At 40.8% G+C, this 288,358-nt stretch overlaps 2 protein-coding genes across 2 annotated transcripts; one reads left to right on the forward strand and one right to left on the reverse strand.

Moving 5' to 3' along the window:
* Positions 1–115,325: 115,325 nt before the first annotated feature.
* Positions 115,326–242,072, reverse strand: dock4b (dedicator of cytokinesis 4b). Its single transcript, XM_080518054.1, has 52 exons — positions 241,945–242,072; positions 207,791–207,874; positions 204,588–204,628; positions 202,605–202,660; positions 202,405–202,501; positions 201,662–201,810; positions 198,851–198,935; positions 191,451–191,602; positions 186,216–186,297; positions 186,030–186,090; positions 185,797–185,929; positions 184,423–184,511; positions 178,274–178,399; positions 173,329–173,453; positions 172,423–172,585; positions 169,850–169,956; positions 168,074–168,227; positions 166,998–167,095; positions 166,729–166,812; positions 165,463–165,563; positions 163,940–164,021; positions 162,149–162,319; positions 160,001–160,193; positions 159,346–159,482; positions 157,139–157,273; positions 156,164–156,262; positions 154,532–154,626; positions 153,787–153,862; positions 153,135–153,235; positions 152,463–152,521; positions 151,597–151,745; positions 150,794–150,879; positions 148,161–148,256; positions 148,000–148,060; positions 146,716–146,809; positions 146,308–146,456; positions 144,463–144,549; positions 144,226–144,330; positions 143,844–143,985; positions 140,644–140,810; positions 138,000–138,086; positions 135,526–135,702; positions 132,232–132,315; positions 131,045–131,164; positions 129,693–129,814; positions 128,638–128,749; positions 127,258–127,339; positions 125,827–125,936; positions 123,720–123,792; positions 121,179–121,295; positions 120,322–120,386; positions 115,326–117,651 (listed from the first exon to the last, which is right to left on the reverse strand). The coding sequence occupies exons 1-52, from the start codon at positions 241,979–241,981 to the stop codon at positions 117,196–117,198; spliced, it is 5,913 nt and encodes a 1,970-aa protein (XP_080374180.1). The 5' UTR covers positions 241,982–242,072; the 3' UTR covers positions 115,326–117,195.
* A 31,230-nt stretch (positions 242,073–273,302) lies between these two features.
* On the forward strand, positions 273,303–279,051 carry ifrd1 (interferon-related developmental regulator 1). Its single transcript, XM_080518001.1, has 12 exons — positions 273,303–273,507; positions 275,548–275,652; positions 275,789–275,870; positions 276,415–276,539; positions 276,716–276,873; positions 276,983–277,033; positions 277,134–277,312; positions 277,412–277,520; positions 277,625–277,759; positions 277,874–278,002; positions 278,223–278,318; positions 278,421–279,051. Exons 1-12 carry the CDS (start codon positions 273,477–273,479, stop codon positions 278,505–278,507), a joined length of 1,287 nt encoding a protein of 428 aa, XP_080374127.1. The 5' UTR covers positions 273,303–273,476; the 3' UTR covers positions 278,508–279,051.
* The last annotated feature ends 9,307 nt before the right edge of the window (positions 279,052–288,358 follow it).

The following is a 288,358-nucleotide window of genomic DNA, read 5'->3' on the forward strand; positions in this document are numbered from 1 at the left end:
ATGCAGCAACTGAAGCAATTAACGGCCAAAGTTAACATTTAAAAAAGAAGGAAGTTTTATGAGATTGTGAAATCTTAAGCAAAAACACTGATCCATTTTGAGGATGCTTTATCAAACTTAGCCATGGGAGCATTGAGGAAACCAAGATCCACTCTGGGTAGTCAAGTCAAAAGGTCAAAGTCAAAAAACTTTATTTATCCCCTAAGGGTAATTATAACGCAGCAAACCGAGTAGTTCACATGTAGGTCTCCTGTCCATCACAAGGAAAACAGAGAAGACTGACACAACTACAGGCAATCTTTTTTTTAGTCACTGACCTACAATGCATTTTTTGACTGTTGGAGAAAACCTGCAGATAAGTTTTTGAAGAAAAACATGTGAATTCCACTTAGAGAAGCACCAAGTCCGGACTCCAACTGGACTTGTGAAGTGAGACTGTGAATAACTGAGAAAAAAAAATAAAACATTGAATTACTGCACTGACCATGACTGAAATGAGACGGAGAACAAGAAAAGAGGGGAATCGAGGACAAGGGAAGACGAGGAATAATCTGGCAGTCGACGCGATGACTCATGTGTGACGGCGGTATGCAGCCAAATTTTGAGTGAGAGAAGAAGAAAGGCAGCCCTGTGCAGGGACGAGTTCCTCACACTGAAAAAAGCCATGGTCTGAAGAAAAAAATGCAAGTTTGAATGAGATGAACAAAGAAGAGAGAGAAGCTTAGTTTACAAGGAGACGCTGAAAATGCCTTTTGATAACTGCCACGTCGTTATATTCATCCACCTCAGTAACAATCAGCAGATCCCTGTCAAGCTTCAAGGTCGATGACCAGAAGTCATAAAATATGTAATTCCCCCCCCTCACTGTTCACTTTTAGATTGTAAGTGATTTCAATGGGAAGTGATGCGCGTGAAGAGCGGGTCATTCTGTTTGATGCCGCCTCACAGCTACAACTTAGCCTTGGCCCTTGCTTGTTTCCTGAATTTGCATAAATATGAGGAGTTTAAAATGCCAGAGTGAAATGAAGCTACCTGATGAACTCATCTCAGGTTAGAGACGAGTCCATTAACTTTATTAGGCTGGCATCGAGAGCAGGCCCTACCCTCCAGGTCGAGGTGTGTGGCATGGGGCGACTTGTGTCTGCCGCCCATACGATTTACATGGATAGTTGATGTCTGTACACACACACACACACACACACAGACACACACACACGCACACACGCACGCACACGCACAGAGCCGTAAGCTTGTTTGCAACACAAACAAAGCTGCTTGCACACATCCTAATACTAACATTAATAGACAAATGGGTTCATCACATTAGTGAAGGGTAAATCTTTTTTTCCCCCCTCCAACACTAAATATGCGAACCACTAATAACTGTGTTCATAGGAGTGGAAGATCATAAGAAACAAGAGGGGCAAAATGCATTCCTCTGAAGCATAGATAACTTTGTGTTGCACCATTTGATTGCCGTTCATCCATCATCTGAACGCTGTTTGTGAGTTACAGAATGAAGACAAAGGACACAACAGGATATTGTATTGTGCTTCCTGCTGGTATCCTTTTCCTTTCTGTATTGTCTCCCTGAGTAGGCGTGGAAATGGGTCGAGGCTCACCCCAGAGGAGTTCTGGCAGTACAATCTGAGCAGGAACAGAGCCCAGTTAAGGGACCAGCTCACTAAAGGGATTTCAGCCTCTCAGGCGCCGCTTACTCACAGGTTAGGATTACAGGCCTTCCAGATCTCCCAGTCACAGTGGGGGGGCGAAGAGGAAGTGGCTGCCCGGGGGCTGAACCCATATCGGTCTTCTTCACAGGAGTTTTGCCTCTCTTTAATGCCAGTAGTGGTAAAACTAAACTGTGCAGGCAAGTAGTCCTCCTGGGCAATGTCATGAAATGCAACTTGATATTCACAGTAATTAGCTCAGAAGGTTGTTTTGGCATAGCGTTTGTCACTTCAAATTATAAGCTAATTAAAACTAAAAGCCCTTTCGACAAAAATGCAGGTTAACAGGTGAATTGCATTTCTTTTTTAATAACAAAATAAGAGTAGCAACAATCCGGAACAACAGAGTAATTTCTTTATTAAAGATATTAGTTTTAAATAAAGGTTAAAAAATATTTTTAACCTTTTTAAATTCTCCAATAATTCCTGGAACTGTGGCATGTAATATCCACAACCAACTCATTTAATTTCTGACTGACATGGAAAGCCATAAAGCAACCATATGTGATCAAAAAAAAAAAAAAATCCCAAAATTGTTTGATATTTACATTTGACTTTTTAATTTATAGCTGCATTGCCAGCATAGGAATTTTTGCTCAAGTATGAGTAAGGAGTTGATGATTTTTGTTTTTGGATCCAGTGTTTCTATATATCTTTTAAGTAAATGAGTAAACAATTTCAACCCTGCTGCATTTCATTTTAATGAGCCGTTCTTATTATTTTGGTGCATTTGAACTGGCACAACATCCCAAATGCTCTTTTCAGTGTTCATGTAAATGGCAAAATCTGATCCTAGAATCATAAATAATTCAATCAGATTGACAAAACCCTGACCTGTGAAGATGTCATGCACTTCTTCTTAACGCTTTAACAACTTCCCGAAGCAAAAAGCAATGCAGTCATTTCTTCAACCAAAATCTTGAATTCATAATCACAGACAGAGATTCTTTGAACTGAACCCAATTTATTCTGCACATTAACTACTTAAAATGATGGCATACTCAGATTTTTTTTAATCAGACCCTGAAAAGAATTAGGTTTCTCAATCCATGGCCAAATGGTTGAAGGGTATGTTAAAAGGTTAATTTGAAATCATGTAGTTATAATGTCGGGAATGATGCTGTAGAAAATGTGTTCTGTCAGAGTTTTCGGGGAAGGGGTATGGTAAACCATTCCAGTTAAGAAGTACATAAACCCATTATATAATTTCCATTTCAACAGACTGACGACAGCTTGACTTCCCTCCTGTGCCGGCACAGTTTAAAAGGTGTTCTGCCAAGGCGTCCTGTCTTATCTCGAAACACGTCACATTATAGAGGCAAGTCACCTTCTTAGGTACACGTCTTTGTAACTTTTACCAAGTACAAAAAAAAATAAACAAACAATTGGCTCAGTGACTCCAGCTGGAGCCGGGTTCACCATGTGTTGAGGATCACAGGATCAGGGTGACAGATGTCACACGGACAGGCGACCAGCAAACACAACTTCCACTGTGGAGTCCTAGTTTTTCACAGCCTCACAGTCCTGAGCTCAAAGCCATGACAGACAGCTGTGCTGCAGACAGAATCCAATCGAAACTGTTGACATGGATAAAGGCAGTTTTTCTTCAAGAGTCAGTAACCTTTTTTTTTTTTTAACATAGCTTCACACAGGAGTCGACCATCCGCCCACTGATACACAGACGCACACACAATACACCATCGGTTGTTTTTTATGGACATGGTTTAGTGCTGGAGGTGCTGTTGGAGCGAGAACACATCACTGCTACCAAGCCTGAAGAAACATCAGGTGTGAGAGTTTGATGCATTCTGGTCACCGAATCCATGGCGCTGAGGAAACAGTGAAAGCCTCTGTGATGAAGTAGAAGCGCCGTATCTGTGTGTGTGAGGAAGGGGCGGCAGAACTCACAACCGAAGATGTAGTAGAAATAAAAAAAATAAAATGGCAAGACGCAGAGACGGCCGAAAAGGAGGCGTCGAGAATAAGGAGCGCTCGGCTGGTGTACAGCGCCAGCTCGCCGCTCTGAGGGGACGCCCGTTGCGTTTGATCTCGCAGGGAACATCACACGGGGAAGATAACTCCACAATCCGTCTCAGTGGTGCTCTTCACTTCACTGCAACCTCCATGCATCCTTCTCGTCTCTCAGATGAGTGAGAAAGCCTGATTGAAACCAGACATAAGGAGATGAGCACGCCGGCGCATGATTTATGAACACTTGTTTTGCTCTCGTTTTCATCATTCCTTGCATCCCTGTTTGGGGGGGGGGGGGGGGGGGGGGGTAAACAATGCTGACTCCTCAGAGGGAAAGCATGCATTGGCCTTCTTTCGTTTTGCCTATCTCTCTCATGCACAAAAACCTCAGTGGGTCACGGCGGCCCTCCTCTGTCTAAACCTCACCCCTCCTTCCTCTCCTCTCATCTTTTAACCCATAGATCCATTTGTGCTGACTTCTTAAAAGGTACTGTATGCCTGGTGTCACTTGGATGGAGGAGATAGGTCTAATTCCATTTAACATAGTGGAAGCAGATCTGTACAAGTGTAAATGGATTAAATGTTTTTTTTCCCCCTTACTTTATTCAATCACTACAGTAATGCGTCTGTGCGCTTTCAACATTACCTTCCGGTTAGCCTTGTTTAACGTGTATTAAATCGATCTGTTATTGCTGACACTTAAACAATCCTTGGGCCAATTAGTCAGCATTGTAGAAAGCAGCAGCTTAAGTTCAGCTAGCAACAGCATGCTCACTATTTCAGTTTCATGAGTTGGACCTAAATTAATTTCTCAGCAAGCGGTAGATAATTATATTTAGATCTACTCCAAACACAACTGCAGCACAGGTTTGTATGTGGAGCACCACACACCCACTCGCAATAGTCCTGTTTAGTGCCTTTAATAATGGAAATCGATGGGCTTGATGGTTATTAACTGTATTCTATGATCATTTAATTTCATCTTCATTGCTACTCAGATATAATCAGGTCTCAAACAAAAGCGCTTTGCTTCCATAGTTCAACATCAAATCTATGACTCATGGCAGTGGTACCGAATAGCTCAGTTCATTTGTCAGTTAGTTACACTGTACTGCAAGGTTGTGGGTTGGACACATACTTTGTGTTCCCATAGTATGCACTTCCGAATACTACAGCAGCTTATCCAGCCACCTCTCATGAATGACGGGCCTTTGAGTGATTCCATCAGTCTGGAGGGCAAGTGTCCGGGATACGTGTATAATCAACATTCATTCTTTATCTATTTTTTTGATATAGCACTTTTCACGAACAGAATCATAAAGTGCTTAACAATCAATACAATATAAACCAAAAAAAAAAAAAAAACACAGCAGGGATTAGTGTGGCACATTGAGTAAAACTAGTGTTGTTAAAGACTCCTAATAAATATAGAAAAATCACTCAAAAGAGAAGACTTAGGATAAGATAAAAGATTAAAGCAAATCCATTAAAAAAGATGACACCATCAAATGCAGGATAAGGACTCCCAGTGTCTGGGACAGAAGAATATAAATGGAGAAGTTGTCAAAAGTTTGTTTGCAACCACATCTGGACTCCATGACTTGTGTAGTTAAAGAGTTGAAGCCATCAAGTGAAATTACCCAAGATCATCAAACCACTAACACCTAATGAGTTTTGATTTGAGAACCCGAGCAACCACACAGGGGTGTAAAGTAATATTGACATGCAAATGTTTGCCAGGCTGTTTAGAGCTTTATATGCAACAAACCTGATGTGAAACCAGTGAAGAGAACATAAACTGCAATTGATTATTGAATGACAATTAAGAGTCTTACAATAACAAGTTGGACCAGTTGCAGTCGATCCAGGCATGTTTGACAAAAAAAAGGCTGAAACAGTGTTCCAACCTTTAGTAATAATTATTGTTCTGTCAAAGGACTTTATAGGGAGAACATTGATAATGATTTTAAGTAGAAAAGAAACGTTTCAGTAAAAGACTAATCCACTGTACTAGAGTAATATTTTTTATATAAAATAGATTGACAACTGACAAGATGTTTCAACAATACTACAGTGTTTGGCATAACCTCTGAAGCCCATGATCATTAATCTACTGTAGGCAGTTATCCACCATCAATAAATACAATTGAGTATAGCATTGGTATTGTAAGGCTCAAAAGACATAAATGGCTAGATATCAACAGCGTACAAGGAAAAACACCTGATTGCCTTGGTTTCAAAGAAGGCTAAGATGAAGCCAATTATATAACAATTACATCAGGCCCAGAGTAGAACCCAGTGGGACATCAAAAAAATGTGAAATAAAATTTCCCGTTTATCTAACTTTCTACTTTAACTGTCAGAAGTCTACAAGATAAAAAAAAAAGCTATGTCTGAAAGAGAAAATTGCCTTCCCATAGGAAATATTGATTTTATCCTCTTTTTTCTTTCAAAAATAAAACAAAACATTGACAAAAGAAGTAACTGAAACATTTTCAAAGCACAGAAAAAGAAAATTAGTTACAATAAACACATTTTCAATTTATATTAGATGTACAACATTTTCTAAATGAAAGGAGTCTTAAACAGCCATGGATCGATAGAACTCTGTTAATTATTTATTTCGACTTCATCTCATCAGTTCAGCAAAGTATGGGGCTCTAAATATGTGATTATAACTAAAATATTGAATAGAAAAGTATTTTTCTGCACTTCAGGAGGATACAAAGTTTAGCGACACACATATATACGTTTCCAGAGAATCCTCTAATTCCATTACAAAAATTCTGGCTCTGGTTCACATCTGTGTAGGTGTGCAGCAAATAGTGATCACTCTTGCCTGCCATTCCTCACCTGCCCACCAGCTGTCACCGCTCATCCCCAGCATCCCCAGCTGCTTCTCATGAGCCATTACCCTCCGTAGATTAGGGAGGACAGATGTTTTGATGGCCATCTGCCTCCCACAGCCCTCTGGAGTCATTCGCTGTTCTGGCTACTTTCTCATTCAGAACTCCAGTTGCTTCTTTTTTGACCTATAAAAAAAACATTTCCACCTGCAAGTCTGTGTCCGGGCAATGGCATTGTGATTCAGCGCTCCTCTTCCCCGTCCAGACTTCCTCCCTTCCGTGAACTCCCCCTCCTGCATGACCTTTCAGTGGTTTGCCTTGGCAGTCTGCGTTCTTTGAGTGGGGGGAGTGGGGGGCATGCTTCCTTGTGAGGGCGATAATGACTGCTATCATGATAGTCGAAGAGGCAGAGCAGCAGCAATGGGCATATATTACAGAGTGATGTGAATAAGGGGATGGACAGGGAACAGGCAGCAACTCAAATACAGGTGAGCTGGGAGGAATCCCTGTTAAATATAACTGTCAACATGTGGTATTTAAAAAAAACGTTCTCAGGTCTCGTCCTGCTTTACAATCACTTATTGAATGAGAGAGAGTTGTTCATACAATAGCTAACAGTGTGTGACAGGAAAGGTTTGAGCCAATATCCAGGATTTAATGGAACTGCCCTCTGTGCTTTCAAATTATGGCGAGCTCTTAAAAGATTTCACGAGTATTGTGTATCAGTTGATACAAGATGAAAGTGGCCTCAAATGTCAGCAATATGTGTGATGACAGTCTGAACAAAGATGTAAAAGAGCCAGCACTACGCACATGGAAGCTGTTTTCTAATGGTCCATTATTTTATTCATTGTCATCTACGTGAACTGTCTGGATCCACCGTTTTCTCCTGCTACGTCTTGAATGTCAAATCCATTCATTTCCTCTTAGATCATTAGAATGCCCCTGCGAACTCATGTGACTGACAGTCTTCTAAGTACAATTATAACATAGAATTACTGCTCACTCAACCCTGAATCGATACCCTTCCCTCTTAACGCACATTCATCTCTGTAAAAAGCAATTAAACACGGACAAATCAAAGAGTACATTCCATGATACACCCTGCCTGCACAGCCCGCAGTAAGAGGTCAAACGCTGAGCGACATGAAAGATTAAATGTATCAATAATACATTGGGGCAGATGATTCAGCAGGGGACGCCTAAATGAGGCGTCATTGCCTTGTCACATTGGGGAACAGGTGCGCTGCCACAGACGCTTCCGTTACTGCCGCATAAGGCGTGTATATTTGGCATGTCAAATGAGCAGGTGTTGTGTATAATTCATTGTCGTTCAATATTTCATGTACAGGAGCGGGAGAATAGTTTTGGAATGTGCTGGGGGGCGTCCTGTCAGCCCTCCAGCTCAGCATGGTGCACCTCCTCAGGAGGTCTCTAAGCGAGGCCCAATCTTTGTGCTTTTTTATTAAATTTTGTGTGTGTGTGTGTGTGTGTGTGTGTGTGCACTTATATGAAGAGTTTCAACAATGATCCGCTAACACCAAACTAGAGATTTGCAAAGAAATATATGGTTCTATTCCATTAATCATCATGAAATGTATTTTTCATTCCATCTCTAAGGAACTGCATAAACTGAAAGAAATGAACTTGAAATGGAATACTGGTATAATCCAGGGAGACGAGGTAATGTATGTGAACCCTTCTGCCAAACTCGGCTTTTAAATATTTTACTGTCAAACTGTGACAAAATCGCACTCTTAAAAAATACCATGAAACATTTTAAAAGGAGATTTTGACAGAGAACATCTTTCTATTTTAATTTTCATGACTTCCTTAACAAGTAATAGCCGATGTCTATTTTAAAGGAAACGAAATCAGTTGTTGTTCTTCTGTCTCTCAGATGCCCTGAAGGAATTTTACACCATAATTGTACCAATTTAAGCTGGAGTTCATTTACTCTGAAGTTCAATCTGGGTTGCTTTTCAGTATGAGTAGGTTTTGAGTACAGAAGTGGCATTTCAGTTGACTAAATACTGGGTTTAGTGTGTCAACTAGAATATAGAATAACAAATATTTCTGTGTTAATTGGTTGATTATCTTTTGAGCATAAAGTATCTTTACAGAAATAGTTCAGCCATCTTGCTTTAAAAAAAAAAAAAAAGAGTACCTATAGTGGCTGCAAAATGTGCAAAAAAAAGATGCAAGTAAAAAAAAAAAAAATTAATGGTAACACAATTAGGCAAGCTTTTTTTTTATTATTATTCTCCACTCCACAAGTGTCAGCCCCTCTTTACACAGCAATATTTCAAGTGAAAGCAAGTAGTGTTTGCGCTTTTTCAGAAATGCTTTGCAACATTTCAAAAACAATGTCCATTTCTCGGAGAGTTGGCATCACGGTTTGTTTTTTAAATGAAACCACACATACATGCACCCACAAAACAATATTCACATGGACAGAAGTTGGATTGCAATTAGTAGTGACTCACTAATAAAACTACCAAGTCCATGTAATGATGCAGAAGTATTTACTACAGCATGGCGTGCATGTTCGGCAGTAGCAAGTTGGGTTTTAGCTCATCTACATGGAAATACAGTGTTTTCAAAAAGTTCCACCTTGGGAGCCATTTTCAAAAAGTTGCATTTTTAGTGGCCCCAAGCACTGTTGTCGTGTAAACAGACACACCAAATCCAACAACTGTTTACTGTTTCACTTGAAAACGTTGTCATGTCAATTATACTCTATTTCACTTTAGTGTATAATTACTTTTTGTGATTATAAACTAATGTTGACAGTTCAGAATAACAATGAAAAAATTGGGTTTTGTGTAAGAAACAGAAAAAGAAAGATTTTATTATCACTATACAGTTATCCATAAAACACACAAAATGTTTATTTTACATAAATTGGCAATGCTGTGGAAGATTCTATTGTGTTCTTTTGGTTTAATTGCTTACTGCAGTTTTGTCACCATTCATATTATCTTGTTTCCATCAGCAGGCAATTAGTTTTGATGAGAGCACTGTGCGCATTTAGTGCAACTCTAAACATCAGATAGACCAACTAAGCAGCCACCAGGTGAACATTGTGGCGCGTTTAGCTGATAAAGAGGCAGATATTTCCTTTAGGAATTTGTGGGAATATTGGAATTTTGCTCCTCAGGTGCCTTGAGTCACTATTCCTCATGAATGCTGATGTTGCACTGTTTTTGCTGATGTTGATGTGTGAATCTCATCGTGTCACGGATTCGAGTATTGTGACATTTAATTTAAATTATGTTATCAGTTATACGAATCATCCAACTGTTTTTTTTTTTTTATATATATTGCACAGTAGTCCATTATACATTAGTGGGAGTAAATGTAATGGTAATTGACTGAAATAGGTAAATTTCACATTTCATGCACATGTGTACACTTTCACTCCTGCCCCATTAGAAAGTCGATAACGGGAGAAAGTGGAACAAATTGATCATTTATTATAATCCTGACAAGGGCAACCAGCACGTCTTAAAAATGGACCTTCACTGGTTGGGTTCTGCGAGTTGCCATCATTACCCTCATTAGATTGTCCAAAATCTGCCCACTCTACTATTAACACCGACAGCCTGGAATAGCTGCTGAAGGTTATATAAGGGCATATTTTGTATTAGGGCACCTTGCTTTTGGAGGAAGGCAGAAATCTCTAAGTGTTTATTCACCCAGTAAACCTTTAGCTACTCCCCAGATTTCAGTAGTTTAAATAATGATTATGTCTTAATTGCTTTGTTAACTCTACTCTTACAGAACCCTCATATTCCATTTTGGGAGGATATACTGTAAAATCCCTTATTATGCCACTTATACGCCGTTACGTTGTGCAGATCCCGCAGTGTGATTTAAATGGGATCAGTCAGTTACACAAACAACAATTAAAAGCTTGGTTAAGTTTGTTCTTCCTGATTACCAGTGAAGTGTTATCCTGCATACAAAGCAGCGCCTCCACAACAAATGTCTGTTGATGTGCATTTGCGATGATCAAGGCTTCATTCAAAAGCCGCCTCCGTCCCTCCCACAACACAATACACTCTCATCCAAGGCCTTTCATGAATAAGGCCAGTCACTTCACAAAGACAGATGGTAATGGGCTAGTCAATCCGGGACTTGGAGATACGTTTATTTGTCGCTGTCAGTCTCGCAGTCAAAACAATATACACTCAAATGAGGTGATACATTTTGATTGGCAGACGTAAGGAACATCAGGGGCACGGCAGCAGTGTAACACATAATCTGCACTGCAAGACAAACACTAGCCGGACACCAGTCACGGCGATCCTTCACAGTTCAGGGTGAAATATAACGGTGCAATTGCCTTTGCAAGGCACTAGTAATGTAAACACACAAAAAAAGAAAAGGAATACAAGCATGAACCAAAAGTGCAAATGTCAGTGTAAAGGTTTTCTGTAACGCTAAAACTACACCAAACTTTGGGGAGGAAAAAAGTGCATTGTATTATGACTATTTCAGACCGGCTTGTGTTCTACTGTGGGATTTAATTGCAGCTACAAATCTAGGTTCTCCAAGAAGAAAGTGTACAAGTCATATTATTTTCAGACTGAAACTGACCTGGTAAGCTGATTTAAACAAGCTTGCAGTTTGATGACACCTGGGTACAACTCACAAAAGGGCTGTTGTAGCAACCGATAATACAATGACGGAAATAATTCTGGCCATATTTAATGTAAATAAGCAAATGCCATGGTAACAATGTAATACAATAGTAAAATATTGAGGAAGACTATAACGTATGCATATTGAAAGACAGACAGTCAGACAGACAGCAGCTCACAATATAATAATCATAGTCATCCAATAATAATACAATAATCATCCCCACTGCTGTTACTGTACAACAAGACTGTAAAGTAACATGCAATACTATGTGCAATAACCCCTGCATCTATGCCACTTTATCTAAGTCACCTTATCTATGTCACTTAATTGACCACTTGTACTAGGACTGAACCTGCACTGCCAACACTGGTATTATTTTTTTTACGATAGTATGTTTATTGTACTTTTATTCTACACTTTGCCCCCCCCCCATCATAGTTTAATTTCCTTGTATTTCATCTTACTGTATACTTTGCTCCCCTTAAAGCTTATTATACTTTATCTTATTTTTATTTTATTCCTATTTTATTTGGTCTTACTTATTATTACTTTCTACTGTAAATACTTTTGGCCCTTAGAGTTCTTGATAGTCATTGTATATAAGATACCTCTATTCTTATCCTACTGTTTGCACATTTCTTGTCTTTCCTACTTATGGGTGTCCTTAAGAGCAGAATGTAACAAGTACATTTCTCCTTTGTGAGATCAATAAAGGCTTATCTTATCTTATCTTAGTAATAAAAGCAACAGTTATACCAGTCCACTATACCACATCAGTTATTTTTGACAAGTAAATTGCATAAAACCTGCAAAAATAGATTGTATTTCCAAGAAATGCAGTCATGCTTATGTATCATTACATTATTGGCTGCAGTTAATTCATTTACAAAGGTTTTGTTTTTTAATGCTACTTCAATAATGTAATAATGTATTAGAAAAATGTTATTATGATAATGGCTAACATCCTATTTCACTATTGGCAGGTTATGACATTGTTGGCATTATTACCCCTCCCCCCTCTTTCTGGTGTGCAGGGTAGGATGATGTCACAATGGGGATCGTCACCATGGCAACAGGATACAGTGAGGTAAAGGTCAAGTAACGGTCTCCACAATAGGCAAACTAATTTCCTCAAAGCGCCGTTGTTTCTGCATCCTACCAGTTTATTGCCCTTGTCATAACTATCTAACCCTGGAAGGTAGACATGAGATTTTCTCTGCTGATTGAACATGTTTACACTAACACCACCAAGTGGGATTAAGATTAATGTTTGGCCAGGTCAACGTGAAAAGAGCTTCAAACTTTATTTTACAGTAGTTATAATCAGTTATAATCAGCTGTGCATATTCATTTAGCAAAAACCATTATACAAAGGGACAAAACAAATGTTTCGATTTCCTGATAACAGGAATTCACAGACATTTTTTTTTTTACCGGGCTTATTTGAAAGGATGCATTTAAAAAAAAAAAATCATGCTACAGAAAAAGCGAACAACGCAATGTTTTAAAACTCCAGCAATCCAGGGTCAGATGCAACAAACTTAAGTTTCAGAAAGGGAAAGTTCTGTGAATGTTAATTAGCAACAATAACCTCAGCATCAACCTTTCTGTTTTGCTGTCTTTTGCAAACATGATTTTTCTTTTTTTTTGTAATGCGGGGAAATGGATGTGAATACTCAAATTGATTCTAATGCTGGTGAATGTGGTGGTGTGACCTTACAGTCCAGTGAGTGTGGGTGTGTTAAAGTCCATGCTCTTGCGAGCAAACTTGCAGGCGGAAGAGATGTAAAGACATGCTTGTTTGAAACAGCATTGTCCATGTTGTTATAAATTAATGAGACATTATTCATATTCCAGAGTCAGATTGCCCGAAGACACTTCACCTCACATGTCGGGGGATGACACTACCACCTGTGCCAATATCATTAATAGATTTTTTCTTTTTTTATTCACTACGAGACCATGATGGCATGAATCATACAATAGCAGGTCACTAAATTCAACATAATTAGTACGAAACATTGAAAATGGTAAAGTAATGAGATTGATGAGTTGGCACCAGACACTCCATGTGAATTTATGAGTGAATCTTGCCAGCAGCAAAGTTTTTAATCATTGAAAATACATGTAATCAAGCCTTGTAAAAATAGCAATTATTATCAAATTGTTATTTTATTAAGTATGCTCTCATATAACTGATTTAACCCTTTCACTTCTATTCAGTCACCAATGCAAATAATTGTGATCCTGAAACAGTGAGTGGTATCTAGAAAATTGATCACAAAACACAGAAATAAAAAACTGGTTCCCAGTGTTTCGATTCCTTGGAATCGTTTGCCAAATTTGCAAATTCAAGTGGGTGCAAATTGCGTGACCAGACAAGCTACGCAACATGTGTGGCGACGTGGCGGACGTAATGTTGTAAAAATGTAGCTTTCGGTGGTGACAATAAAGCAAAAAATTTGACCAGAGCCTCAGCGGTACGTTTAACTGTAGGTAACATGGATCATTTCCATACATTTGCTTCCTGGTGAAGGAAGAAGGTGAACAGACATCAAACCTTTACACACAATAGATGTTGACTGAGTGGAAAGTTACATGGTTGGTTATTAGGGTCCGTGTGTGTGTGTGTGTGTGTGTGTGTGTGTGTGTGTGTGTGTGTGTGTGTGTGTCCATGCAGACAAGCCGTGCTTTATTCTGCCGACTTATCCTGGAACCTGCTTACACATTATAAATGACAAAGGATAAAAGTGTCAGCTTAATGTCTAAAATGTAAATATGCAGTAGGAGGGAAAATGGCGCAATAATCTCGTACAGAGGCTAAGAATGGTTGTCATAACAACCCACACACTACTTTCAATGCTAATGACAGAAGCTACAGCTTCTGTAAGATCCAATTTATTTATATTATTTTTCAGTTTGTAGTGTTCAAGATATTTCCGAGTATGATGTTTGTGCACTCATTTGTGGCAAACAACAAGACGTCGTCTTGTCTGTAGCTGATGATGTAAACCGTTCATTAGCTCAGGCGGTGACCCTCGGCCTGGTTTGTGTGTGACTCATCTGTTTGGGATCAAAAACAGCACACGACACATTTCCCATGCAGAGAGAAAATTGCAAAAAGAAAACTTCAATAAAAGCTCAATTTTCCGAGCTTTTATAGCCTCCCTTCGAATATTGCCCCGAATGTGCATTGTTCTGCAGTTATGTGGAAATATTGCTGACATATCCTTTGAAGGCTTGGCATACTATATTAAACAAACAATGCTATTCAATTTCTCGAAATGGTACACTGATCATTTAGTGCGTGGTCAGAATTGGATTTTTTTTCTGAAATGTGATATCTGAACTGACTACATCTGGGTGAGGACCGAGTGAAGGGAAGGGAACTGCTCATAAATCATTCCTTGACATTGCTGCTTCATTACCCCAAACTCACTTTCTCTCAGCCTCTCTCTGTCTCTCATCAAAACTCCATAATCCCTGTCAAAGCTGTTTGGATTGCAGGTTAAAAGCGATTCACAAACAGAGAGAGAGAGGGAGAGATGGAGGGAGAGAGAGACAGAGCAAAAGAGAGCGAGAGAGAACGGGCTATAATCTCCTCTGCATGGAACTCTGTTCCACACACTTATGATAATTACGCCTTCCTAGCTTTCACAGGCTCCATACCTTTTCTTTTTTTTTATAGGTGCTGGGAGGGTGCAAATGGAACTGGCTTGTAATTATTATGCTCAAAGTGCTGAGAATCATCCCCCCCTCTTGTGAGCGCATGGGAGAGCTGATCATTTGATTTTAGAGGTCTGCCATCAGTCCCCATTTTCAGCCCAAATGTCAACTTGATGGATTTAAGTCAAGGTCAAATTTGAAAGCTCTGATTAAAAACCGAGCGGCGTTATGGATCAAATGTTGGGCGAGCGAAAGCAGAAGTGAGGGAGGGTGCCGCAGAGCAAAGTGAAGCGCCGTTTCTATGCCAATACCACCGCAACGTGTGACCATGTCAGGCGGTAAATTATGTCAAGCATGGGATTCTTGTTGGGGTGTGTGTGGGTGGAGGACAGGAACAGATATCACCTGAAGCTGATCCGTGCTTCACCGTGTGCTTCTCAACCGAGCAATATTCAACCTGCAGAAGTAGCTTGTGATTTAACTGCAGTCGTGACACTATAAAACTTATTGGGAAATCTTTGTGTCGAATTGCAAACAATTATGATACAAGGTTCGAAGGGTACAAATTATTAATCTATATTTTGATTTAAAAAAAAGAAGGTAAAACGTCTGAATAATCACAAGACAAGCTACATTTTCTGGGTTTAAAATGAAAAGCATTTGGTTGCAGCGGTGAATCACTGCAGCATCCAATTTTAAGGAAATTGAGAGTCAGACTATTAGTCAGCCATCATCGTATTTACTTCCTATTTGTTAGTCCCGGTGCCTGCTACTACTTCCCTATTTGTAGAGATGTGACTCATTGAGCTTTCATGCAGTGTAGTTATTTCATGAAACTGAAAGACCATGAAGTACTGGTGAAAAACATGCCAGGAAATCAGTTAGAACAAGTGTATGGTTCATTTCAGACCTATATTTTATTTCCTAAACTAAATATATGCAAAATTATACCATGACATGATGTCGTGAATCACCAAACACATTTAGAATGAACCAGGTTCATTCTTCAGGTTGGTGTTTGTTATCCCAAAAAATCTACTTTAATTTACATCACTACCAACTATTGACTGATCATCATTTAGGGGGTATACATGCAGCAGCGTAAAGATAATATAACCAACTATATCTTTTACAGAGTTATTCCAAGTCATGGGGTACAAATGGTGGTTTTAACTTTCTTGTGCATGTGTCTAAACAGATACTATGTTCAATATGCAGATATTCATGGAAACAATGAAATGTTGCTTTTATAAGGTATTTTCAAACAAAGAAAACATGAGAAAATACCGATGAATCGGCACAAGTCAATGGATATTTAATGAATAATCTGACAACATCCAGCAATCCATTGATTTAATCTAATCTAAGAGGTATATTGGCTTATGACAAATATGATAGCGTTATACAACTGAAGGTGTACACTTTGATCAGAATCATAATTTGAGCAATAATCTGATCATTTTTGCAGCATCTTTTTCATGAGTCAATAAAATTTGAATAAGAATAAATAAGGAGACCATGAAATTATTTGACTTGATCAAAGCACATTTGTGCATCTGATTTTATTTTTTACAGTTTTATACTATTAAATAATATAAATTTGTGAAAAAGAACAGTTGCATAATAGTGACTTAATTATTCCACTAAAAACATCTATCGAGAATCTGAAGTGTAAGGCTTTTTATTTCCTACAGATTCAGAATTATTATAAACATTCTGGTTTAAGCTCTCAGAAAATGGACCATCCTTCCTCAAAATCTCTGATATAAGGTGGTTTAGCTCGCCTGCAACCACAATAAGAGAGACCTTATATAGTGTTGTATCTGTAACCGTAAAGGTTTTAGCAGTTGTAGTACAAACTGCTTTAACGCTGAAGTAGGTTTTTTTAAGCCCACAATAAACCGTGTGAGCAAACATGTTTCACAGTTGTAGTTAAAGCTTCGATTTCTAACACTTAATCAAGTCTGTGGTGCCTGTGCTGGAGTAACAGAGGCTGCGTAGTGAGCTTTTCAAGCTCTAAAAAGAAATGCACTCTATAAAAGGTACAATAGCACTGCAGATCAGGCAAAGGTACATGGAGAACTGAAGTATTATTCACTCATTTTTGCGCATGTTCACGAGTGAGGCTCATAAATGGGGGGGGGGGAAACCAAACAAACAAAGACATATTAAGAAAAAAAAAATCAAACAAGAGTAGCTTATCTGTGGGGGGAATCATTACAGTGGCAATTCAAACCAGTAAAACCTATCCAGCACGGGCTTTGCTGGCTATAAGTGATTCATCTCCCGGAGATAAAAGCAAACAAATGCTGCCTCAAGAGACGGCTGATGGTTGCTGTCCATGGTGCTGAAGTTACCCTTGGCTGCTCTCCCTCTCTTTCTCTCTCTCTCTCTGCTTTTCCCTCACCCACCGTCTCTTTGTCTGTCAGTCTGTGTCCATCTGCCGAGGGCTTCTCTGTAAGCACACATTGCCAATGTCACTCAAGTCTGTCAAAGTGAGGCGGCGGCAGCGACCACCTCTGCCGTGCAGCCACTATAATGTCTCAGTCGGGTGAAATATTGGCAATCGCTGTGTGTACACTGTCGCCGGCTGCAGTCAATATGTCTTTTTTACTGTTTCAACACACACATTAAGAGTCTCCTGGCAGAAGACGTACAAAAACATAGCCATGACCCATTCAGCTAGGTGTCAGCTCCAGTCACGCCAACATTGGCCAGGTCTATCAAACACGTATATTACGTCTTCAACTACCTTTATAAGAGTGAAGCGGCTGATGTGATGAGATGTGTGGGAAGCAACAGACCAGCTGAGGTGTCACCAACAGGCACAGATTGATAATCTGATCTCTCAATGTAGATCATGTTTATATTTCCTCTTTATAGCAGCCTTGAATTTGTCAAAAAAACCTGAAGATCTTCTACACTTTCAAGCATGTTTTGTTCTATGGCTTTGTGGCTGCTTTTTGTGTTAGATTTTACTCACTGTGCAAGCATACATCACGCCTGCTTTTTATCCAAACAAATTCATTAACATGTGAAACGCTTTTCCCTTTTATCTTTCAGGGTTCTGAAGCAAAATAAAAAAGGTCTGTTGCCATTTCTCAGGAAGCAATTCTTTTGTATGCATGCCATGGATGAACAATCATGGCTAATGAAGTATTACTCCACGCAAAATAAAAGAGAGGGGGGGGGGGGGATTTTAATTTAGAAAGTGTCAACAGTTTTTGAGAAGCATGTCAAGAAATGCAGCAGCAGTCTAGAAATGAGCAGTGAGCTGGCTTCTTTTGGAGATTTTACCTCACTATTAAAACCTTCTACTCTGTGTTCTGGTGCATTTCACACATGTCAGAGAAAACATGGATCTCTCTCTGGTGTCTCTTTAACTCTATTACCGTTTCCATTAGTTATTCAATTTCATATTTCTCTAATAAGGATATTTTATGCCATTATAGAATATTCATTTCACACATTTAAGAGAGGCCCAAGGCTCATGACTGTTTCACAGATTCCTACAGTGAGTTTCACAGTTTAGACCTCTAATTCATGTTTTCAGTGGACTAATTTAATCCGCAAATGTCCCTCTGGTGTATCGACATCAATTAAGAATGCCTGAAAGTTCAATGCTGTGTGTTAGCTCTGTGTAAAATATGTAGATTTCACTCCAGAGATCTGAGGGTTATGACTGGAGGGAGGTCAAATAAGCTAGGTATTGCTTTTCTCATTTTGTTGTGTGGTTTGCGTCATCTGCCTTAGAGAAGAAAAAACAGTCTCCAAATAACTAAGGATTTCATCGAATGTTTTTTTGGGGGGGGGGGTGGCGGGGTGCCCTTGCCACCGCTCTGGGACATTTTCTACCACAGGGTGTTGGGGAAGCAGACAGAGAAAATCATTTTGAACCCTTTCCGCCCTGCTTTCTCCCTTTTCCAGTCTAATACTCAGACAGGCTCCATGGACAGCTAAAAATGGAGCAGTACATACTAACATTCCATTGCATCTGATTTTTTTTTATTCCATTTTCAGTTGTAATAAAAAAAAAAAAAAGAACAAGAGATGCAGTTAAAAGCCTTTCCTTCAAGGGCTCTGAGTCGCAAACATGTTTTGTGGACATGCAATAATTAACATTTTTAACAAGATCCATAAATACATAATTCACTCTTAATATAAGAACACTGCCAACATATTTCATTATGAGGGTCAGTTTTATGCAAAATTGGCTGTAGTAATTAGATTTTATTGTTTTTTAAGTGGCGATTTCTCAGCGGCATGCTCGGCAATCCAAACGTGCACACAGCAGTGTATTTTTATCTCCCCCATTGTCTTGTCAAAGCTCTCACCAATATATCACATTCTACTGAAATAATTCAATATGTGGAATTGCTTCTGATGAGAGCTATCTCATGAGCATGGGACAGTCTCATACTACGCATCTTTCACAAACAATAACCTGCAAGTGCCACCTTGACCAGTACAAACAAATTGGAGAGAGAAAAAAAAGGGTCTTTCTCAGAGAATGCCTTTCTCGCCCAAGTCCCTTTAGGTAACATGAGAAATCAGCACAAAGAATGAGCTCAATTTAATTATCTTCATCCGTACTCAGGGGTTCCAAAAAGCCTTTAACAAATTGAAGATGGCTGGAGTTGATTCACGTAAATGGACTGAATCTCACTCAAGTATTTGGAAATGGGGGGTGGGGGGGGGGGGGGGGGTGTATGGCGAGAGCAAGACCATATTTTTGCTGTTGAGAAGTAGATGATATAATTCAGCACTGAAAAGGGATAAACCTTGAGTGGTTGTTGCAGCTACTCGAGGAAGAAGGAGTGGACCCAGAGCTGCATTTGTTCCACTCACATGGCTTTACCTGCTTTGCTCACAATGGGAAATGACAGCTTTAATGTGGGAATGTGTCTACTTCCAGTATACAACCTCTGATTTAAATGTAGAACCAATGCCTTGGTCATGGTGAATCACAAACATTTTGTAAATGCTGGCTCTCCCGCTCAAAAGTGTTTCCTGTAAATCCCAAATCAAAGGAAACGAGGGATTTTTCATGCACAACCCAGAAGAGATAACCACAATCCACAACCCCATCCTCACCACTCTGACCGCCCCCCCCCCACCCCACACACACACGCACACGCACACACACACACACCCACACACACACACACACAGGATGGGCTGTATCATTTAGCATGTGCCTGGGACTCCATTCATTCTCGTCAGCATACTGACCTCATTAAAATGAGAGGGCACAGTGAGCTGCAGTAGATTTTGTTGGGTGACAATATATCTTTTTGTGTTAGATGCCAGTTGCAAAATCTATTTTCACTGCAAGGGTGCATTCTCACGTATGCACAGAATGTACAGACCTGTGTATGGCTGAGTGAACTGGCATGCAGAGATGGAATATCATGAGATGAATGGATCGATACATGAAATTAATGTTTTCTGCATGCAGAGATGAAAGTGGGGAAAAGAAAAATTAAAAAGAGGAAGGCAGCAGGGCAGATAACACTGTATATCATGTCGGATGTGGTTTATTGTCAGTGCCCAGTTCCTGTGGGGAGCAATTTGCTTGTTTTCCTTCAGGCTCCGGCTGCAGTGGCAATGCAGACACCTCCTCTACCCCCAAAATGAAGAGGCCTCTGCTGGGGAAATCACCTCTCAGTTTGGCCTTTCCACTCCTAGATCCCTCATCTCCTGTGCCGTAACCTCGGAAAGCACCTGCCGTGCGGCCATTACCTGGGCGCTAGGGCTTTAAGCAGGGGAAGATGGATCTCGAGGCTGTCCCCAGCGAAAGCTCCACACATCCTTTCTCTGCATTCCGCACCATTACTTGTCTCGCTGCCTGCCCAGCCACCCTGCCTCCTGTTTCTTCCTCACTGCTTTCTCCCGACTCCTTTTGTTTTGTTTGCCACTACAGTACATGGCTGTAAAAAGATATAAATATCTGCAGGCGTGAGCCACATCCAATAAAGCAAACTGATGTGACGAGGCTGTGAGGGGCTGTGACAGGCGATCACACTATTTGAGGAGTGCGACTGCAATTTATACGCTCAGTTAAGGTTGGTAAGGCCTTAAAGCAGAAGACAAACTGATGTAGATTGTGTTAAACCATCTCATTGGTTTCTTGTTTCTTGTACCATTTAAGCAGTTTGCCTATTAAAGACTCTTGAAGGCAGACATGAACTCTAAACAAATGACCTGGACTTTTTCAACTACCATCTGACTGTAAACTTGACTTTTTGGCCTTCATTTGACTCTTCTTAACCACACCAGAACTCTTTAAAAGACACCTTGATCATAAACAGGTGGACACAGAATCTTTGAATAAGATTTGAGCCCCGTTTACAAAGGTTATAAAAACTTTTGTTGTGCTGTGTCTGTTTACGCAACAATGGCGCTCAGAGCTACTGAACACACCACTTTTTTAAAAATCGCTCACAAGGTAGTACTTTTCGAAATTGATCCGATTCTTCCTCCGTGTAAATGGGGGAAACATTTGCACCATGGCTACCGTAAAGAGTTCTGCACATGTGTGAGAAGATGGACAATAACAACAATGGCCTCCAGAGTGGCATGACACCCAGTCCATACTCTCCTGGGACTTTGTAGTTTTATAGGCGAGAGTCACCCAGAACACAAATCCAACTTCACTCTCTGTCCATACGAATGTCTGTATAAACGGGATTGTTCTTATTTATAATGCACTGTTCTCTGCAGGGATGGGTTGTGTGGTTTTGCTACATACTAACAAACAGCAGCACCCACTAGCGCTCAACATGCTAAGTTGCATCATTATCAATGTTTCGGTCCTTTCCATGTAAACGGACATCATTTTCGGAACAGTTCCATGAAAACATTTTCTTACACGAAAAAACAAAAAAACGATGAGTTTTCTCCCAAATGTGGCTTTAGGTTTTTGAATCTTGAAAGTTGTTTATGTAACCTTAGACACTTTCAAGAAGATTCAGACTCTTAGATCTAAACTTTTGGACTGGATCCATCCAATGGCAACTGGAATTTAAATCACAACTAAATTTGCCACATTAGATGGTTGAACACTATGTTAAAGGGTTAAACATTCTCGTCGTATCTGTCAAAACATGCAGCTACAACGGACCACCGACACTACAACAGAATAAAATCTGAAAGTCAATCCCCGGTCGATTTTCTTTCAAATGTACCCAGAGTCGATACTAAATGAGTCCCCAGCTGCCTCATACAACATGACTTCTGCCATTGGCTAAAATCACTTCGCTGTTAGTACTGTCAGATGCTTTCCTCGTTTAAAAAATAAAACGATAATTGTACGAAACAACGAGATAAAGCATTTACGACGTGCTTTTGATCTGCTGTTTGGGGCTTTGTTTAGAGGACCCTGCAGGTGGCCCGCAAAAAAAAAAAAAAGACCTGAAAGACAATCGCTGCCTTACCTCTGTATCACACATTCAAACCTCCCTTTTATCTCCCGGCCCCCACAAAAACAAGCGCTCGGTGCGTGTTCAGAGTGCGACACATCAAAACGTGCACGTTTAAAGGCGGACCTCAGCAGTGTTTGTTTTCATGGATCTTTAAAGAACTCAAATGACTAAGCATTTCCTGCTGTGATTTTGCTCCTCTCATATTTTTTGAGTCAGTGCACACTGCGAGTAGCTGCAGCCTGAACATAACAATGCTGAATGTCAACACATCGATTATTGTGGCGTGACAACACTTGGGTTTATTCATTTAGGTGGAGACAAACACACAGTTTTCAAATGGTGGAATGACTAATGCCGAATCCATCGTTGACCGACTGGCACCAGTGTTTCAATAGCGCATATGTCAGTGCAGATTGGCCTCTTTCCCAGCGCGCATGACAGGACATGTCATTGCTGGACATGACTGGAAACTGAATTATGCACAAACGGGCCTTTGGGGATGATTGTGCATTGTGATTATCCAGGCTCATTCAGCAACTCCTGCAGAGAGAGGGTCAATAAAACTAGAGACAAGAAAAGGCTAAAAGAGCTGATGTTAGTTTTACAGATTTGTATTGATTTTAGTCACTCAAACAGTACTGTTATAATGTACTATTTTCTTACTACTCCACTGTTCATCATTGGTTATAAGGATACTATAGTGCTTTAGCCATGCCTTTCGGTTTTTTAATGCAGCAGTGTTCAAAGCTAACTGGTTCCAACAAGACACAAACAGATGAGGAGTTTCCGTCACACAGTTCAATAAAAGCTCGAGGTGTCTTTTGAGATGGGTTTGCGAACACACCTGCCAGGTGCATTTTCCATCAGTGTCTTTCTTTGTTCAGCACAATATATTTTTTTGTTGCACTGCATGCTGTCGCTCCCCACTCTTTTTCCATTTAAAAACCTCTACACCACAGGGAGAAAACAAGTATATACGGGAATGATTGCCTTGCAGTTGTGTGCCGTCACCAACAAGCAAAGTCACAGCTGACATCAGCGTCTCATCAAACCCATATGATAGGCTTCAAAATATCATCAAATAGATGAAGTCCAGGTTTTAGAGAAAATATTGCATTTTAAAAATGGGACAAACATACTCTGGGTAAAAGTGAAGATGCTGTTAACTTGGATAGAGACGCACAGCTTCATAAGTTCATCACGCGATCCATCCAAATACTTCAGAGCAAATAATCTCGAGCTGCAACATTCACCGAAAGGAGTTACATCCTATTGCAGCAATGCTGATCTTCAGTAAGAATAAATGATATTGCGTGTGTGGGGAATTCAAAGAACATTCCTTGAGGTGCTCTCCACTTTTGCCATCAGAACCTTTTAAGAGCATGTTTCAGTAGCTCTTAAAAGGCAATAGTAGTAGTATAGCAGCTGGAAAGTTCAACATTGAAGGGCAAACCATTGGTAGAAATATCCGTCTACAGCAGACATGGACAGCTGACAACTCATATTTCCCCAATGAGGTTCCCAAGGTTATTTCCAGGAATGTATTCATAATTGGTTTTGTAGGTTGGGGAAGAAGAGAGTTAATTTTAATCAAAATTAAACCTGGTATCAATTATGAATACACCATGCATTTACAAGCCATAATTGCTAAACATCTTTAAGCTGAAAAAAAAAGAGTTATGTCAACAATATGATTTGCAATGAAAACAAACACTCTATTTCTTGTCCTTAATTGGCACCAGTTCTGACATTACATACCGTATCTGCAACATAATGCAATGTAAGGCCTCACAAAGATCTCCAGATGATATAACATGTAAAAAAATTTAACAAAATTCATCATGTGGATGTTTTTTAAGCCCATATTTATGTAGACTTGAGAGTGTTGGGGGATAGACCCTGAGCCTACCCCAGCTAATAGCAGATAAAAGGCACTATGCACCACATCCACGACCACCACAGACAATCACATATTCGCCACCCTGTTAAATATAGCTCTATTTTGAAATGTGCAACCCCCTAAGTGACCTGTGACCTTGTTCAGAAGTGGTGTAGGGTATTTCCTCCATCATCTGTTCACACAGAGGCAGTGTGTGAAAAGGGCTGAGGTCTGAACATGCAGACGCAACGAGCAGCCTCGAAGCTGTAGACAAAAACACTAATGAAGGAAGTCAGGTGGAAAATGTAAGCACAGTAGTGCTAATTGACCTGACAGACACCTCCAGTGTGTCTCACTGGAGAAAACTGGTGGCTCTGCACTCTGCTCAGCTGAACTCAGCATGACACTCCTCGTTGTCATTTTGCCATCTGAGGACCTTAAGTCTCCCCACTCCTTTCTCTTTTCATTCCATCTTGCCGTATTGTGCTCAGACCCTCGAAACACTACTTTTCCTTTTGTGTCTTTTATTTGTCCATTCACGTGTCATTCGAGGCGGCCTCGCTTTCTCTTTAAAACATACTCTCAGCTGTCTAAACCCACACAAACACATACATATGCACATGCACTGTTCCCTTTCAGAGGTTACCACTCAGAGCTGATCCCGGTGGTGCTGTCCCCCAAAAAGCCTTCTCCATCAGCGCAGCATAGTGCGTGTAAGTGCTGGAGTGGCTATGAGCGTGTTGCTTGACCCTCTAAAGTGACAAAAAGCTGCAGCTGCATATATAAAAACATTGGCTCCCCAGGGGCTACACTGGATTGACTTCTTATCACAGAACAGTAAACCTGAAAGCAAAAAGCACTGAAAGACTGCTCATGTCTTAACTGAAAAGTATGTATATTGGTTGGTTATTCAGGGAAAAAAGCACTTTTAAATGAACAGATGTCCCCTCCTTTTTTTTTTTTTTTTTTTTTTTTAAAACAGTTCATGTTCTGAGATTACTTCCATTTGACACACTGAGGAACTGCACACTTCTCTGTGCACATCGGATACCTCTCGGGGGCATCGGGGCAATGAGCTAGCAATAATTGGGTTTGATTTAATTCAGTAACTTATCCAACACAGCTGTCGTGCTCAACAAGCTCGTACATACAAGTGCTATCTATTTACCTCTGGCGTGAATGTGTTATCACAAACATACTGCCTCCTTTTCCCTTCAATCAAAAGCTTTATAGAGCAAAAGTTGTGCATTTTACTTGCGTCTGCATTATTAAATGTCAATATACTCATAAATTAAATATTGTATTCTTAATAACGAATCAAAAGTGCATTTTGATTTTGTAGATGTGCTAAAATTCACATGAATGTAGACTTCTTTCTGCGGAGAGTGAAGTGTGCATGATGTATCCATCATGACACTAAAAGAGTTTTAATACCGCACAGATCACCAGGGTAAAAGTGTAAATAAAACATTGCTCATATTTTATTAACCGCTTCAAAATGTGCTCATCTACTGTTTTGTTCGAGACTCTTCTAAGTTTCATACGAAAACATGAAATCAATAGGGAATCTTCTTCCTTCCCATAAATGTAGGCCATGTTTTAAATTAATTGTTTAATTAATCATTGACAAGACAAGCTCAATTTTTCATAAAGGAAGAGAATGCAGGAGGTATCTGATTATAGTAGATATGAAGCAGCTTGTCAGCTGAGATAACGTCATCCTTGGTCATCCGGAGCCATTAGGAAGTCAAAATCCATCTGTGAGCCTCCCCTGCGAGCTGCCATGTTAAAGAATACATGTCTCCGCACAGTGCACTGTTGTGTCAGGACAGATGCTCGCATCAGATGGGGGAGCGGAGTGACTTGCGAGTACACAGCCGCACAAATATGGGTCGATACACATATTACTTGTTATCTTTATCCAACTGCTACACAGGAAAAAATAATCACGTCGCCATTACTTAATGTTTAATGTACAAGCAGGACCCAACGTGACATGAAATATTCACGTTAAAACTCATAGGAAATACACAACTGCATTATACTGACCCAGCGATTCTTTGCATCGACGGTTTTCGCACTTGCTCAACCTTGTAAATCATTTCATGAACACAATTTAATTTTTTATACTTCGAGCGGTCAGGTGCCCCAAAGCGCAGTTCCCATCTAACTCACAAAACAGGTGCATAAATCATGCTGTGACCTTTTTGTGTCGGAACAGGCGGGGAACATGCCATGGCTTCGGCTGTCCCATTGCAGACACGACTCCACGGCTCCTGCGTCCTTCCTAGACTGCACAGCACCTTGGAAAAGTTAGGAGGCTATATAATAACAGTAGGTTAGCTAATAGACTTACCTATGGTTTCCAGCACTGAATTGTTGTGTTGCAGTACTCAAGACCATACTTTTTAGATATTGTCCTTTAATCGGTCTCGGCAACTCAAAGTCTTGGTCCCGACTCTGTACCAATTGACATTTTTGATAGATGAGATTATTAGGGAAGAAGTTGTGCCTGGTAGTTGATTTTAGTTTTCTTGGAGTAGCTATTGCTAAAATTAATTAGCTTCCGTTAGTGAATATAAGTTAGGTTCATATATTTAATAGCACTGAAAGACTTTTGAGACTTGTTTTATGTTGAAGTATATACATATTTTTAAGAACAGCCCTTCATTTAGCCAAGATAAACTTTTTCTCCTTGCATATTTTAATCCTTTTATTATCTTTCAGTATTTCAGCTTGCAATAAACTCTGAAATATAATTAAGATAATACAGTGGAAATTACAGCCACTGTCTGTGGTTAACTTTGTTTAACCACCCAAGATGTGTGAGGCAATTAATGTCATCCAACCCTGACAATTACATATCTCCGTTTCATCACAGCGAAACATAAAGTCTGTTAGGAAATGTGAACTTTGCCACAGACAAACAACTGAGTGCTAAAAGAAAACCTTTACAATCTGTTTATGATAGCATTATGGAGACAATAAAAGCCATACAACTCAGTCCCCTTAATTAGTTTCAAGCACAAGATGAAGCAATAATGGAGCATGATTTGTGTAATGCCAGCAAATGCAGTGCACTAATTAGAGGTCAGTCGTATTACTGTAAACCAGATGTGAAGTACTTTTTCATCCATCCTTCATCTGTACAGGGTCAGTACAGAGAGCTATGCAACACAAACACACACACATTCACATGTCGCTTGGAACTCAAATACATGCACATGAATCGCATGCAAATAACATACATAATTATATTTGCATTCCATGATTCACCCATTGCTACATATAGGCACAGATTCAAGGTTTGCACGTATAAAAACTGGCTCACATGATATTTTCTGCACACATGAAGCTGACATAAGACAGACCCATACATTTAGTGCGCTTGTCTTCATGCATATGGAACGTTCTGTTGTGTGTTCCTGATCACACAAAATAGGTGGAGAAGTTTATAGTAACATAATGCACAATGTAATTTACAGATTTTGGAAACACCTGCATTGTTTGCATATCCTTTCATTTGTATTTTCCAATTTAGATTTATTTGCAGAAACACTCCATTAAGTTTGAGAGCTTCCTCCACCAACACGTCCAACTCTAAAATGATCACATCTCTTATTTTCTCTTTTTTTGGTTGACCTCTAGTTTTCCCTTTTTTTCCTTCCTTTTTTTTCCTCAACTCAACCAAACAATCATGAAAACGATACAGTTTCCAGGTGATAATTGTAATGTTAACAGACCTAATGTCTGTAAAACTGTCATTTGAATACTCTACACAAACAGAAAGTGTTTTAGTAATTCAACATGCTTTATCCAGAATCACTAGTTACAGTTTTTCATTGGTTTTATATAATTCCGACTTTTTTTCTTCCGATTTTTACTTTCATCAATTTTTAATGCATATGTTTACTACTTGCATTACACAAAGCTAATGTTTCTGCAAAAACTGAAACTTTGATTCAGTTGGCTTCGGTGAGAGAACTTGCCCCACGAAAAACTACAAACTTAACACGGCATCAAAATATCTTAATCAAGGTTATCCATAATGTCCCCCAACTCATTTTCACTGTTACACGGATTTACAAACCGTTTTCATTATCCATACAATCACTTCATTAAATCCCCTGAAAAATCAAGAGTTGAGGACAATGCAAAACAATCAATGTGACAGGCTGATGTAAGAGGGGGCCCACTGTGCACAGACAACACGACGATGGAAATAGCTAATTCCCCCTTGCTGATTATGTAAATACCACTAGATCCCAATCTCAAAACACCATTAATCATGTTCGTGTGGTTTGACTGTGTGTTATTTCAATTTCCGTGTGAAGGGCTCATTTGAGAAGCAAAGCTAATCAATCGTGTCTCATTATCGTGGCATAGATCTATGTCTGTGACACTGTACACTCGACGCATATTGACAAACGACTGATACTTTGGCAATTCAGCGCTAAGGGAGAACATCAACAGTCTGCTGGGGCTCTGCCATGCTAATTTGATGTCATGTATAAATGGCACCAGACATCGAGGTTTTATCAGACAAAAGATAATAATTGATGTTTGTCTGAGCTTCAGTGGCTCTCAACGCCAACACAAGTGATTTACACAAGTTTAATAACCTGTAGTAGAAATCTCTGCCAGATTAGATTTTCCATTGTATTATTTATTAATTCTCACAAGAGGATCCTCGGTGCTAGTTTTTCCGTGTGGCCTTTGCATGTTCTTTAGGTCTTCTCATTGGACAACAAAAAAAACAAAAACATGCATTAACTGGGGACTCTAAACTGCCCTGATGGATAAATGTGTGTCTGTCACTGTTTGCTCTGTGATGGACTGGTGACCTGTTCACGTTGAGCCCCACAAGCACAAGTTTGGATGAAACAAAATAGAAGTTGGATAGATGTTACAGATTGACATATAAAAATGGACTTTGCTTCCTCTAACTCAGAGGTCTGCAACCTGAAACTGCATGTCGCCTCTTAATCCCTCGCTGGTGCATAAATACATTTTTTTAGTCTTCTGGTTGTGATGCACAGCAAACAGTCTTTCAAAGAGTCTCTTATATCAAAGCTCCAGATGAAAAAAAAAAGAAAGAATTTGATTGAATTAATAGTTAACTGCCAACAAAACTGGTCTTTTAACTCTGTCTAGGGCAGTGTATTTTATTCTGTATGCTCTGTTTTTATGAATTTCTGGAAGGCTTCACCAACCTGCAGCACCGCCGCACCTCCCACAGTCAGCACCTGTGTTTTATTTATTGTTTTTATGTATTATTCTCGTATTTATTTCTTAATGTATTGCTTTTATAGCTTTGTTGTAAAGCACTTTGGATACCACTGGGTGATTGTAAAAGGCTATAGAAATAAAGTTTGATTGATTGATTGATTGATTTATGTTTCTTAAGTGAAATGGCTACTAAGCTGTAATGACAGCGCTAAAAGGTAAAAGAAGAAAAAAAAAGAAAAAAAGAGGCTAAATAACTACTGGCATAACTCAGACAACAACTATAAATGGATTTTAAAAAATACTAAACAGAATGGCTATAAGAGCTGGAAAAGCCCACTAAAATGGCTAAAACAAATCTGAAACAAATAAAACATTAAAATATTGTAAAACTACTGAAATGACCAAGCAGCTAAAACAGTTCAAATAAATATTCTGTTATATGAAAATGTATTAGTTACAATTCCGAATCTCATGAATTCAACAAATGCCTAATACAGGTTTTGTAAGCATAGCAATTCAGAAACTCTATAAAGTGTTTTGCACCTCTAGACAAATCTTATTTGGTGATAAATGGGGCGAAAATGCCTCTTATAATATAGATGTTATTCAAAATATACCATCAATAACTAGATAAATAGTATAGAGCATTGTTTGCCTGGAGTGTGCTTGACTCTTTTATTCCTGCTCGAGCTCAGCACATTGATAGAGGAATGAATGTATGCTGATGTATTTGATTATCATCCACTAACAGACTTATTGACCTCAATGTGACCAGCTATTATTTGAAATTAAAAAGAAAAACAACATGTTTTCTTTTTTTTTTAAAGCATTTTTTTCCTCACTTAACAGTCAACCTTGAAGACATACGTGTGTGCAGCACATTAATCATCATAGCAACGACTCAAACTGGCTGTTTAAATTAGTCATGGAAATAAGCAGCCACGTAGCACCAATACTAATGAGCATTCACCTCTTGCTTGTGCTGGTATTTTAATTATAAATTGTTGTGCAGCATGCTTTTAATGACTCGGTTTTAATAGAAAGCACAATTTAATTGTGTACATCGCGTTGCCACGCCACACTGAAACAGTTGCGGGAATTGGGATAATGAAGAATCAATGGAGCAACATATTAGATGTAGATGTTCATCGGTTGGGTTGTAAGGAAGAAGCAGAGCAGTTACTTGCAAATTCATGCTAGAGCCAAGCAGATGAGTTCCGGGAATTATTCCTTTTTCTTTAAAAATCATGGTTACAGCACACCTTTATAGATGTATGTTTTTTTTCTGACAATCGTTCAAAAGAAAATTGTACAATTTGTCAAATGCCTGTAGACTTCGAGCCTTTATGAGGAAACTATTGACGTGAAAAGAGCATAAACATCTTCTGAAAGGAGCCGATACTGAAAGGGTTCTGCAGCATGAAAGTGTGTGATCACTGGCTAAGTGAGAGTCAAGTTATTTGCATTTTTCCGTGGCTCGGCCCAGCAGGAAACGCATCTGGGGCTTGTCTGCCAGACGATCGTACCTTGCTCGTGGGCTCCCAATTGCTTCCTGTCCACTATCTCTTGTGAGGGACAGCGATAGCATATTTGAATTAACATGCAATCCACTTTGAATTGCTTTCCTATGAAAATAACATGAGAGGCAAAGATGGGGAGACAGACTAATTTAAAAGCGGGCTGGGGGAAAAGCAATTGGTGACACTGACGGAGAAAGCGGGAGTTGGAGAGCAAGTTGGAGAAAGAGAAGAAAGGGCATCCTTTCATGCATGCGGCTGGTGGGAGGAGATATATCTGTGTCGGATGTATCCATATTAAAATCGTGTAAAAACAGTAAAAGCTCCGGTGCTTATCAAGATGAGCAATCCCCTGTTCTATATTTCTCCCCCATAACAGACTGTGACAGATCATATTAGCGGGTGTCTGCTGCCTCTCATTTCACACCACAACCTGTGCAAGCGATTGGATTTTGTGCGATTTAGACTCAGGAAGTGGTCAGACGGCGAGACAGTAGGGAAGTCTGTGACAGCACAGTTGGCGCTATTTGGATATGTGATCTGACAGGCGTAAAAAAAGAGGAAGCGGGCAAAAAGAAAAAAAAAAAGAAAAAAAACTGCGTGTGCTTCGTACTTTTCAGACGAGGCGCGTGTGTTCAGGATGCGACGGTGTGTGCACTTAACTCATAGGCATATCATCACGCTCCTGCTGGTGACAAGGTGTTTTGTTGCCCGCAGCTGCAGCTGCAGGGGCATGCGCTGTGATGGGGGCTGGCTGACAAACGGTGGGCAACCAAGTGTCAGGAGACAAAATGCGGCAGCCAGTCACAGTGGCGTGCGGAGCGAATGCCGAGGTCCAATCGCATTGCTCCGAGCAGGGGAGGAACGTTTACTGTGGCGGTGCAACGACCTCCCAGCACGAACCTGCCGGCGAACTTCTCGGCGGAGGACCTTAATGGCCGTGCTGAGCGCCGAGACGCCGTCAGTCATGCTGGCGAGCTGCTTTTACACGTGTGACAAGCTCTTTTCAAATTGCTTTGGACATTCCCCCCCCCCCCCCCCCCCCCCTGTGGTGATAAGATGGCTTTTGACGTCCTCGTGATAAAAACCATCTTCTTTATTTGTACCAATTGAGAATAGGTGACATCACACAAATTACACTCTGTGAAAATGCTGCACTTCTGCACATCTGTAGAAGTGATTTATTTGTGTGCGCTTGAGTAGTGGTTCCAAACTTTTTTTTCGTTAATTCTTAACCCCAAAAAAGCTTATGGACCCCTTCTCTGACCTTTAATATGGGGAAACACTGCAACAGCGGTTTTCAAAGACAGGGAAGGACCTTCCTTGGATAACAGGAGGCAGCTTCAAAGGGAACAGCAGAATAAATCTGGGGGTCGGGGACATGTCTTTTACAGATATGATTTCTTTCCCCCTTTGGATCTTAGAAAAGATGTCATGAAAAGATAAGGGTGCAGGAAAATAGTGATTTGTTTTGTTTTGCTTGTTGGGTGGTTTGCTCATGTGACCCGCCAACCTCTAACTGGCAACAAGATCTGACAAGTGTCTTCAGATGTGCGTCAGCAGACAATCACCAGCTGGATGTACGAATAGCTGAACGTCAGCCGTTAAGACTGTTGACCACAAGGTTGACGTGTGGACTTATTTTGGCCTTCAAGGATATAGATGACAGACATGGACAAGAGCTGAGAAATGTCCAGTCAGAATTAAATACTCGGGTAATTACTGTGCAAGTACACACAGTAAGACACAACACTGGTGTACAGATAAGAAAACAAGAGGATGTATCCAAGCATTAATTGCAATGACTTTTCAAAGGTTTAGCTTGTAATGCGTGTACCGGCTATGCATGAGTTTCACATCCCTGTATGAAGTTTAAGGTAAAAACAAAATAAATACATACAATATCTGCTTGTTGAATCGTCATTTCTTTATCAGGATTCACATTATAATCCCCAGGTTCTTCCAAAAGCCCGGTTCACATAGTAGGATTACAAAATTGTTGGTAGATTTCCCAAACCTAGGAGACCACACACACGGCGATAAATAATCACAGGTTTAACAGTTTTGGTCATACCGGCATAAGAACACCAGATGAGCACACGATCATCTGGAGTCCACAGTACTTTTGTGAATGTCCTATGGTCCTCTTAAAAAATTATGAATTAACATAAGAATGCAAAATAGAAAACCTTTTTACAAAAACACAAGTATACTGCTTGCTCGTGAGCTTGATTGTTTGACTTATTTCAACTTACCTGTTAAGTCTTTATGGTAAATATTTCACAGGCACATGAAGAGTTGTACCTTTTATTGCCTTTGAATCTCAACGGTTGATGGAAAAATTGCATTTAATAAGTATTACATAATCTAGCATTCAACCAACCATTACAACACTCCTCAACACATATGGTGGGTTTACAGGTCTGCCTTAGATGCCAGACTCCTTATGGCTATGTTTTGATCTATATTTGTCAAAAACAGATAAGGCCTGAGGCCCTACTCTAATCTTGAGTGCCCACCCACCCGTGCTAAATGGTCCCAGACCCTAGATTGTGCAACATGAAGGTAAAAAATTCACATATAAAAAAAGTTTATGTCAGCAGCCACATTTTTTGACAAGCACTTGTCGTAAAATAAAGGTTGTGGTTTGCATGTTTGCTGTTGAGCTTGTAATCCTGTTTCATGCTCTCCTGGAGTGGAGTCGCACCATCTTCCCCGGGCATGACAATCCCACCTACAGGAGCGTATCAGCAACCTCCGCAACACCAGTATGACTGATGTGTTTTGCATTCTCTTATTTACCCCTCGGTATCCTCTGAGCACATGATCCTCTGCACATGTGGGGGGGGTTTAAAAACCATCAAAAACAGTAGGGCATTCTCTGAAACACGAGAACAGTTCCACTGCTTCCGGAACATGTTTCTTCATATGTGAGCATAATGGCCATAAAACCTCCGCCCGGGATGTGAGGAAATAACAATAATATAGTTTGAGGAAAGTGCGGCACACTTTTAGACTGTCATCTTACTCCTCCCGCAGTGGAACTAAATGCTGAAGAGGAAGGAGAGGAGGTGAACTCAATCACACCTCCACACTCCCATCACTGGGAAATCAAGAAATAAATGGCTGTCTGGTAGTCATCCCTTAGCTTGTGATAAGTGTCAACTTTCAGAGCTACTTGATAGCCCCAGAATGTACAGCCGAGAGGTCAGCCTTCAGAAAAAGACGCATTGATTTAGGAGATGTCGGTGGCAGGCGAGGTGACGTTATTTCTCTTGCCGTGCTTTTGATGCATGCTGCTACTCAGAAAGAAAAGAGGGACGATGGAAAGAAGAAAAGATGGGATGAAGAGGTGGAGGAGGGTGTCGGCTGAACATTGTCCCCTGGCCACCGTTGACAAAAATAGATGATTTTTATTAAGAGCCTTGGCTTTGTATCTTCCATCTCATATATCTCTCCTAACAGAGGAAGGCCATCTCTGTCCTGGTCGTGGAATAAGGAGTGTTGCACCGCACTTATTCTGAGAGTTGTGGGAGCTGACTATGGCTTTAAATGTGGAGGTGGAAGCCTTTTTGTTCCATTTTTAAGATGAAATGGTCACTATTTCCCCTCCCTCAGGTGATCTGACAGAGGCGCTGGTGTAATTGCTCCTCTTGTAGTCGAAAAAAAAATGGTTATAATGGCACAACAGCGAGCCACTGTGTATTTTTCAGTTATTTAAGTGAAGGGACAATCTTAAGTTTGGCTTTCTTTGGCAGTGGCTGACCGTCATTTGTGAACTGGAGAAGACAAAATGTCAACCTTGTGTCTATACTGTCATATTGCAGATTGGATGCCCACGTTCAACTTTTTTTTTTAACAAGTTCAGAGTTTTAGTTAAAATAAATCAATATTTACACATACAGGGGCCATGACTTGAAGGAAAACCTAATATTCTTCTCAGAGTGTAGAAGCTAGTTAGCTGGACTTGTTAAAGTTAACACCTGCCCTCTCTTTGACAAGCATCTGTACACTTACTATTGCATTGTCCCACATTACACAAAAGAAGGGTGGTTAGGCCTGCAGCTCTTTGTTAAGAATCTGCATGATAATAATAGCAGTGAAAAGTGACGCGACTGTTAAAGCTCACAGTGCCCAAGTACTGCTGCATCCTCAGACAGCTGGGCACCCGCTTAGTCATTAACTGACACAGCAATGAGAGGCACATTCAAATTGAAGCTTGTGCTCACAATTGTCAGTCAATCCTGATGGTGTCAGTACCACATGTTCACAGAAACATCAGTATAATGTAATAAGCACATTGTAAAGCCGAACTCCCTGATAAAGTCACAACAATGTCCAAAAGTTCCACTGAAATTGAAACATTTGCGAAAACTATGAGAATTTAGGCATAATCCACTAAAACTAAGCAAGTAGCACATCAAACGAAGAAAATTGCATAACACAATTAGCGTGACCAAACGTATTCAGTTTCCTGGCATTATCCTGGTTTTGTTGGATGTGCTGGAAATCTGGAAAAATATTGACATCACTTTTGGATTGGAAAGAACAAAGTTAGACTGAAATACGAGCAAGTTTTATGTTGAGACACAAGGGGTTTCAGTTTGTAAGTCTCTTTATCAGACAGCCTTCTCTATCTTCTCCACCCACATTATGCAATATTAAAGGAGTTTCTAACTGGATGACATAGGGTAAAATGCACTAGCTGGATTTCAGGGTAAACTCACAATGAAGGAGATGCACAAAAATCAAGATGGAAGCCCAGGCGTGCACAGGGAGAACATGTAAACCGATGAAGCAATTGTGCCAAAGAGGCCTCATATGTACTAAAATTCTGCTTTAAAATCTGTTCTTATTAACTCATAAAACAACCCATGCTGCATACTGGATCTGTGAGGAGTGATGGACCTATTGTTATACAGTTGACCTCAACGTTAACTTTTCCTCATCAAATAGTTTCTGTTGAACCAGGGCCACAGCCTTTTGTACAAACCGTCTCATAGAGCTTGAGGCTGGATCCTCATGCTTATCCACATTCTATACAAAAAATTACCTAAGCACTGTAAATCAATATGGATTCAATAATAAATAAGGTCTGATTAGTAACAACCCCTGAATAAAGTTCATCCTTATACTAATCCTTTTATCATTGATGTCAGCCATGAACACACCCCTCTGCAAAATGGTGCAACTACTTCCAATAACTGTGTACAATCAAGCTGAAAGACTTCTTACATTCATCAATGCTTGAGTTTGTGGAAGTACAATTTTGTCTATTTCAACCTGCACGAGGCAGTGGCACAACATTTGATTTCCTTTCACCCCCGCCGGCCTCTTAGCCCTATATTGTTGTGTACTCACAGTATGCAACCTGTGACCCCCATCCGCCACATCCACCGCCTCCCTGGAGAGCCGGTTGGCTCAGCTTTGTGCATCGTGCGCCTCCGCATCCCAGTGACAGGCCCCATAAACCACCGTCGAACGATATAGCCCACCGCTCCGCTCAGTGGAAGGCCTGTGGGATTGCATCAGAGAACGAACATGGGGACAAGTCGGGTCTTGTGTTGATCAATAATGTACTTTCTCCACCATCACACTATCTGTCGCCTCCATTTCTGAGAAAACAACAGAATAAATAGCAGAGCCTGGATTTGTTGCTTCCAATGATGGATAATGGGTCATAACGTCGCCTTGGCAACTGTTCTGCACTGACACACCATAAGGGTCTCCAGCACGAGCTATTCTTGCTCTAAGCCTGAATGACTATTCCTTTATTGGCATCCTGTCACTGTAAACATCCCCCTATAGCTCAGACTGACAATAGAGTAAATAAATTGCATGATGAAAGCCTTTGCACGTTATATTTCTGTGCCCCTGCTGTCAACATAAGAGTTCATCAGCAGATAAAGGGGGGGGGAAATGAAAAAGTTAATAACTGAGGATTTGACTGGGCAAATATAGGCTGTGTGAATCAGTCTGTCCCTCTGTTCACTTTCTGCTCAATGTGTGATACCTGTGTACACAGAGATAAACACTTTAAGTGCCTTCAGAAGGTAATGGGCATTGAGACACTGACTAACAAAAGGAAAATCAACCCTATATATTGTAAAAGCATTACACAAAAGATAATTATGAAGATTAAGGGGGATAGGTAATGTGCACACATTAGAGGAAAAACATGAAATATGAAAACATCAAAGGTTTCAAATGAAAAAAAAAGTAATCTTTCTTTGCAGTATCCACTTTTTCTATTTACGGATGATGTTTACTGATTGTAAACACCTGCAGCTAATTGTGTGAATACAAAAGACGACACATCCAAAAAGACAAAATGTCAAACAGCCGTACATCTGCAGCAAATCAAAACGGACAAGCCAAAGCAGAACATTTAGCCTCCCGTGGCTCAGCCTGCCTCCGAGAAATCAGTCACGGCCAACTACGGTAATGCTTGAGGGACTGCCTGCTGTCAGCCTGAGATGAGCACTCTGAGACTTTCTACCACAGGTTTCGTGTGTTCTGACACGCTGTACCCAAAATGAGCTTTTAGCCGCCTGCCTGTCGAACAGAAAACAGAGGAGCAGAACACCATGTTTAGGACAGACCCTGCGAGCATGAGAGGACACTATGAGAATAGAAATCTCAACAGTAATGACCTAATACAGATGAGTCTTTCAGAAGTATTAAAAAAGTCACGGGTCTCCCAGGTCATTACTTTCCTTACACACACAAAAGAAAAATCATTTTCTAATCATGAAAAACGAATCGATTGTCTTTGCCGACGTTACCTCCGGCGATCTTCTTAACAATGATTCATAGGTGTCAATGACTTAAATGCTGCTGCTGTTCACACTGTTCACACTGTGGTTCTCAGCCATGGTTGCATTTGGAAAAATAATTTTAGCATACTAACATTTTAGGTTGCTCAGTTTTGCTCTCAGCAGAGGTGGCAAGTGTTTGTACTTTATTACTGTAAACAAGAAGAAAATGTATTACTTTCACTCCCAACATTCAAACTCAAACGTCTGTACTTTCTGCTCTTTAAATTGTTAAAACCTGCCAAATTACTTCAACTTCAATGAATGATGATTCAAAATCACAGTTCTAATCAAGTTACATAATTGGCTGAATGCCAAGAGTACCTGTTGCTTTAACAAACAATACACATCCCTCCAGAATACAACATATCAGTGTTTTACATTTGTATAGAAATATTCTTTTGTCACCAATTTCAGTAAAATTATTGTCATCTTTTTTACCGATTACTAGTCATAAATTTTCACTCGTGGGCCGCATGGTGTCACTGTGGGTAGAAATCTTGCCGCACAGCGAGAATGCTGTGACTTCAAATATTGGCTGGGCTTTTGTGTGTGGAAGTTACATGTTCTCCCCGTGTGCACATGGGCTTCCTCCCACAGTCCCAAAACATGCATAAGAAGTTAATTTCCGACCCTAAATTTCAAATAAGTGTCTATGTGAGTTATACGTGTGGTTATCTGTCTCTGTGTATTTGTCTTGCGATGGACTGGATATCTGTCCATGGTGTAACCTACCTTCGCCTATAATTAGCTGGGAAAGGATCCAGTGCCCCGCGACCCTGAACAGGATAAATATATGTAAATGTATGGATGAGGTTTCATTTGAGACTCAATACAATGATACAAGACTGTATCGTCTGTGCCATTGCTCACGAATTAGCCGTGGTATGAATACAGACAGTGTGTGTGAGTGCGTGTGTATGTGTGTATGTATTCTTGTTTTTAACACTTTAAAAACAAGAGGAGCTGGCTGACAGCTCACAAAATGATTCACTAAGCATGTGTAAGTGTACAAATCAAATTGATAAGGAGAACCGTGGCTATAAGAACATGGAAACACTTTTTTAGGGTCAACAAACAAAACACCAACATTACTATCCACTTGCCAAATTTTCACGTGCTTGCATTTTACCATCTTATGCCACACATAAATCATATATAACAAATGTAAACAGAGTGTCTCAGATTACGGGAGTATATAGTGTTCAGGAGACCAGTTTTGGCTATTGATTGATATTGTGAATGACATTTGATTCAAACTCAACCAGTATGTGATGAGATATTTCGCTCAATATATAAAATGTTGATGTTATAATGGTGTGAAAGCACCACCAGGACATGTCGAGCTTATCCTCGGGTGGCAAAGTGTTCATATCTTTCAGGTTGGACTGACCAGCAGACTGACAAAGCAGTCAATCGACTGACACTGCCTTCCTTGGAGCCGTGCTGGTACTTTGTCTGATACCAGATAAAAACACCAGCTTCAAGATTCTGTCTGCGTCCAAACACACACACACACACACACACACAAACCCTCTAATACTTTAACCTCTATTGCTTGTGAAGACAACAGTCATTTTCAAAATGGCCAAAAGAAGTCACTTGTCTTTTTCTTTTCCTCGGCAGCTGGAAAACGACTGGATGTGAAAGTGTGTTGCTTTCAGTGTTTCCACATTCTCATGCCTTTGTTGTTTTTTGTTCTTTTTTTCTCCTGCCACATTTAGGCTTGTCAGCACAGGTGCAATCTAACATCATCACAGTGAAGATAAGCCTGTGTCACCACTGCCATACCAAAACTCTCAAGCAGAAAACCTTTGACAATTCTGTGGGGAAAAAAATACTCGAGCAGCATAACTTCAGCCACCACCTATTTTTTTTGTTGCCATGTGTACATTGTGCTTCCCTTGAATGCAGTAAAGTGAACATGAATTTGTAAACATCCGCAATTTGGTGCATGCAGACATGGAGATGAGCTGCTGGAGTTCAAACTGAGCAGGATAATGAAGTAGATATAGTTGATTTAACTGACTTTGAACAAGGAGTGATTGTTGGTGCAAGACAAGCAAGTCTGAATATTTCAGTTGTTGCTGCTCTGCTGGGATTTTCATTTTACAAAATGTATCGAGTGAGCCCAAAGCCGGAGGTCAGAGGAGAATGGACTGACTAGTTTGAGAAGAAAACCATCAGTAAATCATAATAACCAGTCATTACAAGCAAGGTATGCAGACCATTTCTGGTCACACAAAGAAGCTATGACAAGAGAAGACCACAACAGAAAACTAAGTCAATTAAGAACATGACATTATGGCTGCAGTTGGCACAGACTCACAAAAATTAGGTGACAGAAGATTGAAAAAAATTCTGTTGATGTGGGTGGATAATTTCCGACTCCCTCAGTATGAATCAAGCATTGTTTAAACGATATCCGAGAAACATTACTGACCATGTTTGTCAATTTATGACAACGTACCATCTTCTCATGCCTACTTCAAGCAGGATACCTCAAAGCTGACATAATGTCCAGCTAAAGGAGCTAAAATAGTGCTCCCATAATGAGATTTAATGTTGATTCTCGTAAAAGTGTGCTTGTTATATATAATTGATCTCTTAATTATAAAAAAAAATTCTTTTTAACACTGAGCCATAATAGACTTACAGTAACCAAGTCTCAATCAAACAGCTTTTATTATATAGATATTTAAACGTTTAAAAGAATTCACCCAGTACAAAAGGAGACATGATGTTTAATTCCACTAGATCAAAACAGCTTTATAAAATGTGAAACCCATTAAATATTATGTGTATTCTGTGTGGTGTGAGAGTTGAAGGGGGCAAATAGTGGTTGAAGCTCTGTGAGGCATGGGGGCTTGTTCTCCCTGTCCCAAGCGAACAGACGAGAAAAAGTTCTTCTATTCCAAATTGCAAACATTTTGAAGAACATGAATGTGCTTAGGAACAAGAAGTTCTCAGGGAGACTCAGAAATGTGTTTTAATTATTGAACATTTCTCATATACGCAGTTCAAACAGCTGTACTGCATTCATATAAGCTTTACACAAAGCGTTCTTCCTACATTTCCATTATTTTAATCAGCGCCATTTCAAATTAATTAACAAAGATTAAAAACAATGAAGACAGAAGCGGAGAGAGGGACCCCTGTTGTTTTTAATAAAAGCCGAGTTGTACAGAATTCATTCTAATGAAGGCAGAGGAGAGGAAAGTCTGTTCTCTTTGTGATGTGCATGAAAAATATCTTGCATACTTCCCTTGACAAAAGTCTGGCACATAATAAATGACAAAACCGTACACACACACACACTCACACACACACACAAATGTACTTCTTTTCTTCACGTCTTTTATGACAGTTGAAACAGTTTAATTGAAGTTCGGGTAATGAGCTCTAAAACGGCCAACGACGTTTTTTTGAAGTTGAAAAGTGGAGAGGAAAACAAAAGAAAAAAAAAGTCAGTGACATGGTCAGTCACGCCGCCAGGTAAAAGCCTCCAGGACCAATTATTGAGCCAGTCACCTCACAGCAAGACACACACACACACGATAGACACATGGTTGGCTGTGTGCACACTTAGAGGTGAGCCTAGAGGGTCTTTAGTTTCTTCGTGCCGCTGTGTGACCAAAGTGCCAGAAGCGCAGTTTCTGCAGGCAATAATGTGCCGTGCTCCAATCTAGTTTGAACATGTGTTATGAAGCCAAATGGCCACCCAAAATATCTTCAAAACTCTCAACAACGCTTCAGTGCAAAGTGAATATTTATGCTCCCTAATTGGGGCGCGGTGGATGAACTCGCTTTGTGTTGGATTGCCTCAGAGTTTCCCTCTGCATTACAGTATGTACAATGTTTGCAAACAACTCTTTCTTAATGGTTGCATTCCCTCTCAGGCTTACATGACCCACCTCCCCTCTGCTCAAGGACAGAAGGGAATAAGATGAAGCGTGGCACCAAAAAAAAAAAAAAAAAAGGGACAGCAACAATGATGGCATGAAAACCAAAGGGTAGAAAAGGGCTCAGAGGAAGAAATGAAAAATGTGGAGAGTTAATAGAGGTTGAGAGGAGGGATTAGAAAAGAACAGAGGAGAACAAATGAATTCCACACTGTCCATTATACCAGCCGCAATGTGCTGTAGCGCCACAAGCCAAATGCCCTATTTATTCCAGGCATAATTACACGGCAATGAGGCCCTGCTGATGCCCGATGCGAGGTTAAGTCGATAGGTGACCCAGATTTAAAGCAGCCACGTCCTGTAATGGCATCTACAGTCAAAGAACCTTGCCTGGATTCCAATAACCCATCTCATCTGTCATAATAAAAATTTAGCTTGCAATCCATGCTACACATTCCACCCCTCTCTCTCCGTCTTCGTGTTCCCCTCTCTTCACCTTCTCTCTTCCCGACTCTCACTTTGCCCCCACCTCACCACTCGTTTCCAATGGATTGGTAGTAATACTTCATGTCACTGGTCTCATATTGATTCCAGGACAGTATCCACCAATTTAATTACCCATGCTGCATATAAAATATCCCTCCAACCAATCATTATGCTCCAAGCAACATGAATCAGTGAGGCTTGCGGTATCTTGCCTAACAATCCTGTTAAAGCATAAAGCTTTTAGTGCTTTGACCACACTCCAGAACGGTAGAAACCTTGACCCTTTGGTCTTGTTTCGCTGCTCGCTAACCACTTCTTTTCTCCTGTGTGCCTGTATATACACAAGTTAGTCTTTCACAATGTTTTGATTTTCCCCATGCTGCTCTTGGACACATGAACACAACAACACAAAAAACATACAAGAACACTCAGTTTTCAGCTGGCCCTGGAGATGTTTCTTTACGTTTTGTTGGTGCACTATTATTACCAGCTCCTAAAATTGTGTTTTTAAATTCACTGCACCCAAAAACTGTCGTTTGTGTCAGTAATGTTGCTCTGTTTACGTAATGTGCCAGAGCAGAGCTGTGAGAGGGCCTACCTTGATTGGAATTGGCTGAACCCCTAATGACACTATTTGATTTCTGATTTGCACACAATTTAAAAAAAAATTAACCAAGCCAGGGAGAAAGATGACAGATAATGCATATTAAAGTTGGAAAACCATTAAAAAGTGAATTACGCAAAATATGACCCATTTAATAATTCACAGATTTGTTTTTACTGCTGAAGGCGGCTTCATTGACGACAACAGCCATTGTTCAACTAACTGTCAATATAAAGCATTAAAGGGCAGCAGGTCATTTATTTTTGGGGTGTTTTTTTGGAGTTGGCATTTCTTGATTGTCATTGTTAATAGACAGGTGCCATTAAGAAGCAGGGAACAAAGCTAATTCTTTCAATGCCCTTCATCAAAACTCTATAAATATCTAACTTCAATTGTGTGACTTTTCAGCAAAACACAGTAATTGCTGCTTTTCATTTCATTCAAACTTTGTATGGGGAATACAAACTATATTCCACCAAAACTTGCCTCCAGTTGTGACAAGGTGTCATAACAGGAATGAAGAGATAAAAAACGCAAGTCTAAGCTGAGTGTTTCATGATCAAAAGACACATTTTTGGACAGGTTATCAGTTTAGGTTCTGACAAGCTCAATGGTTGCCAAAGTGAGTGTGTCTTGAGTTGCAGCTGTCATTTCGCCTTGGCTTTTCTTCCTTGAAGATCAGATTTGAAAACATCAACGCGCATCTTGTTTGACATTCCTCACTGCCGTCGCTCTCCAGTGATGGATCAAAAGCGAGCTTTGCAGACCAAAGACACTATTCTGGGAGAACAGCAGGGAAGAAATTATGTAAGAAAAAAACCCCAAAAACAGTCCAGTCTGACGCAACTGTCTGACCTCCAGCCGCTGGTGCAGAGAAGGTTAAGCTACAATTTTCAGAGCAAATATGACAAACATTACCTGAATTGCAAGAAATGGTCCGTCGCATTTGTTCTTGTTCGCTTCCCTGACACTGACATCATCCCTGAGGTGGTGGCTGTGCAATCTGTCAGCGCGTTGCAGATGAAAGACAAAGGAAAGTGACATTTGTGCTGGTGATTTTTGTTTGTGTGTAATGAGTTGACCCGTCGGTTCCCATTTGAATATTGTTTGAAGGCTGTCTCTCCCGGGCCAGAAACATTCAGAGTAAGCAATGCCCCCATAAAAAAAAAAAAAAAAGAAAATTCGTCATTGAGCATCAGTTTCACTATTAGAGATTAAACTAGATCTCATCTAGGCCTTTTGGTTTGGAGCACTGTTACTCCTAGTATTATGAAAATTAATTGCTCAAATGACTGTAACAATGACAAAGAGACTAATCACTTCGTTTCACTATAAATCCTGATTTTGTTCAAGCAGATGTGATCATTTCCAGATGCTAATTATCCACTTTTATTAAGAAACCTGACAATCTGGAACCAAAATAACTGTAAATCATGTTTTTGCTTGTAGTACTAATAAATAGACTCCAAGTCTGCAGTGACAGTACTGATGACAAAAAGGTTCCATCAGTGTCTTCGGCTTATACTAAAAGAACGGACAATGTGAAATTGTAAATAAAAAGAACATACTTTTCTTTTTAACTTCTCATCATTAATTAGGATGTTCATTTACTTCAACCTGCTTTTTCATTTTTGAAATTGGTCCTTAGAGAAGCTCACCTTCAAAACATAAGGCCCAGAAAATATACAAAAAAACTTTCTTCTTACAAATATTTGGACATATGAATTGATGACTCTCCATGTGGAACAAATTAGCTTTTCTGCATTGAAACAAACCCAATTAATGAACCGATGTGAGAGAAAAGCTTGTACAAACTATGTTTTCGAGTGCACGCATGAATGCAGCTTACTCAGTTCTTCACAGTGTTTTCCATTGTATGAACAGGCATGAATATAATCTTCATGCTCTTGTGTTTAATTTACAAAGCCCTACTGGGAAAATCACCCCTTTATAGGTCTTACCTCATGTCTTCAGAGTTTGTGTGATAACAACAATCAAGTAATCACAAAACAATGAAATAGAATACAAATTATACATTTTGTATTAATAATGAAATAAAACATATGCAGTATGTGAAATCGAAATCGCTGCTGCACCACTGACCCTTTTACACATGGACACATTTCACATTTCAGCAGAAATTGAAATTAAAGTGCTCTGGGGTGTCAACACAGAACTGTATCATTGGAAACTGAGCTACCGTGTCCTCTCGCTCTGCTCTTGTGTCCGTTTTCACAGGAATTTGTGTAAATAAACTAAATCAAATCAGGGGGTAAGGATACATCTTTTAAAAGTTTGCAAAAATAAAACGTGGTTCCAAAATAGCTCTACTTTTTACCAGCTACCTCTCTTCTTTAGTTTTGTTTGGCAATATCCAGAAAACTAAAATCTAAGATGTTATAAGAGCTACTACACCTTGTCTGTAAATAACACATCTTCCAGGGCAGAAGTTCAGCACTGAGACTATGAAATGTAGCTGCCCAGGAGAGCTTTTACTCATCTGATCTTCCACAGTACAAGACAAATTGTTCCCTTATTTTAGGGACTCATTTTTTGTGGCCATTCATAGTTTTCAGAGAATGTGATTTAATCAATGTGAATGGTAATATTGCAGGGGGGGAAAAAAAAAAAAAACATCAGTGCGGATTATTGTGTTTAGAACTTTGAATATTATCCACAGAAGTAGGAGATCAACTAGTTTACCTCCACCATGGAACAACCCAGTAAACCACAACATAAACTGGCTCCCAAATTGACAAATACACCGACTGTTACAGCCATCTTCAGTAATGTTGTGTTAGTATTGTAACAGCTTGTTTTCAAGCAGCCAAATAATAAAACAGTTAATGCCATTAATGCTTCATTCTGTTTTTAAATAGCTATAATAAAAAATATATATTCTTAATGGCATCTACATCAGTAATGATGCATCAGACAAACTACTCCCAAACAGTTTGTGTGCATCATGGGCTTGCTAATTATTGCTGTTCTGTTCAATCCAGCATCAGCACTTAGAATCGGAGGTCTATTTATTGTTATTTGACATCTGAAGGCTTTGTTCATCACAGTCAAGCAAAGAAGCAAAGTCATCTCTGGCTAATGGTGCAAACGCCACAGATGGTGAGACAGCCCATTATACTGAGGAATGTGGACGGTAAGTCTTTGCAGAGTTAGCTGAACTCTGTCTGTGAAAGTCTTCACATCTGTCTTTCCTAAGGCGTTCTGTGTGCTGTGATTACAGCTGAGTGAGAGAACACGAGGCATTAAAACAAAAGAGGCCTGGGATCGTGTCTAATTAACCTCTCACCCGTATACGATCAACTGGAGGTGGACACTGAGGAAGCAGGAAAGTGAAGTGGATTTGCCTCGTTGGAAGGATTTCACCTCTTGCTTTCAGAATAAGTACTGTATGTCTACTTGATAATGGTTTGGATGAAATTGTCGATGGACTCTTAGAGCTCAGGAGGACTGCTGGAGTCTGCCGTATACAAAACTCACATTTATGTGGTAAACACACACTCCGGGAAATGTACTTTCTTTTCAAATATACAGTGGCGACTGGTCATTAGGGGCAGGTGGGGCTGAGTCCCACCTGGTGTCATCAAAAAGGACCGCATGCAAAATATGCAATTAATTCTTTAAGATTATCTGGGCTCGCCCCTCTCTCACCATGCAGTGTGTATTGCTGTATTACTCGACGCAGTAGTATGGCCAGTGATGTACAACCAAAGGCGATTTTGTTTGCAATTTTGTAAAACACAGCTCTGCATGACAAAGTTTACAAAGGCAGTAGCTTTTGCTTCAGATTGTCAAGAAGTTATATAAATGACTGAAAACAAAACACTCCAGAAGCCTTCTCAGCTCAAAGTTGCATGCTGCACTATACATCTTGCAGATCACTTTTTTTTTTTTTTCTGTTGAATGTCTGTTCCATTGAACCCTAAATTGGCCCAGACTATGGCTGTGTTTTGTTTCTTTGAAAGTAAATCAACTGGCCCCACAGATGCCATTATTACTTTATATTACATACATGGGTGGCCTGGGTTATTGCAGATGATTGGTTATCAAATCACTCCACTGGTTGCAATGCATGCTCATTCAAAGATCAAAGCTGTACCTTTATTTGCATAGTGCGGGCGGGGAAATGGGGGTTCTCGTATTTTTTTTCTCCAAATCGCAGCCTTTGGGGTAAGCAAATCACATCATATCAGAACTCAATTTGACTTCATACTCTATTAAATGCCAAGCCCCTCTACCATAACATATACCTACCAACACATGCATCTATCGCTCCACCAATACCTATAAACCTAACATCTACCTTACTACGTACATACTTTTATCAATGCTTCTGTCTGTAGACAGAAGTATATTTCCTTTGACTCACACAAAAGCTTTTCACAAATATTAAAATATGTTAATTCTCCTCATTTTCTTCCACGTCAAACCTTAATATAGATATATCGACATATTTTAAAAGTGAATTCCTCACATTGAGTTAATCCTTTCTTTTATATTCCAGAATGTTTTAAGTCAGCCTTATGGCATTGTGCGATGAATGCTACAGAAATCCCATTTGCATGCATGCATTGCATGCATTTCGAGCTGAAGCGCCACTCTTGCACTGCTATATTAATGATTCCAGAATGAGTGTCAGCCAACACAGTCAGACACCAACCTGACAGTCAAAAGTGAGGATAATTTCTCTCAGCAGTAAGCCTGTTGTGTCAAGACGCATGCAGCGAAGGAGTCGTAGTTGTTTGTGCCCATTATAAAAGTTCAAACCTGTACTAAAACGAGTTAGGCAAAACAGGGCTCCTCAAGCTTGACAGCAAATCTTTAGTAAAAGCATATAATATGAAACTTATTTTTTTCTCCCAAGAGTAATGGAGGTATGTTACGGGGCCTGTGCCATGTGAAGCTTTGATCAAATAAATAATAAATATTGTTGCCAAAGAAACAGAATGCTTACTTTCAGCATCTTAAATGATAAATTGGGCAGCATGTTTTATTAAAAACACAGGTTAATTGGCCTGCCTGACTCCAGCATTGACTTCCTTCCAAAGCTCCCCAATTGATATTTAAAACTCTTATAATGTATTATCTATATGAAACCACAGGATGTTTTTTTTTTTTTTTTTTAATTGGAATAGAAATCAAACACTCACGCAGTCAGTGGTTCTTGACAAAGCTTGGCACTTCACCCAGCTCATCCTTCTCTGCCTATTCAGCAAGTGAGGAGGGGGAACGACAATAAATCAAATCCCCCATCTCTGCTGTAGTGCTCCACAGGTCCACGAGGACAGTGTCCACTTCCTTACATTAATCTTTTAATGGACTCTCCTCCCTTCTCTTTGGCAGCTGCACTTCCCCCGATGGGTCAGCAACGATTGCCGGGGTCATTAGTCCTCTGATAGGCTGAACGATAAGATCAGCAACAATGGGGACAAGGTGTGGAGGAGACAGCGCTGAGCTAGCTACACCAATCTAGGTTAAAGAGGAGAGTCGTTTCTGCAAGGTCGTCCAAAGAGAGGGAGGCAGCTCCAGTCAATTTAGCAGTGAAGAGAGGGGCTTGGAGTTGTGTTGCAGATAGTGCCGATACTGGGACAAACGCTTAGAATAATGCACTTTCATAATGGCAAGAAATGTGGTGACAATCTTGTCTCATGGGTAATAAATGCACTGAATTACCTGGATTGTGTGCTTCAGCTTGTGATTTTATGATGCAGTGTGCTGACCTTTGCTCCTTATAAATATTCAACTTTTGAGAACAACTGATTGGATTTAAAGCTTTTCAGATTGAGGCAGACTGCTTAAGGTTTTGGAAGGACTTCTCTGGTGCGTTATACAGAGCTGGCCTCCAGATCAAGGTCGGCTTTGAATAGCATGGCTGAGCTCTTTGGTTCAGATCATAGTGGATAAGACTGGAAAAGGCCAGATTTTCACTTAATGAGCCCAGAGGCGGGCAATTCATAAAACAAAAGGATGAGATATGGGAGAGGCTGTTTGGCAAAAGAAAAAGAAAAAAAGAGCTTTTAGTCCATCTTCTGACGCAGTTTTCACAGTCAACAGTAACTCAAGTTAAAATTAGCTACAGACAGGAATGGAACAACGCATTCTGTCAGAGGAGAACAAATGGGCTGCAGTTGATGGGTTGATAGTGGGTAAATGTATTTCTTAATCTACGCAGAGGTGTAAGGGTAACTGGGTAAATGTGGCCCAATACTCACAACAAGTCCCGTGAGAGATTATACCAATTGCCATTTCAGAAATGAATTCAGTGACCTACAGTAATGTGAAATTCATTTGCACACTATTTGCTGCCAGACAAAGTGTGTGTGCCTGGTTATATGTGTGTTATGTATTAGTTTCTATTGCACACCGTTGAAATAAAAGCATAAAAGGCATATGACAAAGGTACATGTCGCAGTGAAATGAAATGAGGACATGGTATGTGACATTGGGGCTTGTGGGTGTAGTGGTAAGCAGTCTCGCCTCACAGAATAAAAGGCCTGGTTCGATTCTCGGCTCAAGGCATGTGTGGAGCTTACACTTTCTCCTTGTGTCACAATGGCTTTTCTAGGAGCGCTTGAACTTCGAAAACAATGCAAGTACATGCATACTGGGTTAACTGGGTAATTTACATTTTGTGATGATTGTATGTTTGGTTTTGTCCATCTCTCCATGTCTGACCTGTCCAAAGTGTAATCGGCTCTTTGCCAATCCTCAGCTGGGATCGACTTCAGCAAGCCCACCCCGGACCAGGTGTTAGGGAAAGCCCTATATTTCTAACATATGATTGGGTGAGAAGTACACATATCTGTACTTGGCATTGGCAAGAAGCTAAAAGACTAGTTGAACTTGTCCTTTGAAAAAAGTGGTGTTGGTGAATTCCTATTGTCAATATCCACACATTTGTGCACCAAAGAAAGAAAGAAAGAAAGAAAGAAAGAAAGAAACAAGCAAAGACCCAAACAAAGAAACAAAGAAACAAAGAAAGAAAGAAACAAACAAAGAGAGAGAAACAAAGAAAGAGAGAGAAAGAGAGAAAAAAGAAAGAAAGAAAGAAAGAAAGAAAGAAAAAGAAAGAAAGAAAAAGAAAGAAAGAAAGAAAGTAAGAAAGAAAGACTTAATATATGTAGCCCATCATTATTTGAATCTGTGTTCTGGCTTTTGATGTGGAGAAACAATCTCATTCAGAATATAAACTATTGAGGCTTCTTGCTTCCATATTGCAGGAGAGTCAGATTACCACCAAAACGATGGATGTCTGTTGACAAGAGATCAAAAGAATCCCACGATGCACCTTGTTTCCCAAGTACATATAATCTCAATATCAAAACTAACCACATTAGGTGATAATTTGCAGTTTGATGCAATTATGCAGACACAAACACACAAAAGTCAAATTTAGTAAGGAGCCTGGGTCATTGAACTCTCACTTATTGCACAGCCCTCTCTCTTATTATTATTTTAGAAGACACAAAAACACTTGGACTGATTAGTTCGGGGAATAAATGATCTCTAATTAGGCTAAGTGCTTCAGAGGGAATAGTTTTAGAAGTGGAAGAGCCCTGAATGGTTACACACAATAACAAGAGCTCAAACATAGAAGTACGCTCTGCTCCTTCCGATAGCGGAGGCAAAGAGATGGAGGAATACGAAGAGGGGCTGTTTTGTGAAGTACAAACAGCAGCACTAATGCTTACTTTTGTAGTTTAATTAATCAACAGCAATCGGTTGCGTATAAAAAGCTAAAGTCTGTAATAAGAAAGTGGGAAAATATCAAAAATGGTGTTGCCTCACCTCATGATGAATACAGCTAACATGAACGAAAGCATGAATAACAAATACCATCACACCCAAGAGACAATGCATGCATTTATAAGACACATCAGAGACCATTCTTACCAACATAAACCAAGAAATCAAAGTATGTGATTAATATGAAATGAGAAGGCATTTTGGTGTATTCCAGTTGTGTTAGAGAATAAGTGGAACACACTGCAACTGATGTATTGTTATTTTCCCTATAATGTGTTGGAGGATAGTGAAAACACTGATGAAAAACCTTTGCCCCAGGCCTCAGTGGGTTTGTCATAAACACAAAACATCTGGACAAACTAGTATTTGATGTGTTGATGAATCAATATTTTACAAGCAAACATCAGAAAACTGTTGCGTTTCTCAAAAAACATTAATGTGCCTCTCGGGCTGCCATTACCACTGCAGGGATTGTAACATATTACAGCTGAAAAGAAAAATAAATATCATTACTGTCTATACAAATGGCAGAATTACAAGTATGTTTGCCAATATTTCAAATTTTCCTCCTTTTTTTTTTATTTATACTGCAATTTATACTGCTGTTGTGTCTTTGATACACCAGGATTAGTCACATTATTGATTTCTGGTGTTATCACTCACACCTGTGCAGCTCTGACAACTTTAACAGTATGCTGTAAAAGTGTTTATTACTTACACAATTTTGCACGTAAAAAGTTCAGCCAGTGTTTTGTTGCTTGTGTGTTTGATTATGGTTTAGTCAACCTGGGGACTTGGCAAGTTTGAAACTCACAGTGGCCAAGTCTCACCAAATTGTGTCCTCAAGAAACCCCCCCCCCCCCTTTTGCCATAGAAGCTAAACTTGTTTAACTCTCTCATCATTTATAACTTGGAAGACAAGAAAGGTCTTGACCATCACAAAGTCACTTTTAATCCGGTTAGTATGAGCAATCGTCCCAATACTGGCCTGTATCATGACTAATCTGAAATACTTCACAGTTGAGTCGTGTACAACAGCTCAAAGAGAGTTTCTTATGCAAGCATTTCATCAGCCACAGCGAGTCGGCACCAGTTTTATGCAATAGGAATGTGAAAGCAACATGTCAAAATTACACAAATATTTCACACTTACACAACCGATGACAGCAGAGATGGAGACCGCCTGTTTTTAGTGTTCATGCTATTCAGTTTAAAAGGTTTCTTTTCTATTGTACATTAGCCAGGCCACATTGTTGCAAAGTTCTCATGCTGGCAACATTCTGAATAGTAAGCTGTTAAAGAGCTGAATAACTTACAAAACACTGCAAACACTACATCTCCCAAGGACAACTACTGAAAAAGGACATGCTGGAATAGAAATAGCCGCATAAATGATATAAGCTGATGCTGTAGTCTTGCAATACAAACAAATGTACTTAGTTCTGACCTCTATCTAACAATCAATCTATTTTCTATATAATAACCACATATTCCAAGAAGGAGCCAACTGAAGTTGACTATAGATGGACACGCGGACAGGAAATAATCAAAACACAATTAACCAAACAATCCACCAAGCAAGCAGTATTTTTGTTCATACTATTAGATTTTGAACAGCATGAATAAAAACAAAACAATGAATACAATGAAAATTTAAGTAGGAAGAATCATAAGCTTATTAAATCCTATACCATATCAATCCCAACTATCTGTATTATTGCATTAGTATTCCTTTGACAGTTTGCATATGTTTAAATTATTTTTTTAATAAAAATTAATTCCTGTCAAACAATTTCTTGAATTTACACATTTTTGTTTCAGTAGTTCCAGTAAATCCCCCTGTACTTATATATATAACGCTGTGGCGTCTCTCTTGTGGCGGCCAAGCGTTCATAGCGACGTCGCTTTTTGATCCTTCGATGTCGGCTCTTCCCATCATTGTGAAGCAGAATTCACCAACGTTGGATTTTCCACGCACTAATAGGGAACGTGAGCAGGGTTTAGACCGTCGTGAGACAGGTTAGTTTTACCCTACTGATGATGTGTTGTTGCAATAGTAATGCAACAACACAACCGAGAAACTTGAGAAATACCAAGGGCTCAGGGAGGAGCTGGAGAGGACTTGGAAGGTGGAGGTGACAGTAGTGCCCGTGGTAATCGGAGCACTCGGAGCAGTAACCCCCAAACTGGAGGAGTGGCTACAGCAGATCCCTGGAACAACCCCGGACATCTGGATACTGGTGCAAATGGCACCAATATTAAAATTATATTCACTTTATAGAAGTCACTTATGCAAAGGATGAATAGTTTGGGAGCCATTACTGACCCATGGGGAATGCCGCAAGCAATATCTTAAGCAAAGTGCTTCAACAATGCTTCTGTCATTACAATAGCACGCGCCAATGAAGTGCCAGACTTGGACAATACTTCCACAAAGGCTGCAATAGACATGGCAAATGTTCTCTAGAAGAACGTCTTGAAGACTTGTTTGGACTTCTAAGAACCATGTGATAACAATCCAAAATATGGCTCCAATTAGTTGGTTCTTTATAAGAATGGAACCTTAAATGCATTTCCTGTTCAGCCTCTCTATAGAATGTGGTGTAAACAGCTGCCTCAGCAGCCACCCCCTTTGCCGGCCTGGAACTTGTAAGCAAGGTTCCTTTACACATCAAAGCAAGAGAGGGTGGTTTATTTATCTTGTAAACACATGCGCATTACTAATTACTCTGCATATCACCTTAAAAGAATTCCACCTCCATCAAAGTCACGACTGCTCAATAGAAAACGATTTTTCCTCTTTTCTTCTATTCTCTCGCCAGGACGGGATTAAAAGCTGGTTATCGTTCAATTCCTTTAATGTCGCCTCGCTCCCCGCTGCCGTTTCAAGCTAATTAAATTTCTTCCGGGGCGATGCTGTATTGGCTGGCTGACAGGTAACATTATAAAGCGTGACCTTCCTTGCGTTATTATCCTTCTGACAGCTCAGAAATTCTGCTGGTGGGCAACCGTGGGATGAAGACAGGACAGTGTCCAACTCCTCATGCAGTAGATACACTTGTCAAGTTGCGTCAAGTCAAACTCTGTTCGGCAAATTCCTTTTTTATAATGTTCTTTTTGTGCTCTTCATAAAATTTACAAAAAAAACAAAAAAACAAAATACTAATTCCTATTTTAGTACACATTCTGTTTGCATAAATATCCAATAAAAAAAAAACACAAATATGCACGATAAAATCCCATCAGCAATGAGGCATTTCTAGACTCTCAACAATGACAGAAATCTAAGGTTGACTCATCACTTTGAGTAGGAGGAGAGAGGAGGAGAGCTGCTTCCCCAGCCAGCCAGGTGTGTTTTTGTGCGTCTATTGCTAGTGCGAGACGAGCTTCCAGAAGGATATTCACAATTATGAAGGCAATAAAAGCAAATCTGTTTTTTTTAAGACGCTGGCATACAGGCATCCCAAAAGAAATCAAGCACTTTAGAATGAACATTACTGTCATCTGCACCCTTGCCTGTGGGTTTGAGTGGTGATCTTTTGTTTTCCCCGCCTGGTCTGTGACTGTTCTCTGCTATGCCTGCCCTGTGTGTTCCTGTGCGAGCAAAATGAATGTGTGAGGACAAGCAAGCGTTATGTTCAATTGTCCGTTCACTGAGCTCAGTAGGGTGTGAGGGCCCTCTGGCCAGACGGTCCAGCACTCTGACTGCTTGTCAGGCTTCATTTCAGATCCTCAAATCATGTCTTCTTGTGCCTCCGCTGGGGCGGCTACAGTACGGCAGCATTCTCAGAATCAGATGAACAATTTATTGCTTTCGTTGTACAATAACCGAGGACGAGACAAACGCAAGCAGAGCTGACATGAGTTGACGTTGCTATTGAACATCATCTTCTCAACCAAAAGGGTGAGTAATATGGGGTCAACTATGGTAATTATTGACTAAACAATAATGTGCAATGGTGTGAGGAATTACATCGACTATATCTTAAACAAAAAACACGACGCGTGAAAGTGAAAATTCTAAATTAATTTATTAATTCTTTATATATAATAACCTTCTTTCTACTGCCAGACAACAGATAAACACATGTAATTGTTTTGTACATTATTAAATTCCATGTTCACTCTTTTTTTTTTTTTTTTTATACTGGCAGTTTTTCTCCTTTCATACTTACAGACTTACAAATAGGCTTAATTATGAAAGGACAAATGACAAGAGGGAAAATACAGTACTTGAGAAGAAGAGTGGGTGGATCACAGAAACAGAACTACATTAAATCTTCAACTTAATTAGCTCTGCCTTTCACTCCTTGTCTTTGACTAACTAAGTTAACAAATACAGCAGAATATTTCTGGAGTCAACAGTCAGACACTTTGTCCTCAAATGTTCCATGCTGTGCTCACTGATGGTATGCCAGCTGTGCATAAGGTACGCTCATTTGCAAAAGAGAAAATATATTTATGAATGGGCTGTCGGGAAGATTTCCGAACCTTTATATCGATTATACATAAAAAAGCTTTTTTCCAAGACAGACAGAGGGTGTTTAGTCCTATTAAACACTTAAAACTGTGCAGATTTGTCGAAGGCAGGCTAACCACGTATTGTAATGCTGCTAAATTTGGCCTATTAATTTTTTTTTTTCCCAACAATTTGTGCAGTATTTGGATTTAGTCCCCACACATCCCCGGAGCCTCTGGTTTTTGGCTCGAAAGCCCAACGATGCTCTGAGTGGGTTTGACTCCAGGTCAGGGTTTTGTTTGTTTGTTTTCTTAAAGGTAATTGCAGGAAAAACAGAGTTTTGAGCTTATTTGGTCTGCATGGAGTTCTACGTGAGCCCTACAAAGCTTTGACCCTGGGCTCAACAAATAAAAAGAATGCGGCATGTTTACAAACCGAGTATTGTGCAGCATATATAACACATCATTACTGACTGGGAATGTGTGGCTGATTGGAAGTACAGCACACAATGTTATGATCCTGATTGAAGCTACTCTGTGCATTACTGAAGATTTCAGTCAATATAAAGTCTATATCTTATTTCATTCATGAAAAAATACATCAAGCGGGACGAAAACAATTTGCATCACAAAACAAATGTATTCATATTTACTGTAAAATGGTGTGCAATTACTATTAGTAATAGTTTTTCTGATTACAAAAGCAGCAACAATTCATAAAAGAAAAAGAAAAAAAATCCAGAAACCCTTTTCTCCCGTTTCCCCCAAACATTGTGTGGATGTGCTTCATATCAAGCAAGGTTTCGGGAGGTTTAGGGAACAATAATAGGAGGTAGGAAGCCAAAATACAACTAAGATTTGTTAAGCCTATTACAACCAATTCTACATTTGTCAATTAAAAAGCTGTTAAAATATCAAAATACTCAAACAGAATGATCTATTTTGTAGTTGAAGGTCTATTTTAACTTGATTCCTATATTATATTTAAAATTTATAGCGCAAAAGACACTTCAGACACTTGGGCTGTTCTTCAATCTACTAACAGAGATCTGTGCCAAATTTAATCTGCATAAATTCAACCAACACAAACATCCAGTCATAATGTGCTCATAAAGAACGATACTCAGTTAAAAAGATAGATAAATAAATAAAGAACAGGCCATCCGGTACCAGATGGTACAGCCTTGGCAGAACCCTGATCTCATCATCACAGAGTCAGGCTGGGATTACATAAAGAGACAGAAGCAGCAGAGGTACCCCCACACTGCCAAAGGAGGGCGGCAGGTTTTTACAAAACCTGGAAACCTTGAAAAAATGTAATTAACTTTCAAGGTTATCTTGGAAAACCAGCCAGACTTTTGAGTCGTTTCAGGACACACCATATGAATACAGTTCTTAGAAATAGAACTTTTGCGTCCCTGTCATGTCTTAAAGTCCTCAAACTGTAGCTGTATTATTGAGGGCACGTCAGTCAGATCAACATGAAGAACAAGCAACGACTCAACAATTTGAGATGAAGAAACAACCAACAGATTGATAAAGATAATTAATGAGAAGCTACTTCTCTGGTAAACAGGAGTTTAGTGAGACTGAATTATGTGAGCTCATGCTAACAGGCTTTGTTAGTAGGAAGGGGAGAGATAGCCGCTCTGCATCTTTTCATCTATTTCCACGCACAGCAAAAATACCAAACTCAAAGAAGCCTGAGTAATTGGGAATGCAATACAAATCATAATAATAAACAGCCACTGGCCTCTTATAATAAAAAAAAAAGTACTTTCGACATCATAACAATACTTTGTAATCACCACAGTTTCACACTTCTTGGACTCATACAATTATTATAAAAAAAAATCTTATTCGCAATCATATTTAAACATAGTTTTTGTAATGTGCAACTACCATCCATTAAAGAACCAGCCTGTTGCAACATTGTTGATCAATTAGAAAACCGTTCTTAAGCAGATGTTCTAAATGTGCATTTTGAGAGGAAGTGAAAATGAAATCTGCTTGTGTTTCCCTAAAATAACTTCATATTATGACTCCTGCAGATGGTTAAAACTTGAGCAAACGTGTCATTTTAAAAGTAATTGTCTACCTATTGACTCTGTGGCTGCAGGATGGAGTAACAATAAAATGGAATGAATAAAGTTGACAGAAACATGCAAAGATGTGAAAATGACAAAAAAAAAGAAAAAAAAGGAGGCTGTTAAACATTCTGACACAGAACTTTGCCAGGATTGTTTTCCTCAGTCACCATTTGTGCCTGTGAACACATTAGAAACAGAATGTGCCAAAAGGCTTTTCAGCCAACCTCTCCAGGCTGGCAGAGATAAATGTAGCTGGAAGTATGAAATTGTCTTCATGCTAAATTGCACACGCTTTCTCAAACCTCACAACTCATACTGCCTTTGAGAGTGACGGTCTCTAGGCTTAGCTGGGCATATTTTTTAATCTTTTTCTCAGCTGTTATAAGTTCATATCTGAAGGTTTTTGGGCCATAATGAGATTTAGAAAAGATTACACGTGCTCATTGAGAATGATCAACCGACTAAAATTCAAATAAATCACATTTCCAAATGATTGGAACCCACTTGAACTCCTGGGTTTGACCCAGTAACACAGCACATAATGAATATTGGTAACATTCGCCTCATCTCTTGCACCTCATAAAAAGAGGAAATGTTCCAAATATTTCGTGCGGCTCCGTTTATGTGAGTGATGTTGAAGGAGCTCCTGTCCTACAGCAGCCAATAAAGCACTCAAGCGATTTATGGGATCATTCTCCGTGACCTCCGACGGCACGACACCAAACATGGAATAACTGACCTTGACAGTGGCCTTTTTGAGCGACTGATTTCTAGACATACCCACAGTGTTTCTGTGCTACACACCAGTGGTGCTACATTATTGGCTGCCATCAATGATTCTCCGGCCAACTTTACTTAATCAGAAAAAAGAAATAGGTTGACCTTGGCCAGCACCAACAAGAATCTATTCAGAAAAATTAACAACCCAAAAAAATGTGTCTCCATTTGGGGGCTGTCATGGATCTTTTGGTAATTATTTTTTAAAACGCTAAATAAATAGTCATTAAAAGTTTGACTTGCCAACACACCCAGGTACTTAAAATATACTGCAAGTCCATCAGCTAAGGTCACGTTTACCTCGATTTTTACAAAAAAATGATATTTCCCCCTCTATGTTGACAAAAAATGACCAAATTATGTCTTTTGTTTTTGCATTTAAATGTGAAATTAAAATAATGCTATAGCAAGTGGCACTGTAGCACCCAGTTAGTTATCCTATATGTATGTCTTACTTGCAGTTTGGTTCTTAGATAGTGATTTACAAAAGCTAAATACCATCGGCTTTGTTGTGTTTACAATTCAGTCTGTCTTTTTCTTTTTGCCCGAGGAAAATCTAGATCAGATGATCACTGTTTGTCACAATTTGCAAGAGTAAACAATATTGGTTTCGCATGTTATTAGAAAAGGAAAGGTGTCTTAACAACATTTGAAACTCATTTCTGATGTAAATTACAGATGAAATGTCGTGTGGATATAGAGGAGATCTTTTCGATTAAAGTGGACTTGGACAAAATACTGGACTTATGGGACTGAACAGGCTGGGGCTAACTGGTGAGCTTTCCAAAAATTCAGTAACAACACCTCCAAGCCTCAACTGAATAACCTCATCAGTGTAGTTTCTTTTTATTAGTTTATTCTTTAAAAGAATGGGATTAAAAAGAAATAATACATCCTAAAAGGTGAAGGTCTTTATTTCCATCTGAAACATTGTCACAATGAGCAATCAGCAATGCAAAATTTCTAAAATGTGCCCTTTCTACACTGGGGAAGAAAAAAAAACCTAACCATTGAATGATTTGTATTTCTATGTGGCCAGCATTCACTACCATTTACCGCACGTTATAGTGAATGACACCAAAACACAGTCCACCCTTTTCAACATGATCATTCACTGTCGATCCAGCTCAGTCACAAGGAATACTAACCATTTTATCAAAATCTGCAATATGCACCCAGTGAATCTGAAGCCTCAAAGCAGCTGGTTCATTTAGTTAGGTTTATGCATATCAACAACTGGCTTGGTGGAAATAGCCCATACCTACTCAAAACCTATTCTTTTTGCTTTAAATCTTTCCAATATATGCCATGCTTGCACATTTTAATGCTGATTTTTCCAACCATTACATGGCCTACATCCTGTAAAAAGTTTTTTTTTTCCCCCAACAATTTAAAATTTTGACAGAGAGGTATCAGGCTCATTAATTAGTGTTGTAATAAAATGGAGGTTGTGGTCCCAGTAATTTTGGCTACAGCTCTCATCTGCTGATAAAATTAACTGCAAAAGGCCACACAAGCAATTCCCTGATGTTTATTATCATAGCAAGTAATTACTTGAGTCATTTTCAGGAGGCTGTAGTTCATGGAACTGGCAAACACCTGCAATTCCCTGAATAAAAGTAGAAAACTGCAGAAGAAATCACAACAGTTTCTGCAAAGGTGTCTTTTAAAACTCATGATTTTTCATATATATATATATTTTTTTTAAACTACAATAATCACACAAAAATGCCATGAAGTCCTGGAGGGACTGAGTTGGTTCAAAGGTCTTCGGTTGGAAATCATTTGCAAAAACTGTGACATTTCCAAAAAGAGCATGACTGACAACAAATTCATTCTTCAGCGACTCTTCCTGATCCTCACAACGTGTGGGGATATGTGGGTAGAGTCTCTATTTGATTCGTTCCGGCTTTCCATGTTTGCTAAATCATCATCACTTTTCAGTAATGAAATCCTATCCCTGACGAAATTGACATTTCTGAAGATTAAGTTGTTCTAAATGGTCTTTTAGTGGGAGTTTAAAATAGTGGGTTTAATATAAAACTGTACCAGGGTATGATGACATACCACCAAAATGAGCCATATACAGCTGCTGTTGAAGGTGTACCAGCATAGTGCTATATGTAGAAGACTAAACCATCCATAATCTACTTTGTAGTGCACAAACTATGAGTGGAAAACAGAAATCTTATTTGTCATAGTCCTGTTTTGTCAAAGCATAATATGACGACTTGGCTAAATATCAGCATGGGTGGGAAGAACATATTGTAATGCTGCATGCTCACAGCTCACCCACTCTGCCGCGTTCTGCATTTAAAGGAGGAGCGGGCAGAGACTGTGTTTTTGTTGTTGTTTTTGATCTTGCCCACTGTGATGCTGGGTACCCCCAACAGACTTGGCTCTCACTTGTAGTCCTCTGTAAACTTCTCAACTTGGCGTGATGTTTGCTAATTAAACAGATAAGCCACACTGGCTTGAAAAGTGATGCTAAAAGGAGTCTTCCACACAGGACCGCTCCCCTCCCCTTGATGCTTGTTGCCGTGCACCCTCGGAGAGATGCAAGAGGAAGTCATAACAGTTAAGTAAACAACATTTGGAATCGTGAAAAAAAAAGACGAAGAGGTGAGATAGGGTTTGTTAGTGGGTGTGTGACAGAGAGATATGGCTTATACTACATCCCCCTAACCTTCAAGATATGGCTCCTATGTGTGCTTTGAAATCCAAGCCTGAATGAGATTTTCAATACCACTCAGGACAAACCAGCAGCACAACCCAGGAAATATATTCACTGTTACAACTTTCTGTAGATAACTGCAAAAACAATTCAAAACACATTGTGGACTGCATGCATTCCATATAATTGTTATATATATATATATATATATATATATACACACACACACACACATATATAATTTGTTTTTAAAATCTAAAATAAGACACTTTCGCTGACCTAAAACACACATACACACAAAGAGGATGTTCCTGTTTTGGACATAATGCTGAGCACTAAAACCCATGGAAAATCATGACCTCGGGGGTCTTACTATTTATAGTTGACTCTGTAACCTGCCATTCCTGTAATGCATTGCTTCATGTTTTGCCTACTGCTCTCTCTCTCTCGCGCCTCTTTTTTTTTCCTTCTTCCATCTGCATGATGGAAACATATTTCTGGCAGGGAGCTCTTGAAACACAATTCCTCCCCTGTCGATATCCTGCTGCCTCCCTCACACCTCGATCCATCTGTCTCCCCGTCCTCCCCCCCGCCCCTCTCTGTCGTCTGTCTCCCAGCCTGCATCTTTTACCCATCTCCCCCGTGCACTCTCTGTCTCGTGTCCCATCCAAACACCCATCCTCCTGGCTGACGGTTCTGCAGCCAAGTCATTGTGCAGTGCCGTCCCCACCATCCAAACACCCACCAATCTACCAATCCACCCCGCTCCTTCCCCCTTAATACCACTGTCACCACCTTACCCTTATGGTCCATCTTCATTCTGGGCAATTTCCTTCGCTCTCTGCTGGGAGTGTCTCTAATGCAGTTTGTAGTGTGAATTGTTCTCACCTCGTGCTGCTCCCCTCCCTCCCTCCCCTGGTTGCTCTTGCCTCAGTATAACCCTTCGCTTTTTTCCCGTGTGATCCTCCCGTCTCTGTTTTTCACACCATCTCATTCTGTCATTCTGCCATCAAATCTCCGATAATGACGTTGTTTTCATTAGCTGTGAACATGTCCACACACACTCAATCGCTTGCACACACACTCGCGCGACGCCGCACACTCATGACCGACACCACATATCGCACAACCCAAAATCTATTGACTGGTGACAATGGCAATAATCACCTACACTAATCCATTTTAGAGCCTTTGTCATTGGTGCGAGCATGGACGAGGGATTGAGTGGGATTGCGCCAGCTCTTCTCAATGTGATAAATTCTCGGCGGAGCAGGTGAGATGTGTCAAAGTCAGCCTCAGAAACCTTGTTAAACCAGCCTAATCTGGCAAAGGATTGATCTGAAGAGGGGCCGCACAAGCCAAGAGGTAAATCGAAACACTGCCTATAACAGTCAAACTGACCTTTTAATTCTCAACCAGGATGAGAATCAAAAGATCTCATTCTGGTGTCTTGAACTGTGGCTTCAAGATACATAAATAAAAATGTATGGCATAGTCTGGAGGAACAGCTGGCAAATGTTTCCTGTGACACTGAACTATATGAACATGCAATGAACATGGTATATGGAGGTGATTATTGAGACCAATGGTTTTCAACTCAGTTCACTAGAGATCACAGGGAACCTTGAGGTTTTGCTGTGATTTTATCAAAATTTGATACATGAAAACTAGAAGATTAATTCTACAAGCCAGACCATACTTGGAAAATTGTTTTTGTTTTGTTTTTGGGTTAGATTGATTAGTTTTTTGTTTTTCTTGAGTTAGTCTAGCATATGATGAGACATTGTGAGACACTGTGGTAAACCAGGACCTCGATATGATCCATCCTTCTTCTATACCACTTTCACAGAAAGACATACACATCAACCAAAACATCAGATTTATCCGACGAGTAGCTGGATACTATTTTATCAAACATTTCATCACGCTGGTTGCCATTGTTTCAACACCTTGCTAAAAATGTTGCAAAGCAATTTTCCTCCATATTGGCATGTCGAAATAACAAATTGTCCAAGTGAACATCCAGGATGTGACTCTCCTTTTAAACTACACCCAAAGGTGCTCTTTCGGACTAAACTTTCTGGAAGTAGCCAACAGAAGATGATACTGGTCATAAAATAAACTGCAACAATACTTAGGTAGGTTGTGATGTTTGTATGTCCGCCAAAGTGTGTCGAGAGGACCCTGAGCTGTTGATCTAAGGCAGGACTTCTATGTAAAATTGTTATCCTTTGCTGTCTAACTGTCACAGCGCAAATGGAGAATGTTTTCCTAATCATCTTCTGTCCAGCTGTGCTAAGAATGTGTGAACTGCAGCCTGAGTTTTCTGTTCTGAGCTGACAGGAGTCATTGTCCTCTGACCTCTGACATTGACAAAGCATGTTGACCCAGAGAGCTGCCACTCACTGAATGTTTTTTTCTTTTCTTTTTGAGACAATTTTCTGCTAATCCGAGAGACGGTTGTGTGGATCAACAGTTCCTGGAATCCTCAGATCAAGCCTTTTCTTCTTCATCCGTTACCTTACTTTAGTTACTTTTCAATAACATAATGTGGAACCTGAATATGGTGTGAAGTAATAGATCTTTCAGCCTCATCCTATTCGTTCTGCAGATTTCATCATATAAAACGGAATCAAATGAAACACAGTCTTTCATTCAAACCTTTTTTGTTCATTTCAAACTTTTAACTTTATGCACTTTGCAAGTGCATAAAGTTAAATTAAATGCAAGTTCAATTAAATGCAACAGGAAACAAGCAAAAGTAATTAAATGCAACACATTGCACCATATTTTAATGAAATAAAGCAAGTATTTCTTCTAATAACTGATGTTTTTGCATATTCCAGCAAACAAAATGTAAAAAAATTAATAAAAATATGTCGATGTACAATACAGCAGGCGAATTATTGAAGTCTCTTCTTCCCATGCAGCGTGCACAGCGGGCGCTCAGGTTTTTGTCAACTTTTACTGAGTGGAACTCAAAGTAATGTCTGCACTTCAGAGCATTAAATGCTGCACGGTCCTCCTCTCTCCTACACTCCATGATGTCTCCTGTTGTTTACACTGACGTCGCATCGCTGACACGTAATTATTACGAGACGAAAATCGTGGCTTAGTACCACAGATTACACATCAACATTTTGAAAATGATGTTGCATTTCCCTCCGTTTCCATGGAGACTGAGCATTTTTCAAGTTCCACATGGGTACTATTTTCAAAAAGTTGTCTTTTCAGTGCCTCTAAGACCCAAAATGCCACAAAACCTTTATATTTGTACTTGAAAAGTAGTTGTGTAAACGGGATCTTAGTTGGAATAATCAGTAAACTTTTTACAATCATAAAACATCCCTGCAAACATACAATTCTCCTAGTCTGTCATGCGCGCGCACACACACACACACACACACACACACACACACACACACACACACACACACACACACACACACACACACACACACACACACACACACACACACACACACACACACACACACACACACACACACACACACACACACACACACACACACACACACACACACACACACACACACACACACACACACACACACACACACACACACAAAAATAATTTAAAAAAAGACAGCTTACGCTTACAAATTTAAAGATGAAAGCCAAACTATCCCCTCTGCTCAGCTCTTCTCAGTGCTGTCTCTGTGAACTTGATCAATAGACTGCCACTGGCTTTGTATCCATCAACAAATAACTATGCAAATAAAAATCAATGGACCAACAACAGAAAATCACTGGCTCACCAATTAAAGCCCAGCATAAGCCATGGGCACTTTAAAAAAGATGCCTTGGACTGCGATAAAATGGGTGACAAGTCTCATAGCGTCAGGAATGATAGGTTTTGTTTTATTGTCAAGCACTTAATGACCCTTTTCTCTTGTGCGTCAATGCGCCAATCATGACATTGTGATGGTTTTGAGTGCTCATGTGCGAGGGAACAGCACGCTTAAAGGAAAAAGAGCAAAAAAATGTGATTGTCCTCAGTAGTGATGAAATGTGAGGCAGACAGGTTATCCATTGGTGCTTTTAGGAAGCCCTTATCTGTAAGTATGATCATTATCCTGATAATCCAAAACACACTCAGCCATTGACCTTCTTATTCATTTGGTTTACTGTGTGAACAAATTATACAGCTTGTACCCTTTCAAGAGGTTTCGAGCCATTGGGAAACCCTCAAATAATCATGCAGTTATTGTGGTGTGGAAAAGCAGTGGACAGCAAGCCCTCACACACACACACACACGTGTGTACACATGCATGCACACCCCCACACAGCATTGAGCACCTCTTTGATTCAACCTGTTACCCTGGCAACTGCATGAAAAATGGCCACCAAGGCCTGTCATTTACAAAGCCCAGTGAAAGGTATTATCACTGAAAGTCTGCACTGAAGAACAGTTGCTCAGATCAGAGGGAGAATCCCACGGACAGAATACAAGTGCAAACATGAAATGTAAGCTCATACAAATGTATTAAAATTCAAATCAAAGCATTAGAATTGCTCAACGTGAGGCCGCTTACACACAGCACTTCACATAGCCCATGGAGCTTTTATCAGCACTGAAAGATGCAACCCTTTTCAAGGTGTTTTCCATATTTCAGCTTTTTTTTGACAAGGTATTGTGACATGCTCTCAGCTGTACATCACTGCAACACAGATGTGCAGAAAAAGAATAGATTAAAAAATAGCCTAAATAGGAGACCAAAATAGCAGCACTTGACATGAAGTCAAGCCTCACAGCAGGCTGGAGATCTGAAATGGGTCTCAGCCTGCAGCAGGGTCTCCACCTCCCTCCCACATTAATCATTGTAAAGATCATCTCAGATAGGAGACCTAAGGGGGGGCAACAGAGGGCTATAGGGCTGAGATGATGGACGTTAGTAGGGGAGGTGATGCTGAGAGTATTGGGTGGGCTCTGGCCCCTCAAGCACCCACCGAGGTGATAGGTAATGAGGATTGGTGCAAGTGCCGCTCAGACCGGGTCAGAGGTGCGAACACAGGAAACAGTGTAGATTTCTCTCAATGTCGGCGGAACAGTCATTGTCCCTTTTACCTGGACATTGTACTTTTATAATGTAAATGGTGTGAATAATTCAGTACTCCACACAGCATGTGGAAAATACGTGGCATGCAATTAGGAAAGAAAGGCCTACTTTACCATGGAGAAGCTGATGATTAATCTTCAGAAATATGAAGAGTTCAAACACATCATCCAGGACAGAGGGAACACTGTTGCTGCAGAAAAAGCCGTAAAGGAATGCCTGCAGAAAAGTCCCAATGGTTAATTCGTGAGTTTGTGAGATTATGAAATATCAATTAATCAGACAATATAAACAGCACTCTGATCACTCAATTTCACTTTATTATGACAAAAGGGTTTCAAGCAGAATGTCTCCTCAGTGCCTTTCCTTTAGTTTATATGTGAGCGCATTGTGTTAGAATATTAATTCCTCACTGTCACGGCATCCCATAAATTGATATTCATCCAGTTATGCCTTGTGTGACCATTATTATTACTCCCGTTATTGTCAATGCAACTCTCGTGGAGCTAAACAGACTTGGGAACAAGTCAAGAGCAAGTACAAAAACTAAATTCAAAGCATTCAGTGATGAGGCTTTATTTGTTCACATTGTCTCTGTTGAATGGAAGAATACAACAGAATTTGTATCGCTTCTGCACTATCTGATGATATGCCGTATGTTTCATATAGAATGTCATCACGGACACTGAAATGATTGAATCTATCCATAAAAACTCTCCTCACCGCTCCTCTCATGATGAGCCACGGGTAAACCTGCCTTGCCCAAAATGTGTGGGTATTGATTTTTAAAATGAAGTTCTAAGATTATTTTAGTGACAGTGCACCAAAATATTTAGATTTGCAAAACTTTGCTTGGGGTGGAAAAGCCCAGATAATTATGAGCCAGGTTTGCAGTTTCTCTCTAATATTTTCTATCATGGTACTTTAATATTTTGGTGTGATAAGGGTTAGACATGCTTCGCCTGGGGGTGGGACATATGGTGTTGTGCTTAGCACTCTCACAGGAAGAACATGATCATTTTTGGTGCAGCTTTAAATGGAGTTTGAACATGCTTCCGGTGGGTGCATCAGTGCATCGGATTTCCTCCTGGATCAAAAATACACATTAGAGCTTAATTCATGATTCAATGTTTGCCAACAAGTACATCAGACTGAACTTTTTTACACTGCTACGACATGGAGCATAGTAATAAAGAAAACATGACACACTGGATAATTTCTAACTTGTGTTCACAAGCGTTTGTGCCATCAGGTTAAATTATAATTATGCCATTTGGGATAATGAGTATCTAACTGGAACAATGTACCACAGTGAACAAATCAAGACAAAGAAGACTCTAAGGGGGACGAATGTGACGAGTGAACGACAAATCAAAGCTACAGTCGGTGGTCACATGGGAGAACCTGCAGCCCGAGTTAGCATATCTGGCTGTGGAAAGGATTATTAATGCTTCTCAGAGACGATATGCACAGAGAAAGAGTCCTTCCATTTCACTTGCTCTATTATTACCTTTAAAAAGTGATAGCGGGACTGTAAATTTGCTTTTCATGTGCATGCACGGAAAGAAGAGGGAAACAGACAGCACAGCCGAGCAGTACAAAGAACGAAGAGTCGACGTGTCCAGAAAGTCTTAAATATGATTATGAGCTTTAGTTACTTCAAAAGCTCGGGTGTAGATCTGTTGGCTTGGCCCTGCGGGCAAAACACACACGTGCTCACAAACACCAACACACATGTACATAGGCACACATATACACACACCATGGCCAGATCATATTTCATAACGTTAATGAATAGCCGCGGTCGCTACTGACAACCCCCCCCCCCCCCCCCCCCCCAGTGCAGGGAGAGAATAATAAGCTCTGCATAATAACTGTCCCTCATCAGTGTTCACTCATCATAGCACTGCATGGCACACTCACTCCCTTCACACTTTGGTGAAGGGGGGGACGGTGGGGGGGGGGTTAGTAAAGCAGAGCGAGCCGAGCGCAGCCAGGCTCCCACGGGAGCTCGCTACATGGTAGAGCCATTATGGGGAAATAGGCTCGCACATTTCAGGGGCCAAAAGGGGGCATGCTTAAGTAAAGAATCCCCACTATTCACTTTCATTGCCGAGATGCATTCACGGGGCACTGTGAAGACTCAAACAATGTCCCCTGCCCACAAACACACAGATAAACACACACGCCTATGAAATCTTGTTCAGTATATACTGAATATGCTGAGATTGTGGCCTGCACAGATGTGGAACTCCATAGGCGTACACACACATCTGAATCAGAGCTGGACAAAGCAGGCCTGGAATGCATGCCGAGGTGCTTAACAGCCGGTCGCTACCTTTGTTCACTGGCACATTTAAATGGCTGTGAGATACTCGGATGCTGCTGCACATTTCCCTGCTGTTTAAGGAGTGAATGGATCTGTTGGGTAAAATAGTTTTCATCATTCAGGGCTGTTGTAAACTCCAGAAATGCTCCTGCGAGAATATTATAATGGCATCGCTAGCCTATTCTAAATCTCGAACCGCATAACTCTCAAGACCCATCACCAACATGGACGGTTTGTTGTACTTCAAAATGAGAATTAAGATTGAATCATTTATACAAACGCCTTAACGGCGCACAAAGCCTCGCAACTGTGTTTGGTTCTGCCTCGCTTTCTCCCTTTACTGGCTGCAATTCCCCACACAAAATGAACCAAATTAATGCTACTTTACAGTTCACTATGTTATTTTGGAACCGCATGCATCACACATTTACTCTGACAGGGTGGCCAATAATAAAGTCACGATCTCGCAGGAGTAATGAGGCGCTTTGAGGGTAGCCACAGTTGGCTGAGTTCATTACTAAATAACCTGATGATACGCAAACCTCTACTGGGGAAAAAAATATACATTTCATTTTGTGTGCCTCTGGATTTGACTACAGTTTCTAAACGTATGAATGCCGTACACGTTACATGAGAACATGGAGCCTCAAACAGATAATCACTGAATACGGACTAAATAAACCTGATGACCAGTCAAAGTAGTTCTGGTGGTAAAAAAAAAAAAAAAATGGAAATAAACTTTCATAAGCTGGGTAAGATATTCGGGGGGGGGGGGTGGTGGAATAATAATACTGATTATTTGAAAAGAAGTAGGCTACAAATGATTATCTCAGATGATGAATGTAGCATAAACAATTTAAAGTGAAGTTGTAATTTAAGACCATTAGTAAAAAGGTGCAGCAGTTCCAGGCTGTATTTAATTGAATTGAATGGTTTTATTGCCATTGTAAGAAATACAATGAAACTTGGTTGAAATTAGCAATATGAACTTTCAATTTGAAAGCCTTTTAATAGCACATCAACAAATGCCATTCACTATGAATCAGCCTTTAACATTTCTTATGAAATTACAGGATGTTCAACATTCACCCAATACATGGCATTAAATAAACCATGAGTTGTAGTGAGTTCAAGTTTAAAAATCCACTATTGATGTATGGGAATAGAAAGCTCTGCTCTCTTCTGGGTTTTGGTATTTATTTCATGTGTTTTCTGTTGTTAAAATAGCATTAACCACGATGGAAAGAGGGATATACACACATGCTGCTAACCCCCACCCACCATCTCAGCACCCTGCCTATTAGTAATGTCATCGTTACAATATCACATCATGGCCTCACTCGGAGATAAAACCAGTCTCAAAAAACCAGGCTTCCCCCAAGTAGTGTGCACTGAGATAAACTTCTTAGAAAAAAAAAAGACATTTTAAACTCATCAAAGAAGCAACAATTAAGCGCATTGCGCTTAATCCTATTCAGCTTGTGAATACAAGAACTTAAGATTTCGTTTACGTTTTCTCCTGCCCACTTGGGGTTGTTGTAAACTAAATAACACATAATCACCTGCTGACAGAACATATAGAGTGCCAATGAAAAACGTATTCAGCTAGTTGATTTCATTGGTATTTTCGACGTTAAGTTAGTTTTGACACACCAGGAAATGGTAGATTTGGTCCGCCAATTGGGGGCTACGGGAAACAAAGCTGGGAACAGCAAACAGCTGCTTATTTACACATTCAGTGGGCACAGAGCAACATTAACATTCATTTGCAGTTGTTTTACTGGAGACCTGACAGATCGAAGTCCAATTTGGTTTTGGTGTCCACCAAATCCTGAGACAAATGTCTGGCTCTTCAGTGACTACAAGCCGCAGTGTTCACTGGGTGTTTGCTGCCTGTGTCTATAAAGTCCAGGCTTTTGCATACGGTGGCTGGATTTGCGTCACATTTGTCAGCCAAGCCAATAATACATAATTAAACACAATTATTATTATATTAACAAATTATTAATGTATTCTGCAAAAGATTGTGTTAAAATTTGAACACATTCTCCTTTTACAGTGTGATGTTTTTGCTCAGTCATTTGATGTAAAATAAACAACAAATAAACAAAAACCCACTTTTTTTAAGACGAAAAGACAAATTCTCTGACCACTCACGCTGTACGAAAATGATCAGGAAATATTGATAGCACATTCAGCAGTGGAGCGAGGAATTGACTGAAAAAACTGAAGTATCAGTGGTTAAATTACCTTTTTATGTATATATTTTTCATTTGCTACATGGCGGTAAAGAAATAAGGAGAAACATAAAACAGCCAAGGACACTTTTTTTTCTTCGGTTTTCTCAACACATCCCCAGCAACAGTGCCTGCAGGGAGGAATTTTCAGCTGAGTTCATTTGAACTCAGGACATTTTCCCTTGTCAGAAGAAAAAAAAGTCCTATTTTTATCTTTCCTTCTTGCTCGATGAACCCATGGGGAGTTCTGCGGTTCTTCCTTGATCCGGCCAGGAATGGTGGGTTTAAAGGGATTCCTGTCCTTTTTCACAGGAGCCTACTATGCCAACGTGAGGGCAACACCACAGCTCTAAATGCGTTCTCTCACTACCGGTCTCAGATGCACCAAACCCTTTCCAGTTTATTCCACAAGCACTATTTCTTTTCAAATGCTTCCTTTTGTCTTTCTTTGAGGGGTTCCCTTTTCTAGCAAAAGTGTGCAATTCAGTCGCTTTTGTTGAAATGTGTCTGGCAGGTGAATTAATCTGTATTTTCCAAACCCTCGAAAAGCTGACTATGATCCTTATTGATAAGGACCATCGCCTCCAGATATGCTGGGAAAAAAAGACTGATGCAATTCATCATCAATAGGAGAAAAAGGGGCTTTTGTACAGATACAATAATCGCAAAATACTTCGAGGCCAAAAAGCCCATCCAGTGAATCGTATTATGCCATCTCTTAACACTGTATTCTGCATTCACAAAGAATTTAGTTCACTTTTTCAACTCTCTTCTGTAGTTCCACCCCCCGTCTCTCTCTCTCTCCGTTCTCCCTAAGCTCCAGGGTGTATTGTTCTTCGAGACTGGAATCATACTGGAGATTTAGAACTTGGTGGATTAGAGGAGGCTGTGTTGTCCCTGGTGGCAATTCCCTTTTGTAGACCAGACCCAAAAATAAAGGTCCAAAACCACCCGAGGATAAAGGAAACCATCCATCATATGGGTTGAAAACTCCACTTGCGGTCAGTTAAAATGATAGTGTATCTGAACACTGTGTCGTTGTGTGATTGTACATACATACAACTGTGGTCATTACGAAAAAGAAAAAAAAATACAATTGTTGGCATTTTAGGCATCTCAGTGGATTTATTGTAACACTTCTGAATCCCTGAAGAATCACAGCAACATTCAGTCTTATAAATCAATGCAACCCACACTACTGGGATTATGCTAACAAACCTGTTTTTCTTTTCCTCTCCTGCTATGATCTCCATTCAGCTAGAAATGGTACAATGCTCCAGAATGAATTTTTTAAAGAAAAACCAAGGCTACGGTTGAAGGGACTCACTAGAATGCCCCCATTTTTGTGCGTACTGTCACATTTTAGAACCGCGGTTTAATAATTCAACCAAATTTACAGGTTTACATAGTGTACGCCTCCATCTGGGGATCCATGTAACCCACATCTGGATGCAAACACAGCATTATACTTTACGGCACGCAAGCGAAGCGCAGAGATGAAAGAGATGGGACACACACATTTTCCACTTTTCTAAAGATAACAGAGAGTCTGAGCCAAAAGAAAACAGGCAAAAACAACTGTCTCTTTTGAAATAAGTGGGTTCTTGAGATCATAAAGTTTTTTCAGTTATTAAATGTCATGCTTACAAACTCACCTTGGGCAGTACACCAACAGTCCATAAAATATTTTAAGTGTGTGCCAAGTAAATTGTTGCTCTGTCCTGTTGTGTAGCAGCTGTCTTGCTCGGCTGTATGGCGCAAACGATGCAAAGAGCTCAGAATATGCAACGGATGAAAGATCATTACTTCATCATTTTTGATTTTTGCAAAACATGCAAGCTCTTTTCAACCCCACTGCCGCAAATATTTAAACAGTTGCACACATGACACCTCAAGGCTGCTTCGAGAAACCAGCCGTCTCTGGTGTCTTGCAACTAAGCAGCTTTTCTGTGGCAGTCGGGGATTAAGCACCTTGCTTAAGGCCATTTTCGACATATGATTTCTTTGGTTATTACTCAGTGTGCAGAGAGGGCATTAGTCACTTTACCGACTGGTCTGAGAATTTGACATGGCAACCATCCAGCATCTTGTTAATTTCTCTCGGCTGCGGCCACTTGGCAGCATGCACACTGCTGGACAAAGGACCTGTGTGAAGTCTGAGGTTCAGAGAGGGTTGCAGCATGGCTGCGGGGATGGCTTTGTTGGTCCGATCGATTCGGTTGAACTGGATTGATGATCTCTTGATATTCCCTCTGGTGTCTCTCCGTGTTTTCATGTGGAATATCAGAAGAGAAACATTTCAGTAAAATCAGGGGTGTAATTTGCAGGAAGGGATGGAGAAGCCCACCTTGCCCTTACAGCAACGTATCCCTCTGATTGCTGAATAATCTATGAGAGGGTATGAAAAATCTATCAGCCTTGCCTGTCAAAGAGACAATTTGATATCACGCAACTTGCCTGCTAACATAAAGGCCAAAAGAAAAAAAACAACAACAAAAAAAAACCCTAACCCTTTCACAGGGACTCTGATTGAAGATGAAGATACATGGTTTTTGCGTTTGCATGGCAAAGTTTTAAAAAACGCCAGTTTACATGGAAATAGCAGAGAAATTAAATAATAAAGTGTTCATGTTGGGCCAAGAAACATTAACAATGGCCAGTACACAGACATTTGTATGTACAGGCGAACAAGTTGGATTGTGATTTCCACCGAGAGTCGGATCATTTTCAAAATGTACCACCATGGCAGTCGTAAATGGGACACCCAAATGCAAGGAAAGTTTCCCGTTTTCACTTGAAAATTACTCATAAACCTGCCTTAAATCCAATTTACAAGCAGACTGATCGTGAAAACATGTTACTTGTTAGACCCAAAGTTTCACTCTGTGGCTTGTTTTACAATCTCAATTTAATTCAATTCAATTCATTTATAGAAGCTTATTTTATGATTGGCAAAAATGGAGTTTATATATGAACACATTCAACCCATTTCATTAGGTTTGTTTTGACAGGTGTTTTCTAAAATAGCCTACACAGTTTTGCAAAAAGTGTTACCAGGAACTCAGAATATGTTTATCATACAAAGTTGTGTGCTGCAAGATTGCGGAATCTCTTTGTGTCCAAAATTGTGACAGTGTACTCAGGCAGGAGTAACTTCATCATCGACTTCAAAATGGCTCTGACATTGAGGACAAGACATGTCAGGATGTAGCAGCGGATGGTGCTGTGGTACTTGTCTTTACTTCAGGCAGGTGAGCTGTCACATAGTCATCACTCTCAGTGTTGAGCTCCATCGCAGCTGTCGCATTCACTTCATACAATTATATGGTGTGAACAACACTGGTTCTTTTACATACTGTAAAAGTTATTCATCTTCCCAGAGCTGGGAAGAATGCACAATGTCAGACTATTTTGATTTAACATTGTCAATGTTCATTTGTCAGTTTTTCTTGCCTGCAGAAAAGACATTTTCTTTTGTCGCCAGATGTAAAAGTGTAAATATATTTCTCTCGACAGCAATTAGAGATGATACTTCAAGTGGTTTGAATTACAACATGTGAAAATCACCTTTGGGGTTAATTAAGAAGTTTAGTTTAATGTATTTTCTTGTAAGTCACACCCATGTGTGAGATGTATCAAAATTGCATTGTGAAAAGAAGAAGAAGAAAAAAAAAAGACATCTGAGAATTTATTCTTCAGCTCCGGCCATCGCGCTTTTGGGCCACGATTTGACTCACTTCTTTTCATCATCGCAGAAAAAGTCGCCCTGCTCTTTTCCAATCCCTTGCAATTTTTACAGACACTCCAAACCCTTTCTGCTGCTCTGTTTCTATATCCTGCTGCTTATTTGATCACTTCAAGTGCTTGTATTGTCAGTCAAATCAGATAATAATGGGAGGTTTTTCTGCGGTATTGTCAAAGCTTTCTTTTGCCGTACAGTGACACCTAGTGGTTCTGGATGACATGTTTACTTCAGTCAAGTGACCAGCCAAGAAAAGTGTTACTCAAAATCTAGGAAATATAGTGAATGAACTCAAATATATAAGCATAATTACTATTGGACTTTGCGACACACGAGACCTTTAACACATTGGATGTATGGTCTAATAAGCTTCTAGTCATCTTCATCACCATCATCATCATTTTCTCCGATCAAGCCATGCCATTACATCTAAATATGGAGAGAAAAAATCATGGGGCATGACTGAACTCTAAAACCGGACAAATGCACTGCATAATCTGTAAACATAACACACCATATTTATGATAATGATGATTGCTGAAGTTCGGGCCAGTTCTAACATTTACTGGTGCTTCATTGTGGAAAAGTTTTCTATTTCAGTATTTCTGTTAAGTTATAAGCAACCAGACTTCTTAGGTCATCTGAAAAGTGCTTTCTGCCAAAAGAATCTGAAACAAACATGCAGAAGCTGCTTTTAGTCTAAATTCACCAAATAAACTGCAGGATGGATCCAACTCCGACTTCTTATAAAACCAGACTCTAAACCTGTCTGCCTTTCTGTAAATAAAGTATTTTATCTATAACACCTCTACCTTTTAATGTCTCTTTTAATTGCTTTAGTGTTTTATTTATTGTGTTTGTATTTTTCCCCCAATCTTTTCTGGCTTTTATTCACCTTTCTCAGCTGTTTATGTGTACCACTTTGAATTGCATTACTGCTAAAATATACACTATAAATAAAGCTTCCTGGCCTTTCCTTATACTACCGACGTAACAAAGGACTGGAGTGGCATTAAAGGAGGGATCATCAAAGGCATTATGCTGCACAATGATGTCCACATGCAGAGAGAAAACCATTATTCCTGAGCTTTGTGAAAGACGAAAGATAGCCATGTTGAGTGATGTTCCTCCATACTGCCAAACAATCAGAACTAATGTGCTGATGTTTTGAATTAAGATACATGCAAAAATTTAACCAAGGATGATTACCTTATTCTGGCAATTTGTATAAATTGCAAATTGAAATGCAAGTGGACAAAAAAGTTTTGTAATCTAAGTAGGAATACTTTTTTGTCATCAAGGTTTCACAGATTTTTCCTTTTCTCTCTCTTTATATGTTTCTTTTTACTCTGCAATATATCCAGCTTGGGCACAGAGCTTCAAAAGACTATTTTTCCTCAAAAACCACACGCAAGCAAATGCTCTCAGACATCATCACACACTGAGAGACGTACATAAATAAGCAAACAAACAGGCAAAGCCAACTTGGGGTGGCACATTGCCACACCACAGGAAAAGTGAGCGGCTGCACGTCGGGGACAGTGTCATCCAGAACAGCATGAAGGGAAGCAAGAATTCAAAGGGAACAAAGTTGTACCTCTGAAGACGCTCAACAACATGCAAGCTGAAGCACGAGGAGGGGAAAAAAAGAAAAAAAGCAACTGAAAATTTGGTTTGTAGCAGCGCGGGAATGAGTAATGCGTGTTGAAGGCTGTCTTTGGAAGCCCTGGGAAGGATGGGTGTGTGGCAGCTTGAGCCCTGGTGATCTGTCTTCCACTGTCGAGATTTATAAATACCTGAGAGGTGACAGTGAGGACAGCTCCGGGAAACAGACCATGCCCACGTATGAAAATACACGCACATGAGTTCAACGGGGTAAAAAAAAAAAATTAACACACCTGTGCCGAGACACACAGTGGCCTGTTCCGTTCGAAAAGAAGAGTAAATAGGTACAAACACATCTGTGCGCGACGCCGCAGAGACACTCTGATCCGTGGCTATTTTTATTTTAAGACCACACGCTTTGAAACAATTCTTCAGAGGAGATTGGGTTCAGTCATTGCAAACTGACTGATCAATCTTCATAACTGCCGCTGGTACAAAAACAGATGTTTTTCCCCACCTCTCCACGGGACAGCTGTTAAAAAGAGTCCATCTTTATTCTTCACCACCTGCATTCAAAAAGTGATATGTTCTCATTTTGTTCTGGGTTTTTTTTCCCTCCAAGTTTAGGTCAGAACTGCCAAAGTCAACGATTATCAGCTGATCTGAACTAATGATGTGGCACAAATTAAGAAAAATAATTACCCACCCCATCCTCCACCCCGCCCCTATCCATCCCCTCTTTTTCTTGCTCTCAATGTGTCAAAGCAGTGGCCTAGTTGTCTCATCAGTGTCATCGCCAATGTCAGCATGATGGAGATTGCCCTTAAGAGTTTAAGTATGCGAACAAGGAGTGGAAGTTGGATAAAAAGAGAACGAGTGCTAAAATCCCTTACTGACCAAACTGCGGTGTACCACGCATGCAGCATACCATTAAGCTGCTCTCAGGCTCAAACCATGCGGGGAGAGATCCGCATTAACGGCAGCAACACCGGGGATTTACAGGTTGAGGTTCTTAGATGGATGCATTGGAAGCCGGTGAAATCTGCTGTGAAATGTATTATAAAACCAAGTAAATCAAATTTCCAGATGTGTGCACTGAAATAGATGGCTAAAATATGCATATCATGTTGATGACAACACAGAATGAAGCATTAGCACTCCTGCAACAACAGAAAGAGAGCCTCAGTATTTCTGTACATTAGAGAGATTCCTTAAAGCTGTGTATGCATTTGCTTCCATGTCCCCAGCTAGCCCCTGTATTTGTAAAAGAAAGTTGAGGAGGAAATTAAAAGGCCTAACTGTGCCGTCTCAAAAACAAATTATCTTTTCATGCAATTAAAAGCACAGCTTTGAAATATTGAATATGGAAAGGTGAAAGCAGTGGATTACTTGTACCTAAAGGAAGGAATTTGTTTCACAGACAGTAAATCATAACACAATCCATACACTTCAAATAGAACAAATGTAGAGAAACCCAACCGAAGCACTCTCTGAAGTTTGCATATATGTATCCTACAGCAAAAGAAAATATATTTTCCCAACGTATTTGAACTCCATATCAAAAGACTGAGCGTTTATAGTGCATTCATCTGTGCAGGGCAACATACAATACACAAAGCAGCAGGTTATTTTTTTTTTATCCATTGCTTTATGATTGAGTTTGTTTGCTCACATCAAATACCTACTTTCACACTAACAGTTCTCTGGACTTGCTCAAGGGGACACAACCATCTGATCCCCAGTCTGTGCAATTTTACTGTAAATTGACATAACACAACATTCACCACAATTTCTTCCTTAAGTCACTCAGGATTTGCGTAAAAGTCTCCTATCCCTGTGGCTTGAATTCATGTGCCTGTAATCTTTTGTGTGATTCTACATTTAAATGTCTTATTTTTCAATTATCAGAGCATGTAAAGTACATACTTATTGTAGTTGGTGGTTACTGTGTAAATCATCAAAGATATGCAACCATTTTTCATATGCTTATATGTACTTTGAGCACTAGGTTTCCCACTCTACAAATCATGTATTCAGTCAATCACTTGTGCTCTTTGGGCTTTTTTCACACTGGATGAGGTTTTCTATCATTCTCAAAAAACTGCATGTCAGGGGCTTTATCCATTTAGTATGCATTCACATTGAGTGGAATATTTTCAGTTCCCAGAATTTTATTCAAAGGAACTTTTTTAATCCCTGCTCAGAAGTACATATTCACATATTCTCCCCCCGCTTTGCCTCATGAAACCAAAGTCACATCGAATATAGTTTGATTGGTTAAAGTTTAGAATCCCTTGCAAACAGCAGGCAATGGTTCAATGTGAAGTTTTATATATATATATATATATATATATATATATATATATATATGGGAAATATATGGGATGTATATATATGGGAAATACAAAGAAGTATTTACAAGAATTTGTTAAGTGAAAACTTAAAAAAGGAGCATAAAGGTCTCTTCAACACACACTTGATCTCCTTTAAAGGTTTCAACTCAATCGTGAAGGATATTGCCTAACACTGTTCTGCATAACATGGAAAATGTCTCTTATGATAAGCGGTAAATGGATCACACCAATAACCCCTAAACACGTGGAACTATGCTTCTATGTCTAATCTTCTTGGCAGTTTGTGGCACCCTGTCCAAACTCAAGAGAACAGATCCACACCGAAGGCAAATGTGTTGTAGCTTTTGTCTGCGACAACTTGCCAGAGGTCAACATTCAACCGCCAACATGCAGCAGCCTTCAGGGGGGCAGAGATCTGAGCAGCTCCTGCACCATTAGAGTGTGTGTGTGCGAGTGAATAGGTGGGGTGCCATTAGGGAAGCCTACTGAGCTGTGCAGCAAGTAGATGGCCTGGGGCCCTTGTGTCAAACCTGTTTAAAAACAGTTTGGCTTATTCACCCTGTCCCCTACACCATTTGGCCAGCGTGTGTATACCGAGTGATCTTTCTCCACCCACTCCACATCTCTCCGTATCGCGCTGTCCCCCTGCAGTATATTTTCAATTCCAGCTCAGTAGGTGTTCTTTCCGTCCATTATCATTTTCTCCCGCTCCTCTTCAGACAGACTCGGCTTCTTTCGGTTGCCAGCATAACGTCTACCCCGGTTTTCTGCTGAGGAAGCATTAAACACATTTCTTTCATCCAAAGATTTGGGTTTAAAATCCTGGAAAGCTGAAAATTACACTGTAGCTTATAGTGTCAATTTATATAGGAAAAGAAGCCAAATCACGATACTTGTACCGCTGGTAGTTTTTTTCCTACAAGCAGACCTCTGAAGACCTTGTGCTTGCACTATAAAAAAGCTCATTCTCTTACAACTTAAGATGCCAAACACACCCTTGCTACCCGCGCTTGTCCCACACCAGCAATTGTGTTAAATGATACTGATATAGTGAATTACAGATGAGCAATTTTAGAGGTGCAGTTTGTCAGAATTACAGTATACGATGACATAATGTGAAATGACTATAATTTTGTATATACGAGGGTGTTTATCGAGGTTGTTTTGAGCAATTCGCTTTTCTGAACAACTCTTAATTATCCATTTTTTTCACTCCATCCCATCATCCACCGGCTCTACCCAGCTGTAAATGTGCAGTTTCGTCAGCATTTCTCTCATCTGATGTCCTTTTCTTTTTTTCTTTTACTCAAACCATGCCCGTTTCTGATTTTATCATTTGAAGCATGTATACACAGACATTACTTCCAGATTATACATGCGTATTACTTTATTTCTGAGAGTGGCGTTTCCACACCAGCTTTCCCATAGTTAACCTCTTTAACTGTACAACTGAGCTTTGTAACCACTGAGACTGCATTGCAATGCATCCACAACAGCACTTTAATTAAAGTTGGCTGGTAAATTGCTTGCTGTCTCCCTGGCCATGTGCTCTTGTTACCACTTGAATACACTCCAGGTTTGAATATGAAGTTTTCCCACAGTGTTAAACTCATAAAACAAAAGCCTATATTGTTGTGCTTTGTGCAATCTGTCTCTATGCACAAAAATGTTCTATATATATATATATATATATATTCCTTTTCTTTTTTTTTTATATGTCATTAGTTTAGGTGATATATGTGCTTATATGGTGTACAACAGTGTGATTAACTAATCATTTGGCCGTGTTAACATATTTTTGCATTCTCTTTTCAGAAAGAGTTTGAGCATTTTCAAAAAGTTCCATTTTCGGAGCAGTTTTCAAAAAGTTCCATTTTCGGAGCAGTTTTCAAAAAGTTGCTTTCTCAGCGGCTCTGAGCACCGTTGTGTAAATGGTTCCCCAAAACACAAAGAAAACTTTTGGATTGCGTTGTCATGTAAATGTAAAAAATCAACAACAACAACAAAAACTAAAGGCTCCGTTCCAAAAAACTGCTGCCGAGAGCTGCAGAAGAAGAAGGGGAAAAAAAGAAAAAGAACCAGGTCCATTAAAAGCTGGTGTAAATCAGGGGCAACAGAAAGATCATTTGCACAAATTCATTCACATCAGCTTCAGAAGTGTTTATATTTATCGCAAATCATCTCATTATCACCTCATTAACACAATACTCAACGTTATTGCATATCGTATATTCAACTGATATTGTAGGCCATACTTCCCCTTTTAACCTTCTCAAACTATTATTTATTTCATTGCATAACATTCTCATGACTACATTTTTGGAATAGAGACAGAGTGAATTTAGTCTTTAAAATGATAAACAATTACATCTTAGCCCGAGTATGTCCAAAGCATGTGTACATAACCACACCACGACATGAAATGTTTATGCATGAAAATTAAAATACTAATGCGATGAGAAAATGGTTAGAATGAATCACTAAAAGGGAATTGTACGTTTCGCTGCATTTTTGGGGGTAGAAATTCCCCTTCCTCTTTGGTCTGGGTCTCTGCATACTGCAGGAGTAGACCTCAACACTATCCATAACCCACGCACGAACACCTCCAGGCATGTTGTTTACGTGTTGACAGCCGTGTCAAATCTCAGATGAACCTTGAGATGTGAACCCATAATATCTTACCCCAATCACGGAAATAGCATACAAACAAATCCAGATTCTTGGCATCAAGGTGCTGCATTTAAATCAGCCAAGGTATAAACACAGACACACACAGACACATGCTTGCAAAGTATTGTTTCAGGGTGAGATGCAATCTGCAATCTGTGCACACAAGCCCTCTTGCATTAAATATTTCATTGACAATAAACATTGGTATGATTGATGTGAGGCTGAGTCAGTCAGAGAGGAAGGGCAAAACAGGGTAAAAGAGAAAAGAGGAGGAAGATGAAGAGGGTAGGAGCAAGGAAAAATAGACATACTGCAGACACAAAGCAGCTGAACCTGCTCATCATGTTCCTTTTAATGAAAAAAAAAATTGAGGATTGAGGATATTGAATGCTTGAAGTGACAGCACCTACTCGGTTTAGGAACGTCAGGGCCTGTCCCTGTTTGTAATGAGGCCCTCCGGCTCATAACGCCTGGTGTGATAAAGAGGGGCCGGACAGTAAAATGCTGAATATGAAGGCCAAGCTCTCCCTCCTCCAGCGGATCTTTTAATTACAGCAATCAGATCAGGAATTAGTGAAAAACTACTTTGGTCACTCACAATACCTCTTATGAACAAACATAACTGAGCAAAACTTCACCCCCCCCCCCCCTTCCCCCATAATCACCGTATTATTTTTCTGCAAAACAGGCCAAGAGATGACACCTCCCAAAAGACAGAAATGGCTCCGAGATGGAGGTTTTTATGCCTTTCTTGCCATCATAGTCATTCTCAAACCAAGGCCAAATCCCCCTCTCCCTCCCCAGTACAGCGGGACTCATGAATAAAATATATGGACCAAAAGGAATAACAACAAAAGAGCCAAAGTGTATTAACAGAACCTTTGCATTCGTCTGTGACACAAAGTCGTCGTCCTAAGGCTGGCCACAATCAAATGAGCCCTCTGTGTAATAAAGAGCATTTATGACAACCGAGTGGAAGAAACAAAATACGGGTAACAAGAGCAAGCATGAAGGATTAATGTTCACTGAGAGTTACTACAGCAAACCACACTAAACAGTGACAGGGAATGACTGCCTAGGGTACACAGCTGACCATTAGAGGCAGTAACTGTTAGATCGAGCTTTAAATCCTTACACATATGGAGCTTAAAGTGATAGCTGTTGCACATCTCTGTGGGGAAAAAGACAACATTCAGTTTAGAAAGGAGCAACACGGTCTGTGGCTACAATTGATCAGCTCCAATGTATCAGCATGGGAATACAATTACTCTTAAATAGTTTGATTGTGACAGACTCAATGTCTGCACTTTTGATATTCTACACAAAGTATTCATCACTAGATTGAGAAAAGTGCACTAAAATACTAACCTATACCAACAATACACTATTAACACTAAGCAGACATTTGTATGGAGATGATAAAGTTGGATTATTATTAAGGACTGGGAGTCATGGCACCAGAGGCCATCATTGTTGTTATTGTCCATTTACATGCAGATGTGGAGAATAACTATTTACTATGGTTGTGGTACGCATGTGCAGTCACAGCATTTCAGAAAAGTTGTGTTTTCCCTGAGATGGAGATTTTTTGAAAAGCGCCACCCTGGCAGCAGTTTCCAACAAGTTGGTTTTCATTGGTTTCAAGCACCTTTGCAATGTAAACAAATGCCAAAAAATGCAACAAATATTTTGTGTGTATTTGTTGAGTCACAGTGCCCCTTAGGGCCTGGCATATGGACTACATGCCCTGTTCATAGTGACATACCCAGAGAGAAAAAAAGATCATTTTGGCTGGTGTGGATGTGGCCTATATGACCTTTGTCAAACTAACATAAAACATAGGTCTTCTGCTAGTTATCCATGTTCAGGACAAATCTTCAGTGAACTCAAGAGATGGTTGCGTGTAAAAATCCCTTGAGATCAGCGGTTTCTGGATAAATCCACCTAGAATGTCCAACGACAATGAAGTCACTTAAATCACGACCTCATGCTCGGTTTGACCTTCAGCACCACATCATTACCACGTCAACATGAATAAATACATTCAAATGAAGATTAGTTGTGACCGAAACACATTTATTCTTGAATTATTGTTTAAAGTTTGGCAACTTTATCCATAACCAATAAGGCATTGGTAGATTAAGGTACAAAAAATGATAATATCTTCCAAAGTTACTGCCTTATTGGTTTAGAAATACCGTTCTGTTGCTACTCCTCCACAGCAGCAGCACGCACATGACTGAAGTTTCTAAAAAAGAGAATATTATGTGCTAAAAAGCAGTAGCGTTGGAAGATATTCACTTGATATGATTAATTCAGACTGCTGAAGCCTCATTAACTTCAGATAAATTTGGTATGTAGTTTTACTCAGAAAGAGGACCCTGGATCTTTCTTTTTTCCTCATCACTTACAGTGAAAGCACATTAAGAAAGTGCTTTTAAACATCTACTGTGAACAAGAGGAACCATTACAGCTTTTTTTTTTTTGGTGTTTATTTGAGCAGCTTATTCATGTTTTTATTGCCAAATGAAAACCACGTGCAGTCTACATGTATGGCCCCCAGCGTGTTCTGCAGTTTCTCCATCCAGGTTCAAGGCGAGCTGGCTGTGTCAGCGGATCAAACATCCATTTAACCTTTCATTGAGCTTGCACAGCATGAGAAGTATCTCAGTATATCAGCGTTTCGCAGGTCCCTGCTGACGTACGTGTGTGTGTGTGTGTGTGTGTGGGGGGGTCATGTAGAAGCGGGGGGTTTTGACATTAAGCGGGACGAGAACATATTTAATAAAACAAATGCATAATATAAATTTGAGCAGCCATGCCATTAATATTTCATTTTTTGCTCCAGCACAAATAAACAGATAAAACAGAAAGGGATTTAACGTAACATTAGTTATTCATAAACTCATTTTGTCCAGTTAAATAGCGAGCACTCTTTAAACAACAATCTCAACCTGATGTTTGAGGGTTTATAGGCAGATTAGATTAAAACAACACCAAAAGTTTGCAGTTTTGATGATAGAGAAAATGTGTGTGTGCATGCGGGTAGTTCTGCTTTTTAAACCAAATTTGTACTCTGACATGCGATTATGAAAAGAAATACCATCTAAAAATTCATTACAGCTGTTTATGGCAGCAAAATATCCTGATATTTTTAGATCAAATACACTGACGTGACGTCCTCAAAACAGATGTAAAATAAATCAAATCAATAATACTAAATCAAATAAAATGATGAAAAGCAGCCTTCTGAGACTACCTTAATCCATGATAGCTGAGAAAACCACTGGATGTGATGCATTATTTAACCGAAGCTGTATTTGCCTTTAACCTTTAATTCAAAAGTATAAAAAAAAAACACCTATTCACACATTTAGTGAGTTCAAATTGGAGCCACTGCAGAAGTGCTGAACCAGGCCTTCTGAAGAGGTTGCAGACCTCTCGACTCTTTCTTTTGTGCTCAGAAAAGCACAGGTGCTTGGGAACGGGTAGGCTGGAACTCACGCTCTAATAGCTCATCTCGCTCGCCATCATCCGTCTTCATCTGCAGCGAACGACAAGAGGTTAAAATTGAATGTGGCAACGCACTGGGCATCGTTTAAAGGACGGTTCCAGAGTCGGTGTGACGCTTCTTTACAGTCCGCGCGTTCCGAGTCGATGCCAGCGCATGCAGGCGCTCCGCCGCCGCACACGTGTCCGCAGGTATCGCGTGTGTGTTGCCATGTGTGGCGAGCACACCTGACAGACGAGAGAGAGGCTGCGGGGCCCACCGGGGACCAATTTCCCCAAGTCTGTTCGGATAGGCCTGTTCATTACTGCGAGCAGGAGGGGAACAATACTCTGCAGCCCGCCAACTTCATTTGCTGCCATTTTCTCTCATTCCGTCCCCCCCCTCTCCCCTCCCGGAACGCAGTACGCCACACCGACTTCCCACAGTGCACCGCCGCGCGCCTGCGAAGCCAAGATTGGTTGCAGTGGGCTCTCTTAAGGTTTCAAAGCTGTCGCCGCTGCCTGGAATGTTTTCTCTCTCCTTCTATTTTTCATCTGTCATGTTTCTGAGAGTGAAAATAAACCAGACATCTTGGTTTTAGTTGTTTTTTTTGTTTTTTTTCCCCCTCCTCCCCTGGTGTTGCATGTGGGCTCTGAGCTGGCACCGCAGCAGCACAAGGGAATCTGAGACAAAAACAGGAAAGAAAAAAGAAAAGAAAAAAAAAAACTACAGCCCACATTTAAAAGGAGGCTAATGCGCCAAGCTCGCAGCAAATCAAACTTGAATGAGCTTTTCTGTCTTGAACTGGTATTTTTTCTTTTTCTTTTAAGTTTTGCCTGTCTTTGTTGCTCATGCATAAATATCCACACATGCTACAACAATGAATATTCAAATTATTATAATATTGAAAAGTCTTCGAAAAAAGGAGTGTGTAGGTGGGAAGGCACCGCGTAGCCAAGGAGGAGATGCAATTTACACTTGAGGAGCGAGACGTAGTTAAAATTAGATGGGTGGTGTACAATAACGACACTATATCATGCCAACACATGTAGCATATGATGGATCCATGCGGAAAATGAGATCTCATTTCACATTTCTTGCAACGCTTATTGCTTAGCGTGCAGGGATACAGACAAATAGAACCATCAGAAGGAAATTGATCCTTTGCATGAATCAGTTTTACAGGCAGCTCACAGATGGGTGTGCTCACAGCAGCATGCCGAATAAATCAGGTTTGTAATGGGCCCCGACTGCAGGCATGACAAAAACTCAGAGAGAGGTACTGAATCCCATATGGGGCTGGTGGAGGGGCCAGTGACGGCGTGTTGTTGCCAGCCTCTCTGAGCTACCTCCCGAAATGAGCGGCGCTCGGTAAGCAAGGCATTCCTCCGCGGACTGCGAATGTTTCCTTGAACTATTTGCTTTCAAGGGTGAATATCAATGATGCGTGGGAATTAGACTGCGCAGTAGAAACAAACATGTTTGAAATTGAAATGCCGAATAAGACACGAACTCGCATTGGAACGTGAGGGAGTCGCTTTTGTCTCAAAAGTCGTTGCGTCTATTTTTATGATGCCGACATCAAACCCCTGAAAATGTGGCTGCCAACAGCCATTGTTAAAGAATGCTTTGTGTTCTTTCTCAGAAACCGCTTGCTGATCACAGCCTGAAAACAGACAGACATATCAGATAGCGGAACAATTTAAATTTGCAGCGACATTGGACATCACTTGAAGAGTGTTTTGTTCTGCCGTCTCAAATCACTTCACACCGTTAACAGGGAGTATCAAACATAAGGCCTGCGGGCCAAAATCAAGCCTGCCGGAGGCTCCACCTGGACTCCAGCATAGCCTTCCAAAAATGGAATTAATATTTTTTTTGTTGACAAAACAAACAGTTTTTTGACTTTTCACTGCATACTGCTGCAGAAGACAGTCAGAAATGCCATAATGTAACTTTTTTCCTGTATAAATGTAAACACATTTTTGAATAAAATTTGAAAATACATACAACTCGTATAATTAATTATTTACTTTTGTTTTTTTGCAGCAATAAGAGTTCCATTAGACTTTCATCTTATAGGTCTGGCCCACAATAACTCTTTATATATGGCTCCGAAAAGGAAATGACACACACGCACACGCACACGCACACGCACACGCACACGCACACGACATATGGGGATCAACCCGCCAGCCCTGGAATTGCAGCCATCCACAATCGCCCCTTTTAAAACTCCTCCATTCATTTCCTGTGTGTTCACGTTGATTAACTAAGAACATAGTTAAGAAATTAAGTAATTCCATAAATCTTCTCAAAAACTGGAGTGGGAGATCAGTGCCCCTCGTGAACGGACGACCTGAATTAAATCTGGACTTATTTTCACCTCTCTGCCAAATTCCTGTCATGGTATCGAATGGCAGCTATGTGGAGCTGATACACATCAGTGGAATTAGTATGCCCCTGAAGCACTGCATGCACTTTGTCAGGCAGAGAGGTGATGTAAGAGGGGATAAATATTGCAGTCTCCCCCTGACCTGGGGCTCAACTTCCCCCCGCAAAGTGACACACTGCCCCCTCTGGGCTGGTAATGGAGATTATATATTTTTGAACTATTTAAAACTGCATTTTTCCCCCAAGTGATTTATCGAGAGAGCAATGATCCCAGGGTGTCAGAGCTCCCTGCTCCTTTAATGAAGAGAACATGGCTTTTTAGCAAGGTAGGTGCACCTTCAAACACATACATAATTAATTTGACTCTGCATGAATGATGTTTGATAAAAATTTGAATACCGAAGCCTGAATATCTAAGTGGAATGAAAAGAGATTATAATTAGGAAAACAGGGAACAAAGTGCTGTAATGACAAAGCTAATTAATAAAACGTAAAACAAATGAATTAGATGCATCTTCTGATAGAGGAGGGTGTTTAAGTTGACAGCTTGGACCAAATTATGTTCAATGTATTGGTTTATCACAACAAAATAAATGCTCAGTAGCATTAATAAGCACAAACTCATATGAATACACTTTGTCACACAACACCTTTTAAATAAAGTGTCCATTTAGCTGCAGTGTATTGTCTGCTCACCAACTATTGCCTGCGATAAAGGCAAACTGGTTGCACCCTGCAGAAAAGCACATCGGAGTAACTCCAGTGAACGCTGTCTGGAGGCCAAACGGAGATTAAATTAGCTCACTTTGGACCAGCCAGAAATCAGGGCAGCCCGGTTGAATAACCACATTTCAATTAGCGGCGACAGAAAACAAAAGGGCTCCGCAGATTGTGTTAGCGAGTTTCTGAACGCCCACATGTTCACCCTCACCACCCCATCCCAAAAGCACTGTGAACTAATGTTGGTGCAGACGGATAATTAAAGGGAAGGCTGCGAATGTGAGGCAGACTTGAAGCCGGTAGGGTGTAAAAAGCAAAATGAAAGGCCATCACATGCATTTATTCCATGAGTACTGCTGTTTAAAATGTGGTTGTTTTTTTTTGCGTCTATTCAATTTGGCCATTCAAAATCTGCTAAAACAGAATAATTGACACAGTCTGCCGAGCGTTTCTTTTACAAGCAGCTCTTAAATTTCAATCTTTTTTAGACATTTCTGTCATTGTGTTATACCTTTGACTGTGACCATTATGACTATTTCACATTTGAAACCACAGTTGGGAATAATGCCACGATATAAGGAAGTAAAATGCAAGTAACATGTGTAAAAGCTTCTGTCAGCTTGCTATTCCTCAATTTGTCAGCCATTGAAAACAGTTGCGCAGTTGCTGTGTGTGGTCTGCTCATGAGTCAAGACACATTTAAAACACTGGCTCAATGCTGAAGATTCATTACTTTAGTCATTCTGAACAGACCCGGTCCTTCTGATCGGAACATGAAAGATGTCGGAATAAAACCCTGTTTAAACAACATTTAAAATGAAAACACATTTTTTTCCTGTTTTTGTTTCAGAAATGCTTTGTGTTGAATCTGAAAACATTTATTTTTAATTAATTCTTTGAAAAAAAATACAATCTTCTAACAGAGCACCAGCCTAACATGTATAATGGTACAATAAGATTGTTTCTATATCATTTATTGATAAGATATTTTACTCAAAACACATATACATACCCCCCCAAAAAATTCAAAACGTGATTTGGTAAATAAATAAATAAAAAATAGAATATCTAGTTCAGAGAAAGGAAAAAATAGAGGGATGTGAAATATAACAAAATGCAATAGAGTTACGAATAATAAATGCAGGCAGTATTATGGGATCAATATCCAAGAACTGCAATATCGGTAGCATTCATATTTTCTATAGAAGCTAAAAAAGGTTGCCATGTAACAACATTTCTGAGCACATTCTTGTGTAGTGATCTACAAGGTCTATTCTTTTCCTTTTTCCTTTTTTAAAGACATTTGACCTGTATTTTAATGTGTGCATCAATCCGATTTCTTACAACTCAGATTAGTTAACTCAGAATTAAAACCATGCTCCACTTTACATCACTTGCTCCAAAATATTCTAATCTTTGTATTTTATTTTCTATTTGCCTGTTGAATCTTTTATGTAATACTATAGTTTCATAACCAAAGTGGTCAAACAGAACATTTTAACAAAGATAAAAACTGACATCATTAAAAAGGGTCAAGGAAAAAAAAAATTACGATTTTTTTTTCTTTTTCTAATGCAGTCAGTAAGCTTTAAATGTGTTATTGAATGTTCTCAGTTAGCAGTAAACTATGGGCCAGTATGTAAATAGATGGAAAATATATTGAATGCATAATGTTTATAATTGCATACAGTTCTGGTTTAGTGCGTTTTTAATTATCTAACAATGGCAAAGTAGAACCCTTGAATCCTGCACAGAGCCCCACATTGGCAGACAAAGTAAACACTGTATAGGCAAAGTTCAGATGGAATCTCACTTTTGCACAAACTAAACAGCATAAATCCTTAAAAGAATGAGAAAAGAGAAACGAAAACGGAGCGAGAGTATCAGTGAAGAGGGTAACCAGGGAGATGTCTTCCTTGTATTACTTCTGGACCCCTGCCATAGCGGTTCGAACAAATGTGTCGTGAGGGAGAACAGCAAGCACGGCGAAAGGTTAGCACAGTTATATGGACTGGAAATCCGCGTAAACCACAGTGAAATTTATTCATAAAGTGCTCTTAAGACATGAGTTTTTTGCCACTAAGTGCTTCACAAAGAACACGGGTCATGAATAAAGATGAAAAGAGTACTGAAAACAAGAAGGAACAAGCGTTTCGTAACTGTGATTCAGGCCGGCCAAAGCTTATGTGTGTATGTTGCTCCAGTTTCTTAGTCTAATGCTAATATGTGTCTTAATGTGCAATCTTATTACAGAGATAGAACAATTATGCCCTGGAAACCTGTATTATAAATGTGATTATATAAAACGGGGATTCCAGGTCAAAGTACGACCCTCTACGAGTCATGTTATAGTTGATTTGATTTCAACCCAAGCCCTCCATACACTGTAGAAGCTTAACACAGAGAGAAGACAATCCCCGACAGTCACATTCAAAATTATACGATATTTCAAGTCAACAATTAACCTCAATTGCAAGGTTTTGGCAAGACAAAGAGCCTCCAGGCCCCAAATCAAAGCGAGAAAGTTCTGAAGAGAGTGCCCACTACTACACCACCATCAGTGGACAGGGGGCATCAGAATGACATTAAAAAAAAAAAGAAAAGAAAAAGAAAGGTAATGCATTCTCTCAGTTTCTAGCCAACAAGGTGCGAGGAGCCAATGTTACTGACCCCCGGACTGAGCCCAGAGGGATTCGTTGAGAGGGATGATTTATGGTTTAAAGTGCACAAAATACGACCCATCAAAGGCAGGGCTGTTATTAGCTGCGGGCTGGAGGTTTTTTTTGAGGCTTGTGACTTCCAGTAAGTAAAACAATGAGAAATGTCAGTTTTTTCTGGAGAGGTGGTGAGTAAAAAAAAAAAAAAAAAAAAAAAATACAGTTTTTTTTCTCACTGCAAAATTTCATTGGACAATTCCTGGTTTACCTGAATAAGGGCAATAACACAAAGCAGTCAGCGTGGCATAAAATGTTTCAATCCTATTCATATGTCACTTGACACATTAAACACATGCCATAACGGACAAATGAATCCGCCTGAATTGAACTAATCGAACCTTTAACACAATTTTGAAAACGTCATTGATGGATAAAAGTCACATGATATGACAGATCAATTGATTACGGACACCATGTGCACTAATTATCTGGTTATGATAAGTTTTGTGATTCCAATATGCAACAATCCAAGTGGTAAAAGTTTTCTGTCAAACTTTCTTTCAAAACAATAAAAAAATAAAAATGAACCTTTCCTCACATCAGGGTCATTGTCAATAATAGTTCCATGCCGAATTTGCTGGGAAGTGTCTGAATATTTGCACTGAATACTTGCAATGATTTATGTCAGAGAGGAAGAAAACGCAGCTCTAATCGGATACACCAACAAAAGCTTTCCGGTTTGCTCGGCCTATTCTGGTCCTGCTCGGTTCTTTCATGGGTGTTTATTTATAGACCCGAGTGCAGCAGAGTCAATCAAAAGACTGGTGCCTGCCGTTTCTCAACATTATAGTTTGGCCATTTTGATTTGTACTTCTTTATTTTTCACTGCCACTGATGTGAATGAGGTTGTCATTACTGTAGCTCCTCTTGAAGATGATTGGGTTTTTTTTTCTTTCTTGCCTATTGAAATTCATGTTTGCATTTAGCAGTATTCAAGTCAGGGGAGCTCGTCAATGAAGGTATGCAAATATGATAAAAGCCTAACCGTGCTAATGCAAATTGTAAGTGTTTGAAGTCCATCTGTTCAATAATTAATACTGAATTTATTGATGTATGCATTTCAATATGTTATGCTGATGTAATTTAATATTAGAGGACCTAAATCCATGAAACTTGGGTGATTTGTACAAGTCGGACAAAGTTGGACAAATAATGATGATTTAGTATCTGTGCTCTTGTATTTTAAAAGTCAGTTCAAAGACCGACACAGTCTGTGCCTGAGAATACCTTCCAACGATGAGATTCTCATGTTAGTAGAAATATGGATCAAATCCACATTTCATATTATGTTTAGAGTAATGGCATTGTAAAGTGTAAAAACAACAGACCTTGAGTGCAATTTGCCATAACAAAACTGAAATAAACAGTTGATTGCAGTTAGAAACAGCAGTGAAGCAAAATGGGAAGGTGAGTCTATGAAAGCAATGCATGCTGCTGAAATTGTGAAGTGAGAAAATTTTGTAATTTGTCATAGGTTTTGTTAAAATTATCGGTGTTTTTGAATGGGTTAAGCCTCGACTTTAAATATGGGACCCTCGGGTTTGAGTCCCAGTTGCAGCAGGATTTATAGATGATGCAAAAACTGTGTACCATACAAGTTACTGGAAAAACTGAACTACTTGAAACAGATTTGTAAACTATGCATTAAATGCAATACTTTTAAAGAGAGCTCCTCCGTCTTTCTCCGAAAACAAAGGGAAATGAGAGCAGTTGTCTGCAGTTTGAGCTTATTAAGCTTTTTCTTTACTGGTCTGGCTCAATTATGTTCAAATGGGATTCTTAAGAGGTCCCTGAACCTGAATGAGTTTGAAACCATTCATTGAAGGACTGCAGGACAAGATAATAAATCAGGCAGCAACATCCCCAAATACAAAACATGATATTAATGTAATAATAAGCCCACAAACGCACAATAATGTCAGCTCAAGTGGACAGTCAAATGGATATTTATCAAACTCTCTGGACTCATGTACCTTCATCCACAATAAGTGGCTAATGGGGTATAAAGTTTAATTGTATATGCATCTGTTTGCTTCTGCAAAGCACAGCTTTTGGGTTGGGGGGGGGGTTTCCAGCTCATGTCACTTACAGATTTATTCTGATAGAACAGTTCTCATGGTTTCACTCGCAAAGGTTAATTTGTCTGCGTTATGAGAGTGAGAGAGAGAAAAAGAGAGGAGTAATTAAAGCCTGTTTCAAAGACCCAAACTGTGTCTGCATTGTTGTGGAGAGATCGACACAAACCACACATTGCGAGTTTTTGTCTTGCATCACAGGTGATTAGATTCTTCCATTTCCAGCAGTTGGAAGTAAAAAAAAAAATAATCAGTCGGTAATTACAGGAACATGAGATCACCTGTAGGCAGGCATTATGAGAGATGTTTTGATGGTGAAAACAATCCCGGGCAAGACTCTGAAGCAAGAGAGCGAAGTGCACGTCAACATGCTTATTAATTATTACTGGAGTCTCAAATCCCATTAATCAATATCATCTTTACGTTCCTATGGCAACTGGAGTGTTTTCAAGGCAGGTGTTTTTTCTCAGTCCAGTGAGAAGAGCAGGAATTCCACTCAATATTTTCTTACGCAGACGGGAAAAAAAATAAAAAATCCTGACCAAAAAAAAAGTATTTCAGGCTTTTATTCTTGCACTTTCCTTTGAGGGCTAATAAGGTCCACCAGTTTAAGAGTCAAGGTCTGGAAATGCTGCATCAAGTGAGGTTAGATTAATGTGGAGCTGTTTGGTTTTGTCGGTGAAGTAGGTCCATGAGATGCTGCAAAAAAAAAAAAAAATGGTGAAAGCCCAATTTTCAAAGCCAGAAAAACATCACTCGCACTGTGTGCTCATGCATGGCATGGTTTGGACAGTTTGATCGAGATTGCTGCAGGCAAGTCAGTACTTGCTTACTGGCATAGTGATGTGTTAGAATAGGTACTGGGTTTTAAGAGATGCATCTCACACAAGCGAGTCCCGAGTTAACCTCATCTATAAATAAGAGAAATCTGAGAGGAAGGGGCTGTTTGGACATTTTTTTTTTGTTTGGAACAGGAAAAAAGGGTACATTGGATGAATGCTCTTAGGAACGGATTAAGCCTATTGGATATCATTCATTTGAACTTAGAAGAAAGGAAGAAAAAAAAAAAAGTCTTCTTTGGATAATGATGCCAGCGGTCCATAGGATACCTGGGCTGACCAAACAAAAACAGCTTTGATTCAATATTAAAATCGATTTGAAATTCTAATCCAGCAACGCTGAGCCCTTTTAGTGGTGTGAGGTGCACATCCTGGAAGTCCAGGGGTTGAGTTCATCTGAGTCCCACCTTCATTATTCTAATCGTGGAAAATCTGTGTGCAAAATTCAGCACATTGTTCAAAGTCCCCATAAACAGCTTTAGTTTTTGAAAACAATCTGACAAAACCCTTGTGCGTAACAAGAGCTGCAAGGCAATAGGAAACCAAAAATGACAACTGTGTTGAGCCGAAGCCAGCAAAGATATTACCAACTCGTTAACTGCATTATATGATGCACATGCTTATTTTAATCTATTTCAAATCTTTCATGATTTCTGAGCTTTTGATGGCATTGTCTGCAGCAAAATGCCGTGCATCACTCGCAAGGTAAAGCTTCAGCTGGGAGTTTTTCTACTGCTATTAACCACTTGTTTTTTTTTTGTAAAACAAAAAAAATAAAGATCAGGATTGCTTATCTTGCTTCTTTCCAGACATCTGTCTTCGACACGACTTTCTCCATTTCAAGGTCACAGGACGCTGGAGCCGAGCGCCGACAAAGTTGACAGTCCGTCACAAGACAAAACACAGAAACCGTCAAACACAAGCACTCCGTATCATGCCGACCGTCACCTGTAGGGTCACACCCTTAAATGCATATCCTTAAACTGCCCTTCTATTACAAAATGTGTGTGCAGATTCAAGATTGCGTTGATGCATACACACACTCCCAAAATGTTCAGGTTCCATGCATGTGTAAGAACATGAGTGGTAAATACATAATGTTTAATATTATTAATGTTATCATTAGCCATGGGTGCCCTTCGGCCACCAACACGCACTAATTGCATTATTGCTTTTTAAACCATAACAAGTTGCATCTATATAACTGCAAAATGTGTGCTTCTTGAGGCAAGTGGGAACAGCTGTTGTCATATTAAACTCTGTATTGTAATGTAGGCAGAAAACACGGTTATGTATTTTCCCTTATTACACCGTTTGCAGCATCTATCTTGTGTACCACCTGATCCAGTTATTCCACACAATCATTCTGCCAGCTCGAGTTAAAAATCAAATGTTTTTGTTTGTTCCGTCTGTGCCAAAAAAAAAAACATTTTAGTAGAGAGGATACAACCATATAAAATCTGACCTTGAAAATTGTGGTTGGCCCAAAGGCTGGGCAGTGGACATGCCGGTCAAAAACCCTATGTTATATTCGCAATCGACATTTCAGCTGTTAAAAGTGAAATATTTCACCTTTTCATAGTAATTACCAAATAGAAATATGCCTGTAAATACAATGTATTATTATTGTTATATGTTATGATGCTACGCATCCTTTCCAAGCCTATTTTTAAAATGCTATCTATTAGTTTCCCTGCAGTGAGTATTTTGATTGTTTGTATGTTCTTGAATTTCTTGGCTCAACTCCCCTGCTAAAGTAGCCCTGGCTCTATGTATGTCAGCCTTAGGGCCTGTTTCTCAGTATATACATGCGAGTGCGCAGGCGTGAACTGTGCATTTGTCCTACCTGGCACAGTACATACAGTTCCTGAGGGCAGTTTGTGTGCATGTGTGTGTCTCCAGATGTCTCCTCACATCAATCTGCTCTAATGACTGAACTTCAGTGGTTCTCGCTGAGCCCCTACCTTTCGGAATCCACCCAAACAGACCCGCATTTCAAAACAATGCTTCTGTACACTTAGAGAAAAGTGGCACTTGCATATCAGTGTGATAAACCCGCTGAGAAAGCCATCTTATGTGACCAACTGGATTGAAATCCTATTCTGGTGAAATCAAGTGAACGCTTCTACTACGACGTGGACAGGAGAAAGCCTCAGGTTGATGCTAATGGGCGACGCTTTCTGACAGGCCGTTGTTATACTTGTCCATAAGAAAAATAAAAAAAACAAAGGGTAGGAAAATTGTTCATCCACTCTCGTCCCATTTCACATTTTTTTCCATCTTCGCCTGAACAGAAGCGGTAATTTCTGATATCTGGAGCACAGTATTCAGCATAGGTACAGATGCCAGATATATATATATATATATATATATACATTTTTTTTTTTTTTTTTTTTTTAAATCACAGCTGCTTCACAAAAGAACTCCATGACCATTGTTAACTACACCTTCCCACACAATCTAAAACAATTCATGCATGCACCCTCACGCTGAGTACAATTTTACTTGTGAAATTCACTTTGACATTATGCATTTTCTTACCCAACATATCAACCTTCACAATGGACCACTAACTAAAAAAAAAAAACCAGCATTGGTCCAAATTCTAACCTGGTCTCATCGGTCACCTCAACCTTAAAACCACACATTTACTCTTCAATATCTATAAAAATATAAGGGGCCAAATAAGATAGGGTTGCAAATGTGCACAGGCCTGTGTTTGTAATGGTAATCATTTACTCACAGTACTAATCTAAACTATGACCCCTCGAATTGTGTTTAATCTTCATCTAACCCTCAAAACCCCAGTTTATACCACCATTGACATAATGACAAGTTCCCTTAATGGGACTGTGTGAATGTTTTGGATTGGGTTTTTTTCCCCATTTAAAAAGAAATTAAATGAATTCATGTCTTATTACTTGTTTTTAAATCCAAACCTTCTACAAGTCAAAACTATAAAGCTGTTTGCCTAAAGTAAAAAAAAAAGAAAGAAAGAAAAAAAGAAGCAATCAAACAAAATATTATTTTTTTTCTAAATGTCCTTAGAAGTTCCAATTGTTTGTGAATATATACAGAGCTAAATTTGAACAAACTGATTGGTTGAAAATTAAAGATTTAAATGATTTGTTGGCTATTTGTTTACTATTACTTGAATGGCACTATTTAATTTGAAGAATACAGTTTTCAAATGAAACAAATTGTTCTCTTTATTTACTGGAAAATGCCGATACACCTGTGAAAACTGAAATCATCAAGATATTTAAGGATATACTGTGTCATTGACTTTCCAGACACTAAGAATTAACAGTCCGGCCCTGTGACATGACCATGAGAGAGATTTAGTATGTGAGCTAAAGAAAAAAGTAACAACACATCAAACTTGTGTACAATGTGAAGCCTGAAGCCGGTTTTCTCCTCCTTCACGTCGCGGTGCAGATGTGCGGGTGAGAATGTGTCATTTCATTTCACTCGTTCGTACACAGCTGCTCACACGTGTATGCAGACGTGTGAACTTGCAACTTCCCAGATCATTTAGATTATTCCTGTAAAGGAAGTGTTGACAGAAAGCCGCCAGTGTGGGATCGGGAAGTTAATTAGCAGCCACATTTTCAGCTCTCCGAAGGGAAAAAAAAAAAAAAAACACCTGTAGGGAGAAGACAGAGTGTGTGATTTCAACCTAACACATACAAACCCGGAGTATTCGCCGTGATAATGAATATGTATGAAAGTGCCACACAGTGCAAGCAACGCCACCATGTGAACTGATTCTCTGTGTGTACACCACTTCTGTTCACGTTCGACAGCGAAAGCAGCTGCACAGCATTTTAAGGAAACTATTTGCATTTGGATTTTAATGCATCATCAAACTTTGCCACCAGAGGTTTTGCTGACTTTTAATGAGTTGTTGTCCTGGAGGGTCAACTGATCCTTCCAGATTTAACATATGACATTGACGGGAACAAGCTACACAACAAACTGGTGCGTCGACGGCACACTTGCCCACAGCCAAGTACAATAATTGGCCACCCATCAGAAGAAACCAATTCAAAGTCAATAAGGATTGTGTGCCTCATGGAAATGGAGCAGCATCGATTTGTGCGTGTGGTTTATTTAGCTAAAACACCTCTGCCAGCCAATCACTGCAGCGGCAGGATAAAAGGTGGAGGCGGTGCCTTCCTCCGCTGTTCAGTGTGTGCTCTCACCTGGTGCGAGGTTGGAGGTCTCCGTCCTCGGCAGGGATGGATGCCTGCTGCTCATTTTGGCTTGTTCATTGGTTTCTTTGTTTGCTTAAATGCACCTCATCTCATGCTGTAGCGCGACCTTGCAACTGCAAGGTTGTGAGGCTCTTTTTGTGTCGCTCCGGGGCCGGTGGCACACTAAACACATCCCGACGAGGAACACTGCAGATCTGTCATAAACATTATAAAAGGCTCGGCCTCTGAATTGTTAAACTTCCTTACACGTATTTGTCATTCCCTTGTCAGTTTCTGGTAATCTTGGTTGTGGTTTCCCCTATAAACTAACGTAACTAATACTTGATTAACCCCCTTGAGGAGATAGTTCTTTGGTGTAATAAATGTACACTTTATTGGAGAAGCACTGTTAACAGCACATATCATATTCAATGTTGAATGAATGTTTGAAATGAAAGTTTTCCATATTCACTTCAAAAAGCCGTTGTGTAAACATGACCGAAGAATCTTATATTATCATACCTTATTAACCTCTCTTGAAATAATGTCTTTACTGACTAAACCCAAGAGTCCCATGGTGGATGTTTTGTAGACTGAATAATGCTAGTGATAAAGATTTGTTTTTAACTTGAAACCAAGTCTTGAGCTTACTCAGAAGAATTAACTTTTATTCACAGTGTACTTATATGAGAAAACCTCCTTCTATTCCCAAACTGGTGGTCCCTCTGTGTCAAAAAATTGAACTACTTTTTTTCCCCCACACTCCCCATTTAATTGCACCACATCTGCACATTCTACCAACTTAAGTAACCACCACTACATTCTTTATTTTCCTTTTTTTAAGTGAGCAGTTTGCCTCCATTTGTTTTTATCATTAGGAAATCCAACGGTTTTTGAGACCGTGGAGTAAAGTTTTTAAGTATAGGTTAAATTGCATTGACATCAATGAATCCAACAGTGTGTGTGAAACTTAATGTCTCTAATTAGAACAAACAAGCTGTTTCTCTGAAGGGGTCAGTGTGCCGTAGCCCTGCTATTACGATATCTGAGCCAAGAAAACAACACATTTCCGGATGGCCAATGAATAAAGACCCTCTTTCTTTTAATTGCGTGGTTCCTCTGGCTGTGGCATAATTACTGATGTTCTTGAACTCTGATCTTTCATCTTGAAGAAATACTAGGAAATGCGGTTACTCATTATTTGCTGTTCGCTTCAATTAATACTTAATGCATCAATTGTGTCATGTCTTAATGATTGTTTGCTTTTTTAATTTATGTAGTAACGATAATAACAAATGTTTACAGCTGCTGTGTTTGTGACAACCTGCCACACGTTTTTTTTTTAAGAAAAATGTAAAGCTTCTTTGCCGCTCAAGAAAATCATTTGGGGATCATCGATGTAAATGACAATGATCGTTGCACTATGCTCCTGTTTCAAAAGCTGTTAAGTATGGATGGTCACAAACAGCACAATTAAAGCTTAAACATTCCCATCGACTATCGTCTTTCCCCATTTTAAACAGTCACATATTGTTTTTTAAAGTTATGATTAAAGGCAAGTCTTTATGCCTGACCACCAGCACTTTATAGATGTGTTGTTTATAGATGCATGCCGTCTTAAAAAAGTGAAACAGGAAGTCTATATGAAAGGAGCTGAATTTATCTAATTGCACTGGGAGCCTTTTTTTTTATGCATTTAGGATGCAATTATAGACTAAATCAATTTGATAAGACTATGATTTTGTGCTAGTTATTAGAACAAAGCAGAGCAGATTGGAGTGACTCACATACTTGGATTTCACTGTGAGAAATATTGTGTATCCATCTCCGTTCCAACAAAGAGAGAGCTCATGAATGGGAAGCATTACAGGGCGCTACGTTCAAAGCAATCAGCCCCATTTGATGCAGCCACCGTGCTAAATGATTAAGTTTCATTCTTTAAAGATTTCTGATTCTCTGCCTGGATAATTTGGGCCTGGGCAGCTGTACAAGAAACTCTCATAACATCAAGATCTGGAGACGGAGCATTGTCATTTGCCCCATATTTTAAAAGATTTTTTTCAAGACAGTTAGTTTCAACAAATATGAGCAATGTTTAGCTGGAAGAAATGGCCCGAGCAACGTGAAATGGTGCAAGAAACCTGATGGACGTCAACCAATCACCACATTAGCTTGATATGAAGATTTATATTGAGAAAATATTAAAAAATATTAACTTCATGAAAAAAAAAAAAGGGAGATCAGTTGTACTGTGAATAAAAGCACATATAAACTCATGATTGTGCCTTATTTGGAATGTGGTGTGATGGTGGTTTAATTTTTTATACCTCAATGAAATTTGAGAGTGGAAATCACAACATGTATCCAAAGAGCTGCTGGTAGCAGCATGCCTCATGCATAAAGCCGCAGCGACTGCCCGGCAAACACCGCGCTGCTTTCAGCTATGCTATGATGCCTTCTCGGAGTAACAGGCATAATAAATCAACTGCCGAAGGAGGGGAGGAAAGACAAAGCTCGGGGAGGGCACCGACGTAAGCTCTTTGTGGAAGATGGAAGCGGGATTGTAAGATGGAGGTGTAGAAACACAGAAGTAGAAGGATATTAAGGGAATTTTCTTGTGGATTAGTTCTTTCCATATTTTTGCTTTGTTATTCTATCCACACGACACGGCTTCTCCTGTACAGCTTTGAGCTCAATATTACCTGAGATTCCAGTGGGAAGCTCTCTTTATGCCATTCCTGTGCATTATAAATCAGCGTTGTTTCATCTGAGAGAGCATGGATAGGAAGCACAGCTATATTCAGGAGGGTGGCGGTGGGGTGGGGGGGTGGGGGTTCTCTCCCATGATTAAACAAGGAACACAACAATTGACATTTTAAAGGTTAGTGCCTCCGCAGAGAAACATGCATGCTGTCCGTAGCACTGCACATATGGCATGGTGTCTATCCTCCCCTGTGTGATGTCAGAAATTGTTTACTGCATATCTTAAGAGTTTGACACAGTTAGGATGGAACGCAGGCTCAGGTTCAGTGGTAATCTTTCAGAAAGGGAGAAGGGGCAAAAAAGGCTCAGATTATGAGAAAATGATGAAAAACTACGTAACTTGCTGCAGGAAGACACTGTTTCAGCTATGTTTCAACATAGGTAAAGAGCATAAAGGAAACTTCAATCACGCAATGACTACAGTGGGTTCAATAATATAAATATTTTTAAAAAGAGTGCAGTTTCTTCTCTGACTTCAATTGCATGCAATTGCCTTCCGATAACTGAGAAATAAGACAGCTGCAAGAGAGGCAGACAAATGGAAGCCCATGCAAATTTGTTGTCTGGCTCAATTCAACACAATTAGCCTCTGTTGTCACAGTAGCACAGCCCCAGAGAAACGGAGGTGGACTGATGAGAAGCCCATGTGCCATCTCATATCTCATGTGTGAGAATGAGACCTGAGGTAGGATCGGTCTTTTGTTCTCTTCCAGGCAGAGAGCCGACGATTCCCACATGACGCCACCTCTCCCCTGCTGTACATATTGCAGAACCTGCTCGGATGGTTGCAGAGTCCGCTATTCCCCCTGTGGTTCCACTTTGATTCTCATCCAAGACCGTATCAACACATGCGCAGAAGAAAAAAAAAATGAAAAGACTATTAAACGTGTCCAGCAGTCAAAATAAATCATAGCTAAAAAGGCCCTTCTCGAAGACATGCACATATTTACAAGAATTGTCACTTGCACTAAAGTACAGTCAAAGCATATGAAACATAGAGACTAAGTTATGAAATGCCAAAAGGGTCTCATGGGCACCGTAATGTAGCAGTTATACACAGATATACACTCACACTTTCACCAGAGAAGCTATGATACACATGCACGTGTGCACGCAAGCCTTTCAGGGGCATTGCATTGACTTATGTATGTCTCAGGCAGCAATACTTGGAGATTCATAATCTCTCAAATTCACTTTCACAGTAAAACACTTTTTCACATAATTATTGAACAGCTTTTCCCCCCCAACAGGAACGTCATTATTTTTTTCATCCATTCAAGTAGAGTCCTTATCAATGTGCATGAATGTTCATGAGGTCCCGCGCAATGTTGGTAAATCGGGGTTACCATCCACACGACATGCCTGTCACTTTGACCCTAATCTGGTGAAAGTAAAATGAGGTTGGCACTTCCAAGGCAAAGTCATGTCTCAATCATGTTGTAAATTAATTTTGCACTGCCACGACGCCCACTTCTTTACACTTAATCTTGGCCAAAGTCTTCTCCGACTGTGAAACATGGCGCGTCTTCACCTGAATATTGAACAGTCTTTACAACAAGTTCCCACTGTGTGTTTCAAGATTCATGAGGTCCCCACAATGCAGGCAAAAACCTGGGGAGCCGGATACATACATAACCTCTGGGGACATTGAATTGACTTGTATTCAATTCGGGAAAGATTTACTTGAAATGCATATGTACCTTTTGGTTTCCTAACGTTAATTAAAATGTTAACCTACATTCATTCATTTATTCATTGCATTGACTTCTTGTTAATTTTCTGCAAATGTACTGTCATGTAATCCAAAGTATGATTGCCTAACCTTAACGTTAAACCACTTATTCTCCAGTTTAACTTCAAAAGTTGAGTACTTCCAGTCGAGTGGCTTGGATTTCGTCCAACATTTGCATGTGTTGCTCTATTCAATGTTTTCATCAGAACATGCTACAGCAGGCTCATATGTCAAGTCAATGCGGCTCCTGCTGTTTCACTGGTGGCCAAGATGTTGCCTTTTTACGGGCCTGCCAAGAGATGTCATTGTACTATCAGTATCAATTGGACCTGTGATGTTGTCACACATTGTGGTTTATTGTAGCATGACTGCCAACGCTTGAGTGCATTACCTTTTCCCATGCTGTTGAAACCATCAAGACTGAGTGGCACGTGAAAGAATGCCAGCAGGTACATTTCATTTCTCCTCGAAAGGTATGCAGTTGATGGCTCGTGGTGTGTATCCACTCTACATCTTTGACAACTAAATTAATTGAGTGAAACGTCACATGTTGTTGCTCATTATGGCATGTCACGCTTCACAAAATATGTGTTTTATTTTTTGATGAGATAAATATCATGTTCATGTTGCTACACTCCACAATTATACTGGGTCTAAGTGGTCCATTGCATGGTTACGATTCAGCCAATTGTGAGGTAAAAACTCATTATGAGTTGATGTTAAACATATGGCAAGCGTATTCATCAGTGGGGCTAACTGGGTAATTGTCATGTCCAATCTACGTACGATAGACTGCATGGAGAGCATTTAAAGTGTTAACATTGTGTGGTTCTGTTGCTTGGTGAAAACACTTTAGTTGCGGTAGAAGTCAGAGAACAATGGCAATGATCATTCAAACGTCCAAGAAAGATATTCGCCAGAGCCTCCCTGAACGCAAGATTGGTCCCATTTGATCTTTGAAAAGGCTGGGTCTCAATATTTTGGTTAGAATTTTTATTTGTTTCCAGTTGAAACATCTAATTTATTGTATGGCAACAACATGTATTGCATGATAAAAATTGTATTAAAACATGGACTTTTTGTATTGTGGATGAAGCTCAGTGCACATATCACAATATCAACATCTGCAATGTACATGTCGCAAAGGTCAGACCTGCTGATGTCGATGCGGAGGAACAAGTAAACGTACAAAAATAAATTAATAATACATGACACAGTCACAGCTGGTTTGAATCAGGGGCTTGAAAAAGAGCACGGCTATTTGGACGAACAAATGGCAAAGAACTAATAGTTTATTTATAGAAAATCAAATTACATTACATTCATGGCAACATAGTAGACACAGTTTAAATGTATTGTGTAATCATGCTCTGTATTAAATTTCCTTTCGTTATTTCAATATTAGTTCATACGTGGCAGCAACAAGTCAGAAGTCAACAAAAATTCTCCACTTCTGAATCGCTCAAAACAGCCACATCTACATAATATAATTAGGTGATTATTTACTGCAAGACACATTGTGGTTGTAGTACATTCTCACATATCACATTCAGCCCTGGTTGTTACCATGCAGTTCTACCGGATGATAATACTAACAACAATAATTGTTGAGTTGAAGGCATCAAGAAAAAGGTAGAAAAGAAGAAGAAGAAGGCAGTTTGTCATTAAGTAAAAAAAAAAAAAAGTCAGGATCAGATGAGCAGTGCCCTAATCTCATTGCCATTTAGACCACAATTGATTTCTATAGGCAGGACCAATGGCCTCAGAGCTTCCTAAAGCCAGTCGCATCGTTCAGCGCCCATGGCTTTATTCGATAGGAGCTAAAGGCCAGGCTGGTGTTTATAAGGAAGGTAATTAGCTTAGAGTCTCGCCAAGCTAAGTAGCAGCCCTTTCGAATCAATGCAGTCCCCGTGGCCCACTCACCTGCCCCAGTTACTGACACCAAGTACACAAAGTAGGTTGTTTCGACATCATTTCCAGACACTTGCACTCACTTGTTCATTTGTATGCTAAAGATTGAATAACATTTAAGAATAATGAAGCCTTTTTTTCCCAGAATGTTTCTGTCGCAGCCAAACCTCCCACAGTGGCCTCTTTAAGAAGCTCGCATGGCATTCTGCTGCCAGCCAACCGACGCACCACTTGGACTGAAAATATCCAAGCAAAAACAAGAAGCAAACAAGGTGAAGCAGCTTTTAGCTCCTCAACTGTGGAACAAACTTGTTTTAAATCGGGACTTAAAACTTATTGTTTGCAGAAGCTTTGAAATATGATTAATGTTAATTGATAAACGGCAGCCAAATTCACATTTAACATTGGGAAAATTCACATACGGAACAGTGATTAAGAGAAGTGATGGAGTTGTCTGGATTTGGAGTCGAGACCACCCTGGGGGCATTTTAGCTGAAGGGGAGAGTCGCTGCAGTGACCTGGTTTTTCCTTGGATTGGATTCGAGAAAGACGCATCACAGCGTAACAGAGTCACTGAGAATAACTTTCTGGTCTGGTGCCTGTAACAGTAAGATTGGGGATTTTCTTAGTTTGGATTCTGAGTTCTTGGACACTGGGTTCAACTGGACCAACTTATCCGAGTTTGAAGGAAACCAGTTTCAAAATGTGAGCGGGTTACTGTGGATTGATTCAAACACTGTAACTCTTATTCTCCCTTTCTTGCTACAAAAAAGGGGGTCATGATGCCAATGAGGTCATTTGGCTTTATACAGTATGTAAACTCGTCTTTTACATATCATATTACCTTTATCCGAATAAAGGTTTAACTTCATTTATTAACCTTTTTATGCTGTCTTTAATCCATTTATTTTAATACGTTTCATAATCTTAATTGCTTAAGATTCTTAATCACCTTGTTATAACGTATACATTTTATTTCTTTGTAAAGCACCAAATTCCCTCATGATTGAACGGTTGCTTTATAAATATATGTGCCTGCAAACACAGAAATTGATTTGTCCGATAGGAATATGTCTATTTTTAATCTTTTTTATGAAAAAATAAATAAATAAAAATTAATATCCTAACACTAATTAGCAATGAAATCATGTGGGAAAACATTTAATTCCAACAAATGGAGGTGAAAGGTAAGGTTAAGTGTCACATTTCCAAAACATTCCATTGAAATTCACCCTTTTCATTTTTCAACATATGAGATGCACCTTTAATGGAGAAGTGTATGTATAATATGGGCACAGAATCACAGGATAAAAAAAGACACATGAAGCCAGGTTGTGGACGAACAGCAATACCAGGTAAACAAAACGAAGCCACGAGAGAGAAGAGAAAAATCCAGTCGCTCAGAGCAGAAAGGTCCTCCAATCTTACTGGGCAGCTAGCTGTACAGTAAATATGTCCCACTTGGTGGGAATCAGTGTAAAAGGCAGCTAGCAGCTGGTGCTTAGCGGGGTCCTGCTGGCCCAAGCCCACAGCCGCTCCGGCTCACTGATGAAGACAGATGGATTGGGCCGCAGCCCCGACGCAGGAAACACACCCCCGAGTCGGCAGATTAGAGCCAAGCTTCCGATGGAGTCCTGATAGCCCGCTGAGGGAGAGACAGTAGACTGGGCAGAGGACTAACGCTCGGTGCACGGGCGCCTATTCACATGAACTTTTGAACCAAGGAATGATATGGAATAAGGTCAGATGAATGTTAATGGCCGAGGGGAACGGTCCCCCAAGGAACGACTAAATTCTGGAACGATTATAATGGATAGTCGCAGGTAAATAAACAGCAACCCGAGTATTCCACTAATATTACGTAGTGGTCCTTGGTGCAATAAGAAATGACAAGGTTACTTGGAGAACATTAAGTTGTCCAATGACACCCCGTGCTATGCTCACGCTGATGTTAACAGAACCTCCAGCTCGCTTTCTGCCGTATGACTATGTTTAGAATGATGCTCCTAATGATATAGATCCACTGAACTACTAGGTAACCAGCTGAGTGTTGATATTATCTTGAGACGCTGTCCAATCAACCATCTTCTGCTAAATGCAGACAAGTCTGAAAAAGAACAGTTATTAGTTTGTTTTTTTTAACAGAAAATAAAGAAAACCATTAAGTAAGATACATTTTTATGTCTTCAAACTGTAAATGAGCCAAATAAGAAGTATTTTCTCTCAAGATGCTGCAGGAATCGTTTCCCTTTGGGTGCTGCAACAGTACATTCAACGAAATTCAATTTGCTCTGCCTGCGGGCAACTGGATCTTAATGTTAGAGTCAACTTTCACCTTTCACCAATAACCTCATGTTAATCTGCAGTAAAGTTCAATGTAAGTACCATACACTGTTGTTACACTGTTGTAACAAACGGTCCATGCGGGTCATAAAAGGGGAACGCTGTTCTATGTCAACACTGCCTGCTGATAATGTTTAATACAGCTTTTATGACTATGAAGGTCTTGAAAATGTCACTCACTTTCATTGGAGGCCAGAATATGGCAAAACGCAGGTGGTGACAATGCAGCAAACAATTCTACTTGTGTTCATATTCACCATTTCCTTAAGAAAGGGGAGAGTTTCTCCAAGATGAAGAAAAAGATCTTTACATTAAAACATGGAATTGACATTGAAGAACAGTAAAAATGTACATCAAGCTTTCACGAACTATATGTATAAACATGCCTATTAAAGTAACTCCATCAAAAACATGGCAAGAGTCCCAGGCATTGTGCTGAGACAGAGCTGAGGACAGCTACTGTAGTCCGGGGTGGATTGTTTATTGATCAGTAAAGCCCCCGCTAGGTGTGTTACAGTGGGCTCAGGAACACCTCTGATTGACTTAGTGTGATGGGAGCATAATTAAGACTGCAGCCCATTAACAGATGGCTGCGGCATCACACTGGGAGTGAGAGATTAGATGCGCTGCGTATTATTATTAAAGGATGCTGGATCTCTATATCAAAGAGTATTTTTTGCTATAAATGCTTTGTGAAGTTGCCAAGCACATATGGGAGCAATAATGCAGTGAAGTTGTGCGGAGGTAGAGCCATATTAAACATGCATCGGTAATTGAGATTTAAGCAGAGGGTTTTAGAAGCCAGCATGTAACACACAGCTCACGGTGCAGTGGTTCCCAGCCTGACTTCCTTGGGTGGTTGCCAGTGATTGCAGGAGGGAGTCAGAGGCTTTGTAGGGATATGAGCTTGTTGAAATAAGATTTGCACATTTGAAATAGAACTGTATGTATTGGTTAGCATGACATATCACAAACGTATCATTATTGTGATATGAACATGTGCAATAAACATATTGTAACCTCGTTTATCATTCCATACCAGGTGACAACGGGACAGAAGTAAGAAGAAAACAGACTACAATTGAACTGCATATGCGACAAAACTGAGAAAAAAAGTGTGGTGTAAGTTAGTGGCAAGTGAAAGAAACTATTTGTATATATTACAAATAATACTGTTGTTAAAATACTCCAGTTGATCATATTTCAACTAATCTTACTATGAAGCAAGCATGCTAACGGAGGGGGGCACCATATGTTTGTATGAGAATCACAAATTCATCTCACATATATGTTTTTGGACTGTGGGCGGAAACCCACGCACAAACGTTAAGAACATGCAAAATCCGCCCAGCTGGTATTTGAAGCCATGACCTTCTCACTGTAAAGCGAGAGCGTTAAACACTGTACGGCCATTTGCGGCTAAATGGGGATTGTAAATTGCCCTTCTATGTCTTGGCTAATTTGCTGCACTATATAATCTCGATTCCTATATTTTCCATTTATTTGATTACATTTGATCATTTTATGCCCTAAGTTCTATGACTACATATGCTGCTCATCCTGAGTAACAAGTTTAGTTTGCATGTGGAAGCATGACAATAAAGACCTTTAACTGTGAATGATTGTTTCTCTGTGTTTACTTTGATGGAGAGGTGACCTGTCCAGGAGGCATCAAGCCTTCACCCATAGTCAGCTGGAGTCTGGTCCAGCACTACGTGACCCTAAGTTTGACAAAGTAGATAAAAGATAGGACACTTTCCTGGAAATTGCACCTTCTTTGAAGGCTCCTGCTTTTGTGTTTTATTGTGTGCTGGTGTCTGCCAGCAGTTGGCTTCACTGTAATGTTTCGGATAATCAAAGCTCACACAGGGGCTCCACAGCCTTTCTCCTTGCATGTGCAGATTCACTGAATCCCCCGAGCAGCAACGATTCACGCGATGTAAAATGTTATTGTTGATCGCCTATGGCCAACGAGATAAAAACTATAGTGGATGTCTATTTAACAAGTTCCCTTAAAGCTCGTTAAACAGAAGAGTTACACAGCAGGTCTCATTGTGTTTACTTCCATTTTCCACTTTTGCCCTCTTTTTCACTCCACGCGTCTTTTGTGTTTCTCTGCCCCATCCAAATAGGATAAAAAGTTAATAGAGGAGGGGAACCTCGGGGGAGCAGACGAGAAAACAGTAGTCACGATTCAAGCCACATACAATTTGATGACATGACCAGAAAGAAATCAATAGGAATTCATTGTGAAGAAACCCCCTCAGAGCTTCACTGCCAGAACAAAAGAACAATTCGGAGCTGTCGAGCTGAAGCGGTAATAGCCCAGTAAAGTCATTCTCCTGGAGGAATCAAACCATGCGTGCTCAAGCAGTGCATTATCCTTCCCATGGCTTACCCCCTGCCACCAGCGCCGTTCATCACATGCCCGGGCACAGACTTCTGACAGTGTTGTCTTTTGATAAACCACAATTTTGAGGGAAACGAGCGGCAGAATAAAAAGTTTGCAGAAAGGGAGAAAGAAAAAAAAGTGTCTCTGCAGTTCTTTGGGCTGCAATTGAGCTGCTTTTGTTGAACTCTGCAGAGAAGCCGTAATCATTTTGTAAGGGCCACGAGCAGCTGCTGGAAAGTTCACAACGGAAGCAAGTGTGAGCTCTGATACAAAAGGTTTGTGTGGAAGTTAATAATGCAGTAAGATAAATCTCACTCATGCAACATAATTATAGGGCCCCTTACTGTGTTAAACTACTGAATACAGATCTTCTTGTGAAATCTTTGCCATTTTCTTTTTCTTTTTCGATTTGATTGTCCTAAAAATTGTGTTTTCATTTAAGAGGAAACAAACCCCAAAATACACTTGTGTGCTGTTGTTCTGGTTGTCTTTTACACTAGAACAAGGTTTTATTGAGGCAGCAAAATCCCAAATCTTCCAAGTCCGACAGTGAACACTGTGAAGTCCTTGTTCTTATGTATTCAGACATGACACAGCCACCATCACCATCTAACGACGAAGGCCATCACTACTTCTGTGTAGGTCATTGGTCTGTGGAGGCTATTATGCTTATACTTATAAGAATGTTGAAATCGCACAGTATCAAGAAGACTACTGTCTGCATACACGTACACCAAAATATGTTTGTTGTAAACAAGTGTTTGTAAAAGCAATCAAGTCGCACAAACATGATAATTCATTTACATACACTGTCAGCTCAAGTTGCCCACAGGCGTTTGAGACCTGAAAAAGATTAAAACAGCATATTATGAGGAATCGCCGTTGATTTCCATGTCAGTTATTCTGTAGACAGGTCGTAAAATTGTTCATGTCATTGAATCTGCGCCCAAGATGAGACGGAAGCAAGGGAAACGTAATTCTCACCGTCCTTTGTGTGTCATCTTCCCTCCCCCAACGTTAACCCCTGAGCATCTGTTTATCCAAAACAAAACCTTAAGGGGACAATTCGTCCAAATCTCACCTGACCTTATGTTTATTCATCTGTTTAGGAGAAACAAGAAAGGCAACTTCACAGCCGAACTAGCCAGGCAGAACGAAGGCGATCACCCAAGAGATGGGAGACGGAGAGAGCCTAACATTTGATTTAATATACACAGCACAGAAGATAAGAACGGCGACGGCGAGAGGCAAAGCAGTGTCTTTTAACATGGCTGGCCTGACGCAAGTCCTGATGCAGCCAAGCCTCTGGTCCTGCCATGCAGACGACTGCAAGAGCCGCAGTGGAAGAAAGGATCAGAAACCTTTTGGTGGGGAGGAAAGCTCGGTAAACACGGTCGGCAGTTGACCTTCTGCAGGATGACTCACTGGGAAAACAGTGGCAAACGGTAACAAGTGAACTGGAGTTGAATAGCTCTCGAGCGGTGTGAAAGATGACAAAGCCATTGTTGCATTGTTGTTTTAATTAACTTAATTATTGAACAGCTAAATGAAAACATTAACATATCCAATTGTGAGCAAAACAAAAGTAAAGGTCCTCTTTGCAATGACTGTTGTTAACAGTGTGTTTTCTAGTGTTTGGCTTCTCTGTAATGCTTTTACTAATCAGATCGGGGGGGGGCAAGGGGGACATTTTTTTTTTTTAATCAACTGATATCCGACATTTAAAAAGATCTCTCTCACACAATTTCAGAGTTATATCTAAAAATGTGTTCTTTTGGAATTCTTTATTCTTCGTGTACAATATGAACGAGCTGTAATAAACATGAACTGGTGAGATATAGTTTTAAACTATCCACATCTTTAAATCAAAATGTATAAGAACCTCCATTCTCCCACATTAACATGAGCAAATGGCCTTTACAGGATCAAATACTGGCCTTTCTGGGAAATTATAACCTCCACGCTTAGAGGGTCTACAGCTCAAACTCTTCAGGGCTTTTCTCTTGTTCTGAGAACGCTGAATATTGCATTGTTTATTCAACAGCAGCTGTTTCGATGCGCACCCGGATCAAACACTGCAGAATACATTGCAAGACTTTAATCCTTTAGAAACACAGAAAGAAGAAAAAGCAACAGCTTGGAATAGTTGAGATGTGAAGCAATGTGTGGTGGCGGCAGCCGGCCTAAAACCATGCATGTGTGTGTCACTTTATCAGTGAGTGACATCTCCTGCATTTGACGATCAGCTGCGCGCTCATCTGAGACCAGAGTCGGTTTAATCTGAGGTTTGTGCCATGCACGCGGTAAGGACGACTGCCGACAGCTGCTACATTAAAAAAGCACAGGTCAGCTCCTCAGATCAGTCAACGGTGTTTTAATGTTGTTCATCAAAGCTACTGTGTTGCATTACTGAAGTAATTGTAGGATTATTTTAACCCTTTATTAGGACCTGTTGAACTGTTCTATCCATGCAAGATAGTGTGATTTCTTTCTTGCTTCTTTTTTTTATTTTTTATTATTATTTCTTTTTCTAAACCAAGACCACCCACTTGTGGTCCAACATGCCAACTTCATAATTTTCAACGTTTCTGCCATTTGCATGGAAATGGACACCATTTTCAAAATGTTGCCTTGTAAATGTGAAACGAAAGTGCAAAAACAATGTGTTTTCACTTGATGCATGTATTAGTGTTTATTTCTATTGACATCAAAATATCGGAAGGCTGAAAACTGCTAGTTCAAAGGTATTTCAAGAAGTACCCTATATAAATTGACTCACAGTTGGATAAAATGGTAAGAAAATCAATGGTGAATAATGCCATACTGTTTAGCATTGCAATCCCAACATTATTCGTAGTAATGACACAAGTAGAGCTGCAAAATTATTTCACTTTCAACATGCACATAAACCTTTCTGTGCTTTACATAAATTACATAAATTCTAACTCGCATTGCCCTTTTAAGTGATTTTTTGGCTTCTGGCATGTGAATTTGTTAGTGAAAAAGGGGTCGACAAAATCTGGTGCAGTCGGGCTCCATCTGAATTGTCAAACATGGTCACTTTAGATCTTCTTTGTTAGGTCCTCTTTTTTTAAATTGCTATCCTATTAAGGCTGCACTGTAAGATATTTTGAATGCCTACTGTATATTCAGTGTCTCAGCACACAGGTTGAACTCTGCTCTACACCATCCTGCAGTGGTTGGAGAAAAATACCGCAGTATGAAAGTCTCCTGCAAGAAAACACCATTTCTGTGTGTATATAAATATACACACACCTGCATTTCCCTGATCTCTTTTTGTCTTGCACTCCTCTTCAGGATTCAAAGCATTTTGAAACTAGCAGTCAACTCCCCATTCAGCTGAGGCAATAGTCCTCCTATGAGGACAGCACCAGTCAAAAAATTAAACTTCACTCATCTTGCCATTAAAAACAACTTGGAGTGTTTGAAGCCGTCAGGTGAAAATCCCCCCATAAGCTGCCGAACACAACAGAGCAGATATAGGAGTGGAGCAGAAAGATAAAACACGCCATCTATTCTCGCGAGCTCCTTTTGAAACTTCCCTTCAGTGCGCCTCTGCGATGGAGCTTTTTTGCTCCCCGCAGAGCTCCTCCAGCTTCCCCTCTCCCTGGAGAGATTTGCAGAGCGAGACAAACACCTTGGGTTTCTCTGCGGCTGTGTGTTCTCCAAAATTCGCTCCAGGCAACTTTAAATTAATACCTAGCACTGCCTTTCCCCTGATAATTATGTATCATCACCCTTATGAATGCTATAAACGGAGGATGTTTAGGGCTTGTATAATGGAGCTAAACTGTTGCAGAAACCTCACGCTGGATATAATGAATGCTGCTTCTTTTAAAAATGTGCCCGACATTTTTACAATTACGGGGAGCTACTGCCGGTTCAGAATATTTACATGCCATTACAGCACTGTGCTTCCCAGCGACGCCACCTTTTGTTGGATGGGAAGCTATCTCTGCCAATGCGAAATGTCAACGTCTGGGATAAGCAGAAAAAAAAAATGTGCAGCCCGCTTACCTCTCCCCGTGTCCTTTCACCAGGACAGGCTTTGTTTGGTGCAACTACAAGCAGAAAGCAGCTCTTCTCTCAATAATGGGCTGATTGACAAGCCCGCAGTGGTTTGTAGCCGACAACAATGCTCTCGGGCCCGCGGAGAAGCAGAGGCATGCGTCTCTTGCTACCGGAGCACGCGCCACCCATAGCAAAGACACGCCGCGATTAGCCAGAACTTGCATTCACTGACGAAATAATTGCTGTCAGATTAGAGCAAACCACTAACAATTATGAGTGTTGACAGGTGAAGTGTGCTCATCCCCCAATCACCAGCCTACACGACGCATGTTTATAGGAAAGGGGGTGAGGGGGTCCACAATCATTCAAGGTCTCTCGGTCAAGCAGCGCAGTTCCATCAACACTCCGCTGTTGTGCTGATTATAGAGCAACAGCAGTCTTCAGCTCAACCACGGCGGCGGGGTAATTAGATGCTTTGAGATGTACATGGAGTTGCTCCCTTGTGTGGATGTGTTCAGTTTAGAGCGACTCCTCTGCAGTCTGATAACCCAGCGGGTTTGAATTGAACGCCATGTGTGGCCGTATAGACGCAGAGGCTTCAGAGGTTTGTGTTGTGAGAAACAGATGAAACTGAAAAGTAGCTATACCCTTTTACCACAGATATTCCAACTTTAACGATTTTACCATCTTCTCAAAAAAAAGAAAATAAAAGGGTTTAAAACGGGTTTTAAAACCAAACTGGATCTTTAAACTACATCCACACTCCTGAAATGACTCCCAGAAACTCATAGCATGCAAATCGAACACTGAAAGACGTACACTTTAATCTTGATTTGAAGTCTTCCAAACATACCCACCTCTATACATTCTTTAGTCTTTAATCTACACCCTGATTCTTGAAGACAGACCAGGATTCTATAAAATATTGACACTGATTCTTGGAAAAAAAGACAGAACTCTGAAAACTTTACTGTTTAAATGACCTGAATTCATCAAACTGCACTCATCATTTTTTTTTTTCCCAAACAAAACTATACTCTGTATTTCACTTGATATAAATACCTTTGAAATATTTCATCTAAACCCAGACTCATTAAAATAAACATAAAAACGTTACATCAAGCCAAGACTCTTTGAGCTGCACTCAAACTGTTTGCAGTTCACATGGAATCTGAAAGTTTTGAATCAGGCACTCTCAACAAATCAAATGAAAATAAAAAAGATACCAAGTGTTTAATCGAGGTGTTAGATGGTTAATGATTACCAGCAACCATGCAAGATGTACAACACTAATTTAAAAACATTCTTTACAAACACCATACATTATTTTCTGCCATATACAACACTTTGAGCCTTTTTAGTAGTTTGATCATGATCATTTAATGTTTGGCGACACATTAAAATGTGAAGCTTGTTGTCAATGAAAACTTACTGATCCGTTCATTAATTTAAATGTTGCATTTGTCACATTAATACATTGTCTAAGAGACAAGATCAACACAAAAATTAACGTCATTTTGTGAGAATTCAGTGTTCACGTGGGGAGACATTCCAGCAACATGCAAGAAATTCAAGTTGTCCTTTTAGTTAATACAGTACACATATAGACCCCCCCACCACCAAAAAAACCAACAAAGACTCCACCAATCTTTCACAGCTCACAGACAACAGCAAAAAAACAACAGCAACAGATCTTACCTTATGGGTGGCTCAATATCCTCACAAGGTCTCAAGGAAATCCAAACAATTAGTCCAGTCAAGCAGGTCAGAGGACAATCTACAGTATTCTAACTTGCTCGATACTTGTGCCAGCACAACAATCTTTCTGGCTAACTGTGCTTTCAAGAGCCCATAGATTTACATTCAACATAGCTCCTGCCAAAAATGGATTGTTCCCTTCATGACTGCTTCTTCTGCTCCCCTAAATCACTTCCTGCTTCCTGATGGAGGAGGGAAGCTCTGAGCCAGAGAGGATTGGCTAATGCATCACATGAGCCTGGAGACAACTGAGGCCTTCTTAACAGAAACCATGCCACCATGATAAATGCAGATCTAATTTAAGTCTGCATTTCCTCCACTGAGCTGCAGCATATTGTCTTAACAACACTTACAGTTTAGCATATATTTGTATAGCGGGTTGTCTTACATTCACAGGCCAGTGGTTTGATTCCCCATGTCCACAGGTGCATGTATGAATAATACGATGGAGTGGAAATGCACATTAGGAAGTTCATATACTGATAAAACCAGTGTTTTTATCCAACTGCTATAAAAATGTATTAGGTTAATTTAAACCAATGCACACTTCATAATTCAGCAACCGTTTCACATCAGGATTCTCCAATTTTTTTTTTTCGTTGATCACCAACAAACTTAATCTACAACTGACTTCAAGAACTTACTCTTACCGTGTAAATTTAGCGAGCTCATCTAAATCAGTTTTTGTTCATTTTTGTCTTTTTAACCTAGCGCGACTGCATTTTTAATTACTGTTATAAAATATATATTTTTCCAGCAGAAATAAAGTGAATTATTAGAAATGTATAGTTAGATTGTCTTATTCATAAGAATTATTCAGACAATCAGTCGATGCCGTGCCTGTAATTTCTTTACACAATGACAAATAAAGAGCTATGCTATGCTATAGTTATACACACAACTGTGTGTATATATATATATAATCTTAGCAACACTGATTATCAAATATATATTTTCATTAGTCAGAATAAATCATGTTAAATGGCCTCTAAGAATAATATCTCCTGTTTATGTTATAGAGCAATATATATATTCTATTATAAGACATGATCCCAAAGCATTATTCCAGTATACTGGGACTGGACCAAGTATCCACTATGTTTAAAACAAAATGGAGTTAATTTATAATTCAATGGAGGGGAAGCCATCTCAAATTTGTAGTTTTCAAATAGTTTCAAATAGGAAGTTTTTTAACAGTATATCCTATTTGAATACAAAGCATAAGACTTCTTCACTCACCTGCAGCACATGTAGGTATGTATTTATATTGATGTTTGCATGTATGTATGCATGCATGCTGTGCCTTTAAGCAGCAATACCTACTTGAAAACTGCTGACTTCATATTGCAACATGAAGCTTAAAAAATGCTGATTGTAAACAGACGCTTCACCAACACGATTCAAACACATCAGTCCTTCAGAGTAGAAAGCAGTCAATAAGTCCACTTGTATTACATTGGCCAGTTTATTGAACTTGTAAATGAGTTAGGAGTCATTATGCATGACTTAAATTTTTCTACACTCACAAAACCATAAAAGTTTGAACATTTATAATAATAATTTGCTGCTTCAACATTACATTCAAAGCTGTAAATTGTTATAGCTACATTTTGTTAAAAACACAATATTTACATTAAATGTAATACACAAATTTCATATTTGGCATACTTACATTAATCTCATTTAATTTACAGGTTCTCAAGTACTGATTAATGTGAATATTTAATCTCAAAAATTCACAACAAATCAAAAAGTAAATCAATCATACAAAAAATGAAACATACAAACGATACTAAAGCTACCCCCCCCTCCCGCACCCCAAATAAAGTTGCACAGAATAGAAATGATGAATATTTTCTGCCAGAAAACTCCTCTAATTTACAAAACAGTGTGAAATCTGCTCGCCAAAGGGTCTTTTTGCTTCTCTGCAGGAGCGCCAAGACGCCGAGTGCAGTCGACTCACGTCCATCTTTTTAATTAAAACAGAAAGTAAATCTCAGCTGTACAAATATTTGACAATGATTAGTTTGTAAATATTTCTCCAAAAGAATATGAATCCCGGTGACTTTTAAGGTCACTGCTGACAGTGAAACTGATGTCAAGACAATCTTTGTGCTCGTCTAACGACCCACATGATCAGTTTGTTACACCTTAGTTTGGGTTCTTTGGGGGGGAAAGTCACTTCCAAAAAATTTCTATCCTAAAAATGTTTTCCAATATCCAAAAAAAAAAGTTTCCTTACAAGGAATTATTCAGTTTTCCTTTGGCACAATACTTTAACATCTGTTGTCATGTACATCATGCAGGATCAACAGGGTGTGTTCACATACATTATTCATTCCAGGTTTTATTCGTGCAGCTCTGTTTGCCCACATGTTTGACGCAAACTCCTGATTCTCTCTCTTGACTTTAAGAGTCAAGAGAAAGAAGAAATGTGTCAAGGAGGCAATTTCACCAGCGAAAACCTCTCCAGCTTCATAATTTACATGTCACCACATGGAGTTAAATCAGCCAATCAGTGCCAAATTTAACTCCACCAAATTATTCCTGCATCAAAAATAATAATACAAAAAAAATTTAAAAAAAATCACTGAATCTGGTCCCAACTGCAGAAAGAGATGTAAAATTGTTCAGTTCAAAGCACAAATTTAAATGTAACTGAATTTTTAAGTTTGTCTTCATTGGACTATTGCTTGTCTAGATATGACTGAGAACACACCCTTGTCTACTACACTTCACTGAAATGCGTACTCGAGGCCTCTAGCACCTTTTTTTTTTAGCCATACAGTATACAAATATACCAAGTTGTTTCCAAAAAGAAAAAAAAAGAAAAAAGAAAAAAAAAATTAAGCGTGCAAGACTCACAGATAAAAGACTCTGTTTCCAATACTTAAGGCAAAAAACTATTCTCATACATCCCAATATACATATATGTGAGATCATCACATCTGTCCAAACTGTTCTGGTAAACATGGATCATGACTATCCGTGGTGAACTGTTGTCGGTACTAGAGCTAAAAGTGCGGAATGACCGAGTCAAAGTCAAAGCAATGCCCTCCAGTAAGTCCAACTTCCGTTCGGCGACACTGTTCCCACCAGCTGTCAATCAAGAGGCTTGTGTTTGTTATTGGGGGCGGTATCAGGAATGCCAAACTGAAGATTACAAAAAAAGTGAGTGCTGAGTAGAAAAGTGCAAAATACGCCAGTGTATGTATGTGTGTGTGTGCGTGTGTGTGTGTGTGTGTGTGTGTGTGTGTGTGTGTGTGTGTGTGTGTGTGTGTGTGTGTGTGAGAGAGAGAGGGTGTGTGTGTGTTATCCCCTGGCTGAGCCAGCACCTATAGCTGGGACACCTTCCTGGGCAGAGGCCTTGGCCTGGGGACCCGCGGGTCGGCGGTTCCGTCCAGCTTCATGCTGCCCGTGCGGAGCTGGTGAGGTTTGGGTGGCAGGGCCGGAGGGTCCGTCTGCGGGGGGATGGAGAGGCTGTGGGGCAGCGGCACCGGCCTGCGGGGGTTGTTCCGCTCGTACACGCTGTAGGGCGGTGGCGTCTTGTTCTCTCTGCGGATGGGCTCGTCCGAGCTGCTGGACATGGAGTTGGGCAGGGTGGTCGGGGGAGGCAGCGGGTGGGATGGGTGGTCGCCGGCGGGCAGCTCGGTGCCCGAGGCCTCCGACACGCTGCAGCGGCTGAGGGACGAGATCCCGCTGCTGTAGCTGCCGGAGAGGACGGGGGAGTTGGAGACCAGGCTGGTGGACTGGCACTCGGTGGGTGAGGGGGTGAAGGGCGGCACTGTGGTCTGAGGAGCGAGGAACAATGATGGCAAGTTAAACATTCATATCTCAAGAAAACAAGGAAAGGCTCCTAAAATTAAGCGGTTTGAAGAGAAATATACAAATCGAAAGGGTGAACATTGGTCAGAGTTAATGAAATCTTATTCAAATTTCAACAATAACAATGTCAATCATGTTTACTGCCATGAGTATAATTGTAAGGTTTTCACATCTTAGCAAACAAATTCTTCTTCAACACCGGTGGATAAGGTTGGATGTGGAATCAAGTCACAACCAGTCAAAGTCACAGTCATTATATAATAAATCTGAAGTGAAGAATTCACTCAGACTGAAGAAAAAGTGACCATGTAAATGCAGCTCGTGAAAGACGGCTGCATGAGTCTGACACTGATTAAAGTCCTCTTTTTTTTTTCTTTCCAAACACATTAATAATGCAATCCATTTGGCAAATGAAAGCTGCTCTTTTTCAGATTGAAATGTAAAACTTGAATGACTCAAATTAAATGTTCTAAACAAAATTTAATTTGATGCGTCAAACAGTGGAGCCATCACGTAGCTCTGTGATTCAATTCCAAATGTAAATGATACCTGACAAGCATTTAATTAAGAGATTTGTGTTTGTGGACCAGAAAAATAGCTGCCAGGTCAACATTAAACTGGTCGATTAAAACGTCCAGTGTTACAACAATAAGAGTTTTAACTTGTCTTTGTCAAATATCATACAAAGAAATGTGACACGTTTCACACAACGTGACTTTTTGTGTTCTTCGGTTATTGAAGTAACTGATGAAAACTAAAAAGTCTTCAAGCAAAATCTCAAGTCCTTGTTTCTAGTTGGATACTTTGTGGGGATTATTTCCTGAGGTGGATCCTGTGACGAGGCCTGTCACAATATCGTATGCGCCGCCGGTTCCGCCGCCTCCTACACCGAGTGCTGACGTGGCCGTACGGCGACAATAAATAACATTAAAAAAGTTGAGTCAGTGAACAGGCTGCCGGAGCCAGGTTTTTCCACTCCATCAAGCAGCCGTGTGCACCCAAACGAAAAAACACAATATGCCGCGCACCCCCTCACCCCCACCCCTCCAACAAAAATCCGATCGCTCATCAGAATGTTTTTCTACGCGATTACACAACGCTGCCGTTATATCTGTGAAAAACTTAATTGGATCTAGTGGACTACACGAGCTGATCGGTGAGGTCGTGCTGTTTGTGCTACAAAGGGAGGTAACCGTTCGACTTGCCTGAGCGGACAAACCTTTTCAACATTTGGGCTGAGCACGATGAAAACTCTGTATTTTAATACAGTGCTGACAAGTAGCTTCGACTCCTGACCCAGTTTTCCCTGCAGAGGCTCCTTCTAAATATCACTTCCAGCTCAGAAGATGAGTAAGCACGGCCCTGTCAGGCCGGCACCGGGTGTTTTCTGCGGGCTCCCTCCCGTCCTGGGGTTTTGTGGTCTGGTAATGGGCCCCCGGCTGCACTGAACTGACGTGTGTGTTTGGCATGTGTGCGTAGGTGTGCGAGATAATGGGGTCTGCTGGAGGTCCGCGGAGGATCCGTCTCAGGCTGTGTTGTGTGATGGGCAGATCGCTGCAGGCCTGCTATATCGCCACGGCGCGCACCCACACACACACACACACACACACACACACACACACACACACACACACACACACACACACACACACACACGCGCCTGTGCGTGTGTGCACGCTTCCGCCACGCACGGATGTGATTGACAGAGCACGCTGGGTGCCAAGCTGTCACTCACACTTTTGCTATCTGGAGTTGTTCTCTCTCTCTCTCTCGCTCTCTCCATTTCTCACACAAGCGGACCGCACACAAGCATTCTTGGTGGTTGTCACATGAAGACATCGCACCTGCGACAACGCCGCCAGCTTCGCGCCGTTGCGCGTGACAAGCCCACAAAGACGATCGCTGATAGCAGAAGACGAGCTTTGGTTCGCCAGTGTTTCAAAACAATTTTTTCCCCTCATTAAGCGCGAGCTCGGCGCTTGGTTAACCTCTCCGCACTTCTTCTGCAGACTGGTATTAACTACTGAGAGGCTCATTAACAATAAATCATAGTTTGGAGACAAAGTGAGAGTCATCTACAGGTATTTATATATGGCAGAAGAAGAAAAAATTGCGAGGTCAGAGATAGTAAAAACATGTTGAAGGACGCTGAAGGCAACATTCCCGGTAGCACAATACAACACAGAAACAAAGGGTTCAATATTTTAAAGCGCAAAAACACAATGAATCCACGAATCCATCTGCTTTTGCTTGTTTTTCAGCAGGCATGCCAGGTGACAACCTCCCTGTGCTTGAAGTCAAACACAGTGTGTGACAGTTGGCGGACGGCATGCGCACATTCAACCAACACGACGAATTCCCTTCAGCCACTCCTGTATCGGGTCTGTTTTGGGACAGGCCTTGACATAAAACTACTAAATCAGCAGCACCGGAGCTGTTAGCAGCATCATTGACCAGTAACATAAAGCTCCCTCTGTATTATGAGAAGGATAAAGACCCCAGAGTTAGCCACTAAGACATTAGCAGCATAGGAGAAAGATCCCGGTATTCCTACTAAGCAAGGTCAGGCAACGACCGAGAAGATAAAAGTTAAAGTCAAATGAAAAGGAGAGGTGACTTCAACAAAGAGAACCAACCTTTTGCGGGGATCTGGATGAAGGGACAGGGGACTGCGACCTCATATTTTTAGCCGAGGAACCTGCTGACAGCCAGACGAGAGAGAGAGAGAGAGAGAGAGAGAGAGCGAGAGAGAGACAAACACAAGAAAAGAGGAGAAATTCAAATTAGAGAACATTTTTATTTCTCTCCCCATTCACCAGGATGAGGCAGCGTGAGTCATGCAAACATACACACATGGAGCTGAGAGGGGCAGTGGCTTAAAGCATCAATGAATCAAATAAGCGCTGATGTTTTGCAGGTCCTTTCGACTGCCTTGAGCTGTTTCTACATCCAGCAGCTGTTGCTGCTCTACGCAATGAGGGCAAACTAAGAGTAAAGAAAAAAAACTCTCCTTCTGCTTATTATGCTGCTGGGCAGTGCAATGCATCAGAAAACACTAGGGAAGTCTGTTGCATCTGTAACTCAGTATATAAAAAAATAAAGTCTTGACTTCATTGTGGAGAAAACAGTTTTTGGAATGTAATGACATGCATCTGTCAGGGGAACTGAAGAAAAAAAAAAAAATAAGAATCTGGGAATTTACTGGGATTTTAGTTGGGATAAAGTTTAATCCTCTCCCGACTCTGCGGGGATTTCCAAACTTTACCAAACATCTCATAGCGAGAAGAAAAACAGAATATTAGGTTGGTTAGTGTGGGAAATACAGGCAGTCGCATTGCAGAAGATGGAATTAGAGCTGGAAGACAGAAAACAGTCTGAGAAGAGGAGACGCTCCACGGGGAGGAGGTGGCGAGAGCACCAGGTGTCAAAAGCCAGACTGGAAAATTAGTGCGATTCTTCAGTGGGGAAGATTCATTGCCGTCAGCTGCTTTACCTGAGTACGGTGGCCTAGGAGGGACGGGAGGGCATAGCAATTTGCCAACAGAGTCAGAGAAGGATGGGGCGCGCTCTTTGACACTGTCTAGGCTCCAACTACTGGGAGTGGGTCTCACTTTACAGGACATAGAAACACGACAAGTCACAAAGGCATCATGGGTTGCACAGCACAGTAAGACTCAACACATGGTAAACAGATAATATGATGAATACACTGTGATTGTTTGGAATGGCTGTTTCTTGCTCGCAGCGATGTATTTAATTGATCGTGCGCTCACGTTGCATCCACTTCTCAAGGTTGAGCATGTCGCTCCAAGTTGTAATCAATCCCGTCTTCCCGACAAATGTTTACCGCTTCTTGAGGTATTTTAATGATCCTAAAAATGTCGATCGAACCTCCCGTGGACCAATTCTGCCAGATTTAGAGCAGTAGATTTGATTTGACATGACAGTTTTTTTTTTTCTCTTTACTTCATCTGTACTCACAAGGTTGGAAGTGGGAGCAACACGAGTAACATGATGTCACGTATTTCACATGCTCGATGAGAAAGCTGATGAAATTTGCCGGAGCATTTGTTCACCGTCAATCAAACCGAGTCAAAACACATCCAAACAGCATACAGTTTGTTTTTTTGTTTTTCTCTTCTAAAATTATACATGAGGATGTTTTCATTCTGTACAGTATTACTAACCTGAGGAGTTAATTTTGAATAAACTGGACTCATTAACTTGACTACATTCCAGCATCCCATCATCTTTTGTTCTTGTATATTGTGCCATGCTTGTGATGTTTGTATCCTCAGTAGGATGTAAAATCAGAGCGTTGCACAGCGGTGGGACCTGCCTCCATGCACCTACACTCGTTTTATAATTGAGATCGTGTTCGAGTTCAAATGGGCTGATTAAATGTGGCAGAAACGTAACGACTGTTATGCAATTGTCACATGAACTGACTCATCACTCAGTTAATTTGGCTTTATTCAGCAAAAAAAAAAAAAGAAAACACATTGCAGTTTTTTTTTTTTTTTTTATCTCAACTGTGGTATTTAAATGCATTTTTTTGTGACTATTCTAAATTTGTATGCCTTCCTGGCATTCAGAGACTTGTCATAGCCTTTCATACTCGATGTGTCCCAGTTTCTCGTTTTAATTGTTGGAGAAGCTGCAGAGGATTTAATTCTACAATTCTGCTACTTGTTTTTCTCCCTTCAAAGAAATTCTTCCTTCAGTTCAACAAGTCAAGACGCTAAATCGGCTTCTGGGGGAAGTGATATTTTTTGACTGAATACTGATTACGACAGATCAGAAGCATGTGAATTTAGTGGTAGTTATTGCCTCGTTCAATGAGCGTCTGTGCAATTGGTGTGAAATCAAAGTAATTGTTTTGTCCTGATAAGGAATGGATAAACAACACATGGAAGACCTCAGATGGTCTTCGCTCAATCCGGAGCTTTTCAAACTTTCTGTTCTCACAAAGCTACTCGCAGCGTGCACATTTCTGTAAGAATAAAACATAATCAGACACATAAGTTTGCATAAACTTGTGATCTGCTGCCTGACAAGATCTTTTTTTTTTATTGTTGTGTTTTACAGGGATTGCCACATTTTAACAACACTATGCGGAGTTATAATTAGAGGCTCAAAAAACGACACTTCAGTTCTCGCACATTTTTATTGCCTCCTTGTGCATAAAGGTGTCATGTCACCATATTGTGGCAGTTTATGTATCTGTCGCTGCATTATTTACAGATCACACCTAAATCACGTGGAAAAGTGTTTATGTGTGAATCTCAGGGAAGCGTTTTGCACGCTGTATTTTTTAAAGTGTCTGTACCGCAGTCCTTCTTGATTATTTCGGAAAAGGTTGGGAAAGTTGTTCTTTTGCGACAAGATACATCGCAGTTTTGTTCTCATTCAAGAGAAGAAAACCTTTTTTATGCAGATTTCTCTTCATTTATAGCAACGCCACACACACATCCATCAGTGCTGCGGAGATACTACCTGCTCCTTCATCACACTTAAGGTACGAGGGATGATGAAACGCCGCAATCCAAACAGTGTGTACATGTGTTTGTATTTGTTTGTGTGTGTGCACTCAGAGGGAACAGATGCCTCCTGTCACTCTGAGGTCAGAGTTTCTCACACACACCACGTCACGTTCATGGGAAGACAACTCCCACCCCGGGACGGTGGCGTAAGCGGCGGTAAGTAATAGATGAGCTACCTGCCCCTGCTGCAGAAGCTCTGCATAAATATCTTGCTCGGATGGGAGCTGTTGCTCCTCAGAAATTAGTTAATGAACCCATACTGGGGACTTGTAATGAAGAATGAGACAACAATAACTTTTAATTGACAATATAGTATGGTAAAAGAAGCAAAACTCTCAATATGGCTAATTTAAAAAAAATTGTTTCTCGCTGTAGGGGATTCCCTGGAAAATAAGATGGCATTTCAAGTGTTTCTGAGAGGGCTAAGAGTGGCTCCCAAGTGAAGAATGTTTAAAAAAAAAAAAAGTATATGGTAAATATAGTGCTTTTACCTTTATCTGGAGCTGAGAGGTTGGGGTCACTCCTTGGTAAAGTGGTATCGCCTATCTGATGCGCAGGAGCTCTCTGCATAACGGAAAAAATTGTTGAGGTTACGGTGGGAAAGCATTACGACATGGAACAGTGCATTCACAAGGATAGGAGTCAACTTCAAGTGAACAGAAAATCACTTAAATATCGGATGGCGATAACAATGTGAAATCTTTACAGAACAAATTCAATAGGAGAGCCGTGCAAGTAGAAAGTGTGGAACTCCAACCATCTGGCTTCATTTTCTAATTACAGTCAATAATGCTGGTGATCAATCCTTCTAATAGTCAATATCGCATTAGCGGCAAATATTGAGCATTTCATTGCTGCGAGGTTGGGAGTAATCATTGAGCACATATACATCCATTTGTCTGCAGAATTCTCCAAAAACCAGGGTGAACACGAATGGCCTCCATAGGCAAACACATTATCTTTCTGTTCCTGAAGCTGTGTGTCTACGGATGGAGTGTGTGATTGTGTTACATACTGTCCTTCAGCTCCAACAGGAACTGCAGTATCATGTTTTTCTTGTCAGCACTTGTTATTGTGCTAACATTAGCTTGCCGAACAGGAATATGAGTGCTTGTTTTTTTTCTTTCTTGCACTAGAACAAGAGCAAAGACTTTAATAAAACATCAGTTGCGTGAAGCTGCTCTTGAAAAACTGCTCTTCTCAGCTCTGGCCTCACTCAGGCGCCCCCCCCCCCGCCCCCCCGCCCATTCATGGATGGATTGGTCAGCCATTGAGATGTATTGTACAGTCCAAAGGTGACCTTGTTTCTGCACCACTATGCATCTTATGTGTGAGTGCAATGTTGGGAGGAAAATACATCGTAATGCGATCGCAACAATATATAAGAGCGCACGACTCACACGGTAAAACATAACACTGCAGGGGTGGGTGTCAATTCTATATTGTGACTTCACAAACATTCAACTCTTCAATAAAATTAACCAATGTTTCTAATGGTTTCATATGAGAACCATCACACAGCAGTGAGCAAAATCCCACAACTGGAAACAAAGTTTTGGACAATTCAATAAATGTTTTGTTGAGGGTTTCTTAACATTTACCATATGTTTGCCATATGAATCTGTGTTTTTAGGAGTTATTATACAATTGTATTGCTCTGGTGCAATCAACATCAAATTGGGAATTAAACAAGGGTATGAGCTTTGTGAGTGGATCATTATTTTCTCAAATACTACTTATGAAATACTTCTTAAAAAAAAATCCCACAGGCCTTGACCATAATTCTTTTCAGATTTCCATCTGTCTTATATCATGCTTCATCCAACTTAAGCTGATCCCAGCTGAGTCTGGATAAAATGCAAAGTACACAGAGGACGAGCTGCTAGTCTATCAAGCCTACAAGCAGTGTAATAAACATATTTGATTATTGGGAAGAAGATGGAGTCACTGAAATTGGTCAAACCAATGTACACACAGTGAAAACATGCAATCTCCACACAGGACGGAACCTGCATTGTTTCCGTGTGGCCAAAGTACTTACCAACTAAATTAAATTCAAAAGTAACATTAAAGTTTCCGTAGGACACAAGAACACAAAAAAAGCACAAGAACGTTTCAATTTCCGTCAATCCAGTAAGGTGGTGTTCTTTTGTTTTTCTGTTCAATCACCCATAAAACTACTTGCATAGGAGCCAAACATATTTTCTGCAGAGATGCTTCAATGTTTACTTCTGCCTGTCACCAAAAGGTCAAAGACTCATTTATGTCTCTTTTCCCCGACCAGCTCCTTTGGCTATAAATAGGGATTTAGTTTTATGTAAAAGCCCGAAAGTTAGTAAGTTAATGGCAAATGTGTGGCACATTCAATTTGATTATTTACATTAATTAAATAAGTGAACATAAGCCATCGTGGACTGAGTGCCATTTCTGCCACTTGGGGAAGTTAATACATTCATCATTTATACGGACATATCCAACTTCGAGGTCATTGACTGGTGAGAAGATTCCACTTGACAGCTGGATTACCTGTACATGCACAGGGAGAACATGCAGACGACTTAGGTCACATTCCTTGTGTAGATGGACACGTAGGCTCACCTGTGCAGGGTCAAGCGGGTTTGGGAAAATGGCGCTGACCGGCCTCTCTCGTGGAGACAGACAGGCGTTTTCTCTGGAATGCTTGTGTTTCTCGGCCATTTGAGGTGAACCTGCAATAAACAGCCCGGGGGGGTGGGGTGGGTGGTGTGGTTTCGGAGAATCAACACACATATGCACAGTCGTGCGCGTGCAAGGCCATGCACAAGCACACGTGGGACCAAACGGCAGCAAGGTGTTAGGCTATTACCCACAAATACTGGCAATCAGGAAAGGCCAATCTCTTTTTCTCCCTCCAAGCCTCTCTGCCATTCTTTCAGCCTCACTAGCTCCACAACATGATAAATGGCCTCATCCAGCTTGCACACACACATACACGTACACACACCCACACACAAACACACACACACACGCCTCACTCCCTCGCACCCCCCCGTTCCCTCACGCCCGCTCTCTGTTACTCTGGACAATCACAACAGAGACATGTGCTCCGGCTGGACACGGTAACATATGTCGCATACCGAGAGAGATAAACGTTGCAGCCCACACAAACAGACATGCAAATCCTTTTATTTTCACAGCACTTAGAATCAGCTGCTGCAGCGGCTGTAAAGATCTTGATCCATGAGTGAACGTGATGGCACGACTATCATACGAGTATGAGATCCCCATCGGTGGCCCTCATTCAGACAGGACCGCAGCAGTAATAACCCTCCACAAGCTTTACGGGGAGACAGAGGGCACATTTATAAGGGTGGCGCCCGCTGTCAGACAGCTTGCCAAAGGGGAGTGTATATGCTTCCATAAACGTCTTCATAGATTCGTACTTTTTATGATGAGGATCAGGCAGAAGCATGTTTACACATTTGTGCACATGGAGATAAGAGAGCCCCGTGCAAGAAAGCGTTACACATTCACGCTGCACTTGTAGGGTAGACTTGGATGACTGAGGCAGGCCGAGGCAGGAGATTGTGCCGGGCTCCACGAGGGACACTCCGCACAGCTGTAATCATCTCTTACTCTCTGTGGCTCCGTCTTGCATTTTTACCGTCTCCATGTTTCTCTCGGCAGCATTTGTCTCAGCCCATTTCTTTTATTTTTTTTATCTGTGCTCATTTTGTATTCTCTCTGTTTCTCAGTCTAGCAATTTTCATTCAATCCTCCAATTCTCATTCTTATCCCTATTTTTTTTTTCTTCTTTGCCCCATCCACCTCCTCTGCGTGTACTCCTGACTGTCATTTAGTCTCGCTAACCTCACTTGACAGGATTCTGCAGCACGTTCCAGAGAGCAAAGTGTCACCGAAAGGTCAAAAGTTCAGCTGGACATCTGTCCACTTCCTGAGCAGGCGTCACTCTCGATTGAGACGCCACCTGGAAGCCTGTCGCGTGCAGTTTAGTGCAAAACAAGCCAAACAGTGGAGGACCTGTCTCACCTCTGGCACTGGAGGGGGCTGAGCTGGTGACGTTGGGTGAGGCTGAATGGTTGGAGCTGAGGCTTGAGGTAGATGGACTGGGCTGGGAGAAGAAAAACACAACAACCTCTGTATAAACATCGTCAACAATTCATGAAGTTTGCCACATGTCCACCAACAGTAATGTGGTCCGGATTATATGTGCATGATTGTATATTTGCTTTTTAAAGGCTCAGTGTCAAGCCATTGCTCAGTACACCATCTAGGGGTGCAAAGTGGTAGTGCAAGACTAAGCAATTTGAGAGAAGTTGGATATTGTTCCGACTAAAGGTATAATAGCAACTCCCCATAAAATTGACTCTAAGATGACATAGTAATTATGATTTTGTGTTATTCCACCTAATATGTGCTATTGTATTGATGTAAATTATGTAAATATGACACATTGTACATTTATTAATAAAAACGAAGGAGAAACCTGAAAAATAAGCTTTTGTATTGACCTTTAAAAATAACTCTTACTGCGCTTCATACAGCCTTTTTTTCTTTTTCCGATGCCTTCAGCTGACACTGTATAAGATTAGTTCACCAAAAAAGAGAAAAGCCAAATCTGTGTGCGTATTCTCAGTCTGACTCACTGCGTTTACTTTCTGTCGGCAACATTTACCACTCTGTTTCTCCAGTGAACTTTAAGAAAGTGCGAGAAAGAAAAGTACCGGCAAAAACTTGGACTCTCTTGTTCTGACAGTTTTGAAAAATTGTGGTCATTTGAAAAAGAGGGAGACCATTATATAAAAATAATCAGTGTTTAATGCAGAGCAAGAGGCAGAACAGAAACCTTTAATGTGAGCGCATGAGTCTGTAATCGGATGCACTCTGCAAACTGTACATTCGACTCCTCTCCTTCTCTGTTCAGTAAATTGTGCTCGATCTGCTTTATGTCATTTTTGCGAAAGGTTCAATCCCTGACAACATAACCCCCCCCCCCCCCCATGTGTTCCTGTTACTCCAGGCCTGCCAGGTACAGCAGGCCAGCTTGCCAGGAGTTGTCGGCAGCTCTCTGAATTGGCCAAATCTAGTTTAGATTAGACTCCAGCAGGCTCTCCGGACGGAGCGTACAAAGCAATGTGTCCTTATTTGATATAATCGCTACAATTTGCTTGGCTGGACAGTGCTCCGAACAAGAGAAGGAAGATAGAGAGAGAAGGGAAAAAAGGGGGTCAGAGCAGACAAGAGATGAGGGCTGAAGAGAGCGAGGGTGGATTAAAAAGTATTGCAAGTGAAATCTATAGGGAGCAGGAGGGCAAATGCTGGGATGTGGACTCAATCTACTGCCTTAAGAGCATCGGCGTGCATGTATGAGGAAAGCATGCGTGTGTGTGCAGAAGAGAGACAGACTACCTGCATGTTAAAGACTTCATCTGAGCTCTCCGATTGCCCTGTGATATTACTGACTTCGTTGGAGGCTTGAGACGACAGAGAGGACGAGGAGTAGCGGTTCACTGCGGGGTAGCTGAGCGAGCTGCGGGCCATAAAAAGACAGAGAGAGATCATTATGGAGCTTTTCAGTGAAAGGAATGAAGTTATGTCATCATGTTTTATTAACTTTGAGAGGTTTCACTCACCGAGAATTCAACAGGAGCAGTGGTGAGGTGAATAGAAATGCAGACGGGCCAGGAGAGAGCGAGGGAGAGACAGAGAGAGAGAGAGAAAATGTCAGATTAGACAAATTATTGATGCACCAATCACAGGGTTTCATCCAGCTGCCAAAGAGTGGGAGTGTAAAAGAAAGGTTAGAGAACAAACATGACGGCTTTTTAAAGGAAGGTTAAATCAGAAGTCTTCAAAGAAAAAAAAAAGATGTAACCTGGTTTCTACGTGGAGAAAACAGAGTTCAAAAAATAGAAATCAAAACGCAACCAGCAAGAACGCGAAATGTCACCGGGAGATTGAAGTGATGTGTGTGTCTCCATCCTCCTGTGTGGCTGTGCCCCCTGGGAGCACGCCGTGGAGGCAGAATGTCGCAGGTAGACACAGTGGCGGGGTCACTGAACACATCAAACACGCGTACACACACACACACACACACACACACACACACATCGCCTGTCTGTCAGGCTGCCCGACAGCAGCCACACAGAAAAACCCATGTGGCCAGGCTGCCCCTACCTATTGTGCACCCACAATGAGCTCCACCGGTAAAAGTGTTGAAAGCAGAAAACGCACCAAATGTTGCGGTCAAGGTATGTAGGACACACACATACATTCAAAAAAGAAGAAATACGAGAAGAGGAAGGCCAAAAGAATGCAAGTAAAGAATGACTTTTTCCGTCTTTGACAACAAAAATTCTTCTTTCACCTCAGTTGAAGGCGAAGAGAGAAAGTTACAAACATAAAGGTCAAGAATTTCTGAAGATGTAATCAATAAAAAGAAAATTTAAAAATGGGGTCGTCACCTTCGCCTGGACACTGTGCGGCCACCGTCTGGGCTGATGATGCTGGGCACCGAGTTCCTGCACGTCCGCGGACTTCCGTTGGTGAAGTGTATGGGGCTCGCACGCACATACGCCGGAAACTCCTGGGGATTGAAAGAGGGAGAGAGGAACTCCACATTCTTAAATCCGTGTTTGTGTGGGGGTGAGTTATAGACCTTATTGGGATCTACAAGGAATTGCAAGATATTGGAGATATGTGTATAATTTGTATTTATATCTGTAAATTTGTTGAAATATCCTACCATCCATCCCCCAACTCCAACTTTCACAAGCTGAAAACCAACATGTCTGAATCTGCTTCTGCAGGAGTGGATTTCTCCGTCTGCTGTCGCCTGCGCTTGCTCGTACAGAATCGTCGTTGGTTTCGAAAAAGGGTAATATGATTGCACGTTCTAATTGATGCTGTAAAAATAAAACTGAATTGAACTGAAATGACAGCACACCGGGTGCCCTGCTCTTCGCTAAGAAGAGTAAATTGCTCTTACAAAAAAAAAAAAAAATACCCAAAACACTTAAATTGGGCATTAGATGACTGGAAATTGTGCGATCTGACAATTCTCATTTTCCATTGTGATATTCAGATGCTACAGTCAGAATTGGGCATAAACTAGCAGATGGAGGCAATAAAATGCTGTGGGCGATATTTTCTTGCCACATTGGTAGCTTTTTTGTACGAATCACATCATGTTCAGATGGCCACTCGCAGCAGGGTAAAGTGCCATGTCACCAGCGAATCCCATCTCAAACTGGTTTCTGAAAGCAATCGAGCGTCTTTAGGAGATTTACAAACTGAAAACTCACAAAGCTGCAGCAACTATGTGGCGCTTTCAAGGTCAACTGGGAGCCAAAACCTCTGAGGAATATCTCCAGCTGCTTGTTTAATGTGTGCCAACTCAGAACAAAGGCAATTCTGGAGGGGGGGTGGAAAAAAGGAAAATAAAGGTCCAATCTCGTGCTAGCAGGGTGTTGCTAATAGAGTGGTTTGAGTATGTAGATAAACTTCACAGTGTGCAGATGAGGGAGGTTTGTTTAATGAGGGGTGGATTTCTCCTTTAAATTACTAAAAGGTTCATTTGCTTGGAAGTCTAAACACAGCAGTAGGTTTTTCTTGTTCTATACGGTCCGTGTATACAAAAAAAAAAGACTTTCGATGACAATTTGAGGCAGACGACGTGACGCATGTCAGCTTGCTTTCAACTAATTGCCTGTCATTAACTCGCATAGCTTTTATCTAAGAAGTCGTTTGAATCAATTCATTCACAAAATGAGCAATATTTAAAAATTGTTTCGTGAGACAGATTATTTATTTTTACCTGAATGCCCAAACTGGACTTCATGAGATGAAATTGGTCGACGAGTTTCTTGTGGAGAGGTCTCATATCTTGAGGAACAAACTTCTCATGCACAGCGAGGCCATACTCCAGTATGTGTGCCTGCAAAGTGGGGGGAAAAAAAAATCACAATCAAAGAGCTTCGATTCTCCGTTTCCTGTTTGACTGTGTGTACATACTGGAACATCATGATTTCAAAACTGCAGGTTTACGCACACACTGTAACACTATGGATTTTGGTGCATTCATTTGTGATGTGTTGTTTTAAAAATCTTAATAAGAACTACTTGTGATTGCAGTGGTATAGTGTAGATGTCTGAGGAAGTATCGAGCATGCCTGCAGCGCCAGTTTAATCTCTCCTCACACTGACACCAAAGATGAATGATATATAAATCTGAGCAGGTACACAGGTCAAAATTAAAGCATATATATGATCCCATCAGAACTTATTATTCTTCATATTATTATTCAAAATTCACACATAATAATACTGAAGACCTTATCTATATCTAATTTTACTGTTAGTGAAGCAAAAACTAAATGAATATATAAATAATACTGAAAAATTAAAATGATGAAATCAGCTTTAATCCATGAGTAACATTTCTGCATTAAATCATAAAACACAACTTTCACAACGATCATTCAACATCACCCATATAAATTATGAAGTACTAATGACTAAAAAAATGGAGCAATTGTTAAATAAATATCCCTTTGGGATTAATAAAGTATTTCTATTCTATCCTAAAATGACAGAATTGTCTTTAAAATCCTGGAAACGAAGGAAGAAACTGCTAAGATTAAAAAAACCTGAAAAATGTAAAGAAATGTTTACAATCATAAATTGTAATTGAAACTTACAAGATACAGCTTTTAAAAGCTACTGTAAAGTTATGAAACTTTAGAAGTTGTGTTCACCTCATTTTAATGGTTAAACGTGTTTTGCGGCTCCAGGTAAATGTTATTTGGTGGAAAATCACAAAAAGGCTCTTTTGGTCATAAAGGTTGCAGAACTCTGGTATAGTAGTAGTAAAGAGCATCAGCCTTTGTTTTACTATTTATTGCTTCAGCCACTAGTTTGTGTGAGTCAATACGTCATCTTGTGGTCAAAACTGGTATTGCACAGTAAAACTGGCTGGCCGCCTTTGAGGAAAACAGTTCTGACCTGTTCAAACATGAGTTCCCGCAGCCTCCCGATCTTCTCGCCGTCCTCCGGGTGATTCATAATGTAGTCCTTCACAAAAAAGGCCTGCAACAATGACAAAAAAAAAATCACTGCATCGGTTATGCGCACACACCGGGAGCTGGAAGCCGGAGGCCGTCTGAACTGCAGTGCCACCTGAATCCCAGCCGGCCTGACACAGCGAATCAGCGTCCGCACATTTACTTGTCGAGCCCTTAAAACAATCAGAAAAAAAAATTGAGCACTGTATGTATGAACATCAAGTTTGGGAAGAGGAATAAAAGTCCATATTGACTAAAAATAGCGAAAATATTTGCCAAAATAGTAAATAATTTGGCAAAAGGGTGCCACAGGAATCAAAGGGTTGATTTCACCTTGATTCAAGAGCCAATTTGGGATCTGATAAAAAAAAAAAGAAGCTCTTTTTCATATCACTTTCATTCATGTCAGTGCTTTCAGATCATGTCTCTTCAGAGGGATCACAGTTGTTGATTACAGACTCCGCTTTCTATTCACTTTCCAAGACATTCTTTACAAAAAGGCGGCTCAAAAGAGGGTTCGAATAAGATGAAAAACGCCCCGGCCTGCTTTGAACGACGATAACTGTTCCTGTGGCAGACATACATTAAATGTCACGTCCTCACTGTTGACAACAGCACTGGTGCTCGTGATGTGTTTACAGATTACGGTAAATCCTTTTCAATCTGCATCAGGGCACACAAAGAAAAGAGGGACGGTGAATCGATGAAAGGCCCGGCCGAACAATCCGCTTTCCAATCCGCCCCAGAAGGAAACAAACTATAAAGGGACACTGAGGTAAAGGGCAAGTTCACACGCGAGAAAATAAATAAATAAAAGACATGGCTCTATTCTCAAGGACACAGCTATAAAATCCCAAAGAAACCCCCCAAAAATAAAGAAATGTTTCAAATCCATACATACTCAATTCTCAATCAACTAGATTTTTAACAAATTCTCCACCTGGTCCGGATAGAACCCTGCTTTATCAGCTTATTATCAACTCTAGAGTTTTTCCATTGTTTTTGTGACTTGCTTTCAAGAAAACAGTCCCATTTAAAATAATGTTATTGGTAAAATACTCGGCTCGCAGGATTGCCTAAAATTTCACGAACAGTTTGGATGATACGGCATATATTGATGAGGACGAGGATGATTTCTGCTCATGGTTCAACACAGAAAATACAAATACCAACAAATACTGTTCACTTGAAATGATCAGGAAAATTAATTAGGCAGAAACCAGTAGCTTATGCTATAAACCTATGCTATCAAGTCTATCAAATAACCTCGACTGTGTGCAACTTGCAAACAACAAAACTAAAAAAAACCCCAACAAAACAAGACTATATTTCATGATATTCCCTTTCTTGAAGAAGTAGAATATAATGCCATATCTAGGAAAGGGAGCCAACAGTCAGTATTTTCATTAGGTGCAGAAATAATGAACTGTTGTAAATGAAAATTGCACTGAATTTCATCTATGGAATTTTTGCGATCACGTGGGCCACATTCAACACTTTAACTGTCTGGTTTTGGCCCACGGGTCATATATCTGACACCTGTGTTCTGGAAAAACATCCTTGGAAGGTAAGCGTTGTGAAAACAGCCCATGCACTGCACACAAGAGCCTTTTTTCCTCTCCAATGAATTAGCACACAACAGCCACATGAGAAATATGGTGCAAAGAACCTTTTTTTTTTTTTTTTTATAGTTTAACATGCAGCAGGGCTGTGATTGTACTCAGTTTGAGCAGGGCATTCCATCCAAAGAAACCTCCACAAAAAAAGGGAGCAAAAATAATCAATAATCCTCTGCAAATGATGGAGATTTCTCACCGGGCTGTGGGGAGTGAGACCTCGCTGTGGAGTGGCTCAGTTAATCATTAGAAAAGTCCAATTAGAGATGGAATGTTGAGGGGGAGGGGGGAATAAATCAGACAGCATTCCCCCTCAAGGGTTTCAAATCAAACCAAAGCAATAAATCTGAATATTAATAAAGACAATTTCTCCTCCATTTGTAGCAGAGCAAGCCTCTGCAGCTGTCAATCGGCGTTAGGCGGGATAATTAATAGATTTACAGTCTGTCTGATGCACTCTGCAAAGCAAAAAAAAAAAAAAAAAACCTGCATTCGCTGGGAGAACATCTGCATCCAACAACTATTGAAAATATGCCTCAACTGTTCTTTATAGTGCGCCATATATGAAATTACAAATGATGTGCAACTGAAAGCAGTTGGTGGTCAAATTTTCACGGGAAGAAATGCCATTTATATGCATGGAAATAAAAGACGTAATCCCGCAAGCGGCGTGCATGAGTAAAGGGGCTCAGGGAGCGCTGTCGGGGCTGGATATACCCCCCCCCCCTCCACACATCCTCCCGTCATCGCTCAGACGCCGCCATGTTGGCACAGGGTGGAAAAACCACTTCAGTGACCTGCACCTCTAAGGCTTTATCAGTATCCTGTTAAGCCCTCCTACACAGACGCAGACTCTCTCCGCAACACAAGCATACAGTAAATGCACCCACCCCCTCTCCCCCCTCCCTGACACCCCCACATGCATGCTCAAGAGCGGTTGCTATGCGACACAGTGCAAGTCACCGAGTCCACTCAGTTTGTTGACGGTAAATTAAAAAAAAAAAAAAAAAAAAAAAAGCATTTTCTAAGCGCAGACTTTCAAGACATCTTTCTTCAATTATACTCTTCTATGTTAGGAGAATTGGGCCACCGTTTCAGAATCCGGCGGGACACGGGCACGTCCGCCACAGAGATCCGGCCACCCTTCAATCCTACACGTGAACCTGTGCGTCTGTCAGTTGGCGCTTCAGTGAATAACTGCAGCTGCACAAACGCTCCCACCTCATTCCTTTACCGATTATTAGCCATCCGTCTCCCCGTGCTCCCTCACTCTCATTCCTCCAAGCTGACATTTTTTGGCCTGACCCCCCTTTTTTCTCCCTCCTCCAGCCTCCCCATTCTTACATCACCCATCCATCTCACCCCCGCCACCCCACTTCCCCTCATCACCCAGCCATTCATGCATCCATCCATCTGCTCATCCGCTCCACCCTCTGCAAAAAGAGAGAGAGAGAGAGAGTGGAGAAAGAAAAAAAAAAGAAGGCTCCCTGTCCACAAGTCTCTCAGCCTTAACCAACCTTCATGCATCATTAAGCAAACTGTACGCCATTTGCCTCCATGTCACTCCCGGCTCGGTCTCTAAAACTCTCCAGCCTTATCCTCCGCCGTGCCATCCATACCTCCTGGTAGCGAGCCAGCCCCCCGTTGACGGCGGCGTCGATGACCCCGTTGAGGCACATGGTGAGGGGGTTGATGTTCTGCATCTGCCGGCTCTGACACTGGGTGATGAGTGTGCGTAACTGTAGATTCTTGTTCTCAATCACCTCGATGGCGTTCTCCAGCGGGCTCACCTCCACCTGAGCATGGGGGGAAAAGGAGAGGACATCATTTACGTCTCCCCCGCAGCTCCAATGGGAGTTTTATGAAGACCGCCAAGCCTGACGAGCTCGGTTTAGGCCGCACGACGGCGCAATTACATAAAAATAGCGGATATGTGCAGCTTCCATCGTTTTTACACGATTTCGACCGGATGCAAAATTGAAGCGGAACACTTTAAGATGGATCCCTTTCAGTGTTTGAGTATTTTTATGTAGCTGATATAATCTAAAACCAGTTCATGCCACATTTAGCTTGAGTGGGAATTACATGTATGTCACGCTTTAGTAGATCTTAATGGGTTCATTCGACTCCTGATTACATTATTTCAATTCTCATTTTAACATCTAAGAATAGCGTTGCAATATTTAGTACAAAAAGGGGCAGAAGTTGGTACATTTACCAGCTTTCATCATAATGCAGGATTGATGTATGTTACACAAATATGCAGCCACCATAAGTTAAAAGTAGGGAATGCTTTTGCCTATCCAATTAGACTCAAACATAACATTTTATTAAAAAAAAGAAGGCACATATAAAACCTCTACTTGAAAATGCATCTGAGACTGAATGTGGTCGATTTAACAAATCTGGATATTCAACCTTCTGAGACACTCATTTACACTTTTTGGTGTAGATTTTGTATTTAATTGCAAAAATCATATTAATTTCAGAAGTGTGTTTTGAAGTTTACATTAGTTTGTTTATTTTCAATCTTTCAAAAGAAGACCTTAAGGGCTTTTATCGTCGACCTAACATGAACTGTGTACCGCTGAGTTGTATTGAGTATATTTATAGTTACTCATCAAACAATTCTTTCATACTTTCCGGACACATTGACCACACAGGTTTCATATAAAAACCCTTGGGTTTTTTTTGGAGAATTGTCAACGGTTCGATCGGCACATTTTCATGCTCAAAAGCAACAAAAAGCAAATTTTTCATATTTTCTGCATATTTTGGAAAAGGGCATTTTTCCCAATGTTGGTCTTGGAAAGAGTGCTTCTAGAATCCTTTCACTGAGAACTGTTGCTGGCTGGAAAAACCAAAATAATCCACTAAATGATGCTCCAATGCTCAATAGAGCTGAGGGGAACTGCCGAGTTGGGCGATAATTATCTTTTGGTTCATCACAACAAGCACACACTCAGAGAAAATGACCGACCAATAATTTAGACACAAGCATAGCAGCTTAGAAATTAACGATGGGCTGCATTTGGCCACGCACATAATCGGTATGTGGTCATTTTAGCATTCATTCATTCATGGATGCTCAGAAAAAGAGTCTCTGTATTTCTTCAAACAAAGCTTGATCAGTTTGCTAATGGAGCTTTTCAGCAGTTCTCCATAACCATCATGTAGTAACACTGCGTTTACAATGTACGATTTCACACCAGCAGCTGTGAACTGGAGGACGTGTGCTGAAGCCATCACAGAGAAACACAGTGTTGTGGTTTTGCATATGCTGGACGACGGCATTTATAATCCGCCCCCTCTGCGTGGCTCTGAATGAACATGTTCAAGACTGAATGATTTTCTTGTAACTCCTCCATTTAGTTATTTTTGCTCTCTGCCAGTGAACAAACCTTATAGAAGTGCTGAAATTGACAATGTATTTATTTATTTATTTATGTATGTATTTACTTAGTTTCAACTTATTAATTTATTCCTGCCTATTCATTGAAAAACTAATGCAGCTTATCAATAAAGTAGATGGAACTTACTGTGGGATCGTCTCATCATTTTTACTTGACTGCTTTTATTTTTAAGATCTAAAATGTAATTTTAACATCCCTACAATGCTTCATTTTTATGTGTTTCCCAGTTATTGTGGAGCCTCGTGCCTAAATGGTCCGATCCAATTAACCTGCCTTGCTTAATGTATTAGTGTTGTTTTAAAGTTGATGGGAGATTTCAGGTAAAAAAAACAAAAAAACAACACACCAGAAGTATTGAGAGGAAGAAAAAAAAAATCCCAATACAAGTAGCCACTCTTAAAAGTTGGACATGTTGGCAATCAAAGCGGAGCAATTAGACTTTAAGCACGATGCCCAATTTATCCAGCGGAGGAAATAAAATGTCAAGTCGCCCCAAACCTATGACCTGGGTCATTATTGTTTTTCAATGTAATGACTTGGATCAATACTTAGATATTGGCTCGCAGCACTCTAAATTGCAAGCTGCAAAATGAAAGTGTATTACACTGTCCCCTGAGTGTGAGGTGACTGTTGTGCGGTTACGTCTTCGTGGTTATTTCATCAGCGGTGGTCACACTCACCAGCTCTCTCTTCTCCACTTCAAACCAGCGAGAAATGCCCGGAAGACTCTGAACCAGCGTCAGTGTCGTCCTCTCCACCCACAGGCTCTGCATGAAACCCACGATACAATAGGAGAAATTAGCAGAGTGCAGAACAACCTCACAGTAAGAAAAATAATATCGCTGCTCCCCCCCCCCAACCAGACTCACTCACGCAACGTCTTTCTGGCGGACAGTGTGCAATTTTATTGACTGTTAGATCGTTTCAAGGAAAACACGACGAGTACACCTACGGCAAAACACCCACTTTTTTTGACGTAGGTCAGATGTCATGTCTCATATCTCGCATCATCATTCACGTTCCAGCACTTATGTTGTCAGCCAGTGTGCTTGTCAACATGCCAACATCTCACAAGGTCATCCTGACAGCATGTAAAGTATAGAAACTCCACCATTCCCCGCAGGCTGTTAGCATAATAAATCCACCTGCACAGTCGCCTACAACCTGCCGTTCACTTGCTAAGAAGAATAAAGAGATCAAGAGCTCGAAAATAGAGTTTTCACTATTACTATCAATAAAAGACAAACTCAAACTTTGCTAATGTGACGGTTATCTGTTTTATATCCCTTGTATTTGAACAGTCTTTGAAGAAGTCACTCTGGGAGCTTTTCCACAAATGTATATTAGTTTAGAAAAATCCACTTGTGTCCGCTGATGGGTCGGTGTGAACATTTCTCTACCAATCTGGGTTTTGAAGCCACTTTTTTCTGGAAGCGTCATAAAAATGATCATATGTGTTACACGCACAGTGATTAGCCATGACATTATGACCATTATTACTTAAGTTACCCCTTTTGATGACAAAACAGCCCTGATCTGTTGAAGTATGAACTCGACTAGAACTCTGAAATGAACAAAATGTTCTCTTGCTGCTCAATATATACTGCTCATTAACAGGTGTCATGATGCAGAAATAATCAGTTTTAAATCACTTAATGAAAACCCCTTAAATACATACATAAAATCAAGACCACATTTTCACACATATACTCACATATATATAGTATATTTCACATATACTTTTTTTTAAAGTATGAATATATATTTTGTTATATATTATACAATAATTTGACATCAAGTTTCATCTGTTTTAATATTTCTACACATGAAGGACATTTCCACTTATTGTGCAGACTTTGGAATTGTATTGTCCATAAATGTGTCAAATACAGCTTAATAACAGAGAAAAGTCCTCATTGAGGACTTTGCTGCCTACTCAGAACATAAAAAAGATATAGGTTTAAATGTACAACCGGAGTACAAGCGGAGTACGATCATGTCAAAAACATGATCGTTGGTGATACTTAAGAGAGAAATGTAATTTTCAACGACACCTGCAATCCTTCAGCTTGTGAACTGATCGGTTGACACCACATACAAATATGGCCGTGTGTTGTTCATGGGATGAAGGCAGTGTTGACCTGATGAAAATCCACTCGTGAACTTTGATTCGGTGGAGTACACGGCATTGCACCTGCCCGATGGGCCAGTAAACCCGCATCTTCTCAGTGTAGCAACGTTTCTTTTAAACACTTTGTGAAGTTTCCTCGTACAAACACAGGACGATCCAGGTGCTGATACAGCACTCCTTTTTATTCTAGACTCCCTTTCAGGACCCGACGTCTTGCTCAAGGACACTTCAAAATAAAGCACAGGGGGCGCTGACATGCTATATTGATCTCGTGTCCTCAGGTTGAAGACGGGTCTTCCGACTCGCTACACAGTCCTGCTGCCCTTTATTGATTTTATGCTTTTTTTAAAGCCAAGAAATCCACCTGAACACCACTTGGAAAAAAAAAACAAACCAAAAAAAAATAAAACAAACCATGTATTACAGTTTAAGAGCAGGAAGTTGAAAGCAAAATGTGACATAATAAACACCTTGCCCTTTCAATAAAATGCAATTTTCTTTCTTTCAGAAGGAAACTGGTGAATTATCGCTTTTTTACAACTCTATTGTGACTGATTGCACCGTATCCTGGCTGCGGCATCCTCCTGACACCATGCAAAAGTTTAGCACGCATGTTACTCCCACGAGGGCCAGAGATAGCCAACCCTGATGGAAATGTGATATGGTGATTAAATTTAGCCAAATAGCCTTGATGGAAGTGAAATGAGAAGACTGTGTGAATCGCATGTGTGTGTGTGTATTAAAACTGAATATTTATAAGAATAATAGCAGGATCTGTGTGGTGGGCGGATGTGTTTAGAGTACGTGCGAAACGGGCTGTAAAGACTTCATTTACACTGAACTCGGCATGGCTCGGACTAGTTTTGCACTCTCGATGTATAATTGCTCACGCTGGCGCGATCATGAATAAAACATGCGCTGTACACAGCCTATTACCTGATCACTGGTTTAAACTATCACTACCTACACAGGGCATGATGGATGAACAAGGTAGAGCTCGTAGTGAATGTTGAGGGTTCATATCAGTTTACGGTAGGAAACATCAACATTCAGAAATTCAAGGGTTTAACGATGAAGTGTTGTCAAGAGAAACTCAAGTTTTTTTGCAGCTGCTCTTCATGCAATCAAGAAGAGGCTGAGTTGAGATGTTTGAAAGCACTGATCGTGACTTTGTCGTTTCTTATTCCCCGTACCTTGAACTCATTCTCCTTGTCTTTGGTGCCCTTGTGAAAGGGCCGGTCGTATCTGAACCTCCAGATGTGATTAAACTTGTAGAAGCTTTTGATGTTGTCGGGCACGCCGTCTCTCTGCAGCACATCCTGACTCTCTGGGATCGGAGTGACGGCGTAGATCTGCAGGTCTGAGCGCAGCGCGAGTTAAGGGGAAAGTGCTGGAGGAGCGACATGGGAAAGCACTGTCGGCGGAAGACAATCTTTCAGTGACCTGAAAGAACACGAGACCTTGAGTGTGCGGTCGTGTGCTTTGACGTAAGCACGGCGCGCGCCTCTGTCCTCCAATATCCTTTGTGTTTCATTAGTCAAGTCAGAGACCGCGCAGTCGTGCTTACATCCACACGGAGACAATATCCTGCCAGGCAGAAAACAAAACCTGAAACAAAACCACACTTCAAGAAAGCCGATGGCTCCAAAATCAATAATTTCTCCATCTCTTAATAACCAGACAGAGTATCTTCTCCCGCCAACTGGTTTGACCGCCCTCTTAATACGCTCATAAAACACTCCTCCCCCCAAAAATATAGCAGACGCATTCATGTACTCGCATCAGAAGACTAACACCACAAAGACGAGAACAAAAAGAAAAAAAGAAAAAAGAATTGCGAGATGAAAACCGAGGGAAGTGATTCAGTGTCTTTCCTCATCAGTCAGCCTCACCTTCATTATGAGGAAGCCTGCACTGATGGGCATCTTTATGAGCGAAAGGACAGCTGACACGCATGAATTCCCACCCATGAGCACTGCAACAAGGATATACAGACGGGTGCGCAATCACAGAGACTATTGATTGCATTTATGAGGGAATAACACAGCAGCGTGTTAATTTATTCACGCCATCACATGTTACGGAGGCCGTCTTCTCCCCAGCCTCTTCTATATAGGCCAACAGTTGTCCCATACATTGGCTGTGAATTATTAAAATGGCCCAACAGACTGTAGGAATTGATATAAAGGAGGCGTGGAAATGAAGACGGCTTCTTGTTGGGAGTGAGTGACTTGATTCATGTACAGGCTTGCAAATGCAAAGTATGCGACTCGTGGCATAACACGAGAGTTCGGGGATGCACAAGAGTCATTTAGTTCCATATGTGTCAGTAACTTATATTGCTCAAAAAAGGAGAAACTATACAATACTAGAGTGCTAACCCTTTTGAAGTGACGTTGTGAGTCATGTTTCAGTCCTTTCTTGGATTATGCTCATCTATATTGATGGAAGACACAAACATAATGCGAGTTGCAAAACATCTACAGTCTTAGCATTGAATGTGTTGAGTATTTTCACGTCATTTAACATGATAATCGTCTCATTTTCACTCTCGAAGTGACTCTTCGTTAACAGTCTCTGCTGCACGTCATGCTTGTCGCCATTTGTCATCCACTCACATTGTGATTGTCACTCCCATTTTATTTTTATACATGCATATTTATAATAAATAAATAACTAAATAAGTCCATCAATGATTAGAGTTGAGAAATCTACCTGTGTTAATCAGATTTCTTATCACAATAAAGCATATAATGCGAGGCAATTCTTAATACTATTGTACAGAGCCCCATTCATTTTTTTTTCTTCACCCTTTTCTTCCGCAATATTTCCAGTGCGTAACTAGCCCTGCATTGTTGGAAGAACTTACACAAAAATCTCATGAAAACCTGCGGAAAATTACAGAATCAACGAAAAAAATTTTTTTGTTGAAATGGGACTACATTCACAAAAATGGCCTCAAAATGTGTGGAAAATTCTGCAAATAGTGTGCTAAGACATTTTGTTGATGATTTTTTCAGTTTTTGCAAACATTTCAAATAACAGAAAAATCAGCAAGTCAAAACGGGTGGAAAAACAAAATAAAGGGGATACTCGTTGGTATGGAATGGCAGGTACACACAGGCCCGCCTCTCCCTACACGCAGAACACGCGCTGTGCGTAGGGCCCCGCGATCCATGGGGGGCCCCATTTTGCGCAAGTGAATTGAATTTCCCTCGGGATCAATAAAGTATCATCATACTCTGCAAATGCGCAAAGGATGCGCATGCATTTTGCCGAGAGGCGTGCGTAGAGCACCGCCACCAAGTCAGCCCGAGGCAGGAGAGAGAGAGAAAAAAAAGAGACGAAAGCGCGAAGCGTCACCATCTGACCAATCAGCGGTCAGATGAGCCAGCAGGCAGTTGTTTACAGGTAGAGAGTAGAGAGAGAGAGATGGCTTCCAAACGTCAATACAGCAATAATAGTAATAATAATAATTATAATAATTATTATGTTATTGGAAGGGGGCCCCCAAAATAAAATCCTGCTTAGGGCCCCCACTTGGCCAGGGGCGGCCCTGGGTACACGCAAATCTCCATTTAAAATGTTATTGTTGTGTTAATTGTGCTACAGTTTTTCTTAGACAACTGACGAAGGATTTCAGTAGCAAAACTAAATAGCGTGCTCACGTCAGTTGCCATGCCACCAGCACAACACGATAAGATAACACGGCTGCTGTTCCCTTCTCATAACAAAAGAAAAAAAAAAACCACATGTAATGTCCTAAAAGTCATATTCAGAAAAATAATTTCTTTAAGCATTAAAAAAAAAAAAGAAAAGAAAAACATGTCTAACTAATATTCCATTCCAGGGAATTTAAGTTACTCATGTCAAAGTAAAAGTGTTAAAAATGCTTAAGTAGCAGCTGTTGGGTTTTTTTCCATTCAGCCAGGTTGCATTTTGTTCCTAAGAGCAGCAAAAACTGTATGCTGGAAGGCAGTTGTCCCTCAGTGACAAAGTGATCTTTAGGCTTTCTGTTTCTGCACACACACACAACCACAGTGTGTGTGTGTGTGTGTCTCTGCACACACACACAACCACAGTGTGTCTGATTGCAGCTTGTACGACATCCTCTGTCCTGCTTGCAATACGCAGCATGCTGTGTTTGTGTGCACATCTTTAAATAGGGCCTTTGACGGTGGCGGGAGAGCGATGGCAAGCCAAACACGGAGGTATGGTGTGTGTAATACGTGTGTGTGTGTGTCTGCAGTATGTGTACACATGTATGTATACATTGCTGTCAGACTGTATGCATTCCCACACACTCGACTTGTGTCCGCTCAGCATGGACGCGAGCGTGCCTGGGTTGGCCCGAATGAATTTTGCATGCGTCTGGTTCCGCAGCCAAGGATACACTGTGCATCTGCCTGGTATATGGTCTGGTCCGGCTGGTTGACGTGCTGCATGGCGATGGCGTGGGGGAACTCGTTGAGCATCCGCTGCTGGAAAGCCTCCAGCCTCTCATAATCATGGCCACGGCACACAAACTCCTTATTCTGCAAGGTGGAGGCGGCAAAAAGACAGCGTGAGGTTAGCTTGACATCTAGTGGTTGCCGGCCGCAACTGCAGCCTCTGTCTGTATCCTCCTCCAAGGACAGGACCTTGTTACATCATTAAATGGCAGCGAATAAGAGCTCGTGAATGTCACCTTACAATGGTGAAGTCTTATGCAAGAAAAGTTAATTCTTGCAGGTGGGAGGGTATTCATAACAGATAGAATAGGAAGCCATCTTTACCCGAAGAAAGAAAGGAAACTTCTTTCCGTAGAAACCCACTCTGAAGAATTCAGGTTCTAGTCTTTGCTGGTCCATGATCTTGTCGTAGAGAGAGGCTTCCATCATCTGAGAAAGTCACGCACATTGCAACATGCAAACCAGATTCAAGGAGGACATTAGTTTTTTTTATGTAATTACATAACAAAGCCAGGACATTTAATAAATAATTACTCTAAAGGAGATCATCCAATATCTTACCCTCATTTTGCTCAGGTTCCTGTAGTCATAATAAGACTCATACTGGTCAGCGAGCTCCCTGCAAAGGATGATGCCATTCTCCCAACACTGAAGAAACACAAAAAGCACCCACTCAGTCATCATGTTCACTGTGTGCACTGTCAAAAGCAGCAATAGAGTTGGAGTGGCGGAAAAAAAAAACCAAACAAACAAAAAAAAACCTTGACAAATGTGAGTCACTTGCTCTGAGGTGGTCAGGCAGTGCCACACTGTCACCACTGGAGGGCAGTGGGGAGTCAGCAATATCAGTCCAGTGCAACCTTCTTCATGCAGGTACATGCAGCACCCAACCATGTTGCTAATTAAATGAAAAGCTTTCCTTTCCCGCTGCCTTCTAATCCCTGCGCGGGAGCCCTGGCAGATGGCACAGCTCATGAACGTGAAGGAAAATTGGACTATGAGTAACGAGGGGAGAGGTTTTTAACGATTCTGTGGAAGCTGTGGTTATTTCATCGGGGATGAGTAAAGCATTACTTTTCTTCTTTAAGCGAGAGCAGTTTTGTCGGGTTTCCATAAAGCTTACTTTCCCTCGAGAGGGAAGCACAACAGCGTATGCGGTTAGGATAAAGAAATCCAAATTGGAAGAGAAGAGAGAGGAAGGGAGTGCAAAAGCACTTCAAGAGCAACAAAAACCAAAGCGCAAAACTGGGAAGCGTTTTCTCAAGTGACTCCGCGTTTGTGAATCAGTAACGCTTCGTTCGAGCCGCCAGCCTCACCAGCTGCATTTCCAGGGTCACATCTTTGTCAATCTCAGTTGATTATTCAGACCGAGAGACCCTTTTATCATTTGATCGTCCTTTTTATATGAACACTGAAGAAAATGATCAGATTGATGCACCAAGTATAATATCTGATGCAGTCAGTGCATCAGTCCCATGATGCTTTGCACTGCAACAGCGACATCTCTGCCTCCAAACGCTGTTAGCTTCTAAGGGATTTTAGGTAAACAACCTACACTTTTTAACAATTTAAAAGTATTGTAACATGCAAACGTGGTCTACCTGCATCAATGCACATAAAGCTCCGCCCCTGCTCCGATCTGAGTGCAACATATATCAGATAGGACTAATCTAATCAGACTATAGTGTTTACATGGTGCGATCTTCAGATAAGTGTTTAATTGGATTGCTAATGCTCTACAAAATGCAGGTGATTTTTTTTTGTTTTGCTAAAATCAGCACGTTTCCTGCAGGTCACGCTTCAATCGCCAATCCTGCCGTCGTCATCTTCCGCCACGCTTCTGGTGCAAGAATATTGTGGGACAATGCACTTTAATTACAGCCGCCGGCAATTCGTCTGATTAAACCGAGGAGGTGTTGACGCCTCGAGCCGCCGTCACAGTTCATGACAGGAAGAAATTAACAGCCTCCTTCTGGAAATGGATTTCATTATAGGCCAATGACGTCACGTCGGTAGGAAACTAGTGTGTTAATGTTCTACTAAACTGTCCACACCTGCAATACCCCGATTCACACAGCTTTAAATGTACATTAAATGGGTCTCTCTGAATTTTGTATTATAATTTTTATTTTTCTATTTTGGAATATGCATGAGTTTCTGACATGCTGCTGAGAGTCAGCTTGGCAAAAAAAAAAAAGTGCTCTCAATAAAAATGAGCATGCTGTTGCTTCACGCTGCCAGGGTACATCTATTGGCTTTTCGCAGTGCTAAGAAGCCATTTGTCCTGCTGGCATCAGGCCTCATGTGACCACTTTCTCTCCGTTGTTGTCATCAAAAAGAAAAAAAAAAAAAGGCTTTGATTTGATTATTTCAACTCCACAAATGTGCAAATGTGCTCCGGCTCACCTTCCCCCTGTCGAAGTTCTGGACAATGGTGAGATGTAAGTACTCTTTCCTTTGCCACTCGCTCTGCATGGGGTAGTTGAGGAACTCTCTGAGGGGCCTGTCGGACCATTCCAACAGCTCATCATACAGCAGCAGGGTGTACGAAGCCTCTGTGACATACACACACACACACACACACACACACACACACACACACACACACACACACACACACACACACACTGATAAGCTGAAAGCAGCAGTAAGGAGGATTTCACGGAAACCAGGAAAGAATCAGTCTCTTGGAAAACTCCAAAAATATGACTCACTGATGCTTTTCATTGCATTACACACCAATACGGACAAAAACACGACAATGCGTCTCCCACAATACAGGCCGTCCTGAAAGCGAGGGGCTCTTTGTCATACCTGTGTAGTTTTGTGCTTTCAAGTGCAGGTCGTACAGCTTGTGAATGTAGCGGATGTACATCTCCTCTTTGTTCAGCTCCGTTTTGTAGAAGTTCTGGCAGGATGAACACAAGATTAGAGACGTACAGTACAGCGTTTTAAAGTGACAGACTGTTTCACAGCAAAGGGGCACCGATGTGTTTTTGGATGGCGGTTTTGCCGAGACTTTTGATCCGTCTGCCTACGCGGGCAGGTGCTCTCACAGATGGCTGCGGTTACATAAATAAATCCTCTCACAGAAAAATGTATGATTACATGGCACAAACCACAGAGGGAAAATTATAGCACCTTCCAAAAATTGCACAGCGACATCCAGTAAGATTGTCGTTTATTTGCAATCCATCCACATATGTTCTATATTTGCTCTGAGGTCATGTCGCATGTCTAGCAAACCACCAACTTTCGAGGGACAGCCAATCATGCTCACACTGACGGGCACATTTTAAAGCCGCCAACTCAGATGCATGTGTTTGAATTGTGGGAAGGAAAGCTGAATACCAGGATGAACCCAAAAGAACAGAAAACACTGCTTTACAAGCGATTAGGTATTTTACTTAAAACTTAGAGACTGAGTTTTCATCAAATATACATTCTGCTATCTTCTTTTATGAATATTTCAGTATTATTTTAGCTCATTCTTACTCATTCTCATTCGCCTTCATTCATGCAATTTCAGTATATTTTTCTCCCATAGAAGTAATAAATATTTTAAATTTTCCCTTCATCATTTCGATTGGTTGTTATTCGTGTGTACATTGTTCACCATTTGACTAACTTTTATTGGCTCATTATAGTAACAATTCAATTAGTTTCTTTCTTTTTCCCCCAGGGATGTTTGCATGTGAGTAGGTGGAGGTTTTGTCTGTGTGAATACGCATGAGCAATCAATAGATACGCACGTGTGTAAATAGTTTTTCTTCTAATGCATTTGTCATTGATTTATGAAGAATGTTGTGGTGCATTTAATGCTGCGCTAATAAAGATTGATGAAATGATTGCGTATATTTGCACTGTTTCTCTTCTTACCTCAATGAAACAGGCTAAAGCTGACTATCATTTCCAATAAAGAATTGTTTATGAGCTCTACTTTGCTATTTTTATGACACATCTCCTATCACTTATAAATAATCTGGTCTGAATTAGATGGTAAAATTTGAGACTGATTTGGCCAGACTTTATGAAAGAGAATATTTTTCAATCTCAAAATTCACATGAGGAAGTGAAAAGGTGTTTCTTGCCACTCACCAGCAAACTGACAGTGCATCCAATCTTTTTACCGTCCACCTCTCCCAGCTTCATGCAATCCCTGCGACGACACGAGCAGAAATCACACACGTGACCCACACGGATGAGAACGCTGCTGCGACGACGATCGCGAGCGCACGCGTGTGCGCGTCGGCGCTCACCTGTAGTCCAGCAGCCTCTCCATTAGGCGGGTGACGGTCGCGATCAGAGAGATCCCGCTCTCCCTCCAGGTCTCTCTCTCAATCTTCTTCAGCAGGCTGAAGGACAAATAAAGAAAGACAGAACAAGACGGAGGGCTGTAAAGACCAGAGGAGACAAGGGGCTAAGAGAGAGAAGATGGGGAAAGCAACGGTGATGGAGGAAATTACTGAGAAAGGAAAAGGAAGCGAAGCAAAGAGGAAATCAATCTCAGTCACACCAGTGTCACCTATGCTTGTTGGCCTGCCTGCGGGAGTACAAGTAAAACACAGAGGTGGCAGACACAAACACCTTAACTGATTTGGTGTTTGCCACCTTAATAGACTTTTCGAATTGATCGGCAATATCAGCGAGATGATAAAGAAGACAAACACATGATCGCCACAATACTGCAGCCGTTCTTTCTTTTTGGGCTGAAATCACGACACCCCGATCCGCCGCCCCACCACCACCACCTTCCCTCCCTCACACAGACGACACAGAGAACAAAGGAGAGCGTCTTACCTAGGGTACGGACCAAACAGAGGAATTCTACTCCAGGCGGGAAGCATAGGCGGAATAAATTAATATTAATATGATTAATATCAGCACACACACACACGTACACACACACTCACACAGGTTTTAGTTTAGGGGTTAGTGGAGTTAGAAAGAGGAAAACCCGTTAAAAAAAAAGCTAGATCAGAATGAAATTATTACAGTGTAAAACAAGACAAAGCAGCATAAACTTAACATCTTCCTTATCTAATACTAATGCATTTACTTGCAGTACAGAATACAGATCTGGTTTAAATGTCAGTTCCTCCAAGATGTCACAGAATGTTTTGGTGGCTGTCGAGATATTAAACTTCTTTTTAATATTTAGTCAGTGGCGCATCAGGTTTAGTCGTGACCTTGAGCACGAAAGGCACCCTGAATAAAAAGTAGTCAGGTGTGTGGTGCAAACTGCAAAGGCTGACTGATGCAGAATACACACTCAGTTTAGTATAAATTTGCAAAAAAAAACAAAACACATGGTTTTATAATGTTGCAGAAAAGATTTGAGTGATGGTTGCAAAAATAAAGTAATTATCTTAATAATCAATGTGCAAATTCAACATGTAGCAGAGACATGTTGCTATGTTAGTTGCCCTTGAACCTCTAAAAACCCAACTGGTGAAACAAAAAGCTGCACAAACTCATCATTCTTGATCTTAAGAAACTTGGATTCTTTATAACGCTGCCACGAGATGGCCATGTTCTAACTCCAGCTATTTAAGTAAAGTATGAATTTAATCAACAGAGCTTCTATGATGGTGATCTGTTTCTTGTTCGAGGCTTCTCTCATGAAGCAAATTTTGCCGAAATATCTCGGAATCTGTGAGGTGTGGTCTTCAGTATTTAGCATCAGGAAATTAAATCTTTAATTCAAAATAACGATGCATGTCTGTCGAAAAAAATTAAACTGTAAGCATTAGGAATTTCTTGAAAGACCTTGAATAATATATGAAAGTTGTATTAATCTTGTCTTCAATACACAAAATTGTGATCTTCTGCAGGGGCTGAAATATAAAGCTTTTATACTATGCAGCAGCATAACTATTGTGTCATGTTTCACATTTACAACAGTGAGGAGGAGTATGATTGACTATGAAAGACAATTCACATTTTAAGCAGATGCAAATTGATAAAATCCTCATCAAAGATCAGACAGATTTACATCTGTGTGACAGCAGAAGAGACACACATTATGCATGTGAATCAGAAATATGGATTTGCTTTCCACAATTAATTTGAGTTGAAATGAAGGAAGTCCAAATATTAGTTGACTGCAGCGGAGGTCGACATTGAAATGTGCGAGTGTAATTCACAAAGGAAGGGGAAGAACACACATACACACTTGCGCGCACACACACACACATAAATAGCATGTGCGAGACACTAAGCATGCAGGAGCACAAACGTGGAAACGCAAGGACAGAATGGACAAAGGAGACTGGCCACACAGGAGGTGTGAGTGAAGATGAAGGTGATCAAACACACATTACTTACCGCTCATTAGAATTTTATCATTCACCTTGATATAAACAACTTCAAACGCAGCACAACCCACCGCCTGCTTTCATGGACGAGGTTGCGAATTTATAAAGGAAAGGTGAAACCTTCAATTTCAAAAAGCCACTTTTCTTATTAGCCGCACTCTGAAAGCAAGCTAACCCATTTAACAGGGTTTTTTTTTTTTTTTATTGAGACGAAAGGAGGCTTCTTTGAACTATAACGATATTAATCCTGCTCTGTGGGTTTTCAGGGTTAAACGTTAATTTTATAAGGCGGATGCTCGCCGATTGAACAACCGTTTACCGAGGTAAGCAGACCTGATGAAGCCTCATTGTTTGCGTCAATATACTGTTTTATTATCCGTCTTCTGTACAAAGTGGCTTCTGTCCACATGAACTCATAAAGGCCATTGTTGTGAGGTGGCTGCTCTGGCCTTTTTTCATTTATTTGTTTTAAACCTTCTGATGAGGCTCGAATTTTTATACTTAAAAGATCTTCCTGGAAATTTTCATCGAATAATGCCTCATCTGTTATTTTTGGTTTTCTTTCATAAACTCACATGCTGTTGAAAAGTTCCCTGTACGTCTCGTCTCCTTTGCCCTCGGACATCAGGCTGTCCAGCTTGTCAATCAGCTTCGCCTCCACCTGTGAGAAAAAGAGAGAGAGAGAAAAAGACATTTAACCTCAACAAAGCTGCCAGTTTGACAAAATGAGGAAGAGTACAGGTGGAAGAGCACCGTGTGTCACAAGCTGTTATGTCTGAACATGAAAAGTGTTTCCGTGAAAAGAGTTCTTATCAAGAGACTAAAGAAGTGACATGCATTTTAAACGATACATTTTTAGTCCTGTAAAAAAAAAGGACCACCTCATTAGGAGGCAGATGGAAAACTCTTATTGGAAAACAATTCAATAATTAAGTCAAAATATAATGTTAAAACATTGTTTTGTAATAGATGCCATTTTTACAATAAACTTCATCGCAACACTTCAACGTCTTATTTCAATATTTTTGTTGTTTGTGTGCTATGACCACAAAGCATGTGTACTACATGTATTACAGTCATATTGTGTGAAACTGGATTTTTACATTGGAGGTCATGTTATGAAGGGAACAAAAGGGAGCAACATTCTAGAAGCGGAAACAAACCTCATATCTTGTTAACAGTTTCTGATCAAACTTTGCCATAAGTTTGAATGAGCTCTTATCCAGAATACAGAGGTTACTTACGGGATGGACACAGAGATTATCCATCAATACATGTATTGGCAGCGACTGATCGAGCAAAGATGGGAATGTAGCTTCCAGTGACCTACATTAAAAGTCATGGCTGCGTATCAATTTTAGGAAAGTGGATTTCAAACCTGCTTGAAATTGCCACTTCGTCTCTGCTCCCAGTCCATCATGTCGTGGAAGATGGGGATCATGACATTTCTGAGATCAGGCTGAGGCACCAGTGTCACCTCCAGGAACGGCCCAATCATTGCTGGGATGAAGTTCAACTTGTGTTCCCCTGAAGAGAAGATGGGAGGTCAACACAAAATATGAGCTTTCACTTCATCCTTCGTAACACTCTCCATGTCACAACTTTCAGAAACTTCGCTCACAAAGAAACCTGCTGCCTTAGATATAGTGCACTGCATTCTTTTCTATCATTTAGTGCAAGTGCAGTGCAAATGTAGACTTTTTTTGTTTGAAAATCAAGTAATCAAGTACTTAGAATTAAGTACAACTATTGAGAATAAAGCTAATTCAAAGTACACATCATATTGTCCAAAACAAACATAAAAACAGCACAAATAATGATCAATAAACACACAGTTGCACAGATTCAGACAAGAACAAAAACATCCACATAAATCCGAACAAAGGCATTGAGCTTGTTGCCATGGAAACAACTGGTCTTCGATATAAAGAAAACTGGCCGAGTTTTTTTTTTTTTTAGATTCCATTAGCCCAGGTACAGAGTTTATTTGCCTTCACGTTTGCTGAAGTTAAAACACCACAGAGGCTTGCAGAGCTGTACTTGTGTTTCAGAAACGCAATAAATATGCTAAATAAATAATGTTGGAGGCAATATCTATTGTGAAAAAACAAAGTCAAGGCAGTCATTCAGACGTGAGTATTCTCTACCAGGAGTTTAAATCCATATTCAGGATTTGAACAGTACATGTCAAATATGTAACAATGAACCCTTTCTTTTCCTTTTTTTTTTAAAATATCAACTTACCTAAATTCTGCCACATGCTGAAAATCTCACAGCCCATCATCACCCTCATGTCTCCATACCTGCATGACAAAATACGAGTTAAAAATGTATGTTTGCTGCAGGCAAGTACTGAGAGACACTGCAGTGCATGGTAAGTAGTGGGTGTGCACTTTGTGAGTGTTCATCGTGCACTGGTTGGAATCTAATCCTGATTGTAGAGTTACTCAAGAAATAAAAGTCGATTTAAGTATAAAAATGACTTGACTGAAAGTCAGACTATAGGTGGGGTCAAGGGTTGAAATAATTATTTTAGCTGAAAATCTTTGGGAGAAGCTGAAGCATTTCTTTTTACCATTTCCACCAATTTCAAAGCCACTTCAGTAATATTTTACGTAATAAGACTCACCCGTCCAGAACTACTTCTATTGCATAGCACAAGTCTATTTTTATGACTTGTTTTTATGATTTTCCACCATTTTAATGTGCACTGATTTTATAAGTCGACTATGTAAAGTGAGTATTTTCAAAAGCTTTGTCCAAACAAATGCATTATTAAGACCACAAATAAATCAGTGTGTGTGTGTGTGTGTGTGTGTGTGTGTGTGTGTGTGTGTGTGTGTGTGTGTGTGTGTGTGTGTGTGTGTGTGTGTGTGTGTGTGTGTGTGTGTGTGTGTGTGTAAAAGCAGCACTCACTTTTCCAGGATCTTCTTCCTCTTGGAAGGTGAAAAGGACTCCAGCTGAAGACAGGGCTGGTTGATAAATATTACCGACAGATAAAAATACGAGTCCCACACCTGGAGAACGGCAGCAGGAGAGAAATGGAAACTCTTCAATATGAGAAACCAAAAAAGATCCCTCTCAAACTCCAGTTTTCAGAAACTCAGAAAGGAAAGGACATATTTGAAAACCATCGTTTCTATGATATTTTTATGATAGTTTTTATAGACTATTTATCTAAATAACTTGAAATGCTGGTTTTGTTTGTGCGAGTAATAAGAAAAGCCTTAATTCAATTACCGGTACTTCAGATGTAGTTGTTTTTACAGCTTCTTCTGTGTCTTTTTTATGTTTTTTTTAAAAGGCTCCCTCTGTTATTGCTTTTGAGCTCCAGTTAATTTCACGGTCTTTATCAAGATTCCAATCAACAATATTAGCTCAAGCACAAAGCACTGTCACAGTTTTGCCAAATCCCAATTAATTGATAACTTTCAATGTTAGAGCTTATCTGCTCATGTTTCAGTGGAGGACTTTTCAAACTGTAGCAGCTCTGAATAAGAAAGAGCTCGAAAGTTCTGCAGTCGTGTTTACTTTGATCACACAAACAGGCCCAGCGCGCTCCTCCTACCTTGTAGTCGAACTTGTCATTGAGGAAGTTTTTCCTCAGAGCATCGGAGAGGTAAAGGACGGTTGTGATGATGACACTGAAAGAACAAGAGACAGACAGAACGCAGCGAAGCACGGGGAGGTTACTGTGTCATACTGAAGGTAAATGTCTCCTCGTGAACCATTCGCATTGTATTTGAAGAGTTTTGAAGAGTGGTATGAAATAATGCATGCATTGGCACCAATGGAGCGAAAGGACAGATATGAATGCTAAGGGACAACATAAATAGACCAAAGTGGCTCTGCCTTTTTCAATTTTTCTGACATAAATGCTAATAAAACAGAAATATGTGATAAGAATCCAGGTTTGTTTATTCCACTTTGAACAAACAGACCTTCATGACCAAGTGAATAAAAGTGCTTCACTGACTTTTATGTGTCACATTTGTTTGTTTTCAAAGTGAAACATTACATTAACCTTGGATTCATTGATTTTTTTTTAATGAGCACTTTATATCATAATCACACCATCGACTGAAACACAGAAACATTATAGATGTTTTGGGGTTTTTTTTCCCCTTTATGTTGTTATGAGGACAGGGCTCTACAATGATAACTGTCCAATTGATGTTTACATTGATAAGTGTGAGACACCTAATATCTAATGCCTACAATCAAAAGTGTGTATATAAATATCTCCCTGCTTAAGTTCCTGCCTTTTCCATGGTGTTTCTATCCATTTTGTGTGAAAATGTGTGTCGTCTTACTTGTTTGTGACCAATCGCATTACGGTCCAGTCTTTAGGAAACATCTCTGGGCGGATAAGGATTCTGAAGACTGTGAAGATGTGAAGAATATAGTCCTGCAATGCAAACACAGAGCTTGTCAGTGGAATTCCAGCAGCAGTTTAGTCATACTCTCTCCATCTATACATCTTCTTTCTCATTTCCAATCCTGCTGACCACATGGGTTTATCATATGAAATACAAAATATCATGTTGCTCATAGTACAATGTGTAGAAAGTCTATTAAATGCAGCTTACGGGCTAAAACTGCCCAACTTCATCTGATTTCAAAGGTGTATTAAACGTGAAACTTTGTACTCATTGCAACATTGAAATGATTCAGATTTGGGGTTTATGATGCACCGACATTACTGGTTTAGCCTCATTGAGATCAATCCAGGTTATATATAGCCTCTGAAAGTTTGTCAGCCCTTGCACTGGATACAGAAATAAATACCATCAACTGCACTCTCTGGTGTAATTCCCTGGTCTAAAAAAAAAACCCTCAATGTTGTATGTGAGGCTTGCTTCACTTATATATATATACATATATATATATATTGAGATTGCCACTTTCAATGAAATCATGTGTAGCAAATATTTCACTTTGATGACATTTAATATGCAAGAGAAACCCATGCATTTGTCTTTGTTTTTTTTTCCTTACAAACTGGCATTTTTTTTTGATAATATGCAGAGTCCAAATAATTCAACAGAGCAGCAAAAAATGTGAACAAGAAAAAGCAGCGATGCAGATTTGTTAGTGACTCGTAACACTTTAAGTGAAACACAGAAAAGAAATGATACTATAACGTAACACAAGCACACCATCCTGAAGGATTTCCTCCGTCTCTGTCCATGGTTCTGAAACACACAATCCTGGCTGCCGTCTAAATCTTTACTCAATCACCATTCTCTCCACTACAAATCTTCATTTGATGCAACTTTTATTATCGATTAGATTGTTGTAGTTGAGCAGAATTGCACATTTGGATTCAGAAAGATTTACAGAAAATATTCTAAAACTGACATGAAATGATGCGTCCCAGATTTCTAAATAATGTCGTCATAAGACATAAGCCAATCAAATAGAAGTTGCATTGAGTCCAAACCACCACAACTTGGCTTCATAAATAGCTTTATTTCTATTTCTAAACAGCTCAATCTTACTGTAGCAGTTCCTGTGATCCGTTCATGTTTTATACGAAACATCCTCATTCGGCAACTGCTACCAAGAGTTGTAGTAGTTATTCAGTAACTGATATTTAGCCACTTCCTAACGAAGTCAGCTTGTGACTTCATAAACGCCCCTGTATGTGTCATTGATCTGACTGTATAACGATTAAAATGAATGATTCTGCCCATGAAACTGTATTGACTCAAATTCACTAATCCACGTCCGTTTCCTGATGAGTCTTTATTTTTCAAGTTTACCTTTTTTAAGTTCAGCAATGTTTGAGGAAAACAAATACACAACTATTAATTTTAGTTTTTTTTTTGTGCCACAAAGTCACGCACAAACGAGGGTAGAGAGTTTAGAGAAGCACTGCCGGGGACAAAGCAATAACGGAGGCAACAGAAACGAGATGAAAACGAGAAATGTGTCGCGCTTACCCTCAGGTCGTCTTTGCTGTTGAACGCCTGCAGCAGCTGCTGGTAGTGTCTGTCACTCATCTGTCGCAGGAGCGCCAACAAACAGGCCACAAACTCCCCCTGACAGGTCAACAGATAGCGAGAAAGAGAAAACTTTGTGAGTGTCACTATAACTCAAAGCAACAAGACAGGAAGATCTTGTCAGGAAAAAATACTAAATAATTCATTTGTTATTTGCGTCAGTTGAAAGTGCGTGTCATCAATTTAAAGTGCATGAATTCCCCTCACTAATATATGGACTGCGAAGAAGAGTGGCAGTTAGGGCCATTACACAAAAGACAGTTGTGTTTATTGTAGGTCGCCACAGTCTTGTTTATTAGTGGAAAACAATGTTCCTCTGGGATAAAACTCTGACAAACACGTTTTACATAAATAAATTATACGAATGTTCCCACTGTGTCCCTTTGTGAGGTCAAAAACACAAGAACTAAGACCAATTTTATAGCACTTTAAAAGAACACCATGTAAAATGTAAGTTAACTCTGTTACTCATTAGGTGGCAAAAAATGTCTTTTTGATGATATTAGGACCATTTTATCTCATTCTGCTCATCATTTGAGCACATTGACCTCAAATAAAATGAAAACATTGCATACTGATTATTTTTTTAAATAGTTAAATTAATAGCAACATATTCTCACGATAGCAGGACTTGATTATTCGCAAAAACCCTCTTTCAGTTCCTAGAGTGATGATGATGGTTTCATTAATGTCCACCTCACCACAACCCGCTCACACTGTGTCCCGTTGTAAAACCTTAATTATTGGCATTAGTATTAATAACGTAAGTGAAAATTAAATCACCAAAGCAGCAGCACAATTTCAAGCCTCTAATTACTCTTGCTCATTTTGTTGGTCCCAGAACAAATTAAAGTAGTGGGCATGTGCACGCTCGTGAGCATACAGGCATGTACTTTTCCAGGAAAAGACACATACTGTGACATCCTGGAACTGTAGTCGCATGGCTGTTCCGGCAGGCTGGGGCCTGTTGCTAATTTCCAGGATGGTCCTCATCAGAACTCCCAGCAGGCTCTCCACAATCAGCTCCACTTCCTCAGACACCACCGGCTCCTGCATGACAGGGAAACACCCACTCCAAAATAAATTTCACATGACACGTTTGCTTTTCAGAGAGTTATTCACATTCAAGGCATCATTCTTATAGTCTGGAAACTAAATCCTCAACTGCATGTGAATTTGTGCAAACCCACGTTTGCAATTTGAATGTTAAATAATCTGTGAATAAAGTTTCATATAATGCAGAAGTGCCTGAGAATAGGCTTTGAATTAACACTATGTGTGTTTTGACCACAAAATCAAGTACAATTTTGACACAAATCTTTTCTGAATGCAAGTTCAGCTCTTAACACTTGTGGTCAAAACAGAGAAAATCAATCCAGATGATATGATTCGCTGACAAAGATGTAACGATGTGCTGAAAAGAAACACGCCAGTTTGCTTGCAACAAGATGACTATCTTTCATGGTAGCATCACTGATATCTCAGCTCGAGTCACAGTGTTGTGTTGTGTCTACTACTCTTACAAAACTTGTCAATAAAACATGCTTGTTTGGTTTTTTGGGGGGTTTTTCTACCATTAGCTTGGTGGTTTGTCGGGCCAGATTTGAGTCTCCTGTGGGCTGAAGCCAGACCACAGGAGACTCAAATCTGGCCCGACAAACCACCAAGCTAATGCAGCCTTATGTTTCTGCTTGTTACTGTGTAATTGTTGTTTTTTTCAATGACTGTTTTAATGAAACTTGAGAAAGTGAGAGGAAGAACCGAAAGTTTCCGGGTGATGCAGAACATTTCAAAACTTAGAAAGGTTCTCGAATAAAGAGGAGAATAGGGAAAGAATGAAAGGGGGTGAAACACAAAGGAGGAAGAGACGGCTTAAGACAGATTAAAAGCAACTCGAAGAGGGTGGCGGATAAACCGAGGTCTGTGTTAATGTGTGGAGTCTGTGTGTGTGTGTGTGTGTGTGTGTGTGTGTGTGTGTGTGTGTGTGTGTGTGTGTGTGTGTGTGTGTGTGTGTGTGTGTGTGTGTGTGTGTGTGTGTGTGTGTGTGTGTGTGTGTGTGTGTGTGTGTCCAGTCTCTACCCCTGACAAGACAGACAGGTCTTGGAAAGAGTGATAATGAGAAGGAGCCTCACTGGCACATTGGCTGCCACTGCTGTCACTTCCCTTTAGATACAGTGCCAGTCTGTGTGTGTGTGTGTGTGTGTGTGTGTCTTTACCACGAGCTGCCCCTCTGGCAACAAACACTGGAGGCCATGAGAGACACACATACTAGTATTTCCATCACTTCAGGGGACTTTACATTGACTTCCATTCAATTTCTTTCACTTTAACTTCAACTGAACTCTAACGTTTGTCTCAACTGGAAACATGTATTCACCTTGAAATCTGTTCATTTACATCATGGGAGGTTGATTGCCCCAATATACATTCAATGATGTGCAATACGAGTGTGCTGACAGATTTATGTCCTCACAATGAAGGTAAAACACACACACAAGTGCCCACACACACACTCGAAGTGACAGTCACTTCAACAATGGCCACTGTTAAATTGATGGGTCTCATTACTGAACTGCACAGCTGCCAATGTCCCTATTACCAAGACTAATTGACCATATACACATAACAAAGCAATCTACTATTGCCACATACTGGCTGTGACGCTGCTGTGCGACGATCTCCTGCTGTTTCCACCCACAGACTTATTTTTCAGGTAAAACAGTCATAGTTCTCATGTACTACTGTTTAAGTATTAAGATATTGAGTTATGGTTGTCATTCACTATGTTGTAACGTTATTGTCATTGACTTTCTTGCAATAAAATACAAATTCTTTCGGGTTTCTATTATTATTACTGGTTGCTACTACCTTTACAATTTCCACTTGAGCTGAAGCTCGAAAGAGACCCAAAAGGTCACTGAGCACCTGAGGACCAACATTATGGTGGAAATGATGGATTAGTTTGAGATTGACAAAATAATTAAATATTCAAACGTAACACATTTATTCAACAATGATGTGACCTTATCGGCTTCCTGTCAAAAATGTTAACCACTCGATTCGGAAATGACGATTGGTGTGGCTGAGATATGATTTGCTTCCGGGATCTCCGTAATACCCACCGCGGTGCCATTCTCCTCCTTCTTGAGGAGCGACAGCATGCTGGTGAGGATACGTGCGCACATGACCAGGTCTCTCTGCTCCTGCATGTGGGCCTGGAGGACTCGGAGCACCACGGGGAGCAGGATGCATCGGGAGTCTGCAACACGCACAAGAACAATACAAAAACAATGTTAAATAAACACAGAAGAATTGATTTTCCTTCATTTTTTTTCTACACCCATAATGCAATTTTAAGTGTCATTATGGTATGTAATGTGCTATTTGTGCAGCAATAATGTGATTTGGGTGAGGGATGTTTTTGCTCCGTGTTGCCTTCGGGAGCAGTCTGAAAATGAAACACTGTCCCCGTAATTCGCTTCATCTATTAAGAACAATTTAATGACGTGAAGCGAGGTTCACTGTGGAGTCGCAATTAGCCAAGGTGTGTTCTCCCAATGGCTAAATCATATTCAAACAGTGTGACATGAAGCAATAACAGCAGAGAGGTAATGATTATCTTATGTATCAACTGCATAAATCGTGTTTGAACCATGTGCGTCTCACACTCTTCCCTTGTATTTGCACCGCCGGCTCACTAATCCTCCTGCACTGGCTGTTTCACTGTGTTTACAAGCAAGTAATTACTCGCACACCTCGGTGCGAGCGAGCCTTTACCCGGGTTAATGTAAAGCTGGCTCTCCACAGTCTTGGCAATGCACTGCAGTTTGACAGCCTCCAGAGGGCAGTCTGCATGGAGCGTGGCGGGAAGGCTGCCCAGCGTCTCCCTGACGAAGCCGGCCACCTCGCGGATCGTGAAGATCTTCAGCAGCTCGCCGTAAATTGCGGGGAACGTTCGCAGGAACACCGCCTGGGAGGAGAGCGCACAAATCAAACAGACACAATCCATTAGCGTCAAGAAGAAGAAAAACCGAGCAGCGAGTTTAGAAGAAGAGGACATGAATATGCATGAATGTGTTTTATTGTAAACAGGGTATTCTCGTGGCGCAGTGGAGCTCCTCTATGAAAGCCTGGTAAATGACAGATGCAATAATTCTGTCATATTGTATAAGATAGAAAAACACAACACTCTATATTCAAACTCTATGAGAGATGTTTTCTTGAGAAAACAAAAGTGAACAATGGACTGGATGTGGTTCGTTCTCTGGCAGGCGGGGATTATGTGGATTATGGTGGAGGTCTGGCGGGATTGCTGTCCATCACTTGTTTGCGGCTCGCTGTCAGAGGATTTTTCTCCCTGTCAAGTCACTCTTACTTGACGACAGCTGAAAACTAAAGCAGTGTCCCTCTGTGTGTTTGCCTCCGTGTTGCTATTGTTACTATTTTCCGGGGAACGACTGAGAATAGCCAGAAAACAGAAGTATTTCTTGGGAAGTGTTAAAAAAAATTTGCTATTTTGAGAACTGACATCTTTAAATGGAGCAACGTGGGACAGGAGGGTCAAAATTAATAAATCTGCTTAGGATTCAATAATTTTCAGGGTTTTTAACATTGACAGTGTTGCGTAGAAGGACTCAGTGGGCATATGCAGTACTTTAAAATGATATGCATCTGCATAGTTAGAAGAAATTCACATTATAAAATAATGTATAAAATGATTAAATTTTCTTTATCTGTCCTTTATTTCTTTTATTAACATAATAACACTTGAAATGTCCTATCATTATTGAGAAGAGCCACCTTTTCCTCAAGGCAAATCCCACCTATTGGCGAATCCTTACTAATTGAAGTGAACTTCACACATCCTGCTGATAATATCCTGCTTTAGCTTCACGTGTGACAGATAAAGTAGGATTATGGTTAGCCTGACCCGTCTTGCAGCTATTGTCTCGTTATGTTGTGAAAAGAGATTAATCCTGATCGTCTGTCAGTGGAGGGATGAAACTGAGGTGTAAACTGTGCAGGCAAGACACAAATGGAGTGATTGACGTTCAAATGCGCCGTGAAAAGATAATCTGATGAATAAATAGAGTAGTGTAGTGATGAAGAGGTTCGTACGAGAAGATAAACAATTAGACTCTGGATCTGTGTGGGTTTTCTCTCGGTATTCCGGTTTCCTCCCACAGTCGAAAAAGATGCATTTCAGGTGAGTTGGTAACTGTAAATTGCCCGTGAGTCTGAATATGAATGTTGTTGTAGCTGCGTTTGTCGTGTGATTGACCGGTTCAGAGTGTATCCTGCCTTTGCTCACAGTGAACTGTGACAAATTTTATAAATTGTTGAAATGGAAAAAAATGGCTGAGGGCCCTTATATGTACGTGTGCGTGTGTGTGTGTGCGTGTGTGTGTATGGTGAGAAAATAATGAAATCGTAAAGGTTGGGATCATCATTCAAAGAGAGAAACATCAAACATGGTACACACAGAAACACAAATCCCCACACACTCGGCAAAAATACAGGTTGTTTTCAACGACGCTGTACAAATGCACAACTACACACAAGCTTCTGCATCCTGGTGTGTAATAAGAATTATCTTTGGTGTCTTTAGCTCATTTAGCTTGGTCCTTTTGGAAATCTGTGAAGGCGGGCGCCCCGCTGTGCGGACCTCCCACCGAAAAAATAAATAAATAAATGAAAAGCTGCCACAGAAATTCCTCCTCTGCCTCCACACCCTCTGGCAGCGTGAAATTCAATTACAGCCAATTTTTCCACCTATCACAACTGTATTAAGAAGAGTGCTGGAGGAAGAAGGCATGTTGCGGTGCACAAGCGTCAACAACCACAGCTTTATACATTGGCAGACGCTTCCAGAGTAGTTCTTTGCTCAACGTTTTAACACACGAGCGCGGTGACATATGCACATACCTGCGTCTGTGCGACGGGGCTGATGCCTTTGTTCTCCTGCGAGAGGAAGAAGCGGATGGACATGAAGAGCTCGTGGATGCAGACTCTGAACTCCTCCTCGTTCTGGCCTCCCGTGGCCAGAGAGAAGAGCCGGCGAGACTGGATGATGTACTTGAAGATGTACTCGCTGGCCTGGAGGACAGGACAGACAACCATTTGTCATTTGTGTGGTAATGAAAAGTCGCATGAATGTTAATTCGCCTCGGGTGAAAGAAGTCAAAGAACACTGTAATATTCAACCTGGCTCTGATGTATTTAATCTCAAATTTTGGTTTTACAACTATAATTATCAATAAAATTAATCCCTTGCAAGAAATAGACAAAAGTCAAATATTATGCATCAAACTCACCTATAACAGTATGTAGAGTATGTATAGTTATAAGCAGAATGAGACCGAACAACATTCATAAAGTCGTCCAAAAAACTGTTTTGTGCCATGTTGCCGCTTGCATACTCTTGCAATACAAAATAGCACCACAAGGTGGTGTACTGAGTCACAACAGTAGCTGAAGTTCTTTACTGCAACAGTGCTACATGATAATTACACTTAGATTATTTACTCACTACAGTCAATCTGAAACTTTGTACCTCCCCACCCAAAAAAATTAATTAATAGAGCCAATACTGACACTCTTGCATTAATCACCTTTATTGGAGAAGCCAGATAATGTAAACACTCATTCAAGCAAGTTAACAAAACTTTACATGCCAATAGTTTTTATTTATTTTATGACTGATCAAAATAGTCTATAATATGAACACATTTTTATCTTGATCCATACTTTCATATTTAATATATTAAAATAACTTCATGGAGCAACATAGTGAAATACTCTCAAAGAAATAAACACTCTGATCAAGTTGATTTATTTTATATTACACATAATGTGCAGAAGGCTGCTTATCTGCAAATAATGACAGACTTGGTAAAAACATTTTTTGAACTTCATCTCTTTCCATTTGAACATTTATTTGTAAAAGAAATATGAAAAAGTACATTTATGGCTTGAGTGCATATCTTATATGAGAATTTGCAATTATTTTTGATGTCAATATGAGTAAACATGTATATATGCAAACACGAGAATTGAGTCACTTCTCTTGATTGAAATGTTTTGGTAAACACACAACAAATATAGAGCAAGCAATACATTAATGTAAATACCAATGTTCATTTCAATGATGATACAGTGGCTTGGCAAATCTGCTTTAGTTTTTTTTTTTTTTTTATGAGACTTGTATTGCAAAATCCTTGTCAAAAGCCATCCTGGAGATCGCATGCGAGTGAAAACACTGCAAACATGTCCGCAGTACATCCCACATTTATTATTTACTGCACGACACAGTAGCATTTACGTCTGGAGCAGAACGTATTCTGTGAATGATAAATGGGAAGCCATAGTTCAGAATGCGGCTTTCACTGACGGTGGATCTGCATGAGTCATTAGAATAATGTGATGTGGATTTCCAACGCCAGAGGTTTCTGCTGATTAAAATTGCATGCAGCGTAATAGAGAGAGGAGGGGAAGATGGAATGATGTATTCACTGCTGATGGGGAGATAAATTAGCAGGAGTGGCAGTCAGGGGGAGCGAGTTTGTTTGTTTGTGTTTGTGGGTAGATGTGTGTGGAGGCTCTAATTGTAGCGATGTGGAAATGTAGGTGATTGTGTACAAGCAGTTAAAAAAAAAAAAGTGCGAGAGGAAGAGTACATCTGGAAAACATGACTGTGCCAGTCTGTGAGAGCCTCACCTTGAGCACCTGCTGGATGTGCTCCTGATGCTCTGCATCAACGATGCGGTCCATGTACCACTTCAGCACTTTGATCAGGTCCCTGGAGAAAACACACACACACACACACAGTATCCCCATTTATCCCTCGCCGTATTGCTTCTCTCGCTGGATATACAGATGAGGCAATGCTGAGTTTGAACTTGAAACACTCGATCACACATATATTTATTTTAATCAATAGAGCTGATCTGCATGCTACAGTTTGGAGTGGTGACCTCAGCAAAAATCACAATGTTGATCTACAATCTCAAAAAAACAACAACAACAACAACAACAACAACAAAAACTCAACATACTTATATCAATTTAAGAAGCTTTTATGTTTTAGATTTTGAACTTGCCATGTTCTCAATTCAGAGGAGATTATCTGTATCTGGGGTTGCTTGCAGGGGCCAAATACAATCTGTCAAACTAGTAAGATACTATAAGAACCTAAATAATAACGACAATTCCAACTGGATAAAAGTTCAAATGTTGCCACTGTTATCGTATATAAAAACAACAACAGAAGAAATATATTTAAAGAAAATGCCTCCTGGTGCCAAAAATGTCCATAAGCCATGACTTTTACTCACATTTGTCAGAAATACAACAGAACTTTGTACTTGATGAGCAAATTTGCTTAAACATCTGAATTCACATTGAGTGCATAATTTAAAAAGATTTAGATTAAGTGTCTTTGTAATATCACAGATATACTAGTGATAGTTAACCACATTGTTTTAACTATGGTTTTTCTTTATGATCAGAACAAAAAAATTAATTATATATATATAGATAGATAGAGAGATAGAGAGATAGATAGATAGATAGATAGATAGATAGATAGATAGATAGATAGATAGATAGATAGATAGATAGATAGATAGATAGATAGATAGATAATTTATTTATTGTGTGTATATATATATACACACAAATGTATATATATATACACACAAAGAGGATATATATATATATATATAGCTTTGTAAAGTATAAGGGGGAATTCATTAAGATGTCACACTTCTGATGAAACACTTCTGATGAAACTACTGTACATCACGAGTGTGAAAGTTGAAGAGTCACACGTGTGGATAGAAGAATTAAAAAAAAAAAATAGGACGCGTGATCTCAGATAACGAGAGTGTGAAGAAGACAGTTGGTGAGAAAAGTGGGCTGTGAATATGTGAATCGGTGCGTATGTCTGTGTGAATGCATGTGATGGATGAAAGTGGGGGAACATATTAAGTGGAAAAAACAAGTCTATATTTCACTTTTGACAGCCAGGGGGCACCATAACCATTTCATTCAGTCCTCTGGCAAAATCCGAGCATGGACGCTGAGGAGAGCTGCAGGCTGGTTCCTGCACCTGCCTGCTCATGTGACACGTTATTAAAATACAATGTGTTGGTGAGGTTTAAGTGGTCTGTTGAGCAAAGTGCTGCTGCAGCAGTGGAGCGACGACATGTGTTGGAGATGAAGCCTGAAACATGATGTACCTGTAGGACAAAGCCCCGGCAAAGTGGCTCTCGATGTATGTGTCCATGACGGGTTTGAAGTGCTGGAATTTACTGTCCTGGAGGAGGTTGATGATATGGACCTGGGGAAAAGAAAAAAAAACAGAAAATACAAAGCAGATCAAGTATTACATGTTAAAGAAAGATGAGTTTATGTCAATAATATGCACATTTTCAATGAGCAAAACCCTGTTGTGATAAACTCTATGATGTTTGCACTGAGTTGAATATTGCAAAGCGTATCTTTCTTCTCCCGTGTCCTGTTGCATGAGTGACATTTTCTACACATTTCATTAGCAGATCCAATATTTCTGCCAACTTTGAAATCACTCCTGCAAGCTCCATCCAAAAACCAGATCCAGAAAATACACACATTTGGAAGTGGCTCGATAAAAACCTTCAACATAAATCAATCTAATCGAGAGAGGCCAACACAGGACATGGAAAAAAATGTATAAATAAAAAAGTTGCTCTGAAAGCAACGGTGAATAACCAAACTGCTGATTACAAGCCCGAGACCATCACTGGTCCTTCCATGAGTTCAAATCAGTATTAACATACCGAGATGTAGAAATCGGCCAAAACAGCGATTCTAAAATCAGTTTGACACCGTTGGCCCACGTTGCACCATGTTTCCCTCCCCGACACGCGGCTTGTCGTACAAGAAAACGAATTTGTCCGAAGCACAAACGTTACGTTGGCTCGTCCAACTTGTCGGATTGATCTCGCAACGAGGGGAAAACCAAACTTGATGGCTGCAACGGCTCGCTCAAGCCTTTCATCATCGACAACGGCACGCTGAGGGGAGAACGTGTGCTCAAGTGTCAGCGGGAGACTGATGGAGAATGAGAGAGATACAGAGAGAGAGAGAGAGAGAGAGAGAGCGAGAGAGAGAGAGAGAGAGAGAGAGAGAGAGAGAGCGAGAGAGAGAGAGCGAGAGAGAGAGAGAGAGAGAGAGAGAGAGAGAGCGAGAGAGAGAGAGAGAGAGAGAGATCGATCTCCAGCCTTGCACTATCAGCTCAGTGCAGCATGACCAGGGTGAGATTGGTTCAGCGAGCTCTGAGGCGTTACATCACTAAATCTCTCTCCAGCAGTTTGTGTTTCTTGTCTCTCGGTTTGACTGAAACACTATCAGATGCCGTGTGATAAAAGAAGAAAAACAGAGTAGATAAAATACACAAACACATACACACACAAAAAAAAAAAGATCCCTGGACATGATCAAGCCATTAGGGACGACATACTCACCAGTGAGTCGAAAACCTTGAGCCCATATCTCTGGGAGCTCTCGTCCAAAATACCAAAGAGAGTATCCAGGGTGTCCTGCAGGAACTGTGAGGAGAAGCACGACGAAAGGGGAGTTTGTCACAGAGCTGCAGCGTCAAATTAACTTTCCTTTCCACTTTTTGCCCAGGCTCTCAAGTCGAATTTAAAATACACGCACACCGAAATCAAATCAGAGCCAATCAATACTCAGAAGAAGCAACTCAAGTCCAGGAATCTGATTGTGGCCCTACTTTGACAATCTCCGAGCCATCGATCTCCTTCAGCTTGGAGAGGCTGTCGTTGATCCTTTCGGGGTGAGCTCGCCACTTCAACAGGTCCAGCATGTCACCTAGAGGAAAGACGAGCGAGCGGGAGATACAGGCCGGGGGAGAGGGAGAGAGAGAGAAAGAGTGAGAGAGTGGAGGTTAAAGTAAATGAAAGTGGCAAGCGTGAGCGATGAAAACACGTCTCTTGTTTGTTTGTGGAGAAATAAAAAAAAAAACCAAAAAAACGGGGATTTTGAGAGCAAACCTGCACCTCACATCACAGAGCATCATCACACCCTTCAATTATCATCTAAAAAGTCAAGCGAAGCCAAACAAATTATGACATTTTCAAGTGCTGCGGGATGAAGAAGATAAAGTATTTTTTTTTGGTCCCCAGACTCCCCAGACATATCCATGAATAAAACATTACCCTCAAGAAGAAAGTATTTTAGCTGTCTCTTCAGATTCGGTTCAACCTGAAGTGAATATTTCTGCAACGTCATGCAAAAATGTGTAAAATTGTGTGCTTTATTGCTTCTGTTTATCTGGAAAGAAAATATCCACCAGATATGATGTTTTGTTTGGGGTTTTTTCTGTCAATATTCCTCAAACTCATTCTCTTGCCTGGAGCATTACTGTAAGTGATCGCAAATTAACACTTTGTTGAAACGTTTTAGAGAGATATCCTTTAATAAAGAGGCTTTACATTGTGCCTGTGTTTCAGTGATGCTCAGCATGCTTCTACATAAGTTCCTTTTCTAATCAAAAAGTGGTACTGCAAGCCTTATTATTTTCATCAATTCACAAGTGAGCTTCACAGCTCCTTTCCACCTCTCATATTCACAGGTTTGTTGTTGAATGGACACAAACCCCCCCCCCACCCTTGAAACAGTAAAGTGAGCATTTTCCGCCATTCTTCGGAGGGATCTTCAAAAATCTCAACGACAGCTCACGCGGACCAGACTGCAGAGCGCCGTTGCAACTCCAATTAAAACCGGAGCCGTCAAAACGGCTCGCCGGGAACGTGGCCAAGAGCGCCGTCGCCGTGAGTCGAAGCTTACCGTTTTGTGTGAGCTTGGTGGAGCAGAGGAAGCTGGTGATCCAAAAAGACTCCTTGGTGCCTTTCAGCGTCTGATTGTTGGACGGGAGGTTGGCCTTGGAGAATGGCAGCTTCAGGTAGCGCGAGCAGTCGGCCAAGCTGGTGTTCTCCTCACACTGAGAGGGAAAAGCACACAGTTTATAAAACTGGCACGGTGGGTGTTCAGTGTGGGGAGGGGATTGAAGGAACGCAACATCAGCAGGTTACGGAAATAATGATGCATTATTATTACTCTGCCTCCTTCTATCATGCAGGAGATATATTAACATTATAGACACGAGAAACATTGTGTTTGTGATTTTTGTTTTACCATCCCAAAAATATATGCTAGCTTTTTAAGTGTATGAATTGTTTAGCTCATTTGTTTTGCTGTTCTGGTAATCATTAGTTGGTGGATCCGTCTTCCTCCATACGAATTGCACAAATTCAGCAAACTTTAATGAGTGTATCAGTCAGCCAACTGACCCATAGTGTGAATAAGTAAAACTATCACGAAAGTTAAGGTCAAAACAATGTAATACTTTTGATTTATATCACTAGAGCAGCAACTCCGGCAACTGCACTTTATTATACATATAATCCACCTGAGATAAGATACTTATTTAATGTTATTAGACAAGTCCCCAGTCCAGCAGGATGATAAACCGTCAGGAGCCACAGAGGCTCCGTTATGATGGGGGTTTAATGTGCAGCACTAATGCACAGCTGAGACTGTTTTGAGTTCCAAAGCCACCATGCAGTTTGGACTGATTCTTCTTCTGTGTCTATTTTGGGTCTGAGGAGGAAACTAGGCCATGCCACTTTCATTGAGCTTCTCAGCAACTTCCATCTGGCGTTGCCCCTCCGACGGTGCGAGGCGCCGAAGGACGACCTCTGAAACTGGCGAGCTGTAGATTTGGGATTTTATAGTCATCAGACAAAAAAAAAAAAAAGAAAAGAAAAAAAGAGTGTATTTATTCTCTCTCAACGCTTGTAAAATATAAGAATGTGTGTCTGTGTTTCAGAGTTTGGAGGCTGATGTCCACACCCTTCGTCAGTAGCCGCGGGAAGGCGTGCAGTCTGCAATTATTCTGAATCACACCCAAGACGGCCCCTGCAGGATCTTTTAAACTGGCAATTCTGCCCACTTTATTTGTCTTCTTGATGTGTCAAATGTATGTGAAAACGATAGAGTGTGAAAGTAGCGAAGACACGAAGGTCACGCTAAACACGCTGCAAACAACAGCGACGCATTACCGCTCACCCATGTTTACTTCAACTTCGCAGCTTGACAATGTCATGTAAGTGGACATTACTCATCGGTCCGTCAGCTTGTAATGAGGTGATGCGAGCGGTGACAATGAGATAATGACTGCATTTTACCATCCGAGGGGGAATGATTCACGTAATCATATACAGGATGTAATCCCATTAGAAGTACCCTTGGCAACACCTGTGCAAACCACCGAGTGAGGTTTGTGGGAGACTCTCCAAGCTGCTATTTTCGAATAAAAACAATCAAATCGGAGCTTTTTTTTGTTCTTTTTTGCATCGTCTCGGCCGTCGTAATCATTTTTTGATATTGCAGTCTTTCCTCCGGCTCCCATCCAATTCTGGACTTAATTACACAAGATGATCCTTTCTGCAGAACATCGAAGCGCTGCACGTGTGCCAAAAAACAAACACCCTGCCAAGGACACGCACGAACCCGATCCATGTCGCACAGTCAAAGTCTTGGTGGAGGGTACGCGGGTCTTACCTTATGGATAATGAGCTCATGGGTGCCATCTGGCAGAGTCCTGCCATCCTCCTGCATCAGAGGAACAAAGGAGTAGCCAAACAGTTTCTTCTCTCCCTTGTCTTTAGCTGTCAAACAACAACACATGGACACGGTTTTCAGTCCAGAATAGACGAGCAGGGGCTGCAGCTAAACACAAAATAAACTGTTTTACATGTAGGGTAAAATAAGCGGTAGACATTAAGACAATCAAAGGGGAAAAGTCATTCAGTTTTCTGGTTTTCATTGTGTTGTAATAACAATTACAACTGTTGGTTGGATTTATTATCAGAGAAAAATTACACAACAGCTGAATAAATCTGTGTATATTATACACATTTCTGATTCTGTCATGTCTCTTTCTTTGTGATTGTTTTCAAGAAATCCTTTCCAGTTTTTAACAAATACATCAAAATACACATCTTTATTCCAGAATGCAACGTAAATGTGATGACAACAAACTGAACCTATAGATCAACAATAAGTGTGTTGAAGTGGCTGTAATCATTGTGACAATTTATTCCATTGGGTTAAAAATAAATCAGCACACGGGAAATATAGACCCTACCATCCCTCTCTGAGAGTCCAGCCACATGTCTGAGGACACCATCGTGAAGTCAGGTTGAATTGAGGTGAACATACTTCTAAAACACCACAACCACTGATAAAATCCAACGACTTCTTGAGATGCTGCTGTGTCGCTTTTCGAGAGCCTGATTATTGTGGGCTGCTGCAATTTTTAATGCAACCTTCTGAAAGCTCTGGGCTTAATTTGCATTATGAACACATGTAACCCGATTTGTCTGCTGCTTTAGCTGCAAAGTGCTAATGTGCGCACAGCGGGAAGTTAAAAGCGTAGAGCGCATAGCGTTTCTATTTCCTTTCTCTGCAAAACCAGAGATTCATTTTGGCAGCTCTTACCAGTCCCGTGTGTGTGTGTGTGTGTGTGTGTGTGTGTGTGTGTGTGTGTGTGTGTGTGTGTGTGTGTGTGTGTGTGTGTGTGTGTGTGTGTGTGTGTGTGTGTGTGTGTGTGTGTGTGTGTGTGTGTGTGTGTGTGTGTGTGTGTGTGTACTCAACTAAAGTTTAGTCATAAGATCCATTCAAACAGAAAATACATCGACGAAAGTGGTGAACAACATCAGACTAAATTAACACACCAGCTTTAATTAAAGCAAGACAATCTGCTACAAATGCAATAATCAAAAACTACATACAAGACTAGACTAAAACAACAATTAGGATTTTATTGGATTAACACGTTCAATACTACAGCTGTGGATATAAAAAATGAAAATTGGTCCGAACTAGACAATGTGTTTTCTATCAGGATTTTAATACGCTGATATCTGCTCAGAATCTCTTCTTTTTTGGGGGGAAGTTGAGGCTTAACAAACTTGTGTAATTTTTATTGTGTGTGGGATAAGCGTGTGGACAGGTTTTCCACATCTATAAGTCATTCAAGCTGCAGGCAGCAGGAGATTAGGACAGATTCAATCGGTGCTACGTGAAAAGCAGGCTCAGCTTAGCTCAGCTTGGCAGGCCAGGTAGAGGTACTGGAGGTGCTTTTACTTGTTAGGATTTGAAATTACAAAAGAAGGGCAGTATATTTCATGTGCAAAGCCAGTTTTTCAGTCAGTCGCAATAATATCACAGATGTAAAGGTACATGCCCCTTCTGAGGATTGCTTCAATCGTTACTGTAGCTTTTAGAAATGATCAACTGATGACGCAACACAAGACTCCCCACTAATACATTTCCATTTGCAGCTGCTTCAGTAATGAGTGCAGACACGAGTTATATTCAGGGGGAAAAAAAACGAGCTTTCAATTTTGCCCTAATTGAAAATGAGTGTCTCTGCTAATCATATTTTTACAGTGAAGTTGTCCCGGAGTCTGAGAGCTCTAATAGTACATGTAATATAGCCCTCTCAGTTTGGTGTCACCACAGGCCTAAATTGGGACCTTAATAGGCAACCCTTGGGTGGCAATACTAGCACTGCCAGCAGTAATAAGGCTACTATATCTACTGCACACAGCCACATGGCCTGCCAGCTTGGCATAATAACATCTGCTTGTTATGAGGGAATAGACTCTGCCTTTCCCCCATTGCCCGGAAAGAGGGCGTGAGGAGAGCGAAAAAGCTATATTTTTGGTCATAATTAAAGTTTTGCCTCATTATGAAATGAGAAGTTGGACAAACTCATCTCATTACAGAAGTGCCAGAAAAGGCTTACGCTTGTATGTTTGGACACTGGTCTCGTTGCAGTGGAGTTTTGAGGCTGAAGAGAGGGGAGCGAATTCACGTGAACGATTACACTTTCAGACAGAGAGGTGGTCATTATCCGAGGTAATCGTGTAATTTCCAGGGTTTGCAGTTGATAACTATAGTGCTGTGCTGCAGGATGACAGCTCTTTACTTTCAACCTCCCTGTAATTGACTGCTCCTCTCGCATTCACACCGAGTTGGTAAACGTGTGCGGATATATGAAAACCTGGTAAAATATGATCCGCGTGGCCTTCCCGAGATGTTTCCCGTAACACGTTTTTTTAACTTACTCGAGCAATGTCGGAACTCAAAGCGGACGTGTGATCCCCGAAACATGTCGACAGGTATGGGCAGCTTGATCTGCTCCGCCCAGCGGGGGCTGTTGTTGTGGTACAGCACGAGGGAGTGGTACTCATCCCCTCCTGGTTCACCTGAGCCGGCGGCCACATGACTCTGAAAGAGAAAAAACCGATAACTTAAAACCACATAATATATATATATTTTTTTTTGTTTGGGTTTTTTTTGGTCTTTTGTATATTGAGTATTTGCTAATTTATTTCCAAATATGTGCAAATAATGAAGATTTTAACTATCAGCTGTACAACATAATAATAATAATAATATCATAATAATCTGATGATGCGTGCTGCATTCGATGATGTGTAATAATGTGGCTTCTTTTCTTAAATACACCTAAAAGCAGCCTGAACATCTTCTCAAATTTGTGGGCAAGATGCAATGATCAGAAATATTAAAAAATACAGAGTAAAAAAAATAAATAAATCATTCAAACATTTATTTCAAGACAAAGAAACGAGATCAGAAAAAAAACAGATGAGTTGTAAATGACCGGAGTCAAAGTGAAGAACAGGTTTGCGTGTGTGTTTATGTGTGTTTGAGGGTTTCTATGCCGTGTGGTGGTGGCAGCGACGGTGTCCGCAGGGTTATATTTGACTCGATTTTCTATCCAAAGCCACAGCAGTGCAGAAAACCACAGAGGCAGACTGTGCTGCACCAGAAATGGGCAACACACTGGAGAGACACTTCGCTCTCATCTGGGTCAGTGATGTTTAAATGAAGAGTTTTGCTCCAAAATGAGACACCCACCATTAACAAAAAAACAGGGTTGGATAGGCACTCTGTTTGAGTCACTCATTACTTTAAGGCCAAATGCTCTATCCTCCTTTTATCTTTACCTTGAGTATCTGCCCATCGATATCCAGCACGTAGACGGTGATCTCTACATTTCTGGCCACGCTCTTCCCGCCCTTCTCAAACTCTCCTTTTTCCAGTGTGATGTAAAGGTCGTTCCTCATCTCTCCTGCAGAAACGCGAGGGCGAAAAAGGCAACGGGACATTGATTATGCATATAAGGAAGCAATATTAATGACCTCTCAGCAGATTCTTATGGCGTAATCCTTCATGGCAGGCATTGAGAGCATTTACATTAGCAACATGGAAACAAGCCTGATTTGTGAGGAAAACAGAATCAACAATGAAATCAAGCTCAAAACGAAGTCTCATTTTGAAGAGACAATTAAAACACAATTGATTTGATAAATAGACTAGATTGTGGTGTCAAACACATTTCAGCTCAAGGGCCACATACAAACCAATTTCATCTTGAGTTGAGCGGACCGATAAAAACAGTGCCATATTGACCGTTAAATATGAATCTTTTTTTAAAAATAAAAGGTCTTTATTTTCACAAAAACAAACAATTACCACTGAAAATTACTACAATCTCAGCATAAAGCCAATTTTATAGATGCAAAAAACAGCAAAATGTCTAAAAATAGATTCCAAGCTTCAAGTTTACATGCAAGTCTGTGTTTGCCTTGTGATGACCTGTCACCCTTTGTCAGCTGGTGTATAAGATGGATGAATGGAGGAAAAACTAATAACGTAAAAACAATTACAGGTGTCCCAGCTGAGATTAATGTACAACAGGTCCCACCATGCACGCTTACAGGGTTTCATCGACAATATTAAGTCTGTCACTCCCTCACATGTAGAATCGGATATGAAACCTCTTCAAAGTAGATCGATTCTGTTAATGAACTACAGTAAAGAGGAACGATTGTGGGACACCGACATCTCATAATGGCCATATAATGGGCTATAAGAAATATTTAATGATAACGGATAATGGTGACTATTCTGTGAAATGTCAATTTGTGGCCACTTGCATCTATCAACATACATGTATGACGATCTTATGAGTTGTTTTACTTAAAATATTCTACTAATTGCACAGGAAATGCGACACAAACTAAAATTATAAAACATTCCACTTGAAATATAGTGTTTTCTTTAACCCCTTTCAAAAATGCCTGTCAGGCACTCCCATCCAGCCGAGATTCCTTTTAGTGCAATAACAAACCACATAACAAAGCTCAACACAGTTACAATGTGATAGCGTCGACGTACAATTAATAGCAGTCATTATGAGCAAAGTGTACATTTAATTAAAACATCCTTCAATTCTTAGGTGAGCTTATGTCGGGCTGAATGGTTTGTGTGCACAAACTGCACATTAAGATTTTACCCCTCCTATTCTACCCCACAAAATCTGCAGATACACTGAGGGAAAGTATTCCAAGTAATATAACAGGTCTTTCTGTTCCACACGCAGCTGATTGTACAATGTCTAGATGTCCATTTACAACCTTCTGCAAATAAGGGCAAAGCAAGCTGGGTAAAAAAAAAAAAGAAAATACATAAAAAGTCAAAGGAAGAGTTTGTTCCTTCTGCACTGAAGCTGTGATCTGACACACTGTAAAAATGCTTCGGCTTGATAACTGCAGTCCGTATGAGAGCATGTGCGCTCATCATATCTCTATCACTGGGGTCAAAATTGATTTTCTGCTTGTAATGACAGTAACCATGGCAACAATACCTTATACAGGGCCTGGTATGCGCACACAAAGAGAGCAGGAAAGTGAACACACAGAAGGGCAGTATTTCTTAAATACAATAGGAGTCTGGGAAATGAATGGGGGGGCTGAAAAAAGAACATGTTTGTGTGTGCCAACAAAAATAAGGAAAAATATACAACAGATAGAAAAGCAGAATAAGGGTGGGGTAAGTAAAAAAAAGGAAAGGAGAGGCCATTCTCTTTGCCCAAGGGCAGACTTACATGAGCAGAGAGAGTGAGAGCACTCAGCTTTAAGGGTTTGTACCCAGACGAAGACAAAGAGAGAGACGGTGAACATAAATTTATGTTAGTGAGGCGCTTGGGGGGCCCACAGTCTGTGGGTTTTATTATTCTGTGTGACCAGACAACACACTGCAGTGCACTTATTTAAGAAAAACCGCTGATCCACCAAAAAGGAAGCCCCCTGATCTTGCAAATTAAAAGCTAAATCAAACAACACTTTCCCTCTTTTCTTTTACAAGTAAACATCAAAATGTACGTTTTCCGTCCCTCATCTCATTGTACATTGAAGTGGTTGTGCATTTGTTACCAAGGCAACAAGACCCCATCCGGCTAAGTTAGAAGAACATATCTAAGTGATGCCTATCTACCTGGAGCACACTCAATTTTCCATTTTTCTGAGGGCGCCCTGAGGTGAGATTTATATATATATCTCAAATCACGCAATCAACGGGGACGCTCAGTGTTGCCAAGCCAAATACACACCTCTTCAAGATGTTCGGTGGCAGGAAAACATGTGTAGGGTTGGTTAAAAATGCATCAAATACATTATCATATGCTGTAAAATGGATCTTGTGATGAATACACTTTGGACTGAAATACCTCAAATTTGCATTTTATGATTCCCATTTGACATCTGCTGCCGTACAATCCTTATTAGGAAGCTTGCTTTGATATTCCAGCAAAGACACATTAAGCACACAAGTCAAAAGGTTTAATGGGGGATGAATGAGGGTGAGGTGATGCGCCACAGTAAGGGCCTTCAATCGGATCGGCCAGTTGTGGCCTTTCTGCATGAAGCTTCCACACTGCACAAGTCGATGTTCATGTGGTTGCAAGTGTCTTTTTCTGCCATAATAAACTCTTAACCTGGGCAAGATGTGTACATCCTCTACTTCGCAGCGTGCATGCTCTAGGGATTTGGCGCTTTCAGCCCGATTATTAGTTCGGGGACTGGACGGTTGGATGGAGGAGCAGATGAATGGTGAGAGAGTCAGAAATGATCAGAAAGAGCAAACATGGCAAAGATGGTAAGACAGATGGGAATGATCTTATATAGATTTAATATTACCTGGACATAGAGTTGAGAAATTGCACACAATTACATTTCACAGGGGAGAAGCCAACCAGCTATTGTAACTTGCACCAAAGAATTAAAGTGTTCACACTGGCTTACAGTTCTAGGAGCCTGTTTTGCTCAAGCAAAGGTCAATTTTGAGTTTTTTTCTGGTAAACCAGAATATGTCGAATATGGTTGGTCTTCTAGACATAGGAGTAGTGAAAGGGATACATGAGATTTGTTTTTCATAGGGATAATACAATTGTACTTATTAGAAGATAAAATTATATTTTTCAAATTAAAATTGTTACGACTTTGAGCTCCATCTGCTTTAAATCCTAAGACTGTATGTTGAAAAACTCAGTGCTATAAAGACACAATAGCATTTCTGAGTTACTGCGTGATGGTGAAAATATATTTTGATGAAACCGATCTTCTTTGCAAGGTTGTTTAAAATTGGCCCATTGAAACCCACTTACATTTTTTCTTTTTTTTTTTTAACTCAAAAATATTTTGTGCTGATTCCTGAAAAGGGGAACTTTTTTTTTTTTTTAAAGGTTTCAGACTCTGATTCACACACAGTGAGGTCATTTTTATTGGCATCATTATTTTTTAAAAGGACTGAAAATGATTGATGTTTAATTGAAATGTGTTTTGATTGCAGGCTCTATAGTATTAATGAGATAAATCACTTGGGATGACCTTTCCGGTTCCTACAGCCAGCCATCTATTAAAGCAGCTCATTATGTGTTTTATACTGTTTTCAAAAACATCCACATAATGAACTGAAGTCCTGTAGCTTTTAAAACAGTTCATAATAGGACTTACAAGCTGGATGAACTACGAGTATAGAGACTAAATATTTTAAGAATCAATTAAACAGTTACAGGGCAGTCCTATACAAACTGCAAAGCAGCAGCATTTAAAGCACGAGTATCTTTGCACGTTTTCATTTCCTGTATCGCATTTGGTCGTTCTGAATAGCAATTGTACTTACATTTGCCAGTTTGTTTACAACTTTGCCTCTTGTAAAAAGGTGCTATCCTGGATTCAGCTGAAAACGTGTGCTAATAGATATTGTAAATGTTATCTATGTTTCTGTATATCAGTTTTATATCCACTTTATGAATGCAGAGTGCAGGAGATAACTCTATATACGGGTGATATATATGGGTGAGCGCAGGCTCATCCTGGATAGATCACGAGGGCAAACACAGGGACCGACAGTCACACAAACTCACATTCAAGGAGGGATGAAAAACATTATATTGTATGTTATCGTAAGTTAGACTAATAACACAAAGGTGTTTGAAAAATAGATTCTTAACAGACAGTAACAGCATTTCCTTTGTGCGTTTTTACCCAAAACATATTGGTGAATATTTTACCAAATGGCACAAAAGTTGGACAGCAGTGTTGGTTCTGTTTAACCGTTAAAGCAAAAACTAACTTTTTTCTTCTTCTCTCTAAATTTGAAACACAGCTGTTTGCCATCAGTCCTGGGCTCTGTCACAGCTGCGTACCGATTTCTTTTCTTAAAGAAGAAAAGCTGCTCTAAATTGTTAGGATCCTTCCCTTTTATGGGTAATGACAGATGGCACTCTGATGATGTTCGCAGTATTATTTAAATGATACGTCAAGTACGAGCCTATAAATGTGCAAAACAAGTAAAACTGCAACAAAGATCTAATAAAATACAAAATTATCCAATATTACGCCCAAACTAAATATTGCATTTGGACGTCAATCAGACGTTAAACAAACTGCATCAATCGTACAAGACCTACATTCCAAGTGGAAGCATGTTTGGTGAGGATGGCAGTGTGTACGCTTCCATAGCGCAGCAATCAGACCAGGGTACACACCTCTGTCACACTCTGAAGCCCCTGAGCACATCGGAGTGCAGATTGTGATGTCTTCCTACCTGGCATGATGATATCGGAGAAGCCCAGCTTCCTGGTGATGGAAACACCCCGGGTGAAGAGGACCATGTACTCCCGCCGCAGTTGCTCTATGTCACCATGGAGGAGCTGCAGAGCCACAGCCAGGCCTGAAAATAAACAACAATTATTGAAAACATCATGCTTGTATAAACTTCCTTACCATCCTTACCAAAGCAAAGGATTAAAAGAAAAGCTCAAAATATAACCATATACTCCAAACTACAAACCAACTTGTATTGGCGCACTCAGAAAAAAAAAAAAATCCTTATTCACAAGGGCATATTGCAAGTTTTATTACAGCTGCATGAACTCAAAAACCAGGGGAGTTCAGTTTCACCTGCCAACAGCAACACTTGCGTGTACGGAAAGTGAGCAGACACCCACAGATTTATAAACAAAAAAAAATGCAAACAGCCTGTGACTCATCTCACAGCTCATTTTTATTATGAGGAAATCCTACATGAAGGCTGTCGTCTAAAATCAATACCCTTTATGCAATAACTTCAAATGTCAGCCGAGCTAAATTAAAGCACCGGCTCGTATCTGGAGCTGAAAAGGCTTCGCCTTGACGTCCACATTAGTGCGCCAGGCGAAGAGTGGCTCATCCATAAACAACTAAACAACAAGGCAAGAGACAAAATGATGATGGTTATTATTGTGGTGGATGTTTTTCGAGAAGTCGGGGACGCAGTGGTGAAACGGTTCATTAGCTGGAAGAGGTTTCAGTCACCGAGAGTCAACAACTGGACGTGACTTGTTTGCAGATCTGACGTCGACATGCTCGACTACACCAACGCACGGAGGTACCGAGTAGGACGAGATGCTCAGAGAGTAAAATTTAGTTTTCGGACTCGACAGAAAGCTTGCTTGACAAAGTGATCCATAACTGCCATTCAATCTACTATTTTTCACCATGTGGCACGGTCATCAAGTGATATTTAAAGGGTTAATGAGGACAACGCAGATTCACAATGTTAGTGAATTAAAATTCAATAACAAGTTCATTCTCCAGTTTATGTAACTTCATCAAAACCGCCTTCATACACACGACCAATCAAATTCAAGGAAACGGGAATCATCACCCCGGTAACCAGAAAGATGGCCTTATTCGAGTGGTCTATACAGAAGATCATAAAAAGTGGGATACAAATAAATAGTCTTAACAAAGAGTGAGAAGCCTGTGGGTGGTAACGGATCAGCCGGAGTCTAAAATATTGCTGCTGGGTGTTATTTTAGTTATGTAGAGCCTTTATTCAACTGCATAAGTATTACATATCTCTGTTCAAAATGTACGTTTTGAATATTCAATTCAATAATTTGTTTTGGTGTAAGACATGAAACCTGATCTAATTGATGTAAAGTAAATGTATTTGACATGTATGATCTAAAGAATGTCAATTTGTATATGTTGTGATCTCAATACAAGAGACACACACGACTAAGTTACTTCATTCATTTATTTATTGACAGTAAGAGAACAGTTTGCTCCTGTCATGTAATTAAAGTTGTTGTTGCTAAACAGACTGTATGAAGCACAACAAGCGGATAATGAAGGATCTTATTTAAGTGTGTTTTATGTATTTTGTTTTTTTTTAATCACAGAGCACGTATTTTTCCATTTCCTCTGGCTTATGTATGTTTGCAATGTATTTTATAATAGTTTTCATGGCATAAGACAATATAAGACAGCGTCAGACGGCACAAGATAGCATAAGACGCAAAGGCTGATGCTGGTTTAAGGAAGAAAGAGAGGAATGAGCAATAAATGTCCATTGAATCCAACCAAACTGTGTTGCAGAGAGCGACAATAATACTATGGCAGCACTTTTCTGAGACACACACACAAAAAAAAGAAAAGTCAAAATTGTATTTGGCCACTCTGATCATTTTCCATCAGCTACTGCTCAGTCAGCTTTCAAATGTTGACTGCGTTGTAACTGACAGGGGGGCAATATACAATCAGAATGCCGTAACTATGCAGGGTAGTTTAGCTTTGGGACGTTTTGTGTAGCCTGTACAATTACAAGCACCCTCCTACAGTAAAGTATTGTGTTTTGTATACTGTGTTGTTGCCTCACAGAAAGAATGTTCAAGGTTTTAATGTGTGGAGTTTGCATGCTCTCACAGAAACTACATTCTGCTCTGTCCCACAATCTAAATACAGTTGTGCTATATTAACATGTGCAAAAATATATGCGGAGAAAATAAGGGAAAACATAGTATTTATCCCCACTGTGATTGTTGTGGCTCAAAACCTTGCTGGGAACTGACAGGAGTGCTCCTACCCATGCCTAATGGGCTTGTTCCCCTAATATGAATAAAGCCTTTACAAACAAACGCACACAGTGCGGCTCCGAAAACCTATGACAGGGCCAGAACTGAACAAAACCAGCTTCATTACTAGTTTCTGGAGTGGATGTTGCCGAGGCTGACAAAACCCAACCTCTGCTGCCCCCGGCCCACCATGCCTGCCTCTTCACCAACTCAAAAAAGAGAAACAAAAAGTCCAAAACAAAACAGTGGAGTTGTCGCAGCCTCTTCTGTCACTGCCTACGCTTGCATGTGGAGGTGGGAGCTGATTTAACCATCTGACCTGACTCACACACTCACTCGCTCACACACACACACACACGACACAGCCAGATTCTTATGAAATCTCTTTTATGGATGGCTCGGTACGTGTAAACAAAACCACCATCGCCTCGTCAATGCACTCTCTCATCTTTTGAATTCTATTACCCAGAAAGCACCTGTGAATCCGAGACGCACAGGTAAAGAAAAAGAAAAGAGATGGCCGTTAGGCTACATGCAAAACAGCACAATCTTGTATTTCTTCTCTGAAAAAAATAGGCAGCCTGCTGCTCTTTATATTATAAGGACAATGCATGCATCTCTCCCTCGCTAATTGGCTGCTAATAGGAGACTTCTGGCACACTGCCAAGCCCGTTTAAAAGCAAGCAAGGCAACTGGAGACTCACCGGGTTACACACGGAAAGATCGCTGGCTGCACTCGCAACGTAAACACATGCATGCATACTGTGCATGAAAATGCACGTTAAGCTATCTCACTTCATTGCACACTCACTTTAATTGGCCTCCTGACACTAAATATAATAAATACAGGTTTTTAAGTTCTGCATGGTGTTGTTGTGTAACATATATACATATATATGACTAGAAAGGAGACACTGTGACCTGCTTGCAAGGAATGAAATATTTTCTCCAGTTTTCATTTTTGTTGTCGGAGCTTGACATGTGAGTCAAGTGCTATCTATTCTGTAATGTCTCTCTGCGGCAGAATAATTGTCTTTTGGGAGGAATTGACTTTTCAGATGAGGGTGCAACCTTGTAAAATACGCTACCAGAGATGTTGCTATATACCTGTTTTGCATGTAGAGCGGGCTGAAAACAAGTAAAATAAGCCAGGATGGCAAAACTCGAGGCAGTGTGGCTTCGGCCTGAAACTGTTTCCAAGAATATTTTGTTTATCTCCAAATTGCACATGCGACTCTGTTGTATTCACTCACATGTGCAGCAAACCCGAAGACGATATCAGCCCGTTACAGCCAATACCGCTGCTGTCAACAGAGCTCTCAGTAGAAAATCAGGTGTGTGCGTGTGAGAGAGAGAATGTCATTAAAGAGTTATAAGATTAGAAAAAAGAACCAATAATCACATAATCCATGCAGAGTAAAACTGTTGAAGCGAATATAAGTATAATTAATTAATTTGGTTGAATAGTACTCATTACATACTCATAAGTCGGGGCGACTATTCCGAGCTCATCATCTAAGAAAATTCAAATTATAACCTCTACTTTGCATTTTGAAGAGCTTTTCTTTCATTCTGTAAGATCAATGTCAAATTGAGTTAAGTGGTATAAATTTAATTTTGGAACAAACTGCCTTGAATTATACACGCCAGGATATTGTGACAAAAGACCCGCAGCTCTACTCTAATGCACTTTGAAAGAAAAAGGCATTGAAGCAAATCAGGCACTCCGCTGGATCAATGCCTTCAGCTGACAGTTGCTCAATAGCCTACATCCAAGTGTTTGTGATGAACTGCGCACTGCGGCCAAAGACGGGAGTCAAGTCTCTCAGAATAATTCATCCGCGTGTGTTTATGATGTGTGATTCTGTGTGCGCGCTCGTCGAGTGTGCATTGTGCTGCCACATTAAAGACTCAAGCAAGCATTTCTATGGTCAAAAGGTTTTGAGGGAGAGAAAAAATAAAAATACAATCAAGTACGACGACTCTCCTGCCAGCAAAACTCAAACTTGATTACAGCTACTTGTGACTTTATCATTGAGAGTCGTCTGGCTACTCTACGAATTACTAAAACAAGAAATAGGTCAGCTCTTCTAAAAAACAAAAACGAATGTATTACTTCTAACCGTCACTCTTAATAAAGACGTCTCGATAGTGTCCACGCCGTAGTGGTATTGATGTGACGCATTAGCTAAACTCTCTGCACTCAGTGACTTTCATGATTGATTCAATCATAAAGTTGAGTTGAAGCTACTTGGAACTTAATGACAAATCTGCTGGTGTTGAACACACATTACTTTCTTCTGTTTAAGTGAATCACATGCCTTACCTTGGTTCATACTCTGACCTCAAAGGAAACATTTTCATTCATTTGAATATTGGATCATAGGAGCTGCATTCAGAATCTGCTGTGTCTATGTGAGCTGGAGTGGACTGAATTTTGCATAATAAGACCCCTTTAAGCATTAAATCCGATTACATATACATTATTTTCTGTGATAACGCAGGCAGTCAGCAGAAACAAGCCTAAAATGAAGAGAATGATTAAGATTGTTCAGAAGCTCAAGATAAGCTGAGATGATAAAACCAGAGCTGGAACAATGAAATCAAGTTAAATTAACACAGAATCCCTGCTGAATCTTCATTTCATACCATATATATTTTTATCAGAAATATGTGCACTTTTGTCTCTTTAATCGTTACAATCCAGAGGGCTTTACATATTCTACAATGGAGATTTCAGCTCAGTGCTGCAGTTTCTGTTGGGAATCAGCAAGGCTTGAAAGAGGACAGGCAGACAACAAAGGCTGTGTTTAATGGTGTGTGTCACTCAGTTACATCACTGCATCCCTCTATGCTTGTGCAAGATTATCCAAGATAATTTACCATCCCAGAGTCATATGAATTCCTCTAAACTAATTACCGGTCTTCTGAGGAGAAGGTGGAAACCAGCGCTTACTCAGCCAGTTCAGTCCCACAGACTCTTTACACTCTTTATGTTTGTGTGCCAGTCATCCGAAAATAATACTCAGGTCTTTCGAAGAGGCAAGCGTCACAGCTTCTCTACAAGTCGGGTGAAAGAGGACAGAGAAGTCAACTGATGCATAAAATATGGACTTTCATCAAGAAAATATGAGCCTGCAACATATTTTGCAAACACAAACAAGGTTGTGTGCAGTAAATTAGCTTTAAGATGAACTTAAGATGAACTATCCCTAGTTCATTTGTTAAACATGTGATTGTTCATGCAAACAAAGTGGGAAACATAGTTTGTCATTTTTATGCTTGCTTATTTTCAAAACGTCTACTCTGCTATATCATATCATCACGAGATTTATTTCATTTTATGTCACTGAAATGCATACATTTCTTCTTATCATTCCAAACTTTCCAGAAATCTCGGAGGAGAACAAACTTCTTACATGTGTCACATATTTTTATTTTTTTCTTTGACGTCTGAAGAACTCAGTGTTCTGATTCTCCACCGACCTGTTGCTATGGGAAACTGCTGATGCTGTTGTTCAGCGTGATGCAGACGAGGCTATTTATACTAACCATCTGAATGCATATGAACCAGCAGGTTTCCTGCAGACGTGAGCAAGTGAATGTCGTGCTGACGCCCTGAAGAGGAACTTCGCTCCCACGCAAATGCTGTTCAGACTGACCGGAAGCTGACTATCGCCTGGTAGGACAGCGGTGATGCAACCGGGCTGCTAAGTTTATCATCAATGCACAATATTGGTGTTGTGAAGGGGAAAAAGAAGCTAAATTTAAAAGTGAATCAGCGGAGGAATGCTGACATCGTAACTTTAAACAGAACCAAGAGCTCCAAAACGATTGACGCAGAGGTGTTTCTTACCAGTATTGGATCCAGACAAGTTGTATCTGGAATTGGCTTTTTTGATAATATTTTCATGGATTTGGTGCCATTCGCTCTCTGTGTTACACCTGGAATAGAAAGAAAGCATCTCAGAAGTTGGCTTCACACATGAGAGATTAATGCAGCAATCAATGTTTCATTGGTGAGTAAAAATCCTGGATAATCAGAGATATTCAGACTAGAACAGCTCAATCGTACATTTTCCATCATCTTCGCTCCTTGTTAAATCCTCACCTCTCCTTGTTTGAGCTTCTGTACTAGATTTCTTGTCTGATGTAACGTTTACGTATAATGACACCACTTCCGCTCTAAAACGGCATTTGGCAATCTGTTCAACTGCATCTCACACTCCGAACCACATCTTTCCTGTCATGTATGTAATGTATGCTGCATGAACACAACACGAGCTACGCTTGTTCTAGACCACGTTGCCACAGTTATCCAACCAGCCAATGACCAAATGTATTGATGCATGTAGACAGAGTCAAGACGCCTGAAATCCAACATGAACAACTGAATTGGAAAGGAAGGTTATTTCAAAGACTTTAAATGTGGCAAGTCACTGATCGACTGTGAACATTCTACATAAAATGACTGGTGTTTCAAGAAAATTACCCACAAAAGACAAAAATAAATGTCAGGTATATTCACCCTGATTACAAACAAGCCCCATTATTTATTCATTGCCTATTTCTCAACACTGAACTAGGGCACGTCATGTAAAACTCGGATTTGCAGCGTCGCCTGTCTGGACCTAATTCTGAAAACATCCAGGTCAGAACTGCAATCCAAGTAAAACCTCTGTGGTTTTTCCTCAGGTATAAAGGAAAGTGGCTGTATTTTCTTCTGAGCTAAGTCTGTTTTGGCCAGTCAACCTGATCCAGCAATAATTTAGGTCAAACTACTGTGTCAGCGGGAGCCGTTTGCTCCCTCAGGGCATCGTGTGGATCACGTCGGACCACAGAACACATCCAGTCTGCAGGCGGTGAATTAAACTCTGAGCCTCTGAAGGACAGGAAAGGTGCATTTTGTGTGGAAATGTCCACATCAGCTCTGCAGTATCATTTGTTCAGGCTAACAGTGCTTGTTGCTTCAGTACAGAGTTCTGGCTTCGCTTGAATGGAGATTCACCTGGTCGATCTTAATATTTAGGGTGATTTAAATTACAAGCGACTCCAAACAGAAAACGTTGACATTAGCACAGGCTCATATTAACACAAAGAACATACTTCAACCACAAAATGTAATTTTTACTCTTTAGCATTAGAACTGCTGGAATTGTTTACATTAAAGCAAAAAAACAAAAACAAAAAATTGTGAACATGAAAATAGTATGCAGAGAAAAGTACTTACGCGTAAACCTTAAGCAGGTGGTCGTCTTTTGAGTCAGCAGTGAGAAGATCGGCAATGCTGACAACAGCACAGCCGAACGGCCTCCTGTACTGTACGCTGCACAAGTTCTTCTTCTCTCCGGCTCCCATCCTCCCTGCAAGCAGACACAGACATGCAAAAGAGAAGCAACCACATTAAAGGACTGAGAATAATCTCCATGAAGAAGAATGAAGAGGCAACACCGTTGCTCCCACCTATTCTTATGAAGTGAACAACGATGTAGACGTCTTTTCGTAGATCACTGCTTCCCAAATCCTGTAAAACACAGGACAGCGTATTTAACATGGAAAGTATTCCATTTTCAAAATGATAGATCGTGAGTTGAGTCAGCTTCACGCAGCTTTAAACCACTTTAAACACAGACTCGTGTCGCCACTCACCACAAATAGCGTGCATTGTCTCTCCGTCTTCTCTGGCGACTTGGGCAATCCGCTCTTATTCAGCCTGACAAAGAACCTTTCGCTGCACAAGAGGAGACAAGAGAGCAAGGGAACACACATCGAGATGAATGAGGTCAGGAGAGATGGCTGAGTGTCAGAGTAAACAACAGCATCCAAGACACTGCTAACAGGAACAGAATAAAGATTAGAAACGGTGTCAAAAAATGTCGAGAGCCGAGCGGCGGGCGCTGGAGAGATCACTTCAAAGTTCAGACTTCAAGCTGTCTGAAACCTTAAAACGGAATGTGAGACAGGAGAAAGACGGGCAGACAGGGAGTGGAGACGGAAAGGAAACGTACACAAAGCTTGAATTACTGAACCAAATCCCCAACACAGCGCATCGGTAAGATATCTGACAACAAGTGTATTCACACGTGGCTCCTCCGTGGCTGAAGAAAAGTGCTTCTTCTGCATGTGCTGATTCTCTCAGACATTTATTGGCTTATATATTGGACTGTCACAAAAGTGGGTTACACAAGCTTGCTGGCATGTGTAGCAAGGCTGAACTAAATGAGGTGAAAACAGGAATAAAATGAAACCGAGGACAGATTAGGACTCTGGTGTAATTGTATTAATGTGAAATGTGCTCGAACTGATAAGATGCCTTATTACTTAGCGTGGCTGTTATGCAAAGCTGGTACATGAAAACAAGTCGACAGCCTAAATAATTACATAAAAGCACACTTGTGTAAAAGTGATGGAAAAAGAGTCATGAGTTGCTAACAGGCCTGTGAACCAAAGCCAAAAAGCTTAAGAAAGGAAACATCAGCACACGTAATATTCTCAGAAATAATGATGAAAATGTAAAATGTTTGGTTAAAACCATGCAATATATCATGAAAGCATCCATTTGGATTTGTTTCCAAGTGTATTATTTCATATACATTTTTTTAATGCAAAATCCATTCATCAGGTGTGACATTTACAGATTATATCTAAGAGCTACCAGATTTCACTTGAAAAGCCTCCATCTTGCATAAGCGGAATGGTACTTTATATTTCATATGGAATGTGTAACATATAACCCAGCAGTTGTTAACAATGATTTGTTATAATATAAAAAAGATTAGGAAGTCCAGTTTTCAACCATGAGTTATGACTCAAAGTGAGAGAATGTGGGTGTGGCAAAATGCAATTGGTGATCAGTGATGAGGGTTTATTCCTCCACACTTTAAGAAACCCTGAGTGATGCTAATATCCACATGAGCCACTGTAAAGTGGACAGGATCAAACTTCACACACATACAATTAATACTTCTTAATGATGTCCAAAACAAGTGACAGTAATTTCCTAAAGCGATCACCGAGTGTTTAAAAGAATCATCAGCAAGCTTTAATCTGTGTGTGACATCTTTAAAAAGCTTATGGTTGTCTATCATATCCTACAACATATTAACCAAAAAAGGAGACCATCACAGTTATGACACTGTGCTCCGGAATCTAGAAAAATAAACACTGAATCAAGCTTTGCACTTCTAATAGACATCATGAAAAAAACTTAAATATGAAAATTATGAGCACCGACAAAACATTGAAGTGTTACCACAAAATGTAATCTATGGCCTCAAATGCCCCCAACTTCCTCTTTTGCGGGAAAAAAAATAAGTGAATACGAGGCAAAAAGAAAGAAAAAAGAGAAAGGACAGACACTGATTGCCTTTTCATTCTCTTTGTACTTCGTCCTCTTTCTGTATCTCGCACACATGCTGTAAAGAGAGGCCGCGCAGACTTCCTGCTGGGCCCCTCTCATCCTGGCTGGCGAGCTGAGGGCTAATCCAGTTAGGTGACTTTCACAGTCCACCGATAAGCAGAGAGAAAAACCTTGTAATGCACCAGCGCCTGACAATAAGCCAAGTCAGTGGCACGGCGAACAGCACGAGCTACAGTAGGCCCCATTCACAAGTGAGTAGAATACACCCCAGCAGATCCCATGCAACCCAACTTCAACATGCACACAATTACAATGGATTAGGGTGTTTTATAATGGTCTGAGCTATGAAAAGCTTTTAATGCAAAAGCTCAAAAGTTGCTATGTGTCGACAGCGTTGTAAATAACTGTCTGCTTTTTGCCCTGTAACTGAGTATTCTGGATATGTGGGGCAGCGGGCACCCATGTTTGACTTAATTAAACTCTTGATTATTAATTAAAGAAATGCCGATGATTTTTTTTATACATATATTCCTTCACTAAAGTTTTCTTTTCCCTCAGTCCTATTGGAATAAACCAGTCGAAAGGCCGGTTTGATTTAGAGGAGGTCGTTCCTCATTAGCCGCTCTCGGTAACTTTCCAGGCCATTTATCGCACCATATGGAGACGGATTCCTATGCATTAGACATGAGACTTTGCGCACGCTTTCCCAACACTAATTAGCGCTCCATTGTTGAAAGCCCAACTGCCAATTAACAACCACTCCTGCAAACACGGACGCACAAGTATCTCCCCGTCTTTTTCACACCAGTCCCACTTCTGCCTCGCAGCTGCAGCGCGTTGATCAGCGGAGCCCAGACGACCAATGTCCCCCAGCGGGACCTTATCTCCCTCTATCACCGCTCGCATTAACATAACATGAATGGTCGATTTCCCTCCCCTCTGGGCCTTTGCGCCGCTCGCGATCCCCCCACATCCTGATATCGATGATTGCATTAGAAGCTGTGAGTAGTGGAGGGATGTGGGAGGAGTTGAGTTAGTGAGCAACTAGCGTGTAAAATACTGGTTGAATTAACTACCGCTGCTGCCTCCGTCTTCAATGCCGCGTGGAGAGGGGGGGAAAAAAAGCATAAATTAACCAAGACTAGACAGTGAAGCAGACAGGAAATGAAGGACACGCAAGGGTATCCATCCCTCTGTCAAAAAATATCACTTAACTCAGCAGTAAAAAGAAAGAAAGAAAAAAAGAAGCACATTGAAATACAAAAACAATGTGCGGTGGACCGTGGCGTCTTTGTAAAGGAAGAGCAAAAGTCACACTCAGAGGACGAGAATACAAAAACTTGTGTGAACTGTGTGTCTTGACTGCACCAAGAACTGAAAAAATGCGCAGCATTAACAGCGTGACCATGATAAACTTGACCACTGTGTGCATGCGTGTGTGTGTGTGTGTGTGTGTGTGTGTGTGCGTGTCAGAGCTTGACAAGGCGTCCCTATGTAACACAAAGAAGCTGCCATGGTGCACAGGGGCGGCTGGTGTTGGCATGGTACTGCGACAACGGGTCAGACCCCCATCTGGTCTCACACACACACACTACCAGCACAGGGGGAAATAGCAAAATGGCCTGCTGCCAGGCAGATTGTGTGAATGTGTGTGCCTGTTTATGTCTGTTAGCAGCCGGCGAGAGACAACATTGGCGAGCTGCCGCCGTGAGATTGTCCTGAAAGACAACTGCTGCACAGGCCACACAGCGAAAAGGACAATCGTGAAGGCGCAATAGGAAAAGCGTTTGACTTGAATTCAAAAAGTGTTGATGAAAAAAAATTGTAATTAGTTGATTTAGGAACCAAGATAAGCCGCCTTTGTTCTTTCACGTTTGGATGGCATGCGCGTTCTGTTGTGCGACCTGGGCTTGAGCTCGACGAAGGAGGACTTCATTCTATTTCAGAGAGCACATCGTAAATCCACTTCAAATGCATGACAAAGCTCAAGGAGTCCAATTACTTGTACCTCGCGAAGGTACTCAATCGTTCAGAGTAGGGAAGATGGAGGAAAGAGAGAGACTCGTAAGAGGGAGTAGGACAAAGAAAAGTGGAACATGTTATGATGGCACTGGACACTAATTACCTACCAGGAGACAAAGTGAAGAAAAAAAAGTTACATTTTAGTTAAGTTAAAATTAGGTTTGGAAATAGACCTGGTTAATTAAAACTTCTGATCCTCTGATTTATTCTGGGAGTAGCTTCTTATGTGTACAAACATCTTAAATAAAAACTCGTGATGGAAACAAACTGAACATAAAATCATAGCCTGTGCTATTCAGGAACAGAATCCAGTACCAACCACTCGGCCTTGCAAAGCTAAAGTGATTTTCAACTGAAACACAAATGGAGTGACTGCACATGGAGTTATGAAACACTCGAGCCACCCTGATCCGTGTGATGTGACCGGGCGGGGCGGAGCGCGTTGTCACACAGGCGCGACTTTATCAAAAGAACTTTCAGTGTGGCTGCGCTCGTTTCTCTTCCCACTCATTCGCCTCTGCCTGACGAATCCGCTTGTTTGTGACATGAAATGGAATTTCTTCACTTTGAACTTTGACAACCGGGGAGTTTAAACACTGGGTTTTGGGCCGACACCCCGTCAGGAGGATGGCGAGGATGGCGAGCTCACGCTCCCGGGCTGACGGGACCTTTTCATGTGGACGGCTCAGACGGTTTTTATACGAGGGAAAGAACACGGCCTTGCCCACTTTTATGTGCCCAAGTGCAGTTTAATAACCTGCTACGTTTAATAAATCTTCATGAATATAATTAAAGCCGTCTTCTTGACATCAGACGGGGAGCCGTTTGCGACACCTCCCGCCATCAGCAGTCACCGTCATTTGCACATTTATGAAAAGCTCAGTCGAATCACGTGAGAAAACACGATATTAAACATGAACACAGACACTGTGTCAGAAAGCAAACCCAAAAACATGATATTCACTGCTAATAGAAGCACAAAATGTTAGTGTACTGGATTCTCACATCCACATAGTGATATAATGTTCAGAAGTCGCAAATTACAGCAAGGCATTACAGTTTGACATCTAGTGATTGTGGTTGTAAATGTGATAATCAGTCCCTTGAATGGACTGATGACCTGTTCAGAATGAATGGCAGAAAAAATGTAAGCGATGGCCATGTCAAACATATACCGAGAGAGAACAGAGAACCTGGAACAACGGGAGTATGACGGTAACTCCGCTGAATTTGGATTTGCTTGTACTGGTTCATGTGCCAATTCAAACCTAAAGCATAAAAATACCATGGCAACAATGGGAATAAGTCCCAAAAATGTGACTAAGAATTTACTTCAAAAAGGTAAAAAACATTTCATGTTCATTTTACACATTCAGGCCTGCCTCAGTGATCGTCTTTCAGCAGTTCGTCCCGGAATCCCCGCCTTCCCTTCACGCTCCAGCCCCGGCTCAGTGGATTGTTTCAAAGTGACCATTCGTACAAGCTCAACATCATGTCTGCACCTGAGCGGCCGGTTCTCCCGTCCATCGTAGATGTGAAAAAAGACTTCCAGCTCCTCTCCCAGGTTGGCGCTCATCAGGCTCTTCACGTGGACGAACAGGTGATGGGTGCTCGCTGGAGCAGCGGTCTCCTTTTTACGATGCCGGTGTTCCATCTGCAGAACAGAGGAGAAAATTAGCACTAATAGATTTTCTATGGGTCTCATGAGCGGGATAGACTTCACACAGAACTGTGGAGAAAATAATGCACGAGGCTTCACAGGGCACAAACCAGTCAAATCTCAAAGCTCTGAATCCTGAAAGATCTTCAAATGTTGCATCAAAACTCATCAACCATGTACGATTAATACCATGGAGAGAAAACAACAACTTGTTCATGTCTTTCTTTTAATACCGGCCAATGATGTTCAGGAGCTGCTGTATTTAGTATTCACTTTCCAAGTCGGAGATTAATAACATCCCTTTTGAGACGTCTCCCTGTAGGGAAGGTCTTTTTCCACAGATTTGCATATATATTTGAAAAAAAAAAGGGGGTTTCAGATATAGATTTTGGCGATTAAGATCACATTATTAAACCGTGTAATAATATCACCAGAGGCTAAAATGTGAGAGTTGGAGCTCGACTGTGTCATTGTAGCGGTCCTGTCTGGTGCCAAGGAAACAAGCCAGGGTGTATTTATGCTGTTGAGAATCTTTCACATTCATTTCTGTATTTAACAACACAAAGGCGTCCACAAAAACCTGCCGTTTCCTCTTCACTTGGCGAAACACATTTAACATTTTATGCTACCTCCGAGCATTAATCTCGGATGATTTATTTATTTTTTTCTCGACACAGAGAAGTAATGGTGTTTTGATTCGCATCTGTATAAGTAGTTCCTTAATCTTAGGAATGGGAACAGAAGCACTCAGATTAACACTGAATATGAATGAAGTTTTGAAACGCAGCATGGCCGTAGGACATCCTGGTTTGCAGGATGCCGCTTTTATCACAAGACGATCAATAAGACCCCACACAACACTGGCACGGCGTTGGAACGCACACATCACATCTCAGTTGAGAGGTCCGTCCAGATCGGCTGCTCACATCCAAAAAGACACACATATATATACACACAGATAAAAAGCACCAGATGGTCGGTCGAGCCACTGCCAAATTTTGCCTTGCATCCACTTCTGTAGTGAAGCATAAAAGGTGCAAAGGGGGGGCAGGAGGGGGGATAAGGAAGCAGGAACAGGAGAAGACATTGTAAGAGGTGTGAGCAAAAAAAATATATCAACGAGGAAAGCAATAAGAAAACAGTTTAGAGGTAAGCGTGTAATAAGAGGAACGTCGGTTCGAATCCCACCACAAACACGGTGGGAGGCTGTGCAAGGTCATTAACCCCCGACTGTTCTGGTTGCTTTAGGAGGAGCGGCGGGCGTAATGCTTCTGCCAAAGCAAACGTGCGGATCACATGAACATTGTATTCTCTCTCAGTGTGGGACTCATCAGCTGCTGCACTACATCTCAAAATCATGTGCTCAAAAGCAGCTTCCTCATTTCCAGTGATTTGGGTTTTTTTTTCTACTGGATCAGTAGCATGAAGGCTCTGTGTGTGGGTAGAGAATATTAGATGACATAAAGCATTACATTTCTTTAAGATCAAATGACTGCAAAGTTATGTCTGTATGGACAGCAAATATAGCTGGTTTGCTTAGCTCAGTATGACAACAATAAACCATTATTTTCAAATGCTTTAGTGAAATGTTGGATAACGTGCATGGTGAATACAAACAAAATGCTTAAAAGTTTTGCTCCAAATCATCTTACAAATCCAATATGTGCCTATGTGATGAAACCGTTTTAGTTTGTTGCAACCCATCTGATTTAGAGAAGCAGAAAGAGAAGAAAAGAAGCCGAGGGGATGATTTCTAAAAACATGCTCATTGTTGGTATTTCTACGCACAGCAGAGCTGAGCAACTACCACGTACAGAATGAATAAGTCAGCGGGTAAACCCAGATTCATGCTGTAGGAGTTCATAACAAGTTTTGTTTTTTTTTGGGGGGGGGGGTTTCAGTGTGTTGTTTAAGGCGGCCAGCATGTTGTGTGACATCTTCAGCATGACTAGACACAAAACACAGACCTGACAGCCTGGCAGCACATACAGTAATGCTGCGGGCAACAGGGAAGGAGGCCGGGAGAGAAGTCCACCATGTGTGTGCTTGGCCGAGCATCTTGTTATTGTTCACTCGGTAAAGCTTTTCCTAAACAGCACAAAGAGGGACTGTTTGTGTTTTCATTTTCAGGTGAGAAAACAGGATAAACCGAGGATCCAAAGAGAAACCTTCACATCCCTCCATCAGTCACTTCAACTTCACTATTCAAACCTCTTTTCTTCCTTAATTCTGGACCTGTTCATGGAGCAAAGGATGAACATGAAGGCTTTTAGGCAGGCGTGTAGCTCTTTAGTGATAAGTGAAGCCACAGAGGAAACTTTAGTGCCACATGTCCAGGGCCAGGCCCGAGCTTTCTATCACTGCCGTCTGATCTGCCACCGCTAATGAATTAATCGCAGGGGGATCTTAACTCTGCTCCACTTTGCTCGCACACTGTATTGAACTTGCTCTCCGGGGAAAAGCTGGGAAGTTTGAAAGCCGGCCTGCCTTTGCTCAAACAGAAAACAATCCCCAATGAACAGACTTGGTGTGAGATGGAGAAGCCAATTAGGGATTTGTTTAAAGATCCCTCCCCTATTATTTGTAAGTGTCCGTTGTTAAAAATCGAAGCAAATCAATCCAAAAATAATTGGCCTTCCACCTCAATGGGCCATCTTCTGAGTAAATGTGATGGAGCAGCAGTGATGATAGGTGAGTTAGCGAGTTAGATATGATTTGACTACTATAAGAAAGCTGAACTGTGAATTTGACTTCACTGTCGTCCCAATCACACTCACTATAACTTCTTTAAACACTTTACATTTGTGAGTCTTACACTTATGCCAGTTTTATCCAAAACCATGTGATTTTTTCAAAAATGTACATATAAGATGCCATGCTGGGAAATATGAGCCCACTCCTTCAACCCATTTCTCCTTTTTACTTCCAGATATAACTCATACATACCTCAATTTAATGAAAATGGACTTCACTTATGCGAATAGCACATTTCCACCACTTCAGCAGTCTCTCACCACTTAACACTAAGACATTCACTTCTTCGCAAATGGAAGATTTGCTTCTTCAGGCAAGAGGTTTGTTCTTGAAGGATAAACTAATGTTCGTAGAATTTCAAAATGTATGCATAGAAGAAAATCCGACTTCAAGCAGAGGTGAAACGAGGCCACCCTGGCATACAGTTGTTGGACACAGACAACACCATCTCTTAAAATACGCTGTGCAACTGTTCTTTAAGCAGCACTGACACAATAAATGTGAGCTCACTCGCAGTGCCTCCTTTTGAAAATGCTATCATAAAGGGCAAGGGCTCATGAATTCCCTGCCTGAATAAGTGAATTGATCTGAACAAAATGTCTTCGTCCTTCTCATGTTGACATTTCAGCACCATCTTTGGAAATCGGTGCTCTGAGATGACTGGACATTATTGTGCATGTGAATGTGATATAATAAGAATAATACGTTTTATTTGCCAGCACCTTTCAGGACACCCAGAGTCAGTAACAAAAGGATATTTATGGAAAATATGGGAAAGCGAGAGCAGATCGTTAATGAAGAGGACGGGGCCGAGGCCAGAGCCCTGGGGGACACCAGAGGAGATGGGTATCAGAAGAGGCAGATGTATTCGTACCAACTTACTGGACTTAATTAACTACATGTGCTTTACTTCAGTATTTAGTTACTTAATGACTATGTTTGGATAAAAAAAAAAAAAAAAGAAATATTTTCTTTATATTCATTACATTCTCAAAATTGACTCATTAAGATAAAAACTTAATGTGAAAGATGCAACAACACAGGGAGGAAAAGTCAACCAAAGTGTTATAAACAGTCCATGTGATGAACGAAAATCACCAGCAGCGATACAAATGAACTCCATGCGTTTCAAAATACGAGACATTGATTTAAACTGGGTGTGAAAACATTCAAGGCATTAAATCTTTCTATTTCCTTTCAAACAATTATTATTTGTGAGCATGATTCCTCTGAGGCCGAGTTTATATCAAATACTATTTTACAGCTTTAAGCTTTTTTTTTTATTACATTTATTATATTAAGTTTCGCTTAAAACATAGTTGAATAAATAAATTATAAACCCTGACCAAAACTGAAAGATCAATATGGCTTAAGTGAAGCTTTGTGTATTATTAAAGACAGAAATGTGGGCTAAAATTGGTCACGTATACCAAATAGGGAAAATCTTATTTTACGTTTTAAAACATTTAAAACTCAATGTTTGTAATGTAATTGAGCATTACTTGTTTCCGATGTGTAATCCACTTAAAACATACATATTTCAGCATTTATTTATTTTTTTAACTCAAAACTACCAGCAAATCTTTTAATAAAATGCCTGGGTACGAGACGATTTTCTTTTCCCATCATATCATCTGCTTTTGGCTGAATCGGGCAGCTCTAAATTCACATATGTAGTCGAGGACATGCCTACAGGATATCTCTCATATTAGTCCTATTATTCAACTGTCTTGCCTTCTTCCTTTTTGGTATCTTCAGTATCCACACAGGGAAGATATCACATAATTCCTCGGCACAATGCAGCAGCCAGGCTACATTTTCCCACAGTAACACCCCGCTGCCATTTACACACACACACACACACACACAAATGTACGTAGACACACACACACAGAAGTACGTAGACACACACACATCAGGTAATCCTCATCTCAATTTAATTAAGCCACAGCGGCGCAGCACAAGACCGAAACAAAGAAGCTGTTCTCACAAGCAAAGATCTTTCTAAATATTGATGGGATTATGCCTCATTCACAGTGTGTTAAATCTTAGTGGGTATTGTATGGTTTTTTTTTTACGTGTATGGCAGCCTCGTCCCTCTTTCTTATGCCAGTGTAGGGGAATTTGCCGTCGTTTGCTCATTTTATACGCCATTTAATAGGAGGTGCATTAAGCTTTCTTCCTGCTATGCTTGCTTTTGTTTTGACTAACAAAAAAGCAAAACAAAACAGATGGATTAAGAGCTTCAATTACCCCTGCGAAGGGAAAGCCGACGCACTGAGTGTGTGTGTGTGTGTGTGTGTGTGTGTGTGTGTGTGTGTGTGTGTGTGTGTGTGTGTGTGTGTGTGTGTGTGTGTGTGTGTGTGTGTGTGTGTGTGTGTGTGATATGCTCCTCCCCACGCTGTATAAGGGCAGAGAAGTGGTTGCCACGGTAACAAGGGTTGGGGCTTGGAGAAAGCGGGAAGGAGAAGCAGGGAGCGAACAGTAGGGAAGGGAAGGAGGGAAATATGGAGGCAGATGGAAGAGGGAAACATTCAGGTTGTTGAGTGTGGAAGCTGACGCATGAGGAGGGAAACAGCAGCGCAGTGAGGAGCTGCTGTTTAACCAACTGCTGCGTGCAAGGTCCAAAGTAGATATTCACTCAATCACTCAAATCTTGAACTTGAGTGATCTTTTTTTTTTTTTTTAAGAATCCTGTTTAATAAGAACATGTAGGGACAAACGTGGCTTTCAGAATGTCATTCTACCATTCAAATATTTCAGCTTTGAGAATGAAATCCAAGTACAAATCACAAGTATGACATAATTTAACAAGCAATGAATAAATAATTGAAAAATAATACTCTACGCATTGTTGTGATGCTCAACCTTACAAGAAATATTTAACTGCATTGTAGTTGAAATGTGTGAAAAAAGAACAACGACTGAACAAGAGGAAAAAGGGAGCCTCAAGTGATTGTATGGACTTTTCTTTTGATTCTCCACTATGAGCCTGAAATCAAAAAGAAAGTATGCCAAAAAGAAACACTGCAAATTATCTCGACTGTGTGCAAGAGCACTAAAAAACAGATCCTTACATCTCGTTGAAAATCTAACTGTAAGTGTCGACCACAAATTGTGTGCTGTGCTCTGGTTTTGTCCAATTACCCTAACAAAATATGTGAGTGTGTGGACAGTGTATTGTTTTTTTTACACAAAAGGGACTAATCAATTTAGTATAAAACATGCACAGGCACTCTCAGTAATTGTCACGTAGTACTGTATATAAATATATATGAAAAGGGCTGAAAACATAAACAGCAGTCCAGAATAATAGATCGAAGCTACTGTAACTTTTTTACACAAAAAGCTACTTTTCACTAAACACAATCGGAACAAAAAGGCACAATGTGGTTGTACTTGGTGTAAAACAAGAAGAGTGACGTCTCTCTTTAAGAGCCAGGTGCAGTGGCATAATAGCAATGCTTCTCATGAAGGGGATACGCAATAGAAAAGCAGGTTTTTCTGCAAATGATATGCAAAATCTGCACACATGGAAATGATGTGTGATAAGGGTTCAAGGCGAATGACAAAGACATATTTGTATTTTCATATATTTCAGTTAATCTTCAAATGGTGTGGATTGCTCCCGTGAGCAGATCCATTGCATTGAGCTTTACATGTGACCATTTGTCAGGTGTGACCCCTGAAGTAGGTAAACAAAGAGAAGACACAGGATTCAAGAAACAATCAAGGCACTTGCTGCAGCAAGAGAAGACACCAAGTTCACCTCTCAGGGCTCGCTCATAAGTATTCACAGAATGCTCTCTGCCTGCCTTCTTTATTGACAGCTCAGTGGGCGGTTACACAAGTTATAAAAACACTGCTTCAAACTGGGTCCTGTGGTCTGTCTTACAGGATCGTAAAAACACAGCTAATTTGAAGGGGGGGAGAAACACAAACAATTAACAGATAAAGATCTCATGTGAGGTGCAGGGGCTTCAAGCCACACAAGCATGAAACAATGATAATGAAATATTTCCCTAACACCATTGTTTGATGTTAAAATAGTGTTTGTGTCATTCTATTTAGTACTTTCCTGCAGGTATTTGTCTTTTGCGAAAAAAAGAAAAGAAAAAAGAAATATTGATCTGTGGTCTCCGCTTTTATTATTCTGCAACTTTTGTGTGGAGCAGTTTTTCTCTATTTGTTTTGTTTAGACTTCTTTAATCTCACCGGGTCGAGGCAGATGTCAGACACCTCTGTGTATGGTTCTGATAAGAGGAATCCCACTCACGACCTGGGAATCTAAGACATTCCCAGCTGCCCATTGTTTTGTGCACATTAGAGGCCATTTCCTTGACCTGTACCGAAATCACCATTGTCCACAAGCACAAATCCCGAGAGGAGAAACTCGCTGAACCTGGCGAGAACCGAGTCGTCCAATCGCCTGCATTCTGAATGAACTGTAAGCTACAGAACAGATTGAGGAGCTATAAGGTCACTCACCAGTTTGTAAAGTTCTGTGACACTGATTTCATCCGGGTCCACCATGCTGAACTCTCGCCTGGGGACCAGATCCAATCCGAGCTGTCTGAAACACAAAGCAACAACCAGCATTAATCCAGTAAAATACAGACTCTATAAAAGATACTACAACGAAAGGTCATTTAGATACTACTAAGAATCGACTGTCAACTAAGTGAGCAAATAAATATCGACGTATGCAGAGTTTTGAAGAAGCTGAGATGTCAAATCACTCAGCAGTCCTCTGAATAGATTTGACAGTTTGGCTGCTTTTCTGAGGACCAGATAAAAAGGGAAAAAAAGAAAAGAATCCCCCCGTTAGCTCCCTGTTAGGCTTTTCTGTCCTCTCCATCTCTCTTCCAGTAAACCGCTTGCCTCTTTAAGCTTCTCCACTTTGCTTTTCCACATTCACCTCTATCCCTCGTTTTCTTTCCAACAGGCCTGGTCAAACCGGTGAAACTTCCTCCATGCACCCACTAACTGAGGAGGGATATGCAAGTATGTGTGTTCAAGAAAAGCCCACAGCGAGTAAATGAAGGCGAGTGAAGAGTCAGGGACAGGAAGACAGCGAGGTCTGTCCTTTTTTTTTTTTTTAATCTCACACCCCGTGGCATGGAGAGGAAAGAAAGAGGAAAGTGGGAGGACGGATGGAGAAGAGGTGTCTGTGCGACTGGATTGGAGTGAGGAACATGGCTGCGGGGAGGGTTTGGTGACAACAGAAGACAGAGGAGCAGAGACGTAAGAAGGAACTGGAGAGAGGGAGATGGAGAGAGAGAAGGGAAAAGAGGTGAAGAAAAGTTAGGGCTGCAAGAAGCTCGAGGAAAGAAATCTGAGAAAGAAATGTGACACTTCAAGCAAAGAACTACTAATGTGAGATGAGCTTTTCTTTAATAAGGAAGGCTTTACTTGGCTTCATTAAACATCTTTCGCACAGTGAGATTTTTACTTTTGAGGAACACTGGCATTACATCGGTATTAGCAGAATTCAGTCAATTTGATTATTGCTATCAAACCTGGATCGACTGATCCATTGCATAATCCAATTTCAATTGCATCCATCTTTTATACCACTTTGTCTAATTAAGTGTTGCATGTGATCAAAGCTAACATTTGATGATTCTGGACATAGAAAGGTCTGGCCCAGAATCGTACCTGTGACCTAATTGCGATGGTTGATTGATAACCAGGTTGATTGATAACCAGGTTGTTGCAGACAGAAAGGAGAGGAATCCCACGTGATTCCGCACTTGTCAGTCTACAGCAGTCAGATGACTTTCAGTGCTGCCAGATTGGACAGGTTTGCACCCAATAGGGCATCTTGGGGTGCCTGTTTGCATTATATTTTTCTTTGTTAATTTAGTGCAGTTGTGTACTCATGGTGTGTTCTTTAGTACCATATAATAGGTTTATGGTTCTAACATGAGTTTCTACAGAGGTTGAGATTTGGGCTGGCTTTTGTTGAGGTGGGTGGGTTTGACGTTGTGTTTGTGCTGGAAACAGTGAGTCACATCTGGCAACCCTGGTGACTGTGCGTAGTCATGTGAGTCATATTGGTTGTTGAGCTATGACTCTGGTAAAATTAGTCCTGGACCACCGAAAACAGGCAGGATCACCGGACGAGTCCTGAAATATTCAATTTGTGTGTGTGCGTGTGTGTGTGTGTGTGTGTGTGTGTGTGTGTGTGTGTGTGTGTGTGTGTGTGTGTGTGTGTGTGTGTGTGTGTGTGTGTGTGTGTGTGTGTGTGTGTGTGTGTGTGTGTGTTGCCTTGTAATTGACTGTCGACCTGCCGTGGTAGATAATGCACTTAAAGGCAGATAACTCCAGAGTGCAAGTCTCTGAAGTCACAGTGCTGCTAAGTGTTTTATGGATATGTTGCCCTGCTTTAGCACATAACCACTTAGAAAATTCAGATTACCACATTAATTCAGCCTCCTACACTTGCCAACCCCGCGCTTTCCTGCTATTTTCTCCGCTCTGCCCACACTGACATTTGTTATTTTACAATTTCAAGATAAGCCTAAAAAAAATCATATACACACTTGAACCCAGTTCTAAAATGTGAAAATATCCACACCTAATTCTAATGTGGTCACAAGTACTAAATTCCTGTTTTGTGTCTGTAATGCTGCCAGCAATAAATATGAAAAATCTGCCTCGATACTTTTTAAGTATCAGAAAGTGCTGCCCTCAGAGGAGCAGGTCCTCTTTGTGCCTAATTGTCCTTCAGTCCTCCCAACACAGATAAGGCTTAGGAACACCTAAAAATGGTTTCCAGGGAAGGTTCCCACAGGGAAAACTGGCTAATGGAAGACAACGATAAGGAAACAACATCATGAATTCCGCACCACCTTGCAGTACAGTAACTCTTCAACAACTTAAACCTGAATCTCTAATACTAGACTGAATGACTGCAAGACTGGAACAGCATGATCCGCCATTACCTTTTACAGAAATATAAGCTGACAGATGATGGGTTCTCCAGAAAGACTGAGGTAGCTGCAATTTGATTTTATACAGTACAATAAAGTGAATCCATTGGAAATAAGAGATTTATGGATGTCAGTGTTGAAGTGATTAGCACTTGAAGTTCAAATTCAGGTCAGTCGTCGAGGTCTTTTTGTGTGGCATTCGCATGTACACGTGCAGTTTTCGTCAGGCTTTGTCCCACAGCCCAGGACATAATATCACTCAGGTTCTTGAGAACTGGTGTTTTTGAAAATGAATGTCCCTGAAGGAAGATCTGGACATTTAAGATGAGAGATCCTACCCCAGCTCTGCCCTTCCTCTACTTACTCGTTACCCCAATCCAATCTGGCCGTGATGTGCTGCTTGACGTCCCTCATACGGTCGTGAGTGAGGTGGCCGACCAGCACCTGCCTCCGCAGGTCCAAGATTTCATTCATCACGTGCCAAAGCCGGTGGAACAAATCTCCTTCATTCTTCTGCAGGAGGAGGAAACGACAGGGTGGGAGAGAGCAGGGTGGAAGAAAGAACGAGGAAGACAGATCGGAGGATTGACAGAAGGGAAGACCGATGAAGAAGAAGAAGAAAGTTGCATCAACCCATGCATCCACAGAAGAGAAAACACGATAAGTGACAGAGCGCACATTAGAGAACCAAATGGTACCGAGAGGAAGAGGTCGACCCAGAGAGAGAAACAGACTGAGAGGCTTAATATGGATTTGTGCAAATTAGCCTCAGTGTCCTGCTGCTTTTTGCTGCAAATTCATGCACTTTGATCTGCAAGTATTCATCAACACAATTTAATCAGCACCCCGGATGGCTTAATAGGCCACAAACACACAATCAATCCAACTAATGAATGTGTATTAAAAAAAAACGTTGACTGTTTGCAGCTTCTGAATTACCCGGAGCCAAATAAACTCTGTGCACAAGGAAACCTAAAAAGGCCGCCTCACTTAAGCAGCATTGATATTTCAATCGATTGTGTGCGTGTGCGTGTGCGTGTGCGTGTGCGTGTGTGTGTGTGTGTGTGTGTGTGTGTGTGTGTGTGTGTGTGTGTGTGTGTGTCTTACCACGTAGAGCTGTTTCCACATAGCACCCCAGTCTCGCAGCGTTGACGTCATCTCCGTGATGACCGAGTCTTCAACGGGAATGACGGTCTCAAATTGCCTAGAAAGACAAAAAGGAAAAAAAAAGAAATGAATTAATGAGCATGAAACCAGATTCAATCGAGGCAACAGAAAGCCGAAAAAAGACACGCAGGATTACACACCCTTTGTTCTTGACGTGGGCATTCTTCAAGTGGATGTAGCAGGACGGAAAGATCCCCTATTGGCAGAAGATAAACAGGTTAATGAGACGGCTGCCAGAGTCATTTACTCCTGATGCCATTAGTGTTTAACTGTTGCACGTGTGCAAATGATGCAGATAGTCAATACAGAGAAAAGTGTTTGTGGGTAAGAGAAGGGGATTACAGAGAGGGGAAGCAGCAAAGATAACGGTTAATAGCAAACAAAAAAAGACTAAAAGAAAACTATGTGTTTGCGTATATGCGTGGCTTCATGTTAATGAACTGTAACATGCTCCCTGTTGACTTGGAGGGATCAAAGCAGAACTTACACTGAAGTGTGTGAGAATAAAGGCAAACACAGTGTCTCTGCACACACACTTCTCGCTTGGCTTATATGAAGACGTGTCCCTCAACACGAGAGCTTTAAAAAGCCTCGTGCATCCATTCGCTTTCTTTTTTTTTTTTTTTTTCATGAAGCATGTATTGTGTGCGAGATGCTGAGCTTAATTACCAATAATGATGGTGCCTGGCTTAATTGGTTGGTTTGGAGCAAAGACGGGGATTTTTTTTTTTTTTTTTTTTAAAGTGTAATGAGGTACAACACTGGTTGGTGTCAAAAGGCGTCATATTTGGATGGGCTGCAATCAGTTTGGCCACGTTTATTCTGCACCCAGAGGTATCCTTCAAAAAGTACAGTGTGTGATTTTTAAATACGCTTCCTTGAGTATCTAGCACTAATATGTAGTTCCATTAAGAAAAGACTGTCCGAATCACAAGATTAGGTGCAGAAGCTACATAACACACACACAAAAAAACACAGAAGTCCGCGTGAGGTAGAGGTGAAGATCATAACAGGTCCTTGCAGACATGTGCAAACTTAAGTACCGGTATGTACAAGTCAAACATATTACACATGTGCAAATTGTATTATGCATGCACAAATGTAATTACACAAGCGCCAATCTGTTTAGGCACAAATTGAACTGGAATTGAACACACACACACGCACACGCACACTTCATCTTATCCTTTTCCACTTTTAAATGAACCTTTACTGCACAGCAAAGTGATTATTTGGGTTCAGCAGTAAAAGACAAAGTTTTACATTTGTAACTTTGTGTTTTAAATACTAGAATCACCAAAATATTGAAAAGATGAGCTTTTAAGAATTCCAACTTTGACAAACAAGAAAAATTTTGTTGTTGTTGTTGTGTCTATAAAAGTATTGTGCTTTCGAAGAATCTGAAGTGTCAAATGAACAATTCTTCATACAAGATCCGTGATTGATCATGTGTTCTTCTTTTGTCATTCTCTCTTGTTGTTTTATCGTTCACAAAACAAAAAAGAGACATCAATATCAAAGCCAAAATGCTATCCATGCCATCTCTGAACAACTGTTGGTCTTTTTGTTTTTGCCAGCAAGGGTTTAGGATTCAAACATTTATTGAAATGTAACAGTGAGAGTCAGTTTCTCAATCACATGCATTTCTGGCACTATATCCAGTAGTATCAGGGAGTCCTGTCTGTACCACAAAATTCTTCTTTTCTCATAGCGGTCAATATTTTTTTCCCACATACTGTACACTGATTTCTTTCTTCATTACAAATAAACAGTGTGCACCTCTGGGGTATTTTGATATTTGTTTTTACTCTAATGCAGTCGATCATCTACAGCTCTTCAGGTGCACATGCATTTATTACATTTGCTGTATTTAATTTTTTCTTGTCTAGATTAAATCTGGCTGACTGCATTTTGACTTCTACATGAATCATTTAAAACCCTGTAGGAAATCACACAACATCACTAAAGAATTGAAGGCAGTGGAACATGTTGAGGTGAAGAATTTTAAATTGTCGCAGTAAGAAAATCTGAAATGCTCAACATATCAGAAATCAGTACAATGAGTTAAGAGCAAATCGAAGCAAAAACAAAACATGCACACATGCTGAAACACGTTTACTGACCTTGACATTTGGGTTCTTCAGGATAAATCCTCGGTACCAACCTGCAGAGACAAAACATGTCAAATGAATCTTTTCTCGAACATAAAAAGAACAACTGCATGGTTCCCTTCCATAGGAATTATTCAGGCAATTGAATAACTTGCACCATCCATAAAGATTTTTTTTTTTTTGAAGAGTCTTCATTGGTCAAAGTGACATTGAAAAGCAACGAGCCACAAAGCAATGTGTTTTTACCTGCTTATGTTTGCAGTGACCACAAGCTGATGTGGAGGAAAGGAATCCTGCACCACATAAAGCTACCACGAAACACTATGAATATCAATATGACCTGACCATGCAGATGTGGAAGGAAGCTGAGAAGCCAAACGTTAAAAAGAAAATGTGAAATTGCTGCAACTTCATTTGATCATTAAAAAAAACAAAACAACAATCTTCCCTTCAATCTGATCTCTGTCCAAATTATTACAAGCTTGATGTTTTTGATTTGAGCAAATCCCAACACAGATCAAAATGATCTAACAAATTTACATTTAATAAGACTTTAAGCTGATGCTCTTTTCCAAATAGACAATTTAAGCCCATTCTACTGTGGTTATGACTCCCCTTCCAGATAAGAGCATTAGATAAATAATTCAAATGTAAATGTAATAGATTATTCTGCGGGTTATGCCAGAGCATCTGTGACTTACGTAGTACCCCCCCACCCCTGTTTTGTTTTAGGTATGCATGATCAGAATAGCATTGAATAATGTGTCTGGGTCAGTGTGGTGGAACACATGCTCAGTATTTCCTACATGAGTCACTTTTTCTCAGTAGCAGAGTTCAGAGACTTTGACAGCTCACTGCAATGTTTTGCTGGATGCCAGTGACTTAGGAAATGTGTAATAGAGGAGAAAGATGTGACAAACGATCAGTGTTCCTAGAGAAATGCAATTTTGTTGCCACCTTGAAAATATCTTTTTAGCCAAGCAGCACCACGCTTGTGTGTGAAACAAAAAAGTGTGTTAAACAGAGCATTGAGGTGATGTGGCGCTGAGCCAAACATACTTAAATCCACAACTAAATCCATGGTACCTAAAGAAAAAATCATAAAAGAAAAACTTCTGCAAGTGAGATTGTTTGAATTCTTATGTTAAGTTTCCTAATAAAACAGTCAAATATGACATATATTCTGGAATATATGTTTGAAACTGGTCATAATTGGTCATTTTGAATTGTACATGGTTCTGCAGTAACAGCCCTAATCAGGGATGAAACACTACTTTAGAAAGAGGTTTCTCGTGCATTTGTATTTGTAAGGACACATCAACTTCAGAAATGTTTTACGTTTATACGCCACCTGTTCAGCAGAAATTTACCGATTTTAATTCCAGTGGTTCACGTTATCTCATGAGGTAAATCTGGCAGGGAAACAAATGTGTTGAAAGAGTTGCCCGGGAGCTAATGGAAATGGTTAAAATGTGAAGATAAAAATGTATTTGAAGTGTTTGCAACCTCTTCTATACCAATTTCCTAAAGCACATCGATGAAAAAAAATGACTTGAACTTTCAAAATCACTTGTGCTTAACAATAACTGTCTTGAAAATGTCACTTGGCTGCTTGAAAAACAGGTTGTATCCACGCTTGCAGAAGTTATTGGGTAGCTAAAGCACTTAGTTCAGTTTTAGCAGTGTAGCACTGTAGTCTGCAATTACAGCCTCTTCTGGTAGAAGGAGGTGTGCAGGAGCAGGGGGCTTGTTTAGTTAAGTCCAGTCCACCTCACTCATCGACCGTATATGAGATTGTGCAGCTAAGAAAACATGGCCCCCGTCAGAGCTCAGAAATAACAGTCATCTACATAGCTGTGCACCAGATCGATAAATCACATAGCATTGATCAAGGCTCCTACTTGGTCACCCCTCTTGTTAAAACAACAGATTACCCGCTGGACATAGTGGTGGAGCAGCCCATGATGCCAGTGTGTAGATACAGCCAGCCGAATGCACTCAAAGCTGTCACGAACTTAACAATAGCTCAGGAAGGAGTCACTGAAAGGACGAGTCAAAAATCAATTACTGAGGCGTTGCCTCTGTAGACAGCAGCCACATGTCAGCGCAGACACGTTCCGTCTGTGAGCTCCAGTGTTTTGAAGTGTCAACAGTATCAACATGAGGCAGAACCATTAGTCTGCCTCCTGTGCTGTCAGCGGCCCGTCTCTCAGCCTCCACGCTGCTGGCAGGATTTTGATTTAGTTCCTCCCTTTTGGGCCGAGCATTCCGCTGGCTGTGCTATTGTTGACTTCCTCTGGGTCTTTTACCACAATATCACATCGCTCCGGCTGGAGAGCTGTATGACTGGCTGGCTGTCTCGCAGACTGTGTGTGTGTGTGTGTGTGTGTGTGTGTGTGTGTGTGTGTGTGTGTGTGTGTGTGTGTGTGTGCGTGTGCGTGTGCGTGTGCGTGTGCGTGTGCGTGTGCGTGTGCGTGTGCGTGTGTGTGTGTGTGTGTGTGTGTTTGCATTGTTGGTCACTGAAGTAAAGGTGTCTCTGAAAGACTTCCCCTTCCTGTGGAACGATTTCACATTGTTTGGAAAGTTAAAGCAGACCCAGGACAGAGAGGACGGAAAGAAAAAGCAGCAAGAAAGCAAGACTGAAAGTGTATTAACACACGGGGGAGAAGTAGACTGGAAAAGAGTGGAAGAAATAGCAGGAGGAGGAGAAAAACAGACCCAGTGTGGGCAAGAAAGAGAAAAACAAGCAAACATGCCTGCTCATTTTGAGCACACACTATATCTCAAGTCTCTTCAGGAAACCTTGAGAAACATGCATGGCTGGCTCCCAGAGGTCGACCAGGTGAGCGCGGAACACAAAAGTCCCACACTTCTACCCCCCCAACATGTGTTTGTTTGGGGAGGCCATTGTGACTGTGAGTCCAGCCCATGAATATGTGGAACAATGCGGCTGTATTTCCACACAGAACTGCTTTGAGCATGACTCAAACAATTATTCCGGTAGATTTAATGAGTGGAGTCAGCAGCTAGGACAGCTCTTACATGAATTCCTTTAATCTGTCTTCTTAATGAAAAGTGGAAGTGTCCCTAATAGGTTTTGATGTTTTCACTTCGCAACTCATGCGAAAGCAATTGATTTCTTTTCACTTAAACCTTTTTTCCATTTTCTTTTTTTTCATAGAAAGCAACCGATTGTGTGTGAATGTGCACCTTACCTTCACATTTTTCCAGGATCTGCACCGTGTCTCCAATTTCCAGCGGGAGGCCATGCTGGACGGTCCCTCGGAAACTGGCCAACACTGCAACGGAGAAAAAAAAAGAAGCCACAAATACACCCACGTGAGGTTTTGTTTCTGTTTTAATACTCCGGCTGGGTTATGCAGAGTTAGAGAGGTCTGAAGACATGAGCAGAGTGGAAAATCAGGATGATATAAACAAACACAGAAGAGGGGAGGTGCAATCAATGATCTGCGTAGGTGAACTCAAATCAAAGCTTCCTGCACAAATCCAAAATAGTAATACACACATTCAACTTATATAAATGCATTCGTTAGAGCAAATCAGGTGTAATTTTTTTTATTCAGACTCAGTTTCTCCCTACATAAAACCTTTCACACAATGTCCACAGAAAAAGAAAGAACTGAATATACCTGAATGGGGTCTGGGAGGATTGTGAGTCGACATAAAGTTAAAGCACCGTGCACAGATGCAATACCAACTACTTAATCGCAAAGGGGCCATAAATCATATAGCATGAATCGAAGGATCGGTCTGTATTTCACCCAACCTAAGCTGCTGACCGCTGTGATTTATTTCCTTTGGACGACTACAACCCAGTAGGCAGTTACAACACAGGTGATAAAATGAGATCTTCTCCATGCTCTACAGACTTAAGTGAACCTTCAACAAGACTATGTTTATATGCCGGAGAGCAGACACAATAAACCCAGGAGCCGGCCTCCAAGAGGGTTTAACCCAGCCTGCAAAGTATGAAACAAATACCAAAGTGGACATTAAGTCAAATCAGTTAATGAAAGCAAATAAAGAAACAGTAAGGCTCAATCTTAGCAGGATGATGATCCTCATAAACAAGAGATCAGTGACGAGTTGGAAGATGGTTTTATCATCAGAGTAATACACCAGTGTGAGTTTTTGAAGGCCTAATGGCTGAAGAAGTTCTGAAAAGGCTTTCCTCAATATTAGTGTGAAGTGACACACTATAGTAATTGTCTTAAGAAGTTACAGGTTGTTTTTGGTAGATTTGGTCGAAAGACGTTCAGTGTGATCATTTCAGCAAATGTTTTATTTGAAGGCCAGATCGACATCCAATCATAATAATGACTTCTGCGATAAACTCAATGAACCTGTAGTGCAAGAACGCTACAACTACAAGCTGCTCAACTGTCAAAGCTATCGTGTGCCATTTTTTTCTTATTTTAATGCTTTTCCATTTCACTTGCCAACAGTTACCTCAGAATATAAGCATTCAGTATAATAGTTGATAGTTTTTTCAAATACTGCATAAATTATACTCAGAAATGGCTTCAAACGTGAAGCTCTTTGGTGCACATTGATCTATACAGACATGTCATGGTTAAAATATAATTTCTCAGATTGAAATGCATAAGCTGCAGAGGTAGCGGACATTTCTAAGGAACAAATGAGTTTTCATACGAGGACTGCGATTCAGCTGGTGAGAGACAGAGATCTCTCGTATTCACCAGATGGCGGTGTGTAGAAAACATCAAGCATCCATTGTACATAGAGTTCTGGAAAAGAATGGGCACTGGTTTAAGATGATAGAATTATCAGGCTGACTTGACACTTCACGGTTTGCACGGGTTTTGACAACATGTATAAAACAAAGCCTAAAATATTAAACAAAAGAAGCAAGCGATGGGGGTAGGGGCTCAAGCGACGCCAGCGAGCGAGACAGCCATCAGCTGAGAGCGCCAGCTGACACAAACTCAAGAAAAAAAAGCTCTTTCAAACAACGCGGCTTCACGCTGACTTGCTCGCTGAGAGCTGACGTGCATATAAGGCAAATTATCCCGTGCGTTTAAAACCTGCGTGTCCACGCAGACATGTCAAGCACTGCGCACTGAACGCAGTAATGCAACGTCGACGCATCTGTTGAAACGTCCACGCACGCTTTTACTGCCAGTATGCAAGCAGCAATCTCACACACACAAGCAGCCCATTCAAAGTGGGCAATGTATGCAAGCACACAGGGATACGCACAGATACCCATTCACACATGGACACACGCATTCAAATAAACCGGGATTTAGAGTGGAAACATGGAACTGGAGCCCCCCCCCCCCCCCCCCCCCCCACCCCTCCCTCCCTGCCGTTGAGCAGCCCAGTTGTTTTGGGAGGATTTTCATATCGTCTCACATCCACGGTACCTGAACGCACCATTCAAACTGCACCGAGAACATTTCCCTCGTTGATGTGGTATAAAAAATGTTCTCGGACAATTTAAAGAAAGGGGAAATTGTATTCCCTTAAAACTCAGAGCACAAAGAAACAGTGATCTTGTTCCATGAACTACTGACCACACTAAATTCATTGCCTTGGAGTAAATCTCTCTCTCTCTTTTTTTTTTTGAGGAATCAGAATCAGAATCACTTCAGTACCCAGGTGTGGTTGCTGGCCTTGGTTTGTCTGAGTGAGGTTTTCATGCTCTTCATGTGCCTGCTTTCTATCGACTTACTCCAAAAACGTATTAAGAGTGTGGTGACTCCAAATTGGTCCAAAGTGTATATTTATGTGGGTGATTAGATGTTTTATGATTGTCCTGTGTCGAGTTATAGACTCAAAAAATATGCCTTTCTTTCCTTACAATGGGTGAATAAGAATGAAAACGTGTCAAACTTAAGCTTAATATAACTAAATCTTAATATAAAATTGTACTTTTGAGTGTTTATTGTTCTAGAATGTTTATTGAACTATCTATAAAAGAAATATTTCCTGAATCAACTGGGGGGGAAAAAAAGTCTCGGAAAATTCATTTATAAACAAAAAAAATGCACATTTTTAATGTCATTCTACAGTGGGGCATTAATGTTGAAAATATAACAAAAATAAAATATTCAAGCTTACATTCAACAGAAAAAAGATTGCACATATTTAGTAGTTCAGACATTAACTTTCATCTGGTATTTTCTTCGAGGCATTCGGGTGTTTTTCATTTTCTCAGTTGTGGCATTTTGAGAACATTCATTTGAAAAGTGAAATCCACTGAAACTGCTGCCCCTCGCAGGCAAGCATGTACTTTCTGAAGAAATTTGGAAAAACAAAAAACATTGAAGTTCACTAATCGCTTTCAGTTCGACTCAAAGACAAATGCTGCAATTCACAGGATGAGACCTGGTGGATTTTTTTTCATCCTGCCATAATAACCCCTCCACCCGGGTGAGGATTCAGAATCTCCCCACTCACGCTCTCATGATGCCATTGACATGTTGATAAAACCACCACGCTGCACTGCCTCAAACCCCAAACACACACACACGCTCTGTAGCTGTGTCCTTTGCATTTTCTGTTGAAGCTTCACCGACTCCTTGTTATCCCTCGAGCTGCAGAAACACTGTCTTCACAGGGGATTTGTCACAACTGCACACATGACTTTGTAATTCAGCCAAAGATCAACCGCATGCATTCACACAAACATGCAGAGACACCCCCCCCCCCCCCCCCCCCCCACCCACCCAACTTTTCTTCCCCTGCATTTTTTATCATCTAATTCATTCACTCACACACGTGCACACAAACACTCTGACACTCAAAAGTGTGCCCAATGCATGAATTATCCAAGTTATTTTCCCTGATACATTATTCAGTTTCAACTCATCGTTTTTGTTTCTTTTTGCTGTAAAAAAAAAAAAAAAAACATCCCTTCCGCCTGTCGGTCCACGGGCCAGCTGCTGTCCGCCCGTCCGTCTGTCTGTCTGTCATCACTCTGGCTCCGACTTGCCGTCTGTCAACTGTCATGGCAAACTGCCAAATAATGCACAGGACGCAGAAGGTGTTCATTCTTGGGGGGGGGGGGGGGGGGGGGGATTTGTTTGTTGTTGCATCCAATTTGCTGTGACTGTGAGATGTGTCCTACAACACCACAGAAACAGAACATCCAGTACGAATTGGGAGAAAGATGCCATTCATGGCTCTTCGACCACACAGCTGCAGCAGAGCACAAAACCAGGCATGGCGGTGGGGTAAAAAAAAAAAAATCCTCACGACTGACCAGAGTATACACACAAACAGTCTAAGTAGATGCCACTGGTGCATGAAGAACCCATTGCATAAATTGAACAAAAAGCAGACCTGCTGATGCGCTGATTTGACACAACCACACACACATACAGTCTGTTTACTGGACCTGTTCGTCCCAGTTTCCAGATGGCCTGCACTGACCAGTATTTCTGCCACCAAAAAGGCAAAACCTGAGATACTTTCTGACACACAAACACCCTCGCTTTTATTCCATGTGACGCCAGTCCACTGGGTCACGGCGAGGACGTGCGCCATTCTCGACCCGGTCGTCCCAACGCTACGACGTTACACAACATGGCAGCCCGAAGGAGTCGTGCGCACATGCATAGACAAACAAAAACAGGAAGAGAAATTTTCACAAGAGGGTATGAGAGAGGTGAATGGATCTGGACTGACAAACGAGGGCAAAGCGAACAGACTTAGAAACAGAAATAAAGATGGATGTTGAAGAGCTGGTGGTTTGACACTGATTTAACTTGTCATTGGGTGTTCACAGGGTGAACATGGCAGCATTCATCTCCATCACATCCTATGAAAATGCCACTTTGGAATCTTTAGCTCATGTGGAGTTCATAATGAGATGGCATCTGAAAAGACATGATGAAACGAGCTGCGTCCAGAAGTAAATATCCTCAGGCATCCGACATAAAACTTGAGACCAACCACACTTGTAAAATGTGGAAAGGAGCAGTCAAAACTCAAAATATCTGACCTTGTGTAACAATACTCCACAATGGATTACACGTAATACAATTTGGGGAAAAGGTATTAAGCCAGGGAATTAACCTTGTTGGTTCCATGATTCTCTGAGACTGAATTATTGAAAAGTACTGATAGCTTCATCAATTATGAAAATGGCCATTAGTTGTTCCCCTTACCCAAATAATGGACCCAATAAAGTAAAATGGAATACTATATATTTATGAACTGACTGGGATTGTCTGGAGAAACCAAAATCTGAGGTTGCGTTTCAGTTTCTTTAATGAGCTTTCAAGTCGATCCACTGGTCCGATGCGGCATATCTATTTGCAAGTTTGCACGCGCATTCTGCTGAGTAAGTTGAGATCCCTGGAAAGCCTGCTGGCCCGGATTAGGCTTACATGTGTTATAGGCTGCCACTTGGAGTCAAGACCTGTCAAACCATGTTACATTCGGTTTGCTCGTCGCTCTATCTAAGCTCCTTAGAGGACCAGACACAACCATGAGCAAGCACAATACAGGCACCACCCTCTGAAAAAGGGCAAGGGAAATGTGCTCCACCTGACTAAAGCTTGATGGGAAAAGAAGCATGATGAAACAACTGATTTATTCGCCAAGACCTGCACTTTTACCAGCTTTTAACATCAACCCCCCCCCAAATTGCCCCCTTAATGTGATTTTTAACCTAATTAGCCTGACCCTTTCTTCTCTGCAACTGATCTGACAAGGATTCACACACGTAATCCACTCCCACATGTTAATTATACGGCATTTATGTCATTAATATGCTAATTTGAATACATGGAAACTGGTTGCACTCCACCGGCCTCCATCGCTGCCAAATCTAAGGATCATGAATATTTAATTTTCCATGTGGGAATATATGCATGAGAGCCGTGAAGCTGGCATCGAGACGTAGGCAAACACCACAAAGTATTCGGATTACAATCAGGTTATTGGGTTGATTCTTAAGAAGGTAACAAGATCCAGAACAGGGAACTATTGCTCCTTTCATTCTGATTCATACACTTAAGTGTCAGTCAGTTAAAAAAAGACCATCTCAAATACTGAACTGAGAGTCAACTATGCCAAATAAGTTCTTGACTTCCTCATGCTGTACATTCTGCACGTCCACAGGCCAAAAGCACAAAACAGTAAAAAGTGCATCTGCCAAACCAAAAGTGACCAAAACATTCCTCCTCAGACCAAAACCAGCTCAGCTATGTTTTGTCTTAGCCGAGGCCAGGCACACTTTGTTCCTCCTCTGGAGCTTCACGTATGTATCCTTCTCTGTGGTCAAGAAAAAAAAAAAAAATGGCACTACGACTGCCTGCCCTTCATGCCAGCAGACTCCCTCCCCACTGCTTGGAGGATTAAAAGGCAGTGAGAGGGTGAATGTGGTTAAGAAAACATCACGGCTTACTCAGAACTGTTACGGAAGGAAAATCCAAGCCACAAAAAAAAACGTGTTTATGCATAGGCGGTGCACACTCGCGGGCGCAAACACAGAAACTCACATCGGCGTGACAGCAGAGGAGGTACCGGACGGCGTTAGTGTGGGTCCGAGGCAAATTAAGCCGAGTGCGCCAGTGTGCATCTGGAGAAAAGTGATTTCTCCACTCGAGCTTGGAAAGCTGGGAAGAGGCACCATGCATTTTTAAGGGAATGGCGATCAACGGGGGTCAGAGAGAAGGGAAGACCGCAGGCAGATAGAACTGAAAAAGGCCCTTGAACAGAACTCGAATTGGCAGTTGCGCACGCACAAACGAACGGATGCAAAGGTCTGATAGGCAACACGGACAAAAACTAGGAAAGAATCAGTCAGGAGGAACGGCTTCAATTTGGACTCTCCATCGCCGGGCTGCCAGTTTTCTTTCCGTCTTTGTGCGTGGGGAGATAGCAACCCAACCACCGTCACAAAACCGCTCACTAGCAACAATAACCCTTCGCTCATATCATGCTGCGGGAGCGGAGGCTTTCAAAGAAGGGCTGCGCGAGGAATGTTATTACTGCACAACAAAAAGTGGAGCACCGGGCTCAATAACGTTTCAGCGTTGCCTCAGTGTCAGGGAGCAAATACAAATTCTTACACCTGAAGTACCTAATGAATGGAAGAAGTCGAAAATTAAATGCGAGTCGCGCAGGAGAGACATGCCGCCATTTATTAAAGAGAGAGGGCGTCTATAAACTTGTCTGAACTCCTGCTGCTTTCCCCTCCGCATCACCTCCAGCATGATTAGCAGCCAGAGACGCTCTTGTAAACACATCCTCACAGAGATGCGCGCTGTGTTTGTCAGCTCACGCATTTTAAATAGAAACATTTCACAGTGAAAAAGCTTAAAACGCTCCTGGTTTTTGGGTTTGTTTATTTTACTGGATCAGCATATTCACTCGCTAAGTTAACACCAGCTTTTTTTTTTTCCCACAGCCATTAAGTGCAAAAAAGCTACGAGCAACCAAAGTGACCGTCTGTCTGTCCTACTGGTCCGAGCACAAGAAATCATAAATGAGTCAGATTAAATAGAAATATAGGTCAGTGCGCTAAAGCCTCACCTCATTCCCAGGCATTAACATGAGTGCGAGTACGTGGGGCTTCAAAGCCAGCTAAGAGCACACATTAGATCGCCTGCTGATGCCAAAGTTGAGAAGAGATGATTATTATAATCCTCTTGCGAGGTTTTTTTTTTTTTCTGTCACCTGCACGGATTTGCAATTCTTCCCATCCTCATCACCAATTATTGTCGAATTACCACATTATCTTCAGTCTCTGTAGCAGTTCCTCACCCCCACCTCAAGCTCACTTTCCATGAGCTCATCTCTTTTATATCTTGAGGTATTTATTCATAGCCTGTGAGGTGCACAATAACATAAGGGGCACTTCCTGTGACCGGGCTGAATGGCATTCGAGCCAAAAACAAACCGGGCCAGATTTCACTGGGAAGAGGTCCGATGCCAGCTCTCTGTGGAGACACCACCGCATTTTCAACTCTCCTGTTTATATAAAGACTCTGAAGGGCACCAACAAATCAAGCATGAAAGAGATTACGTCATCTTCATGGAGGAATGTTGCACTTTTGAAACTTTTGCTTCTTTTGTGCCTTGTGATTCAAAGAGACGTCGATATGAACAGTTTGTTTGTAGACTGCATAATTACACATTTAGGAGTCATGAAGCAAGCCTTAACATTGGGGATGAACTTCTGTGTAATTTGAGTGCATTTAAAGCTCATATTTTTTTAAAAAGATTATAGGTCGCAACAGTTTAATTGACAGTTTTGATGCTAAATGCTCCATTAGCTGGTAGGGATTTGCTACCAGAATCAGTAAAATGGTTTAAAATATGATACAAAAAAGCATAATATGAAAATGACAATAATGCATTCCGATAACCCAGTAATACAGTTATGAAGCAGGTTTTATGTCACATGATTAAGTTATACACCAACAACCAGCATGGATGTAAAAGTGGTTGGAATACTGTAGAATGCCAGAATATTGGGTGAAATCAATGCAATGCTACTTTCTCAGAACATTTAAGCCAAATAAAAGAAAAATGCTACAGTGCAAGTCTCAAATATGTTTTGGTGTCTATGAGCTCAGTACAGTCATATATGTTTTCTATTTAGCTTTCCACCCGTCTAAAAACATGCATGTGAGGATGATTGTTCACCTTAAATGGCTGAAGATATAGGATGTAGCCAGCCATAGCTCCAACAACCCACATCCCTGAAATGAATTAAGTTGCATGATGGTTGAATGAATAATAGTATCGATGATCTGTTCAGCTGCTGGTACATGTCTTGCAATGGCTATTCAGAAGAAATTCAGTATAAACAACTGCCTTTATAAGAGGTTGATGTGAAAAGCAATAAGATTAAAGCGCCACGTCTATAAAGACTAAAACAATATAGTGGAAAAAAAAGCCGAGCTCAGACAAACTACAAGGTCACAGATTATGATGCTTCATGTAAAGTTTCAATTTCTTCCAGCTTAAGCTACTTTAACAACTCATCAAGTAAAAGTTGAAGATGAAGGTCTTGAACTGTAAGCTGAACTTTGTTATTGAAACCACATCGTTTGGAAATGAAACTGAAAGAGGACACACCTGGATATACAGTTACTGATCTTGAATAACATCGACAAGCTAAAATTCTCTACAAAGTGAAACACAATGCAGAGTCAAGCAACATGCTTTCCAAGTGTTAACTGTGTCTGCAACTATGTACACGTTGGTCCATTTTGATATAAAAACAATGATCTCTGAGGGTTTAAATGGATAATTCCAGGTTTCAGTAAATGCATTTGTCAAGGTAAGGTGACCGCTCAGTTAAACCTGATCATCTAAACCACACTGTTCGAGGGTAAAACAATTTTGGTAATTATACAAAAAAAGGCGTGGGTGCCCAAGTCAGACAGATAATAGCAGGTCAAAGATCAACAACACAGTTGGGTTGCAAACTGTGGGTTTACAGCAGACAGTAAAGGAGAGGAAAGGTTGTTTTTGTTTTGTTAAATAGAAGCACTCTCTGTCTCTCTCTCTGTCTCTTTCTTGCTTGTCCTCTTCGCTCTCCACATGTCGAGGCTTGGATGTGCAATTTTAGAAAGCGTTGCTATTCAGCAGCAGCTGAAGTCACACAAACACCAGTGCCTACACATCCTCCCACCCTGCAGAGAGAAGGATGGAGAGCAGAGGAAGAGAGGCTGAAATGTGCTGAGGTAAAGCAGGGAAATTAAGGTTGCAGGTGCGGCTTGCAGGGGGAAGAAATAGAAGGTGGGAAAAAAAATAATAATACAATAATAGACAGAGGGATCACCAGAGGGACGGATAGATAGGTGGAGAGTCTGCTGCAGAAGCACCAAACATATGGAGGCAAGAACGAGAACAATGAACAGAGAAGCATCTGGCTTTTTTTTATTCCTTCAGGTAAAACCGTTAAAAGTGGGGGTGTGGAGTGAAACCTCCTGCATCAGTCGCTCTCCGTTTCTGAGCTGACTGCACCCTCCTCTCCTCATCCTGTTTACCGCCATCCCTTCACCACTCTCGTACAGAGAAGACAAGGTGTGACTGACCTAATCTCTGCATTTGGAGCTGCCTTAAATCAAACGACAACATGCTGCAGTGGCATGATTTTAGAGCAAAGGTGACAGGAAGTTTTTCGACAAAGGCACGTGCTTGCAGCCTCGATAGAACGTGAGCATACCCAGTTCCAGAGTATGTATTGCAAACACAGTAATATGGCAACACAAAAAGAAAAAAATGTAACATTGAAATCAGTGAAAAAGTGATTAAACAAAATTTACTGTACTGGATAGGCAAAAATCAAACAAAGAAGAGGCACTTAATAAAAAAAAAAATAGGGAAAATTCTGCCCTAAGGTCTTTCAAAATCAATGATACTTCATGAGCAAAGCTCGTCTAAGCACTACATTGGCTGATTTGTGTTTTTTTTATTTGTTTTATGCGTCTGTCAGGAGATTTAAAACGAGGGGAACCGAGCAGTGTAGCCTACAGCAACAGCCTCCAGCCTGCTGGTGCACAGACACGAGTGGGATTTGTGCAGACTGGGGACTGAGCAGAGGCCGTTTGGGTAGAAAAAATGGCAGAATGAGAGAGACAGGGAGAGAGAGAGAGAGAGCCAGGTCGAGACGACAGCGGAGTGAGACAGAAACCGAGCGAATGAGAGAGACAACAGAAAAAGAGCGACCGGATGAGTGGGAGAAACAGAAAGAACCGGAGTGAGTGAATCAAAGGGAGAGGCAGGAAGAGATAAGTAGCTGTCAGCTTTTGTGTATCTCACTTCACTTTGTTTGCCCGAGCGCTGTATGTCAAGCTTGAGGGGAAAAGAGATACTCCCTGTCGGCTCTCGAACATGTACACACCGACCACAGGGCAGGAGGAAAGAGGTGGGGACCGAGGCAAGGTCGAATCAATCATGTGGAGCAGACTCAAAGGAAAGGCTGCATGGCCCAGTGAATAAGATCAAAGAACTTTCTTTTTTTTTCAAAGTTTTTGAATAAATTCATTGTCTCGCTCTACTTTTGAACATCAACAAATGTTAAAATCACCTCCATAAGCCTGTTTAAAAAAAATACAGCAGATAATTTTTCTGTTTGCATCAATTTAATTATGAATTTACTACACTTCAATTAATTGTAGCATCACACGTTTTAGAAACGGAACATTTTCAACACCTGCCGTTTCAAGGTCCGAGCACACAGTTCGGGCTTTGGGACCGAGCGTACTGCAGCCAGGTAGACGTTACCGTGACAATTCAACCTGCACCAGGACCAGCCTGATGAAGTGGGATCTGAGTCCTGGGGTGCGGTGAAGTGTGAAATTAACTATACCAAGGTACACACCACCTGCCTCACGTACATGTAAAAGTTTGAGGTATAAAAAAAAAAATCATCATGAGGTCGGATAAGCAGCTGTACTACATCGATTGAAACCCCAAAACAATATAGGCCCTCTGCACCATTCCATTAGGTGGACCTATTCATATTAACACAAATAACTACTCAGCCAATCACATGGCAGCAGTTTCACATATTTAGGCATGTAGATATATTCAAGACAAGCTGTTGAAGTTCAAACAAAGCATGAGAATTAGAGAAAAAAAAAGATCATTTTACTGACTGGACATGGTTTTTTCCGTGCCATATGATTTGTCTGTGTGTTTCAGAAACTGAGACTTTCAGGCATAACCAAAAAACTATCCAGTGAGAGACAGTTTTCTTGGCGAAAATGCCTCATTGATGCCAGAGCTCATTGGAGACTGGACAAACTGGTTCAAAATGATAGAAAGGCAACAGCAACTGAGATAAGAACTGATAAACAACCAAGCTTTGGAGACGACCAAACTTGACTGACAACATGTCAAACCTTGTGAGCTACAGCAGCAGAAGAACAGACCGAGTGAAACTCTGGTCAATTGAAGCAGCAAACTGAGGCTACAGTTCAAACAGGTTCACCAAGAATTGGACAACAAAAGGTTGGAAAAAGGGTGCTTGGTCTGATGAGTTTTGATTTCTGCTACGACGTTCAGATGGCCGAATTTGTTAAGACTTTATTAAACAGCATGAAGGCGTGGATCTATCCTGTGTCGCAGCAATGGTTCAGGCTGCTGTTGCTATAGTGCTGTTTAAGATATTTCCTTGAAGCGTTTTTGGCCCCTTCGTATCTATAGAGCATCACAAGACAGTTTTGAAGGCACTAAGTAGTTTGTGAAAGTAGTGAGTACGCAGTGACGCTAAAAAAACCCCAGCATACTTCAAGTTTTAGAAATTATACCAATTCTGTGAATGCTTTTGTATAACCAGATGCAACGGAAGCACCCATTAAGTTTAATATATATATACATATAATCATACCCAACTTTTTCAAGAAGTTGTAATTGTGTCTAAGAAAAATCACCAAATCTGGAAAAGCATGACCATTTTTCTGAATCTTACCATTTCACGTGTGGTTTTATATTCTGAAGCCGATCCTTATTGTACATAAGAGTGAAGAGCAAAAATACTCATGTATATATAAAATACTCTTATACGTGGGGAAAACTCAACTGTGAGCCTCAGACTGAGAGTCTTCCACCCACCCTGAAGAAATGCACGGCCGGCACCGCTCAATTCAAATAATGGTTCTTGTTTGTAACCACAGCATGCATTCGAGTGTTAATGCGCTGCTATCATATCATTTGATTCTCTGGTGTCGTAACAGACAGCTGGTGCTTATCACCTCATTAGAAAATATTTCCCAACCACAGTCCTGATACAAAGTATGTTGCGCTGCACAAATGCAGCATTTCAGCATGCACACGTGCACAGATAAGAAATAGACTAGGCACAGAATAACATAGGGAAATGCACCAACACGTGCATGCTGAATCTGAATCCGCACTGAGCCATAAGCAACCATATGGAGGCTTCTCTTTGCAGTTAAAACAGGCTTGATTGTCACACGACAGTAGCCCTGGAACGAGTTACGCCTATTATTACATGCAGATGCGGCCTGTTTTGTACACTGATTTGTTGTTAGGGCAACATGCCGCCACGACATGACCGCCGGTGCTCTAAATTGCAGAGTGCGCACAGTGACACAGAAGCTCGGTGAACAAACTTCTTCTCCTCGACGACACGCACAAACACATCTGAGATAAAATTAGCCCAACTGTTCAAGCGTTCCTCATGGCAGAATAAGCCCGAGCAACATTTCCAAGCACCCAAGACTGACAGATAAACGCATGCAGTGAACTTAAAGGGTAATGCTAGCACAAGTGTGAGGTAATGAAGGGGTAGTAATGCTCCCTGGCTGTCTGCGAGCTGGAACTACAGCCTGGAGAGCAGCAGGGAAATGAAAACAGATTCAGTGGCTTCATTTATGTGAAAAACCACAACCTGACCTTTTAAACGCATTCATACCTCACCATCTGCCTGGCATCTTAATGCGCCAAGAACATCCATTTGTACATATACACATGCGAGTGTGTGTTAAAGTGCACTTCGTGTCAGCGGTATTAAAAACAAGCCAACAATAAGCTGTGTTGAGGTGTTCCCTTTGGGCAGGAGGGCTTCTGGTTCATCTGATTAGCAGCCCTCAGCTCTGGGGCACACAAATGGAGAAGAGTGGAGAAGCTGGGATTAACAGAGGAGGGACCTTCAAGATAAATGTCAGCAGTCGACTGCAGGGTTAATATTGACTTCAACCTCTGCAGCCATTTTCATCTCATTACCACAGCAATCATAAGTCTTCCATTAGTGATGAGGCTGACCGTACATGTCCTTTTCAAGCACAGTAACGATGAGCCATGGAGGAATTACCAAATGTGGCCAAAGATATATGCAAAGCCCCGTGCAGGATGGACTATCTGCCGTGCAGTGAAAAAGAGAAGGATTCAATGAAAAGGATGACAATGTTGATGACGACGCTGAAGCTAATTATAGAGCTGAAGACAAATCAAGCAATTAAATTACTTGTTTCCGTGCCTACCCAACCACCACCACCACCACCACTATTTATCCCAGTTTGTCACAAACACAATATAAAAAAAAAACGGAAACATAAATTAAAAGACGCCTGACAACACAGGAAAGCCCAGAGGACTAAGAATCCAAACGGAGGGGAGCCATTATTCTATAGCTTCACTTCAGATCTTGGCCTAGCAGCCTTCATTCAGTTCTTCTCCAGAGTGGATAAAACAAAGAGCTCAGTGACAAGGCAAAACAGAACAACTGTAATGAGGAGGAAGATAGGATTGAAGCAGCAATGGGTGATTCTCGTCAACGGGGACTGTATGAAAGGGACAAGACTGAATGAAAAGACCAGAGTGTCGGTTATCTGCTGCAAACTGACAGGGCCGCCAAGGTTTGGACCCGAGATGTGCGCTCAAGATACCGCTATGTGAGGTCTAGATGCGGGATGGAGCACAGATAGTACACACACACACACACATACGGGCAAGACGCGAGCTCGCACGCTGACAGACGGTCATAGCCTCGGGAGCACAGCCAGGGCATTTGAAGACACTTCACAAGATGTGGCAGCATGGAATAACTCTGAAACACACTCACGCACACACACTTTGTGGCTCCACTCAAGGACGCACAGATGGCAGGTGCTACACAAATACAAGCCGCTGGAGCATACCTTATTACAGGCTAAGCCGGCCAGCCAGCTATCTAGCTGGCGCTTCTCAGTAAGAACCTCTATGCAGCTCAGAATATGTCAGCCGCCCTTAATGTGAGGGAAAGAGCAGCTAAGCCAACAATTTAAAGAGAATCCTGTCAAGCGAGACACCCAGCAAATCAGGAAGAGGCGAGTGAAATGAAGGAAATACAGGTCACCAACTGAGTACAGGGGAAGGCTGGGTGGTTTAAGGTGAGAATAAAAAAAAGGCTGGACATTGGTGGAAACATTACATACTGAGTTGTAGAACTGCAATTAATTATACAAGTGGTGGTAGAGCAAAAAAAAAAAAAAGACCCATTCAAAGCCATTGCACACACAGTCTACATGATGTCTGATTTCATTTGTATTGCAAAACCATCAAGCAGTGCAAGAAGCAAGGAATAGGTGTGAAATAACACTTTCTTCATCACTTCACATGGTCCTGTATGTACATATCAAGGGCAATGGCATTGCATGTTCTTACCAGCCACTTCGACCACTTCCTCTCAACACACCTCCTGCCATCAGCACCCTGAGCGAGGCTCATATATGAACCGTTTTAACTGATATTAAAATCTTAAAGTCTTCTGTTCTCTTTAATATTGATTTCAAAAAGCAATTGCTATGAAATAATTTGAGCACAAAAACATGCCACGGTGCAGCAAATATTGATCTTCTAAAGAATGATTCCTGGGTATTATTGAGGCTTTCATTTGGATTATAAATGTATTTCTGATAACAAAAAAAAATGGTTTTTGATGTTGATTTCACATATTGATTACTTTTCACGTCAGAATATATCTCTAAAAGGGAAACTTTTTATTACACAGAAGGAAATGATTGCTAATGTAATTATTCATAAATCTCTGTACTGTCATTGCAGGTGAACTGTAAACTGCTCCTAAAAATGTTTTTTTTTCAGTACAATCTCTTTTATTGTAACTATAGTCACAAATCTCACACTAATATATAAAAAACAATTCATTACTCAATATTATTTGAATAACCTAAATACCATTTCACAGTGTCAATTCATAGTTATATAATGTTATTTTAAGTACAGAATGCACAGCAATTCCCAATACTGAAGCAATCTCAACAAAGAGGCATTCAGCTTTTGTAAGCACAGTTTGCACCGACTGGTATCAGGCAACTCTAAGGAACGGCAAAAGTTTGCAAGCTCTGCCACGAGACGCTGCAAACTCCACAGGGTGGAAAAAGCCGATGCAGTCATTTGAGGTGTGGTGGACGACAATGAAACTGAACTAACAATGACAAGATGGCAAGCAGGGTTGCCGAACCAGAAAACATGACAAGTAGTGGAAGCCGCCATCTACCCCACAAGCTCAGAGTAAAAATAACACATTTTCATGTGATTTGCATTCTGCTTTCCGTGAGCCACAGGAAACTGAGAATGAATGAGTGTGACATGACTGTGTCCCCTTCTATACTGGCACCGATGATCATTCTTTCCTATAAAGTGTGGCTGGCTCTGAAAACTGAAGGATGAGGGTTGGAATCCATGGCTTGCTGGCATGCTCGTGTCTCTGACATCTGCAATCACTTAGAAATATCAATAATGGATGTTACACACACACCAAAAAGACACACAGAGCAAAAGAAAAAAAAATACGTGAGCCAGAGGGACAAAGAAAAAAGCTTTTTGTGTTTTCAGGAATACAACAAATTATTTAAATCGGCAGCAAAGAAAAAGTACAACCTTAACACCGTTTTATGTAAACAGGGCGTTTGAAAACCATAAAAGGGAAATCGCATGTCTCACAATGTCAAATGACTTTTTGGAGGAAATGCATTTCCTTCCTTTTACGTGCTTTAGTCATCTTGCATGTTGTTTGGTTTCAGGAAGTGTAGGGCCTCATAAAGAAGAAACCTAAATTAACTGGTTCCAAGAATTTACTTTCAAGCTCGTCCAGATTTGACAAAAAAGAAAAAAAAAAAATTGCTCTTAAGGCCTGATGACTCCTTTCAGCAGACACGCTTTAGAATGAGCTCCTCTGTTCCAGCCGACACTGCGCTGTATGTGTGTGTGTGTGTGTGTGTGTTTGTGTGTATGGCCTGTGTGTTTGTGTATGCACGTGGTCAAAACATTCCTGCAGGGCTAAGGGCTTCAGCTGTCGTCGCGACTATTTTGCTGTACGCCGCATGCCATTGGTGGATCAGCGAGGATTATTCGCGGGGACGCAGAACTTTGAGCTTGGATATTCAGGGATGGAGAAACTGAAGGGGGAGGGAAAGGAGACGGAACCGACGTGGTTTGGGACTGTTTCTTCCAAGGAATCAGTGATGGAGGGACTGGAGAGCTGGACTTTGTTTGTCAAAGCAAACCACGTAGGAAATCACACAGCCAAGAGCTACACTGATTGAAAAACACCAAGGGATGAGAGTCAGAGTGAGCCTTCCCACTCGCCGCATCTCGCTCTGTAAAAAAATAATTAACCAATACTCAACTGTCACACGAGAAAATCCCTGTTGGCTGCTTTGAAATTTGCTTTAACTCAAGGAGCTTCTTAACACTTTGCCTTAATCTTGTCCATTACAGAGACTACATCAGCGTGAACAAAGAGGCTGCTCTCCAATTTGTTTTATAATGGCTCTGGTCCTGTAACGGAGCCCTGGATGGACGAGATTCCCTGCTCCCCTACATGTTGCTCCAGAATAAATTGGGAGCAGAAAGAAGGGACTGTGGCCGTGTGGCAAGATGCCCGTTTTATTCAGATGCTGCAGCAGCGACACAGAGAATAGATGAGAGGATGTCAAGCTGACGGCCTCGCTCGGCTAATTTGCTTATGCTCTGGTCCACGCAGACACAATCAATAGAGTGGAGTAAGAAAGTTGGAGGGGGCAATGGCAAAAAAATAAAAAATAAAAAATATGGCCCAGTTTCCTGATTTAGGTCAACAGCAGTCGTATGCACCCTCTAAAGCTGTCTGTAATTAAATAAAACTAGTTAAAAAGTCAGCAGAAGCTCCGAACTTGAAGGGAGAGGAGAGATGAGAGAACAGGGAGGGACAAGGCTACAGTGATTAATTTCATCTTTGTTTTTCTCCTCCCACAGTTGCAGGCGAACACCATTATACAAAGTAGAAAGGTAGCCTCATTTGCGTGCCCGTCGATGCCTGTTCGTCCCTTGGGGGGGAGAAGGTATAAGGAGTTTAATGAGCTACGGAGAGAGTTTGAGAAACACAAAGGGGCAAATAGAGACACACTGGGATGGTGCTATGCCAGCTGTGGCAGCTCCGCTCTGAGGAGGAACTCCACGTGGACTGTCCACTGACAGCCCATCAGCCGTCACATTCTGCGTATCACTCCCATTTTTTTCCGCCTCGCTATCTCCATCTAACCAATCCATTGCTCTTTTCATTTTCATTCCACCACGACTTCATATTTTCCTCACTTCATTCGACCCGGTACTTAGGAAACCTGACAGGAGCATTAAAGGTCCCATATTTGACCGTTTTTCAACAATTTCACAGCGGTGTCAGAGGTCCAACAACATTGTATTGCCAGTCTAAACGTTTCTTCACTTCTGGGGCCTCATACACAGGCGATGGGGACACATATTACTCTTAGAAAACCATCATAAAGGGAATTTTGCATAATGTGGGACCTTTAAACCCACAACATAGAGGATCAGTGAATCAACTAATACAACTAAATACATTTTAATCCGTGTGATTCATCCACATTTTGAGCAATTTAAAGAGTGCCACACTGTGTCATGGTTAACACTCATAACAGCAACAAAATCAAATTCAACTGGAGGACAATTAATTTCCTAAGTGGTTTGCATCTTCTCCTTGTGCGAGCTTGGTTTTTCCCCAATAATCAAGCTTTCCCCTAGAGGACAAAGAAGTGTGATAATTGGTTACTCTTATTGTCAATACTCATTGACAAAACAATGGCCATCTTAATAGAATGCTCCTGTGACAAACTCTCAACCACATAGGTCTACTCTACATTTAACACAATGTTTTCTGAACCGAGTTACAGTCACCATGAAATCTATAATTGGATAATGGAAGTAGGATAAGTGGATGAATAGAAAAGTGAGAAACTGCAAAAAAAAACATGTGTAGTTTACCAAAATAAAATTTAATCCAAATGTAAAAAAAAAACAAGACACTTTTTTCTGCACAACAGTCTTCTTTGGAGTCAGAATCTTCTTGCCCTCAGAATTTTGTTACAAAAAAACAACTGTTACTCTGCTGTTAATTCAAAGTGACTCTCTCTCTTCCATTTTTTTATAGGTTAAAATATCTATAACAAAGAGGCTTTAAAACAATAAGACCATATCAGCTCCATATAATCATACTAAAAGGTCGATACACAATGACACTGAGCTGCTGTGGAGCAGTAGCTCCAAGTTAGATATAAAATGTTGTACAATCTCTGAGAGCAACTTCCGTCTGTCCGACATCACTTGGTCCCACCTCAAACGACTGCCACCAGTCAACTGATTTTACTGAGGTTTAATTTACAGATGATTAAGAATGAGGTTATAGGTTAAAGGATGTAAATCCTAATGGAGAAAGGATTTGCATATAGACCACCAGAACAGTCTCGGGATAAAAATGGGGCAGCTTCTTTTTTTTTTTTCCTTTACTACCTCCTGTCATAAAGAAACATACAAGCTCATTTAATAAATGAGAATGTAAAAATTATTTCAACTTTCACATTAAAAATTGAAAATATGTCCTATATAGTGCATTATATTGTATCTTAAATGTGTGAAATGTTTTTTTTCTTAGCGGTTAATCTGTTAAACGCATCTTTTGCGACTACATCCCTCAAATATACATGAAATGTATAGCTTTTACTGCTATCACAACAATATGCAGAGCAAGCACCATAACAGCCAAGCTCTGCAACCTAGTGTGTGGTTCTCGGGAGTGATGATAAGGTTACTGGTGCATTAGGACAGCCTGTGCAAAGAGGATTATGGCTGCAGTCCAGATGAGGGTCTACGGGGAGCTCGCAGTTGACGCATCACCACTGATGATGCCTGGAAATATTCCCCAGCAAATCAATGGCCTGCTCAGAGCGCCATCACTCAATCGCTACCGTTTCCACGCTGACCTTTGAACCCAATGGAGGAGGTGTAGCTGCAGTTTATTACAACGTATCCAACTTGCTGCATCCACCGTACTTGCAGATAAAGTGATGTAAGTGCTGAATCTGAGCTCGGGTTTTTTTTAAATGATCTCCTAACTAGGTCCTCAGCTGAAAATCCCGAGGATGCATCGGCACTTTCAATCATTAAAAAAAAAAACAGTGGCGAGCCAAGGCATTCTTCCATTTGTGCTTCAAGACGGCATTAGCAGAAACACGACAACATATGTCATAAACGTGTGCAGTGCAACATGCTCCATTTGTGCGCAAGTATTTTTAGCAATCCCATACTCGTTATGTCAGCACGGCATAGCAGAAGGCCCGGACTGGACTGGACTGACTGAAGTGAGAGGGAGATGGGAGGAAAGACAATGCTCAGTTGTGCTTAAAATCTTGGGCATCTGCTCACGCGTGCAAGCCGCTCGCATGTATCCTGGCTGTGAAGAATGTGTTTGCTCGTCTCTACTCCAATTAAGTTTATTTTTGACGATGATGGAAAAACAAATACGCGTCCCGTCTCTGCTGCGGCTGTGCACCGGCGAGCTCTCAAGTAAACAAAGTCAAGAGGATAGCGCTCGTGTTTCAAAGACAAAAGACATAACTCATCGACGCTACGACATGCTGGTTGCGAGCTCTTTTAAGCTTGGACCAATGAAACAACATGAAAGCATCTCTCTTCAAAAGGCCCAAAGGGCTTGAGGGCTGGAAGATGATACTGGGCATTGTGATGACCATCAAGGTATAAAAGGAACCAATGACAGCTTGTTATCATGCAGATGAATAGCCAGGGAGATACATGATCTAAAAAGACATTTCCATTATCGATCTAATAACTGCGTAGATTACCATGGGAAAATGCGTCTTGTTGGGCTCTGATGCTATTTTTAAATTCAGATTCCTTTGGGAATGAAACGGAAGCCATCTGATTGCATTCACTTAACGAATATAATGACTCCAAGCAAATGTGGGCACCATATCTTCTGCACTATTTCACGTTTCTGTCTATATATTTTATGTGACGCAACCTGTCAACACATTATTTGTTGGCGAGATTAGCCATTTGTCTCAAAAATGGAATGAATCCACGAGAATGGAAGCAGCTCTAGGATCTTGGTGTACGTTCATGTTGTGTACATTGCCGCCATACATACAAACAATAACCTTCCATCCTGTCAGTTCTTGTGCTGTTTTGCCCGAGGTGCCCCATCCACCGCCATCAGCCATTCCAAGTGGTTTTACTCCTTACACAAAGGCCCCGCCACAGCTGGGGTTTTCCTTTGCATTTCCCCCCTCACTCCCACACACAAAGGGGATCCATTTCAACTGCTTTTAGCAGCGCCACTATCCGCTTTTAGTTCCTCAGACACCCTCCCCTGAGGGTGAGACTTGTGGTGAGAGGAAAATAAATATGCCAGGTGGATGCTTGGAGAGAGGTTAGGCTCGTGGCAAACGGGGGGCACTTCAAGTAAAGCCCGCCATGGCTGAGTGTCTTTTTTGGTAAAGCCTTGTGGGGGTGACAGTCAACTGATACCGGTGACTGCCGTGACCCTGACGCCTGCTGTAGTGCTGTGTTGCCAATAGATCAAAACATTGAAAAAAAAGAAGAAAAAAAAAAACATTTTCAATTGTACACTTTTGGGAGTCAGGTTGTGACCGTCACTAGAGCACCAATAAGTCATGTCATGTCAAATTCAAGCACAATCAAAGCAAAACAAAGTCGAATACATATGACCCGATGGAGAATTTCTCGACAGAAAAGCAGGGGGTATGGTCATGTGATTCTTAAGTGGCAGGAACACAAACATGCATGTAACTGGCAGTGCTCAGGTCTACGATGCAATAAAATGCAATAAACCTTTGGATAAGTTGTTCAAATGTCTTAAAGTGGGCAAACAAGCAGCTCTTAAGTAGGTGCATATTCCTATTGTTTCAAATAAGGAGCACATTGACTTCAGACAGACATAGCATAACACACGAGTGGTAATACTTGAAAATCTGAAACTGTAGGCCAATATTGAAAATGGATGCTTGTTTTCAATTAAATTTGATATCGCACTTCTATTACCCATTTGGTGTAGGTGTTGGACTCTAAATAGATTTCTATCACTATGACTATACACTTTCAATGTCATGATTGCATGATTTATAATAAGATTTTCAAAAGGAAAGAAACTTTCAAACTTTTAGATATGTTTGTGTGTTTTTAATCAGTTTATGGAAAATCAGAAATTTTATTACTTAACTCTGTGATATCAGATACAGAGAAATGATACATGGGAAACGTTGCATCATAATGAATCTGTAACAAAGACAAAACCTTCTGGAGGTCCCCTAGCTGCAGTCAGTAACATCAAATTGAAGACAAATAAAGTTGAATGGTGATCTTCTTGTCTGATTTGCAGAAAGAACATGAGTGAGTCCCATTAAATAGTGTCCTTAGGTCAGCGCAGTCATTTGCGTGTGTGTGTGTGTGTGTGTGTGTGTGTGTGTGTGTGTGTGTGTGTGTGTGTGTGTGTGTGTGTGTGTGTGTGTGTGTGTGTGTGTGTGTGTGTGTGTGTGTGTGTGTGTGTGTGTGTGTGTAATCCTAATAAAGACAGCAAGCAGTGTGTCAAAACTATTACGTTACCAGGAAAGCACACAGTTTTGCAGTTTTCTCTTGAATGGCAGGGGAAGCTAACCCCAGCTTTCGGAATCAACAGAAGAAGTCCTCTGTGCAACTTCCAGAAAAAGAGCACAAACAAAGCAAATCAATCCTACCATGTGCCGCGATGCCAACCTTTGGTGTTGCTGGAAGAATACTGAAAAGGCCCCATTCAATCAACAATGAGAGCCAGGAAAAAGGAAGACTGTTGGTCTTTTTTTTCCCCCCTCAGACAAACAAAACTTCAAATGATGCAGAGGCTCAGATGTTTGTGTGGGGGGCTTATTAATTTAACACAGGCGTTAAACTAAAGAAAAACACTGTCTGTCGCTGCGTGGTTTGAAAGCTCCCCTCTTAACTTGATAAACACTCCAAATGCTAACAGTCCCCAAAGAGGTTCAAAAAGAGGAGACATATAAAGTGAACTGGGTCGCAGTTGGAGGTTTAGTCAACCTGATGAATTAAACAGACTCTCTGAGGCAATAACACTCTGCAACACCCACACAATTAATTTAGGAATTCATAAGAATCGTCCAGATGGGAAGAACTAGTCAATTTTCGAAATAAACACATTTTGGAGCTTTGTTACCGAGATTGGGGTGAATCTTATTTCAGAGTCGCAGGTCCTCCATTCTTCTGCCATATAATGAAGAAAACAGACACCAGCAAATGTACGATTCTATACTGTATAAAGCATCGCCTGTCATTCTATAGAATAAAACCGCTTCAATTATCTAAGCTGGCCTTCATTCAAAAAGATCAATTGCAATCAGACTGAACAATAGAGTCTCTGACTGAATTGAACTGAAAAAAGGAGCCGTGATGAAAGTGACCAAGTGAGCGACAATGGATGCAGTGAAAGGTCCTTTAGAAAGTTATCCTGACATTAAACTAGTTTGTGTGTGTGTGTGTGTGTGTGTGTGTGTGGGGGGGGGGGGGGGGGGGGGGGGGGGGGGGGGGGGTGCTGTGAGCCAGCACGTCGCATGCAGCAGGTTGACATGCAGTAGAGAGCCAGACCATCATCTCAATGGCACAGTGAGAGCAGGAAGCATATCACCGGTAACACACACAAACACAAACCTCAAATGAGGACAAAGAGCCAATGTAGAGGCGGTGTGTGCAACGATTCAACCGCAGCAGAGGCGTACACACACACACACACACACACACACACACACACACACACACACACACACACACATGCCCACACACTCACACACACGGAGTAGATAAAAAAAGATGGCTAACAGCAGCCAAGGTCGGAGAGGCCGCTGCCCAGAAATCAGCCAGGCAGCAGCTGATTCTCCCAGTGTGATTTTTACCAAGTGAGAGAGTGATGAAGACGGGGAAACAGTTCAATCTCTAAGAGGACAGCACGAGATCCAAACCGATCAATGTCACCGCCGCCCCTCTCGAGTCCACGGTCAATAAACGCTACTAATATGACAAACCTGCGGCGTTTGGTGCTCGGGGGACTCTTGTTTGCAGTGCAGATTTTCCTAGTTAATCCTGAAACTAAAACCATATTTATCTGATTATGTTATGACTCCAGTATGTAGGAGGCAAATGTTAATTATAACCAATAAGCATTATGAGTGAATGGGGGGGTCTTTCAAAGAAACCAATGTAATTATCTTTTAAAACAGCTTTAAGCGTCATTAAAACAGCACTGATAAAAGAGGTACCAACGACATAAGGAGCACAGACTTAGAAAAACAGTAACTATGAATACACCATCTGTCTACCTGCTAAAATATAAAGAACAGAGCTTTTCCTGGCAACTGTCAAGTGGCCATTTGTTAATCTCAGTCTCCCTGTCGCTACACACATCAGGCTTTCTGTTCTTGCTCGACACATATGCGGAGGTAGATATATCAATCCACATTCTCATTATTTTGGAGCAAGAATGACTTTCAGCAGTTTTAATATTCCAATTTCAAACACCAACTCTGCAAGGGGATGAAAACCGTTTATGAACTGGAGAAGTGATCAGACATTTGACATACTTCCACATAAAAAAGGTCATTTCCTGTGAAAATCAGGAGATAGACAAAGAAACGGCCTGCAGACGAAACCAATAAAACAGGGTAAAGGTTTTTTAATTTTATCGGATCTCCAGGAGACCTCCAAATAGCAAACCTCCATATAAGGGTTACCTACTCTCCTCAAATGCCCCCTGATTAAAACTACTGCTGCTCCGCTCAATAGCAACAAGAGCATTTCAATCTATCTATGTAGTTGTGCTTGAATAATGCCAATTTTCCCCAATATTGTTCATTTTAATGGTTAGTCACATTGATTGTAGTTAATCAAATCTTCCCATTCAAGTTCTGTTAAGTCTAGACAGAGGTGTATCCAAGCAAAATAAAGCGAAAATGCTTCTTTTGTTGACAGGTAGTGCTTTGTTTTGGAGCATTTCTGTGAGAGTACGTTTCTGCAACGGTTTTGACTGTTATGGCTCGATTATGTCCATGCAAGCCCTCCTTTGATTTGGACTTGAAATAGGCTACATTAAAAAAAAAAAAAATCCTTGCTTCGGCAAGCCCGGCAGGCCGCCAGGTTTGAAGTTGCCCCCTGTCGGAATTGTGGTACACTGGGGGAAACACTGAATCACTGTTTTGGTGAGGGAATGGCCAAAACTCCCTCTGATATCATAGAAATTGTGAACATCAAGCATCTCAACTCCAGCAACTTTTGCAATAACAACTTAAAAAAAAAAAACTGCCATTATTTTTTGAAGATCTCACTTTAGAACGATACGTTTACATAAACAGGAACCACACTTGGCAGGATCCAATGGGGAGCCGCTGCATATGTAGCACAACACAAAGATGTACAATGCCGACTGTAGCTACTGCACCACTCCGAAGCCTGTGGGGCATCTGGAGCACTTTATCATCTTCAGACTTCCAGGCTGCTGGTAGCAACACACCCAGAGATGCACAAAATCACACACGAACCATCTGAGGAACACAGAGCCACAAATATGCATGTATCTTTGAGTGCAGCACCACACAGACAATGTCTGGGGGTATGTGGGACAGGTGAGTGTGGATTCATAGAAAGGGAGGGGGTAATGGGGGGTGGGTACATGTGGAGAAGAGATAAAGGTAAAAACAGACTGCAGCACAGACAGAGGGAAGTAGGTTACTGAAAGAAAAGGAAGAAAAGGGGGAAAAAGCCAGACAGAAAAGAAATGAGTGGGCAACAGATGAGGAAAAAAAGAAGCAGAAAACGAGAAAAAAGGGTCATTACAGTGTGACCCGCCGTGTCTGGAAACAGCTCGCTTTGACAGGTGTGAGCAGCAAAGTAGACGGGGAGCAAGAAATAGATACGAAAATGGAAAACAAGAGGCAGAAGGCAAGCGACGCAAGAAAGAGAAACACAGGAGCATTTCCATTTAATAATGATGACATAACAAGATTTAACTAGTGAAGAGGTGGAACAGAGGAAGACGGCAAGGTGCGGACGCTCCCGGGTGAACGCCCAGTCAAGGTCGAGCAAAGTCATTCCCCAGCTTTCAGTCTGAAGACCTCTCACCTCCGTCTCTCTGTCTCCGCCTCTCTTGTGGACATTTATCCTGACAGCCACTACGCTGATAAACTGCTAACGATGTCCTCTGTGGCCTGAAATGGACGGCGGAGCTTTTAAGGGGAACCGAGTAAATGTGAGCTACACTTTTAGGTGCAGACTGGGAAAAAGTGCTCGGGCACTTTGATGAATTTGGGCCACAGACGGATCATTCCCCCCACACTCGGGAGCGGATCGATACAGCAAAACAAAGTGGTTACACAACTTAAAATCTGCCTTTGTATTGTGATACAGATGGAGGAGCGAGAGGCTTTGACAGGACGAAAGTTGATTTGTCTTGGATGAATTCAATAGTAAAACGCACACACCGCATTCATTGTTATGAATGAATATGTTCTTGCGCATGGGCAAAATGATTAAACACGACCGTAGTATGCAGGTGCAGTGACAGAGTTTCAGAAAAGTAGAATTTTCCACGTTTACAGAGTTGGCGCATTGCAAAAATTGGCCTTTTCAGTGACTCAGAGTCCCGTTGTCATGTAAACGGACTCACAAAACACAACAGAAGTTTTGAGTAGTTTTCACTTGAAATCATTGTCGTTTAAACTTGGCCTCAATAACCTGCGACTTCCAATGGATCTTAACAATAATCAGTTGAAAACATTAGGCAGACAAGCATCCAGTCAAAAAGAACCAGTTAGTCTGACATGTGCAGCATGAATGTTTAGGGGGTACGATGAGCCTCATACTCCCACGCTGTGAATAACCCTGATCAAGTTTTACAAAGTCAAAAATGTAATGATATGTTCAGATGTTCATTTTGCCCATAACATCGAATCACCTTTGGATGGGAGCCAAACGTTTTAGTGTCCTGAGCGCAGTCATCTTGTTAAATCTTATAGATGTTCACAATCGTTTCTTTTGTTTGTTGTTGCTTCAATTAAATGGGTATCAAATCAAGAATGGACAGAAGCATCACATCAGAGTGATGATAAATTCACCAAAAAAGTGGATGAGATCATGTATTACACGTTTTTGTTGGTGTTTCCGGGGAGGTGTTTAAGAACAGCTCTGAGCCGAGGATATCTGTATTTTTAAAAGCTCAGACCACAGCAGACAATAACTAATAACTGTACTTATGCGAGTAAAACAGATTAAAAAATAAGCGTAAGCTACTGACAAACACGTGCTTCATGTAATGATTGAACTAATGAGCTCAACAGTAACAGCAGAACAACGATCAAACAACCACCATGAGTTACAAAAACAGATGATCCATTATTAAAGTCATATCCATATTCATCATGATAAAAACATATAAGCTTTGATTTCTTAATGAATACCTAATTTAAATATTTTGCAAGATCATATGAATGTATTTAATTTTGGTTGAACTATAACCTCAACATGGTGGAGACTGATTTTTCATGTCTTAGATTTCATTATTTAACCTTCGCCAACGAAAGCTGTTTTCGTGTGTTTGTATGTACTTGCATGAACTATGCCGCTGTATTTGTGAAAATTGGCTTATTATACATGTGCTACATGTTGTAACACACATAATTGTTGTTTTCATATTATTATTAACAATAAAGACATAATCTATCAGGATCTATCTCGGGACATAATCTATCTCCAAAGGCATTTGCGTGTGTGTGTGTGTGTGTGTGTGTGTGTGTGTGTGTGTGTGTGTGTGTATGACCATATCCTGACTGTTACAGTGTGGATTTGGTCCGGTGAAGGTCGACCATCAGTCAAAAGAAAATGAACCATACCGCAGAACAAAACAAAGAACTGGACGAAAGCAATTAGCCCGCTCCGGTTCCACATCCCCCCGCTGTGGCCGTGTGAATGAGGTTGTTGGAAGTCAATTCTGTATTCAGGTATTAAAAGTGTAATTGAAGACAGAGACAAGAACGACCATTAGCCAGCTCCTCACACTCTTTAATTATGCATATGTCCTTTACGCAAGCCTCAATGTTTTATTACCCATCAATAATACATTAATGATCTAAGATAACCTGATCCAGGCATAACTATCCTTTTTATTGTAATGTTAAGAATAAAGTGAAAACACTGGTTTTCAAGTAACTTCAGGGTGCGAAAGAGTTTGTAGAGTTAAAGTGGGGTTTACGGGAAAAGCAGAAGCTTTGAGGTCATTACGGTCCGCTGGGTCACCCACTCAAACGCTCACACAAATCAATGTAGACTTCCTTTATGGTCAATACATGCGAGCCAGAATAACAGCCTAGGGGACACGGATAACTGATGCCAGTCCGGTTACAGGAAACAGTGTTTCTGCTGTAAATGAGCCCAAAAAACAAGCGTCTCTTGATGCATAAACAGCTCTTCTCACCTGCCAGTCACAGTGATTGTCAGCGGCAGGCGTCCTTCATTTATGAAAATGGTATGTCAGTCATCCCACCCCTCAGCCCACACAGATAAACACACACACACGCACACTTCTCTATTGCCTCCACGACAGGAGTGCTACTGATCAGTAAAGCTCCTGAATTTCTAATGGGACATTTCCCATTAACCTCCCTCATGCAGAGATCAGGGATTGATATTGAGGAATTGGGCGCTACAACCCTGCTCTGCACACAGACAGTATTTCATTACAGTGATGCTAGCCAAAGGGGGGGGGGATGTTTTATCTCCAACACTACAAATTATATATTTTTTTTCTAAAACGGAAAAAAAAATTACAATCCAAATCCACATGTCAAATGTGAGCTGCCGCTCTTCAACCATTTGCATTTTACTTGATATTATGTAACATTAAATATCATTATGTAACACTGTAACAACTACTGTCACCACTACCATTAAACTCAAAGTCAAGCTTTTACGTGCACTGAGACCAGCACCTCTGAAGTGATTGAGTGCTTGGCTGCTCAACACACAATTATTCTGTTTTGGGGAATATTCTCATGTATTCACCTCTTCCCTCTCTCATCAACAGTCGTACACTGAATCTGTGGGTTATTATCTCTGACTTTCCATCGCCGCGACGACCAATCGATCAATTAAGAAATGAATCCACGTGCTCATCCATATTGAAAGTAATTGTTGGTTGAAGCCCTTAAAAGCAATTGTGCACAAGTGAGCCTGTAAGACTGACATTAGCACATAAACAAGCAAATGAAACCAATAATTCATCTCATGCCAGAGTGAAGGTAATAGCCATTATAATTACCATATGTGTTCGGGTAAACTGGAAATCACTCAGCCATATCTGTGCTGAAGCATCCTCACCCCGCAGCGAAGCACGCCAGACTGCGACTGGAGTGGAGACACCAGTCCAAGATGAATATCTCCGCTCTCGCACATGCATGCAGGCAAACAATTGCATTGGGTTGTTTGTGCCATCCACTCCAAAGGGACTGACGGGAGTGTCCCCAAGTGTGTTGTGACGCAATGAAGTACGGCTGAAAGGAGCTGAAATATTTTCATTTCTTCGACACAACCGAGATCACACAACAGTCCCTGCGTACCGTGTCTGTTTAGTGTAGCTGAGGCGAAACTAAACAATGTTTGTGCCGTCTGTTTTCTTTTATAAATGAGGGCTGTGGAATAAATAGAGCATGATTTTGTTGAATAATACAAACACACCGGCGGTGGCATTTCTCCGACTGTGTCTTCAGGTCGCGGTCTATATTTGTGCCACAATGACTTTAATTGCCACAATGAATCAACGATGAACACAAGCGCCGCTCCTCTCGTCATATGTCACATGTCCATGTGGATTTATTTAACCCCAACATGTATGTGTGCACAGTGGGGAACGGCTTGTGGGTAATGCTGGGCTGGATGGTTGACTTTCTCTCTCTCTTTTTTTATTTCGGTGCATCTGTTCAATTCCCGTGGGAGTCTCCTCCGGTCTCCTTCCATGTTGAATTATTGTATTGGACTAGTGTGCGTGCAAATTTGTGTGCACACACACAGACTCGGCGGTGAGGAGAAGGGCCACTATCTCTGCAAATGGAGACGAGGCGATGGGGCGCTGCAAGCAATTACAAGCTGGTGGGCTTCACCTTGCCACGCCCCCTCCCCCCACCATCTCCACATACATCGCCTTGGGGCTTTGCTGCATTAAGAAATCATGGGTATAATGGTAGAATGGGCCTTGGGGTCCCTCTTCCAAAACAACCTGCTAATCCCTCGTGGAGTGGAGAAGGAGAGTGGGTTGGGGGGGGGGGGGGGGGGGGGTGTACAGGGAAAGGGGGTTGTGAATTTAGGGGTAACAGGGCAGGACGGCCAATGCCGACAATGAGTGCACCCCTGACACGCGCCAGCACCCTCACCCCACCCCCCTCTCCCTCCAACGCCCTCGACAAACCCCCATCAACCACAGCGACATCCTCCCAGGGGAGGAACCGGCCATGTCAGCAAGGCGAGACCGGGAAACCCCCGGGCCCCCAGTGTCAGCCCTCCATCCAAACCAAGCCCAAACATTCAGTCGGACCAGCTCTCCTGTCTGTCTCAATCTGATTCTGCCCGTCACTTTCTCCAAAGCAGTCAGAAAGAGAAATAAAGCTGTAATAAATAAATAAATGAAGAGTTACTCCAGTCAGCCACTGGTGGAGAGTTCAACATGCACGCATACAGATCCAAAGCAGCTCGTTAAAATGGTTTTTAATTATGTTTCTACATTATGATGAGCAATGACATGCTTGATTGGTTGCATCAAAGGGCCTTAATGAGGAGAAAGGCCTCACTCTCTGTCTGTCTGAGCATCAATTTGACGTCTGCCCTCTCTAAAAATGACACAATGCAGCCTCAAGTTGTTTTTTTTCCTGCAGGCGGTGACCGAGTCGTCTCGTGTTTGTCTGCATTGACGTTTTGCATTCGATGAGTGGCACCAGGAATACGATTTTGCAAACCTTAATCTTAAACCATCTTTGTACTGGGAACGTGTGGCTCTTATATATCAAAAGGTTCATTTTAATGTCTCCATGTCCCGCGCCCAGCACATCCATTTAGGAATCAGACATTACCATCATCTCATCAATCTTCCAACTCTCTCGCTTCAGGTTAAGAACTAGTAATCATTCCACTGGTGGGCTAATGGGTGCCTTAACATCAACTCGCCAAGACTCCATTTATATTTCATGAATGGCAGTGGCCCCCGTCGTCCCCACGGCCCCGCTCCGCCAGTAAGGCGAATCCACATCAAACGCTGCAACCCTCCAATTAGACCGCGAGACGTTCTGATCTCATCTTGATTTGGCCCGAGATCAAATGCTCCAGCACGGATCCAAGGAATTCAGAGTCCTTTTAGTTCGCCAGCCTCCCCGTCAAAAGTGGATAAAATGTTCACTGAAGGCACCTGGAGGAGATCACATTTAAAATGGCTAACAAAGCAGCTGACTTGTACCAATATTTAGATATCACAGCCATTCTTCATGAGGGAAAGACCATTTTTCACTTATTCATGACGGCGCCAATGAGAGCGTGAGGGCAAGTGAAAATAGATGTGGATCAATGGTGTTGATTCAAAGCTTTTCAGTTGGTGTTGCGCTGTAAGGTGTGGAGCAGGATGAATAATTCAAGTCCAGGCAAGGGGATCAATAGCCACGGCTGATGTGAAGCTATCTTAAATTTGATTACCCTTTCTTACTGCTCATTAAAAAGAAAAAAGAGAAGACCTAAAACATTTCCCATTATTCCATGACTAATTACAAAAACAAATCTGCCTGATGAAATGCAATTTATTGTAATTTAGATTTTCTTGGATGCACATTTTGTCTCTGGATTTTGACATGACCCTTCCAGCAATTGCAGAATGAAAGATTCCTTCCAAGTAGAGCTTTTCAAGACATGTGGTGAAAAATTACTTCATATCTTAAAAAAAAAAAAACTGGCTGCAATGTGGAGTCTTTTCAAAAGTTGTGCAGCGAAACTGGAAACCCCACATCATCCTACACAGCTTTCCACTGTATTTGAATGATGTTTTATTGAACAAATCCTGTTTCTTTTCAAAGGAGACCTTTAAATCTGGTCCGAGTAGTGCTTATCAAGCAGCAACAGGAAAAGAAAAACATTTGTTCTTTCTTTGACAAGCTCCCTATCATCGGCCCTGACCTTTTTAAATACTCCTAATAGCACACAGCATGTAGATTTTTTTTTTCTCCGATCCTCCCACTGACACTGACACAGACTAAAGACACATCAACAACCCTGAACTTTATACACCAGCCACTTGACACAGTCACAAACTTAACCATTACACCAGACAGGTTTCCACCATGTATGTCGATGTCCGCAGGTCACGCAACATGGATTTCACAACAGGAAAGCAACACTTCTTCCTTCCTCATGAGAAGGATCCGACCACAAAGACATGTGCTGCTGCCAAAACATGCTTTTAAAAAAAATAAATCACAGCCAATTAAAATAATCATATTGCTGTTACTGTGGGAGAAAAGACGGATAAAGAAACTTAATCCAATTAACGGGTCGCCCTCGAGCAGTTCAGGGACAATGGCGAGTATTTAGCTTTTGAAATAAACGCCTTCCTTTTTGCAGCCATGTGAACTTTGACAGCGGGGCATGAGTTTAAGTAGCTAAATGGAACAAATCCATTCTGCACTGGACATATATGAAAAGTGTTGGGTCTTCAGCAGTGGTGGGCACTTCTTTCACTGCATTTTGTACCAGAAGGTTTCATTAAAATGTGGTTTGTGTTGAGATTGACATAATTTTTGGTCATAATTGTTTGGTTTTGTGAAAACAAACACATTTTCACTGTGTGCACTCTGCACCACAACAAAGATAGACTTTAAAGTTTGAATTGAAATGGTTTTATAACACCATTTTACCGGTCTGCATGACTCGAGATGGCCCTTGAATTAAAATGAGTCAGACACCTCCGGTTTAGATAAATGACGGTTCCTACTTTGTATGAGTCAAGAGATTTGTCAAATTATCCTGAAGGAAAATATGATCTTGCAACACAGCAAAGAAGGATAAAGAAACACAATTACGCATGAACTACCTCCACTGGGGGGAAAATGATTGATGATGATTGAAAACAATTGTCATCTATTCAATAATTTTGCAGTGACCCGTCTGGTCAGAAACAGTCAAAAAGTTACCATACAACACCCTGGTCTGCTCTTGAAGTACATTCTCCTGCATGCATGGGATTATATGAAACATAATATCACTGCAAAGTGATTGAGCTCAGACATTTAGCGCCAAGAATGATGGTGAAAGGAAAACAAGTGTATGCCAGGGGAAAAATTTAGCCGAGCAGTCAAGTGGCCCGCCTGCAGAGTGTGACAGGTAGAGGCCAAAGGCTACTTTCTGGTTCACTGTGCTTCACTGATTTCAGGTCATGGTGGCAACGTGGTGCATTTTCTTTCTTTTTTTTTTTCTGTTGGACATAAGCACGTTTTCATCCTTATTATGCAACTGTACTCCATCCTGCAAAGAGAGCAGGGGGAGGGTTGTATAACTGACAATTTGAATGATTTAATTTGAAAGACTTTTTTTTTGTTAAATATATCTTTGCTACACACGTGCAAAAAAAAAAAGAAAAAGATTGGGGTTCCATTTAGGTTGTTGGAGCGTGTAGGGACCAGAGCATCGCAACACACACACACACACACACACACACACACACACACACACACACACACACACACACACACACACACACACACACAGAAGACCAATATCTCCAGGGAATATTATTATGAGACATTTAAGCCACCCCTCAGCGGCTGCATCTCAATGACCCCCCCCCCCCCCCCCCCCCCCCCCCGTCAAGACAGGCAAAGAGGAAATTCCGATCACACCAACAGGACAACGTCTGTGTGGGTTTCTTCTTGTCTTTTAGGGTTGTTTTTTTCATCACATTTGGCTTCAGTTGCCTTGTTGTCGCTTGTTTGTCTCACTTCAGTGTTTCATCCAGAGCCCCCTCCGACAGTCTGGAACAATGCAGTGTGGGATACACACATTTCCAGGACCCCCGTCTCAATCTTCCATGCATCAGAATATCAATTTAAAAAAAAAAAAAAAAACAGCATTGTTTTTCACTTTTGGTTTGTCTGAGCTGATTTTCCCATTCAAACAACAAACATACAGGAGTGGTGAGTTTATTTCTCTAACAAAGCAAAATAAAAATAAAAGACAAGCAGGTGGGGGGAAAAAAAACATCTAAATGTGGATGAATTGTTAAGTGAGGAGGAGATCAGAGGCTCTGCTTTGCAATGTGGCAGTCAGATGAAATCCAAGCGCTCATATCGGGCTGTTTTAGAGAGCTGATGGAGCCTTATATAAAAAAAAAAAAAAAAAAAAAAAAAAAATTACAATCAGTCACTGCAACACCTCGCTGCAGATCACCAAGCCCATCCTCACATTACAAAACACACATGCACCTTTTTTTTTTCTTTATAAATAGAAAACCAATAAAACTTACCGACGCCGTATTTTTCGTGCTCCGTGGGTATCCACATGTTATGTTTAAGTGAGCGATCGGAATAGCAGCGAAAAGCAGAGATCGGGCTCTGTGATACGCATTCTACTAGCGTGCTGCGCTCCGGTGTGTAGTAGGACTCATTGTTTAGGTTACCGGAGGAGAAAGCGCCGCCGCCGCCGCTCCGCCGCTGCCCGTAGTGCTATGAGACTTGCTGCCTTCATGGTCTGTGGGAAATGTGAAAACGTCAGAGGTCAGCGTACAGTAGAGAGGCTGTTAAATGAAGTGCAGCTTATAATTGTATAATAATATTTTTTTAAATGCATTTTCTTCCAATATTCGTATTTGAAGTTGCGCTATCTATACATTAAAGTTATTTTCGTGTAGCTTTAATCACTCCAGGCTCATTTGTGACATTTATGTTACAGTAAAAGCACAAATAATACAATTTCTCAGCCTGCATCAATTCACATCATAGTTAAAAACAAATAGTTCGATCAAATTAAATTCATACTGGAACTACCTCATCCCAATTATTTTTTTGTTTCAGTACGGTTTGTAATTCAATCAAGCTGAGCCTCAAAATAGATTTTGATTCTAGATACAAAAATAAAACTCCAAATCGTGATTTTCTTCTCTCCAAAATGTAATTCCACAACAATTTAACATGACATATTTCCAGTACCACTTCAACTTGAGTAAACGGAGCTGCTGAGATTGAAATGTGTAACTCCGGCATGTCCGAGGACACCTGAACGCAGCGGCATCGCCAGCGCAGCGAGAAAAGTGGAGCAAAGCATTCTGGGACTTGTAGTAAGACTCAATGACGTCAATAAAGGTCTCTATTAATTTAACCTTCTACATATGAAGGTTGTTTTTTTTGTTGTTGTGTGACTTTCCCATGCAACTTTCTGTTTTATTCTGTTTTTGGAGCAGCCGCAATGGCTTCCACACCCTCTAAAAGCTCTTCTTGCAAAGACACACACAGTAATTTACATCCACCCATGGACAGGAATGATATGGGCTGGTAATATGTCTGGGTATCCGTGTAGAACATGACCTTGTAAGAGTGAAAAGCCGTTTTGGACACACAGGGCTACTACAGGGACGACTGGTACATGAAAAATACATGAGCCTGCGAGAGCAGAGGAGAAAGCAGAGAGAACTGGAGGGAGCTCCAGAGCCAGAATGAAAGAGTTCAGCATGCACTGGAGCAAGAAAACCAGAGAGAGAGAGAGAGAGAGAGAGGGAGGGAGGGAGAGAATGAGTGAGTGAGTTTGCACATGTATGGCAGTCCTTATATGTGGGCGAGTTCACGTGCACCCAATGTGACACATCTTACTGTAAGAGCCATCTAGCCAGTCACTACCTAATAGTGCATCCGTCCTCACTATTTTCTCTTTTATTTCACTCTGCACTAACTCATCAGAGGCGCGGGGTGTTGCATTTGAGTACAAAGGATTTTTTTTTTTTTTTTTCAAAAAGCCATTCTAATGCACGTTCATTTCTCATGCTGCAAATGGTGCATTAAAATGCTTTGAAGTGTCAAATGTGCCTCTCTTTTCTTTCGGTCTCATTGCTACTTCGCATGTCCACTTACACACCCACCTTTGTAGTTTATATGGTGAATTATGAATGGATGTGCCACGGAAAAGCAAGCAACCCGAGGGTAGCTGTAGACTTTGTAGGTTAAAGAGTATAGCATGTACTTGGGCCGAATGTCGACCCCCTTTTTTTTTCCCTGCATTGTTTTTCTCCCACTTAACACCTCATACATTCGGTAGCACAAATGTCATGGAATATATTAAATTATAAAAAGCATACTGGCAGATAGAGCTGGATTAATTTTACAGTGCACTTCCATGTTTCACTGCTTCACCCCCCCCCCCCCCCCCCCCCCCCCCCATCCTTCGATATTTCTGATAGGTGGGGGGGTTGTGGGAATGGGGGTCTGTTGGAATGCTGCTGTACTCTAGATGTGAATAAATCATGAGCCAGAGAGCAAAGTAAGACTGAGACCCCACGGATTCATCCCTGAGAGGACAAGAGACTCTGGAGCCAATGTGCATGATTGGATAGATAGATAGATAGATAGATAGATAGATAGATAGATAGATAGATAGATAGATAGATAGATAGATAGATAGATAAGTTTTACAGACTGTATTGTACATCAAAAAACCAACGTTTCACACTTTCACACTTTATGTTGTGACAGGAGTGAAAAAATATGGCAAGACAAAAAACAAAAGGACAACATGATTGGGACAGACAGCAGAGACAGAAAGATGTTGGCTGCCAAATGTGATCTTACACAAATAGTGAGGTGTCTTATTGTCAGATCCCGTATCCAATGTTTTGTTTTGTGTTTCTATTACAAAACAGTATATGCAACACTTTGTCATGCAGAGCCATTGCATTTATTAGGGATTCAGCGAACTCGTTCATTGGATGGTTTCTTTTTTCAGTGGTTGGTAAAAGTGTTTATCTAAACAGCAGAGGGAAAGACACAAGCTGTACTTATGAACATATTTAATTGTTCTGACAAAATACATAAAAACAATTTTATATCTGCTGTACCCAAACTGGATCACGGGGGGACTGGAGCAAAAAGTAGGGTGTCAATGTTTAAAAATATGAAACTTTAAAAGCGTATTCTGCTTCAATGTGCCTTAAAATAAGATGGGGGGGGGTGTTAGAAGGATTTATAAAAAAAAAAAAAAAGTAGCCAACATTTTTTTAAGCTGTCAAGAATGGTGCAAAAAAGGTCAAACGGTTCATATGGCTTCAAATAAGAGAACGTTGCATTTCTGTAAAAAGTGTCTAGCTATGGAACAATCTTGACTCAAAAGTGTTTAAAACATGATTGATACATTTAAAAAAGCGATTAAATCAAGGTTATTATTGAAATACAATGAAGTGACACAGGAGAATTGTATTTTTGTTGCTTCGTTGTTGGTTTTTTTGGAATATAACGCCGATATAAATGAGAGCAGCTATGTGGGCTTGGACTTCATAGTCATATTGTTTGTTTGATATTTGCTTTTTTGGTTTTGATTTTCAATTGGAAGGGATTAATTGAAAAAAGGGGGCAGGAATACAAGTTAATGTTTTCTCTGCTCCCTTTCATTCAGAAATTTGAAAATCTTTGTTCTGTGTTGTATTGTTTAGTTTTTTGCTTTGTTTTTATTTTAACAATGAATTGAATAAATAAAGAAGATGACCATAAAAACTGGCCAAAGGTCAAACTGGCTAAAAACAACAACAACAAATCAGTTATAATAGGTTAAAAAGGTTAAAACTGCTTAAAAATGGCCACAAAATCTAAAATAGCTAAATTCATTCTAAAGTGTAGTTATGAATGTCCATTCAGCTAAGGCCCTGTTTACACGAAAACGATTACGAGTCTATCCGCAAAACGTTCTTCACTTTTGGGGGGTTCGTTTACACGGCACCAGTGTGCGGATGCACTGTATCCGCTAAGTTTTTAATCCGGCTCCCAAGTTGGAAAGATTCTTCCACGGGCCGCTAATCCCTCCTGCGGAGACTGCTCGAGGCTATTTAGACTGTTACTGGGCATACGCAACTCTCCCCCTTCCTTCCACTTCCATCCCTTGTAAACAAACATGGTGACCTGCAGTGGTATGACTCGCGGTCAGTATTCTAGTTTTATCGTCCATATCAGTAGTTTTATAGTTGAGAATCACCCCTGATAGCATCCGATGCATCGTCCGTCCATGCGGGTGTCGGGTGCTCTCCATTTCCTTCATGTTTGATAGCGTATTCTTCTCTGCACACGTCTGTGTGGTTTCATTACAAAATAAAGCAACAACGTTGTTGTGTAAACTTGGCCTTAATTACATCAATAATTTCATAAGCTGTGTGATCTATTAAGCGTGTTTTATGGTTCCAGAAGAGTTTTATTTGGTGGAAAGTGACAAAAACGGGTCTTTTGATAGGAAAGATTGCAGAGAACTGCTCAAGTATCTCGTTTAGGCCAATGGATAAAGCCTCTGACGAGATGCTACTGTGACCTAGTCTGTCCTCAGTCCATCAGAAAGCAGCTTGTCACATTTGGAGGTGAAACGGTGAACGCGAAGGCAGCTGGAGCTCCTGGCAGCTGCTCAATTAAATACAAATCGTGAAATCCCTGAGACAATTTGAAGCTCCAAAGAATTGTGTGACACAAAAGTGACATGACATAAGTATCCCAATAATTTCACCATTACATGCACCATTCCAAAGCATGATAATTGCCTTTTCTTTTTTCTTCCACATACGTTCTACAATTCTGACAGCACCAAAATATGAACCCGTCACATGCTTGGAGACAAATTTAAAATCCCTTTAGATTCTGCGACGTCAACACGTGTCACACTGTGGGTTCACAGACTGACAAACGAGGGAGGGACAGCTGAGGGCCGAGGAAGGACGCCTGAGGGGGATCAAAGGTGCCGTGTCTGTCCGGTGACCTCACTGTGGAAGAATGATCCCGGCGGGCTGCAGACAGGTCGTGGTCACCCCGCATTTATCTCAGGCAGTCATTTGTTTGCTTCCCTTCATCTCCCCATCTCACCTTTTCTGTTTCCTTGTTGATTCCCTGTGTCTTGAGATTTCGCCATTTTCTTTTTTGCCTTGAGTTTCATCAGGAGGAACCATATGTTCCCTTCAGGGCACCGTCGGATGATGGAGGAAAGATGGAGCCGGTCATCGCCACGGACACTGAACTCGCCCAGATGGGCTCTGAAAATTGCTCAGCATTTCCGCCACTCGGCTACAATCCCTTTTCATCTTAGGCCAACGGCCACAAATACATCTAACATCTGCAGCGCATGAATCAAAGAGGCTAAAGTGACAAAGAGGAGATTTTTTTTTCCTTAGCTGCCGCATTACCCCAAGACTTTCAACACAAATAAACTGCAGAAAAACAAAGGAATGACACATGAACATTTCTGTGATGATCATGAAAGTGGATTTTTTTTGATCCATGACCAACACAGGTTTCCTGTAATTGTCCTCTCAATGATTGAAGAATCGGCATAAATCCATAATATGTTCGCCAAGAGTCGCTGGACGTTTACATCTAAAATGACATGCGTTTATCTCAAGAGGCCACTCCCTATCAGCTCCTCTCAGCTGTGATTTAATTCTCACCAGGAAGTGTGGGTCAGATGGGGGGGAAAACATATGCCTCCCTCTGCTCACACACAGTAGGCAATATCCTCACCTCCAGTCGAAACACGCCTCTAAATATAGCCGTGAAAATAGGCTGTGCCTTACAAGAAAAAACACCTCTCATTGTACTTTGCACCATATGAAGACTGAATTTCACGTCCCAATAACATCTGATGAACAATCCCCTCTTAGATATTGTGGCTCTAATTACTTTGCCTTTCTTGTACATCACACTCGCAGTGATGGAATAACTGAATTATAAGTTGCGTTTTTCATATTTGTAATACATTTATAGCTTGTAATCTGCCTAATGCAGACAGTTCATATTATCATAAAAATGAACTCACGAACGTCTATTGTGTGAAATACATTTCACGCGTAAGAAAGCTCGAATTCTCGGATCGCTGCTTTGCTCGAAAGTCTTCCCCTGAGCCAGCAGTGTCGATTGACACCGATTTCTGCTGACATTCATGGGAAAAAATAACTTTTCCTTGAAACATAAAACCACAGTGACCTTGGTTTTTGACCACAGGCCATCAAAACCTAAACATTTCAGTTCTGACTGAGAATCAAGGAATGTGACAAGGCATTTCCAAGATGCATTAACCCTTTATCAGCCAAGTAGCCTTATTTGGAAACGGCAGCAGTTTTTCATGTAACTTTAAGTAAAACATATTTAAACTCGACATTGGATAAAAAGGGATAGTTTATTCAGGATTTCAAGTAATTATGAGAAAATTTTAATGAATCTCTGCTTTACAGTTCTCATAATAACATCAACAGTACTGTGTTTTGCACTATAAACCTTATGTTGTAAGACATGGTTGTATCCTAAACATTTGAACAGTGCATCCAAAAATGTAATTTTACAACTTAGTAAGGTAACAAATGTGGAAAAATTAGTGAATCGTCTTTTCCAGAACTTCAGGGAGATTAATTTTTTCCTCCTGAAGATAATCTTCATCATATTGAAATTAAATATAATCACATGCTGATTTTACTTTTAAAAAGTGATTTTAAAGACCGCTACATTTGCAAATCTCTAAAATATACAATAATGGCAAGTTGAATTTCCAAGCATTTCAATGAGTGCACTCTAGAGATCCAATGGGAGGTATTTGATAGGATTGATGAAGGTTAAGTTAAGAGCAACATAGTGGAGTGGAAATTAACACTTGTTTGCCTCTCAGGAGTTTGAATGTTCTGCCTGTGCATGCGCTGTCTTCCTCCAGATATTCCCGAGTGCTGTTATTTGGGGGGGCAAGATGTACTCTCAAAGACACTTTGACACGGACAAGAATGGAACAGACAGATGTACACTTACATACAGACTTATGTTCATAAATTGACCGACAGCTCTAAATTATACTGCTCAGGGCCAACAGCTGTCACTGAGCAGAGGCACGACAAGAGAATGAATCCCCGTCTCGACGCTTGGAAACAAGAGAGAGGTGGATGTAATATTTATTGGACTAATTAAACACAGAGATCAGCAGTGATTAACGGGGGAAGTTGTACATTTGCCCTTGAAGAAGTCGACATTTAGGTGAACAGTTAAGCAGTGAAAAGTCAAATGGAGCAGCAGCGGCCGTTTCCCAAATATTGCATTCCGTATTGAACGCCATGGTTTTACTCAGGCCTTCTTCAGAATCCATACAGCGCTTTGTAATATCAGATGTGGGGCTTTTGCTTTATTTCTTGCGAACTTCAATCTGAACATCATGCATGATAAAATCAGCATCTCCAGATCGCCGTTAGATGAGAGGAGCGCCGCTCAACATATTTGCCTCGTCTCCGCTGGGCCTTCCACTTCAAACCGTGTTTTGGCTGAATGTAAAAATAGACTTCCTCCGTGTTTCTCCTCAGTATCAACACGGATTATTTTTCATGGGTTTTGATATGCAAAACCGCACTGAGAGACGATGAAACGTGATCTGTTGTACGGGAATGGATCCTGTCACCTGCAAGTGTTGCAAGTGTGCAAATCAAAAGGCTGAAAAAGTGGAGTGTTTCCCCTCATGTTCTCTCTTATCAAGTTTAAATGTGTTTCAGACGCACCCTAAACGCCTCGCTATGAAAAACCTCATGGCACATGACAGACCAGTGGGATTATGGTTTTTTGGTTTTTTTTTTTTATCATCATTCAGCTAATGACTGCCTTTTTTTTCTTTCTTCTTCTTTTTTTTTTACCTTTGTACAACAATATTTGCTTTTCCAGTGTGTTGGTCTTCAACATATTCCCGAAGCAGAAAGCTCTGTCGTGCTCAAGGGAACTGATCTTGTCTCAAAAAAACAAAACAAACAAGAGGAGTTATAAAGAGCTGCTCGGGAGGGGTTACCTACTTTGGTCTAATGCCTGGGGATGCCTCTAAATCTCAGTTCCCTCGTTGCTCACAGAATTGTGGTCCTATAGAGTTTGATCATCTCAAGCTGCCTTCTTTTTGGGGGCATTTTCATTAGGATCTTCTTCTTCCAATACCTTCTGTCACCTGCATCCTCCTTTCTTTCTCTAATCACCTGTCCTCCCACATTGCATCCATGAACCACCTGTCTCAGCCTTCAGCAGATACAGTTTCCACCGGCACCCTGTTGCACAACTGCACCAGTGGCAGTCTTTATTAACCCGGGTCTCGGCTGATCTCGGGTACTACGATTGTGATCATATTCGACGTGGTGAAAGTTATATACACAATGTCCTCCCTTCATCTTCATTCATTGTCCAGGATTTGTCCGCCACTAATACTGCACTGCCATATCTCTTCGGAGGCAATATTCACATACTTAACTGTAACTACACACCCTTTTAGCAATAGAATAGCCTTTGGTGTCTCTTAGTATTACAGATTTTTCTCCCCGACAATGTCCCTGACTTATAATGATGTCATAAATATGTAATTTCTAGCATCATCCACATTGATGTATGACCAGAAAAGTCATTAAAGATATTTTATCATATAAACTACAATCACATAATACAATCTTTGTCTATAGCTGTATTTAATGAAGTACAGGTGATCAAATCCATATTCAAATTCCCCTCTCAATGTGAAATAACCTTAAGGGGTGCATTAACAATAGAGCAAAAACAATAAAGAAAGGATATGTCTAAAGCCTGCACAGCTATCACTGTTTGCTCCACAGTGTAATCCAATGGATTTAAGGCTCCGTATTGAGATACTCAGATGTCATATTGGTATAGGACACATAAAACCTGATACTTGCAACCCTAAAAGCTAGCTTGATGTTACTTTTTTCCCCCTTCGTCTTACTTTGTGGTAACAGCAGGGCATCAAGTGCCTTGTGTTTTTATGACTAACGTGCTCTGCTGGGCTCCCACATCCCCCACGCTGTTGCATACTGTGGGCGCAGTATTACAGTATACAGCCACCTGGATCCCAACACCCACCAGCGAAAAGCATAATTGCACGCACACACACACACACACACACACACACACACACACACACACACACACACACACACACACACACACACACACGCGAGCACTAACACACTCACATGCACACAAACACACATGAATGCATGGTGGACAGATGGCTGTCACAAATGGCTGTATCTGTTAGCAAGTTGAAAGCAATCCTCGGCAATGTGCCCCCATCCCACACCCACCGACCCGCATGCATCATACATCACATTTTATCATCGGCTGACAGCGACACACACACACACACACACACACACACACACACACACATTAAACAAACAAAAACAAAAAATAAAACAGTATAACACCAAAAAATTAAGAAGAAAAAGTACAAAAAAGTACAAAACGTAACAAAACTCAGTTGCTATGGTCAATTTTTGCACATTCCGTTCAATATTCAGGTGACATTCAGGAGGATGCAAGGTGTGTTTACTGTAGCAGTGCTTCACTGGCTTCACAAATGAAGCTGTGCAACACATTTTCAGCAGCACATTACTCACAAAGTGGTAATGTGATGGCGGCAGACAGACCTAATGTAATGTGTCTAGACACAAACTGTTAGTCCAAACAGTTGTTTTCTTAGTGTCATCGAATCTCCAGACTGCTTGGAGTGGATGGAAAGGTCTTTAATAAACTGAATCAATACCAAAAGCACAACCGAACAACAAAATAACAGCGGTAAAAGCTTGTAACATGTTAAGCTTTGAGATTGGAAAGGAGATTAGGTACAGATTCAGTTTGGCGAATAGATAACCAACAGTCAAAGTCCTCCTTTGTCTGATGAGTTACCACTCACCAGAGTTGCACTAGACAAAGCTGGTGAGTAGTGTTCTCAGATGAGAAGTAGCAGCTCTCAGGCCCAGAGAATCAGATTGTCCAACAACATATTCAGTGTTAGCAACACAAATACACACAAAAAATACTGTTTACTGTCACCAACTAAACGTTCACCGAGCACCACTCCATCATAGCTGACAAACCATGTAAAGGCAGAAAACGTCTTATTTACATTTTTTTGAATTTCTCAGCAAAATAACAGAAGTGTAAAGAAATTGTTTATCTCCCTTCATAGAACTTATAATGCCAACCATGGAGCTGTCTAAGAATATTAGTAAAGTCACATAATCGTGGCCAAAGTTCATCCCACAGTGTCCTGTGTTATAATAGGTAACTCTGTTTTGTTGAAACTGGGATGTTAGCATGTGGCTATATTTATGAACTGAGGAACTCAATACCCAATCCAAACTCTATTTGCTGATAACTCGTTTATAAAGTGCAACAGTCCTTCGATAAAACTTCACTTTTGTGATATTAAGAGTCGAGCCTGTGGGCCTGATTTACTGAGATCCTGTATTAAGCATGTTAATTCACAATTTCAGTTGCAGTATGTTTTGCTGGATCAATGTGGAAGAATATTGTTAGTGCCAGACACAAATAGGAGTAATCAAATGAGGGTCGTTTTTTTATGCATTAGACCCTAATGACCCAATATGAAATACGAAATCATGCAGTTGGATGTGCTAAATATCACATTTTGTTTTCTTATGTTGGCCTTATCTCATAAAGGCCTTGTGACTGCCAACAAAACCATAAATATAACAATCTTAATAATAAAAGGCTCACTGTTTGATGATTGTTTACCAGGAAATTCCCCTTTAGCAGGTGTATTCAACAAACATTCTGATAGGTTGAGAGGTTGTTACGAAGAAGCACACTGTTGCTTTAGATAATATACAGCTTATAAAAAAACTTTCACTTTTGTAATTTCAATAGAGCAGAGTGCACTTCTCGGTGGAAAATCACCTACAGATCAGAACATTGATTTATGTTCGTAATACAGAAAGAAAAATACGGGATTAAATTATGTATGTATGTAATTCCTGGAGACAACATCATCATACAGACCCAACACTGATAGAAAATGATAGGAAGAGAGGAAGAGTAATAACCAGGGCAAAATGACACTTTAATCACTTGTTTTGATGATTATTAAACAAAACATTTACCGCCATGTTAAATAAGACGTTAAAAGTCCACATTTAGCGGAACACAAACATGCAATCTTTTGTTTTCTGTGCTTAGTCATCGCTCTTACTCATATCTGAAGCACCACAGGCTGTCAATAGCCTTAGCAGCTCTGTGCTAAATGCTGTTTGCTCTTTTGTGGTTGGTGTTAAGCTGCTCTAACAGCCGGTTGGTCGGTGGGTGTTGGTGTGAGGACCAGCCTGTTCTACATCGAAAGTAACCACGACACCTACATCTTCTAATCCGCATAAAGAGGTGCTGCAGAAGATCCACGGCCGAGAGAGCCGATAATTTCTGCTTTGCTGATGCACTTGGCCCTCTTTTATGCATAGAAATGTCATGGGAGGTGTGATTACCATGGTTGCATGTTTGCACGGACTAATAGCAAAAAAGCACACTGGCACGTTTAACTGTGGCCTCTGACACCTGCCTCAATATTCAATGCGATCAGCCCCGGTGGTCTGGAAAGACACAATGGAACGCCGATGATAGCTAACAGTCAACAGTTAGAATATCTCTGATAAAGAGGGAGGTACGGGGATCACGATGATATGTGAATATAATGGACATTTAAAATGTTCAGTGTGTATAAAGCAGTGCGAACATGTGTACATTATGTGTGTATGATGATCTCAGCACACAAACTCACTGCTTACTTCTTTTATGTTTATTCTTTTATTCTTTTTCTTTTGGTTTAAACCTTTTGGATTTAGCAAGTAAGATATTATTTCTAATCTTATTTGGCTGAAATTGGAGCGATAGATAACCCAAAGGTCATCAGATCAGCTCATCAAATTTGCAGCGCAATCAAGATCTGTGATTTCCGTTGTGGTGCAGTTCTCTTGTTATTAGCATGGTGAGCTCATATGCTGTCAAAATTAAGCATGTAATGAAGGAACAAAGGCTGCCAGCTTCTAAATTGACAATTGATGACCAGAAGCTATTAAAATCTGCTCTGTTATTATAGGAAACCAATGTGTGTAAGAGAGAGAGCCAGAGAGGTGGAGGGAGAGAGAGTATGATTGAATACTTCAGAGTGGCTTTGGCTTGTCAGCAAAACCAGAAGCAGGAAAACTGATCTGAAGAGATAAGTCAACAGAATTACAAATCACAGCAGGATATGAAACAGCAAAGATTTACTGCCGTTGCGAGCACTATGAGACAAACTGTCTTACATGCTCCACACACAGAGTATATCATTTACTGGTCTTTGTGCTGCATAGTTATAACCAATATAAAAGGAAATAATAACATCACAGAGAAGAAAAAAAAACATATGCTTATCTTGTTTTTGTGTATTTTATTCTCATCAAAAGCACTGTATAACTCCATTTTCATGCAGTGTAAAGCTGTTGAAAACAGTGATACTTGAACAACAACGCAAACTCAGTGCTTTGCCTACACCTTCAGAGTCAACACTGTATTGACATTGGAGTCAATACTCGTCAATAACGTACAATTGCCACATTAAGACAGGCGCTGCTGTGCATGTGTTTCCCGGCACAACATTTAGAGCTTAATTTGCACTTAAATAATCAAAAGTTACAGCGAAGCAAAAGGAGGTTTAACATGAACTTGTCACAGCTGAAGACCCTGGCAGATGATGTGTGAGTGTGTGTCATTGTGCGTCTGCGTCTGCCTGGCAGTGCAGTTGCGTTTAAGGCACAGATGAAAGCCGGTGGAGGGAAGGTCTGTGCCTGCTGGCTCAGTGGGAGACACACCAGGCTTTACTCTGATAACAGTCTGACAGGGAGGTGAGGCGTGGGGGTGAGGAGGCTCGCGAACCGCTGCTTCCACTTGCCGCGTTTCAGAGCCATCCACACGGATGCAACGGCAACACGCAGCGAGGAACTATTTCCAGCTCGCAGAAGCATAGGAAGTGTAAACACAGGATGGTGTGGGGGTGTGTGTGTGTGTGTGTGGGGGGGGGGGGGGGGGGGGTTGGGAGTACAACATGAATAAAGAAAACAGGGAATACGGGTAAAATTATAAACCTGACAAAAACATGCAGTGAGAGGCAGATTTGCAGCAACGCGGAGACTGAGAAAACAAACACGGCTTCATTCTGCCTCCCACATCAAAAAGCCTTCTCTCCAAATGTCACGACAGCTGGATATCAGGTCGGCCTGAGCCTCTGCACTGTGCTTGTGTGTGCCCTCCCGTTTTGATTTGTTGTCTTCAAACCCTGGCTGTCAGGTGTCTTTTTGCAGCCAGAGCACGCGCCGCGGTATTTTGCAGCTCATATTTTCAACAACTGCTGCAGGTGCTTGGCGAAGAACGCGGAGGGAAGATGGCTGTTCCTCAGTGGAACCGAACTGATGTTTCAAAGACTTTTGTGTGTGACAGAGGGACAGGGGAAATATAGAGTAGGAACCTCTCTGTTCCCATGATTGTGATTTATTACACAGGTTGTGTGCATTTAATCCAAACAGGCCAATCGTTCATGTGTTGCACATCCCTCTGTGGGGGAAGTAAATAGATTGGGTCCAATGTGTTTGACCACAATGTTGTTAGGTGAGCAACGCTTCAATTTATTTCTGCTTTTGAGTCTTCTTCTATTTCTATGAACAATTTTTTTTCCCCCTCCAGACTGAAAATGAAACCTTTCTCCACAATATGACAAAGCTTCCTCGCCACAGATGCTGACGACAGTCCAACCTTTAATCTCAGAGATAAAAAAGCACCAATTTGAGGCTCTTTTATTCATGTTACCATTGTCTTTGTGAGGCTTTTTTTTTCTTTCTCTCAAACACAACTGCTTCTCTTTTTGTACATCCCTCTATCTCCTTCCCTCATCTGTGGCCTGATGGGCAGAGCCGAGTCCCAGCGGACACTCTTTTCTCCTCCAACTGTCACAAACCATGACGTAACCTTTAAAAGCCCTTTTGGTGCATTTTCTCACAACAGTCTGCTCCTTTTTTGAACAGAACCCCTCTATGATGGCGACCATTTGTCACTCGATGTTCAACAGACTTTCTTATTAACCAAACATGGCATGTCGCAGCACAGAGGAATGAATGCCAAATCAATATTTAAAAAAAAAAAAAAAAAGTAGTAACGCAGTACAGCTCAATGCCAGGAAGCAGTTCTGTACAGACTACCTTAATATGTCTTCGGTGTTTGGCAATCGACAGCGATAAGAGCTTGATTCAGGCAATCAAAGCACAATCAGTGGCGTCAAAACTCCTGACAAGAGGAGTTGATTTCATGGATCATCTTGTTATAGTAATACCTGCCAAGAGCTGGTGAAACCAGACGGCAAGTGAACAGTCCGATCTTGAAGTTGATTTGTAGAAAGCCAGAAAAAAGAGTCACTGTCACAGCTGCATGATCTCAAAAATCATAAAATCTATTATGGTACTCCAAGCATGTAGTAATTGCTACCTGCGAAAGAGAGTGTAAGGAGGGATAATCATAGAAGCTATCGCTGACATGAGGACTGAAGGCCGATTCTAAAGAAAAGCAACTGAAAACAAAAAAGAAAACGGCAAAATGAAGAGAAACAGATTTACAATTGCAGCTAGATTTGTGCACCTGAGTATCTGATCAGAACCATGGTGCAAATAAAAAAAAGTGCTTGGATCGGATTCATTTTTTTCCCTTTTCCTTCCCGTGTAAGGCATGGTGTTTGCGTATTGTTCACTGGGGATGATGTGGGAGTAGGATGCACAATGCGATAAAAAGGTAAAGTGCTGCTATGGACAAGGATCTCATGTTGATGGTACTTTGACATGCAGAATGGAGACAATATGGATGTTGCTGTCGATGCACTCCTTGAGGACATCAGTGTTTCTTAATCTGAATATATACATGTCTGTCTATCTTTATGACCTGTGCTTAACTGGATGCCTGTCCAGTTCACTGTACACTGGTTAATATTGTCGGTTATTATCATATAAAACTGCAGTGTATACATTAGCGCATTGCATGCATGTCCTGAAACAAAAGCTATGTTTGTATTGGACACATTGTTATACAATATGTCGATTGTGCAAAGGAAATGTCACCCAATCCAGAAATACCCTTTACAGACACACACAGTAAGAAATACAACAAAGCCTTCCACCTATTTTTAGCCAAAAGGCCTCGTGTTGTGCAAGGACGAGTCAAACCACACTATGCAGAGTTGTATTTATTTAAGGTCAGTAAGCACAGGCTAACGCAGTGTCAAGGCAAACCGATTCGGTGATTCACCTACGTACCTCAGACTTATACTGCGAGAGCACATGAAGGCACCACATACTGCACAGGCATCTGACATCAAGACCCGTATCCTCACCCTCTAGCCTCGGGCTCAGTCGTGGTGCGTTTGAAGCGGCGCATACATGCCTGTTAGCAGCTCACATACATGTACGAATGCACACATTCCAAAATATGATCCCTGCATCTTTGATCTCTCTGCTGGCTGCATACATTACAGCAGCGGAATCTTGGTAAAAGCACCTTGGAGGAGGAGAAAGCTGGAAAATTATGAATTCTTTGGCAATTCCCAGAAGAGTGTTAAGGCTTTATTATACATGAGGCAGGTTGGGGGTGAATTTGATTCATCACTGTCATTTTTATGTTAAGATTTATTTTCAGGGTGAAAACAAAATGTTCACAGTTTGATATATTGATATTTTGGGGGGTAAAATCTCAAATATAATATACATGAAGTAGTAAAAGTGGGTTATAAAAAGTATTTTTTTTTCTCCAAACGGGAGACAGAAATGTCAAAAAAGCTACAAGCAGTAATATCTTCTCTCTATCTGTTTTCCTTAGAAAGACTGTGTGTGTGTGTGTGTGTGTGTGTGTGTGTGGGGGGGGGGGGGGGGGGGGGGGGGGTACAGGCACATACACACAGGGTAAAATACACATGAAGGCAAACAAACACACAGCTGCCACAGTGTGAAGTAACACGCGCTACAACACCGGGCTGGAATAAGAATCGATACAGCAAACACAGGAAGGACAAGACACAGCTAAGAGACAGAGAGGCAACACTATAGATCTAAACATGTAGATAAAGACAGAAATAGATGGCACACAACAGACACTGATGCAGACATGAAGAAGACGAATCTCATGTACAAATTACTAAGCTTTTTTTGTTTTTTTATTTCCACGGGAGCCATGCTGACTCTGTGCCAGGACTGTTTTGTGGCGAGTTTCCTTGAGCTGATAGCAGCCAGACAGCCAACAAAGTATCCAGGTGGGAAAAGACAAAGCTTCCTCAGCCAGCTGTTTACTCCCCCGACAAAAATAAAACTGCTATTCTACACAATTCTAGTAAGATCCTGCAGACCAAACAATACAAGAACATGAGCTTCCGGCTGCTTTCATTGTCCAACCAGAACCATTACACACTACCAGGCGTTAGGTTGTCATGTGGAATTCTAAAAATTGACACAAACAATAATCAAAAGTACAGTTGATCACATTTATCAACACCAATAAACAGTGTTTCTTCTATCTCTATCAGCTTTTTTTTTTAAACGTCACAATTACTTGGTCAAAGCTAACAATACCCCATTTCTAATGTCGGCAAGATGCATTCAGCATTATTAACAATGTCCCTCAACTGTTTTGTTCTGGTCATCAGTCTATAAATCCAATTCTCCAAAGAGCAGGTGTTATGGAAGTTCTGCATGAATATCAAATAAGTATATCCCCTGTTGGAAGCGTGTGGTTTGAAGCATGTGCAGTTTAAAATACTGGACTTTCATGATCACTAATTAGCTCGAACAGACTAAAATATTGAATGTGTACCACCATTTGACTTCCAAATTACTGAAACCTACAGAAGAATCAATAACAAACAATTTGCATTTCCTCAGTAACAACTTACGATTATTTTCGGCAACTGGCTGGTCTCCACACTACTTGCTAACAAAACAACTAGTAGCTTTATGTAATTTTGATTTTTTTTAAAAATACATCACAAACGAAGGAAAACAACTAATGTTGAGGATGAGGGACAAACAATCACATGGAAAATGAACTCAAAGCTCAACAAATGCAGGATCTATTGGACGACGTGAGGAAACATCTGTGCAAACTGAAAGCAAGGCCACATGCTCCACATCTGAGATAGTTTCACGCCTCTGTACTGTTAAAGAGCCTTTAAGTGACAAATTTAGTCTTCTGGAACCTCTGATATCCTGAAGGAGGATGAATAAATATAGATATATGGCAACATACAGATTAATAGAATAAAGGTTATTATGATCTTTTTTAATTCAAAAAGGAATACAAATACTTATCAAACTGACTGGGTTTAACAGCAGTACATTATAAAAGTGATAGTGTGAGAACGTATGTGGATGTGTCCACATACACATATTGCCTCCAAGACACAGTTGTGATATATGATTATATTTCAATGTGTATGTGTGTGTTGTAGCTGAGGGCTCTAGTGTATGGCTTCTGCCCACACACACACACACACACACACACACACACACACACACACAGGAAGAGGACAGCTCTCTCTTTGGGTTGAGAAACCACCGTGCAGTGCAATGTGGAACCACCAGACGAGAAAGCAGCACAGCAAAAGCCCAGAAGAATGGGTGTATTTTCCTGGGTGTATTTTGATTTGGTGCAATTGTTAAGATGAGCTGCTCTTTTCACATGTGCAGCTTCATACGTTGCATGACCGGAGGGCTCAGTGTGACTCGATGAGATTGAACATCGATGTCACAGAGTTCTCCATTCGCTTTAAGATAACAGCCAATGTGGAATTTAACGTGTTACATTTGTACTTTTCCCAGTTTAACTCATTCCGTGCTGTCTTTTCTTTGTTTCTGTCTTTCTGGATTAGACAGTGCCCACTGGCCTATAGCAGCTCCAGCGAGCACAGTGGTAATAATTCACAGTCAATCTGTGCACTGGACCGCTACACAGACTCATTTAAATACTGCCCAGAGCCATTACTACATTTCTCTGTCTCTATCATTATCCGTATCTCCTGCTCATGCTCCTGCTTGAGTCACTTGACCTCCCAGTCCTTCCTTTCATGACTGTTTTTTTTTTTTTTTTTTACTTTTTTTCCTCTGCTCATTTAGATATTCTGTGCATCACTCCCTCATCCTTCTAATTAGTATTCAATCTTAACCTCTCTCAATTCTTAAAGCCATCTCTTTCAAGCCATTTATCAGTTAACCCAACCCAAAGAGCCATGGGGTGAGTTTGTGGGATGCCAAGAAGCTGTGATTCACTTATCTTTGTTTTTGGCCCCTGGCGGTGATGTTAGAGTTCACGCAGGGATCACGGCCCGGGCTGCGTCGATACGAATTAGGAGCCAGTCCATCAAATGTTACGCATACTGGCTGAATCTTCAACGAATGGATGCAGATTGACATGTTTCATGCATGTGATATGCAGTGTAACTTCTTTGATTTGCTGTTTTTCAATGCACCGCAGAAGGTTTTCGAACCAACTGTGAGGAGAAACATTGATGTTTTCTGCACAGATTTCACCGGTCAGTGCTATGCAGATATTCTTTGCACTGGTAAAATGACTCTTTTTCATCAAGCATGTAAGTCCCTTCACAGAATTGTTCCTGTCTTTTTAATTTTGTATAAATATCTCCCTGATAAATACCAATACTTAATTTTTTTTCCCCATTTGGAAACTGTAATGCACTTTAACGACTCATTAGGAAACTCAAAAAGCAAAAAAATCAACAACTAAAAAAAAACCTTAATAACCAACAATCAATTAAAATGAAGCTTAAAGTAACATAATAGAGCTATTTTTCATAAAGAACAAGCTTGCACATTAGTTGTGATAAAATAACCAAGTTATAAAATGTTTACCTTAATATACAGAGGGGAAAAAAAGTCCTCTTTTCACATCCTGATCATCCTGCTTTCACTCTTTCTCAGTGGTTTGTTAAGCGTGTATTTAAATTGACTGGAGGATACTACAAGACTTATTTGTATGTACCATAATCCCCCAAGAAGCTGCCTTGCAAGTAACTCTATGATGCTCACAAATACTCTTGTTAATCTAATAAACAACAAATAGACATCGCAGCAGCACTGTTTCTAATCCATCACAGTGGATTGTGGGAAAGAGTTTACTTTAGGCGTGATAAATCATATTGAGAGAAACTGATCTGACTGTGTGTCCTTGTTCATACAGATATAGGCATTGTGTTATACTACTCTTTATGTTTTAATCAATACAAAGGAGCAATCCTGAATGTAATAAAATTTAAAATTGTAAATAAAATTGTAAAAAAAAAAAAAAGTTCGGTGAACTACTACTGTTTTGAAGCTGAAGCCGTGAGTTTGTAGGAAATATGGTCACCCTGAAGGGATGTTCCCCTTATTCTCTGTTAAAATAGTCAGACTTTTTTTTTTTTTTTTAATCTATTTCAGTCTATTTTGTAATTTAGAACTTTTCCAGTTTCTCATAACTCAGACAAATGTTTGCTGTAAATCCACCTGATCCTCATCTGCTACGATCGTCTGCCGCTGAAGTTTCATTTCACCATAAAAACTAAGCTCAGCTTGTTTAAACTATTAAAGTTGCAAACATGTCCAGATATGGTTCTGCATGGAGTCACACAAGAGTTAATCCCAGATATTAGTGGCTGGAGGCAGGTTAGACCATAGATAGATCACCAGTTCATCACAAAGCCTATTAACTATTACAACCAACAAAATATGCCGTAATCTGACACTACACTGAGGATGATCACACACAAGAAAAACTGAAGCGCATCATATCTTTTTGTTGCTTTGCTAACTGGTGCACCTGACCACAATCTCTTGTTTTCTGCCTTTGCAGGAATGATGCAGAACTCGTACATATTTTACACATTTTTCTGTAAAGAAAAAAACACTATCGGCACCCCAGAAGAACTTTAAATTGTTGCACCGATCATTGGTTCGCTTGCGCAGTTCCCAGATTCATCAATATGCTATTACAACGTGGACCACAGGTGTCCATCTGCAGAGGTTCAAAAGTGAGCAACTGAGTGAAGGGAATTGGGACGTGGTGAAGGATGCGACCTGCCAGCCGTAATCATCTCCAGCTGCTGCTCGCCGTCTCTCACCGCTTTCCTTCTGATTCCCCCGCGCCTTATTCCTCCCTCTTTTCTTCTCTTTCGAACTCTCTGTTATAATCTTCCACACAGCTGCGGGCGTATCGAGCTCAGGGTACCCAGGGGCTCTGTTTATCCCGGGCTTCGGGATTCTGCAGCAGGCGGGTGGAGGAGAGGAGAATCTCCCCTCAGCAGGTTCACCGGAGGTTCCCGTGGCTTCGCGGCGTGGCCCCCCTGCAGAGCTCAGTGGGTGCTGACCTACAGATTAGAAAACACCACCAAGTAGGAGGGCGCGGTTGCCTTGCATTACGAATCGATACAACAATTTGTGGAAAGAGAGATAAAAAAATTTAAAAAGGAAGAAATACGAGGCTTTGACTCATATTTTGGAACTTTTCTTTCAATTTTGTTTCTTCTTAAGAGAAGAACTAACAATTTCATTCTTACTGCCAGAGCTCATCTAGGCGGTTACGTAAGGCGTGATAACCATCACACTTCCTCCTCTTTGTGGCGAGAGGGTTGCCAGGCAACTCTGAAGAACATCTGCCTGTGTGCATCCTTTTAAGGGTTACATGCACACGCAAAAAAAAGACAACCCATTCTTCTTAATCACCTGTGAGGTAGATGAGGTCACTGAGCTCCGTGTCTGTTTTTTGCCGGAGCAGATGATGCCAAAAAGAGGAAGTTCCGAAATGGGAACAGAAACTCGCCGGGAAACCAGATGACAGCCTGAAGTTTCCAAACAAACTTCCTGGACCACAAAAGGAACTAAGTTCTGTCCTTCATCTTTGTGGTTTATTCCCGTTTAAAGTTCATTAGTAATTTATCTAGACGTTAAGAGATTCAAGTTTGCTTTTAATGATCTTGCAGAGTTATTCATTTGGCTAGCGATAACCTGGGTGACCTGGGATCACGGATACGTGATACCGAACGCGACAAACAAAAAAACAGACACAACTATTGCGTAACGTTTTATTGTTGAGTGTGCAGAATTTGATGGAAGTCTTGAGGCCAGATCCTGTGTCTGGCCACTTTTAGTAAGACAGGCATGACTTCAACACATTTTTTTTTTTTTGTTCCTCATGTAGGTCCAGGGTGAATCAAAGCTGTTGGTTTCATATAACAGTCTGAAACTGATCGGTACTGTTTATACTTTACCTTGCAGCTCACATTAGGATTGCAGAAGAGTTATTATTTCTAATAACTTAACTTAGAGCAATTGAAAAAATAACACAAATTTCAAATGGTCCCATCCAACCATGAGTAACTTGCCAGTTCATTACAGGACAAACTCAGACTAACGCTCATCACATCTGCAGTCATTGACTCGTCTCAGATAGAAGGGAAAACTGGTGTACAGGCAGAACATGCAAACACCACACAGAAAGGCCAGACAAGCAGATTTTCCTGCTGGAGAGCTAACCACTCCACCACCATGTGGAATATCTCACATACCGTCTATGCACATGTATAAACTGAACATGTGGCGCAACTCTTTTACTCTGTGGTTAAACCTATTAGTTATTTAGTTGTGGTGAATGAATTGATTTCAACGGTGTAACTGAAGGCCACACATCATTCATACATTGGTCAACTCACAGCCACACTTATAAAATAAACTGTATAAAGTATGATGCATATAAAAGAGTAATAACAAAAAAAAAGCCAATTTCCTTATATTTGCCTCAAATCATTTTGTGAGATGAATGCCAATTTCCACTGTAACTACCGTAAATGACTCAGTGTGCCTTCTTGTTTTTATTCATCTCGGAGCTGCCATACTTCCCTGTTAGGACCGGGTCATACAACTCTAAAGCTGTACAATCCATTCAGTGTCCCTCCTTTAGGATACATTATTATGGGCTTGAAAAGCAATCCACGCTCCGCTCTGTGTGCAATCACAAAACAAACCCCGGTCTCTGTTGGTTGATCTGAATTAGCATTAGCTTGCAGGCAGAAGGATACAAATGTATGTCTGATAGAAACTGCTGGCATGGAGACCTGCATGTGATTGTGAAAGTTAGTCTTTCTGGATATATACATCCAATCATCTTTAATATATATTTAATAATATATCAGGGTTCAGGGGTGACACACAATCATGCCTACAATTCATGTTTTTGGACTGTAGGAGTCAGCTGGAGAAAAACTGGCATACTTCCAGGAAGAACATGTAGATTTCATACAAAAAAAACCCTGAATTGAACCAGGATCCTCTATGCCAACCACTGCACGACGAACTCATAAATGTTGGCTGACAGGATTAATGACTTGTTGCAAGGTTGTTTATTCCATCCAGACGTAAAACTCCAGATGCTGATGAGAAGTTTGATACGTTTCAGCACTGCGGGCGCAGACAGCAACACGTGGATCGATAGGCAATTTGATCTTGCTATTATTGTGTAAAAGAGCAAAAGGGAAAGAAATGAGAGTGAGAAAGAAAGAGAGCGGAGAGCAGATGTTTGTGTTTATGCGCATGGGAATGAATCGATAGAAAGACCCAGAGAGAAATGAAACAATGAGCCGTAGTCATTCAGTGTGGAAAGCCAAAATGCTAGACACTCCCTACTGATCATCTGCCTGTTTTGGGCATAATGTCCCTTTTAGATGGGGCTTCATTGTTTGAAATGCTGCCGCCTGCTTAGACACACACGGCACCAGTGATTGCCCACAGTACGAGTCTTATGAATGAGGATATCTTATTATTTCCTTTTTATCCTTTCGTCTCTGTGCTGAATTGCTGACAGTCGCAATTTAAGCAAGAAATAACATGTAACATAGTAACCCCCTTACTGACCAAGAACATTTGCATCAAAGATTTGTGTGATAGCAAGGAATCACGGCCTCCTAACTTTAAACGACTCAGGTCAATTAGTGTCTTTCAGAGGCTGTGGTGAACCTTCATAACGGATGTCTGGACTCCTGGCAACCTTTTCCATAATCCCTCCCGCAATGGAGCTAGGGAGAAAATAGAAGAAATCCCTATATTAGGAACGGGCCTTTTCTGAGGAAATGAAATTTAACAAGCTGTCTCGTAGCTCATTGATTCACTGCCCAAAAGCTTTTGGGCCTATCCGTCAATAGAACCTTGGAAAATGGACCTCACATTAAAAGTAGCATTTCTATTTCCTTGGATTAGGTCAAACAAGATGCTGAAGACATTCATGAAACCCTGCAAGACTCACACTGATTCATTGTGTTTTAATATACTGCATTAGAAATGACTGCAGGTCGAAAATGGTGGCCATACCTTGGGAAGAGGCAGTGGTAATGAGGATAGATCAAAGTGTGGGAGGACACCGTTTGCCCCCCCCACCCTCCCTCATGCAAAGCCATCAGCGCCATAACCGGTGGCGAAATGTGTTTTTAATCTACTTAATCAGATGGCCAGATGACAATGACATTACTTTATCAGCTTTATGTGTGCACACGTGTGAGCTCCAACAAGTGTGTGCTTGCTTGTGGGTCTTAATGGATTTTTCCTGGGACATAGATAAGCCATATGTGGAGTGCAAAATGCTTTCATGGCAGATTGTTATTCAGATTCCTTCTGTGAATTGACGATTCAAGCTTTTGAGAGTGAAACAAAGCCAACATCCACCACAGAGCACATGGCGCAGTCACTGCAAGGCAGGTATAAACAGACCTCCACTTTATGCACATCAGTGATTCTTTAGAGTTGTAAACACATTTTAATTTGCCATTCGAATACAATTCAATTTTCTGCTAATTGAAGTTGATGAAAAATACATGATCTTTGAGCAAACTGGTGTTTTATGAGCCGACCTTCCTTGTAGAATCGCATTTTTATTTGCCTTTGCTGGCTTTGATCAATTAAAATCAATGTTAGAGGTCCTGCAAATGCGCTGTGCATCCAGGCTTAAGAACAAAGACCCCCCCCCTCTCTCTCTCTCTTTCTCTCTCTCTCTCTTTGACTCTGTCTTCCATCTCTCGGGAGCCCTCTTAAAAAGGTTAATGGATTGAGATTGAAGTTGCAAAATATTTGCTCGGAAGACAAATGCATGCAAGGTTGGAGAGGTAATTACAGTGACAGCGGCATCGCCTCGCTGTCATCGTAAGCTGTCTGATGAGGTGCTAAATCATCTCAAAACAAGGAAATGAGAGGCCCAAATATGAGCTACTGCCAGTGACTAATAGTCTGTAATTAGGATTTGGATGCTCCACTTTTCGTGTCGTACACCTCTCTTTTCAAAAGCACTTGTTTTTATCGCTGAACCAGGTTGGATGTTTGGTAAATAACATAGATCTTAGTTCTGGCAACTGGTGTACGAGTGTTGTTCACTCAAAAACAGCGTGATGTGTTACAATTGTTAGAATAAAGATAAGCGTCAAAAAATGCTTAACACTGCATTTTAAACAAAATATAAAAGAGGGATTTACATGAAAATTACAAAAATGAATGCTAAAAATATTCTAGAACCATATTACAGTAAAAAGTACAACCATAAAAAAACATTTTCAACAAGTTCACAGCCAAACTGTGACTGTAAGGCAATTTCACCTCACAGACAGAAGCTCCTGGTTTCATTCCGAGCTTGGGGGATTTTCCCTGTGCATGTGTGGCTTTTCTGTGGGAACATTATTCTAGATGTTCGAGAAAAATAAATATATGTGTATTGGACTGTCTCTGCCCAGGATATGACCTGCATACAGCTATCAATCACCTATCGTTTTGCATTTTAGTGCTACTGGAGCCAATCCCAGCTGATTATGGGTGACGACACAGCACTAATAGACACCAATAATCTCAAATATATGATTATGGATACAAGAGGATATTAGAATACCCATGAAAATTCGACAGAGAACGGCATCAAAGTGCAACCCGGACTGCACCCGGGGATTTTCTCATGACGAATGACGCACAAGTGCTAACCACATCCCTATTTACTGTTGTTTAATACAAACACTCTCCAATACTTCTGCCTCACAATGAAAATAATATATAGTTGCGGCACAGAAATACAATTAGAAAAAAATTGAGAGGTGCTTTGAATATTCTCAGCAAAACTAAACATTATTACTTAAAAAAAAAAAATTTGTGATTGTTCTGTTCCTCAAATTAGCTTACACAAGTGTATCTAAGGAAGTATGCACATTGTAAACAAAGTGAGTTCAGTAAACTCCACGGAAGAGTCAAAACTGATGTCATATCTGTACACTGATTATGATTCTGTCACCTGATTCCTGTTGACGGCCTGCTTAACTGTAAACGTTTCAGGAAAGTACAACCGAGAGCCCTTTTTAAACACGTATTCACGTGTATTGTGCCATCTAGCATCATTTACAGGAAGACCAGCGTGGTTAGACATCACACAGGAAACCACTTGTGGTCTTTGAAGAAAATAACTCCGCCGAGCTTTGGACAGAGCGCTTCAACCCCAGATCATTTCCTGAGCTCACCTCCTCCTTCCCCGGTGAGGCTTCACCCATGCTGCCACACTACATCGCTCCAGGCCATGTCGTTTATGAATTATTTAAAAACTGTAGCATGGCACGTGGAATTAATATGCAGGCATGCACTATTATCTGCTGTCAGGTCTCTCCCTCCCTCACGCCTCGCTCTTTATCAGTGATTCTGGTGATGATTTGTATTCCTGTGGCATTGGCTTGGTCAGGGCTTGTGCCCATTGATGCAACATGCCTGGCATGCTGAGTGAATTTTGGACTAAGCTGCTCTGTTTTAAAGCTTTTTTCTTACTCCTGCACTTGTCTGCTGGCAGGTGGTTTCTCCTCCAGTCCTTTCCCGGCTGCCCGGCTGGCTTTTCTTCAACTATTTCCCCGCAATTTAAAAATAACATCTGTGTTTTTCATCGTTCGGTATTTTCAACAGAATAGTCTGCAAGATGTCACTCTTTTAGAGTACACGGGGATTTGATCTGTGAATTGCGTGCCCATTAAACGTTTAAAGCAACGCAGCTCATCAGTGACTCTGTAAATATGGATAAAAAAAAAAAAGAAGAACATCCTTGGGAATTTCTGCGTTGTAGTGAGAGCAGCGTGTCCTTTGAATTTCAAACAGTATGGCTCCCCCTAGTGTCAAAGTCTCTGAGTGGGTCGGCAAATAGCCTCTCTTGGAAAGGAAAACCGTTTCAAAGGTGAAAAGTGTTTGTCAAGCTGACATATTCCGGGGTTCACATCATCTTTGCTCGCAAGGAAAATGATGCTGGTTTGTTTTTCAGTCTGAAGCAAATTGGCAAATAATTATTTGGACTGGTTTGAGGAAGATTTATTTGAATTTTTGGGCTTCAAGCTGACCTGATTACAGATTTTACTTCGCAACAAAATGATTTTGTGAGAGTATAAAGAGACGTTAGTGCTCTGACTAGATAATACTTAAACACTGGTTCACTCTGCTGCTACTAAACTAGATTTCATATTCAACTCATTTTATCTGTCTGACAGGAACAATTGCCACAATCGATCAGTTAAATTTTTTTTACATGAGCCAAAGGTAGCCCAAATGAGCATGTAAAAGCTATTTAAAAAAAAAATTATATCACCACAGGCTTGACTTTTGTGTAAAAGTCAAGCAAAAAGAATACAAACAACACATTTATCAAGCTGCTATGCAAACACATTATGATTCAAATCTGAAGGCCTTCAAGGATATTCAACAAAACTAATGTTTCTAAGACCAGAATCGCATGTGAATGTGTGAGTGCACAGTTTTCTTGACAAGACAAGACAATCTAAATTGACAGCGAGCAGTCAGCATCCTGAATTAACTAGTAAAACGAGAGAACGGTTCGCGTGTGGGAGTGAACGTGCTTCAGAAGCAGCACTGGAAACCTCCCAGCAGTCAAACATGAAGTGCATGAGAAATGAAAGTCAGCATCAGATTCTGCCAGTTTAAATTCTGCTGTTTGCCCAGGCTGGAAGAAAACGCTGTTAACAGTTGGACCGTGGGAACGGCAACAAGGAGGCTGCATCTGTGCAATTCTCCTCTTGTGTAAGAAGGAACTATTTCTGTCCTGTCACGTCAAAAGAGAACGACTGAAGTAATAAAAGATCGTAATTAGCTGGAATAATTTGATCAATGCTGATCTGTGTTTACCTTTTGAAGAAGTGGAAAACATGAGAATTGATAGTAGTGCTGCTCTGGAAAGAGTAGTAATAAACATCATGCCACAAATAATTGGAGGTAAAATAGACAACAGAATTAATTAGACAGACTGCAGGGTTTTGTGAAAAGACAACATAACATACTTAAGAATATTTGACAAGTAAAGATTTTATCTCTACAAGATGATACAGTGGTTAGTATTTTCACGTTGCAGTCTTCGCCTCACTGCATAGGCCTTTCTGTGTTTACTTTGGGTGTTATCTAGTTTTTGTTGGGTGTATTGACTGAATATTATTTTTTGTCTCCAACTCCCGGCAACTATAAGTTAGATAAAGTGAATATTGAAGATGGATGGACAAATATCAACACCTCCTTCTGCTTAGTCAGTTTTTGTTGAAGTGTATTTTTGCCCAGGCAGCCCTTAATGATGTCAGTCACCTCAGGTAAGCTAAAAAGGTAAATAAACAAACAAACAAACAAAAAATCCTTGAACAGATCAGGTTTTCTTACACCCACAATATATCAGCCTATGTCAAGCACATAACTTAAGCCATTTTATTTAGCCTGAATCAGAACAGATTATAGGATAGAAATACGTTATTATTCCCAAAATCTGAAAAACAAGGTTATTTAAAAAGAATATATACTATTGATTTTGTTCTGTTAGTTTTTTTTTACTCTGGCTATTAGTTGAGAGGGCCATCGCACACTGTGGGAATGTGGTTCACCCTCAAATGAGAATGAAAATAAGACTTTTCCAGATTGTAGCCTGCCTTCACTCATAAGCAGCTTTGATCAGCTCCAGCTTCCTTTAGATAAGTGAAAAATGATGAATGATAGGAAGCTGATTGAGATTTTCTTTGGAGGAGTAAAACTGATTGCATATTCCCACAATCATTCAATTTGATGCAGACATGAATTCGGTGCTAACCCAGTGCATGTATTCTTCAGACCTGATCTTTAATGCAGCAGGTGAGATTAGCTCTTGAAGTCTTCCTTCGGAACGAATCTATATTTCTTTGTCCTTCTGTACATAAAGCAGCAAGACTGAAACTGGGCTTTATTTATACACAGAAAAAAAACAAGAACCTTGTTGAGTTTCCCCTTTGTTTTAAATAGAAGATATCTGATGGTTTCACATCATTAATCAGATGGACTGTTATGGTTTGGATTTTATTTCACACCTTGCCAAAAAGAAGAAATACTAAAGACTTTGTAGAATTTATAGGCAGTTTCTATTGATTGCAGCCCTCTGGGTAGAACAAAGAGAGCCGAGATCTGTCTTATTTAAGACAATGATCACGAAGCACACATTTCTTTTTTCTTCTTTCCATTGGATTGTTTTAGCCTCAGCACTGTTTCCATCACTTGCAGCTAATTGTTATCCTAATGTAGTTCATTTGTGTTAACTACCTTAATTAAAATGTAGCTGTGGGTACATGGGATAAAAAAAGACAAAGACAAAGCCAACACCCTATTGAGAAAAGACGAAGAAAATAGACTAAAAGCAGAATCATCACATAATGTTCCTGTTATGTGAAATCTGAAGGAACTAAGAACCCAAATGCAGATCAATATTTAGAAAAAAAAACTAGTATTTTTTCAAGTTGACGATAATCCAAAGTGCAAAGTCTCAAAATGGTGATTAGGAACCAGTCTGAACACACCAATGACAACTCAAACCAGGGGAGAACCCCAACAGGAATGAAGGAGAGTGACCTGAAAGATAAGACAACATGACTAGAAAGAAACGAAACAGATAGGCCAAAAGAGAGTGACACATGGAAGGAATAATGACTTTGTGTTATGCAGGTAGAATCAATCAAGGTGCCATGAGGTGAGACAGAGGGAGGGCAGAGCAATGAGACGCTGGGTAGTATTGAGGAATGTTAACGTCTGTAATTACTCCACAGAAATAGAAGAAGGAGTTTTTTTCTCGCAAAGCTGAGAGAAACCAATAAAGTCATTATTTTTGTCCAGTCTGGGAGTTCTCACAACTTGTTCAAGACTTGTTCAAGACCTGAATTCTTTACATATCATAACTTTTTTTTTCAACTTTTAGGTGACTGATTGGAAATATAAAGTGAAATAAATGACATGGCAGAGAATATGCTACCGGCAGTGACACCTCCACTCATGAAGTACAGAATGTCCTGGAAAGAAGTAACTTTGTTGCTGTTCCAACCGGCTGAAGAAAAAGATATGATTTCACTGTTCTTGTGAAGTTTGTATCCACTTTTAGGGAACATGCTACAAATAGAACCGGAAACCGGACAAGATAAATAAAACCAGATGATATTCATCAACAGAAAGACATAATGAAAAATGTGTCAGGGCAGTAAATAATTTTATGGTGGACAGGACAGGATGTATAACTGTCAAAAATTAGACTTTTAGTAGCAAGACACAAGAAGGCGTCAAACTGATGAACTTTCCTAAAAAAAACTTTCAGTTCAAATATAAACAACTCAAGTTACAAATTCAAAATGTATGTAAACAGCCTACACATCTCAGCGTACACTCATCAGAGTGCTTATTGTGATGAACACCCTCAGTTTCTAACGTGTCACATAAGAGGAAAATCATGCCAGAAGACAATCTTGTCTTATTACTCTAATCATGATCCAATCACAGTACTTGCTCCATCACAAAGCCTTAAACTGACCTCATCAGCTGCGTCACTGAGCCCTGTAATCACACATCAGCTGCACCATGCAGGCCGACAATTACAATCACTGTGGACTATTATCCCTACGGGCTTTATTGCTGCAGACCCATGTGACGACATCTGCTCCCTCCCAGATGCTACTATATTAATTAACTGCAGCAAGGTGTAGTGTTTTTTCTTTATGTTCCATGGTAGTGCGGATACCAATAACAGAAAAGGGATTATTATCTCATGTCTGCATAGGGTTAGAGCCATATTTCTCCATAATGTTCTGAAAATTATTTTTCTGGAACTCACCGTATGAGTCGACTGTCGATTAATTAACTCAAGCTCAAATCCACTGCTTTTGGAGTGTTCCTACATTTTTCAAATTACTTTGACAATCTACTTAAAGCTGTATTTACCCCTCGGGCCTCAACTTCTTCCCATCTGCATTCAACTAGTTCTGCCTGACACCAGGTCCCGGATGTGTGGCACAAAAAGATTAAATCAAAAAAACTGAATCTGAAGGGAGAGAAGTGAAACTGAAAAGTGGGAATGAATAAAGGAGCAGAATATTTGTATTAAATGAAATACAATTCCGATTGTAATGCAGAATAAACAATGTGTTCTTTAATAATAATAATAATAATAATAATAATAATAATAATAATAATAATAATAATAATAATGACTACCTACTCAATTCAATTCGATTCGCTTTGGTTTATTTGTGTTACTATTACATGTTCGTACCTGATACTAAGTACTTCTCTGGTACCTACTCAACTGAGATACCAAGCTGTTCAACTATTCAAGCCGAAAATATGACGTTGGCAGATGGCATTCCATTGACTGGAGTGGTGTGATGCCACTATATGAGTCAGGAGCGCGATTCTTTCATAAGAGTTAACCTTGCCGTTTTAATAACTCAATCACAACAGGAACAACCACAGACAGACATGGATGTACAGAACTCAACCCTATGGAGTGACGACGAGGTGCACACATTTCTTTGTCTGGTGGCCAACAAAAGGATCCAATGTGAGCTAGACAGTGAGACCCACAACGAGAAAGTGTATCGTGAGCTCTCTGAGCTGATGGCCACCAATGGATACCACCGGACAGCGAAACAGTGCCGGAAAAAGCTTAAAAGAGTTAAACGCACCTACTGGGCATTCAAAGACGACAACGGTCACAGTGGGTCAAACACAAAAGATTGGGAGTGGTTTGGCCAAATGGACTCCATTTATGACCCTGGACCGGCAAGTAATGGGAGGAACACAGGTGTCAACTCGGCCACGGCTGGTGAGTTTTTGTGACTCCAAATGTTTTTTTGTTACTCGTAAGCACGCAAAGACCAAAGAAAGATAATTTGCAAGTACGGTCTGGTCTCCTGAATGAGACAATTCCACTGCTGCTTCTGAAGGATATTATATACTTCAATATTTAGTTTTACACTAAATCTGTAAACAGTGTTTGATGATACCAATTTAAACAATTCATTTTTACATTTTAGTTTGTATTCTGTAGGCTACCAGTGAATTTTTTTTTTTTTTTGTGTATAAGGTTTTTTTTCCTATATAGTCATCCTGTCATTGGTGATCCCCCCTGCCGATTTGCTTGGGATGAGAAACATTTTATAAATATTTGTAAATAGTGTTGTTTTTAAGTGTCAATCCCTCTGAGAGCAATACATCATTTTCTCATTCTTCTTCTCTAAACACATGAGGAATGTATGAGGTTTACATTTATGACGTACACTCTTAATAAACACGAGTCAACAACATGCATAAACACATGTGCCTATGTTTCTGTTCACTCCTCGCGTCACACGCAGTCGCACGTGATTCCTGTTACCGGATTGGCTCAGGATGCCGGGAAACCTCCTCGTGACATGTCCGCCGGTATAAATACGTTGAGCCGCCCTGCGCGCACGCAGCCCTGGTTTATGAGGGAAAATGTATCGTCTCGGCCAACAGTCTATCTCCAGGATCGCTTTCGATTTGTTTTTACCTACTGTGCCGCGGGAACATTTTCATCTTACGCGACAATACAATAAAGGCTGGTCGTGTATTGGCTGATTTTGGTTTTTGTTTTTTTTTCTGAAATCTGCACGAAAATGCCAAGGAGCAAGAAGAAGAACAGCAAGGGTGAGTGGACGGCTCCCGCAGTGCTATGGGCCTGGCGCCTCTGCTTCGTGGTGGCTAATGGGATTTGTAGTTCTTCCTCGTCGCCTGCCATATCGGTTCCATTCAGCCTGTGTTCGCTGCGGACTACAAACAGCAACGACTGGCCTACAGAGCACAACAAAGCTAACTAGCCCTTACACAATGCCTCGCCCTTATACCGGCATCATATTTCTCAGACACGGTTCGACAGTTGTTTCCAATATAATTACAACTTTTTGTGTGTTTACTGTAAACAGTTGTTGGTTATCGCAGAAGTACTTTCATACCCGTCATACGTTAGGCGCTTAACGCCAGGGTCCACTCCCTGTTTGTATCGAGACACACATGCTGTTGCTAGGTAAACATTTGTAAATATAAACCGAAGCGTTGAAAGCTTTAGTTTCACCTAGATTGCCTCGTCGATTACGTGAATACGTGGTGTTTTGTACGTGGACATAACACAACAATAAGCCGGGATGTGTTAGAAGAATGTCGCCTCGTGTCTGGATTGACCTCGATTAAACTGTAGCATAAATTCGGTGGCGCCTGGTGTTTGCTCCTCCTGGTCACGTCAGCGTGAGCCAAGCCTGTTTGTCCGGCTGCAGATTTGTTTGTAAGAGAGTTATTATTGTTTTGTGGCAGAAGGCGGACATTTTGGTCTCCGGGGAGAGGGCTGGCAAAGAAAGGGGCGGCGTCCAGTTCTTGGAAATCAGCTGTGGCGTGGTTTGAGTCCACGTGAACATACAAACATAGATACAAATCTGACATAACTCAAAAATGTTTCTTTTATTTGTATTCTGTGCATTGACACAGCTGTTTAATATCACTGCAGTGTAACATGCAGGTTTGATTGTGTGGACGGCGTGCTTTTAAAGGGATTCGACATGTTTATGTTGTTTAAAGGTGAATCGAGGACACAGGGTGGAAAGCTGTTGTCTGTTCCTGTTGCAGCTTGGTCTTTGTTTCCACACTGTTGGGTTCAGATAAGTTTGTTTGTCATTTAACAAAACAAAGATCTCTTCGAATATAATAAAAACTTACCAGACGCTTAACAACCTTCTCAGCTGTAAATTCCAACAGCTCTCACACCTTTCTTCACTTGGCAGTTGCCAAAATGAACAATGTTATGTAAGACATAGTTGATAGATCCAGGCCTGTAGGGTTTGGATAATAACTTTTCAATACATCCTCAGTTGTGATTGCCATTAACCTTATGCTGAAGTACCAACTTTAGCTTTAAATATCATTTACACCCAAAGAAGGCAAGTTTATTTATATAGCATCATCCAGAGTCAAGGTAATTAACAGGTACATTGATAAAAGTTTTAAATATTTCTAAATGCGTTGTAAAACATGTTAAAATTGCCTTTGGTATCCATATGTTGATTCGGGGGTATTTTTGACCTTCTATGTTTTTGTTTTGATTGAGTGAATTCTACTCACAATATTATGAAGAACAAAAAAGCAAAAATCGTAACAGTTTTCACTTTTTAAGTACATTTTCACATCAAGTATTTCTACACAAGATCCCCTTGAATGGCAAAATGAGAGCTTTCTATTGTTAAAGGCCTGTGGCATTTATTCCCTGTCATGCTTAAGTAGTATAAACTAATACAAAGGCTGCATGCTTCCTCGATGGACTCCCTGACCTGGTGCATTTCTGGACTGCATCCAAACCATACTTGTCTATTTTGAAGACGCGCTTTGCAGTTGGAGGCAGTGAGTGTGTGGCAGGGCGTCACGCCTTGGTCATGTCACGGTGGCACACTATTGGTGACCCGTGTCCCTTCCAACCTGAGCACGTTGTCTCTGCACAGGTTTTGAGTTTTGTCCTTGGCGCTGGTACTTTTATCATCTGTCTGAAAATGTGCCATGCTGTGGATAACGCGTGAGGACAGAACTGATTAGATAAGTGCCGTATATGCTGCAGTACCTGCGTGGAGCTTCGGTTGCATAATGCGCCTTGCACAAACTGCAAGTTTATTTGACTAACACTTTGCGCTGCTCTTGTTTTTATTTCAGGGGGGCAGCATGGAAATGTGCAGCCCTTCTCTGACGAGGACGCCTCGGTTGAGACCCTCAGTCATTGCAGCAGCTTCAGTGACGGCGTCAGTGTCGCCGACGACGGTGGGTTTGTCTTGCTTTGGTATTTATTACTTGTGAGTACACATGCTGTTGGGAGGGTGTGTCCACATTCATGCAAGTCTTGTTGTTGCCAAGTCATGCAGCGTGTCAATAGTGCCATGTCATTGATGTGTTTTAGGTGGAGAAGCCGGCGAGGACGCAGCCCAGGAGGATTTCCAGTACAAGCTGAAGGGGTTCATAGACAGCACTGTGGACAAGAGGTGAATGTCCTGCTTTATTTCAGTCATTCACAAAGACGTTATGCAACCTTGGTGTGCAGCTCATAATGGGATTTTTCAGACTCCGGTATTACAAGGGACGGTTTTAAAATCAAGTGACTGCTTTCCAAAGTTGTTACTGACATACAGTGTCAATAAGGTTGGAAAATTTGATAAGTTTGATTAAAACATGTTGTATTCCATAGCAAAAGTGTAAAAATAATGTTTTTTAGGCTGGCATTGCAAAAAAAAGCTACATAAGTTTGCAGTGTGGGTAAACATAAACTCATGTACTGAATATGACACACCGAAAGGAGATGGACCATTGTTGGTTTTGTATTGAAACACAATTTATATATTTAAAACCTAAAAGAAAATTATAATTTGACATCCTGTCAGAACTCATGGATATTAAATAGAATGTAGTTTTTGCAAAAAAAAAATTCCTACTATTTTGCATATTTTTCCTCTGGTGTATATATTGGAGACAAAGTGTAATTATCTATTATGACAGCAGAAATGATCATTTGCATGCTTCTGTGTTCAGTGCTAAGACCAGACAGGGGGCGCTGGACGGGCTCAAGACGGCAATGGCCACACGGATCCTGTACGAGTTCATCTCGGAGAGAAGGATGACCATCACAGACAGCATCGAACGCTGCCTTAAGAAAGGTGCAGACAAATGAGTGTTATTATCCATGTGTGGTTTTGTGCTCCAATAGCAAAGCTGAGGTGTAAAAAAAGGAAAACCGTCCAGCAAAGTAATGACTCACTTTATATTGCATATATATTGAGTTGGTCCCTTCCAAGTTTGAGAAGAGAGGCTCACGTTTCTCTCTCACCGCCAGGAAAAGGCGAGGAGCAGCGGGCAGCAGCTTCTCTCGCCTGCTTGCTGTGTATCCAGCTGGGATCGGGGATCGAGAGCGAAGAAGTGTTCAAAGCACTGAAACCCATCTTCAAAAACATCCTGGCAGACGGATCGGCCAACATCCAGGCCAGACAGGCTGTGAGTATCAGACCGAGGATGCACGGGAGAAACCATGTTGTTAAGGCCTCCAGTGTCGATCCTCTCTGTGAGATAGTAACTTGTTTTATTTGTATTTATCTCATACTAGGTGGCTACAAGTCTGGGCCTCTGTACGTTGGTGGCAGAAGATGACGTTCTGGTAAGTTTTTAATGGTTAAAAAAATCACAAGTCGCTTGAAGACTTGGCTCTTATTTGTGATGAATGATTGAGGCGTGGTACATTCCTCTGTGATCTCCAGGACGTGCAAGCCACCATGGAGTGTTTCGAGAACCTGTTCACCCGGTCGTACGCGCGGGCCGACGGTACCTGTCCCTCCATTAGTCCCCAGATGAGCCAGCTGCACACCAACGCCCTGCTGTCCTGGGCCCTGCTGCTCACCATCTGCACCAGTAACCAGCTCAAAGACGTCCTGCGCAAGTAAAGACCCCCGACACTCCTCCCTCATTCTACCCACAATCCTCCTCGCGGGTTGCTGCGGGATTGAATTGAAAATGCTAACGAGTCGTTGTGGCGCAGGCACCTGCCCAGACTGCAGCGGTTGCTGGAAAGTGAAGACGTCAACATGAGGATCGCAGCAGGGGAAACCATCGCCCTGCTCTTCGAGCTGGCCAGAGACATGGACCCTGTGAGATCACCTCCGCTCACATATCCACAGTTCAACTACCTTTTGAATCGTTTTGTTTTGGGTTTTTTTTTTTTAACACATGCTGTTTATTTCCGCCTCTTCAGGAGTTTGAGTTTGACAACTGGGACGAGCTCTGCGACAGGCTGAACGCGCTGGCCACGGACTGCGTCAAGCACCGAGCCAAGACGGACAAGAGGAAGCAGCGGTCCGTGTTCAGGGACGTGCTGAAGGCCGTTGAGGTGAGTACCGCGTTCCAGCTGGCAGCCACATTTAACAACATTTAGTTTTTCAGATTTTTAACCGAAGAAAAAGGCAATGGATGTCATTTTTGTTGTTGTTGTTTTTCTTTCCAGGAGGGACATTTCCAATCCGAGACCATCCGCTTCGGGACGGAACGCATGACCATTGATAGCTGGGTCAGAAAGAGGACGTACGACGCGTTCAGGGAGTTTGTGGGCTCCGGGATGAATTACCACCTCCAGGTAAGCGTTGATAGAGAATTTTTTAAATCTTGCTTATAGTGTCTGTTCCATTTTAAAATCCTTTAAAAAAAAAAAAAAATGTATTTATTTTTATTTCATAAACTTGTTTGCATAATTGGCACACTGGTGTCTCATCTTGTGATAATAAATTGTCTTTGGTCAAACCATTTGCTGTGAAAAATTTCCGAAAAAACTAAAATGTTATTCATCGTCACACCAGGCAAATGAATTCATCAGAGACGTGTTTGAGCTGGGACCACCGATGCTGGTCGATTCCGCTACGATGAAGGCCATGAAAATCTCTCGCTTTGAAAGGGTAGGTGTGCAAGAAACATGGTCTTTCAATGTCAATGCCCCCCCCCCCCCAACAAGGGGAAAGTCTGACAAGTGTTTCCCGTCCCTGAATCTTCCCCTGCAGCATCTCCACAACTCTGCTGCATTCAAGGCTCGGACCAAGGCCAGGAACAAGTTCAGAGACAAGAGGGTGGACGTGGGAGAGTTTTAATTCGACAGTCTCTTTATGCTGCTTTTTTTTCCTTTTCTTTTTTTTCTTTCTCACGCTTCCGAGATGACTCGTCATGTTTTGTGTTCACATGATTCTCCCGCTTTTTGCGTGTCAAATACTCACCTTCTGTAAACTTAAAATATTGTGCTTTACACTCCCCCCCCCCCCCCCCAACAGATACAACTAAGTAAGCCTACTTTTTTAGATATACAAGAGGTGAGCGTGTGATAATCAAAATGGCTAAATGGAGCATAACTTTCTTACTGTATGTCCACAGAATAAGCAGTGCTGTACATGTCTTGTATATTTTCTCCGTTAATATGTGGCCTTTTGGTCGTTTTTAAATAATTTATGGTTTTGGCACCCCTGTTTTGCACCATTGTAGTTCTAATTCTTAGAAATGTCGACAAGTGACCAACGTAAACTTTGAATTTGTAATAAGTTGCACTCTAGTTTTACCTTAAGGATGTTATTTATGTATACTCTTGTTGAATATTGTTAGTATTGGTTATGTAGTGAAAATGGGCAAACACGGTGTAATAAAAGCTGGAAAAACTGACTTTTTGTTCTTCTGTTATAGCATTAACGATCGATCGGGATTCGGTCTTGAGTGGAGTTTACGCTAGTTGCAGATGAGAAATATGTCGACTGCTGTGAGTTGGCATTTCCTCGAAGGCAAAATTTGAAAATCTCAGCCCCCCCCCCCCCCCCCCCCCCAATTTTAAATCCTGGCAGATATATGAAGGTCACGGCGAGCGAAGGGACAATACGAAATTTACTTGCTGCCACTTCCACATATCAAAGTGAAGGATCTTGCCGCCGGGGTGACGGAGGCATAATGGCGAAGGGTGAGTGAGTGCTGCTTCCTGTCTGGAGCAAAACCGCCGGCACACGGGATGTAATGGGAGTACGTTTGACACGAGTGTTCATTCCTCCACATCGGAGACGAAAGTCTTTTTTTTTGTTTGTTTTATATAGTGGCGGATGTCACAAGGCTCCTCGTCGATAATATCTGCCCGTTACCTTGAAGTCTAGCAAATGGGAAGTGTTTATTTCTCCCAGCTTCATGACCGCGGTGACGCATCGCTGCCTTGAGGGGAAAGCAGGTGTCTTTTGGGACACTGTTGCGAAGGCTTTTTACACAAAGCAAAGATTTAACAATATCTGACAGGGTTTGGCGTGTGTATTTCTCACAACCAGTTGTTTCAGCGGAGAGGTAAAAAAAAAAAAAGGTAAATTCTTTTAATTTTTGACTTTTCTAATGTGAAAAATAACACCAAACCTCAAGTTGTAAATGTTTCCCTATATGGAACTTTCTATTGTTCTTTATTTGGTCAATAGGTGAGACAAGTGGTGCTTTCCATCCCACTTTATAAAGATATGTTCTGTAATATTTCTATTGGGTGATTGAATCCAGTTTAATAATAGACTGGCAACCAGGGCAGGGTGTGATTTTCTTTCTAGTTGTGTAATGAGTAGAGGAATGATGCTTAATTCTTAGTACTTTATATATAGTGATGGATAAAACAAGACGATCTAACTTGGAAGCTCTAAGTATTTTATTTAAGTCATTTTATTTGAACATGAACTGTAGTTTTGTAGATGATACTTCTAAAATATTATAAGCTGCTATATAAGGTCACAAACTGCTCAATTTCATCTTGTGCAAGCCAGATGGGTAAAATAATGCCATAATGTTTTAAGTTTAAACTTTTTTTTTTTTCTCTGTGATGCAGAGTATATTTGAATATATATATATGTCTATTTTTACACAAAAACAATTACTACTGAAAATGACTACAATCTTAAACCCACTTTTAATGATATTTTTGTGTCCAAAACGGAGTGAAATGTCCAAAAAAAATGCAATAATGTCTTCATCGTCCATATTTGAAGGCAGGATTTCAATTCACAATGCTTTTTTTCTCCTCTGAAACTCACATCTTCCTTCATTAGTGGGCTAACGCATTTCCATTTCTCAGTACATCCAACATTCACAGCCTGTAGATGTGAAATGTACTAGAAAGCTTTTAACATGCTATAAGATGATTTTTATCGCCATCAGAAAAGATATTATCGCCATGATCTGTCAAAAAAGACAGAAAATCAATGATTAGTCATTTAAGTGGCATTACACTGGACTTAAAATTGTGGGATTTCCTCATTAAATGGAACTAAAAAGGTTAAAGATCTAACACCAATCTTTTTTTTGCCACGCTCATTAATGTGCAGTGATTGGCATCACCCCCGCTGCTCTTTGTCCTTATCACAGCAAGAGGCTCAGAAGAAATGCACACGGAGAAAACTGTCTCCGTTACAAGGTGACTGAAGGAAATGACAAGCTGTAAATGGGGCCCCACACCCCCATATCCGCCTTCGTTCACAAGAGGGGGTCATTGTCTGTGGCAGTAAAATGGGGATTCGAGGATGACTGGGCCAGTGCTTTGCTGCTCTGTACTTGTAAAATAAAGCCGTCTGTCATACTGCGGTCAAGGAGGCAAAGTGAGGAGTTGCCCCGGCTGTAAAAATGGATGTCTCGTCTTCCTTGGCTCTCTGCAAACTACAGAAATGGAATATCATATTTTTTTTTCTCTCAAAGCCAAAAAGACATTCTTTTGTTAGACAAATATCTTTTTGCTGTCATTTAAGAGAGGTATTGCAATGCCGTAAATCAAAGTGTGGCCAAACAATTTGCAGGCTTTTAATTGTTGGGCGATTTTTCTTTCTTCGGTTAATAATAAAATGTATACCAACTCCGTTGAATCATTGATTCTGATGTTGTTACTGTGACACTTGCACTTTATGCCTGAAACAGAAAAGAGAATCTGTGTGCAGAGGAGAGGAAATACAACTATTTTACAATGCAGGCAATGAGCAGCCCTCTTAAAGTCATATAATGAGAAGTACATGCACATTTTTCTTTTTCTAACCCTAACCTCTTTTAATGGTTTTACAAGCAAACTCCTGCCCATATTTTGTCTATTTTCTAGGTTTCATTTAATTTTAGTACTTCCCAATCTGTATTGTGCATATCTGTGCATATGTCGTAATTTTTAACATCGTCTTGCTTTACATGTATATTAGATTTCAAATAATTTATTGTTTTTAATCTCGCTTATAGCACCGGCCAGTGGCAGCAATTTATAATGTCATCATGCCCCAATGTATGATGACAATGAAGCGATTCAATTCAATCCAAGACTTTAATAGAAATCATAAAAGCACGTGTTTACTGAAGTAAAGCTGTGTGCTATGTCTGTGGAAAACGGGGTCACTTTCTTTCAGGATTATAATTATAATTGAACCATCTTATCAGAACCATCCTTTAAATAGAGCAACGCTATGCAGAACTGACTTTAAGTAATTACCTCGGCTTTATGGCCAAATTTATGCTTCGATAGATAAAACACAGCTTACATTAAGATAATCTGTATAAATACTTTGCTTTGGTAAACCAAGTGTGTACATACTCTGAATAACTTTCATCTAAGTTATTCTCAATTTGCCTTCATCTCAGTTTTTGTGGTTGCTCTAAAAGTATTTTCTCAAGCGGGCCGTAATCGGATCATTCCGTGTTTATTCATTGATTTGCACCTATTGTCAAAAGCCACGTCACTTTCAGCCTTTCTGAACTTTATCATTTGATAGGATCGCCTCCATCCTGGCAGCCGCAGGCAGACAGGTAGAAAGGAAATCAGCAAATGTTAATGGACCATTGTTAATATTCACATTTCATCACGGCCGCATTGTACACAAAGAAGGAAACATCACAAAGCAATTAGATGGGATAATTGAGGATCAAATGAGTTTGAGGGTTGATAAGGTATCTTCAGTTTAATCAATAATTACTTTCATTATGCACTCATCACAATGTAGAAGGCCGGCCCACTGATTCAGATGTTATGCAGCTTCTTCTGTGTTGCGAAAAAGTTAGCAAAAATTGCCCATATACTAAAATAATCAGTAGCGAATATTTTTGATTGAGTTACTTTCCACTCGTCGTTCATCAAGTTTAATGAATTCTGAAAGTGTCACACGTGATCAGCTGTCGGTCGCGGGCGTGGCGAGTCGGTTGTTGCCACGGCTGTTTAAACTTCCCTCATTGAGTTGATTGCGTCATTTGTCTTACCGCACATTGTGTGTTTAATGGTCTGGCTTGAGGCTTTTTCTGCTGCCACACGCACACACACACACACACACACACACACACACACACACACACACACACACACACACACACACACACACACACACACCCTCCAGATGGGTGCTTTTCAATAGTTAACCAGGTTAATGTATTTCTTCTACTTGTGTGCTTCTGCACATCAGCAGCTGTTGCTGTGTCACCCACTATAGATCAGCCCACTTTTTTTAAGCGAACCAGTGACGTTGAAGTTAAGCCCAACATCTTTTTTTCCCGCCGGCCCTGCTCCCTGGAGCAGAGTGTATACAGTAGCGATCACAATGAAAAATAAATGGGGAGATTAGCAGCACTTTGTCACTGAATGGCTGTTGTGTGTTCTCCATCCCCGAGACGCCAAAGGGCTTGTTGTTGTGACTGATAAAATGGCTGCTGCCTAGGATGACTGCAGCTCTGTTGCAGACATACAGTATATCAAGAGGCCGATTTATCTCACTCTCTGTCATCTCCTGGGGTGTTGATACTCCACACTGTGAATGCAACATACTGGAAATTCCTCAAAATGATTTGTGCATTAAAATTGAGCATGTGGAAACTCATCTATCTCTCTCTCTCTCTCTCTCTCTCTCTCTCTCTCTCTCTCTCTCTCGCTCTCTCGCGCTCTCTCGCTCTCTCGCTCTCTCTCTCTCTCTCTCTCTCTCTCTCTCTCTCTCTCTCTCTCTCTCTCTCTCTCTCTCTCTCTCTCTCTCTCTCTCTCTCTCTCTCTCTCTCTCTCTCCTCAATCGCACACAAGATGACTTAACTGCAGAAGAAAACTCATTCAGCATATTTTGCTTTCGTCTGCTCAGTCTCTCGGGTAAACATCATCCTGTATTAGATCAGCTGTGGAATAATTAGGTATCTGCGGAGGTGGAGAGGCAGCACATGCGCACACACACACACACACACACACACGGAGGGAAACCACAACCACAGGAGGAGCACTATAACCCCAGAGACAACCAGTGTATGAGATTATATGTTCAAGTGTAACATGTTTTACTCAGGGTGTCATTTGTTGGGAACCTACAGGCAGGAAATATATCATGATGAGTGGATAGTTTGAAACTGACATCAAAGTGTAACAGGTACAATGGTTATTATGGGCCTTTATAGGAAGCCCAATCCCTGCAGTGTTAAGAAATATCCTTGATCGTGAACATACAGGAAGTCAAACGCTAAAAAAAAATCAATACTTAACATGCAAAGTATGTGCAGGTCGCGAGTTAATTGGATGAGTTTCATCATCACTGTATGAGCGCTGGCAGCCACGCGTTGGATAAATGTTTTATTGCATATTGTGAAGTATAACCCCGTATAGATCACAAGCGTCCCCCTCCTCCAAGTTTTATCTAACCAGGCCATAACTGCCGTTACAGTTTGAGTAAGAGTGTGTAATTTCAACTCATTATAAAAGCCATAAAATTCATCACTTGTGAGTTCTCTACTTATTTACACCTCTAAAGTTAAGTGAGAGGAGTGTAAATAGAGAGTGACAAATGTTCATGTTTCTGGGGCGAATCCCAGTTCGTGGTTAAATCATTGGCTTGCTTCACAGTGAATGCCTGTTTCCTACCACCGCCGCTCATCATCTCATTCATGTTTAACACACAGTGACTCAGGTTGCGCTATAGAGTCACGCACATGGTCTCCGGGGCCTGACTTGTGTTATCTACATCATCTTACATCATGATATATTCAGTGGATAAGAGGCATGTCTCGAAAACACAAGATAATCGCTGCTTCGCTGAGGCGCAACCAGGCCACGTGTGGTCATGAGGATGGACATTTTTATTTTTATTCCCTGTTGTTTCACTCTGAGTTAACTTGCAGTTTCTATTTTCCACGAATAAACTATTACATGACCCCCACATACAGGAGCCGGTTCAGATACGACAACTTGTGGATGTGTTGTGAGGCCATTTTAGCTTTTCTTTTTCCATCAGTTTTCTAACTGTTGTGTCAGTATTCTATATAATGGCACGAAATTGATTTTTCTGTTCTGGATGCACAATAATGTCCAATGTCTCGTGACCTTCGTCTGCAGCTAAAATCAAAGGTTTCAACGAGATTGTGGTTTACATTGTCCATTGATTTCCTGAAGACACTGGACATTGGTGTCACCTTGGATTCAGTGGAAGATGGCACCTTGCAGTCAAAGCGTACAGTCAAAACACAGCTTTTGACATGCATATCATACAGTGTCGCTGATAATAAACTTGTATGATTGCATTAGCCTGACAGCCTGGAGGAAACTGCATGTTTTCCCATTGTTTGTTTATAAAATGCAAAAGTTGTTCTCAATGAGGTTGGAACTTGACAGGGTGCAACGTTAAAAAGTCAAAAAGTCAAAAAGTCAAAGAAATCTTTACTTCATGTTGCAAAACTTATGATGACCTTCAGTTTTCATTTGTGTTGACAAGCTCATGTTGATTTTTTTCCTACATTATTGAGTTGTTTTTTTGCCTCCTTATCTCTCCTTCAGTAACACATTCTCATCAAGGCCGCAGTATGACCCGTCATCCTGAGCCAAGTGTTTCACTTGGTAAAAACTCAAACAATCCGGCGTGCATAATGACGCTACCATGATATGGAAAAACCAGTGCCAAAAAGAAAAATAAATGCAATAAAAGCTGAGGTTAATTTTGATGTTTTCATGTTCATGAACACATTATTCTATTGAATCCAACCAATGCACGGCAACTACAAAGGCATCTATGTACTTGTAACGCATTACAAAGTCAATTTATTATATTGCGACATCAGGATCTTTCAAAGCATTACTTCCACTCAACAAGATAAAATGCTCTGCAGAGAATTGCAAATTGTGTTTACTCCGTGGAGAATGATTTGTAAGATATAATTACTTCTTGATAGCATGATTTAATCGATGTCCTATGGGTCTTTCTTAAGGTGTGCATCAGGATCTGAAGAGCCTGAACCATGATACATGAATAAAATTACAAAAAAAAAATCATCTTTTAAGGTTTAAAAGATTATTTTGCCCAAGAAACACTCCAGGTTAATGATACTTCCCCTGCCGCTGGTGCATTGAAAGGGTTTTCAGCTGAAGTCAGTAAAGTTTATTTATACTGCGTTTATTTCAAAAGCATGAGAGGATTGAAAACATAAACCATGAATCATTCCTGATGCAATTATGCTCTGTGTTAATTTTGCCTGTGCTGCTGTTGACATCATTAAAACGTCCCTGCTGTTGGGGCGCTGATGTCAAGGTGACTGTAATTCCCATGTTCACCAGGGGGTGGCACTTGTTCACCATTCAGCCGTGTGCTGTAAGCCACACTTGAATTGGCAGTAATCACCTCAGTTCTTGCACGAGCTGAGCAGAACTGATGATACTGGGTATGAAAATTGGGAGTAAACATTAAGGATTTCATTAAATCACACAGGAATACGCATTATTAAATGCATAAATTTTTCATTTACACCCACTTCATTATAAAGTTTGATTGCCTTCTCATTAGGCATCAAATTGAATCAAGTAAACACCACCCCCTCTCCGTGCTGCACGTGAGCTGAGTCATTCAGACATTTTCTTTTGTAGAGAAAGTATGAGCTGAACCTGAGGATCATAGGTCACAAAGACGATAAAATATCCAATGACCGAATTCCTCACATCTCATTCATCTCTCAGCAAAAAAAAAACAAAAAAACTGAGCGGGCCCTATATCACACTGTGCAAAGCTGACACCATATGGAATGTGGTTGTAGACTTGAAATAGAGTCAAGCGGTACACATTTGTCGTGCTGGGCGCAGATGCATTGTAGCCCCCACACTGTGAGTCATAGTCACTGTAACACTCACACACAAACACGCATATGCACGTGCGCAGGCAAACATGGCTCCCCTCGCCCGCTCCTCCTCCTCCTCCTCGTCCTCCTCCTCCGCCTCCATCTCTCGCTCACTCTGTGGGGCACTGACAAGCACAGACCCCCGTCAGGGCTGACAACTGTTCGCCGGATGATGCCGCAGAGAGGAGGCAAGAGGCCATAGTGGAAGGGAAAGGGGTGGAGTGGCGGTGGGGTGGGTCACACCTGTCTCCGTGTGCCACAGCATCAGTCCCATGCGTGGAAATCTGGCAAATGTAAATGCAAAAAAAACCAAAAACAAAAGCCGCTTTCTGACAGGATGTGCTTCTAAGTGCTACTAATCTGATCTGTGATCTCACCGCTAATCATTACGGCGTGATGCTTCCGCCCCGAATTTACCAAACACAATAGGGCTAATGCACACTTGAATTCTGCATCTTCAGCCAAGTCGGCGTACGCGGGAGGCCGAGGCTTTATCCACCCCCCCCCACTTCAAAAACATTGACTCACAGGCAGCCCTCTTGTTGACAGGAGGTGAGAGATAGCGGGCTTCCCCTCCCTGTGCTCTCACTATCAGCTGTTTAAAACCAAACTGCAGCTTCTGCAGCCATAAAAAAGGCGCACACAGTGTTCGGAACAGCTCAATACACAATTCAAGTAATATTCTGACATTTTGTAACACTCAACTGAGGGAAGAGAGTTGTTAAAATGCTGATTTACAACATTATTGCTATGCCACGTTTGAGCAAACTCCTTGTATAACTACAACACATCAGATATATTAGGTGACAACTGGACTTTTTGCTGTGTAATTGTTTAGTCATTTTCTTTTAAAGAAAGTGACCAATTAAACACAATTTGGGACACTTTGACATAAAACAAACCGTGGACCCATTCCAACGTTTCCAGATAGGGGATAAATTCCAAAGATGCCACTGTGTGTAAAAAAAAAAATCTCATGAGATTGTTATTCATTCTCTCCTTCAGTAAACATAACAAATACATGCATATGGACCAATATGCACTTTAGATAGCATTAACTTGTTTTGGACAAGATATTCGAACAGAAAAGTTGGAAACACTGCAAAAATAGTCAATCAATCTCACTGAATTTATAGGTTTTAAGACATTGTGTCCTATATTAAACCCAATGAGATATTTAATGTTGAAAAATCCAAAACATGCTTGATAAGGTGCCAAATTTCAATAAGAGGATTGATTCCCATCGTAAAATGAGTGAATAATGCACCACACGTGACACGACAGCAGCTGTGTATTCACTGAACAGATATGCTATTTTCTCTTGGCATCACACCCACAGTGATGAAGGAGTGAAATTTTAAAATTCATCATCACTGCAAAGCTGTTGAAACTCAAAAATGACAGTTTCACAATTTCTTTTTTTGTTCAAATTAAACACATAGAGTATTACTTCACATAAGAAAGAAATAGAAGAAATATATCACAGATGGAAGTAATTCTACAATTGAAGCTTCTTATGTTTAGATTCACTGAAGTCATTTGTGATTTTATGACTGTAGAACTATCAAATAATGTGTGGTTACTTAATGTTTCTTCCTCTCTTTCTTTCCACCAAGATGAGTCAACGTTCAATATCTGGCAGCTCTTTGGTAGTCGTGTGTGTTTTTTCTGACATGCCGGTACATCGTGTCCATGATCAGATGGTCATACTGCAGATGTCCTATAAATAAGCACAAAGCTCAATTGGATCAACAGAATTTTCTGGATATCATGAACAGTCTATGAGTTATGGTTATTCTTATTTTGGTTCTCTTCTCCTCACACATGAACGTTTATGCAAAACACAGATATTGTTTTG

The sequence above is a fragment of the Blennius ocellaris genome, assembly GCF_963422515.1.
Source record: "Blennius ocellaris genome assembly, chromosome: 22".
Taxonomy (NCBI): Eukaryota; Metazoa; Chordata; class Actinopteri; order Blenniiformes; family Blenniidae; genus Blennius; species Blennius ocellaris.

What these genes read in the sequence shown, in the direction of transcription:
- dock4b (XM_080518054.1), bottom strand. Translation starts at nt 241,981, where the DNA reads ATGTGGATACCCACGGAGCACGAAAAATACGGCGTCG. An exon ending in ATGCGATTGGTCACAAACAA is followed by an intron (nt 153,863 to 154,531) that starts GTAAGACGACAC and finishes TTGTTCTTTCAG; the next exon opens with TGTCATCATCACAACCGTCC. An exon ending in GAAGTGGCAATTTCAAGCAG is followed by an intron (nt 150,880 to 151,596) that starts GTTTGAAATCCA and finishes TTTTTCTCACAG; the next exon opens with GTGGAGGCGAAGCTGATTGA.
- ifrd1 (XM_080518001.1), top strand. Translation starts at nt 273,477, where the DNA reads ATGCCAAGGAGCAAGAAGAAGAACAGCAAGG. An exon ending in CAAGAAGAAGAACAGCAAGG is followed by an intron (nt 273,508 to 275,547) that starts GTGAGTGGACGG and finishes TTTTTATTTCAG; the next exon opens with GGGGGCAGCATGGAAATGTG. An exon ending in TGGCAGAAGATGACGTTCTG is followed by an intron (nt 277,034 to 277,133) that starts GTAAGTTTTTAA and finishes TGTGATCTCCAG; the next exon opens with GACGTGCAAGCCACCATGGA.